The following is a 265,805-nucleotide window of genomic DNA, read 5'->3' as shown; positions in this document are numbered from 1 at the left end:
CATGTAGGGATGGGAAATCACTGGCCTATGGGCCAAACTTGCTCGCATTTTGTTCGCAAGGCCATTTTCAGCAATCCACACCCATCTATTCTACATCTGACATAATACATGATGTCAACTGAGGGGCAGAAAATGGTGCAGCTTCAAAGGAACAATCTAGAGCTTAAAATGAGCTCCTGTTTGTTGCTTTGCTGAAGCAAGGTGCACTCTCACTACCTTGAAACTCTGAAAACTGGAGGTTCAAAAATCAGTGTGGGGCTGTTTGAAAGCTCTTTTGTAAACAGCCCTGTGCTGCACTTTGAACCCCCCCCCACCCCCCCGCTGCACTTTGAAGTCTAGATGTTTGGGGCTTCAAAGTGCAACATCACCTGACATCAGGGGATCAACAGATGGGTGGTCCTTCCCAGTTGTTGAATTCAGCCCGGCAAAGCAGGAAGATAAGGATGTAGCCTGCTGGCCAGAATGGGGCAAATTGATGGCTTCTTTCCATGGGGGGCCTGTGTTGGTCCTCAAACCCTGTTGTGCATTCCCAGTTAGTCAGGAAGAAGCTGGAAAGCAGTGGCGTAGCGTGGGTTGTCAGCAGCCGGGGCAAGGCAAGTAATTTGCGCCCCCTAACCCTGGATTTGCGCCCCCTAACCCTATCCCTAACCCTAACCCCCAGATGTTGCGCCCGGTGCGGCCGGCCCCCCCTGCACCCCCCACGCTACGCCACTGCTGGAAAGTACGAAGTTTAAAATCTAATTATTGTTGGAATTAGCATTGCCAGGCCATGTTGCCTGTGGCTGTTGGGAATTTAAAATCTATCTGTTGGAATGTCCTCTTTTTTTTTTTTAATGAGGTGTAATTACAGCACAGAGTAGCATTTTGAAAAACATTGTGAAAAAACCTATTACGATGGGGAGATGAGATTGCCAATTAATTTTCTCCTAACAAGTCTATCAGGCTGATCAGCTCAGCTTCACAGCCAGAGGTAATAGGTTCAGGTCAACTTAGCCCTACAGTGGAGATCTATAGTGTTCTCTGTACGACTGATGGTCTGTAGGTTCCATTCAGGTAGCGTGTTGAAAGATTGTGGACCAGTTGACAATATCTGTAAATGGCCCTATATTTGATTTATCTTTTCTGGTGCTGTAGAGATCAATACCATTTTGACTGGGACCAATATTATCAGACAGGCTGTGGTTTTTATAACCCAGCACTGGCTTTGACAATGCTGCCAATACAGAAGCAAAAAAACAATAATGGAAGAAAGGTTATTAAAACCTATGCATCTGCTGGTTTTGAGGCTGCAGTCCTAAACATACTTGCTTTGGAATAGGATCAGCTTGTCTGAGTTGGAGGGTGGGGGAAAGCCCCAGCAATTGTCTCCCAGCAGCAGCATTGCTGGTGTTTATTGGGGAGGGAGGGGAACGAGTGATTGGCAAGTTCTGGGTTTCATGAATGCACTGGTGGAATCAATGTACCAGGCAGCCCCAGACTTATAGCTGCTCCCCCCCCTTCCCATCCAGCAGCGATTCTGCTGCCTGAAGGCTGCAGCTGAGGTTCTCCTCCACTGGTTGAGACATTCCTGCATAGGAATAGGACACGGTGAACACAAAAAGAAAAGACTTTGAGAAGCATATAGGAACGATATTTTGAACACAAGAGCTGGAGGGCTGGCAGTCCTGCTGTCTCTGTCCCCTGGCGTGCTCCTGCAAGACACAAGATATGCAGAACTCTTTAGCCCTTTACTATCCAGTGTGGACAGGAACAGGGGTCTGGTGTTTTCCATGAGATTTCAGTACTAGACCTGTGTATTGGATTGAGGACCTGTGGAGTCAAATGAGATGTAATGCTAAGCGTGCCATCGGGAAACCCATCCGGGCGTCTCATAAATAGCATGCATTCTGGGTGTATTTGTGTGTGTATGGGAGGCAGATTTTATTCAGCAGCACAATGCATAGGGAAAGAGCTCTAATTGTTTCTACCTTTCCCTCCCTTGGTTCCGTTCTTTCTCCCCAGGCCGAATAGCAGCATGTTGTGGGGGTGGATATCTTCAGAGGAAAAGGCTAAATTTCCCGTTTCTGTGTGCCACAATGCATTAATAGCTGCCTTTAATTAAAAATAACAACACCATGACAAGCTTCCTAATGATGTGCTTTGCAGCACGTCTAGCTTAGCCCAGGAGGTTGCCACAAAAACATCTTTTGCTCAGACCCTGAGATATTAGATTGAACCACATCTGGGTCCAGGTTTATATGGGCCCTCAAGCACCAGATTATTATCAGTGAGGCTTCATTTTCCCTATCCATTTAGTACAGGATGGGAAATGTGGCCTCAGATGTAGTTGGACTCTAGTGTCTATCAACCTGGTCACCAAGGCCATTGACCAGGGATGATGGGTATTGGAGTCCAACAACTTCTGGAGAACCACAGGCTCCCTATCCCTGATATAGTACCAGGGGGCCCAGTCTCTGTCAATGGTGGAGGCAACAGTGAAGAGGAAGAGCTCCTCTTTTGGTGGAGATTGGGCCTAAAGGAGAGGGTGAGTGGTGGTTGCTGCAGTTGCTGTTTCCATAATCCCTCAATGAGGACTTGGCCCAGAAGGAAAGAGTAAAATGGCTGATGACAACTGGGAGCCATGGTGTTCTGTCTTTCTGTAGGCCCCAACCATGCCAACTGCTAATGCCACCCTTGACCTGAACTGTCAAGAGTCCTGACAGGTTGTGTTATCAAATCCTAGGCTTGAGGAGGGACCAAGGATCATCCACGTTGTAGCTCTGCTCTGTATTGACTGGGCTCCTGAGAGCAGCCTGACTTAGTTGGCTACACATAGGAAAACAAGCAGCATAGGAATACTGAGCTAGATGGATCATTGGTCTACACTGACTGGGAGGGTTTCAGCCAGGGAGTCTTTCCCAGCCCTACCTAGAGGTGCCAGGGATGGAATCTGAGACCTTCTGCATGTACCTCTGAGCTAAAGCTCTTCCCCTTTCACCAGGACTGGCTTTAGGTTTGAGAAGGCACTGGGCAAAATGCTAGGGTCTTGTTGGGCTTACTTTCCTTGTAGTAGTGGCGGCAGGCAGCCAGCCTCAATGCTCTGGAAAGAAATGGGACCTCATTTTATTTTCACACAATTCCCCAGGCTAATGCTATACCAGGGACATTGTAGGATATTTAAATAGCTGCCAAGCGCTGCTCAGTGCATCAGACTTGGAGGGAAAGGTGTCAGCAGTAGGCTCTGCTAGGTTGCTGGGACCTTGGCAGCAGTCCAAGGATGCCAGGTTGTGACACTAGCCCTGGAGTCCACACTTCGGCCCTCTCTTCTTCACCCCTTTTTATGGATAGCATCTGCTTCTGTGTCTCTGGTGTCATCAGCAAGAAAGGAAAGATTGATTCCTGTGCAGTTTTGCTCCTGAACTTTTGCTCTCCAGGAATCAATAATTAATGTGGCCCCAAGATGGCAAGAGTGCACGTCCGCAATTACCTTCCCATAGGTAGGCTGTGAATGGTTCTTGGCAGATGGACTGATTGTACTTGTTACGTGTGAAAAGCCATGTGCTTCCCTAGTCAGTTCTCTAGCTAATCAAATGCTCCTGCACAAAGATCAGATGCTCACTGCCTTGCAAATGTTTGACCAACGGTAGCCCGCCTTGTGTTGAGAAATGGGGGGCGGGATGTGTGCGACCGCGAAGCATATAAGTCTCATTATGACAACGTGTCTAGTAATGGGGTCTTCCAGGGTGCCTTTCAGCACATAAATATTTCAGTGCTGCTTGCCAAAGCTAACTTTTAGAATACTATGCCCATGTAATTTTGTGTAATTATTACATTTACATCCAATGAGCTCAAGGTGACATTTATTGTTTACCCTTCCCTGCTTTATCCTCTCCTGTGAAGTAAGCTAGAATGAGGGACAATCACTGGCTCAGGGTCACCCTGTGAGTTTCATGGCTGAGTGGGAATATGAACCCTGGTCTCCCAGGTCCCAATTTGACACTCTAGCTATTACACCACATGCTAATGTACCCAAAAGTTGATTTCTGAACAATTTCTTAAATCTTTATTGATAAATACTTGTCTGGGTTTGTACTATTTGGTGGCATTATATTTGTGAAACTGGGTACCTAACTAGGCCCATTTGCAGTGCCGTTGTGTTACTCAGGTGGGGCAGAGGTCAGGGACACAGTTCCTTCGCAGTGCGGAAAATGACATCATACAAACATTCCCTTTTTTCTGAATCAAATGGCACCTTGTCTTTCCAACACAAACGTACCCTTGGAATGATCCTTCCTTCTGGCTGAGTTTGCTTCTTTTACTTGCTATATTGCAATTCTGTTGTGTGCATTGATAGCCAGCTATTGCCCCCCCTGAGACACGGTGTTTTGTGTGTCTGTCTGTCTCCAGAACCAGATGTACAAAGTAAGGGCAAAAAGTCAGCTGCCACTTCCCATCATCCTTGAGGATAAATTGGGCAGAAATTCATTCAGGTGATGCTTTAAAAATTGCATCAGTGCAGCACTCTTCCCTTTGTCCAGACTGGTCAGTATGCTCTCTAGGTATGATACTGTGATGATTAAAAGGGACACGGGTGGCACTGTGGTCTAAACCACGGAGCCTCTTGGGCTTGCCAATCAGAAGGTCACTGGTTCAAATCCCTACAACGGGGTGAGCTCCCGTTGCTCTGTCCCAGCTCCTGTCAACCTAGCAGTTTGAAAGCATACCAGTGCAAGTAGATAAATAGGTACCACTGGGGTGAGAAGGTAATCAGCATTTCTGTGCGCTCTGGTTTCTGTCACAGTGTTCTGTTGCGCCAGAAGTGGTTTAGTCTAAGGTTACCTGACATCCCCATTTTCCGGGGACAGTCCCCAGATTTACAGATCAGTCCCCATGCAAAATCCATTGAAGTTGAAAAGTGTCCCTGGATTCATTGAAAAAAATATGGTAACCTTAGTTTAGTCATACTGGCCACATGACCTGGAAATCTGTCTGTGGACAAGCGCTGGCTCCCTTGGCCTGAAAAGCAAGATGAGCACTGCAACCCCATTGCTGTCTCTGACTGGACTTAACCATCCGGGGGTCCTATACAGCGGTGCCTCGCAAGACGAAAAGAATCCGTTCCGCGAGTCTCTTCATCTAGCGGTTTTTTCGTCTTGCGAAGCAAGCCCATTGACGGCTTAGCGGATTAGCGCTATTAGCGGTTTAGCGTCTTTTAGTGGCTTATCGGCTTAGCGGATAAGCGGCTTAGCGGCTTAGAAAAAGGGGAAAAAGGGGGGGGGGACCGCAGGAACTCGCAAGACATTTTCGTCTTGCGAAGCAAGCCCATAGGAAATTCATTTTGCGAAGCACCTCCAAAACGGAAAACTCTTTCGTCTAGTGAGTTTTCCGTCTTGCGAGGCATTCGTCTTGCGGGGCACCACTGTACCTTTTTACCTTACTGTGATGATTGGGGTGGTGGTAGATTTTGCCTAAATCTGTTATGATTTAGTAACAGAAATAATGGTTTGATTCACAGAACCCCCCTTGGATTTCGTTATGGTAACCAGCCAAGAGGCAGAGCTAGCTGGATCGCCCATTAGCAGGGGACAAAGGCTAATTGCCAGAAATTGGAAAGGAGAATTAGTACCAACAAAAGAGGAATGGCAGAGTAAATTATTTGAATATCTCAAACTGGCAAAAATGGTGGAGACAATTAGGAGACAGCCAAACCAAAAGTTCAAAAAGAAGTGGGAAATTTAAAAAGAATATTTAAAACCTGGACATGCTTTGATTAATTTTTGCAAACCACAATATGGATTATAAGTATAGTATTCAGATAACAGAAGAAATGGCAAAATGATTAAAGAAGCAGTTTATTAAACAGATAAGACAGACCCGCTTTGAGGAAGACTGAAGTCTGTTGGGGAAGATAAGGAACCGGGAATTAAGAACATGGTGGCATAAGTTCTTTTGTAAGAACGTATGGATTTATGGATGTATGTATGGTTTTTGTTTTTGTTTTTGTTATTTTATCATCTTTGTTAATTTCTTGTGTGTGTTTGTTAAGTAAGAAAACTAATAAAAAGCATATTTTTAAAAAAGACTAGCGATGGCCCATCAAGAAAACCATCAGAGGGCCAGACTGTTGGGCAAGGGGATGTAGAGCCCCTTATTTGTTGGGTGGCAGTGGGCAAAGGTTGGGTCTAAAGTTTCAAACTTGAATGTTTGGTAGGAGGTCCTGGGAGTCAGCAGAGAGAAGGAGAGGAAGGAGCGGAACTCCATGTGAATTGGGAATGACAGGAAGGAATGAAGAAAGAGGATGGCTTTTTGCTATCTTTCAAATCCAATGCTGCCCTTATGGGGGAAGCCAAACCCTCACTGGATGTGAATGCGCTGCAATCCCTCCATCTAAGTGAAGGTTGTATATATGTGAAAATAAAACCATATATCATGAAGACACCGCAGTCTCTGTTGTGCTTTATTCCCCAAAGGAAACACATACCCTGGGTAAACATCTGGAATCTTGTGCTGCTGCTGGAGATTGGGGTGGGGTGTAACAATATTTTAGGTCCTGTAACATGTTTGTCATCCTGCTGGATAACATGTAAAATGAGTTGCCTTTCTGGAAAAGAAGGTACAGCAACTTGAGGCACACAACTTCAATCTACAGGACAAGGTATCGAGTTTCTTGATAGAGATGAGTGGACTGTGCTGGAACAGCAACATAGGTACCCCTACAGAGAAGGAAGAACGCCCATTGCAAGAAACGAACCCCTGGAGGAATGTGGCTCACAGAAATGGGACTGTCAGGAGCCATGCTGTGTTATTAGGCCGGCAAAATCGATTCCATGCCTTCATCTTGGATTCTGGGCTAGAGGAGCTAGGAAAGCAGTTGCCGACCTCAGAATACCCCGAGGTGACTGTGAAAGGTACAGTGCTCAGAACTGATTCCTGCCCCCACCGCCCCCACCTCAAAAGGAGGAAGAGACAGGAGGAGATGGACTTGGAGGAGCCATTTTCCATTCTTCACCTAATCCCTTCAAGATCCAAGACTACTGATCATGGATGATAACCAACTTGCTACCTTTCAAGGAAATGATCTCAGAAAAAGGGAATTGCAGTCTGGAGAAGGCAAGTTGAAAGGAAGGAGTAGGAAGAACTTGAACCATAAGGTTCCTGACTTTGTAACCTATCCCAATAATACCCAGATAGGCTCCAATAGACAAGAAGGAAAGTCTCAAGGACAGCAGTTGCAGACTACAGAAATCAATGATGTTGCTTTGGAAAGCACAGTGTATGGAACAATTCCTTCTACTCCCCAGAATAGACATGTGGTAGGTGACTCCCTATTGAGAGCGACAGAGACAGTAGTGTGCAAAGGAAACAGGATATCCCGGGAGGTGTGCTATATTCCAGGTGCAAAGATTCACAATGAGAGAGAGAGAAGTTGCCAAGTCTTATAAAGCCAACTGACCACAACCCCTTCCTTCTATTTCATGTGGGTCTTAACTGAACATCAGGAAAAACTTTCTGACAATAAGAGCAGTTTGGCAGTGGAATGGTCTCCCTCAGGAGATTTAGGACTCTCCTTCCTTGGAGGTTTCTAAGCAGAGGTTGAATGGCCATCCATCATGGAAGCTTTAGCTGAGATTCCTGCACTGCAGGGGGTTGGACTTGATGACCCTCAGAGTACTTTCCAACTCAAAAATTCTGATTCTAGGTCTTGGAGTCCCAATGCCACCCAGGAGAGGGTACCATATTCTCTTTATTTATCTGTGTGTTTTCTTCCACAAATGACTGGGTGAAATTCTGGGTTTTGCAGGAGACACCATTTCCAGGGATTTGTAAGATGCACAGATTCTGAGGAGCCAGAGCCATGCCTGTTCTGTTCTGTGTGACTAAGATTAAGACTGTGAAAAGAAAGTAGACCTCCGTAGCCCATTGAGGCAGCTTTTGTCCACTTCTAAAGCAGTACCAGTAATCAGCACTTTCTATGCTTAGGTAAAGCCAGCTTCTCAGTTCTACATTCCCAATACAAACACCGAAGGAATTAAAGATGCCTATGGACTGTTAATAGTCAGCCTGCTGTAATGTGCTCTGTGTGGGTGCAGAAAGCTGCTACAAGATTTCTAAGTGGTATAATACAATGGTATCCTAAAACACCGATTCTTCAGGATCCATGGGGCCAGAGGCGAAAGCAGGTAAAGCAGCTGATGCAAATCTCACCTTTCTGCAGTAGGCTAAGTCACACTCACACATCCCGTTGTGTCTTCCATCCAGGCAAGCAAGAAGCATGAATTCAAGTACACACTCCAGCCAGGCAAAATAAAGGCAGTGTGTGGGATGAGAAGTGTGTGCTGAGGAAGCAGCGTACATTTGTTGCTTGGTCCACATTTTCCTCAGGCACCACCCACCACTTGGATGTGGCCCCTGGAAGGTTACCCAGATAGGAATGTGGCCCTTAGTATGAAAGCAGTTCTCCACCCCTGGCTCAAAGTATCCTGGAGGGGGACATGGTGGGCTGGCACCCTTGAGCAGCAGCACCGCTGCTAGGAGCTGGACATGCACTGCGACATTTTGTTGCAGGTTGTTGTTAATTCAGTTTATATACCACTCTTTATCCAAAGATCTCAGGGGGTGTACAATCTTAAAAGCACATTGCAGAACATCAATGATAAAAAACATAGGGACCCCTGACCATTAGGTCCAGCTGTGGGTGACTCTGGGGTTGCGGCACTCATCTCAATTTACTGGCTGAGGGAGCTAGCATACAGCTTCCAGGTCATGTGGCCAGCATGACTAAGCCGCTTCTGGCGAACCAGAGCAGCGCACGGAAATGCCGTTTACCTTCCCGCCGGAGCGGTACCTACTTATCTACTTGTACTTTGATGTGCTTTCAAACTGCTAGGTGGGCAGGAGCTGGGACCGAGCAACGGGAGCTCACCCCGTCGCGGGGATTCGAATCGCCAACCTTCTGCATAGCTGTCAACTTACAGATTTGAAAATAAGGGACCAGCAGCCTTGAAAATAAGGGACCAGCAGCCAAAATAAGGGACCTGCAGCCTCACCTGTTCCAGGCACTCCAGTCTTCCTGTCCTCCTGCAGTGTGGTCAAACTCATGCTGGTAGCTTCGAGAACACTGTCCAACCAACTTTGTAACCAGAGGTTCAACTGAATAAAATCTGAATCACATTCACCACAAGGCCTATGGAGCCTCAACTTAAGATGGCTCCCCGGCCTGGCTTTGCACTGCAAAGTTTGCAGCAGCACATGCAACAAAATGACGTCCAGCATTCAAAACCCCCCTCAGCTTGCATTAACTAGCCACACACAAGGCATGCAAGCTCCACCCCCCAGTCGTTCTTAGACTTCTTATTGGGTGAGCAACACAGCCAAGCAACACAGTTGGAGCCTTCCTCCTCCCTGGCCGGCAGGGAGGGAGGGAGAGGAGCTGCTTCCTTTGAAATTTAAGGGACATCATTTAAGGGACATTTAAGGGACATCTATCAATAAGGGACAGCAGCGGGACATGGCGCTGGAATAAGGGACTGTCCCTTCAAATAAGGGACACTTGGCAGCTATGCTTCTGATCAGCAAGTCCTAGGCTCTGTGGTTTAACCCACAGCACCACCCGCATCCTTCTAAAAGCATACTGACATACAACCTAATAATAAGTTAGTCATCAAGATAACAGTCCTCTCCCTAACACTCTTACAGGCTATAGATTATTTAATAGCCAATGACCTGGGTAAAGAGGAATGTTTTTGCCTAGTGCCTAAAGACATGTAATGAAGGCTCCAGGTGAGCCTCTCTGCAGTGAGCGTTCCACAATTGGGGAGCCACAACAGAAAAGGCCCGTTCTCTTGTTGCCATCCTCCAAACCTCTCTGGTATGGAGGACATAGAGAAGAGCCTCACATGACAAGCACAGGGTCTGGGTTCATATGGGGAGAGGCGATCCATAAGGTGTTGATCCTTAAATTTCCACTTTTAACAATAATAACAAATATAAAACTACAATTTATTATGATTATCCTTTTGGGAATATGCATGCTTGTGGAATTCAGCTGTGAATTCTGATACAACTGACCTAATCCATACTTACTGAGTTAATACGCAGGTTGAAATGTCAGCTATGTTTAAAGCATGTGATTTCCCCCAGAGAATCATGGGAACTGTAGTTTGCCATTCCCAGCACCCTTAACGAACTGCAGTTCCCAGGATTCTCTGGGGAAAAATATGTGCTTTACATGTATGATGTGTATGCTGCCCTGCTTATCAACCACATTTCACGCTCCCAAGTTTCTTGGCTCAAAAATGAATAAATCAACAATACAATATTTAAAATGCAAATTTTTAGAATTAATGTGTTAAGATATGCATATTTTGTGAGAAAATACATTTTAAAATGCATTATTTAAATAAGTAAAATGTGTATAAATGCGTTTAAAATGCATAATTTAAAACTTTTTTTTTTTTTGGCAGATTAAAAAAAATCACAGATTTAGGCAAAAACAGGATGGAATGGCCTTAGGTGACACGGACTGATCCATTCCATACCTATTCAGGAATCTTCACAATAAAAAGGCAGGATGTGAACCCCCCCCCCAGTAAATCTCTAGTTTACCCCTGGCCTACCTCAAAGGGTTGTTGTGAAGCTAAAATGGGAGGGGAAACCTCTAAGAGGAAGGGTGGCATGTAAATGAAATGAGTAAAAACCCAGAGTGAAATATATGCTAGCAACCCAAGGGAAAAATGTGTCAAAGCATTAGAAAGGAACCTGGCTCATCAGAAATGTTATTTATAGAAGCCTCCAAAGCCACTGTAAGCCCTAATTGGTGCCAAGGCTGCTTCAAAGGATTTCTGTGAAATCCTCACAAATAGAGCAACACCATCCTCAGCCATTCAGCTGGGGAATGCAATATTAAAAGAATGGCAGTGGGCTGGGGGGGATAACTTGATAAAGGTTGCAAACACAGAGAAAGGAAAAGACAACAAAACATCCACTTCTCCAATTTAAAACCCAATCACAAATCCTGCTTGCAGCTGCACTGTGACAAATCGTGTACTCATAAATAAATTCTGGAGGCTTTTTTAAGGAACCGACACTGTAAAAAAAGGGGGGAAAGAGAAAAATAGTGGCAAGAATTAAGGCAAACTTAGCCTTCCTTCTCCATAAAATAAAAATAAAATCTCAGTGTCAGCACATCAACTATGCCACCACTTAAACACCACTTAAACAGGGATGCTCACCTGGTGCCATCATTATAAATTTTTATAATGCAGTCCTTTTTTTATCAGGCATTTAGCTTTTAAATATGGTATTTTTGCATAGGTGGGATGCTTTAATTTTTTTAAAAAAAATAGAATTGTCTTTTAGATTTTCCTTTTTTTGGATGCTGGTTTTAATGTATGCACGTGTTTGTTTATGCTTAAAATATTGTAAGTCACATTGGGTTGCTGTAGCAAAAAAAGCAACTTGTAAATTTAATCCATCATCATCATCATCGTCATCAAAGGGCTCTTTCACATAGGGGCTCCATATCGCAAACAGACCATTCAGATGTTGCAGACATGTTGTTGACAACTGTATCATTCTTGCTGTTCTTAAAAAAATATAATAATTACTGGATTCTCCCCTGGGAAGAGTAAATCTGGATTAAATAAAATGTGAGGGGCGGGGCAATATGGGCAGGCACTTTGATGGCCATGACACTGTGTAGAGTATTGGGCCACATCTGTACTGTACATTTAAAACACCATGATACTCCTTAAATAGTCATACTTCCTCCAAACAATCCTGAGAAATGTAGTTTGTTGAGGGTGGTCTTTGGAGACCCCTATTTCCCTTAGAGAGATACAGTTTCCAGCATGGTTTATCAACCAGTCCCCCTTCCCAGGGGGGCATTCTGGGAACTGTACCTCTCCTAATAATTCTCAGTGCTCTTAACAAGCTAAAATCCCCAGGATCCTTTGAGGGAAGCCATGACAGTTTAAAGTGGTTTGATACCGCATTAAATGAATAGTGTGGAAGTGGTCTTGAAAAATGTGAAACACTCACCCCATGACAAACACTGGTCCAGAAGCACCCAAGGAGTGCCCTGTGGCTCTCAGCTCAGTTTCATGAGGCCCTGGGCCTAATTTCATGTGGATGTCAAGAAGAGAAAAGGGCAGTGGTGGCTGGTGGCCATTGGGACTGGTGAGACACAAGGAAGGGAGACCAACAGTATGTAGAGCCAGAACTGCTTCAAGACAGAGCCAGCTAATTCTGGTTTGGCCCACATCCTCCTCCTGCCTGTTGACTTCCACTAGAGCAACACTGAGACTGAGAAGGTGGAAGCTGACAAGGCACTGCGTGAATAAGAAGGCAAGCAAGTTGTGGTTACCTGGTGGCACTAGGATGGTGGGGTAGAAAGGGAGGTAACTCCACCTGCCTCCAACCTGACCCAAGTTTTGTCTTCAACCTTATAGGGTAACCTCACAGCACAGTCAGACTCTTTCCCATCCCTTGCTCCTATAGAATGCCTTCTCCTTTCACATCTGCTCTCTCTACCTCAAGATACAGGGGCAGTAGAGATAGACACTTGACATTCTCCTTTGTCCTTTCTGGCCAGGTGACGGCAACATGCCTCTCACAGGGCCCTGGACTGGCATTTCAGAGACCTTTGCTGCACGTGTGACTTGAGGCTGCTGAGCAAAGGTTAAATGGAGCGTATAAGAGGAGCTGACACCAGGTGGACGAGAGCTGGCAGAGATGGGAAGTGAAGCAGGTGAAAAGGAGGTAAGCAGCCAGGTAGGGCAGCCTAGCCCAAAATGGCAGCTAAAGCATATTGAGCTTTTGGCTCAGCGACTAGAAATCTTGCAGGACTCCAGCTCCAATCAGACCCACCCACATTGGTCATTGATGGTGGAAGTTGTAGCCCAACAACTTCCGGAGGGCCACAGGTTCCCTATCCCTGTCTTTTCGTGCATTTTGTAAACCCCCCCCCCCATTTTTGTATGCATTTTTGTACATATCATTTGGCTACAGAACTGTTTTGCAAAATCCAGAAAAGTGTGAAATTTTGAAGGAGGGCTGTGTATTCAGTTTGCGTATTTTTTCAGAAAGTGCAAATTTACCATATTTTTTGCTCTATAAGATGCACCAGACCATAAGACGCACCTAGTTTTTGGAGGAGGAAAACAAGAAAAAAATATTCTGATTCTCAGAAGCCAGAACAGCAAGAGGGATCGCTGCGCAGTGAAAGCAGACTCTTGCTGTTCTGGCTTCTGGGATAGCTGCGCAGCCTGCATTCGCTCCATAAGACGCACACACATTTCCCCTTACTTTTTAGGAGGGGAAAAGTGAGTCTTATAGAGCAAAAAATATGGTATGTTGGCCTTTAAAGCTGAACTGATATGGCTTTCTCCCCCATCCCTATTGACAGGTGGGCTGTCTTGCCCACCTGTCAAAAGTTGACCCATGGGGTGGGGCTAGATAAGGATCTGACCCACAGGGCCCCAAAGGTTCCCTGCCCTTCGTGCTAAGCCATAGTTTGGTGATATGCGAACCAGGCTGCCTTGTCAGGTCTTCACTTCAGGCAGCTGTGAGAGGGGAGCCAGGTGTCAAAGGTAAAGACCTCAGAGCCATGCAGGATCTGAGTTCCCCAGGAAAGTCTCAGCCCAAGCAAGAAGCCTTTTGTAGTTCTTCCTATCTAGAGCAGCCCAGTGACCAGACTAGTCAGAGATTATCAGCCAAACCTAACAAATGTGCACTCTTGCTGGTTAGCATGAGAAGGAGCAAAGTCCACAGAGCTGTATTGCTGATAGGCAGATATTCAGATCATAGAAATACATTTGATAGAGAGGGCTCTGTGTGATGTCATTTCCCCTCCTTTCCTGGAGAGAAAGGAACATGTAGCACTTCTTCTCTCTCTGTCTCTCATTCTGTTTTCTTTTACAGGCAGATGCTTGAAGCTGGTATTTTGTCTGCTTAGTCCCCCCCCCCCCGCTTCCTTACCATGATCCAATGCATGATTATAAAGTAAGCAAATCTTATTTTTAAACTTACTTTACAAGTTGTTGCCTGACTCTTTGTTAAGTGGGGTAAGAAGGGGGAAGCCAGCTTACTTCATTAGCTGGATTTGCTCAAAAGGAGGCTTTGCAGCCTAATTCCCATGCTTTTAATTTTGCTGCCAACGATGGGATTTTAAAACTCTGTTCAACCCCCACACATGACTTCCTGGAGGGATAAATTGTAATTAATATATTCCCTCCTACCCATTAAAATCCATCCACAAAACTAGGTGGGCAGGGTTCAGTCCAGGGCCTAAGAATACTCCTCTGCCCAGAGATATACTGCAAACCATATGGGAACTCACCACATGTGACATGGGGCCGCTGAATGCAGAGCCAAGGTTTCCCAGTCCTTGTGCAGACTGTCAGAAAAATCTTTGGTTCCCCAGTTCTGCTTGTGTTGTGTTTTGTGCGGCCACCTTTAAAACACGGAACATGGTAGAAGGTGCAGCCATTCACAGCTTCGACAGTGTGACTACAGTTAGTGCCTGAAGTGGTGGCTGATGCCCACTAGGATTTGAAGGGAATAAGGCAGGGAGCCCAGTGGTAGGTGGAGCCAGACTCAATGGCAGGCAGGCAGAGCAAACCAATTCTTGTTTTCTCCCCACACTCCTCTCTGCTGAGTTCTGCGACTCTGAGACTAAGGAGGAGGAGAGGGCTGTTGAGTAGTGTTACCTGCTAGATTGGTTGTAAATAAGAAGGGAGGCAGGTGGGAGCTGGCTGAGGGCATACTGAACTTGGTGGAGCAATGTCCTGTTTGCCCAAATGGAACTGCTTTTGTGTGTCTAGTCACCTTGGTTTCGTGTGTAGTCTGAGGCTATATGCTATAAACTGGAAGAAAGCCTTCTCAATTCAATGGGATCCGCTTCTGAGTGATGGGAAAGGTCTATAGCTCAGTGTTAGAGTAACTAATTTGCATGTGGAAAGTTCAGTTTCTGGCGCCACCAGGTGGGTCTGGGTTAGACCCCTTTCTGAAACCCCAGAGAGCTGCTGTCACTCAGTGCAGACACTACTGTGGGAGACGGGGCCATTCAATACACTGTCAGCGTCCTAGCAAGTCTGCTTACGATTGCAGGCTTCGTGGTTAAATATCCAGAGAAAATTTCCTGTCCAGCATCGCTGACTCAAAGACAGCACGGATTGCGCTCTAGCAATGGAAGGCACATTGATTAATTCAGTCTATCAAAGGGATGAGTACATCATCTATGATTCATCATTTGGGCAAATTTCAGTTAACCGTTGGGATTTCATTTCTTACGAGAAATAGCTCACAGCAACAAAATATATGGACAAATTCTGTCCATAACAAGCTGCCTATTTATTAAGGGCAGAGCTCCCAAAACAGGAACTATACAAATTACAAATGCTTGTCAAACCTTGTCACATTTTTTCAGAATTTATCTCTGAGATGAATTCTTTATGCCTCCAGTTTATGGTTGAGACTGGGAGCTGTTTCCTCAAAGCTTCTCTTGCTTGCTTGTTACTGCTAAACGCTGCTCAGAGCTGGAGGCAAACTTACCCAGAAATGAAAGCCTTTCTGTTGTGTTTTTATACCCTGTTTATAATTATATAATTGTATTCATTTTGTTAACTCCTGATTTGTTTTTTTCTTCTTTCGGCTTTATTATTGAAAGCTCCTTGTGTTAAACTCACATTATTCTGTTGTTATTGTTTGTTTCTCACTTTGTGCATATTGTCCATTTTTGTTTTTTAACAAAATTTAAAAAAATTAATTGTGGGGAACTGAACTTAACATTGCAAAACTGAGGAGAAAGGGGCAGTTTCATCAGTCCCTTAGAACATGATGCTGATAGCCTCAGTACATATAGTGAGGGCTTGCTGGGCAATGTAATGCAGTCAACATAAGAGAAAGGGCTGGGATGGCTCTCAGGGTTGTAGGTGTTCAAGCCCCACATTGGGCAAAAGATTCCCTTCCAATGCTACAATTCCATGGTTTTTATTATTATTATTATTATTATTATTATTATTATTATTATTATTATTTATTAAATTTATATACTGCTCTTCATCACAAGATCTCAGGTGGTTCACAGATCTATAGACAGACTTCGTTGTTGTTTAGTCGTGTCCAACTCTTCGTGACCCCATGGATCAGAGCATACCAGGCACTCCTGTCTTCCACAGCCTCTCACAGTTTGGTCAAATTCATGTTCGTAGCTTCGAGAACACTGTCCAACCATCTCATCCTCTGTCGTCCCCTTCTCCTTGTGCCCTTAATCTTTCCCAACATCAGGATCTTTTCCAGGGAGTCTTCTCTTCTCGTGAGGTGGCCAAAGTATTGGAGCCTCAGCTTCAGGACCTGTCCTTCCAGTGAGCACTCAGGGCTGATTTCCTTCAGAATAGATAGGTTTGATCTTCTTGCAGTCCATGGGACTCTCAAGAGTTTCCTCCAGCACCATAATTCAAAAGCATCAATACTTTGGCGATCAGCCTTCTTTATGGTCCAGCTTTCACTTCCATACATCACTACTGGGAAAACCATAGCTTTTACTATACAGACCTTTGTTGGCAAGGTGATGTCTCTACTTTTTATGATGCTGTCTAGGTTTGTCATTGCTTTTCTCCCAAGAAGCAGGCGTCTTTTAATTTTGTGACTGCTGACACCATCTGCAGTGATCATGGAACCCAAGAAAGTAAAATCTCTCACTGCCGCCATTTCTTCCCCTTCTGTTTGCCAGGAGGTGATGGGACCAGTGACCATGATCTTAGTTTTTTTGATATTGACCATATTTTGCACTCTCCTCTTTCACCCTCATTAAAAGGTTTTTTAACTCCTCCTCACTTTCTGCCATCAAGGTTGTGTTATCTGCATATCTGAGGTTGTTGATATTTCTTCCGGCAATCCACCATAAATTTGCAGAGGAGAAAGGAAAACTTTTGGTTGGTGGCTGACGTGAGGTGGCTATGTTCTTTGGTTTCCTCCCCTCCCTCTCATGGCACAGGCAACAGTCAGCTGAATGTACAGCTATGCATGGGCGGGAGCGTGAAAAATGTTTTCTGAAAGCCCTGCAGGAGCTACCTTGAGGCTCCTGAGCTTGTCAAGCAAAGTAATTTCTGTTTTAAAAATGCACGGAGAACAGAGTTTATAGAGTGTCAGCCGGCAATGATAATATGTTCAGTGTGGAGCAAGCGGTCAGCCACGGGATGGCTTATTCTATCTGACGACTCTCAGCCATCCGTTCCCCTCTTTTTTTCTTTCTGCTTTGCTGTCAGCTTAACCTGCCAATCTCTGTTGCCTAATTAATGCTCTGCCCACACTCGTCTCCCGGCGCAGAGCTCAAAGGCCACCTCACAAAAAGTAGCATGGGAGTAAAAACCTCTGATCTTGACAGCTGAGGAAAGCAGTAAGTAACATAATGGCCCAGAATGAGATGAGCTGGGAAGTGTTTCATCTACATCCACATCTTATGTTTAAAGTACAGTGATGCTACTTTAATAGCTAAGCCTTCCCCCAAAGAATTTTGGGAAATGTAGTTTAAGGATTCTGAGAGGTATTAAAGTTAAAGGTAAAGGTACCCCTGCCCGTACGGGCCAGTCGTGTCCGACTCTAGAGTTGCGCGCTCATTTCGCTCTAGAGGCCGTGAGCCGGCGCCGTCCGAAGACACTTCCGGGTCATGTGGCCAGCGTGACGAAGCAGCATCTGGCAAGCCAGCACCAGCGCTGCACACGGAAACGCAGTTTACCTTCCCGCTATAAAGCGGTACCTATTTATCTACTTGCACTTAGGGGTGCTTTCAAACTGCTAGGTGGGCAGGAGCTGGGACCAAACGACGGGAGCTCACCCCGCCGCGGGGATTCGAACCGCCGACCTTGCGATCAGCAAGTCCTAGGCACTGAGGTTTTACCCACAGCGCCACCCGCGTCCCTATTAGGAGGCCCCTAACCACCACCACCCCAGTGCCACAATCTATCCCTCTTCCCAAGGAGCTCTGGACGCTGCAACTCTGTGAGAGCAAGAGAGGTTTCCTAACAACTCTCAGCACCCTTTAACAAGTGACAGTTCCCAGAATTTCTTGGGAAAAGCCTTGACTGTTCAAAGTGGTATAGTAGTGCTTTAAATATATAGTGTGGATGTAGCCTTTGTGGGCAAAGTGGCTGAGGTACAAAGAGATTTCAAATGCACAGAGGATGGGGTTTTGCCACAAGGTAGAACACTCTGTTCCAGGTGTGAGGAACAGGATTGAGTCAGCAGATCCAATTCTTCTCCACACACACCCCGGCCCACAATAGGCCAAGTATGACAGGTAACTGGGGACACATACCTGTCAACCACCTGGCATCACAGTGATGCCAAGGGCCCTCTTTTGCATAATTTTCCTTGGACCATAATATTGAACCCTGCTCTTTGTAAATCCCCTGAAGTGTTGTTATTTTATTTGCTTTGATTGCTGCAATTTGTTTTTATACTGTTGTTATATGAGTTTTAGGTTGCATTTTGTTCTAATGGAATTGTTTTTAAATTGCACATAGTGTACACTGCTTAGATTTCATATATATGGAGTGGTTCTGATATGCTTTTACAAAACAAAATAGCACTGTGCATGGAAGCCCCAATCACCAGCTGATTGCAGAGCATGCAATGTGTTAGACACAGGGTTGTCATTTATGATCTCAGGTGCAGGGCAGGTGGGCCAACCTGGCTTTGTCTAATCCTGATTTAAAGACATCTAAGTTGGTGGCAACATAGGTCACATGTGGAAGCAAATCCTGTAGGTTTAACTATTGCACTGTATGAAGAAGTACTTCCTTTTGTCTGCCTGAATCTCCCACCATGACTAGTGAAGTTTGAAACTGATGACAGTTCATCAATGACGCAAGAGTTTAGTTCCTATGGTTTTTGCTGTTATCTTTAAGGTTTGTCCATCATAATTTCGCAAGAGGCGCAATCATGTAGAAATCCCTGATGGATGCTGCTGATTCACGCAATGGGTTCATTGGATTGCATTTAACAGGTTTTCTCTGTGATAAGTGGCGAATCTATCGGCAGTTGTATGATTCTGTGAAGCTGTTATTGAGGATCTCCTATAACAGATGGTCCTCTTATCACTACCTTGCCTGCCTCCCTGTCAGTAATAGCAATTGTTTCATCCATGTATCAGGAGCACACAGAAACTGCAAGGTGGTTGAACTAGTTCGCTGGTCTGGCAACCTGGAAAAGGCAAAGGGACCTAAGTAAACATACATGAATGTTTCATCGTGGTAGCTTTGCCCCCCTTGCCTCAGATCCGCAGCTGTTCTTGCAGCTCTTCGCTGCTCAAGCTTGCAGTGAATTTGACAACATATTTTATTCATTAGTGTTTGGGTTTTATTTCACGGGTAGCGATGAAAGCGAATTACACGTTTTGCCAAAACTCTAAGCTCACTGATGAATGAAGATGAAATGTCTTTCTGCAACTCTATCATGTTTTGCCAGTGTTTCATCTAGTAGCTGTCTGTTGTTACACACAGTTTTGTTCTTTTCCGAAGTCCAAGTTCTTGCAAGGTGAGGGATATAGGATTCAGTGGCATCCTGGACACCTGTGTGCAGGGCTTAGGCTGGTGACTCCAAAAGAGCAGAAGTCAAATGTTGTTTCAGTACCAGTCTGAGCCTTCACTAGCTGCTGCAGATCTCACTAGCTGGTAGGTGTTGGAAGTGTGAAAGCAGGGGTAATTCAAATTGCAGTTTAAGGATTAATTATGGTTATGTTAAAACCAACTAACCAAGAGGAGACAGGTAGAGGTGTTGCTTAGAAACTGGGCAGAATAGAATGATCTTTGCTGAAGAAGCACATGCCCTGATTGACTATGTAGAAGGAAATGTCCTCCATAGGCTTGATTGAATGTCTTCCTGCTACGTACAAGGCCTGAAGTAAGAAAGACAAACCGGTGTGTTCCTTTCTCCTTGAATTATTCACTGTTTTTGTTCCCTTTTGCTCAGCAAAGTGTTAGCTGGATTTCTTGTCTCTCTGGACTCCCATCTGCTTTAATTAAGTGACTTTGCTAACCGTAAGGCCCTCTGGGGATCACCCTGAGGCCAATTCAGTCTCCTACTCTGCATCCCTGGTTTCACCCCTCTAACTCTGAGGTCATTGTGTACATTACAACTTTCATTGCTGTTTAAGGCTTGATTAAGGGTATTGGTTTCTGCAATTTGATAGGAAACATCTGGCTTGGTAGCATCCAGGCAGGTAAATAGCAAATGGGCTTGCACATCTTGTTTAATTAATCACTTGGTACACACCTTGAGTTGCTGCTTGGATGCTCAGTCAATGAAAAGCCTAAGGCCAAAAAGTCCTGTTAGTAAATCATGGCAGCGAGAGAAGTCAATGGAGATGGATGTGATATTTGATGAGAGTTTGGGTCAGCGGTGGTGGGAACCTGCTGGAAAGAAATATTCCATTTCAAGAGGACCCAGATTACGGTAACAATCTGCATGTGTGGGTTTGCTTGCTCCTTCTCTCTCTGGCATTCTGCTCTGTTTACCTCCTGACTCCTGTCTCACCCCACCTTCTCCCCTCTAGCCATGCTGTTTCCTTCCTTGCAGTCCTCTAGATTCCTCCCATAGCCCACCTACCCTCTTGGTCACTTCAGCTGCTCAGGCTTTGATCTGAGCCTTGAAAAGTACATAGAGCTGAAAGAGGAAGTGATAGGAAGAGGCACTCTTTCAACATCCTCCTTCAGCTCTATTACTTTTCAAAGGGGAACAGGGGAACCACGTTCACCACCCCATAGCGGGGCCGCGGCGGCGGGGCTCTGAGCCTTTGCTTATGCATGGGGATATCCATAAGGGTATCATTATGCCCACGGACACCACACGGGTGACTCAACGCTTACTTTCATTGCTGTCTCTGGCATTTTGGACTATTCCATCAGGTCTTCAGCCACTTCCACCAGCTTTGTGCCAAGTTATTTTCCAACAATGCATTCTGATGCAGAATAAACTCCAGTCCAGAGTAAAAATCCTGACTGCAGACACACCATACATATAAAACACCCAGCCCACTCCCCCAAAAGTCATGGAAACTGCAATTTACCGCTCACAGAGTGACAATTCCCAGGATTCTTTGGAGGGGGGGGCCATGTGCTTTAAATGTATGGTGTGTACACAGCCTTTGAGGCATTTGCTAAGTAGTACCATGCTTAGTAGTAATTGCCCTGAAAACCATCTACTTGTTAGCTTTGCTGCCAAATTAGGCCAGACTAGATAGTGATTTATGCTCAAGAGATGTCGGGAGAGGCAGTCTTGCATGAAAACCGTATCTTGTACTCTTCTCTCATGAGAGGAGTTGCTTTTTAGGGCTCCCAGACTTGTCAGCCTTAAAGCAGAACCTTGACGAGGAGCGAAGGAATCAAACCTCAGCCCTAGGTGCTCCTGCAGCAAATGTGGTTGTCTTTACCTTGATTGTTAAGAATCCATCATGAAATCCTGCATCACCTGCTGAGACTAGGGTAGACGTGGCAGTACATCAAGAAAGGTATCTTTGTGCAGCTGCGTGGTGCAAGAAGCAGATTAATGGGCAAGCTGCAGAAGATAATAGAGAAATATCCCCCCCCCCCCCAAACGCAAGCCTCCTCCTCCGTTACACAGAACAGTGCACAGCCTTTAATGGCAGGAAGGGGGGTTTTCTTTTGAAGCAGCTGGACTCTTGATAATTGTTCTCCAAGGCCATTATTGCTTTAATCCAAAGGGAAAATTTGGGGAGTTTCCTGAATTTGGCATGAGCTGGTTTTGCGACTGCTCCATTTTTCACTCCATCCTGTCCTTGGCCTTTGGGAACCTTTATTATGAACACGTTTCTGAGTGCTTGCTATGAGACACAGAAGGTCAGTGTTCCATCAGTGGTGCGGAGCAGTGGCGCATGAGCATGCAATATTAAACACGCTACTTGCCCAGCTCCAGAATACTGACACTGATTAGCAGGTAGCGTGGAGGGTTCAAAAGGAACGGGCATGTTCTCTCGCACGATGGTGTTTCCACTCATGTACAATCCGTCACCTCTGAACTCCTCTGCATATGTTGCCTCTTGGGTGAATGCTCAAAGCGAGGTGAAACACCAGCCTTGCTTGACAAGTTCTTGCATATCTCTAAGTGGGAGACATAAGAACTAAAGAAGAGCCCCTCTGGAACAGACCCCAAGTCCACATAGTGCAGCATCCCATTTTCCTCTTGGGCAAGCCAGATGCTTTTGGAAAGCCTACAAGCAGGGCATTGAAAGCAGAAGCCCTATCTTGTTGCTCCCCAGCACCTGGTTCTCAGCGGCATCGTGCCCCCAAGTCTGGAGGCTGAATATGCATTTAATAAACCTAACCCTGGGCTGTAATCCACTGGAAAGCTCCCCATGCAATACCCAGAATATAGATAGCCTAAAGGCAGATCGAGGGGAGCATGAGCGGCGTCTATATATAGCATGGGTAGGCAAACTAAGGCCCGGGGGCCGGATCCGGCCCTGTTGTTGTTGTTTAGTTGTTTAGTCGTGTCCGACTCTTCGTGATTCCATGGACCAGAGCACGCCAGGCACTCCTGTCTTCCACTGCCTCCCGCAGTTTGGTGAAACTCATGTTGGTAGCTTCGAGAACACTGTCCAACCATCTCGTCCTCTGTCGCCCCCTTCTCCTTGTGCCCTCCATCTTTCCCAACATCAGGGTCTTTTCCAAGGAGTCTTCTCTTCTCATGAGGTGGCCAGAGTATTGGAGCCTCAGCTTCAGGATCTGTCCTTCTAGTGAGCACTCCCAATCGCCTTCTAAATCCGGCCCGCAGACGGTCTGGGAATCAGTGTGTTTTTACATGAGTAGAATGTGTGCTTTTATTTAAAATGCATCTGGGTTATTTGTGGGGCATAGGAATTTGTTCACCCCCCCCATATAGTCTGCCCCCCCCCCAAGGTCTGAGGGACAGTGGACCGGCCCCCTGCTGAAAAAGTTTGCTGACCCCTGATCTATACTGTAGGAAGGAATGTATGAACCAAGAAGGCAGAAGTAGTTAAGACAAGATTAGATGCTTATACAGTACACAGGTGCCCATTCTCAACACCCTTGCATAGCTAAGCCTTCAATCACTACTGCCTGCTTTTTGGTTTGGTGGTCCTGAAGACGCCCCTCCCCCCAAAAAAATTCAATGTAATTCTAGAAACTTGGCTTTCAAAGAGAGTTGCATTTGTTTCTCAGTTGGTTTGTTTTCCAGAAGATGCCCTATTTCCTTCTGGCTTAAAAAGCCCCCAAAGTAGATTGCAGCAGTTAAAATATAATACTGGGGGGCGGGGGGCGGAGGGACATGGGACATTAAAATGATAGAGGCCAGTAATGCTGATCACAATAATAGGAGTAAAGCTCAAGTCAGATAAAAGCTAGCATTTTTGTTTAAGTCTTCAGCATTTGCCAAAAGGCAAACGGAGTGGAGAATTTTTTTCCAGGCTGATTGCCACATTCCCTTCTTGGCAACGTCACAGGGGCCACATGCAAGTGTCAGGCAGGGCTGGAGGCAAAAGCAGAGGGGCAACAAATGCAAACGTATTTATTTATTTTCCTATTTTTTAATTAGTTTTCCAAATTTATAACAAACAAATAGAAAAAGAGCATCAAAAAACAAGCAAACAAACAAAGAAACATTTATCTTAACTGTAATAATTCCAGATTTGTTAACCTTTCTAAGTGACTTCCTCGAATCCCTCTGGCTGAGTTTCCATATAAATCATTGTAGCATTTTTCCAAAACTATTTTCACATAAAATTTACTCAGTCAATTAACATCTTTCTTTCTTTTCATTTTAACTTTAAACATATTATTCTATAACATCACATATTTAAATCCTAGGCCTATCGGATATTCACAAGTATTTCTATTTAAATTATCTTAACGTATTTAGTTAAATATTCTTTAAATTTATTCCATTCCTCTTGGTGCTCCTCCTCCTTCTGGTCGCGGACTCTTACTTCTTGTAATGCAACTAATGCAAAATTTGCCTGTGTGGGTTAAACCACAGAGCCTAGGACTTGCCGATCAGAAGGTCGGCGGTTCGAATCCCCGCGACGGGGTGAGCTCCCATTGCTCCGTCCCTGCTCCTGCCAACCTAGCAGTTTGAAAGCATGTCAAAGTGCAAGTAGATAAACAGGTACTGCTCCAGTGGGAAGGTAAACGGCGTTTCTGTGCGCTGCTCTGATTCACCAGAATCATGCTGGCCACATGACCCGGAAGCTGTACGCCGGCTCCCTCGGCCAATAAAGCGAGATGAGTGCCGCAACCCCAGAGTCGGTCACGACTGGACCTAATGGTCAGGGGTCCCTTTACCTTTACCTTTTACAGTAGGCTATGTTTATATATACTCATGTACCCCCACTACAGCCTCCATCCAGGCAAGCAAGAGGCGTTATCAGAGCTCTAGGACACATTTTGGAGTGGCAAAGTCAGCCATGGAAGTTGCAAAGCGAAGCTGGTGAGGCGGGTAGCCTGGGAAGATTCCCAAGGGGTAGAAGTCGAGGCCTGGAGGGCTGCATTTGGCCTCTGAGTCTAAGGTTTCTGACCCCTGGAAAAGGCCAAGGGAGAAAGGGGCCAAGGGAACCTCTCCAGGGAAGGAGTTCAATGACCTTGGACTCCATAACTGCCCCATGTATGAAGAAAGAGATCTTTATAGAATTCAGGGGAAAGCTGTGGCTCAGTGGTAGAGCATCTGCTTTACATGCAGAATGTCCCAGGTTTGGTCTTTGGAGTTCCCAGGTAGGGATTGAAAAAGAGCCCCTGTCTGAAATTCTGTAGAACTGCTTGCTGCCAGTCAGTGTAAATAATACTGAACTAGATGGGCCAATGGCCTGTCTCAGCTTCCTGCTCACATCAGGTTGAGGAGTCCCTGTTGCTATGACAAGTGCAAACAGACTTGCTTAGAGAACTGGACAAAAATATCTAAAATGGCATGTTTTCTCTTGGCTCTAATGAACAGAAACATTATCCAAGATGGCAGAAGTGAAATGCTTCAGTAAACAGGAAGTGTCAGCAGAGCTCGGCAGAGTCGCCAGTAGACGAGGAGCTCAGAAAATGCACATTTCTAATGTACACCCCAACTTGCTCCCTCCCACATCCCATTCCTCTAGCTCCCAGGGGCTGTCATCTTAAATGTGTTGGGTTCTTGAAGTTTTCCATCATATGTCAAGTGAGGTGCTAAGCAGCCCAGGAGGTGTGAATAGAAAAAAATATATATTGTAGAGCAATGACATTATTTTATGGAGCAAGAGGGACCACGCTGGTCACTGAGATCATTTCAGCAGAGAGCTTTGGAATGGGAGAGAATAAATACAACTTGAAAGTGGGTAAGTAAGGACAAAAGTCATTTTTTAAGGAACCAAAATAACTCGCTGGAGAGAGACGGTGACCCCTAAGTGGATTTCAACTGGCAGTTTAGAGTCTTGGGCAATGCTGATCACGTCAAGGCCTAGAGATGAAAAGAAACCTCAAAGGATTCCAGACAGGGTGGGATTCCTAATGCTGACACATCAAGGTTATGCGGATATGCTGGTCTTCATCTCTGCTTTTCAGGGAAATAACATGCAGGCATTTTGCTTCACCAAACCCTAGTTTAAACACCAGCTATGAGGATGTAGCAAACCAGAGAACGCATCCTTACTGCAGCATTCTCTGTCCTGCTGATGGGAGTTGTAGTTCAAAACATCTGGAAGGCACCAGGCTTGGGGAAAGCCCTACAGGGTGATCCAAACTCCCTGTCGGCTGCATACACAGCATGCATTTAAAGCAACCTGCCAATAATCCCAGAAACTGTAGTTTATTAAGGGTACCGGGAATTGTAGCTCTGCGAGGAGTAAGCCACAGTTCCCATGATTATTTGGTGGGGAGCCATGTGCTTTTAACTGTATGGTGTGTATGCAGCTGCAATGTTAGCCTAGGTAGTGGAGAGCTGCAAGATTTTAGGGTTTTGGTGTCAAGCGTTTTGAGTATGGAAGGGAGAAAAGAAAGATTGTCAAAGGAAGAAGCAGAGAAGGATTGAGTGGGGGAGAGGAGTTTGAGGGATGAAAAGAGCAAATGTATGCAGAGCAGGGAGAGGTTTTCTTGGCTTCTCCAAAAGACCCCAAAGATATCTGGTATTGCTTATTCACTGGGTTCTCCATGGACCACAGCAAAGGCAAAGATCTGATGCTGGAGGATAGACATCAAGGCCAGAGCCGACAGGAAACCTCTGGCGGTGGGAGGCGTCTCAGCAGCCTTACATAATGAATGCTAGAGTCTGATTCCCGGGGGGGGGGGGGGGAGAGGAGGGAGGGAAAGAGGCGGAGAAGTGTTTCAGGAAGGTTACACAGAGCTTGGAGCTTGGAGCTTTGAACAGCCCTGGATCTTGCTCTGGTAGAAGACTGGAAGTGCAGTGAGGGTGCTGAGAGGACGAGAAAGTAAAAGAAGATAATTGCTGCTGGCTTGGAATCCAACCTGCTTTGGGGAAAGAGGAGGGAACGTTGCCCTAGGAAGCACCGTCTACGCTTTGTCTGTCTCTGGGGAAAAGCTGCTGCCCCATCAGGTGAGCTCATTTTAAGTCTTGCAGGTTTTGCTAACCTGATGCCCTCTGAATGTTTTGGACCACAACTCCAGCAGTGCTTGTTGTAATCCAAAACATCTAGAGCAACAGGTTGGCAAAGGCTGAAGTAATGCGTTGTCTCGGCTCTTGATGCCTAGGGTGAATAGATGCAGAAAAAGAAACTTTAGCAGAAATTTTAGAAACTGGAGCTGGTTATGTTGGCATCTGTGCACTTTTTAGGAGTGAAGTCAAACCGCTGTGTTGGCAGCACTGAAGTGACCAGGGTTGGATTAAGACTTTTAGAAGCCCTAAGCACTTTAAAGATGTTGGCGCCCCCATATATATCTTATTTAAAATATAAGCAACAATAAACTGTAAAATAAAATTTAATTTTTTGAAATGAAACGAAGGATATAGCAAGATGGAAAATAATGCTTATTTTTTATGCTTCCACTTTATTTATGTTTGGGAAAAAATTCTCCTGCATTTTCTAATTGCAAAGTCTTTGATCAGATGTTCAAAACTAATCTTACGTAACACATCTGCTTCTATACTTAGTAGAGACAGTGGCGGACTGGGTCTAAAAATGTTGGTTATCAGGAGCCAAAGGGGGCCCATGCACAACTATAAGGGTTTCATTTATTTTTTTTAAGAAATAAATGAAATTTTCAAAAAATACGTAAGTGGAAAAAGGAAGATTTTTGGGGTGAAATAAATGTGTATATATATGGATTTAGTAATTACAGTATACATATATATTGTACAAGTTACTGGCAGTATACAATAGATACTAAATGTAAGTATGGATTGTTAAATTTGATTTTTGTAAAATAAATAAATGGTGGATATTTTAAAATAGTTTTCTGGTACTGAACATTTTACACATTAACAGGTAAGTTCAAAAGTATGTTTCATACAGTCACCTATATTCAGAGTAATTGTTTGAATTCACTAGATGATTTCAAATCTGTCAATAATTGCTTCTGCATCCAATTCATCTAACAATTCATTTTCTCAATGGATAGCAACATGTATTATTCCAAGTTCTCTTCAGACAGTGAATTTCTGAGCCTTGTCTTTATGACTTTTAGCTTTGAAAATCTCCGCTCACATTGGACTTGAGTAACTGATAGTGCGCAGGTGACTTTATAAAGTTCATAAAGGTGATCGTATGTCTTGTCATGAAGTCTGTTGGATGCCAGAATTTTTAGCACACAGGATAAGCGATTGTTACAAATTTTACACATGGTGCAACTGGAATCCTTATTCTCACCATCATACAGCAAAGTTCAAAGCAAAATAAAACAATTCCATCATTACTTACTCTTTGCTGATTTGTGGAGTCGGTTTAATAATACCTTCCAGTCCTTCTTCTTCAAGGCCCTTCTTTACATTCACTTTAAACTTTGCTGGGTGTGAGCAGGATAAATCTTCATACAACTTTTTGTGTTGCACAAAGTGTGAATCCAGTGACTGCACAATGCGGCCCATTTTTAGGCTAAACACATTTACTTGAAAATCAGCTAGAGAATCTGAGAAATTTCTTTCATTATCTATAAGCTCATTCTTTTCTTCTTCCTCTGCCTCTTAACTGGCAATGCTGTTTCCAAAGAGTCAATTTCCAATGTTTGATTTTCATCCATGCTCAACTGTGAAATCTTTCATTACATTTATTTATAAACCCCAGTGCCTTGCTGTGAACGTTATCAAATGTTCTTGTCTGTTCCTTCAGCTGTGTTGTGTAGCTGCATCTAGTAAACTCCATGCAGTAAACATATAGTATCTAAACCCCTGTTCTGTCAATAACTTGATAATGGGGCTGTCGTTTTAAATATATAGAAATAAGCAAATGCTGTCAATATTGTTTCAAACTTTAGAAGACATTGAAGTAAAACATTTGCTTCTTGTTTTGTTTATGCATCAAACTCATCTGAACCTTGTATCATTGATAAGCATTTCAATAGATTTGACATGGTACTTCTGATATATTTTCAAGCTACTAAAATATCATTAACATTTTAAACATATTGTCTAATGTTTAAGGGGCCACAGTTGCCAAGCTGACACCCTGGCCGGTCCGCCACTGAGTAGAGATAAGGCACCCATCCTGCCTAGTTGCATAGTTGTTCTGTTGGGATTTTTAATATACCATACCTGAACTGAGAAAAGGAACGCTTAGCTAAGCAATTTGTGACCATTAATGTTAAAAAATCCAGCAATGGGAAATTTCTGTGGTGCCCTCCTTCCCTTGATGCCCTAAGAATGTGCTTATTTTGCTTAATGGTTAATCCAGCCCTGGAAGTGAGTTCCCTGGGATGCAAACCTAGGCGGTGTGTATGGAAGTCCTGGGCTGCCCAGACGACAAGATCCCCCTCTTGGTCTCTCTGATGTGGTCCAAAGAGAAGCAGAGCAATATGCTTGACACCAGCTTGGCTATAGGAGTTGCTGAAAGAGGAGGCATGTAGGCAGTGGCAGTGGCGTAGCGTGGGTTGTCAGCACCCGGGGCAAGGCAAGTAATTTGCGCCCCCCTAACCCGTGGATTTGCGCCCCCTAACCCGTGGATTTGCGCCCCCTAACCCTAACCCCCAGATGTTGTGCCCAGTGTGGCCGGCCCCCCCTGCACCCCCACGCTACGCCACTGGGCAGTGGCATTGCAATGGAGTGGTGGGGGAGAGGTTTGCCCCAGGTTCCATGTCTGCCGGGGTGACAAGAAATCACCCTGCGGGGGCTCGTGGTGCCGCAAGCAGCCATCACGCAGCCGCCTGTGGAGAAGCCTCCGTTTGCGGTTGCAGCCGTGAGTAAGGGATCCCGACGCTGGCAGCAAACCGCTAAGTATAGTACATGTGTGGTGTCGCACGTATGTGCTGTATGTAGCGACGCCACACATGTGCTGTATAGCAGTTTGCCGCCGGCGCTCCTCCAGCGCCGTACGGACAGTGCCGGGATCCCTCCATCGCTGCTACAGCAGCGAACAGAGCATCCTCTGTTTGTGGCTGCAGCTGTGAGCAGAGGATCCCAGCACTGTCCGTACGGTGCTGGAGGAGCGCCGGCGGCAAACTGCTATATAGCACATGTGCAGTGTCACTACATACAGCACATGCGTCGTATGTAACGACACCGCACATGCACCCTATGTAGCTACGCCCGCCTTGGGTGTCACGACGCCTTCCTGTGCCCCTGCATGTAGGGTTTACTTCTTAGCTTTTTCTTCTTTTCTCCTGAAGATATCCTGCAAGGCAGCGGAGGTTTAGGACCAGAGTTTTCCTTCTCCTAGATGGGCTATCTTCCCAGGTTGATGAGCCCTGTCTTCTCTTAGCTGGTTATACAGGTGCAAGAAAAGAAACAGCCTCTACACCCTCTTCTATGCAACAAAATTAAATTGAGTCGCACTCATACCATACATTTAAAGCAAAGATCCTGGGAACTGCTGAGAATTGTACTTCTGTGAGGAGTCTCCTAACAGTGCTCAACACCTGTAACAAATAACAGTTCCAAGTAACCTTTTGGGGAAGACACAACTGTTAGTGGTAAAAGAGTGCTTTTAAGGTATAGTGCAGGTGTGAACATTGAGTTTTTAATATCTGGTTGCTGGGGGCAGTGTGCCTAGGCAGAGTCTTTGCCTTTCATCTCTTAGGTTCCAAATTCAGGAAGCAAGCTGAACAAAATGCAACAATAAAACTGAGAGCTTGAGAAAGACAATTAAGAGGTGATACGATTTCGTACATTTGAAAGACAATGGAACAGATTTGTTTTCAGTTGCACCGATGGGTAGGGGATTGGACAATGGGTTCAACTTACGAGAAAAAGGATTTAGGCTACTACTGATATGTTTATGCCGCCCCATAATATTACGACTAAACATTTGGAAGAACTTCCTGATTGTAGATGTTCAACAGTGGAACAGTGCTTCGGAAAGTGGTGGGCTCTCCTTAAAGATTTTAAAGAAAAGGCTAGATGGTCACCTATTAGGGATGGTGCAGTAGTGAATTTCCTGCATTGGCAGGGGGTATGGATTAGGTTACCTTTGAGACCCTTTTTCACTTTAAGATGACTTTGGTACCCATCTACCATCCCTCAGAAGGGGCTCAGTAAGTAAAGAACACTGCTTGCATGTAGATAAATCCAGATTAAGTCCCTGGTATCATCATCACCATCTTCTTCTTCAAATTTTATTATTATTATTATTATTTATTAGCTAGTCACTTTTCTCACAGAATGACCCCAAATAACTTACATCGAAAGCAATTAAGAATAACCACGTGAAAACCTAAGAAGAACCATACAGATAAAATGCAGAATTCACAGTTCCCACCCCACTGCAAGAGGCCACAAAACCACCCTTCACATTAAGGGTCAAAAGCCTGGGTAAAGAGAAATGTCTTTGCAGGCACCTAAAAATAGATAAAGACAGTGCCAGGCAGTGCTAGTGTTCCTTGAGAAGAACACTTAGATCACCACTGAAAAGGCTCGTCCCTGTGTTGCCGCCCTCTGAACTTTCCATGGAGGAGGCACATAAAGAAGAGCCTCAGACGAGGATCCCAGGGTCTAGGTCAGGTAATGTCATCCTCTTCTTTGACGATCACTCATAGCCGAGTAAGATTGTCTTCCATGAACACGGTTTTAACAGTGAGTCTGTAAGTGACTGTGGGGGCCAATTCTAGATCCACACGGTCTTCCACAGTGGGGACATAGGTTTCCGGGCGGGAGTTAATCATGGTGAGGGTTTGCCTAATGTGCCTTCCTCTTTGCTCATTTCTCCTTTTCGCCATGAGTTTGTGCTTCTTCAAAGTCCATGACACCTTTGGTAAAGGCTGTTCTCCAGTTGGAGCGCTCGCAGGCCAGTGATTCCCAGTTATCAGTGCTTACTTATACTGCATTTTTAAAGATTTGCCTCGAGAGTGTCTTTAAACCTCTTTTGTATGTGGGGAGCTGTTATGAGCTCCCTGTTCCCCTCACAAAGCTACAATTCACTGTGGTTTAACAATCAATTCCTGTTCCTAGGGAACTTTGGGAATTGTAGCTCTGTGAGGCGAAAAGGTCCTCTTACTAGCTCTCAGGACTCTTAAACAACCATTCCCATTATTCTTTGGGGGAAGCCACAATTGTTTAAAGTGGTATAATAGTGATTCAAATGTATTGTGCAGATGGGGTCTAAGTTGAGCTAGGTTTGGATCCATTAGATCCATGGCTGTCCCAGTTCTACCCTGGCTCCACACAGCCATGCCCCAATTTTGCTCCTTCCACTGGCTACTTCTGGTGGAAGTGACTGCATACACTCCCACCGATGATAGTGACTGCATACACACAATGAATTTAAAGCATCTTCTGGGCATTGTAGCTTGGTAAGGGTTGTTGGGAGTTGTAAATCTGCGAGGGGTAAACTACAGTGCCCAAAATTCTTTGAGTGAAAGATGTGCCTTGAATGTGCTTTCAAGATAGAGTGTGTACACAATCACTGTTTCCTTCACTACATTTTCTGTAGCGGGGGGGGGGGGGGGGGGCGTTGACCAGTGTGCAGGGTTGCCTGTTAAATCCCCTAATCCCCTCTAGATGCACAGATCATGGGTTAGGATGCAGCATGAATCCCATTCAATTCAAATGTGTCACATTGTAAAATAATAAAAAAAACGCACACATAAATAATGAATAAAAGAGTATGTACGTATGAAATGGTGGCATCAGTTGTATTTGAGAGCCATTACGGCTGAAATAATCAAAACAGCCGTTTTCCTTCAAGTTTATATTTACCATTGTGATATGCAGAATGAGTTAATCTTGACTGGTCAGAGAAAAAAGATTTTCTTATCTTTTCGTCTTGATACTTAAAGAAACTATGGAGTCAGGCATGGGTGGTCTGGCTTTCCCCAGTATGTTTGTGCCTCTGTTGTTCCATGCAGAATGATGGAGCCTGTGGCAATGAATCTACTTGCTAAGGTGCCCTAATTCCTATACATCATGAAAGCAAATTACAATAACCAGCCACTATGGAATAGACCTACACAGGCAATAAATCTTCTGACCAAGGCAAGCCACTACACAATCCCTGGCATCTCATGGAAGTTCTGACGCGGATGCCCACTAGAGGCATGCAGGCTAATAAAAGGTTGTCATGATTATACAGGCAGTGGAACTGGAGCCCCATCCTCACAGTAACTCAGGCATGTCGGCACGATCCCATTCAGGATGCTGAGCACAGGCCACAAATCCCCTATGTAATTGTCTCGCAGATAGGGTAGCAGAATGTCCTTGGCCCAAGCCAGAGCCCGCCAATCAGAGTCAGCTGAAAGCGAGCTTGCCAGGCACCAGATTAGCAGAGCTGTGCGATGCAAGAGTGGGGAAGGCACCGGAGGAAGGAGAGATGAGCACAATTATTCTAATGCTATTATGTAAATCGCTTTGCAAAAAAAGATAGCTTATTCGCTCCCTTCGGGCTCTGCTTTGACATTTACACATCAGGAGAGACCCGGCTCCAGGTGTCCTCCTTTCTTTTGCTTTGGCAGATGATCTACCCCAACCACCAGCAAGGCAGCTAGGCTAATTGGGCCAGCTTTGTCCAGAGAGGTAGGGCATGCTGGGGCAGAGAAGTAAACCGAGGCTCTGCCCAGGAGAGGCCAGGATGATGATGACGTCAGGGTAGGGCTTTGGGGGCAGAAGTCCAGAGCCCCACTGAGCACGTTTTGAAGCAATTGGAGTAATGTACATTATTAGGCAGGGAGCTGACTTTCAGTGCCTTGAATGGCCTGCAAAGTTTTTGTTATATATCACCGTTGTATTTTTATCCCCAGATAATGCTTGAATAAGTTGGCTGACCATGGAAAGAATACACCTTGCCATTTGGGGTGGAAGTGGCACCATTTTGCTGCACTGTGTCTAAGCAGCCCTGATTACCATCTTTAAGTGGAGCCAAGGCATAAGGCATTCAATCCATAGTGTAAAATTACCCAATCTACACCTCTGGGACAGGGCCCTCGGTAGTTATTGTCTAAACCAGGGATTGCCACATACCCTCCAACATCTTGGGTCCCCAAACTGGGATGTGCATCTTCCTGCCCATGTTCCCGCATGAGTCATGCGACCAGGGCAAGATCAAGGAGGCCAAAAGGCACATTTGGGGGGGGGCATGCTTGCACAGTGCCCCAAAACATGTGTTTTTGGGTGCCATATGAGATCGCAGCACCAAAAAAGCACTTTTTCAGGGAGAGATCTTGGTGCAAAATCACACGAGATCACGGCATCCAAAATGGCTGCCGTGGTCTCATGTGAGAAAACGGAATGTCCTGTTTTTTGTTTTGTTTTTCTGGGACACTTGCGGGGTATATTGCCAGCCTTTTCAGACTTTCAGGCACATTTGGAATTTTGAGTGAGTGCCATGGGTGCCCCCCGCCGCCCTGGTCACACATAAACCAGTTTCTCCTGAGATCTGTGTACACGTCAGGTCCAGTGGAATGAGTCTGAGCCTCAAAAGGGTCTAAAGAGCTGAAAGTGGGGACTGGACACAGCTTTTTTGGTAGAACACATGATTTGCGTGCCAAAGGTCCAAGGCTTAAACCCTGGAATCTTCTAGTAGGTCTGGGAAAGACACTTGTCTAAGACCCTGAGGAGCCACTGTACACCATGTTGAGGCACCATCTGCACCATATATTTAAAGCAGTATCACAACACTTTAAGTAGTCATAGCTTCCCCACAAAGCACCATGGGAAGTGTGGTTCACTAAGGGTGCTGAGAGTTGTTAAGAGACCCCTATTCCCCTCACAGAATCTAGACTCAGCGGTGAACAGTGAGGTGGCCAAGTTTAACTGATGATACTATATTGTTCAGGGGCGTTAAAAACAAAAAGAGATTGCAAACAGCTCCAAAAGACATCTCCAAACTGAGTGAATAGGTGGTAAAATGGCAAATGCAGTTCAATATAAACAAGTGTAAAGAAATGCATTTGGGGGGCAATAAACAAATAAATCTTAACTTCAGATATACGCTCATGGGGTCTGAACTGGCAGTGAATGACTAGGAACAAGGCTTTGGGGTCACAGTAGATAGCTCAATGAAGATGTCAACCCAGTGCATGGGAGTTGTGAAAAAGCCAAATTGCATGCTAGGGATCATTCGCAAAAGGATTGAAAGTAAAATTGCCGCTATCATAATGCCGTTATACAAATCTGTGGTGTGCCCGTATTTGGAATACTGTGTATAGTTCTGATCTCATGTTGAAAAGGATATTGCAGGGCTGGGGAAGGTTAAGAAAAATGAGGAAGCAAAATGATCAAGGGGAGGGAGTGACTCCCTTATAGAGAAAGGGAGCAGCATTTGGAGAAAAGCAAACAAGAGGTGACATGGTAGAAGTTTATAAATTTACGCATGGCATGGAGGAAAGTGGGTCTAGAAAAGTCACACACACACCCCCCGTAACACTAGAACTCACAGACATTTTAATGAAGCTGAATGCTGGAAGATAAAAGGAAGTTCTCCTTCAATGCAGTGCCTAGTTAAACTATGGAACTCACTCCCACAGGAAGCAATGATGGCCACCAATCAAGATGGTTGTAAAAGAATATTAGAAGGAGAAAACTATCTATGGCTGCTAGCTGTGATGGCTAAGCTCTGCCTCCACTGCTAGGGGCAGCAATGCTTCTGAGCAATGGTTGCTTTAAATTACAGGAGAAGAGAGTGCTCTTGCTCTTGAATAATGCTTATAGGTTTTCCACAGGCATCTGGCTGGTCACGGTGAGAACAGGGTGCTGCTGGACTTGATGAGCCATTGGCTTGATTCAGCAGGCTCTTATGTACAGCTCCCAATATTCTTTGCAGGAAGTCACTCCTGTTTATAGTGGTATGATACTGCTTTAAATGTATGGTGCAGATGGGTCTCCAGGTTTTGTTGGCATCCTCAATGGGCACCACTACCTCAGTGAGTTTACCTCTTCCCTGCCATTGTTGCTATGCTTCACCACCTGTGCTCCATCATTGCTACCAGACAGAAGAAGTGTTCACACAGTTTTCAACACAGCTTTCAACACAGTATGTATTCCCAGCAGATGTGTAAATCAACAGTGTTCAGTGTTAATGTCTGAATAAGCCCCATTTCAGGAAGCAAGAAGACAGTGGCAGCTGCTGCTCCTCTTTCTCGCTGCTGCTGTAATTTGCTTGCTTATTGCCTGTAGGTCAAACAAGAGGCAGGTGAACCAAGCACCTCTGTAGAGAGAAGGAGCAGATCCAAGGGGACGTTATCAGTGGCCTCCTGCTGTGGTCTGGGCCCCATAGCAGATGCTCAGGCAAAACAACCCTTGACACTAGCCTTTTACATGAGTGGTTCGATGGTGCAGTAGCCAGAGCAGATTGCACCAAAATACTGGCACAAGTTCAGGAGAGAGAATTATACATGTGCAACATTCCATGTGTGCCACCTTCTGGGCTGGCACTTTTAAACGAGCCAAAATTAGCTATTCCCTAAGGTGCTCTTGGGCGATTTGGTGCCATCTGAAGGGATTTCTCCCTGATAAAAATGTAGAGCAGATGCTTTACCCTCCTGGAAAAATAAAAAGCAGAATTGCACAGAATCAGTTAGTTAGTAGTTGCAAGGAGCGAAGTGCTTTTAGAAATCAGAGCAGCTCTTTGTTCACTGAGGGGGAAGCTGTCACTTGCTGATTTTTATGATGTGTGAAAAGCACACAGGGGCAGGATCTTTGCACACAAAGGGTGTTCGGGACTGTCACTGTTTTTGGGCAGAACCCAATCAGATATTGGCAAACTAAGTTTCTCACAATTAAAGTTGTTTTGGAGTTACTGTACAACAAACCCCGCTTTTCTCAAATGCTGGAATTTTTGTGATAAGGCAAGCGACAAGAAGATGCACAGGAAAGTGTGAGAAAGTAATTGCTTGGCGCAATTTCATCCATCCTCCCTGTAAACAGATCAGGATGAAAGCTCAATAAAGATTGTCTTAAAGCAACTTGTTTTGCAGCTGGCTCCGGATAGCATTGAAATTTGGGCTTCTTGTAAAAACGAACCAACAAAGTCTGTCCACTGCTGTGCTGTATCTACATCTATACTACTACTAGTACTATTTTTAGATTTGTTACCTGATTTTCACCACAGAGTCACTGGGCGCGGTTCACAACAATGTAAATTACGGCATTAAAGACAGTTCAGAACAAACTGAAATCACAACTAAAGTGGGTTCTAAAATAGATGTAGCTCAACTGTCAAAAGTGCATCTTCCTCTTACAGTGAAAGCTGCATAATGAAGGTGCCAGCCACACCCCTGTGAGGAAGGAATTCTACAATTTACAGGCTGCCACAATTAAAATCCTCTTCTGGGTCACAACACACCAGCTTCTGATGTTGATGGAACTACTAAGAGGGCTCTCATAGAATGAAAGAATCACAGAATTGTAGCATTGGGAGGGACCCTGAGGGTCAATTAGTCCGGCCGCTGCAATGCAGGAATCTCAACCAAAGCATACATGGCAGGTGACCATCCAATCTCTGCTTAAGAACCTCCAAGGAAGAAGAGTCCACCACCTCCTGAGGATGACTGTTTCACTGTTGAATAGTGACAGAAAGTTACTCCTGATGTTTAGTTGGAATCACTTTCTTGTACCTTGAATCCATTGGTTCAGGTCCTAGCCTCTGGAGCAGGAGAAAACTAACTTTCTCCATCTTCCATGTCTTCCTTTAGATATTTAAAGAAAGCTATCATATCCCCTCTCAGTCTCATCTTTACAAGGCTAAACATATCCAACTCTCTCAACCATTCCTCATAAGGCTTGGTTTCCAGATCCTTTATCATGCTGGTCACCTTTGTCTGCACACATTCCAGCTTGTCAATATCCTCCTTAAGTTGTGGCACCCAGAACTGGACACAGGACTCCAGGTGTAGTCTGACCAAGGCAAAATGGAGTGGTACTATTACTTCCTTTGACCTGGACATTATATTATTGTTAATGCAGATTAAAAAGGTAAAGGGACCCCTGACCATTAGGTCCAGTTGTGACCGACTCTGGGGTTGTGGCGCTCATCTCGCTTTACTGTCCGAGGGAGCCGGCGTACAGCTTCCGGGTCATGTGGCCAGCATGACTAAGCCGCTTCTGGTGAACCAGAGCAGTGCACGCAAACGCCGTTTACCTTCCCGCCGGAGCGGTACCTATTTATCTACTTGCACTTTGATGTACTTTCAAACTGCTAGGTTGGCAGGAGCAGGGACCGAGCAACAGGAGCTCACCTCGTCGTGGGGATTCGAACCGCCGACCTTCTGATCAGCAAGTCCTAGGCTCTGTGGCTTAACCCACAGTGCCACCCACGTCCCCACAGTGCCACCTGCGTCCCAGCTTAGAAGGGCATTAACACAGCTTAGAAGGGCATTAACACAGCTTAGAAGGGCATTAACTTTTTTTGCTGCTACATGTTAAGCTTATGGTCCACTAACACCCAGGGATTCTTTTCACAAGTACTAATGGTAAGCCAGGTGCCCAGTCCTCCTAGTTTGGTGTCATTGTTCAATTCCTTCATCTAAGTCATTTATAAAGACATTGAACAACAATGGGCCATGGAAAGAATCCTGCAGCATCCCACTTGTCACTTTCCCCTGCCCCAGGATGATAAGGAACCATTAGTGAGCACTCTGTGCCCTTTTTACATCTCATCTCAGCTGTAAGCTCCTTATGCAGCCACACTGGTTTCTTTAGATGCCTCCTGCTTTTCTTTCTTGTTGGAATTGTCTACATTTGTGCCTTCAGTATCTCACCTTTAAGAAACTCCCATCCATCTTGAACTCAATTCTTTTTGAGTATTTCTGACCGTGGGACCTCTCCCAGTAGTTCCCAAAGCTTTTTGAAATCAGCAGAGTGAATATCCGACTACACTGAGCTTTCCCTTTCCTTTGTATAATGAAACCCAAGAGGACATGATTACTTCCTCCCAAGGTTCCCAGTACTTTCACTTCATTTATCAGTTCCTCCCTGTTAGTGAGGACCAGGTCTAAGGCAGATGGCCCTCTTATCGTTTCTTTCATCTTCTGGGAAAGGAAATTGTCAGTAAAGTAATTGAGGGATTTCTTGGCAGAGTTTGCATTCCAACAGATATTGGAGTAGTTGAAGTCTCCCATGACTACTATCTATCTCGTTTTTGAATGTTTGACAATTTGCTCTAGAAAGGCATCATTCAAGTCTTCAGTTTGGCTTGGAGGTCTTTAGCAGACAGCCACACTAAGGTCACTGTCGTTTCCCTCCCATACAATTTTTACCCATATACTATCTATCTGCTTTCCATGCTCCAGGTCATAGATGTCTTCACAATTGTACACATCCTTTACATATAATGCTCCTCCTCCTCTCTTCCTGTTTGATCTATTCCTTTTGCATAGGTTATGCCGCTCGGTTTCTACATCCCAGTCATGAGTCTCATCCCACCAAGTTTCAGTCATGCCTATTAGGTCATATTTGTCAATCTGTATTAGGATATCAAATTACTCTTGCTCGTTTCCTGTGCATTAGTATACTCTGTGCAATAATGGATATTTGTATAGACACAACTGGAACTATGAGTCTTTTCCCCACACACCGCTGCCTCTATCCCTTTCACTAGGGAGTTACCTGCCACCACCATACGTCTCTTCCTTCTCTGGGGAGGAATTGTTCTGTATGCTGTACCTTCCACAACCACCTTGGTGTGTTCTGGGATCTGCAGCTGCTTTCCTTGCTCCTCTGGTCCAGAATCGGTGATTAAGGTGAGGGCATGGAATAATTTTTGCAGCCCCAGAGACACAGATTTGCTCCTGAAAGTCCTATTTTTTGTGACACGTTCCTCCAGGGGTTCACCTCCTGAACTGGGTGATCTGCCTCCTCCCTAGAGGCTGATCTTAATAATTGAGAGGGTCTGTGGGGAAGGAGACAGGCTTTATGCAGATGATCTAGCCCTCTGTGCTCTGGGGGTGTTCTGCTCTAGACTTTTACTTCAAGGTGCAGATGCAACTGAGGATGCTTCCAGAGTTGGCGAAGGAACGTTTGGAACAAGTACAATAAAGTAACAGCAAATAATGGGTGTGATTTGAAAGTTTTGTCCAATTAGAATGCCAGGCTGAAAACTGACGAGGGCCCTTAAGAAGCAGAGTCCTTCTGGGTTGGTTGCAAGCTTTAGATAAATGCCCTGAGCCTTATGGATGCCAGAACAAGCTCAGAAAAGATGCGCTTACAGTCTTAAAAGCAGTATGTCATCTGATGCAGCAGGGAGAACGTAGGCAGGAGATTGTATGATTGAATGCTTCACAACCCTCTGCCTTAGCCTAGTAATCTCCGCAAATAAGGCAGGTACATTCAAACACACAACATCCCTGCCCTGCAAGTCATATCCTGACAGCTGCATTTGGAAGGAGCACAGTTGCAGGAGAGTGTTCCATTTGCTTTCCCCCCACCCTTGAATGTACATATTGGCTGAACAGTATAGCAGAAAATGCATGCTAATTGATAACCATATCATTTTAAACCAGGGAATAAGAAAACTAGTGTGATGTAGTGGTTAGAGTGCCAGATTAGGGCCTGGGAGACCAGGGTTCGAATCTCCACTCAGCCATGATGTCCCCTGGGTGACCTTGGGCTAGTCACTATCTCAGCCTAACCGACTGTATTTTTCACCCTATAGGACACACTTTTTCCCCTCCAAAAATGAAGGGGAAATGTATGTCCGTCCTATGGGGCGAATGCAGGCTTTCTCTGAAGCCTGGAGAGCGAGGGGGGTTGGTGCGCACCGACGCCTCTCGCTCTCCAGGCTTCAGGAAGCTATCCGCTAGCCGTGGGAGAGCTGTGCGAAGTCGCGCAGCTCTCCCACGGCTAGCGGAGAGCTTGCCTGCACCCAGAAGCTTGGGGCGCGCCGAGCTCAGCACGCCCCAGGCTTCCGGCTTCGCGCAGCTCTCCACTAGCTGTGCAGCGCGCCCCAGGCTTCGAGATGCAGGCTGCTATCCGCAAGCCTAGGGAGCCCAACGGGAACTCCCGCGGGCTCCCAAGGCTTGCGGAGAGCTTCCTGAAGCCTGCATTTGCCCCATAGGACGCACACACATTTCCCCTTCATTTTTGGAGGGGAAAAAGTGTGTCCTATAGGGTGAAAAATACGCTAAGTTTCACCGCCCCGTCCCTCCTTTCCTCCTCCTCTTCGTCCCCAACCCTACACTGAATGCAACACTAATGACTTATATCAAACGTAACTGATTTGCAGAAAAGACTTTACAGGCTGAAAAAGAGACAATGCACGTACTTTTGTAAACCAAGAAAATCTTTACTTTTTTCCAAAATAAATAAATAAATGCAATACACTACATGTTGCTGAATTACAGTTCCCTGAGCATTGGCCTTGTTACCTGCTGGAAGCTGCATTCCGACAATATCTGGAGGGCTACTTGGTGGATTAAGAGCCTCCAAGTCTGAAATCTCTAAAGTGATTTCAGACTTGGAGGCTCTTAATCCACCAAGTAGCCCTCCAGATATTGTCGGAATGCAGCACAGTTTGGGGATAGGGTGCAAATGTATGTTGAGCAGAGGATGGGGAACCTGCAGTCCTACAGATGTCATTGGTCTGCACTTCCCACCATCCCTGACCTTGGATAATTGGCTTTGCTGCTGTCTGGGAATAGGAATTCAACATCTAGAGAACCACAAGTTCTCCATCCGTATGCAAAAGGAATGTGACATCTTCCTCCACGCACACGTATTTCACCCCCACCCCCATAATAAAAGAGTAGCAGGCCTGAACTTTGCTAGACCTCACCCCTGACATTCACAACCCAGATGCTGATTCAAATCAAAAGGACAAACTAAACAGGGGCTGAAGAGATTCTCAGTCCAATTGGGAACATTCTCTTGAAGAGATCTTGTTCCTCCTTTATAATTCTTTTGGTGGTGGGGAGGAGGGAAGGCACCTGGGCCCAAAATGCCGGCAGCATAGATAAGTTGCCAGAGGATCCAAACTTCGCATTTTCCCATCCTCCCCTCTTCCAAATCCTGATCACTCAATTTCCTGCCTTATAAAGGCTTGAGTTTAATCCAAACGAGAAAGGAATGAAAAAACTGGGGCACTGGAAATCCATTCATTGAGCAGCAACACAACAAGGCAGAGAGCAACTGCAGTGATTCTGAACGGCGCTGCATAGTTTTGGCCTCAGGCATCCCAGCCCACCTGCTCCAGAATTGCCAACACATTCTACAAACGAAGCTGTGGTGGCGGCTGGAGTATGTGTGTGTGTGTGTGTGTGTGTGTGTGTGTGTGTGTGGTGAGTTGTGCAGCTGTCACTGTATGCCGAGTTAATAACTGCATGATGGCTGTTGTGTTATGCTTTTAAAAGGGAGAGTCATTGACACTAAGTCCTTGCAGCCACGACACTGAGGTTGCCTACACACCGTATGTTTAAAGCAATTGGCTCCCTCAAAGTGTCCTGGGCCTACAGTTTACTCCTCAGCAGAACTACAATTCCCATAACCCTCTTGACAAACTACAGTTCCCAGGATTTTGGGAGAGAAGCCATGTGCTTTAAACATAGGGTATGGATGTGACCTTTGGCTGCTTCCAGATCGTTGATATTCTGCAGGTGGGATTCAGTCACATGTGGGCAAATTCGAGTTCTGCAATTAAAGTGGATTTGGGCATCAGACTTGTTTCCCTTTACCATTATTATCACCATGCTGAACCCTGCAGCTTTTGGAGTCAGAAAAGTGATGGGAAGATGCATTGGAACATGTCAGGCATTGGTTGTTTGGCTCAGCCTGCTGTAACTTCCCTGCACACAAATCAAGGTGAATTTTCAATAAACAGGTCAGCTGGAAACAACCTCAATCCCCAAACTGACATGCTGGCTCCATGGAAAAAAACCACAACAACTTGAAATAACGTCCAAGGTGGTGGTCACTCATCCCCTCTGCCACACACCTAAGCCAAAGGCCTCCCAGTCTTTGCAGTGTTTCTAAAGAAATATTTGGACAGTGAGGGGGGAATGGAGAACAATACAGGTACCTTTGTTTGCAGCAGGACTGGTGTCAGCAATGTTGGTAGCTGTCAAAAGCTATGCCCCAGAGAAGGCACACTGCTTGTCTTAGGAGCCTCCTGGCCCCTGCTGGGCTGCCAGGAGTAGTCTGAAGTGAGTCAGGAACCAAGAACATACAACATGGGAAGGCTCAGTATTGACCACACTGACTGGCTGTGGTTTGCAGGTGTTTCAGGTAGGGCTCTCCCAGACCTAAGTAGAGATGCTAGGGATCGAACTTGGAATTTTGGGGGATGCATTTGTTGTTGTTGTTTAGTCGTTTAGTCGTGTCCGACTCTTCATGACCCCATGGACCAGAGCACACCAGGCACTCCTGTCTTGCACTGCCTCCCGCAGTTTGGTCAAACTCATGTTGGTAGCTTCGACAACACTGTCCAGCCATCTCGTCTTCTGTCATCCCCTTCTCCTTGTGCCCTCCATCTTTCCCAACATCAGGGTCTTTTCCAGGGAGTCTTCTCTTCTCATGAGGTGGCCAAAATATTGGAGTCTCAGCTTCAGGATCCGTCCTTCCAGTGAGCACTCAGGGCTGCCGGTGCTTTTACTACTGGGCTACAGCTCTTCTATTCCACAGAACAAGCCAGAGAATAAACAAGGAGGCAGGGCCAAATATACAAGAACATGCCAGAGCTCAGAAATACCATGCTATTCAAGCGAAGCTGATCTGGAACAGGAAGCCCTTTTATACTTTTTCCTGCTCAGGAAGATTGAATGGTCCACAGCTCACCACTGGGGGGCAGCTGCAAACAGATCCATGCAACTCTTGAACAGGATTTGGAAGGAGCAGGGACTTCTGTATGCCGTGTCATGTCCAACCCCCAGCAGCACATGGAATCTTGTCCGCCACTGTCCCTGGGTAGGTTCGAACCAGCAACCTTCTGATCAACAGCCAGAAGCACCAGCCCATTGCACCACAGTATCTTAGGGCAATGTTGATCCCCTGAACGAAGGAGGGAAGTTGGACTAGATGGCATACACTAGCCTCCTCCAGCTCTATGATTCTTTGTTGAAGAATATCATCAACTGGATTGCAATAGGGCAGTGGTTCTCTAAGGGTGTGGAGCACCACACTGGTGTGGCAAGAGAAGATGGCAGGTGTAGATTCAAGGACAATCAAAGAAATATTTAAACATTTCAGTGTAATACAGTGTGTGTGTGTGGAGTGTGGATAGATACATTTTCAAAATGAGAGCAAGAGCATCAAGAATGTGGGAATGATTTGTGATCTTATGTATCTGCATTGCTTTATATCTGCTGGATGTCCCTTGACCCTGTTATAAGATAGTTGTGTTCTATGTTACATAACAAGAACTGCTAGGAGCTGTTTCCTTTGCTTTTCTGATCAGTGAAAAATTTGGTGTGGTTCAAGCAAATTTTTATTCTGAATGTGTGGCCCAGATAAAAAAAAAAAAGTTTGAGAACCACTGCAATAGGGGGACAAATGGAAATCTGTCAGACAGAAAACCAGGCCTCCAAAATTCATATAAAACTCAGAAGCCAGGAGGTGGGAAGAAATTGTGTATTTGTGTGCATAGCATTTGGATTTTCTGCCTCGGGCATCAACATTTCCTTGGCATCTCTGCAAACGTGCGCTCACAGAATTTAAAAAGCTGCCTTCTACTGAGTCAGGCCAGTGGTCCATTTAGCTCTGCATTGCTTACACCAGGAGTGAGGCCCCCGTTGTGTTGTTGGACTCCAGCTCCCATCCACGCTGACTATTGCCCAAAGTGCTGGGGCTGATGGGAGTTGGAGTCCAACAACATCTGGAGGACCACAGGCTCACCACCCCCTGGGTTACACTGGTTGGCATCAGCTTTCCAGGATTTCAGACATGGAAATGGAGAGAATTGAACCTGGGACATGCTCCACCACTGAGCTACGATCCCTTCCCACTCAAACTGCAAGTTTTAATACAATGATTTCCATATACTGAAAAGCACTCATTGATTTTTTACAGGTCTATACAAATATTTCAAAAATAAAAACTCTAAAGAAGTTAAGACATGCACAGAGAGAGAGATTGTAACTGAGTGCATTAATAAGTGGAACGGATGGTTCTAGGCTGGCAGACCTTTCTGCAGTTGCCTACATGCTTCTAAAAATGTATTTACTTGGGCTTCTCCATGGACTGAATTAATGGGGGCTTGGAGAGGAGAGGAATGCCTGTGATGCAGGACTATCTTACGTCAAGAAATACTCCATATTCATTTTGCATTTTAAAAGTGTTCGTTAAAAATTGATTTTCTCCTTAGCCCATCCACAATTTACAATTTGCATTTCAAGCCATTTAAAATATTTAAATATATTATGAAATGGAGTTCAATTATTTATAAGATCATTAAAATGTGCATTAGAAATTATGTCAGGCCAGGCAAATGATCACGGCCCCTTCCAACGTCAAAAGCTTCTCCTCAAATTTAACTTGCACGTTTACCTCTTCCACCTGGTTCCCAAATAGATGTGCATAAATGATTTCTAAGGACTCAGTGACTGAGGGCTTACCCACACTTAACTTTCCTCTGTGCTTTCCAGGCACAGTCTGCAATTCAAAGCTCCATATCTGGGTGCCCCCCTTTTTTACTCTGGAGCTTTCTCCATGAAAACCTCTTTCAAGCTGAATCAGAGCAAGTATAAACCCTTAGAAAACCTGATTTGTCGTTCATAGTGCTTCAGCCTTAAAGAGAGGGTTTTGAGGAGTTGTGAGGTGATGGAGTTCAATATGCAGTCGGTCATTCACACATGCAAGATGCGGGAACTCATTAAGTACCAAACACACACGTGTGAACCGACCAGTTTGCTGAGCTGGCAACTACCTCTTGTGCTTCTGCAATTCTTGGGCCGTTATCTTGGTTGCTTATCTATGTTGCTGGTGGAGAGCATTAACAAAATGGCTCTAGCATCACTGATGCTACTTTGGAAATACAGTAGTCCTTTTCTGAAGTTATTGCTCATAAGTCCAGTGTGGTCTGAGAGCATGTGATGCATCTACCTTACCCATGGCCCTTAGAAACAAAATAATGCAGGCACAGTGAGCACAGCAACTCTTCCCAGCAGGTCTTGCTCCAAAGAGGCAGTTGCGAGGAATGAAGGTCTCCGCCTTTCCACAGCTCTCTAAGTCTCCTCCTCCTCTGTGTCCTTTCCAAGCAACCTGATACTTCTCTGCCTTGCCTGTCTTTGCTCTGCCCTTTTCATACCCCTGCGGGTTCTGGGAAACCAGGGGAAGGGGAGCTGGTCTCAGCAGCAGGGGGAGACGCCCTGGCTTCTTCAGCATCTTGCCTCATTGCTGCCTTGTCTTCAGCCTCCTTTTCTGCCTCTGATTGTAGACTGCTGTCTGCCCCAGCCTCTCCCTGCTCACCACACCCTGTTACCTCTTCAGCTTCTGACACCTCCTCCTCCCAGTCGGCTCCTTCTGACCACTCATCATGTTCCCACCACCAATCCCCTAGCTCTTGGCCGTCTTCCCTTGGGGGTTCCCCAGCTGGTGCCTCTCGCTTCTCCGTATCCAGCCGGTTCCACAACATAAACACATTTTTGTAGGATTTTTTTGGGGGGCAAGCGATTATGCCTTAATAGAATGTATTTGTGCACATTATTTTCATGAATATATGCATTTATGAAAAACAAAACAAAAACATGTTTCACCTTAATGTATGTCTTTTAGTAAACACTGTTTGCTTGGACCACTGCATTCCAAAATGCGGGGGAGCATGAGCTTTGAAGGATAGATGTGCTTCTGGTTCACATACTCTTTTGGAAACTGCAAACTTCACCTTTAAATTCATCTTTAAGTGTGAACTGAACAGAATTTATCTGCCTTCCCTAACTCTGAGTAGAACTTAGCTAGATACAACCCTAAGTAAATAAACATGTGCATGGAGGTGCAATTCAGGCCCAACATGACGTATGCCTCCAAAATAAACCCAGAAAAGTTGATTGTCTGCAGAACCTCTGACTAACCCTTAGGTGTACACCCAGCATCAAAATTTGGGCTACTAGCCTTTTAGCAGGCTAGCAAAAGAGGGGGGGGGATAGCAGAGAGAGAGACAGAGTGATCTGTCTCCTCTTCCATCGGGGAATTCCTGGTCGCCCATGGCATAACACAAGGCTGGTCTGCACCTACTGCTGAATATGCTGAGGCTTCCATGTCACCTGAGACTCATTCCCAGCATCTCCAGGTAAGGATAGGAAAGACTCCTGCCTGAAACCCTGGACAGCTGCTGCCAGTCAGTGTTGACAATACTGAGCTAGATGGACCAATGGTCTGACTCAGTAGAAGGCAGTTTCTTATATTCCTAATATTTGGCATTCTAGCCTTTTTCTTCCATCTCCTCTTGCTTAGTTTTGGATTTGGATTCCGTTAAATAAAGATACATTTCAAATACTGGTTGTAGCAATGACCCAAATTTATCCAATAGCCTTACTGCAATGCATTAAACTGCACAGAACATATTTCCTCACTTCCAGAAGTTAAAATATAATCTCATCTATTTCTGATAGGCTTATTGCAAAGAAATTGAATTGGAACTCGTAAGTTTTCACCTACGCTGCAGTGATGAATAATAACAGACTTCATGGATCTCATTTTAAAGTCTCGCCTTGACATATATAGCAAAATGCTGATGGCTTCCTTTAGAATTTCCACTTGCCTTTGTGAATAAAGAAAGCTGTCCTTTAATCAGAGGGCTTTCCAAATTATTAGTCTGCCTTCCTTTTCTATTGCCATGTACTGGGTGGGAACAGCATGTAGTTTCACTTGGGGATATGCCTCAGCTATGTTAATCACATGATCCTTTTGAAAACTGTTGCTAGAGGCAGAGCCTTCATGGTGGTGGTGCTGTTTCTAAGGTAGCCTCATAACAGCGGGGACAGGGGGTGGGGCTTCCAGCCCTCAAATTAATTTAATGTGACCCTGTGAATACTGTCTTGTGAGTTGCAAGGAGGGGGAAATAGAGAGAAAGGGGGTGGGTGGCAGAAAGAGAAAGAAAAGGCAGAGTGAGAAAAGGGGTTGGCCCCTCCCATGTTTGACTCTGACTCTGCCCACCTTTGACCCTTAGTCTGCCCACCAGCAGTAGGCAGCCACTAACAGAATACAGTCGTACCTTGGATCCCAAATGACTTGGTACTCGGACGTTTTGGCTCCCGAATGCCGCAAACCTGGAAGTGAGTGTTCCAGTTTGCGAACGTTCTTTGGAACCCAAATGTCCGACGGGGCTTCCGTGGTTTCTGATTGGCTGCAGGAGCTTCCTACAGCCTATCAGAAGCCGCTCTTTGGTTTATGAATGTTTTGGAAGTCGGAACGGACTTCCGGAATGGATTCCGTTTGACTTCCAAGGTACGACTGTGATGTGGGCCTTGGCTGAGAAAGATTCTCTTTATTTCAAGTATTTCTGTTAAGGAGCCAAGATGGGCTGCAGCTCCCATTCAATAACAACCCCAGGTAATGTGCGAAGCATTATTTATTAATCATCTTGGATCCCATGGAGACACAAAATGTCTGCGTTGGGATAGAGGGCAGGGAATTGTTTTGATCCTACTACTGAAAAGCAGGAGCTCATCCAAATCTGTGGAACTTAAAAAAAATCAGCAAATCTATTATGTTTGTTATTAAATATATACTTACTTGAGCATATGGATGTTCTGGGAAGGAGTAAGGCAGAGAAGAGTAAAGCAGCCTTTTAGTCTTTTCACTTTAACAGAATCATCTCAGCACCTGCCCATCCTTGTTGCTTGTTGCCCCCAGGGCTTAACAAAATTAAATCCTGTGTGTTTTGCTGATAAAGTTACAAGCAGAGACAACTGACACTTCCCCCTCTTCATGTTCAGTAGGTTACCAACATTTGTTAGGGGAAGGTAAGTCAACAACGCTATGCTGTCCAGCAGAACAAACATTTCAAAATGTAAATATAGGGTAGCAGAAGAAACAAATCAAGTACATTTTAGGATTAGCCAACCTGTGGCCCTTAAGGTGTCACTGGACACCAACTCTCACCAGCTCAATCAAGCATGGCAAAGGCCATGGGTGATGGCACTTACCATTTTCTGACATAACGTGCTCTACTCATGCAGCAGAATCAAGGGGTAAAGCTTTTCTTGAATTGTATCACCTCTGCTTGCTTCCATGTTGGTGGGAATTTCCTGCATATATATTTTTTTATAAAAATGAATAAACAAGGGTAACAGAATAGGCTTAAGTTCTCACTCTGTTGCACTAATTGTCTATATGTCCCCCGGTCTTCATCAGGTGGCTTGGGGTTCACAAATGGATCACAGCAGTGCTGCCACCACCATTTTGTTTTCTAAAGAAAGGCACCTTTTCTTACTTGAAATCTGAGTACTGTTTCACCTCCTCCTCCTGGCCTGGAGGAGATTTAAGTAGACTTCATAGAAGTTTTCAGGCTGGTGTTAAAGTTGAGGTTGACTCTTCATAGCAGAGGTGCTGGGAACCTCCAGACTGGAAGCCAAATGTGGCCATCCATGTCTCTCTTTCTGGCCCTTGAGACTCTTCCCAGGCAGCTCCCCCATCACTGTACTCGCCTTCCTTAAGTGTTTTTGCCTGGCTGGAATGTGCCTTGTTTAGGCAATAATGATGCCACTTGCTTCCTTGGTCCCACTGATCATTGACATGTGGCACCCAGAAGGGAATTTGTCCCTTAGTCTGCGAAACATCCCACAGCCCTGCATTGTCGGGAACTCTTAAACTAGGCATGTGGAATCTGTGGTCCTCTGGATGTTGCTGGACTCCAGTTCTCCAGCTCTAATACCTGCAAAAACAAATCTCAGTTGCACATACACAAAATAGTTCATTTTCTAGGTAATGATAAGAGATTTCCACATGCACACAAGCACACAGTTATAAAAGCCCTGTCTTCTGTGGAAAGCCTAATTTTCCATGCTTGTGGATGTTTTGGCATTTTGCTAGTTTCTGTTGTCACTTCTATGCTTTCAATCAGGTAGTTGAAAGGGGGGGGGAGTAGCAAGAAAAGAATGCAAAGGAGGAAAATGCTCCACGCACCATTTCATGTGGCCTCCTCAAGCTATCTTGAAGCTTGTTACAAATCAAGAGTGTTCAGAATATTGCTTATTGTTCCGAAGGAGAAACAGCATGGCTTCCACAAGAGTCACGCCTGCCTCACTAACCTTTTAGAGTTCTTTGAGAGTGTCAACAAGCATACAGGTAGAGGTGATCAAGTTGACATTATGCACTTAACACTTTCAAAAAGCTTTAAGTTGTTCACCAAAATAAGTCCAGCAGTCATGGAATAAGAGGAGGGTCCTCTTATGGATCAGTGACTGGTTAAAAAACGTGAAGCACGTAGGAATAAATGGACAGTCCTCCTCATAGAGAGATGTAGATAGTGGATTCCCCCCTGGATGGGTAGTTCTTGTTCATAAATGACATGGCATTTGGGGTGGGCAGTGTGGTGGTCAAGCTTGCTGATGACATCAAATTGCTCAGGGTAGTAAGAACAAAAAAGAAATTGGAGGGATTCCAAAAGGTTCTCTCTAAACCGAATGAACAAGCATTAAAATTAGGTGAATGTGATTCAATGTAACTAAGTATACACATTTCGGCAAAAATCCTAATATATATATATATTCACTTATGGATCCAAACTGGCAGTGATTGAGCAGGAAAAAGACTGGGGGATCATAGTGGATAACTCTTAGAAGGTGCTGATCCAGTATGCAACAGCTGTGAAAACGGTGAATTCACATAGTTCAATTATGGAATCCACTAACACAAGACTCAGTGTGGCCGCCAACACGAATGACTTCAAACTACGCTTAAAATTCATGGAGGATACGGCTATCTCTTGTTATGAACTTTATTATTTGTGCTAAAGGCAGAATGCTTCTGAATACCATTTGCTGGGAGAGAGCAGTTGCACTCAAGTTTTGCTTGTGGTCTTCTCATAGTCATCTGGTTAGCTATTGTGAGAATGGGATAGAAGACTTAGATGAGCCATTGGTCTGATGCAGCAGGGCTCTACTTAAGTCCTTAAGTAGTATTTTAGAATTAAGGGTTGTTGCTTTTAATTACTGTGTAATACGCTGTGGGTTAAAGCCTCAGCGCCTAGGACTTGCCGATCGAAAGGTCGGCGGTTCGAATCCCTGCGGCGGGGTGCGCTCCCGCTGCTTGGTCCCAGCGCCTGCCAACCTAGCAGTTCGAAAGCACCTCCGGGTGCAAGTAGATAAATAGGGACTGCTTACCAGCGGGAAGGTAAACGGTGTTTCCGTATGCGGCTCTGGCTTGCCAGAGCAGCGATGTCACTCTGGCCACGTGACCCGGAAGTGTCTCCGGACAGCGCTGGCCCCTGGCCTCTTAAGTGAGATGGGCGCACAACCCCAGAGTCTGTCAAGACTGGCCCGTACGGGCAGGGGTACCTTTACCTTTAATACAAATCTGCTTTCAACCACCCATAAATTTGCCACGTTGTGGCTTGGATGTGGTCTGCCTTAACTCAGCCTTAACTTAGGGCAGCCAGTGATGTACAGTCATTATTTGGGAATGTGAGCAGAGGCAGAACGGTCCGCTGCCTGCTAATTTTCCTTTCTAGATAATGGGATATTAAACTGGCCAATGGGCAGGCGCTAGCTATAGAAATTCATCGGGTTGGAAGCGGCCTTGGAGGTAATCTGCCCCAGCCCTTTCCTTAATGCCTGATGTGCAGGATTCAACCCTTGGGGTAAGGACAGGGATCACCAGGGAACAGATTTTCTCTCCTTCCTAGGACTTCTACTTGATCAGCCAGTCAGTCAAAGAACAGAGCTCTGAAAGGCTCTCGGTGCCAACTACTCACAATGGCTATGTGAGTGTGCTGGAGAGTGCTGTTGCGCTCAGATCCTGCTTGCTGGCTACCCAGAGGCATCTGACTGGCCGCTATAACAGGATACTGCACCAGATGGGCCATTGGCCTGATCCAGCAGGCCTGCAATGGCTGTTTACTGTTATGGAGGTGCCCTGTCTCGATTGGCTTTCCTTTTGTGTCTCTTGCATCTACTTATATTTAAATATTGGGCAATATTTAACGTGCACAAATTACTTACTGTGCAACCCTGTGCCTGTTTACTCAGAAGCCTGGCATGCAAACTGTACTCCCTTCTTGCCGAGTGCTTTACAATATATTTGCCCAAGCAGGCATTTCCTGATCAGTAAAGCACCTCCGGGTGCAAGTAGATAAATAGGGACCGCTTACCAGCGGGAAGGTAAACGGCGTTTCCGTGTGCGGCTCTGGCTCGCCAGAGCAGCGATGTCACGCTGGCCATGTGACCCGGAAGTGTCTCCGGACAGCGCTGGCCCCCGGCCTCTTGAGTGAGATGGGCGCACAACCCCAGAGTCTGTCAAGACTGGCCCGTACGGGCAGGGGTACCTTTACCTTTACCTTTAATGCAGAGAAGCCATGGAACATTTTCATCTGCCCGAGCTGCAACAAAACATCTCTCTCCTGTATCGGTCTCTGCAGCTACAGCAGGCACTGAAACTTTCCAACGGTTTGACCTTGACTCCCCCCCCCCCAGGTGCACTCATCCATTGCCTCTCAAGACAGATGGATGCCAACAATGCAGCCTGCACACACCGCTGTCAGGTGAAATGGCATATGCATCACTATTTTATGGTATTATACTGATACACTGTCTTTGTTCTTTAGCTTAATGATTTGCTGTATACCAGCTTGGTTGTTTTTTTTTAAATAAGGACTGCTGCCCCTACTCGCCAGCGTTGCATACCCCTCTGTCCTTTCCCCTAGGTAAAGTTAAAGGGATCCCTGACCATTAGGTCCACTCGTGGCCGACTCTGGGGTTGCGGTGCTCATCTCGCTTTATTGGCCAAGGGAGCTGGTGTACAGCTTCCGGGTCATGTGGCCAGCATGACTAAGCCGCTTCTGGCAAACCAGAGCAGTGCACGGAAACGCTGGAGCGGTACCTATTTATCTACTTGCGCTTTGACGTGCTTTCGAACTGCTAGGTTGGCAGGAGCAGGGACCGGGCAACAGGAGCTCACCCCATCGCGGGGATTCGAATCGCTGACCTTCTGATCCTCTGACCAAATCCTCCCACTTTAAGCCTCACCTACCCCCTTGTCTATCCCACCACAGCCACCCCAAGCCCCTCCCCTTCCTGCATGCATGTTTAATAGAGTGGTAGATGCAGAGGGATTCTACATAGTGGCTTACTAAATTGCTGTGGGAAGAGCCTCACCCGCCATTGAACTTTGTTGCAGGCCTGTTTAATGGGTTGGGGGTGGGTGGGGAGGCACTTCACAACACCTCCTTATCTCGTTAAGCAGTTAGCCTGGGCCTGCCTGCTGTTTCTCACGCTGACACATAGCGTGAAGGCACTACAGTGGTACCACTGGTTGCGAACGGGATCCATTCTGGAACCTCCTTCGCAACCTGAGCAGAACGCAACCCGCGTCTGCGTGTGTCGCAATTTGCCGCTTCTGCGCATGCACATGATGTCATTTTGAGCGTCTGCGCATGCGCTAGCGGTGAAACCTGGAAGTAACCCTTTCTGGTACTTCCGGGTCGCCACGGGACACAACCTGAAAACGCTCAACCTGAAGCAAATGCAACACAACACAAGGTATGACTGTATATATTTTTAAGCATGTAGGTAGAGCAGCATATAAATATTTTTAAATAAATTAAAAAAGTCTCCAATGGGACTTAAGCAAGAGTGTTTAGGATTGGAAGCCAACAGAACGATCCTATAAATGTCTGCTCAGAAATCCATTGAGTAGAGAATTGCAGCCTTAGTTTAAGAACTGTACAAAATTTACGGCCACAGCTGTTGATACTGGTCACTCTGGTCATCTCATATTCACTTGAGCCCATACGCAGAAGTTGCAGATTATTGTGCCTTTTCCATTTCATGGTCTTTTGGCCCAATTGAAGGCAATACTTTGTTGGGCCTGGTTAGCCGATGATGAGAATCGGTGTGCTGCAGTTGTTAGTACTGGACTGGTACCTGGGAGATGAGTGTTCAAATCCCCACTTGGCCAGGAAGCACACTGGGTGACTTTGGGGCAGTTGTAGGCTGCATAAACGCCATACAGTCGTACCTTGGAAGTCGAACGGAATCCATTCCAGAAGTCTGTTCTGACTTCCAAAACGTTCGGAAACCAGAGTGCGGCTTCTGATTGGCTGCAGGAAGCTCCTGCAGCCAATCAGAAGCTGCAGAAGTCCAACACGTTCGGGTTCCAAAGAATGTTCGCAAACCATAACACTCACTTCTGGGTTTGCGGCATTCGGGAGCCAAAACATCCAAGTACCAAGGTGTTCGGGATCCAAGGTACGGCTGTATATTTAAACTAGTTAAACTTTCATAGAGCCACAATTCCCAGTAGACAGTTCCCAGGATTCTTAGGGGGAAGTCATGTGCTTTAAATGTATGGTGAGTTCAGAGCCAGAGTCTCTCAACCAAACCTACCTCACAGGGCTGTTGTGAGAATAGAATGTAGAGGAGAACTATGTAGGCCACCTTGTGTTGTTTGGAAGAAAGGTGGCACATCAATGTAATAACCTGCTTCCTGCTTCTGTTGGACAGGACTCCAGTCTAGGAAAGGCTTATGCCACAATTCATCTGACATAAGGTGGTGAATCTTTCTTGTCTCTAAAAGGTGCCACGAGACCGGCTTTATGTGTAATTATGAAAGGGGGCCGCCTCCTCCGCCAGGTCATGCTACCGACTGATTATGCGACGCGAGTTTGATTTAGGATTTGACGTCGCCGCTTCTGCCGCGACGAAGGGCTCCCGGTCCGCTGATTCTCTTCCTCCTCCTCCTCCTGCGGTCTCCCGAAGGCCCTCTAGCGACGGCTGCCGTCCTCAGAGCCAGCACGTGGAGGGCGGCCCCTCAGCCGGCTCCCCTGCTGCCATTGTCCGTCGGCCGGTGCGCGCTTGGAAGTGGACGGTCTGCGTCTCGCCTTCGCTCGGGGTGGACGCTCCGGCCAAGAGGAGGGAACAGCGGGCAGGAGGAGGAGTGCGCGGCTGTGGCTCCGGCTTCCTTCCTGCCCTCCCTTTCTCCTCCCATCGGCCGGGCCAGCCTCGCCTCCCTCCCTCTCTCCCTATCTTCCCGCACACGCTCCCCGACCGGCAGCTCCGCGCTCTCTGCGCCGGCTCCTCCTCCTCCTCCTCTCCGCGCTTCCAGCAAGATGACAGCCGGGCGGCAGCAGCGGCGGTGGCGCGGAGATTCCTCGCACCGGCTGGTAAGTAGAAAGGACGCCGCCGCCGAAGGAACGAGCCCTGGACGGGCGGGCGGTGGTCGCCGCCCCGACGAGAGGGCTCGCGCAGCGCGGCGCAAAGGAGGTGGCATTTGCGCTCTGGCGATCCCCCCAAGAGAAGAGCGGAGGGCGTGCGGGGTAGTGGGGTGGTGGTGGTGGAGGGCGGGGAGGCTGGCGTCGCGGACTGGCGGGCCCACTCCAGAGATGGGAGAGAGGTGTTGAACCTCTTGTGCAGGCAAGAAGGGGTTAACTGAGGGGGGCATAACCAAGAGCGGAGGAAGTAGGTTTCCTCCAGGCGGGCGGGGAAAGAATCGGCTCCCACGGGTTGTGAGTACTTGGATTTGGCTTGGGAGAAGCAGAGGGAAGGAAGGGGTTAACAACCGGTCTGCAGGAATGGCTAGTAGGGCGGCGCGCGGGGCGGGGGGGGGAGGGTGTCAGTTTTAGGTTGCACTGTTTGAAAGGTAGAGAAGTGCGTATTTTGGAGCGTGGATGTGCTGATTTGTGATGTGTAAGGATGTGAGCGTGAAGTGGCCTTGCATATACCTGCGCCCCCGCCTTTTGGCAGAGGGGCAACCCTCTCCCGGCCCCCTCCCGCCCCCACTTCAGAATTTTCCTCAGTATTTTGCAGAGTTGAGTTTTCTGCCAAAGAGCTGAGATGGCGGTAAGGTGGCCCCTTCCTTTGCCACCCCGCCAATCCCTTTTGGCACTGCAGACTTCGGAACACTTGTGCCTACGCACTTCTGACATGGTGGCAGGTGTGTGTCCTCAGCCATGGCCCTGCTGACCCTGAGCTCCCCTCTCCTGGCTGTGGTTCCACATCTGAATGCTTCTGGCTCTCTTCCAGGTGCACATCTGACTCTTGGGAGCGCAGCAATATTGTGGGTGGTTTGCCAGGGGGGATTAATGGAGCTGCCAGCAGAGCCGAACGGGAGGGCAGGTGCACCGCCAGGTAACACCAGTTGAAACAAGTTTTCTCTCCCAGGTGCTAGCCTGAGACACTGAAGTTGGAAGGGGTGGTGGAGAAAGATAATTGCACGCCATCCACTGGTTGGTTTGCTTCATCTCTTACCACCCTTGGCTAGCGGGCCGCCCCTGTAGAGGAAAGACAGCATCCTTGGGTTCTTTCTCTGCTTTTTCCATCCTGAGTAGAATATGTGGTTGCAGCATCCTTCCTCTGCCCTCCCCACTTCAGATCTAATCCTGCCCTCTTTCATTTGCAAGTTCCCAGTTGCGTCACTGAAGCAAGGTCCACGGTGTCTAAGATTCTTGTTCTCCTGGTTTGGGTAGGAAACTGAACTGCAGCTTAACTAAATTCTGCAGTTTTGGGCAATGTGAAATTTTCAGGTTGGGCTGAAGTTTAGACCGCCAGTTCTTTTTCTGCTTTGGCACTGCATTTTCTGTCTGGACAGAGGAAAGCACGGTGGATGTGTGAGGCTGTCGTGGAGGACTTTGGAAGAATCAATTTCTGAAGTCTGTGGCTTGATGTCAATTGAGAAGATTTAAGCTGTCGCCTTCTAGGGATTTTGCTTGCACAAACGGTGCCAATGACTTCAGCACATATCATGTTTTCTGTGGGCTAAAGACAGAAACTTGATATGGTGCAGAATATTCAGGGTTTAACCTAAGAGCTGGAAATCTCCGAAGCTATCAGGTTTACTTAGGCTTGAAACAAAATATTTACCTGTGATGTGTTTCACTCCACATTTTATATTAGGATTTAGTGACAGACATCTCTGATATTGTTTGCAGCTCAGATGCTGTGGGCTGTTGGATTATTTACATTCAGCAAGCTTGGAGAGAGGTTTGCATGTTAGAGCTTCTGTCTGCCACTCAGTGGCCTTACCTGACCCCAGCAGGTAAGGAGAGGGAGTTACAGTGTGCTAACCCCCCCTCCCAATCCCTCTTGCCTTTGTATAATTTGCCATTGTCTTCCCTGAACACATCTTTACATCAACAACTTTGGAATTTGCAGTCTTCAGTGGATGGTGACTTAACTTGGACTTCACAGTCCAAAATAGCAGCTGCGGCTTCTAAGGAGCTGGATATAGTACAGATTTCTGCGAGCCTCAAACTGCTTTGCATTCCTCAAGAGTGCAGTGTCCAGAGAGTTGCTGGTGCTGAGCATTTGAACTTTGATCCAGAGCCTAACAAGAATCCTTTCATCATCATCTTAACTCCCCACCCACTGCAACATTGCTGACCCCAAAGCATTTTTTGAGTTGAATCTTCACAAACTGCAGCATTCACTAGGAGTCTTGTTGAAGTTCAAGGGTGATTTCGCAATTATTTTGACTGATTGGAACCAGAATGCAAGCTGTGCTGTTGTGATGTACAAGTGATATAGGCTAGTGTGTGTCCAGTGCTTTGCTCTGTGGCTGCCTTTACAGGAAGCCTTTATGATGGCAGGTGGAGTCTTAAAGTGGCCCTGGGGAAGATGATGAACAACTTTAAAGTGGCGTGTCTGTATGATTAGCCTCTGCCAACCTGGGTCTTCCAGATGTTTTCGACTGTAGCTCTCCGCCAGCCCTTACTGTGGTGAATTGTAGACCGATATATCTGGAGGACACCTGGCTGACAAGGGCTGTGTTAGATTTACTGTTAGATTTTTCATGTTGCCTTTTCTTATCATTTCTGAAACCTGAACAGAACAGAGCTGGAGAAAGGTTGCCATTCTGTCGGCTGTGTAAATTCCTAGGCATTCAAGGGGAGATTAGGAAGAAATCATTGTGCGGAAATTAGCAAAGACCAGTGTACTTCCAGAAAATTATCTCTGTAACTCCGGCAGCAAGTGGAGTCACTCTTTTTCGTAGTGTATCCTGAGATGCTTCCTCTACTTTTCATGAAAGAGTCATGTCTGTGGCAACAGCAAGTCTCTCAGTGAGGGTTTGTGGGATAAGTTGTTTAGCAAACCTGCTTTTTTTAAAATAAAAAAGTTGCTATTGATAAGTATTCTTAGGGACATAGGAAGCTGTTTTATACCAAGTTAGGTCATTCCAGCTATTGTATTGTCTGAATTGACTGGCAGCAGCTGTATAGGTTTTCAGAATAGAGCTGTTTCCAGTCCTACTTGGACACACCAGAAATGGAATCAGGGACCTCATACCTGCGAAGCAGGTCCTCTGCCACTGAGCTATGGCCCTTCATTTGCAACATCTCTCTTGGAACAATTCCCTTTGCCAAGTATGATGGAAACCTCCTTGCTTGGCTGACAGGGATGGGCGAGGTGACAACTGGATGGGTCTTGTGTGCTACTATTGCACGCCTGTGTCTTGGGACAGAGCTGCGTGCTTTTGGAGCTCCTGTGATTGACCCTTGGCTATTTAAAGACCCGGGACTGTCATGTCAACAGCAGATGGTGTAACACGCCTGTTCTGCCTTGGCAGTTGTGTGCTCCCAGCTCGAGGCAGTTGATTTGCTCAATCAGGCAGGGTTGTAAAGAAACGCTTCTGGTCCCTAGTGGGGCTTTTGGTCAATTTTGATGGGGGAAGACTTGAATTATCCCAGGAAATAAAGTGGAACCTCATGCAGTACTTACAAGCCTGAGGCAAGATTTGCAGACAATTCCCTCCAGGCTGTGGTTTCCAGGTCCTGGATTTTCCAGGAGAGACTAATGCTCTTGATTGTGAGTGCTTCTGGTTACACTTGAAAAAAATAATAATGGTGTTTTCTGCTGATGCATGTAGAATCTCACCATTTGCTGAAGATCAAGTCCCAAATGAAGCTGTGGAGTGAATTCTGGCTTAGAGGGGTGGGAGTTCCCCAGAGCACCACTTTTTTTTTTGGTGAAGAATATTTAGATTTTCAGGCAAAGCCAAGCTTTTCTTCATTTTGGCTTCCCATAACGGCTCCACTCATGGTGCTAATGGCCTTGCATTTGTTGATAGGGGAATGGGGAACCTGTGGTTCTACAGCTGTTGTTGAACACCAGACCCTGCCAGCATGGCTAGTGGTCTGGGATGGTGGGATTTGTAATCCCAAATTTGGGCCTCCAGCTGCTTTTGGAGTACCATTCCCATCATCCCTGGAGACTGGTCCTGCTAGCTAGGGATGATGGGAGTTGTAGTCCAAAAACAGATGGAGACCCAAGTTTGGGAAACTCTGATCTAGATAACTACAGTTCCCCCATCCCTGCTGAAGAGGAATCTGTATGGGAACCCAGAGCCATAAAGGCAGCCTCTGGGGCTGGCTGGCTGTTTAAAACCTTCTAGCTTCTCTCGTTGATGCCTTCTTGGGTGTTAGATTCTGGGGATAGTCTTCTTATGGGGGCAGCAGAAGCAAAGAAGCCCACTAGGTTTGAGGTAGAATCAGATATGTTTCAGAATGATTTCAATGCAGATACCACCTTTTTCTTTTCCTTCCCTCTCAGACTTTGGTTGGGGTCACCAAGGCTGGCAGAAGCTGTTGTGATGTAGTGGGGAGGAGGACTGAACTTGGACTGGAGGCACCTGGGATGAAATCCTCGCTCAGGATTGGCGTGTCTACCTGTCAGTCGCCTAATGATGTCAGGTGCAAGGCACTGCTAAAATGGAGACATTTCCACCCCCTTCAGTTTAGCAGGGGTTTCCGTGTAAAACTTCCTGAATAAGTGGATTCTGATGCAAATTTCTTCCTGAGGTTAAACTTCCATTTAAAGTTTTAACTGGAGATGCTCAGGGTTGTACCTGGGACCTTCTGCATGCAAATCTTGTGCTCTACCACTGAGCTGTGGTAGCTTCTCAAAAGTCTTCTTGGAATTGCCTAGTTTAGTGTTGTATTCTGGCAGAAAAATGGCTCAGGCCATGTTCCCCAGCTGAGAAGATATTGTCTCCTGTGCTGATTTTGAAGCCAGTAGACATTTGAGCCAGATGGTCTTTCAAGCCCCTTGCAATTCCCTGAATGATAGAGAAGCTTGGGTGTGGACCACAGCCTTGCCCTCCCCAATTCCTTGATTTGTAAGCCTGGTTGCAGCATGAGTTAGTGTTTTGTTTTCTTATTTTTTTTTTCTCCTAGAGAGCACTCATACACTTCTGGCTTAATGAGGGCTCTGGCTTATTCTGTTTGAACGAACAGCTCCATTAAGTTGTGCTGATTAATGAGCAGAAAACCCAGTAGGGAAGGCAGAGGTCTGAGCTTCCCGTATGTGTTTATGGCTGTGTCTTGTATGCACAGCACGAAAACATAGCTTGGGAACTTGAAGCCTGCAGATGGGTGGGTGGGAATAGATGCATGTCAATGTGGGGAAAGGAAATCTGGCACTGCAATCATCCATAGATGTCAGGGATAGGGTACACACACCCAGATCTTTTGAAGGCCCATGTGATGGTTTCTGCCACAATCCTTTCATGGCAGTAAGAAAAGATGTGGGAAAAGGCTGCCCCATGCTGAATTTCTGCACCTTCATTTCCTGGTGAGTGCACTGTGTACACATACTGCTGTGTGCTGGGAGAGGTGTTTGATGTGCAACTACTAATCCTTTCTTAGTGTTACTTGTAAGGGTGCACTGTGAGTTGTGCTTTGTGCACACAGTGAAGGCACGCAACTAGCTTGCTGCACGCCGGAGTCAGCATAGGCTAGCATTTTCTTTCTGGCTTCCAGGCTCATGGGTGTTTTTGAGAATAGGCTTTGTGGACTGTTGCACCCACACAGAAAGGCCAGCGTGGGTGCTACGCACAGCATTTCTCAGGCCTCGGCAGTTGAACGTTGGCTTCTGTTTTTAAATGTGAGTGTTGCAGAGAAAGATTGAATCTTCTCTGCTTTGCTTTATGACGCCAGTTGCATCCCTGTGCCTGTCACAGATCTTCACCGGAGCTGTGTGCAGAGACAATAAAACAGTAAGAAAGATGACCCCTGAGCTCCATGTAAAGGTAAAGGGACCCCTGACCATTAGGTCCAGTTGCAAACGACTCTGGGGTTGTGTGCTCATCTCACTCTGTAGGCCGAGGGAGCCGGCATTTGTCCGCAGACAGCTTCTGGGTCATGTGGCCAGCATGACTAAGCAGTTTCTGGCGAACCAGAGCAGTGCACGGAAACGCCGTTTACCTTCCCGCTGGAGCGGTACCTATTTATCTGCTTGCACTTTTTGGTGTGCTTTCGAACTGCTAGGTGGGCAGGAGCTGGGACCGAGCAACGGGAGCTCACTCCATCGCGGGGATTCGAACCGCCGACCTTCTGTTCGGCAAGCCCTAGACTATAGCGCCACCCATATCCAGTGCTCCATGTAAACTATACAAATTGAGCAAATACACGTCATTTTGTACTTTGCTCAATCCTGGTCATGCAAGAGCTCTGTGTGGCATTAGTGTTCCCTCCCAGCTAACGGAGAACTTAGGATCAAACTATACATTGTATGGAGCACCTGCTTACAACTGTCTATACCAAGCCTAAAAAGCTGTTGCCACACCCCACCACGAACCAGATTGGATTGTGGCACGGGGGAAGGACTAAATAACTCTTTTCTTTCCATACTGTTGAAAATTGCTTCCGATGTTGCTCTTCCCTGAACATTATGCACAGCTTGACCCTTGGTGAGCAATAAGCTCTGCAAACCATTTTTTATATCAAGTTCTGGCAATTTGGTTCCGATTCTGTTCACATGGAGCCTGTCCCTTTTGTACAGACTTGCCTTTTGTCCCATAATGGCTGCTTACCCTGCTCGTGAGTGGGCAGCAGTTGTGACCTATCACAGGCTTCCCCTCCATCCTTGGGGGGGTGAAATTCCTCTTGGTGTGGCCAGCCATTGGACAGCTGGATAGCCCACCCACATCAATATTTGAACTGGCCAATTGGGCAGGCTGGGAGATGGAGCATAGATGGAGGAGCAGAGTCAAGGAGTGTTCACTCTGGTCCACCGACTGGGAATGAAAGCTGGCTGCACCTGCATCACTTAGCACAGGTGGCCAAAGATCATAATTGTCCCTTAATGTTTCCTAGTACTGTATCTAGCAGATCTAAACCTGTTCTCCTGGCATCACTGTCTTGTCTGCGATTTGAGGCTTCTGAGCTCTGCCTGTCCTACTGGCCTTGCATGCAGAACAGGTAGTATTTCTTGACAATGCTAACATGGAGGCCCTAGATCTTAATATCCTATACGGCAACTTAATTATTTTACATCCAAGAGCACGCCATTCATTTTTTACTGATGCTGAAGCTTAGATGGCTTCAAAATCTCCTGAATCCCTCTCTTACTTACTTTTATGTGCCTTTATTCTAAGGTTTTTTTTTTGGTTTTAGGTTGCATTTTGGTCTTAATGATAGCGATCTTTTTTTTAATACGGTACACAGCTTAAGCGTATTAAGCAGTTTAGAAATGCCTTATACATAGTTTATACATAGCTTAGTTTAATTAAAAGTATTTATTAACATTTATGTATTTAATGACAGCAGCACGAATACTGTAATTCCCAAAGATGGAAAGGAGGAGAAGTCCCAGCAAAGGAAGAATAGCTTTGGAAAATGTTGGAATACACGGAACTGGCAAGATTAACAGCAAAGATTAGAGACCCCTAATGATAAAAACTTCCTTGGGGACTAAGGAACTTTTATTAAGCATTTCAAGTGTTGCTAAAGCGAGATGAAAACGTGAGCAGGACTTGAAATATGAGCGTTAATTTTTTAAAGATAAATAGGTTTAAATAGATGTATTGAATAGTGCAGGTGAAATATGCAGCATTCAAGGGTAAATATGGAAAGCGTGGAAGGGAAGGACAGGAAGTCAATTGATAAAATAACTTACGGTTTATGTTAAAATTTGTAGTTTTTTTGTTTTTGTGAAAAATCAATAAATAAGATTTTTTTAAAAAAAATTAATTAAAATAAAATAAAACAAATGAAAGAGAATCATAGATAAATGCACCAAGGATAAGTTTACTGGTGACCACAAGGCAAGATGGTTATTTGCCACCAGAATGGCCAGTTGCTGGGGGACAGCAGAGGGAGAGGACTGTTGTCCTCATGTTCTTCTTGAGGGCTTCCCATCCAAATATATTTTATTGCCTGCTGTGGTAAACAGGATATTGGAACAGAAGGTGGTTTGGTTTGGTTTGGTTTGATTTGGCAGGGCTCTTACGATGCTGACTCCTCCCCTTGCGCTGTCTGGATGATGCAAAGATAGACTGCAAGACTTTGCGACGTGAGGGCTGCTGTCTTCTATGGGGCAGTGGACCGCCCTGCTCAGCATCCTCCCAGTGTGGCTAGGACAAAGGGTCCCCAAACTAAGGCCCGCGGGCCAGATAAGGCCCGAGGGACTGGTTTATCCGGCCTGCTGCGACCCCCACCGTCCACTGCCGCTGCCCACTTCCGGGTCGGAGGAGCACTGGAAATAGCTTGTGCACATGCGCAAGTGTTATTTCCAGTGCACATCCGGGCCGGAGGAGGCCCATGCACATGCACACAAACTATTTCCAGTGCTCCTCCGACCCAGAAGTGCGCCGAAAATAGTGTGTGCGCACGTGTATTGGCATGCGCTTCCCCGCCCTCCAGCCTGCTGCACGATCGGTGCTGGAGCCACCGGCCTGAGGTGCGGTAAGTTTGCTGACCCCTGGGCTAAGAGAATATAAAGACTAAACCCACAGACTATTCTGAGTCGGCCATTTGAGTCTGTGGCCACTGGTGGTGGAGAGCTGTTTCTTAGCTTATCCTTGGAGCTTTGTAGGGTCTCTTTGGTCAGAACATAGGTAACTGCCTTATGCATAGCCAGGTCAGTGGTCCATCAAGCTCACTACTGTCTACTGAAGTGCAAAACCCTTTCCAGCTTCTGTGCAACCTTCTGGGGGGCCACCTGCCAGTGGTGAAATCAGAGCCAGAGGCAAAAGTGGCACAACGAAAGACGTGAACTTTCAGGATAGCTGAAATAATGACTCAACCCTTGTATGCCCAATTTATCCCTGCACTCTGCAGGTGAGAGGACCTCCAACAGGTAACCATTCCTCATCGGGCTTTAATTGTTGTGGCACCTGCCTGAGGAAGTCCCTCTGCTTGAAGATTAGAAAGGTACCATCTCTCCTGCCTTTCCTTCACCCTGCTGAAGGCCTTCCTCTTTCTCAACAAGCCTTTTAAGTGGAGATCTTTCCCAGTCTTCATCTGCATTGGAATTGTTTTAAAGATGTTTTAAAGTTGTTTCATCACTTGTTTTTTTGCTAGCTTGGGCTGCTTTGGGATGGATTTAATAAGTAAGTAAGTAAGTAAGTAAGTAAGTAAAAGTCAGCCAGTCAGTAAGTAAGTAAGTATGTAAGTAAGTAAATTAATTAATATTTTCAAGCTTTGTAACATCAGCTAGTTTCTGCATTCATTTGTGCACCATCCTCTATCATCTGAGCAACCAAACAGCACCATCAGCATTGAAGGGCCAGATAGAAGAACTTGAGGGTCTGCATTATGTGAGGTTACCTTTTCTTTCTCTGCATGCTGACTGGCAGTTGGCTTTCCAGGTTTCTGACTGAGGATATACGTAGCCCAACCTGGAAATGCTGGGAACTGAACCTAGGACCTTCTGCAGATAGTCTGCCTCTGAGCCGTGGCTCTTCCCAGTTAGCAGGTAGTCAAAGGGGCCTGGCAGGCGCTCTGCAACAAAAGCTTGCATCTGTTACTTAGAGCCAAACTGAGGTTTTCCAGGCAGCAACCCTAGGGGTGGCAATCTGTAGATGGTAAACAGCCAGAGAGATATGGGTGCCCTACCTCTCCTGTCCCCATGCATTTCTCTGGAGGACATTGAAAAGCTACCTGGGGCACCGAAGATAGATTCAGCTTGGCTTGTTATGAAGAACCCCCAAATAGTCAGTCCAAAGGTGGGAAAATCCCAACTATTTAGTTGCTTCAGTATCACAAATCAGAATTGTATGGTTTTTTAAAGGATTCACCCTATTTTTTACGTGGTAGATAATAGAACCATAGAATATGCAGCTGTCCCACAAGGGGATTGAACCTGCAACCTTGGTGTTATCAGCACCACCCTCTAACTAACTGATCTGTGTCATCTCATTTAACTGATTTTAGTATTGTGTCATTACATTCTTGTAACCTGCCCTGGGTTCTTAAGGTTGAAATGCAAGTAGGAAATCTTAACAAATAAATAGCCAATAAAGTTGGTGTTTTTTTTGTTTTGTTTATTTCCCACCTGCCTAAGGCCAAGCTCTCTTGATATTGTAAAGGATTATTTCTATTGAAAGATTCAGGCCCCAGATTCTGCGTATTGCTGCTCGGTTATTTATTTATTAAAAATATTATTTTATGCCGCCTTATATGCATGACCGAAATACAAAGGCCAATCACAAAATAAAGCAACGAAATGGTTAACACACCAAGTAGAAAGCTTTGGAATACAGTATAGAGAAAGCTGCACAAAAAAAGCATTTTCCAGAGGTGTTTTTAGAAGTAACTACTGTTGTAAGCCACTGCAACCTACTTTATTGACTGTAAGAGAATGATTCGGTGAAGCCTAAATTAAGTGTGTGTCGTGGTGATGGTGGCGTGACGACCCTGCAGGCACTAGCTAAGGCCTCTATGGGCTCATATGTGCCTGCAGGCACTGCATTGGTGATCAAGATTATGGGGAAAACTGATCACAGATGTTGTGAAGCAGTAGAGGGATGCTCAAGGCAGTAGCATTAATGAGACATAGATTCATGGAATTGTAGAGTTGGAAGGGACCCTGAGGGCCATCTTGTCCAACCCCCCTGCCATGCAGGAATCTCAACTAAAGCATCCGTGACACAAGGCCATCCTTGATGGCTTGGCTTGATTTACAGAGCTCTCCCTGCAGACCTCAGGAAGGGTCCTTGCTCAGTGGCAGAACATCTGCTTTGCACGCAGAAAGTCCAGGTTCAATCCCTGGCACCTCCAGCTAAGGCTGGGGGAGACCTCTGCCCTGACACCCTGGAGAACTGCTGCTACTCAGTCCAGACAATACTGTGCTAGATGGGCCAGTGGTCTGACTTGGTACAAGGCAGATTCCTGCGTTCCAGACCTGCCACTCTGGACGGATATGACATCTCTTTAGTAGGCATGTCTTTCCCCCTGGAGGTTCTTTTCTGTCCCTTCAGGCATCCTCAGCGATGCAGTCTTCATTGGAGATTGACTGCACCTTATCTCCTTTCACTGCTGCAAAGGATTAAGCATACCTGCCTGGCTCTCATAAGCATGTGAGCTGTTATAACGAACTGAAATTTATTTTTAATAGCAAAGTTAATCGCAGAGTCCACTCATTGATTCTCTATTTTGCAGCTGTATTAGCTAGGCTGTGCTGCTGCTAATGGTCTAGAAAATCGCCTTTTAATAAAGTCAGGCAGAGGGTGTGTGTTTGACGGGGTGCGGGGAGAGAGAGAGAGAGAGAGATCTAACTGTAAAAGTACAAGCCAGGATGGCTAAAATTGGAAAGCTTCGGAATGAGCAGCATAAAAGGAGGCTGGCAACAGCCATGCAGTGAAGCAAACAGGAGCCGTTCAAAGGCTGTTTTCTCACATGCAGGCTTATCACTGAATGACAGCAGCTTCCAGAGAGCTTTCTCTGATACCTTTTGCACTTGCAGCTTTTTGTTTGCACTTTTGGTGCAGAGAACAAGTTTGTACTATGTTGAGTAATTTGAGAGGATAGTGCTTTGTTTGCATCCTGATATTTGAGGAAGGAAGACAAATTAACTGAGGGCTTTATTTCGCTGTCTTTCCAGATTGAGGAAAGATTGCATGTGCTGATGGTGGAACTTCTATGTTAAATTAAAATGCAGTGAGGTTCAAAACTTTGACTCTCAGGGTTGGGTGAATTGCTGTTTGCTGTCCTCAAGGTATGTGGTGATTTTCTGTGCAGGCCTTCATTCCCTCTTTGTCCTGTACTGTAACTACATTTCCCTGCTTCTGTTTAACGTGCTTTCGAAAGCTTTGCGTAAATCTGGATCTCACACAAATAATCACGTAACGGTTTCACCATGTGCACAAAGCAGAACTCAGCCCTCATCCATTCAAACTGCACTGCACAGCCATTTATAAGCAGCAAGAATTGTTTTTTTGCTTGCCCAGTGTGAGCGGAACAATGGTTATATTTTCGCAGTAAGAAGCTTGGGCTGATGAAAGCCAGCGTGGTGCTAAAAGCAAGAAAAGCCATTCTGGATTAAGCCAGTAAGGAGATACCACAAATACATATATTTGTGATAGGTTTTCGCTGTTTGTACAGTAATATTTCCCTGCATAAACACTTCCCTGTATTTCACTGGGGATGTAAAACCCAACCATTTTATATAATCGCATTAGAACCAATTTAGTGCGGCTGGGATTGCTTCTTGCACTTCACAGGTGAAATTCTGCTGAGGCTGGCAGGGAATGGTTACATTCCCTAGCTTTCAAACCTTACATCTGCTCCCACGGTGTGGACTGTAGCTGCAGGATTGTGGTTAGCTAGGCTGGAAGACTTCAGATGGTAGCTGCATTTCCACCTATTGGTACAACACACTTACTGGCTTATCTGGCATGGACAGTGTGCTCGTGCAGGCTGCCAATCTTTCCGACTTTGTTCCTGCCTTCATGCAAAGCGGATCAATAAACTAAGAAGTATTTGCTCCAATTACGCCTTAACCAGAGTTGTGGTTTAAAAGGTCCGTATAGTTAAAGCTATGGTTTTCCCAGTAGTGATGTATGGAAGTGAGAGCTGGACCATAAAGAAGGCTGATCGCCGAAGAATTGATGCTTTTGAATTATGGTGCTGGAGGAGACTCTTGAGAGTCCCATGGACTGCAAGAAGATCAAACCTCTCCATTCTGAAGGAAATCAGCCCTGAGTGCTCACTGGAAGGACAGATCCTGAAGCTGAGGCTCCAGTACTTTGGCCACCTCATGAGAAGAGAAGGCTCCCTGGAGAAGACCCTGATGTTGGGAAAGATGGAGGGCACAAGGAGAAGGGGGCGACAGAGGACGAGATGGTTGGATAGTGTTTTCGAGGTTACCAGCATGAGTCTGACCAAGCTGCGGGGGGCAGTGGAGGACAGGAGTGCCTGGCGTTCTCTGGTCCATGGGGTCACGAAGAGTCGGACACGATTAAACGACTAAACAACAACAACAACAACAAGAAGAAAACATGGTTGCTAGTCAACCAGAGGACATGGTTTATAGTTGGTTATTTATTTACTTACTTACCTACTCACTTACTTACTGCAGATAATGTTTCAGAGTAGACTCATGGAAAGGAAGGGACCTAAATTAGCCATGTCTATTAATTTCCATGGGTCTACTTTGAGCAGAACTAGCGCTGGATGCAAACCACATAATAACAACTTGTAACAGGATAAAACAACAGTATTGACTAAAAATACTCATCCTGCAGTATTATAAAATACAAGGTTTATATAGCTCTTAATGAAACCTTCTAAGCGGCTGGCATACAACAACATGAAACACTGATTAACAATATTGATAAAATAAAAAACAAATTGACATACGAAGTACCCAGGTATGGATAAAACCAGCAGTTTTGAAAGAAATATATCTAATAAACCTGGGAAGGCTTGCCTAAAGAAAAGGATTTTTAGCAGGTGCTGAAAAAGGTACAACCAAAGCATCTGCCTAATATCAATTGGCAGGGAGTTCCAGAGCATAGAGGCTGCCACACTAAGGGATTGATTCATTGCAAGTGTGGAACAAGCATTTCACTCTTCCATAGTTCCTCAGATCAAAATGGATGATAGGGCATATATCCTTGTGCAAATTAATTGAAACAAAGCATGTTTTGTATCTTACTCATAATCCTGTACTCAAAACAAACACGAAAAGTCAGTTGATCATTATGGTGTTGGCAGCCTGCAGCCAATAGAAGGAATGATGCACTCGCTGCAATATATTGCTGTTCTACGAAAGAGAGTTATTCCAGAGCTGGAAAAGAGGTATCCTCGCGGTCCTGGGATATTGCAGCAGGACCTAGCCCCCTGTCACACATCGAAAGTGGGGAAGAAGTTCATGACAGAGCAGCAAACACAGGTACTTGATTGGCCAGGGAATTCCCTGGACGTAAATCCCATTGAGAATTTGTGGGCTATATGCAGCCTCTGTGCTGTAGACTGTACGACTATGGAGAAACTCATTCAGGCGCCGATTCAAGTGTGGTACAGGAATCCGAAAATCAACAGTAACTGTTCGAAACTAGTAGACTCCATGCCAAATCATGTTCAAATGCTGCTTAAAAATAGCAGAGGTCATATCCATTAGTAATGTACGTATATGTGAGTTTTGTACAATAAACTACATTGTTTGTTTCAAGTAATTTGCACAAGGGTGTGAATGGAATAAGGCAGTCCTTCAAGTAAGCTGTTGATGGCTTTTATTGGCTTCCTGATTATGACTTTGGAGAGCAGCAAACCGTGATCCTGGTTCAGATATAATTAATTAATATACCGTTTAATGCCAAAACAGCTTCTGAATGGCTTACAAAACATAAAAAACAATTGCACAATGTTGTTCAAATAAGGAATAATTAAATAATATAGCAGTTCCAGAGAACAATAAAACAACCCCATTAAACCATTTACAGTGTAAATATCCATGCTTTTAAAATGCAATGAAACATTAAAACAGCACAGCAATTAAAACAGGAAACTTGGGTCAAGAGATCAAGGGAACGCCGATGTAAACAGGTGCATCTTCAGAAACTGGTGGCATGCCAATATAGTTGGGGCATTTCATATTTCAATGGGCAGTTCATTCTGCAATACTGTTGTCACAGTACTGTCACAAGTGCTTCTTGATTTGTTTATCCTGCTTGCAGAAGAGGAGCAAAGTAAGAGTGATCAAGAAGCATGCATGGGCATGCTGTTTCTCCAGATAAATCATGGTAAGGTAGGCACTCTGGCTTGTCGTGTGAATGCAGCAGCTTGTCACCACACTGAACTGCAATGACTAGAACAACAGAGGGAGTATTGCAGATGAAATCTGAACATTGTTGAGAACTGATGCTATTGTTTTCTGGATCTTTTAAATAATGCATCAGATGCATAACTCTGAAAACTGGTTTTCAGTTCTGCCAATAATATTTTGGTGACCAAGAGCAGCTAATTAGACTGCATTCACAGGCAACTGGAAAGGCTAATAATGGTCCTGAATATTTCTGCAATAGGTTATTCATGGGGCATACTTTACTGTCTGCACTGCCCACGTTCCTCTTGCATACAGAAATAGATCTCCAGCTCTTTCACTATAAGTGATATGAGAGTTCTTCTCTCCTTGTTGTAGAGCTGTGGTGGGTTGACTTTAATCTCACAGTCTACTTTAAAAATAAATCCATGTGGTCTTCCAGTCTGCATTTTTCATCAGGAGTGCATGTGCAGGATCAGTTAAGGGGTGACAATTCTGTTTTAAGAGATTCTTGCTTAAGAGCATAAGAATTGCCTGGTTGGGTCATGACCATGGTGAGGTTTGCTCAGCCTATATTCTCAAGGGTTGCCAGTTCACCATAATGAGAAATGCTTCCTTTAGGGCAAACCGGAAGTAATTCTACTCCTTATGGCAGAGCTTTCCAAACTTTTCATGTTGTTGACACACTTTTTAGACATGCATCATTTCACGACACAGCAATTCAGTTTTACTAGCAAACCAGAGGTTAAACTAACCCCTTTCCATTCCTGGGAGGAGCACAAGGAGTGTTCGCGTGACACCATTACACACTGCAGCCGACACAGAAGCATGTCGCGACACACAGTTTGGAAAGCTCTGCTTTATGGCACTGGGCATAATAAAAGTTATTGCTGGATATGATTGTGTTTATGACTCCCAAAGCTGTACTGCTTGAATGCTAGAAGTATATGATCCTTGGGGGGTTTGCCCTGCCGGACTTAAGACTCTACTATGAATCGGCAGCTTTCTGCTGGTTAAAAGATTGGCTACTTCTTGAAAATGCAGACATTTTAGACTTGGAAGGATTTGATAATAACTTCGGTTGGCATGCATATATTTGGTATGACAAGGTTAAAGTGTATAAGGGTTTTAAAAATCATATTGTTAGGAAAGCACTATATAACGTTTGGATTCGGTATAGAGATTTATTGGAAAATAAAACTCCCAGGTGGCTTTCACCTATGGAGGCCAAGGAGGTAAAGAAACTTAATATGAGAACTAATTGGCCGAAATATTCCGAAATTTTAGAACAAGAAGGTGGTGAACTTAAATTACAAAGTTATGAGAAAATAAAGTCCAAGGTACGAGATTGGCTCCATTATTTTCAAATAATGGAGGCTTACAAACAAGACAGGAAAATTGGTTTCCAGGTGGAGAAATCGAAACTAGAAACAGAACTGCTAGAACCCAATACTAAGAATCTATCAAGAATGTATAACTTGCTGTTGAAGTGGAATACAATAGATGAGACAGTGAAATCAGCTATGGTTAAATGGGCACAGGACATAGGTCATGACATTATGTTTGCTGACTGGGAGCAGTTATGGACCACAGGTATTAAATTTACGGCATGTAATGCCCTACGAGAAAACATTATGAAAATGATTTACAGGTGGTACATGACCCCAGTCAAGCTTGCGAAGATTTACCATTTGCCCAATAACAAATGTTGGAAATGTAAAGAGACTGAAGGTACCTTTTTCCACCTTTGGTGGACCTGCCCAAAGATTAAGGCCTTCTGGGAAATGATTTATAATGAGATTAAGAAAGTGCTTAAGTGCACCTTTAACAAGAAACCAGAGGCATTTCTCTTGGGTATGGTCGGCCAGCTGGTGCCGAAGAAGGATAAGAATTTCTTTTTGTACGCTACTACGGCAGCAAGGATTCTTCTAGCAAAGTATTGGAAGACACAAGAGTTACCCACGCTGGAGGAATGGCAGGCGAAAGTGATCGACTTTATGGGACTGGCAGAAATGACCGGCAGAATCCGCGACCAAGAGAAAGAGACTGTGGAAGAAGACTGGAAGAAGTTTAAGACGTATCTCAAGAATTATTGTAAAATTGAGGAGTGCTAAAATGCTGAGGGAAAGGAAGACGTAGAATTGCAGCGGTAAACTGTGTTTGATTTTAGGGTGGAATTGAAAAGGAGAATGAATTTATATTTAATTGGCTAAGAAGGGTTGCTGAACAATTGTTTAAAATTAAGGATGCAAAAAGGGGAAGGTATGGGGAAGTCCGGGAAAAGAGGTTTATGGAAATAAGGTAAAGAAAATATGACTTTTTGTGTTTGTTTTTTATGTTGTTTTTGTGTATGTTAAAAATTTGGAAATTAATAAAAATTATATTTAAAAAAAAAGAAGTATATGATCCTTGATGAAGATTTGGTGGTAGTCATGTGCTTATTTCAATCAAGACTGTTGCATCCTGCTGGAGAATCCTCAGTACTGTTCTCTGGAGATATTTGGGTGGGGTTTCGGGTTTGTTTTTTTTGTGTATAATATTAAACTAGCACATTACAAAACCTGCGGTTCTCCAGATGTTGCTGGAGAACAGGCAAATCCACGTCATACATTTAAAGCAGTTTAAATGGGAACAGTAGTTTCATCCTCACTGAGCTACAGTCCCCACCAATAAACTGTAGTTCCCAGGATTCTTTGGGAGGAAGTCATTAATGCGTTGAATCAACTTTAAATGTCTAATGTGGATGTCCCATACATCTCACATCATCCCTGACAGTTGGCCATGCTGTCTGGGAAAGGGCCCTAGGTTCTTCATCCTTTTTATAAAAGAGCCACAGATGTTCAGGGGTGAGGGATCTTTTTCCTTTTTTTTTTTAGCCCAAACAGCTTATCCCCTCATGGATGACCTTTTGGGATCTTTGTGACAAAAATAGGTGGCGCCAGATGCAAAACTGGGTAGAGTAAGAGGTGCGACTTATCTTCATACATTAGGCTGTATTCCAATTACAGTGCCCCCCAAATCAGAGGTTTCTATGTGCACTCAACCCACCACCTCTCTTGTTTCATCCAGACAAGCAAGAGGCATTGTCCACTATTGTAGTCAGTGCTGTTGTAGAAGGTGCACCATTGAGGGGGATAGGAAGCTTGGACTGAGGCTGGTCATGACCTGGGAACAGTCCTGAAGGTCTGATGGAGAGCCCTACAGGGCTGCTTTCAGTGGCTTGAGGTTCTCCCGCCCATGAGATTCAGTAACAAAATGAGTTTGTCTGTCAGCACAGCTGTCAACGTTTCCCTTTTTTAAAGGGAAATTCCCTTATTCTGTATAGGATTCCTCACAAGAAAAGAGAAAAGTTGACAGCTGTGTCTGTCAGTCATTACAGTTCAGAATTTCATGGTTGTGTATATCCATCTATGCTTCTTTTTTATGCTTATTATAATGTTTGTCTTAATATGCAGTCTTAAATGCAGGTAGAGACCACAATTTGCCCTTTTCTCTGAGAAATACCAAAACCTTTCTTACATCTCCTTAAGTTCAGGGGTCTGCTCTAAGCATGACATAAGTCTGGCTCTTTCCTATGGACTTAAATTGAACTGTGTTTTCCACTCGTGACTTCCAATGCAGAGTACAGAGGACTTTGGGTTACTATAGAGGCACCAGGTATACAGCAATGCCAGACTGCACCCTTAGAGAACCATGGCCAATGGCAGCTTTCAATCTAACACCAGAAATTCAGACTGAAACCCACTACGACAACCAAAGCTGATTAAAAAAAAATCTATACAAATAAGAGACAGGTCTTACAGATTGTGGCCAACTAAGAGAGGACACAAGTACCCAAAACTCATTAAATTAAGGGGCGAAAGCCTTGGTAAAAGGCAAGTTTTTATTATGTGTGGATGTGCTCTGAGTAAAAATTAGTTGGATAGAACTCAGGAATTCAGGGAATTCAAACAAATAAAAGTAGGGTCTGATCTTGTGGAGCAGGGAAGGCCTGGACAAAAAGACAAACCTTTACAAAACATCTGAAGCAAGTGAAGGCTGTTGCTTTTGCATATGACGAGAGGAAGGAGGTTGTATAGTACAGGGGCAATAGCAGAAAATGCCCATTTTTGGTTCACCACTCTATGATGTTTTTTTGGAGTGTGGTGTTGTGAGGGGAATTTCCACAAATGATTTAAGTGATCTCGGCAGGGTAAGGCCTCTGCAGGGGGCATGTGGTTTCATGTAACCTGGCTCCAAGTTGCATTAAGAACTTTGTATGCCAGCTGCCACACTATGAACATGTGCCCCGGAAGCTGATCAGTGGCAGCCAGCACAGTTCATGGCTGAGAAGATGAGCTGGAGGAATATTGGGTGAACACTGACTGCTCTGTACATCGCTTGTGTTGGGCTTCCCAGAATGGGCTTGGAGTGACAGCAGGTGGCCCGTGTCACTGTTGTAAGATGGAGATTAACACACTCTCTCGTCTGCATTAGAGCATTTTGTTTATGCTCAGGCATCTGACAAGTACTTAAAGCTCCCACTTTAGAGCCTCTCAAATTCTTTCAAGGCAACACTCCCTGGAGCAGTGTTTGCTCACATTGTCTCGCTCCTAAACTTTATATGTAAACCTTGAAAGCTCATTTAGGCGAAGGCTGTGAAGTATCCCTCCCTTTTATTGGTTTGCCTGAGAGCTGGCTTATTTTGGTTCCTTTCTATGAGAATCTGACACACAGGCAAAATGCAAGCCTGGGTTTGCTTCCTCTGGAGCGGGGATGTTTGTGCCAGAACTTTTAAGGAAAAACCCTCAGTGGCTAGAAAGTGTGTGACACACTGCTCAGAAACTTTCCCTCTGCCTGTTGCTTCTGACATGCTGGGGCCTGCCCTGTACAAAAAAGGATAAGGGAACAAGCTGTGAGGAATTCCATTTGCCAAGCCAAGTTGGCTGCGGTGTTTCAGGGAGGGAGGGTCTGGCAGGCAGGTTTGGTTCTGCTCCTCGCAAGGCCTGCTTATTTTTCTTCAGGAAAACGTCTTCTGACTTCGTTTGGAAAGATTTTCAGTTTTAAACATTGCAATAATCTTACAGACATTTTAACGTTTCAAAACTTGACTTCCTTCCCCCTCTTTCTGCGGTTTTTAAAATTTATTTTTAATATTTTCTGCATATCCAAATTAATTTGTTCATTAATTCATCTACTTTAAATATACAATCGTACCTTGGGTTACAGACGCTTCAGTTTGCGTTTTTTCGGATTATGGACCCGCTGAAACCCGGAAGTACTGGAATGAGTTACTTCCGGGTTTCGGCGGCCGTGTATGTGCAGAAGCGCTGAATCGCAATCCGCACATGCGCAGACGCGCTGCTGCGGGTTGTGAACACTGCGGGTTGCAAACGTGTATCCCACACGGATCATGTTCGCAACCCGAGCGCCCGCTGTATACTCTTATGAAACTGCAGGTAATTACAATCATCCTGCCAATGTTCTTATCTGTTTACAGCTTGTTTGTACATATTCAATAAATCATTTCCATACTTTTATAAAACATTTGTTATCTTGATTTCTTATTTTTCTGGTAGGTTTCACCATTTCTGCATATTCCATGTCCATTCTTCTTTTGCTGGGACTCCTTCTTGATAAATAAATGTTATTGTTATTATTTTCTTTTTCCAGTTTTTCTTCCTTCTGATTATTGTGTAGTCTTAGAAGCTAAGGGGATTGTCATGAAGCGTGCCTGTACTTCAGGATTTACTGCTATGCTTACGGCACTGACCGATGAGTGACTTCCCTGGCTGAAAACAGGTGACCCTGCTTGGGGATAACATCTTTTTTGGGGGTCAGATTGAGGCCTTTGCATGTTGCCTGATTAGAAGTTCAGATGCTCAAACTTCTATCAACTTCATTACCCGCCTCTGTTGCCGTGCTGGGTACTATTCCCATGTCCTTGGTTGGGACAGCATAAGTTCAGGGGCAGAGTGAAGTGGCAGTACAGGATCTAGGATTTGCAGTACAGGATCTAGGATTTGTATGGGGGGGGGGAGAGAGGGTCTAGGGGAAGCAGTTATCAGTGGTGTCTCCCTCCCTGAGTGTGTCCACACATCCTCCTTGTGACTCTTGTGACTGTACATCTGCTTGCCTTTCCCTCTAGCCAAATCTGCACCACCTCGTAGAGGAACAAGTCAAGGTGTGTGGTAGGGATGTTAGAAGGCATCGCTTCCTTTTCTGTCCTGTATTCATTGCATGCAGCGTCGCTTCCGTTCTGCTACAGTTCATCTTCGGCCAAAAACCCTATTATTTGTTTCATTGTTCACGGTAGTGAAATTACATAGCTTACGTAATTTCTGCGATCTATTACATCAATTAGGCAGGCTACATTGCCGCCATGTTATTCCACCCCATTAATTTCAGTGCAGAAGGAACACTATGCAAATTGGGGAGTGACATAATCTATTATTATTATTTTACCCTGAAAGCAAAAACCATGAAGACTATGGTAATTATATTTGCTGGATTGATTTCTGTACCAGACGTGGAACAAAGAAGCGAACATTGGCAGTTTCCACACCTGTTTCTGTTTTCATTGTAATTCTGTAAATCCTTAGTGTGTGGAGATTGTTGCTCCTTTTTCTAGCACCTCTCACTGCTTGCTCTAAGAGGGCAGGTAAATAGACCAGTGCTGCGCTAAAACCTGTCATCCAATTTCTCAAAAGCTTTCCTCCGCTGTGAAGGAGACATTTTTCTGCCTCATTCTCTCTGGGAAATTTTCAATTTTTCTTTAGCCTTCTGGTCAGTGCAAGGTTTTGAATGCGCTGTATTGTTGCAAGGTGACAGAGAGTGCTGTGTGTGCATGCACACTCTTGCTTTCTTTCCAGTGAATATTTCTCTGGCACTTTGCAGCTTCCTCGGCTGCCCAGATCAGGTTCTGATCTGAAAAAAGCCCCATGGGAGGAGTTCCTGTCCATCCCTGGACTTTAATTGGAGTGTGAGAATGAAAGAAAGGAGACTTGCTAACACCCCTTGGCTACCTCAAAAGTATGGCAATCACAATAATAACCACATACCCCACACATGAGAAATTCACCAAATTTCTCTCTGTGTGTGTGCTTCAATTCATTGAAGGAAGATGGTTGGGGGAAATGCAGGAGAATTTTTTTGGCACAGCACTAAAACAGATAGCAACTGCAAGGAGCACCAGAGGCGGGGCAGGGGGCTCCAGGATTTGGCATAGAGTCCCCTACTGGGTCATAGGTCTTGTCTGGCATCAAATGATGCTGACAAGGGGCTTTGAAAACCCATTGGTTGCTTGGCTGGGTTCCACACATATCATACAGGCTTGCCTTAATTATTTTTCAATAATTATTTCTCATAATTACCGTATTTTTCGCCCTATAAGACGCACTTTTTCCCCTCCAAAAATGAAGGGGAAATGTGTATGCATCCTATGGGGCGAATACTGGCTTCAGGAAGCTATCTGCAAGCCTTGGGAGAGCTGCGCGGCTTGTGGAGAGCTGCCTGCACCCCGAAGCCTAGGGCATGCTAAGCTCAGCACGCCCCAGGCTTCAGGCTTCGCGCAGCTCTCCGCTAGCCATGGGAGAGCTGCACGAAGTCGCGCAGCTCTCCCACAGCTTGCGGATAGCAGCCTGCTTTGGGGGCTGGGGCTGGGGAAACTCAGGCTTCCCCCGCCCCAGCCCTGCACCTGGGGGGGGGAAAAATAATTTTTCCCCTTTATTCCCCCCCCCAAAAAAAACTAGGTGCGTCCTATGGGCCGGTGCGTCCTATGGGGCGAAAAATACGGTATTCATAATGAAAAGTACTGATGAAATTTTCCAAAGATACAGTGAAATTGAAAGCTTTTTAAAATTCTTTTAAATTCTTTCTCTCTCTCTCTCTCTCTCTCTCTCTCACACACACACACACACATATACATATACACACTCTTGTGTATATTATTCCTCTCCCTCTCAGTTCTCATGCACACACCTTCACACATTTCTTTCATGCAAAATGAATTGAGAAGGCTCTTCAAAACAAGAACCCACTGACTATTTTTCCAGAAAAACAAATGATCTTGCTAAGAAATTCAGATTTTGAACTGTGTAGGCAGCTGAGCAGAAAACAGGAATTATAGGCTTGGAGAGGAAGAAGGGTCAATTTTTTTTCCAGGCTGTGTTCTCTCCACAATTGATGGTAAAATCATTAATGGTGAGGTTACAGATCGTATGGCAACGCCAGTTGCCAAAAGACATCACTTCCCCATGGATCAATGAAGTTATACACTGCTCTCTTGTAAGCATTATTGTAGAGATATACGATGTCCTTCTTAAGAAAGAGTAGCCATGGCCCCAACTGCATATTTTCTCCCTGTGTTTTTTTTTGGGGGGGGGTGTTTGTAGTTTATATATATATATATATATATATATATATATATATATATATATATATATTATTTATTTATAAAATTTCTATACCTCCCTTTATCTGAGGATCACAGGACAGATTACAATATAAAAACACAAACATGCATACTATAGTAACAAATGAAAAGAATGCCCCCATAGTTTAAAAGGCCATGGATTACTTAATTAGCCAAAGGCCTGGGAGAAAAGGAGTGTTTTTGCTTAATATATAAAGAGATGTAATGAAGGAACCAGGTGAGTCTCCCTGGGGAGAGCACACCCCAAATGGGGAGCCATTGCCGAAAAGGCTCATTCTCATGTCATGCCAACCACCCAGACCTTTGATGGAGGGGGCAGTTGAAGAAGGTCCTCAGAATATGGGCACAGCATCTAGGTTGTTTCATATGGGGAAGTATCCTTGAGGTATTGTGGTTCTGAACCTTTTAAGCCTTTCTATGTCAAAGCCAGCACTTTGAATTGGACCCAGAAACTAATTGGCAGCTAGTACAGTCGGGCCAGAATTGGTGTAATATGCTCAAACCATCTTGCCCCAGTGAGCAACCTGGCCACTGAATTATGCACCAGCTGAAGTTTCCGAACTGCCTTCAGATGCAGCTCCACGTATAAGTCATTGCAGTAATCTAACCTACAGGTTACCAGAGCATAGACCACAGACGTTAGGCTATACCTGTCCAGATAGGGACACAGCTGGGCAACCAGCCCAAGCTTGATAGAAGGCCACCTGATCCTCAGGCTGCGTACCTGCTCCTTCAGAGGGAGTGTAACTCCATCAATACCAAAGCCCAAAGTACTGTTTCTTCTGTGAGGTTTCTTCATTTTCCTTTATTGGGTTTGCAAAAGGTAGATTATTTTGTCTTATTTTTATCTCCTCCTCCCTCTGCGAAGTTTATTTTTATATTTGTGTGGGCAGACTCAGAAGTGGTTACTTGCCTAAGCCTATCCAATAAAAAGTTGAGCTTGTATTTGAACCCATGTCTTCCTGGTTCAAGTGGAATGCTCTGTATCTCTATGCTTAGCATAGACTTTTAAAGCCTTTCCTACATATTTCCCCCTGAGACTCAGGATGGATGATAGTCAGTGTAAAATATCAAATCATAACATACAGAAATAAGGTAGAGAATCTCCTGTACTTTCCATCATAATGTGTGCTCTAGTCTTGTTGTTTCTTGCAGAGAATAACCAGACTCTGACTTCAATGACATCCAAAGCCAGATATTATCCACCAGGAAATGGGACTATGGGGAGAGCTATCACTGGGTAGATATAACTGAATTCTGTTATTTGACCAAGCTGCTGCTGTTCTTCATCCAAACTTAAATATGCAGGAAGCTGTCTTATAACAGATCAGTCTTTGTCCACCTAGGCTAATATTATTATTGACTAGCAGCAGCTTTTTGGAGTCTTGAGCAGAGGTCTTTCACATCATCTGTTAGGTCAGTGGTGCACCAATAAAATGGCTAGCACATTGGCTAAAGCTAAGCAGGGTCTGGTATGGTTTCAAGTTGGATGGGGGACCACATGTTGAGATTGCTGCATTGCAAGTTCAATTAGATAACCCTCAGGATAACAGCTCTATGATTCACTCTGAAACTTATACACCACCCTGATGTTTTGTGAGAGGGCAGTGTTTAGATACTTTTTTGATGTTGATGCAATTATGCGTGGTGGGGGTAAGAGAAAAGTTTTTCTTCTTCTCTCGTAATATTAGAACTTGTGAACATTCAATGAAATTGAATGCTGGATGATTCATGAGAAAGAAAACAAGGTACTTCTCCACACATTGTGCATAGTTAAACTCTGGAATTTGCTCCCACAAGATGTGATGTTCACCGCTTACTTGGATGGCTTTAAAAGAGAATTTGACAAATTCATAGAGGCTGTCAGTGGCCAGTAATCCCGTTGGCTATGTTCTACCTCCACTGCTGAAAGTAGTAGTAGTAGTAGTAGTAGTAGTAGTAGTAATAATAATAATAATAATAATAATAATAATAATAATAATAATTTATACCCCACCCTGCCCAGCCAAGGCCGGGCTCAGAGTGGCTTACAAGCAATAATAAAACAAGTTGAATGATTGCAACTTAAAAACAAAATTAAAATGCAACATTAAAATATTGAAACATCAAAATACAGTGGTGCCCCGCAAGACGAATGCCTCGCAAGATGAAAAACCCGCTAGACGAAAGGGTTTTCCGTTTTTCGAGGCGCTTCGCAAGATGAATTTCCCTATGGGCTTGCTTCGCAAGATGAAAACGTCTTGCGAGTCTTGCGAGTTTTTTCCCTTTTCCCCCCTTTTTCTAAGCCGCTAATAGCGCTAATCCGCTAATCTGCTAATAGGGATGCTTCGCAAGACGAAAAAACCGCTAGACGAAGAGACTCGCGGAACGGATTATTTTCGTCTTGCAAGGCACCACTGTATTAAAATGTAGCCTCATCGCAGGAGGAGAAGGAAAAGAAAAAAGAAAGAGAGGGAGGGAATCAAATTGACTCCAAGCCAAAGGCCAGGCGGAACAACTCTGTCTTACAGGCCCTGCGGAAAGAAATCAGATCCTGCAGGGCCCTGGCTCTGGATGAAGCCAATCTAACTTCCTTAGGGCCTGGGACCACTAGGGTGTTGCTATTTATGGACCTTGAGGCTCTCCGTGGGGCATACCGGGTGAGGCGGTCCTGTAGGTATGAGGGTCCTAGGCCGTGAAGGGCTTTAAAGGTCAAAACCAGCACCTTAAATCTGACCCTGTACTCTACCGGGAGCCAGTGCAGTTTGAAAAGCCATAGATGAAAAAAGTAGTATGCTTCTGACTGCCAGTTGCTGGAAACTGCACGAGGGGAGAGTGCTGTTGAGTACAGAACCACCTTGAGGGCTCCCCATAGGCATCTGATTGGCTACAGTGAAAATAGGATGCTGAACTACATGGGCCGCTCACTGGTTTGATCCAGCAGGCTCCTGGGTTCTTGGGAACCCTTTTAACTGGAGGTGCTAGCATTTGAACCCAGGATCTGCTGCATGCAAGGCATATGTTTTACCACTGAGCGGTAGCCACAAACTTGCATGGGGGCATATTTGCCCAGTTTTAGCTACTTACCTCTTATTTTTCCAGCATCGGCTGAAGGCAGCTTCGTTTCTTTGGTGGTGAATTGGAGTATCAAAATTCTCAGTTTCCATGCTGTGTGATGGGCAAGTTGACATGTACATACCTCTCAACGCTGTGACCTACACCAATAGACCAGGCCTGGGAAGCCTGTGGCCCTCCAGATATTGTTGGACTCCAACTCGCATCAGCCCCAGTCATCATGGCTACTACTTGTCAGGGATGATGGGAGTTGTAGTCCAGCAACATTGGGAGGGCCACAGGTTCCCCGGCCATGCAACGGACAGTGGGCTTGTCCACACAGGAGCAAAATGTGGATTTGTACCAGCCTATCTCCCTATTAAATTAGGAGCATTCACATGATGTCCTCTCCATCCCAGTGTTACCCAGGTCCTTTCCTCATTTAAGTGTGGGATTTTTTGGTCATTGGAAAGTGTGAAATGTCCAGGATCAAAAACCCTGCATTTAAAGTGGAAAGGTGTGGGACGATACTGGGATAGGGAGGATGCCATGTGGATACTCCTAATTTAATAGGGAGATAGGTTGGTACAAATCCAAGTTTTACTCCAGTGTGGACAAGCCTGTAAGAATCAGACCAGGGGTTAATCTAGTCATGCGTTTTGTTTCCAACAATGGCCAGCAATATTCCTCCAGGAAGAGCTCCTTTAGTCTTGCTTAGTTCCTAGATTCTGGTATTTAGAGGTATACTACAGCTGACCCTGGATGTTCTGCTTTAGCTATCATAGTTTCATTGATAGAACCATCTTCCATTACCATGTCTTTTAAATAGGCAGCTAAGGTATTTTCCAACACTATATCCTGCAGCAGTGAATTCCATAACATTTAACTATTGCTTCCTCTAATAGCACACTTGGGTGATGAATGCCAACAAGATCTGAGCCAAAATGGGGCCACTGTGAAACAGAAGTGGGCTGTCAGCTTTCTTGAGAGAACTCTCGAAATGGGCAGAAGTACACAATTTTTTTAAAAAATAAATTAATGTGTCCACCCTCCTCTCTGCAAACAGCCCAATGGGGAACTGAGCATCCAGAGCGATGACAAGTTGTGTATCATCTGGAAACTCAGGAACAAGGAGTGGAATGCCCAGATAGAGACTCCTTAACAGTATCTTGGAGGGAGGCATAGCAGGCCGGCTGCAGCCATGAACAGGAACACTCCTGTTAGGAGGCTAGGATGCACTGCAACATTTTGTTGCAGCTCCCATTTTGGATTCTCACATCTCCTCTCTCTCCTCCAACCTAGGGATATAAGAAGCAGTGTTAGAAACTGGGATGGAAAAGGTAGGAGCCAAGTGGCTTCTGGGACCTGGCTTCTGGGTGCTGAAACACCAGGGGGGGCGGGGGTCAGCAACATGTTTTATTTATTATTTTGATAAGCATGAATTAATTTGCAAGTTACATAAGTGACACATTGTTAATATCACATTTTAGCAGAAATTATTAATACATCTTTAATTTGGTGTTGACAATAAAAATATTGGTACCATACTTCAGTTTTCAAAACACTCCACTCTCTATTCTTAAACTCCTTAACATATTGTCTATCCTTAACATATACGGTACTTCAAGTCTTCAAAGCACCATACATTTCAGTAATCCTTCTTTGTCAGCCAGGCACAAAAAATAGCACCCAGACTTTTAGAGGTGCTCACAAATGGAGAATCTTTAGGTGCAAAATATGCCTGGCGTCCTGCTAATTTCGAACCCTGATAAGAAGGTATCATTTCCTGTAATGCCCTGTATTTATTTATGTTTCCATTTCGCTGCAGTTTGTCCTCCCATCAAAAACTGCATTATTTGTCTTGCTGTCTGCAAGCTATGTGATTCATTAGATATATTAATTATTCCACTGCATTCATTTCAGTGCACACAATGCACACAGTGCACAGACACACAATGCAAAGGGGTGGGGGATGCAATCAGTTACAAATCATTGCAGACAACAAAAGCAAATATTGATCATGTTCGCTGGATTGATTTCCATTCTGGTTATGGGATGAATTGGAGAACATCTGCAACTTCTGCTATGCTTTCCATTTTCGTCAGAATTCTCCAACATTCTCTACCTACCACCAAGGGACAAATTATTCTATATCCTCTTCACCACCCCAAAGCTCTGCTGTTCTGGTTTCCCTCGATCACATCAAGCAGTGTAGGGAGGGAATTTGGAGATGGCTTGTCTCTGGGTTGAGCCAAGATTGTTTGTTGTTGTTTAGTTGTTTAGTCATGTCCGACTCTTCGTGACCCCATGGACCAGAGCACGCCAGGCACTCCTGTCTTCCACTGCCTCCCGCAGTTTGGTCAAACTCATGTTGGTAGCATCGAGAACACTATCCAGCCATCTCGTCCTCTGTCGTCCCCTTCTCCTTGTGCCCTCCATCTTTCCCAACATCGGGGTCTTTTCCAGGGAGTCTTCTCTTCTCATGAGGTGGCCAAAGTCTTGGAGCCTCAGCTTCAGGATCTGTCCTTCCAGTGAGCACTCAGGGCTGATTTCTGAGGATAGTGCAACGGAAAAGGCAGGAGATGGGGGGCGGGGCGGGAATGGGACTCTGCTGCCCCCTCTCTCACCATCTGCCCTCTGGAGCTCTTTGGCAAGCGGCAGGTGTTTTTCCCCCTTCTTCTTTCCCATGCCATCATCATGACTCTGCCTCCAAATGATAATATTTTTTATGATACTGCTCCTAATCCGTTTCTAGTTGCAGTGTCCTTACGCACAGCTGGATGATTTACAGGCCTGTTTATAAGCCTCTCTCCCTTTTGGCAGAAAGGAGTTTCGAGAGCTGCGATTTGTTTCTGCCGCTTTCCCATCCAGGAGACAAACGGCTGATGTAAAAGACAACGAGGAAAACAATAATAAAAGGTTGTGGTTCTTGGCCAGCTGGAAGCAACAAGATCCTCACAGCTGGGACCAAGGGGTGCGTACACCCTATAGGAGCACTCGCTTGCACTCTCCATGATTCTGCAATTGCGTTGCTTCAGTGCAGGCATTTGGCAGTAGGCCTAGGACTTGGGGATAGATCATGTGTTACCTTACATGCATGACTGCTACCACATCATATCCCACCCCCTGACATTTCCCTGATATCTCACGTGATGTGACATCATGAGTCTCTGTGTTTCCCACCTCCACTCTGCTTCACTGCCTGCCAGTTTTCTCTGTGTGTGTGAGTGAAGTGAGCAGAATGACATCATGTTACGCATCGTTTTTCAATTGTTTCGAGGGAGATGCAGGAAAAGATGTAGGTCAACAGCAGGCATGAGTTCTATGTGTAGTTTAGTCCCGTCTCGTCCCCGACCGAGTCTAGTCCTTAAGTTTGCAAAAATAGCAATGCCTAGTGAGTTACAGATGTCAGAGGGTGGGTTGAATCCTGTGTTCAGAGGGGGTTATTCAACTAATACATATTCTATGTTTAATGATTAATTGGTCATTTAATTTAATTTAATATGGTATTTTGCCTTTCTGTATGAAGAAATGTTTGCTTAGGCAAGCATTGGGCACACCTGTTTGGATTGCTTTTAGTCCCCCTGCTCATAGAATTGTCGAGTTGGAAGGGATCCCAAGGGCTGTCTAGTCCAACCCCATTGCAATGCAGGAATCACAGCATCCATGACAGATGGCCATCCAACCTCTGCTCAGAAACCTCCAAGGAAGGAGAGTTCACCCCTTCCAAGGGAGACTGGTCCACTGTTGAACAGCTCTTGTTAAAAAGTTTTTCCTGATGTTTAGTCAAAATATCCTTTCTTACCATTTGAATCCTTTGTTTTGGGTCCTGTAGAGCAGCAAAAGCAAGCTTGTTCCATCTTCCATGTGACATCCCTTCAGATCTTTGAAGTGGAATATCATATAATCCAGGGGTTGGCAAGGTTTACCTCGCCTGGGCTGGTTCACTCCAGCGGAGATCCCTCCGTGGGCTGGACCGTGCGTGTGCCCGTGATTTCTGGCATCTGCGCAAACGCAATTTCCAGCATCTGTGCAGACGCAATTTCCAGCACCGCGGAAACGAGTCCCCGCGCTGCACTGCACTGGTTTAGCACAGCGGGTGGGGACTCGCCAAGTGGGCGGCTCGGTTCGTGGGCAGTTCGTGGGTCAGTTAAACGACCCCCGTGGGCCACTTGTGGCCCATGGGCCTTAGGTTGCCGACCCCTGATATAATCTCTCAGTCTTCTCTTCTCCAGGCTGTACATCCCCAACTCTCTCAGCTGTTTCTCATACCTGGTTTGGTTTCCAGACACTTTATCATCTTGGTCGCTCTACTCTGCACAGGTTCCCACCTGCCAATATCCTTCTTTAAACTGTTGTGCCCAGAACTGGACACAGTACTTCGGATGGGGGCCATTATTTCCCTTTATTGAGTACTTCTGTTGATGCAGCCTAGAATTCCATTAGCAATTGGGTGTGTTCTGTGATCTTTCTCTACTGCTGTTTCGTTATTTTAGCATACTCTGATTGTTAGTGTTTGTTTGTTTTGTCTTTAAAATATTGCACAATGGCTTGAGCGCTTCTGCTGAAGTCGAAAGCTGGGGTGTTTGGCAAACAAATAAGATTATTTCTTCAGACCACTTTATGGGGATAATGGATACAGCTCATGTGTGCGGAAAGCTGCTTAGTTAAAATAACTCCGATTGCACTTGTACAATTCAGCCTTCCTTGGTACAGGATCTGTGCGCAATTTTGAGATTGTGTGGTTCCTTCTAAGTTCATAATTTACATTATCTGGCTTGTATTCCTTGTTAATGGACTAGCGTGTTAGACTTAAGGGAAGGAGACCTGAGTTCAAGCGCCCACTCAGCTGCCCACTCAGACCTTTAGACCTTTAGCCCTCTCTTTCAGTTTAGCCTACCTTACGGGGTCGTTGTAAAGAGATACCCCCGGTCTAATACTCTGGAGAGTCACCGCCACTCAGTATAGACTATACAGTGGTGCCCCGCAAGACGAATGCCTCGCAAGACGAAAAACCCGCTAGATGAAAGGGTTTTCCGTTTTTCGAGGCGCTTCGCAAGACGAATTCCCTATGGGCTTGCTTCGCAAGACGAAAACGTCTTGCGAGTCTTGCGGTTTTTTCGCTCCCCCCCCCTTTTTCTAAGCCGCTAAGCTGCTAATAGCCGCTAAGCCGCTAATAGCGCTAATCCGCTAATCCGCTAAATAGGGTTGCTTCGCAAGACGAAAAAACCACTAGACGAAGAGACTCGCGGAACAGATTCTTTTCGTTTTGCGAGGCACCACTGTACAGTGGTGTCCCGCAAGATGAATGTCTCGCAAGACGAAAAACTCGCTAGACGAAAGGGTTTTCCGTTTTTCGAGGTGCTTCGCAAGACACATTTCCCTGTGGGCTTGCTTCGCAAGACGAAAACGTCTTGCGGGTTTGCTTCCTTTTTCGTAAAACCGTTAATACCCGGGGAATCCGCGCTCCGCAAGATGAAAAAATCGCAAGACGAAGCAACTCGCGGAACGAATTAATTTCGTCTTGCGAGGCACCACTGTACTAGGCTAATTGAACCAATATGTAGTCTGATTTGGTACGTATTTAGTGATTGATTGGTTGATTGCATTTGAATCCCACCTTTCCTTCAAGGAGCTTAAAGTGGTGTACATGGTTTTCCTCTTCCTCATTTCATCCTGAGAGATAAATTAGGCTGTGGGAAGATAGTGTCTGGCCCAAAGTGACCCAGGGAGCTTCATGGCCAAGTGGGAATTTGAACCCTGGTCTCTGAGGTCATAGACTGACACTCTAACCACTACACTACCCCTGGCAGCTTCCTGTGTTTCTTTAAAAACAAACTGCTGCAATTTAAATTTGTATTGCTTCCCCCACCCTTCTTTTTGGAATAGCAGGTAAAATGGTGAGCTGGAGCTATCCTTTATTTATTTATTTAAGTCTGTATACCCTGCTTCTTCTTTTTTTAAAGAAAACTCCCTCGCAAAGCAGCTTACTACTAGCTCCAGTAAAAAACTGACCCTACTTAAACAGTAAAATATAAAATACGGTCCCAGATCAATAAACCAGCATGAAGTTTGGAATTGCTTTATATATATATATATATATATATATATATATATATATATATATATATGTGTGTGTGTGTGTGTGTATATAAATAAATGGAATCATTTTGTTTTTAATTGTTTTTATTCCTGGTGTTTTGTCACTGCGAAATTGCTTCAAGATATTTTATGGGAGGTGATTCAGAAATGCAATTGAATAAATGATAAATAAGTGGCTTGAAGAAATGAAACTCTTCATGTTATAACAGGAATCATAAAGGCGTTATGAAGACGTAAAAACCAACGAGAATTAAGAGCTGCAGAAATAAACATTATCTGAGTTCTTGTTCTAATGAGCCTAAACAGCCCAGTTGATGCACAAGATCATGGGTAGGAAAACTAAGGCCCGGGGGCCGGATTGGGCCCAATTGCCTTCTAAATCTGGCCTGCGGATAGTCCGGGAATCAGCGTGTTTTTACATGAGTAGAATGTGTCCTTTTATTTAAAATGCATCTCTGGGTTATTTGTGTGGCATAGTTAGCCCATGTCCTTAGGCCTCCCAAGAATGCAGTAACGGTCAGCACCTAGTTTTCGGGAGGGGGCCCCTTCTTAAATGTGGCCAAGTTCCACAACTTGTTTCCAGGGCCCATACCTACAGCATAAAGTTAGAACCCATTGGGTTCAATGGTAGGTGGGATTGCCAAAGTCATCTTTCCCAGAATCCTGCCCTCTTTCCACTCCTTTTAATTTTTTGCCACATGTGTAAAGTTGAATGCTTAATGTGCGTAAATTGTGGGTTTACTCATATTTTGCTGTTGGCATCTATCTGTTTAGAGAGGCAATGTTACCTGCTTCTGGGGGTGAAGTCAACCCAGTAACAATAATTTTCACAATAAAGTAATCTGTGGACAGGTTTTTTACCCACAGACATCAGTTCCTTCACTACTGTTTATCCCCATGTTCCTTGGCAGAATTCAGAGTCTCCTGAATTGGTTTAAACCACATCTGTAGCAGCTTTGGTTGCAGCAAGTATGCCTGAAATATGATAGCTGTATGTTCTAAAGCAAGCAGTAGTGGATTTGTGGCCCTCCAGATGTTGTTGGCTTCCAACTCTTATTGGTCTCATCTGCCATGACAGGAATGATGGGAGTTGTAGTCCTGCCGCATCTAGAAAGCCACGGATTCCCCACCACTGTTTGAAAGGCCCAGAGATCAGACAGCAAGCTAACCCAATGTATAGAGCACTGCTGGATCAGGCCAGTGGTCCTTCAAATTCAGCACCCTGTTCTCACAAGGAGTCAGCCAGATGCCTATAGGAAGCTTGTACAGGGAATCCAACACAGGGATTTCCCATGAAGGTTGGGTTTGGCTCAGGGGCTGTCAGTTGCTGACCTCCAGTTTAGACTTGAGTAAAAGCTGCTGGTTTCTATTCAATGAATCCTTCTGGGGAACCTCAGTAAAGTCTGTTGGGCAGGGAGTCCTCTCCCTGTGGCCACTTGGCTTGCCCCTTAATGTCAACACCTAGAAATTTTTAGTGGGGCAGCTGTGCTCTCTGTTCCAGCAAAACCAGAAAATGCTCTTGTGGCATCTTAATGAGCCACTGTGGACAAGAGCCTGCTTTGTCAAATGCATGGTAGAATCCATAGGATTTCTGCAGTTAACAAGTTTTGATTGCCTGGTTTTGGCAGTTGCAAGCATCAGAAGGTGGAAGGAGCCCATAATCTCCTTTCCCCATTCCCCATAAAACTTTCATGCACAGGTAACTGCTGTCAAGTACCATTCTGTTCTCTGTCTGTCTGAGAGCCGCGGATTGTGGATGTTGCTCCGTTTTGACTTTTACAGCCTTTTCTTGAAATCCTAACAAATGTACTGTGAATCTTACCACCTGACGCCGTGCAAAAAAAAAAGGTGCTTTTTTGTGTGCGAGTGTGTGTTCTATGCACCCACTGAACGCAGATGAGCATTGCTCTCTGGGCTTTCTAAGTGGCATGTCTTGTATCTGGAGTGGTGTGACCTACTTTGAAAAAAAAAAGTCTTTGCTTCCCGGCAAGGGCTAATCCAATCAGACTAAGCAAACAGAACATTAAACATCACTGCTAAACATTAGCCGAAACATTTTATTGTTAGGAGCCCTGCCTCGCAAGCACATTTGCCAAGTCAAAGAAGTGTTTGTTTGCATGCCATCAGGGGAAAGGTTTGATGTTGTCAGAACAAACAGCATAATCAACTTCCTTTTGGAACAAATTATAATTGGCTGCATCCGATCCTACTCAGAGTAGACCCAGTTAAAATTAGTACACATTGCTTTACTAAGGCCCACAAATTTCAGTGTGCATCTATTCTGAGTAGAATGCATATAGTAGAATTCTGAGTAGAGTAGAATGCGTACAACCATACTGTACTTGATCTTTACAGCATATATCCCAGTATATAATGCAGTATAATGTTTTCCTAAACAAATAATATGTTATCCTTTTGGAGCAAGAGGGGATGAAATGGTGGATAAAAAGGTGGCCTGGCTGGCATTGTGAGCAAAAAACGAGACTGAAGAGCTTTTCAGTAATTGTATGACCCCTTGTTTGATGAGAGAGGCTGTGTGTGACTGTGTGTGTTGGCAAATTGGGAATGTAAAAAACCTGCCTGGGAACACTGAATGATCTGAGGACACCAGATGCAGCAGCATTGCTGAGGCTATGTGAGCCTGGATCTCATTATTTAAATGACTTTATAATGGGGATGGATTGGGTGTATTTCTAGGTCTGTGTCAGTTTCACATATGTTGAAACAAAAGTCTGTTCCATCTCATTTTCTGCATTGTTTTTAATAACACACACACACACACACACAGCATTTGAAGTGTGTGCATTCCCCCCAGTGTACTTCCTAAAATACTCCCCTTAAAAAGTATGCATTTTTTAGTGCCAACAACCGGTTTGCAAAATTCATAGAGATGAACACAGTCCATGGGATAACTGTGTTAATCTGGGAAGTGTGAATTAGGCTGGTTGGTTTAAAAATGATCTGAATGAACTTCTCAGTAGCTTTGCATTTAAAGGGGAGTAGAATAATCCGTGGAGGTGAGGTTTGTCACTGGCTGGGATACTTAAACAGAGTCTGGCCGTACCAAGGAAGAATACCGGTGAATATCAGATGCTGAGGACAAACAACAGGGGAGGAGGGGGCTGGTTTACTTCATGTGCTGCTTGTGGGTTTCTTAGAGCAGAGCTTCCAAAACTGTGGTCTGCAGGCCACCACTGGTGCACAAGTATCTTTCAGGTGGTTTGCAATGTGCCAGTGAAGAACAGTGGGAACAGCAGCTGTTAACGCCAGGTGCAATGCATTAACTATTCATACTGATTTTTAAATGCATTTTCTAGTGCGTCTTTTATCTCTTAAATTGTATTGTATTATTTATTATGGCATTTTATATTGTAGCCAATGGGATTCAAATACAATCAAATATAATACTCCCAAAAAACAATAAAGCAATAAAAATACAATTAAAAATCATATAGCACAACTGCTACAAGAGGGAGAAAAGTCATGATTTGGCCTGCATTTGAAATATGGCACTGCATGTTACAGGCTCAGAGTCCAGACAACAAGCCAAACCATTATTCCTCATGATTATGTACTAATTTTAGTTTCATTTTTTTAATGGTGAGCTGTCTAGGGGATTTTCCGGTTCTGGAATAAAGGCCATGCAGAATGAGTATAGCGGGTTGCATGTCTTGGGCGTAGCAACTCAGGGAGGGGAACTGTGTATATCTCCTTATTCTTATTAGAGGATTTTTTTTGGAGGGAGGGTTAAAATAAAAATTATGGTACCAAAACCTGGATTTATTTATTTAATCAATCAATCAATCATAAATAAATAAATGAATAAATGAATAAATAAATACAGTGTGCAGTCTAAAAGCAGAGCAATATATCATTAAAAAGTACAAAAGAATCTTGAAATGCTGTAAAGCAGCAATTTAAAAATTCATTAAAGGGTAAAAAAAATGTAGCCATGGAACTCTTTGTTTTTGGTATATGTATCTAGATACTTTTCCTTCATGGGATTTTGAACGAACCTAGAGTTTCACAATATTTTTAATGCCCCCCCTTTGTTGTCTCCCCGCCCCCCAGGAAGGGATAATTTTATTTTATTTTTAAGTTAACTTAATAAAATGTATAGGCTGCTTTCAAAGTGGAATACAGTGGTACCTCTGGATACGAGTTCCGGATAGCCGTTCCGGAGCCCCGTTCGCATCTAGAAGCAAACGTAACTAGCGACGGCACATCTGAGCACGTGCACATTGCTTTTCACCGCTTCTCCGCATACGCGTGACGTCATTTTGAGTGTCTGCGCATGTGCAAGCGGCGAAACCTGGAAGTAACACACTCCGTTACTTACAGGTTGCCGTGGAGCGCAACTCGAACACGCTTAATCCAAAGTGCATTCAACCTGAGATATGACTGTACAGTTATAATTAATGTGTGATTTAAAAAAAGAGCAAAATGATCAAGAACGAAAAGGAGAGAACAATCAACAGTCAAGCCAAGTAAAAAGTTGGCCTTTTGTCAACAGGGTACCAAAATCAACGCAGACGGAAGGGCAGTTTAAATAATGCAGTGTTTGCTAACTTTTGAAAGCATAGGCCGGTGGGGGGGGGGGAGATGAGGAACCTGCGACCCTCCAGATGTTTCTGGACTCCAGCTCCTATCAACCTTAGGATGCCTCCTGCAGGTTTTCTGCAGTTAAAGCACTAGACTTTTCCTGTGGTCAGGAAAGTGATGGTGATGGCACCAGAAAGTGTGGGACAAATGTAGCACATTGTGTGGCTATTCCCTCCCCCCCACAGGTGGAATAAATGAAGACAACGGACACAGAGTTTTAGGTTAATGGGCGAAAATGGCCACAACTTTATTGATTACAGGAAAGAAGGGTATTGGCTTTAGGCATTGGCCCTAACCGACTATCCGGTCTGACCGGGAAGGGTTAAACACCAACAGGGGGAGCCACCCGAGATGCATATCCCTAGGCGCTCCCCGAGGGGTTACCGCTCGGGGGCGCGCTTTAGGCCCTAGCCTCCGTAGGTTTCGGACGAGGCGTCGCCCCTCGGAGTCCTTTAACGAACTACCCTTCAAGCATTGGGGGAGGTGATGGCGTTCCTCCCCCCCAACCTCATCTGCATGATAATACCCCGGCCAATGCCTACCGCCAAACCGAGGGAGTTGTGACGATTTGCTACGAGGTAGGCGAAAAAACCAAGTGGCTCACAAAACCAGCCAATTAGCCAAATGGAAAAACTCCTACCAGGCCCCTTGCGGCGACCAGCCGAAGCCCATAGCAAGGTCAGTGGCAAAACCTAAAGGGCGGGTGGGTGGGAAACTGCGTCGTCTCCAGGGAAGAAAGGGGGGCGAGCCAGGGGCTGCCCTGACCTTAAGTGGCCCTACGAAGGCCCGCCCCTGCCGCCAGCCAATTGGCTGGCGCCACAGGGTATGCTAATTGGGTGAATCCCTGTCTCCCTCGAGGCTGACGCCAGCCTCGCGAGAGTGAGTGTGGGCGGGGTCGTGATCCCACAACCCCCCCTCCTCCTGAAGATCGGAAGGGGCATTGCACAAACAATTCAGAACGGATGTTCACTATTGTATAACCTCCCTGCTAACAAATCAGAACGAATGCTCAATAAAGCCCAGCCATAGTCTAACCTTTGTAAACTTCATGCAAGCAAATCATGATGAATAAACAGATCTTCTAGCGGAGCCCTTAGATGACCTAGCCCATTGCCAGGGATGGTGGTAGTTACAGCAGCATTTCCAGGGCTGTGAGTTTCCCAGTGCTGGGCTAGACAGGCAGGTCTTTTTCTGCTGTGACTTATGATTGGAAAAAAAATAAAGATTGACTGACTGACTTACTGTCAGGTCTCTTTGGGGGGGGGGGGGACTTCCTGAGTCTTTGAACCACAACTGCAAAGGATTTGCCTCTTGCACCCACCAACAGAGAATGGGAGCAGAGTCTCCCTGGCATAGCTGCCAACGTTTCCCTTTTTTTAAGGGAAATTCCCTTATTCCGAATAGGATTCCTCGCAAGAAAAGGGAAAAGTTGACAGCTATTCTCCTTGGCATATCTCGGGAGAGCAGGATCCTGCCTTCGTAATATTGATGATTAGCATTTATATAGCACTTTACATTCATCAAAGCACTTTGTAGCCATTATCTCAGGAGCCCTTGCAACAACCTTGTAAAATAAGTCAGTAATTCGTATCCCTCTATTTCAGATGTGTGTGGGGGGTGGATGACGGGGCCGAGGTGCTGAGGCTCGGCGAAGGTGGCTTGCATAAGGCCATTTAGCGAGCTCAAGGCAGAGGTAATTTGGTGCAGCAAAGGGGCAAAGGGGAAGTATTTCTTTTGCAGCTGGTACACACAGGTATGCATGATGATGTGTTGGGGGGGGATGCAAATGAGGAAAAAGGGAAAGGGAGCACACTTTTTAAAACAAAAAAAAATATGTCTCTGATCAGCTGCTGATGCAGACTTCTGAAGAGTATGAGAGATGATGACAGGTCCCTTGGGGACAGCTGAGACAAAGTGGAAAATCCGGAGTCAGCACACAGCCTTTGTAGCAGATGTGGTGTTGCCTGGCGATGTGCCCTGACATGCAGTCTCTGTTCTGTAATGGCAGCTATTGATAAACATTCATTATTTTGTGTGTATGTGTATCAGTAAAGGTATCGCTGAGCTGGTTCATTCGTTAGGGACAGACTACATCTGAGAAAAACAAAAACACCCTGCCCTACTTTCCCATCAGAGAGGTCAGATTGCTGAGGTCATGGAAAAGGCCCCCGGCAGCAAAAGGTTGGAAGCAAAATAGCCAGTGCATGGGGAGTTGGGTTTGCAAGCTCTGTGAGTCAGAAATCAGGTAAGTTGGCTGTAGAAGGCCTCAGAATTGGGACGAGGTAGCTGGATAGGTAGCTTGCAGGCATCAGGATTCTGACATCTCTGATGAAAAGGGTCTCTGGTCTCAGATCTAGGAATGAGTTACTGCCTGAGCTTTTGAAAAACAGGTAAGTCACTGTCGGTAATATAGTGGTACCTCTGGTTAAGAACTTAATTCGTTCTGGAGGTCTGTTCTTAACCTGAAATTGTTCTTAACCTGAGGTACCACTTTAGCTAATAATGGGCCCTCCCGCTGCCGCCACCCCACCGCAGCGCGATTTCTGTTCTCATCCTGAAGCAAAGTTCTTAACCCGAGGTACTATTTTTGGGTTAGCGGAGTCTGTAACCTGAAGCATATGTAACCTGAAGCGCCTGTAACCTGAGGTACCACTGTACTCTGCTAAATGGATCAGTGGTCTGACTCAGTGTACAGCAATGACTTGCCTGGTGCCAGGTGGCTGCAGGCTATCAACATGGGCTGTACCTCAGTGGCAGAATGTGTCTTGCATGCAGGAGGTCCTGGGTCCCAATTATCTCCAGATTGGGTTGGGAATGTCCCCTGTTTGAAACCCTGGAGAGTCAGGGTGGATAATACTGAGCTAGATGAGCCAATGGTCTGACTCAGGATAGAACAGCTTCCTATATTCTTAGGGCTGCTTAGTCTCATCTAGAATCTGTGCACCCAGTAGGGGAGCCTTCCCAAAGTAATCCCACTTGAGTTAGACATACGGGGGGGGGGGGGGTGTTGGTGCTTTTGTGACAATGTACATGGAATTCTGCTAATTGTCTCCCTCTCTGCTCCCCGAAATGTTCAGCTGCTGCTTTAAGAGGCTTTTTCCGGCATGACTCTGTGCCGGGGCTATTGCCGGGGTTGATCTCTGGTGCGCAATGCGTCCTGCTGCCTTGTAAGCCTTGTTAATATTTTATCATTTTGATACACGGGGAATTAATTACTGTCAACAGAGCAGATTTTAATCTAATCAGCTATTCCATACACCGCATCGGGTTGCAGACATCAAAGCCAGCATCAAAGTGTTGGGAATGAAAGTGCTCTGTGAGCTTTCCAAGCAAGAAGCAGCTTAATGCACAAGGGTACCCTGCGCGGATACTATCCTTGGGCGTGCCCTCCTTCTTCTGTATGTTCTTCCCCAGGTGGTGGATCTTTTGAGGCGTTACCAGTGCTAAAACATACAATGGTGCCTGCAAGGGTTGGCAGTTTCCCAGGAAAAGAAATTGGCACAAGACATTAAATCAGTAAACAAGTACCAGTTTCAACCTGACTTCATTTTTTTTTTTTTGAACTTGATTTTTAGCAGATTGAAAAACTTTTTTTGCATGCATGCAGCCATGCAAGAAGGAAACAAGCATGGCTGGGTCAAAGCCCTGGTGTTGGTTGGTTCAAAAAGTTGGGTGCAAGAAGATAGGCAAGGCAGTAAATCCCCGCTGTTTCCGCTGCCCAGCCCTGAGACCTTCTGATAACACCAGCCATTGACCATGCACATTGGTCAATTTGGGGTTCTTGCCATAGGGACAGATGCCTTAGTTACAACTGGATTACTACAACATGGTTTATGCCTATATAAAGATACTGTGTTGTAGGTTTATCGAGGGTGCAATGAGATTAAGGGCCACTATCTGAACGATAATTTTGATCATTTGATTGTCCTTTTTACCCATTGTAGTCTTTTTAATTGTATAAATTGCTTGTTTAATGTTGCTTTGGCCGTTGGCTAATGTGAATAAAGTTTATCTATCTATCTATCTATCTATCTATCTATCTATCTATCTATCTATCATCTATCTATCATCTATCTATCTAACATGGTTTATGTGGGGCTGACTTTGAGGGGAAAATGTAGGGAGCATATTGTTGCACCCCACTCCAGTCTCCAAGATTCCAGGCAGGTTTACCCAAGGTTTGGAATGAGGGACATCCGAGACTGAGGTGTCTTTCTGATATAAGGTCTATTTACACATATATACAGCCTGAGCCTACAGTGGAGAGGCTCACAGCATTAATACCCCTAGAAGGTCTTGCTTCCCCCATAGCGACAGCCTTGGATTCCAGCAGAAATCAAGCATGGCTCTGTGAGGATAACACTAACAGGCTCTGCCTCACAGGATTCTGCCTGCAGCCAGCTTCTAGCTCTTTCACACATTTCAAATCTGACCCTTATCCTTCTCACTAATAGCCAGGTGCCCCATACTTAGAGGGCTATCAGCTCAACAAGGAGCTAACCTGGCTAATCCAACCATTGAATCCTTGCTGGATCCAGGAATTAGAAGGGACTCAGGCATACAGCCTAACCCCTCAACCCCCACGACCCACAACATTAGGATTCTTGGGTTACAATAGCTAATACTGGCTGCCAGTCTGTTTGGGCACGATTCTGAGTGCTGACTCACCATACTAGTGCCTTCCCTCATAGTTGTGTGCAGCTGCACGTGTCTTTCCAAAATGTACAGATAATAACAGCCACAATCCACACCTGCAAACACTCACATGGCCGTGTGGAGTTGAATGTACTGATTTTGGGCAGAAATGAGTTGCTTAATTTCGGTGTATTTGTGGGCCAGTGCTTTTCCCCCTCTAAAAGGTGTGCATAAGAGTATCAAGGGACTTGCACAGAAAATGAATATAGATCACTGGTTTAGCGTTTTCCTGTGTTTTTATTATGTTGGAATCCGCTCAGAGACACTGGGAGCTGGATGGTGGACAGCCCTCTAGGCTGTTCTGGGCTTCTCTTTCCTTGTCCTCCCCTCAGAGTGTGATGGTCTTTAGGTAGCCCTGTGGAGGCAGGTGGATCAGGTGGCACTTTGATTTCCTTCAGACCTTTTGCTGCATTTTGTGACCATGGTCACTTATGAGTGCTGTGTTGCCATTGTTTGGCTTTTAGCACAGAAAATTGATTGAATTGGAACAACTGAAGGACTATTTGTATCCATACAAATTTACCCAGACCTTAAAATTGACCTTCCAAGGCCTGCTTCTGGGCCTGCCATCAGTACAGTGGTACCTCAGGTTAAGTACTTAATTCGTTCCGGAGGTCTGTACTTAACCTGAAACTGTTCTTAACCTGAAGCACTATTTCTGGGTTAGCGGAGTCTGTAACCTGAAGCATATGTAACCTGAGGTATCACTGTATCAGTTAGATTGGTGGGTGCTAGAGAGCAGGACTGCCTTTATGGTGGCCCCATATTTGTGGACCTCCCTATGTTTGTCCCTATCTGCATTGGCTTTTAAATGCACTTTGAAAAACTATTTATTTATAGCTGCTTTTAGATGAGAGATTTTGATGACTTTTATTATTTAACTACAGTATGTATTTTACACTGTTTAAACTGGTTTGAGATGAGTGTGCTGTGCTGTGAAATTTTTTTTAGACTACTGTTTCAGCACTCTTGTTTTGTTGGAATGAAATGCTTTAGTTTCTATATTTTATTTAAGTATGTAATCTGCCTTTGGAGGGCTTAGCTCTGAAAAGGCGGCATATTAATATTTGAAACAAAGAAAGAATCTAGTTGCGCTTGAGTCCACGCACAGTTTGCTTGTTTGTTTAAAAAAAACTCTGTAAACACCAAACTCTGCATTGTCAGCTAAACCAGAATCTTGTGAGGCTACTTTAGCAGAGGAGATGTAGCAAGTCTTGCAGATGCCACTAGCCAATCCTTGGGAAGGGCACAAGCCCTTTCGGTTGCCTTACGCCGTATGGTTTCTTGTGGTGGTGAAGCAGACAGGAAAAGCAAAGGAGTGGACCATGATGATATCTGCCAGAATGCCATGCTAATTGGCAGACTCTCCTTGCGTTGGCAGATAAAAGAGGTGATAAAGAGGCTTTCAAGTTTTATTGTTCTTTGTGGAAGATTAGCATAGAGGAAGTGAGGAAATGAAGAAAATCAAGTAGGATAGAGTTGAGAAACCTTGGGCAGGGGACACATGCAGACCCTCCAAGTGTCCCTATTTTCCAGGGACAGTCTCAGATTTACAGAAGCCGTCCCGGTTTCTGATTTGATCCCAGAATGTCCTGTTTTTCTTTAGGAGGTACCTATTTTCACTGGAAAAATGTTGGAGCAGATGGATTTATGTGACCCCCTGAACCAAGTTCAGAACATTTAGAAGGCATCTGAAGGCAGCCCTGTATAGGGAAGTTTTTAATAAAGTTTTATTATGTTTTTATATATGTATGTTGGAAGCCACCCGGAGTGGCTGGTGCAAATTCAGTAAGATGGGTGGGATATAAACAATAAAATCGTTGTTGTTGTTGTTGTTGTTGTTGTTGTTGTTGGATAGGATATCCCTATTTTCATCGGAGAAACGTTGGAAGGTATGCAGATTTGGCCCTCTATATCTCTTTATTCTGGTCCTTGGAACTAACCCTAAGCCACACAGCCTCTTCACATTTTATATGCTTCCCCCCTCCCCTGCTCCCCATGGTACAGTGTATTGCATTTATGTTTATTAATGCAAATTGCTTAGAGACATTTTAGGTAACAAGTCACTAATACATTAAATAACTAGCTAACTAACTAAAACAGAGGTGTTTGTGTTTGTGTGTGTGGAAACTAGTGTACGAAGGTGAAATTTTATTTTATTGGTTCACCCACTTTTGTCTCTGGCCCCCACCTACCTACCGCTGGTATATGGTCCTTGGAAGGTTGTCAGGGCGGGAATGTGGCCCTTGGGCTGAAAAGAGTTTCCTGCCCATAAAGCAGAGAGAGGCTGAATAGCCCCTTTCTTTTGATAAGTTTCTTACATTATGCTAACTGCTGCGGTGGCAATATGCTTTACATTTCTGTAATATGCTTTACATTTCTGATTATAAAAGCTAAAGGTTGCATTTCATCTGGCTGAAGCCTTTTGTTGAAGCTGGACCTTTGCAGTAATTGCCACTGAGTTTAGTGGAGCTTACAGTGCATAGGATTGCAGCCATAGTAGTCTTAATAAAGTGGTTTGTACGCTATGCATGTACTGCTGCTCTTGGTGTGTGTGTGTGTGTGTGTGTGTGTGTGCGCACACACACACACACACACATATATACACATTATATAATAACTGGACCAATCTGTGAATTTTGCTTCTCATTTTTTCTCATTCTGAAATTCAGTTCACCCCATTTCCACATCAGTTTTTTAAAAAGAAATACCTCACAAAAATTTGTATGCATTTTCCACATGCATTCCTGCTAATATACACATTTTCGCATGTAATTTTACCTTATATACTATATACATTTTTGCAAGTAATTTTCCCTAATAGGCATTCCTGGTAAAGGCCCTTTACGGTGGTCACTCCTTGTGTATGGAACTACCAATCTATTGTAGTTTTAGGCAGTTAAATAATATGTGTCCTTTTCAGTGGTAAGTTGGAGGAAGAAAGATCTGATTCCTACGGCGCTTTTTATTTGTAATTGTTTTGTGACTTGTTCTGTGTGTTTAAAGGATTGTGCAATATTTTGTGGATCTATTTTTTATGTATTTGCCTAGTAAACCACCCTGTGGCTTGTGCAGAGGGGTGTGTGTGTGTGTGTCTGTGTCCAGAGTAAGTTTGCACAAAGTACTGTTTGATGTTTATCTTCTATAATATAATGCATTTTGTATGTTTTCACTAACATATAAAGGTAAAGGGACCCCTGACCATTAGGTCCAGTCATGGCCGACTCTGGGGTTGCGGCGCTCATCTTGCTTTATTGGCCGAGTGAGCCGGCGTACAGCTTCCAGGTCATGTGGCCAGCATGACTAAGCCACTTCTAGTGAACCAGAGCGGCGCACGGAAACGCCGTTTACCTTCCCGCCAGAGCGGTACCTATTTATCTACTTGCACTTTGACGTGCTTTTGAACTGCTAGGTGGGCAGGAGCAGGGACCGAGCAACGGGAGCTCACCCCATCGCAGGGATGCGAACCGCAGACCTTCTGATCGGCAAGTCCTAGGCTCTGGTTTAACCCACAGCGCCACCCACATCCCTTTTATATGTACACATAAAAGGCATTTTGTATGTTATTTTTATTATTTATTATATTTGTTGGATGCTCCCCCCCCCCGAATGACCCAGAGTGACTTACATTAAAACTAATTGAGAACAATCAATAGAAATCTAAAAACACAGCTAGACATATAAAAGGCAAAACTTGCAGATCCCAGCTCAATGCCAAAAGTGCCAAAAAACCTGGGCAAAGAGAAGAGTCTTTCTCTGGTGCCTAAAAACAGATGAAGATGGTGTCAGGAATCCCTGTGAAAAGTAGTCTCCCTCACATCCTTGAAATAAATTATGAAGGAAGCAACTCCTGTGGCTTCAGGGTTTGATGCTGTTCCATAGTCCCAGAGAAGAACCTGTAGGGAAGGTGGCAGGAATCTTTCCTGTTCCTTTTTTTTTTTCCTTTTCTTTTAGAAGTATCTTCCTAGCATAGGTGGAAGAAAGGCAGGCATATGGAGTACTTCTGTCTGTAGTTTACCTTGCTTAGCAACAGGGAATGGAGCAAAAAGGTCTGGTGGGATGAATTATTTGCGGCACTTACTTACTTTGGCAGCCAGTTTATGTATTTGTGGTTTTCTGAGAAGATGGAGGAGGTGAGAATTTAATTAGCACTGGGCTCTTAAAAACAAAGGCCTCCTGTCCCAGTCTAATTGGGCTTTCTCATCAATAAAGGGTGCAAAGCTGGAGCCAAGTGCAGTCACAACCAGCCTCAAAAAGGTACAGCGTTCATGTTCTTTTGTTTTGGTGGCAGGTGTATGTGACTGCACATGTATGTGCATCTTTGCAAGGAAGTGCATCAACCAGGCCTCTTTCACTAATGTATATATTTATATGCACCCTTTCTCTTTATACACTTTTTAATTTTATTTTTTTGGGGTTGCAGAACTGCGTTGTAATAGAGAAGTGTGGCTTTTGAATGTTAGCTGTCTTGGTTCATTTATTGTTTTGGAAAATGCCAACCATTAAAATGAGAGTCGGATTTCTCCCCAACCATTAATCCGAATCCACTTTCTGTCCAACCTGTAGTAAACAGTGATTTATTGGTTTAAGATCGTGACGTTTGAAACATGCCTCATTCTTTTTATTTTTAATACACAAAATTCATTACGTATTTATTACAGATTATTTACATCTGTGGCCTATACCATCCGAAGCATTCAGGCCTCTACGGTCTGTGCCTCACTGGGATCTTTTGCACGAATGTCTTGTTGAAATGGGTGTTGGGTTGTTGCAGGATTCGCTTTGGTGAGACTCTTAACTTCTATTATCTTAAAAACAAACATGCAAAGCAGTTATTTGCAATCATTAAAGGTGCAAAGATGGGTTTAAAAACTGTGGTTAAATGTGCTTGTGGTGCAATTGGTTTCACTTCGGTTTGTGTTTGAAGGACTAGTCTCCTTTAATATTTGCATACTGGAGGGAGAGATCCATCTTGGCTGTGAACCAGAGGTAGATCAAAGAGGCAGGGCCCTTTCCCCTGTGCAGTTTGCTGTGAGAGAAACACCGAATGCTTGTTCTTCCAGGTAAGGGAAGTGAAATGTAACAGGTCTTCCAAGCAGAGCTTGTTTTTGTGGGCTCATTATCAGCTGAAAAAGATTTAAGTCTGTTCCTTGACCGTATCACTTGAGAGTGCAAGTTTGGGACTCACATGATAAAGTGCTTCTCCATACAAAGATAAAAATTTAAAATCTCTGTGCATAAGGAAGTAGTGTGTTGAGGAGAAGGCCAAGGCTAGAATATTTTTTGGTCTCATTTTTACGTGTGGGGATTTTGCTATTGTTTTGTTTGGCCTGGGGAAGCAATCAGTATATGAACTCCGACCTTCCATCTATGAAGTGGTGCAGTCCATAAACCACTTCACTGCCTGTGTCTTAGATGTAAGTCTCACATTGGCCTTGGCCAATCTAGTGCCTTCCAGATGTTTCAGCCCCAGCCAGTTGGCTGTGGTTGATGGGAGATGTAGTCCAAAACATCTAGAGGGGGGCACGTTGTCCAAGGCTGCGTTACAGCTTATGCCCCCTTCCTCCCACCAATAGAAGAAGATTTAAGAAAGCCTTTCCTTTCTTTTTTGAAGAGGCTTGAATAGGAAATTTGGAAATTAAGGGGAAATGGCTGTAGCTTGATGATGGAACACAGCTGTGCATGCATGAAGCCTCCGGTTCATAGCTGTCAACTTTCAGATTTGAAAATAAGGGATCAGCAGCCTCGAAAATGGGACCACTTCATAGATTAAAATGCACCACTTCATAGATTGAAGGTCGGACGGGGGTGACGGATTGAGGGACGCGGGTGGTGCTGTGGGTTAAACCACAGAGCCTAGGACTTGCCGATCAGAAGGCCGGCAGTTCGAATCCCCGCGACAGGGTGAGCTCCCGTTGCTCAGTCCCTGCTCCTGCCAACCTAGCAGTTTGAAAGCAAGTAGTGCAAGTAGATATATAGGAGTCTAGGGCTTGCCAATCAGAAGGTTGGCGGTTCGAATCTCCGTGAGGAGGTGAGCTCCTGTTGCTCGGTCCCTGCTCCTGCTAACCTAGCAGTTCGAAAGCATGTCAAGTGCAAGTAGATAAATAGGTACTGCTCCAGCAGGAAGGTAAACGGTGTTTCCGTGCACTGCTCTGGTTCACCAAAAGCGGCTTAGTCATGCTGGCCACATGATCCAGAAGCTGTATGCCGGCTCTCTCGGCCAATAAAGCGAGATGAGCGCTGCAACCCCAGAGTCGGCCACGACTGGACCTAATGGTCAGGGGTCCCTTTACCTTTACCTTTAGCCTCGAAAATAAGGGATCAGCAGTCTCACCTGTCCCGGGGACAGTCTACGGGATATCTAACAATCCGGGGAAGCAGTGGGAAATGGTGCTGGAATAAGGGAATTTCCCGCCAAAAAAGGGAAGGTTGACAGCTATGCTCAGGTTCAATCCCTGGCATATCCAAGTAAGACTGGGAAAGACCTCATTTCTGAAACCCTGGGAAGCTGCTGCCAGCCTTATGCTCTTCTACCCACTGTCTTGTAATTAGAGCCACAAAAAGCAATTAGCCTGAAAAAAATTCTACTAGCCTGTTGAGACTGGCAGAGGAGGGACAGAGAGATCCGTCCCACTTGCAACAAACAGCCTGCTGTGTTTGTCATGGTTCCCTCTGAGCACCCTGATTCAGAGAGGAGTGGGAGGTACTTGAAGACAACAACTTGGAATGGAAAGGAGGGGGAGGGGTTGAGACGGTGCAGCAGAGACCTCTTAACGAATTTCTCCCTTTGTCCCTGGAAATGCATGGAAATAAATCTTTAATAAGAATTATTATTATTATTTAAAAAAAGGTGGGAGATGGGGATAAGAGGGGGAATAAGGATTGTGAGGGTTCAGTGGTAGAACACACACTTTGCAGTTCCACCACTGCAGTTCCAGTTTAAAACCCTGGCACCTTCAGGCTAGGCTGTGAGAGAGACCCCGGACTAAAATGCTGGAGACCCATTGTCAGTCAGTGTAGGCCATACCGAACTAGGTCACTGAGCTTCAGTAGGTGGGTTGTGGACACCCTATTGTAGTGTTTCTCTTTTTTTTTTTAAAAAAAAAATTTTATTCATTTTCCAAACAATTTTATATAGTCAACACATTATTTAACACTCATTCTTCAGTTTTCGACTTCCCTCAGTTTCTCTGTCAATCTTTCGTAAAATTTCTATTTGTTAACGCATTTCTAAACATAATATTGCCTTTTAGAACTCCTTTTCCTCTTACTCTCTTTTTTGCAATATTTCTTACTAACTCACAGAGTCTTTTCAAAACCCACAAGCGTTGTCTGTACATCACATATGTTTTTCAGATATTCTGTAAATCTCCCCCAGTCCTCAATAAACTTTTGGTCTTTCTGATATGGGATCTTCCCAGTCAATTTATCCAATTCTGCATATTCAGTCAATTTCCTTCTCCATTCTTCCACTGTTGGAATTTCTTCCTGCTTCCATCTTTGGGCCAGAAGTATCCTTGCAGCAGTCACTGCGTATTGAAACAGTTTACAGTCTCTCTTATTAATTTCGTTTCCTACCATTCCTAATAGGAAGGAAGGCCTCTGGTTTTTTCACAAACATATATTTTAACATCTTTTTCAATTCATTGTATATCATTTCCCAGAAGCCTTTCACCCTTTTACACTCCCACCACATATGATAGAAAGTACCTTTTTTTAATTACATTTCCAACACTTATTGCATGTTTTGTACATTTTAGCCAGTTTAACTGGCGTTATATACCATCTGTAAACCATTTTCATTACATTTTCTTTCAATGCAGTACATGCCGTAAATTTTAACCTTTCATTCCATAATTTCATCCAGTCGTCATATTGTATATTATAACCAAAATCTCTTGCCCAATGTATCATTACTGATTTTACCTCTTCAACATTTTATACATTTTGGACAGATTTTTATACTCATTATTCAATACCTCCGCTTGAAATTTTGATTCTTTGCCTTCATACCCACACATTTTACAATCTTTTTTAAACATTTCATTAATCTGATAGTAATGTAACCAGTCATAAACAGATTCTTTCACCTCTTGATAAGTTTTCATTTTCCATTTCCCCCCTCTCCTATTACCAATTCTCCATATGTTATCCACCTCCCCTCATATTGTTTTTTTTCACGCTCATCACTTCTAATGGCAAAATCCAATGGGGGAGTCTAGGTTCCAACAAATTTTTGTACCTTTCCCACACCTCTATCAATGATCTTCGAAAGATGTGGTTTTCGAAACCTTTGTGAATTTTTTTCTTTTCATACCATAGATATGCATGCCAACCAAATCTGTTATCAAATCCTTCTAAATCTAACAGCTCTCCATTCTCTAATTTAATCCATTCCTTTATCCAACAGAGGCATGATGCTTCGTAATTTAATTTCAAGTCTGGCAGGGCAAAGCCACCTCTTTCTTTCACATCTGTTAATAACTTAAACTGAATCCTTGGCTTCTTGCCCTGCCAGATATATCTTGAAATTATTTTTTGCCATTCTTTAAAAATTGATGCCCCCTTGATTATCGGCAATGATTGGAAAAGGAATAACATCTTTGGCAGCACACTCATTTTTATCGTAGATATTCTCCCCCAATAGGACAGTTTCTCAGTAGTGTTTCTCAGACTTTGGCCCCCAGCTGTTGTTGGACTACAACTCCCATCATCCCTAGCTAGCAGGACCAGTGGTCGGGGATGATGGGAGTTGTAGTCCAACAACGGCTGGGGACTCAGGTTTGAGAAACACTGTGGTCATAGTTGAATTCTAACGTGGGTTGTTGCAGCAGTACATTTCCACCATATAAATATATGGTCAAACAAACAAACAAGAAAGTTGTCCCTCAGTGCATGTTTGGGTTAAAGGGCATGGCTGAAGACTGCTCAGCTAGGTGGATTCATGGTAAGTAGAAGGCAGCTTCTTATATTCCTGTATGGCCTTCCATGCATATGTGACATGAGGAATGTCTACTTCCCAATAGTTACTTATTTTCTTGGTGGAGAAGAGTATCTGCACACAGCTGCAAAGTGGGACATGAGCATAGTGAGTCATTGACCCTCACCAGAGCAAGTGAATGAATCCCGGAAGCTTCCTGCACTCTTGGTTGTGCAATAGACCTGAAGGATGGGAAGTGGCTTCCGCAAAAACCAAAGCAGAGATGACAGGGTTATGAAACTAGTTGGAAGAGCAGGCTTCATCCCTGAGCCAGCTGGTTGCAGGTGTGGGTCTGTCGAATTGGCATGCCTCTGCATGGGAGTGCCCCGACACTGTACTGTTGGAGGGTTGCCAAAGCTTAATGTTGCTGTTGGTGTATGTACGTTTTGTATATGTGTGTTTGTGCAGCGCTTTTTATGATAGTACTCTCAGTTATGGAGTACTGTGACCTTTTTTTACTGCCTGTGGCAGACATTTTGTCTGGCACCCAAGGCACATTTATCAAGATCTGAATACCTGGTATGTGTGTGTGTATATGTGTGTGTATATGTGTTGTTGTTGTTGTACCCCTGCCTATCTGGCTGGGTTTCCCCAGCCACTCTGGGTGGCTTCCAGCACATTAAAAATGGTAAAACATTAGACATTAAAAATTTCCCAATACAGATGTCTTCGAAAAGCTCACTCAACCACTTTGATCTGCAGAAGTGTCACTTGTACAGGTACCACATAATGCTCATTCCCAGTGCTATTTTTCTAGAAAAAGAGGTGCTGGAATTCACCATGAACACCTCCCTTGTTCAGGAGTTGCACCCACCTGGGAGGTGCCGGAGTTCTGGTGAGTTCCAGCTAGGAAAAAAGGCTTGCTCACTCCACATTTGTAAGACATTGATATTTTAGTGTGGTAGCTTATTGACATCAGGCAGGTGCCTTCCCCTTCATTATTTTTTAAGCCTGTTAAAACACATTTCTGCTTAGACAACGCTACCCAGATGGGTGGAATGTCAACATGCAATGTAAACTTATAATTGACTTAATTATTTTTGAATGCTTTGATTTTTTGTAAACTGCTTTGAGGTTCTATTACAATTAAGTGGTATATAAGTATTGGGAAATAAATTCTCTCTCTCTCTCTCTCTCTCTCTCGCTCTATAAATAATTTATTTATTTCCCAATACTTTCACAGACACAGACAAACACACACACACACACACACACAAACACACAGAGTATAATGCATTTATGTTTTTAAATACATTGTAAACCACTTAGACACCTTTGGGCAACAAGTGACTACCAAGCATATTAGCTGTCAACTTTCCCCTTTTTTTAAGGGAAATTCCCTTATTCCGAATAGGATTCCTCGCAAGCAAAGGGAAAAGTTGACAGCTATGCTACCAAGTCAAATAAATAGTGTTCTGGGTTTGCAGGGGACAAGGATCCCTTAAAATTCCTGGGTGCAAGTTTCTGCCCATATTTTCTGAAATTAGTAAATATGGGGTTTGAAGTCAAGCCAGCTTCCTCAGGAGCTAGGCTTCTCTGGCTTGACTTTCTTAGAAGGGAGATAGCGGAGTCATTATCCTGCCAAAAGGTGAGGCATTCAGCATCGGAGAAGAAAGGGGGAGGCTGCCAGAATTAGTACAGGGGCAAGATGTCATCACAGTAAAAAAAGAAAAAGAAAAGTGATTTTTGCAGGAGGCTTTTTAAATGAGGTTGCAAGGGATGCTGGAAGCGGAAGGGGAAGAGTTGTTTTCTGCAAAGGCTGTTGGGAAGAAGCAGCCGGAAGTGGGCAGAACTCCATGCATGCTGGCTGGGAGAGGCTCTTCTGAGAGGCTGGGGGCCGTGGCTGGCTGCTGTTTTGGACCCAAGCTTGTTGAAGCCACAAGAGGAGCAACAAGAGACACTCTTGGGGTGTCATGTTCTATGCCCCCTCTGTGGAAGGCTTTAGGTGTCAATGTGTGTGAGCAAACCACGTTTCTAAGACACAGCAAATTCCACTGTGCCTTTATTTTGCAGTGGAAACACAACCCTCGGTGAGTGCCTGGAATCCCTGGAATCTTGCTTCCATTTGACAGAGATTAGGGGTGGCGTGTAGCAGTAGCAACAACAAAACACAGTTTGCCAATTTGCACAGAATGTGTGGAATAACCTCTTTCCAGTTTCCCTCTTTATTTCCCCCCTCCCCTGTTCCATACTTCAAGAAAAATCTGAGTAATTCCTGGGTGTTGCATTTGCAGAAATGGGAAATCATTCATTTTTTGCTCCTACTTTCCATATGGCTGGGGCTCTGTTTGAAAGCAAAAGTACCCCTGGTTGTCTGCTACCTCCTCCCATATCCTAAGTCTTTCAGCAAAACAGGTTAAGGTGTCTTGATAAACGGAAGCAGACTTTCTCTCTCTTCTTCCCTCTAATGCCTTTTAAACATCTGATGAAGTGTTCCGGAACTCAAAAGCTTGCACTCAACAGTTTCATAACATTATGATTGAGCTAATATGAATTGGAAATTTGTGTTTTTTTCTTGTAGGCCATCAATGGCCTTCTCTAACTTACATAAATGTGTCAGTTCGCAATCTTCAGATCCTTTAATTTGTGGAATATCCACATGGAAGTATTTAGCCACACGGACTGATGTACAGTGAAGGTTAGGGACCACAGCTCAAAGGGAAATGAATTGCAACCCAGTAGCTGAGCACATACATTTGTGTGCAGAAGGTTCAGTCCCTGGAATCTCTTTCCCAGCATACCCTCTTGGGTTTTAATCTCAGCAGAGAGGGCCCTCTTAAGAGCTGCACCACTCAGAAATTTGGGGGTGGCCAACATGCACTTTGTTACCCTGTACGTCTACACTTGAAATAGATCTTTTATAGGGCATATTCTAATTGTGATTTTAAGTTGTCTTAATTCTTTTTTTGTTGTTGCTCTAACCTGTGAAGAGACCCCTCTTCACCTCACAAAGGTATCAACTGTTAAACCATCATGATAAATGTATCTCTGTGGGTGGAATAGGGGTTCCCTAATATTCTCAGCACCCTTAACAAGCTACAGTTTCCAGGATCCTTTGTGGGGGAGGAAACCATGACTGCTTAAAATATATGATCCTGCTTTAAATGTATAGTACAGATGTGAGTGCTCTCTCTCTCTCAGGGGTCATTGTGAGGCTAAAAATGCCGTTCTGAGCTCCTTGGAGGAAGGGCGATAAATGAAAGTCTATAAATAATTCACTGTCCCCTCTTGCCCTTCTTTCTTTCCCAGGTGGCTAACCTGCCTCCTTCGTTTTTAGTGCTGAAGCCAGATTGCTTTAACTAAAGATGGAAACACTGGAGTCGGAACTGACTTGCCCAATTTGTTTGGAATTGTTTGAAGACCCCCTCCTTCTGCCGTGCGCTCATAGCCTCTGTTCCAGCTGTGCCCACCGCATCCTGGTCTCCAACTGCTCCGCCGGAGAGCCTCTTGAGCCCATCACCGCCTTCCAGTGCCCCACCTGCCGCTATGTCATCTCCCTCAACCATCGGGGCCTGGAGGGCCTCAAGCGCAATGTGACCTTGCAGAACATCATCGACCGCTTCCAGAAGGCCTCCCTGAGCGGGCCAAATTCCCCCAGCAAGAACTGTCGTGAGCGGCCATACCGCCACAGCCCAACCATGTCGGCGGGCGACAGGATAGCCTGCCAGTTCTGTGAGCAGGACCCTCCGCGCGACGCTGTCAAGACCTGCATCACCTGCGAGGTGTCCTACTGCGACCGCTGCCTGCGGGCCACGCACCCCAACAAGAAGCCGTTCACCAGCCACCGCTTGGTGGAGCCTGTGCCGGACGCCCACTTCCGTGGGCTGACTTGCCTTGAGCATGAGAACGAGAAGGTGAACATGTACTGTGTGGCTGATGACCAGCTCATCTGTGCCTTATGCAAACTGGTGGGGCGGCACCGGGATCACCAGGTGGCATCCCTGAGTGACCGGTTTGAGAAGCTCAAGGTAAGAAGGGGCAGGGTGGGGTTTGGGGCACTGATTGAGGCAGCTGCAGCAGCTGTATGTGTGTGTGGTTTGTGTCTGTTTTGCTCCTTCCTGTATGTTCATAAGTAAGCATTCATTGTAAAAACCACACTCCCCAAAGTGACATATGGAGAACGTGCTCTGAGCTGCTGTTTCACCGCAGTTGCATCCCTCACCCACTGTGTCATCTCTTAACTCACTTTTCAGTATCTTTTGCATCAAAACACTAGGAGACTGTTGTAAATTGACTCAGGCTTTTATTCAACTAGCCCAGTTGTATCCATTGACTGGCAGTGGCTGGCTGTCCAGGGTCTTGAGAAAAGATCGTTTCCATCATCTGCTACTGGATGCTTCTGAAATGGGGATTCCCATAGTTCTGCCACAAAGCTATGGTCTCTTCCTATGAGCCGCGCTCCCTCCACAACAGAAGAAGCACTCAAATTGGTTTTGTGGTGGAGCAATGAATACAACACAACCCCCCATTTTCCTTACCACACCAATCTGGTTATGTGAATTGGCTTTGGTACTAACCAGGTAACTGGAAGCAAGGTTTTCCTGTGTGAAACGAAGCAGACTGTTTCAATAGGTGTTGGCTTCCATAATTAGGTTGCAGTGGCAGACGCTGCCTGAAGCTGCAGGGCCTGGATGGAGGCAGGCAGGCAGGCAAGCAAGTGGGATGGATGCATGGTTTGTCAGGGGCTTGTTTAACTGAGATGAATCTGTACTATTTGTGGGTGTGGGAATCTTGGTTAGCACTGCATGTTGGCTGTGTGAAAGGCCTTATTAAAGGTTTGTGATGGTATTCCCCTTTATGAGTTATACAGAACCATAAGACTAAGGGTTCTGAGGTTAGTCATCCCCCTCATGCTGATCTTCACACCCAGCCTTAAGCCCCTTTTTCTTTGTGAGATCAAACCGCAAAACACAAGAGTAAGCCTCCAGGCACTTAAAAGTCAGCAAGTAGTAGTGACTACAAGAGTGGGAAGCAGCAAAAATATTTGGACTTTAGAAAGGGTAGAAGTGGGGCCTGCAGTGGTGGAGCACAGCTGTTCAGAGTTCCACCGGACCAGCTATGCCTTTCTCTAGGATTTTGCATTTCACACCCCTCTTCCCCCCAGTTTTCTGGTGTTTTTTCTGCCCTCCAGCAGACTTGAATTGGACTGAGGTTTTTTAAAGTGTGTGTGTGTTTTTGTACATCTGGAAACCTTAGTGTTCTCCACAGCCTGTAGCTACCCCCTTTTGTGTGTGGATAGATAAGGACCAGCACTTAGGGATTTGAGTTCACTATGGGTATATAGCCCGTGTGAGTGTGAGGTATCTTTGGCCCTACAAGTGTTGCTGCACTATAACTCCCATCATTCCTGGCCATTGGCCATGCTTGCTAGGGTTGATGGGAGTTGTAGTCCAGTAACCTGAAGGGTCACAGGTTCCTCACACTTCGTAAATATGATGGTCTTCATGGGGAATGGTGGGTCAAGGTGCACCCAGTGTGAGAATGAGCCAGGGTAGGGATGGAGCTGTAAAGGGATATAAGCAAATGCCCAGGGTTCCTTTGTTGTTGGTTTTTTTGTTTGAGGAATTCTCCACCCTGTCAAAACACTGGAATTTTAGTATTTTCAGTGTTGTTTATCCTGGTCCAGGATGAAGTGAGAGGAAGTGTCCCACTATGGAATACATAAGCTATGGAAGAAGTTTTGATAGGGTGTTTTGGTAGTCACAGCCAAAGATAGATGATAGAAATAATAATAATAATAATAATAATAATAATAATAGAAGATATATTTATACCCTGACCACCTGGCTGGGTTTCCCCAGCCACTCTGGGCAGCTCCCAACAGAAAATTAAAATCATGACAAAACATCAAACATTAAAAACTTCCCTAAACAGGATTGACTTCAGATGTCTTCTAAAAGTTGTGTAGTTTTTTATCTCCTTGACATCTGATGAGAGGGTGGTAGTGCCAAGAAGGCCCTTTGCCTGGTTCCCTGTAACCTCACTTCTCGCAGTGAGGGAACCGCCAGAAGGCCCTCAGCGCTGGACCTCAGTGTCCGGGCTGAACAATGGGGGAGGAGACACTCCTTCAGATATACTGGGCATTCTGTTGGTGTCTTTAAATCATGACATTAAAAGAAAGTTCAGAAAGAAGGGGTTCCCATGGGCATCTGGTGGGCCACTGTGAGAAGAGGATGATGGACTAGAAGAGCCATTGGACTGATCCAGTGGGACTCCTCTTGTGCTCATATCTCTCATTATCAGATACTGAGGGGGAATAACTGGAGATGGCAGTTGCCATCTTGGCTTTGATTGCAAGCTTTCCTTGGTCCAGTGTATCTGTATCCTGGTTTGAATTGCCCACAAATTCCTTGCTGGCCAGGACTTTGATGTTACCACCAGAAGTTGTTGGGCTGAGACTCCCGTTAGCCCCAGCCAGCAGGTTGGATGGCCAGGGATGTTGGGAGTTGTAGTCCTACAGCACCTGTAGGATCAGGGATCCCTTCCCTGCCTTATATCTTCAAGGTGAACATTCCTAGAAAGGCAGAGTGGTTTTTTAGTTTTGGGGGTGGGGGGTAAATATTTTTTATTTCATTCTATAATGTATATAAAACAGAGAGAACAGTTATTTTTAAAAAAGCAGATAAAAGTAAAGGATGGAAAACAAAACTATAAGGTAGGCACATATAATAAGTGCAGTAGTTGCATGTGGGTTAAAGTAACAAATTCCAAGTAATAAAGAAGTGAGAATAAATGTTGTCTTCTCATAAAGAATATTAGAGTTATCTGATAATCCAGTATAGTGAGGCAGTATTAACTGAGAAACTTCTGGTGCTTGTTGCGAGAACCTTATTTCTTCCTGAAGTGTATATATCCTTCTGTTATGGGGTGAGTGTGGGTGAGAAAGGATTCTGTTCTCCCTTCACTCAAGCCAACATTGTCAGTGCATATTTATGAACTACCCTGAGCTTCTTGAGACAGAGGGATCAGACATCTCTGTGCTTCCTGGGCCTCTATTGGAATCTTTTCATGCTTGACTTTTTACGCAGTTATGGAGGCTCTGCTGAATCTGACAGGAATCAGAATAATGTCTGGTTCTTGACCCATACGAAACGAGACATCTCTCTTTCTCTCTTATGCATTGCACAGGGGCCTGGATCTGCAAAATAATGCTAGGTTCCGAAAAATCTGGAAGAGCTCCCCAGCCATATCAGAGAAGGTGGTTTGATGGCCAGGTCTCTTGAGAAACCCAGGCTGTCCTATGACCTGAATTTTGTAAAAAATAGGAAAGAACACATTGTGGAGACAGAGAGTCTACTCTGTAGGAGTCTTTGGAGCCATACTGTCCTGGAAGAAGCATTTGGTTCAGACCAACTTTATATTAATATGCTGGAGTTGCACCATGAGACGACCTAGTATTATTTCAGCTCCTTGGGAATGTTTGCAAGTCAGATTTAAGCTACACAGCATAATAAGCATTTTAAGCCATCCGTGTCGAGGAAAGTTTATGTCTGATGCTTTCAAATTGTGAAGAGGTGGAGCTTTTCCAAACAGTTTCATGTTTTCAGGAAGCAGCTGGTTCACTGCTGACTGCATTACAGGACCCTTGTAGATTCCTTTGGTTCAGTAATGTTTTGGTTTGCACCTGCTCATGGAGGGATCTACAATTCCCAGAGTTTAAGACACACCTCAGTTTAAAACAGGAGTATTAAAACAACAGCATTATAAACAATAATTGGGGATGAGGCAGCCTCAAATGTACTTTTAAACAAAACGATGTGAATAGTCTTTCTGAAGGCTGGAAGGGAATGAACTAAACAAAGCTTTCTGGAGGAGGAGTTTAGGATCTTATGCAGTACCACGGAGAAGGCCTTGTTCCATGTTCTCATCAACTTCACTTTGGATGGTAGCAAGTCAGAGCCCAGAGTCTCCCAGAATAGCTTAACAGGCAGGAAGAATCAAGCAATCTTTGTGCAGGCAGGAAGTAGACCGTGTGATGTAAGATGAGGCAGCCTGCCTCACATGGTGGAGGTTACAAGAGGAGATGAATTTGACTCACATGGGATGGTTCACTGGGAAGGTCTCCTTTGCAAGTTCTCCACAGAGATAGAGAACTGAACCGGAGAGACAGTAATTTGGTTAAGGCAAGGACTGGTTTGGCGCACAATTGCACTGTGCAAGCATTTAGTTTTTAAAAAATATAGAAAAGCTAAAACTAAAGTGAAACAAGTTTCTGGTTCTTAAGAAACTCATTGAGACTTGCAATCGTCTGAGCAGATGATGTTGAATTCTCACTATGCCTAGCTAAAACTACCGTAAGCACAGTGCCCTGCATTGTGCTCTCTCTCTCTCTCCATCTCTCTCTCTCTCCTTGCTAACCAGAGCTAAATAATTTGTGCAAAATATGTGAACACAATTAAATTTCAGGGCTGCAGTGTTTTGACTGATCAGTCAGTAAATTGGCTTAAAAGCCTTTGCTCAGCTTACAATGTGGTGACAATCTATATGCACTCATAATAACTATTTAGTACAGGTACTTCCAAAGAATAGCAGGTGGCAAGTACAATCTTTACAGAGGCATCCCTCCTTTTTTCTCATACAGGAGAGAATGCTTCTTCTAAGATGATGCCTCCTGCGATGCAAAGGTGCATGATCCAAAAGGATGGGCTTTGATCCAAAGCTACTGTTTGGACTTGCATGCAAGCGTAATCAATGAATCGATTCCTGGCACTCACACAGTTTAATCAGCTAAGATTTCTTCAGTTTGGTTGCGGCCCCATTAGATTTGCATAATTTAGGCAGGTCGCAGAGTTCAGCTTTTCCAGGGGCAGATTTTTCATGAAATGCTGAGTGCATTTAATCAATGAGTACATTTAGTACTGCCCAAGATGATGGGAGGGAACCAATTGCTGGGCAAGGGCTTGATCCCATGTCCCTCAGATGCAAGTCCAGATCTCTGTCTGTGATAGTTATCATTAAAAGTAATTAAAATCCTGCTGGATTGGTTTAACACTCACCCAGATAGCTCTCTGAGGGCAAAAAACTTTGCAAGTACTTAACTTTTGGGGGGAGTACAGTGGTACCTCGGGTTAAGAACTTAATTCGTTCTGGAGTTCCGTTCTTAACCTGAAATTGTTCTTAACCTGAAGCACCACTTTAGCTCATGGGGCCTCCTGCTGCTGCCACGCGATTTCTGTTCTCATCCTGAAGCAAAGTTCTTAACCCAAGGTACTATTTCTGGGTTAGCGGAGTCTGTAACCTGAAGCATCTGTAACCTGAAGCGTCTGTAACCTGAGGTACCACTGTACTGTATTTGTGTGCTTTGATTTCTTCTTTTCCTTTCTCTTCCTGTTACCTTTCCCCCTTTTAGTTTCCCCTGTCTGAAATATGTGAATGGCACCGAGCAATTTTGGGTTTATAAGAAGCTCTTTCGAGATGTGCCAATCCATTAGGTAATATGGTATCCCCACTCCCACCTTCCACTATTCAGCATGCAGTTGTGACTTGTCCCAAACTGCTATGTTATCTTGCCAGATTCAAAGCAAGTTTTTGTGACTGGGAAGCTTTCTGGATACTCATGGGTATGTGAAGAATTACCCAGTGGAAACCTTACCATGGGACACCAATTTGTGCAGTGTTCAGTGGGAATGTGCAAATGCACTTTGCACCTGCTCAGGGATGTTTTGCCTTTCTGTCTTTATATCTGTTGGAAGCCATCCAGAATGGCTAGGGAAACCCAGTCAGATGGGTGGGGTACAAGTAATAAATAATAATAATAATAATAATAATAATAATAATAATAATAATAATCTTTCCCTTGGAGGGAAAGGAATGCTACCCATGCTTGGAGGGGGATTCTTGGTTAGGGCTGCCAGACCTTCTTGTAAATGAGAGGGCAGTCCTACAGCTGAGACAGTTTTTTATCATTAAGTGAAACAAATTGGTATCTCGCTCCAGAGATAAGAATTCTTCCTGAGTTTTATGATGCTGAAATACAGGTGGGAAAACAAGTTTCTTATTTGTCTTAGAAAAATAACTTCATTGCACAGGAAAATATTGTTAGTAATAGACAACAACATTTGCCTAGGCAAGAAAATTTTTGAGTTACTGGATTTTCAAGCTCCAGAGAATCTACAGTCGGGCAATGCATGTTATTAGGAGGATTAATCAAGATGTCACAAACTTGTGGCATGCTTCTGAGTTTCTCAGAACTTTTCATCAGACAGTGTGTTCCATTCAGCCAGCAGTCTCCCATCTTAGAACTGAGGCTGCATCTGCACTATACGTTTAAAACAATGTCGTGCCACTTTGAACAGCCATGGCTCCCCCTACAAAATCTTGGGAACTATAGTTTATTTTGAGATTTGCAGGAGACACCTTTCCCCTCTTACAGAGCTACTGTTCCCAGAGTGCTTTAACAACTGATGCTTCTTTGCAGGGAACTATGGGAATTGTAACTCTCTGAGGGAAATAGGGGCTTGTTGCCTAATAAACATTTTTTGTAGTTTTTAATTTATTGGTATGTTTCCTTCTTTCTCTCTGCCCCGCCCCCCATGCTTTGTGCAACATCTCACCTAATGAAGAGTCCGGGGGAACATGGAAGCATGCCACAACTTTGTGATATTTTGGGTGGTCCTCCTAATGAATGTATTGTCCAGTTTTGGATTCTGGGTCTTTTTCTTTTGGCGCAACATGACTATATTTTGTTTATCCTTCTGCCCAAATGAAGTCGGGAAAGGCGGACATTAGAGCAGCCATGCTGGCTTGGGGCTGTTGAAAGTTGGAGTCCAAGAGCAGCAGGAAGGGAACAGCTTCCTCCCCTCTGATCTAAACAAACATAGGGCACATCCACACTTCTGGAAAACTGCTAGGACCTGTGGACAAGCACATGGTTTCATCTCTTAAGATTGCAATACAAAATGAAGCAGCCAGATTACTGGCTTGGGTTCACTTTTAGTCTTGCATAACTCCAGTTTTAAAATAAGTGCACTGATTGTCAGCTTGTTTCCAGGCCTAATTCAAGGCACTCACATTAGTGTTTTAAAGCACTAGAACGAGTCAGGCCCCAAATACCTGAAAGACCACTTCTTTCCCTCTTGGATGCTGACATTGGCAGAGGAGAACTTCTTGATAGTTCCTCTAACCTCAGAGGCTTGGGGTGGTGGCAGACCAGGAGAGGGCATTCTCTGTGGCAGCCTCTAAGTTGTGGAACTCCCTTAGCACAGAGGTGTGTCTTCATTATACAGGTTTCGGTGAATGCTGAAGGCACACCTCTTTACCCTGGCTTCTGACATACTGTATTCTTAGGAAACACTTTATTTCTGTGATTGTAAGTTGTTTTAAACTGTTTTTAAACTGGGAGTAAGCCTCATTGAATTCAGTGGGATTTAGTTCTGAGCAGACATGGTTTGGATTTTGCTGCAAGTTATCGGACATAGGAGTATATTGCTGTAACCCATCCTGCTGCCTTCTGCTGAACAGTGGGCAATAAATCTAACAGCCACCTCCTGACTTCCACTCATTACCCATTTCAAACTAAAGTTTCCAGTCACTACCAGTTTCAAATAATTTTTGTTCACCTTAAACTAGCAAAACACTCTGAAATATTCATGCTGGGTTTTACATCGACAGGCATGTCATTTCAATCATAAAAAGGACTTTATGCTGTGGATTTTCATCTCAAATACCAGGGATGTGAAAGAGAGAGAGAGAGAGAGAGAGAAGAGAGAGAGAGAAGAGAGAGAGAGATATGCATAAAGCAAAGAACAAAACTCTCACTGGCTTTAGAGGGATTTGCTTTGTAAACTGGTTATACAAGTCTGGGTTGAGCTTCTTCTGCAAATTTACTTTGGTAGTATAAAATGCTGGGAGGAGGTTTGTTTCGACAGAAGAGTTATGTGATGAATTGGGAGGATAAAACTGCAGGAGAGAATGGTCTGGATTAGAAGCCGCAATATGAGACAAGAAAAAATGAGAGACATTGGATTCCATTTATCACTTAGATGAGTCAAAAATATAACATGAGCAAGAATTCATATAAAACTTAGTTGTTGCTGTCATGAAATATTATAAAAATAGCCATGCAGCTTGATGCCCTTCAGATGCTGCTGAATTCCCCTCACAGTTATCATTTCCAGAATGGTCAATCCCTCTTCCCACAGAATTCTGGGAATTGTAGCTGTTTGAGGGGAGTTCCCTTCCTAGTAGCTCTCAGCACCCTTAACAAACTACAGACCTCCAAGATTCTTTGAAGGAAGCCATGACTGTGGTATGATAACTGCTATAAATGTATACTGCTGATGAGGCCTTAAAACTGGTATTTTTACTTGTCACTTTCCAGCTAAACAAGCTCTCAAAGTGACTTACAGTATATATATATATATTAAACCCTATCCAAAAAACCTCGCATATTATAACAAGAATGGGGAACCCCTACTGATCTTGATGGACCCAACTCCCATCTGCCTCAGCTAGTGTGACTAATGGCGAGGGATGTTGGGAGTTGCAATCAAACAATCAGAGCATCTGATGGTCACACATGTGTTATTACAGGGTGGGGGGCACCCATGCATTATAACTTATGTTAATTAACACAATAATACCTTTACTTACTCTTCAGCAACCTCAGGCTGATACTGGAAACTGGAATTCTATGAAGGGTTTTTGGTCAAGGATTCTCAGTTATTTCTCCCAAACTGAAATTCCCAAGATTCTTTGGGAACCCAACATAAGTTGTCATAGTATAGCTTTATGACGTGTGACGTTCTTGAGCAAGTATAGTTGTCAGGACTGAGGATATTGAAAGTGAGGGTGACCTTGTAGTACTTTACTACATTGGTCTTCAGTGGTGGGTCGGGACCCACGACTAGGTTACTTCCTGATCCAAGGGCAAGTCACAGCAGCAGCACTGCCACCATGCAAATATATGGTGAGAAATTAAGAAATGGGTCCCCAAATGCATGTTTCAGTTAAAGGTGCATCCTGGGTATGAAAAGGTCAAAGATGGTTACTGCTTTACAGGACAGCTGTCTCCAACATGCAGCTGTTTTGTTTCACACACAAAAGGGCATACCCACACCATATATTGAAAGCACCTGACTTCCCCCAAAGAATTCTGGGAAGTGTAGTTTGTTAAGAGTTGTTGAGAGTTGTTAGGAGACCCCTATTCTTACAGAGCTACAGTTCTGAAAGTGGTTTAGGAATCAGTCTCTTCCCTTCAGACTCTGATAAATGTAGCTCTGTGAGGGAAATTGGGGTCTCCTTTCCTAACCATTCTTAGCAACCTTAACAAACTTCACTTCCCAGAATTCTTTGGGGGAAGCTATGCCTGTTAAAGTGGCATAAAAGTGCTGTAAATGTATGGTGTGCTTGTGACCAAAATGAGGAAGTAGATGGGTTGGTCCATAAGAAAAATTCCAACATCCACATTAGGCCAATCAAAATGATACTAAATAATGTGCAAACTGATGAAGATGCTTTTGAGAACTTAAAAGTTTGCACAAAGTTTTGCAATGCTCTCATCAGGCTATTAAAAGTATTGCCCAAATATGGATTTGGGAATCTTGTCTGTTTTTAACACTTACATCCCACCTTTTTGTGAAAAGCACACTCAAACCACTTGTGGAATAAAAATATAAACCAGGAAATAAAATAAAACTGCCACACTAAAAAGAAAAAGGAAAAATGCACATATGCAGCAACAGCAGGATCATAACAAAAAATTCCCAACAAAATATTGCTATTGGCTTTAAACAAAAAAGAATGCCTGCCTAGATAAAACAAGCTTTAATAGCCAGCTAAACAGTGGGCATATTAATATCCTTTTCCAAGGGTCTGTGTAGCTCAGGGGTACTGACAGTACAGTCATGGCTTATTCTTGGAGACTGTGTCTAGAGGGGGCAACACACACACACACACACACACACACACAAACTGCTTTGTCCTGCAGAGGGGATTTTTGTAACTTTGTGACTCTTCCCAGCAGAGTCTCCTTTTTTAATCTAATTAGCAGCATTTGCATTGACATGGGTTTTCTGCCTCTTTGTCCTTTGAGGAGGGAGCAGGCAAAACTGCCTGGGTAAACATCAGCTTAACAATGCAACTTGAATTTTTCCTTTGCTTCCTTTGAACATCTCAGCCTAAGGATGAATTCTATATGACTCAGCGGAGGTGTCTGTCAGCTCCTGCCCTCCGAAGGGATCGGTATGGCAACGTGATGTCTTAATTCATATTGATAACCAGCTCTATTTCTGAGGCTTCGGATTTGGTAGTATTTTTTAAAAAGGTCACGATGAATCAAGTAGAATTATTGAAAATAAAAATATGCCCATGCAGTTCTGAGTAAAAGTCTGTCTTGCATCACTTGTGAAAGCTGGCTGGATTTTGAGCCAGATTCTGTGCATTCTCTGATTTCACAGTGGCGGTGCAGAAATTGGTACTGAGTGTAGAATTCATTGGGCTGTATCCATTGTTAGTTCTTTTCGGACCAGACCCACTGAACTTAAAGGATATGACTAATTTGGCATGATAGATGTGTATGGAATTATGCATGGTGCTGAGAAAGCGAAGAGAGAAAAGTTTTCCTCTCAACAGGAGAACCCATGGACATCTACTGAAACTGAATGTTGAAAGATTCAGGACAGACCAAAGAAAATACTTCTTAAAAATATGAAATTTGCTGCCACAAGAGGCAGTGATGGCCACTGATTTGGATGGCTTTTAAGAAAGAACGAGGCAAATTTATGGAGGTAAGACTATCAATGATGGCAGTGGCGTAGTGTGGGTTGCCAGTGCGAGAGAGAGGAAGGGGGAATAGGAAGAGAGAGTGCAAAAGAGTCTTAATCCATGCCTGGAAAAAGAAGTAAATGATCTGATACATTTGGGAAGGAGGTGCCAAACCATCATGCTAACTTCCTCCCGACTCTCAGGGTGTGTTTGTGGAGAGAGAGAAATGACGGCCAGTGCTCACAGCTGGTTGGTGGTGTTTTGGGAGATGATGGTGTCATCGGAGAAGTAGGGGGTCATAGGGGGCTGTGGGGTCCCTGTCACAGAGCGCAGAACATGGCCAAGGCATGCGGCATCAGGCCACATGGTGGGGAAGAGAGGAGAGTGGCTGCCTTGGAGCCAAGGCAGGTAGGCAAGCAACTGGTGCCCATCTGAGCGAGTTGCTTGTGCTCTGGCACTGGTGTGTCTCTGGAGTGCCCGCCTTCCTGCCCACAGGCCCGGCAGGTTACACAGTGCACAAGGCCAAGCTGGCTTCACCTTGCCTCTTGGCCAGCCCAGGGGTGGGGTGCATAAGTGCGTCCCTTCGCTGGCCACAAGGGAGAGGGAGGCATCGCCACTATCCCAACCCTGAAGCCCAGCTTAGGCATAGCTTGCCTCCCCACAGCTCTGGAAGGTGAGAGGAGTTCAGCCATGCGGCTTTGATGTGGGAGCCTATCGTGCGGGCACCCATTGTGCTCCTCAGAATTTCTAACCTGGGGCAATCGCCCCTCTTGCCCCCGCATGTTGTGCCACTGCTTCTCAATTCCAATTCCTAGAAAGTGCAGGTTGGGAGAAGGATATTTGGCTCACATCTTGCTTGTGGGCTTTCCAAAGCATCTGATCGGTCATGCTGAGAACAGAATGCTTTGCTAGATGAGCCGCTGTCCTGATTCGGAAAGACTCTTCTTACGTTCATTTCAGTGGGTGTACTCTGAATAGGACTGGGTAAGCTGCAACCCATTTTCCTGAGTACCTCCATCATCATTTGGGCTGCCCTTTTCTCAGTGTTTTCAAGCAATTCACCATTGAGACAAGACAGCCAGGGGAACCATACACAACATTCCAAGTCGAGTTGCACCATAGATTTGATTAATGGCTTGGTGATATTGGCGGTTTTGTTTTAAAGCCCTCTACTAAAGATGGCTTATAGAACTCAGAGGTAAGATTTCAGTTTTGAACGCTTACAGGAGGAGGGTAGCATGAGAAAGGGTTGCTTCCAAAGGCATCAGCGGGGTGCCACCTGTTGTATTCAGAGCTGGCATGACTTTCCACAGAAGGAAGCGGCAGCGAGAGTTTCAAGTTCCCCAGCTGTTTTTTTTTTTTTTTTGCCAGCCTAGATTTCCCCAACCCCGCCCCTGCTGTGATTCCCCTGCATTTCTTTTATCTAGGTCAAGCTATTACTTTTACTCATAATCTACATTAATTTTTAATTTGATCTTTAGTCCTAATTCTTTAGCAACTCTGAACAGGAACCGGCTTTTCTTCCTTTCTACTGTGACAGGGGTTGCTTTCAATGCTCAGCTATTTGCTGAGCATGCAAAAAGAAAAAGAAAAGGAAAAAAGGAGCCAGGCAAGGAAAGAAGAGACACACATTGTTCTCTCCCCCCCCCTAAAAAAACTAGCATGGACCAAATGAGAAGATGTGACTGGGCCACTGTGGTACAGTGCCAGCAATGTTAGACCTGGGAGATCAGTGTTTATATCCCCACTCAGTACAGCGGTACCTCGGGTTAAGAACTTAATTCGTTCTGGAGGTCCGTTCTTAACCTGAAACTTTTTTTAACCCGAGGTACCACTTTAGCTAATGGGTCCTCCTGCTGCTGTTGCATCACCGCCCAATTTCTGTTCTCAACCTGAAGCAAAGTTCTTAACCCGAGGTACTATTTCTGGGTTAGCTGAGTCTGTAACCTGAAGCGTCTGTAACCTGAAGCATCTGTAACCTGAAGCATCTGTAACCTGAAGCATCTGTAACCCACGGTACCACTGTATTGAAACTCACTGAGTGCCTTGGGCCAGTCTCTTTCTCTCAGAGTAGGGAGGGGGAGAACCACCTTGGAGGGGGGTGGGAAAGGTGAAATATAAGTGTAATAATACACAAAACATAGGATAAGGGAAGTTGCCTGGCAAGTGAGACCGCTGTTCCATCTACAGTGGTACCTCGGGTTACATATGCTTCAGGTTACATACGCTTCAGGTTACAGACTCCGCTAACCCAGAAATATTACCTCAGGTTAAGAACTTTGCTTCAGGCTGAGAACAGAAATCGTGCTCTGACGGCGCAGCGGCAGCAGGAGGCCCCATTAGCTAAAGTGGTGCTTCAGGTTAAGAACAGTTTCAGGTTAAGAAAGGACCTCTGGAACGAATTAAGTACTTAACCCGAGGTACCACTGTAGTTCCCTATTTTCTCCTTGACTATCAACAGCTCAGTTATTTCTCCCTTTCCGCTTTTCCTGACTCTCTTAATACTGGAAGAGAGCTGGGCAGAGGGGGAAATGTCTGGAGCGAACTAAAGGCCAAACAATGACTAACGGCAGTTTCTCAGTAGTCTTCCAACGAAACTTGAATAGGACCATTATTCTGCCTCATGTCTTCTATGGCTTGTCTCAGGCTCTTCTCACTTAGAATGTTCTGCCTGAAGCAGCTTCCTCACATTGCCTTGTGGTTGGTCTGACTCAGGATGATTCAGGTGTGTGCCCATCCAGTGGAAAGCCGGAAATTCAGTAGCCTGTGCAGTCAGTCCCATGGTGGCAATCAGGGAAAGTGCCTTCTGGGCTTCCGTTAATGGAGTAAATGGCAAGGAAACATTATTGGGCATGGCTTGTGCTACAAGATCCAGTGAGGACCAAGCGTCGAATGTCGCATCCTGTTTCAACTGTGGTGGTGACAAATACTGAAATGCAGGTGCCAGCTACAGGTACCTGGTTGTGTTCATTGCTGGTTGGCCACTGTGAGAACAGGATGCTGGACTGCATGGGCCACTGGTCTGATCCAGACACTTCTTACATTCTTATTGCTTGGCTGCCTAACAAGTAGCAATGGGCAGTGGGTTGTATGGCACATCTGCATGGAAGTATATTGCAATTAATGGGATGTTAGGAGATATGAAAGCTGCTCCTTTCGGAGTTAAATCTGTGATGGCTCATTCATGCATGCAGATCGCCACTTGAGGAACATGTATGTATGAGCTGGTCCTGTCCTGGTGGAGACATAAAGATGGCTTGGTGCAAACCGCAGTTAGTGAATTAGAATACATGCCCTCTTTGCCAACCCCTTTCTCTTTTGAGGCTCTAACCACGATTCAGTGTTATGTCTGCACTGATGATAACCCGTGAAAAATTCTGACTAGATTTTGCAAAGCTGCTTCAGTCCTTGAATTCAAATTCTGGATAAAAGGGGAACCTGATTAATGTTGCTGTGCTTAACATGAGTGTAAACGTTTAGGGAACCATGTTTGTAGTTCTAAAGAAAGGAGAGGGGAATTCACGCTAGAGTTGATGGAGAGAGTGTTCATTCCCGAGGTGGACTCCCAACCTACAAACCTTGGTTTGCAGGGAGCCAACTTTATATTGCACAGGAACCCATGAGAATTGCAGATATAGGGAACTGTGAAACCACCAACTCTATGCACCATGAAAAGAGGAGCGGGAGAGCGAAAGAGAGTGATTGCATGCACAGCAATTATAGTACAATTCTGCAGCAGGAGACTTCAGTGTGTCTTTAAGCCTGAGCCTCTCTCCAGGCACTGCAATGATTTTGTGATTCTTTCATAGCCAGTGGGTTAATGTGGCAAAACGCCACCTCCCAAAGTACATTCGAAAGCTGGCCTTTGAAGCTCTGACATTAAGCAACAAAAGCTGGAAAAGTTGTTGGGGAGGACACCCATCGGCTTTAATTTATTTAACATCGTGAGTCATATTCAAATTAGAATTTCGCTGGCCTAGATAGCTTGAAGGGGGCTTGGGATAGAAATAAATTCAGGACACGGCTTAATATGTCCCTAGCTTGTGAAAAATAAAGCTGTCACTGGCTGTTGCTTGATTTTTAATTTCAGCCAATAGTTTGCAGGGCCTTAAGGCTTAGGAGCAGGTGCCAGGTGTCACCCTTGCCAGGGTCCCTTGTTTCCTTCGGACGAAGAGGCAGAGTGGCATTTCCACAATAGCAGTGGCCTTCAAAATGCCAGGAAGGTCATCGTTACGTGACCCATGTGAAGATGCTGCTTTGTCCAAAGGGTGTGCGCAGAGCCAGGCTCGATGTCTGGGCCAAAAACCCAGCAGTTGCATATCATGAGATACAAGAAGGCAGCAATACCTGCTCTGACCTGTGCTTGTCATGATCACCGCTATTTCTATTCCACTGCAGTTTGGTTTCTGCCAAATACTGTGTCTTGCTGTCTGCCATTTAGTGTGAGTTAGGTAAATTATGTAACTGTTTACATAACTTATATTCCATGTAAAAGAAATGTCAAAACACGTAAACAAAAACAACCACCCTGTCATTATTTAAGTATCGTTTGGGGACTTTAAAACATCAGCAACAATGTGAACAAAGACCTATCATACTCGCTAGACTGATTTCTGTTCCAGTTTACAGAAGAACATATGAACAGCAGCAATTTCTGCTTCCATTTCCATTTCCACTCGAATTCTCTGACAAACGTATGCATAGCAGCTTTGAATGACTTAAATTCCCACTTTAAGCATTTGTTGAGTGTAGGCTGATAATCTACTTTCCTCTTTATTCTTACCCATTTTTTTTGTAAGTATGCCAGTATGCCAGTGTCAAGGTAGTTAAGCTGCATGTACTTAGCGTGCTATGGAAGAAGCCATGCTATAGTTTTATTTTCAGGGGTGATGTGTGTTACCCTCCTTTCTTGCAAAGGCAACTGAGGTTGTTGCCTCTTGCTTTGCTACAGGCTAGTGGTCTCTGTGTTTTTGTTTTTGCTTGCTTGCCCGGCTTGAACTTCTCACAAAGTTTTCAAAGTCAAAACATTGCCCCTGTAGTAGAAAAGAGCTGCGCCAAGCTGAATAGTGAGGTCAAACGCTTTGAGGGAGAACAGCCAGCCATCCTGCTGGAGGGCACAAGCCTTGAGTAGCAGGAATAACTTGTTAGCTTGGAAGGGTGAATGGCAGATACCTTTTTGTCTCCAGGCCTTTTGTTCCTACTGGAGGCCTCAGGTGATTTCTGCTGCTAGATGAGGACAAACCGGACCGATTGGACTGTAAGCTTTGGCACAGTTTGGGTGCACACAGATGGGGCAAAAACAATAATTATGGTACATATTTTCCCAGGGGCTGAGTCTTTGTTTCTTTTGCATCTGGAATGCCATTGACAGGTATTCAAACTGAAAAATTGAATAGTGACTGTCAATTCTCTCCCCCTACCCTTGCTTCAGGCAGGCTGCTCATTTTTTTTTATTTTTAAAGTGCAATACATACGTTCATTCATATGAAAATATCCCTTGCCTTATTTAAAGCACGTACCCATACATGCTTCTTTCAAAGTTGAGAAACTAGGGGAAGAAGCTTTGTGATGTCACAGGGAATCAGCCAATCAGTGCTGTGTACTTCCCACCAAGTTTCTCATTAATTTAACCCTTAAAAGAAAAAGAAAAAGGTATACAAAATCTAGGGAGTGGGTTTCTGCATTAGGATCTATGCTCAAATAATGTATATGCCTTCAAGAACAAACCATGAGACATGCCTTCAATAACAAACCATGAGTGGATTCAGTGGTCAAGAAGGCAGTTTCTACACATGCTGTAGAGAGAATTGAAGGACAGGTGGGGCTTGTCAACCTGGAGAGGTAGCCCATCTAGGAGAAGGAAAACTCTGATCCTAAACCTCCGCTGCCTTGCAGGACATCTTCAGAGAAGAAAAGGCTAAGGCATAAACTCTATACAAATCTGGAGTAGAGTTCCTAAGACGGTTGGATGGCGCTTTGTACGGCTTCTTCAGGCAACTCCTGCAGCTAAGCTGGTGCCAAACATACTGCTCTGCTTTTGTTTGGACCACATCAGCAAGGCTGAGAGAGGGGTCTTGTTGCCTGGGCAGCCATGGACTTCAATACACACTCCCCAGGCTTGCACCTTGGGAAGATCACTTTGGTGCTGCAGTTACATATAGGTAGCCGTGTTGATCTGCCATAGTCAAAACAAAATAAGAAAATTCCTTCCAGTAGCACCTTAAAGACCAACTAAGTTAGTTCTTGGTATGAACTTTTGTGTGCATGCACACTTCTTCAGATACACACGAAAGCTCATACCAAGAACTAACTTAGTTGGTCTTTAAGGTGCTACTGGAAGGAATTTTTTATTTTGTTTTGGTGCTGCAAACGCAGCTGTTTGACTTCCCTCTTGGAGGCGCACTCCATGGTCTCTCGAGACCACAGCTGTCAACTTTTCCTTTTTCTTGCGAGGAATCCTATTCGGAATAAGGGAATTTCCCTTAAAAAATGGGAAATGTTGATAGCTATGCTTGAGGCAGATGGATGCCAGCAACAACTAAAAACCCAATACTCTACAGAAAAAGCTATCTCTATGTAACAATCATCAGAAACTGTTCTCATAAAGGAGAAGTAAAAATTTTTCAAAAGCTATAACAAAGATTAATCAAAACTGTACAAAAAAGTCTATTGAAGCACAGGAAAACTCAACCCAGTATAAAATTCTTACAAGCAGCAAGAATGAAATGAAAAAAGTCTTCCAGATAAGAGATAAAAGTTACAATACAAAAAAAAGCCAAAACCCAGCTTGTGTGAAAAAGGGATGAAGCTTTAAGATACAGGCAAGTGAAGAAACTGATGCTCCCTGATTTGCAGGGATTTTTTCAGCTGGAACTCACCAACTCAATTCCAGCACCACTCAGTGAGCGCCATTGCCATTATAAGAGAATAAGGGAGGCGTTCATAGTGAGTTCCGGGACCTCTTTTTCTAGAAAAATAACACTGCATTTGTGTTATGTTTATCCCTCTCTTCACTCACAACCAAAATTTGATCGTCCATTGGTAAACGACATCCCAAGTGACAGAAACCAGTAAAACCCATTTTTCATTGTTTTAGGGAATTGAAATGTTCTTGAACCTTATCAGGAAACATCTCAGCCCATGATGTTCACTTAGAACTGCTACCCGCTAGGCATATCTTTTTCACATTGTCAAGCATTGCCTTAGCTTGACAAGGGCACATTCTCAAATTCCATAGTCCATCTAGAGAGATATTTCTGCTCTTAAGAATCCATACCTGCTTAGCCATAAGCCAGAGTTTCTTGACTGAAGTTTGTTTCCATTCTGCACCATTTCCCTTTGGGGCTATTATCACCTTTGCCACACACCTAAATTTTCCTCGGACATGACCTGAGCAACATCAGGCCAGGATTTCTGAAAAAAGGTCCCTAACCAGCACCGGAATAAGCACAGGCCCAGAGCTTAGTCCAGTGTGACCAGTAAAGGTCCCCATTTATCTTACTTGTGACACTTGGTGGCTCAGACCTCAAGGCTGGGAAGGGATCATGCTGAATGAGCCCTACAACATATTAGTCACCAAACTTTCAGGTATAAATCCCAGAAAGAACAATAGGTTTAAATTAATCTCCTAACCACACTTATGCTTACAACTCACAAACCATCTAGTTGGCCAAAGGGCTCGACCACACTTTGCTTGTCCTGCACCTAGAAAGCACTTTTTATTTTGCTTGTCCCATGCTTTCAAGGCACAGGTCTGAGTGGTTTTTCATTTGCCCTGCTGCTTTCCCCCTGGGAAAACCTGCTCCTTACTGCTGAATTGGAGTAAATGTCAATAGGGTTTCCTGTGGATTGATGTTTGCTCCAATTCAGCAGTAAGGATCAGGTTTTCCTTGGGGGAAAGCAGCGGTACCAGCTAAAGCGTGAATGGGCCCTAAATGTAGAAGTGCAAGACCTGAAGCCAGAGTCCCAGCAAGTGTACATGGCTGCTCCAGAGTTGACCTTCCTGAGCCTGGTGCCTTCCAGATGTTTTGGAAAACAGCTCTTGTCATGCTTGCTGGGGCTGATGGAAGTTGGGAGTCGAAAACATTTAGAAGGTTGGGGAGGGCTTGCTTAAGCCTAGCCATCATAACAGAAGCACTTTGGGCACACAAATTCCATGTTCACTTTGGGAATAGTGGAACTTTTTAAGAACAGCCTTTGTAAATACAGTTATTAGTATTGAGAGAAGGTAGCCAATGCCATCTGTTTGGCTTCTCTTCTCTTCCCTGTCCAATTTCCCTTTGCTTGTAGAGACAGAACTTGCTCTGAGTTTGCTTCCTTCGTCTTCTCAGTCATCCTTCATAACCAGGAGAACTTCTTCACAAAGAATAAACATAAACTTTGCTCAAGGGGGGGGGACTGTCTGAGGTTTTCTTTTATTTTTTTCAGAATAATGTATGAATGGCTGTTTATAAATGCCTTATCTGCTACAGAGAGTTTTCAGATAACAAATATGGCAGTGTCCTTTTAATCTGTATGTCTAACCTGAAGACTTGCTAAGCCTCAGGAGTTCAAAATAACAAAATAGATGAAAACTCCAGAAATCAGCTTTTGGTATGTTATAGAAACGCGGGATCTCATTTATAGCCTACTTGTTGGTTCCTGAAGCTGTCTGCAACTCATTTAGACTTCCTGCGGTACAACAGATTTATTGCAATGACAATGAAGTGATGTACACAGATATTAAATTGAACTATTGACAAAAGCTTTATTACTTACTGTATACTCCCATTATTTTTATTTTATTTTTTGCCTGTGTAGAAGTGTTTTGTTTTAAGCAAGCCTGAAGTCATGTAAATTTTGCGGAAGATTTTGCCCTCAAATTTAACAATGCATATCTATGCTAGTTGGCAAAAGAAGACGTTAGGGACTCTAGATCTCTACATTTCTAGAGAAGGCTAGGCTAGGTCATGCCCCCTCACCTTTGAGAAGGGAGAAAGTAAGGGCTGATTCTTGTCTGCCCCCCTCCTTTCTCTTCCTCTCTTCCTCTTCTCTTTGAACCATGTGTCTGACCAGATGTCTGACCAGATGTCTGAGACTTTTGGTTGGACCAATAGCGACACCAGCAACCCCTTACGTCCTGAGTAAAGGTGCAAATGTCTACACAATCATACCTCGTGTTTCGTTAGGATCATGTTGCGTCTTTTCGGCTTGTGAACACAGCAAACCCGGAAGTGTATACTTCCAAGTTCCGCTACGCATGCGTGCACAGAAACGTTCTTTGCGCAGAAGCGGTCTGCACACTTCGCACATGCGCAGAAGCGCTCTCTCGCACCGCGAATGCGCAGAAGCAGCACACTAGTTACAGACTTTTTGGGGTGTGAATGGCACCCCAGAACGGATCGAGTCCATAGCTAGATGTGCCACTGTATTTAACTTTAGCTGCTTATGGCAAAGAAGACACTGTGGCAAAGAATGTAGTAACTTCTGAATAGGGATTGAATATCAGTAGAAAGTGATGTCATTAATTGCTAGCAGGTTATATACCAAGCTGTGTTGTGAGAAGTTTTGAGGGGTTTTGTTTGTTTATTAGGCACCTAGTAATTGAATAATAGAACTGTAGAATTGGAAGGACCCTCAACCCCGCTGCAATACAGAAAGTCTTTATGACTTCGTCAGATATGAGCAGTGCCAGAAAGTTTGAAGGAGTGGAGATAGACCAAGCACACCAAGACATATGCAAAAGATACCCTGACAAGGAAACACTCTTCCTAACTTCTCATCCAGTGTTTCTCATATTTGGGTTGCCAGCTGTTTTGGGACTACAACTCCCATAATCCCTAGCTAGCAGGGCCAGTGGTCAAGGATGATGGGAGTTGTAGTCCAACAACAGCTGGGGATTCAAGTTTGAGAAACACTGCTTTCCCTGCTGACTTTCTGCTGAAAATCTCTCCTAGGCTGCAGTTCACCCTTTCTCAGACTCTAAATGTACTGTATATTTAGTTTACTGTTAGAAATGTGCATTGGGAATCCTATGTCAGCCAAGCAGTTTGTCACTGTTTCCCACTAAAAATTGCCACTTTCTTAAGCTCCTTTTCATTTCAAAAAACTTTGGGGATTCTAGATGTGTTTGTGTGTGATGTTTAACTTCACCCTTTATAATGGATTTAGCATTTCTTGTGCCTGTAATGCGTATCTCAGGCTGCATTTACTGAAACTCAGACTTCATTCTAAAGCGATTGCCTTCTGCTTTCCGTCCTGAGTTAGCATTCTTTGCTTGACCACACAAACAGCGTATTGCACGTGCACGACAACTTGTGTCCATGATGCTTTCAGGGCGGTCACACATGATTCCTCTTTCAGGGCTGTTTGTGCTTGCAGAAGTTTGGAGGTGGGCGCCCTGCGTCATTTCCAATCAGTGCATATCCTGTAACTTTTCATAACATTGGGGAAGCATCACAGAACAACTAATAAAGCAGGATAAATCCACCAGTAATACATTATTATTGTGTCAATAGCATGTTGCAGTATACACTTGCAATAAAACACCAATCTGGATGGGCCTGAGTGTCAGGGGGGGGCAGGGGGCTGCTGTGTGCGGTTTTGAAAGACCCAAAAACCTATTTCAAAAACCTAGATATCAGCATCGTTTTCTGTAGTAGCCAACTTGAAATATTTAGCATCCACACCTGTACAGTGCTGAAAATATATATCAAATTTCAAATTGCCTAACTCGGTTTTTGGGGATTCTGAGCAACCAGGAAGCTGGGTATATTTTCAGCCCTTGCTTTCTGGCAAGGTACCAACAATGCCTTCCGCTGGGAAATGTTTGAGCAGCCGCTGGTAAATTTTTATAGGCTTTGACTGCAGCCAACTTGCTTTTTGTTATGCTGTTAATTTTCTATGGTGATAATAATGCTATTTCCTGTTATATTTTTCCAATCCCTTGTGGTGTTTGTGTAGTATAGTGTACCAACTTCTCCCTGATTGGGTATTATTCCGGGTCTGTTCCTATCCCACGCTTGCTCTGATGCTGGCAGCAACTAAGGCCCTGCATCTCTGGGAGGGGATTGTTTTGGGGTGGAATTTCAAGTCCTGATTTCCAGGTCAAGTTGGGGGCAAAGCCTGTGTGTGTGTGTGTGTGTGTGTGTGTGTGTGTGTGTGTTGGCTGTGAGAGAAGACTGAGTTGATGCTTTCTTTTTTTGAACAGATGATGAGAGCAAGACCTCTTAGGAATGTGGGAGTCAGCGGTAAGGGTCAGGAGACAGGCAAAACAGCCAGGTTTTGGTTGGGTTAAATTTCCTGTTCTGGAAAATTTAGGGGAGGAAGTGAAGAGCAAGGGAGTTTTGATGCTAGAAGCTCCGTTTCCTAAGCAATTAGACTTCTGGCACAGTTTTTGCATCTTCTGACTACTGTGTCTTACTTACTGATTGATTGATTTTGGAAGTGCCTTGTGTGAAAATTGCCCCTGACTCCTTCTATCTTTAAATCCAGGTGGTGAACATTTGACCCTCCAGATGCTTCTGAACCACCTCTGCCATCATCCCCAGCCAACATAGCCAGTAGTCAAGGCAGCTGGGAGTTGCAGTCCAGTAATATGCTTGAGAGCCAAATGTTCCCCCACCCCAGCTTTAAATTCTTGGCAGACTTGAGGGAGGTTAGGACCCCTTGATTCTTTTTGGGAAGAGTGGGAGCAGGAACCCAGGAGTAAAAAGAATGTCCTGCTCTGAAGGGTTTATGGCAAAAACGAGGATGTGGAGGAATATGCCATCACTTGTGCTGTCTAGCATAATGGCCCAATGTGACTTTGTTGCTGCTGTGCCATACCCTTCAGTACTTAATACTCTTGCATTGTTCATATCTTTCTAAGCCAGGTGAGCGGGAAGCACAGTTTGCCTCCATTTTACATGGTAATTTCACTTAGCTTGGCCTAGCTAAGTTCAGCCCAGATGTTGCTGAACTACAACATCCACCATCTCTCTGGCTGTTGGCTATGCTGGGAGGGGCAGATGGGAGTTGTAGTTCAGAAATATATGGGGGACCATCGGTTAGCCTCCTCAGGTTTAGAATGTGGGCTTTTCTTCTGAATTGTAAGATACAGAACTGCAGGTGGTTGCTTGGGAATAAATGTCCCGGAAAGCAGTGGAGGTAGGCTGAAAACAACTCATTTGCTGCTCCAATGCCACCCGTAGATTTTGCTATTATGGTGCGAGGGATGCGTGTGTGCACATGCATGTGCGTGCACGCATGCACATGCGCGAAGGGGTAAATGATACTGGAGTTTCTAGCATATCGGGGAAGAAAAGCCAGCTGCGTGCCTATTGGCTGGTGCCTGCGGTGTCACATCCTGCTCTTCCCCCAAGTTCTGAAATAATTTTGCGCTTGTTTCTAATATTCGCTGTTTGTTGTAATGCAGATTTTTTACATATATGTATGTACATTTGCATACGCTTCTTTCAGATGTTATTTAGAAAAATCAACAAGACGGACCAGTTTGTCTGAAGTTTGAAGAGAAGGGGGCAAGAGTCAAGACTAGAGAGCTGATCCTGCATTTTATGTTTGTCAGATTGGTAACAAACGCCTGCTGAGCCCTAGAATAAAAAATAGGGAAGCTGGGTTCACATTAAGGATGGATCAGTCTGTTTTCTGTTCCATGTCAGTTGTGTGTGCACTCAGTCATAAGTCTGTTGTTTTTGCTGATTATTTTCTTATTTAAAAAAAGCTTGGTAAATTTGTATTTAATACAGTGGTGCCCCACAAGACGAATGCCTCGCAAGACGAAAAACCCGCTAGACGAAAGGGTTTTCCGTTTTTCGAGGCGCTTTGCAAGACGAATTTCTCTATGGGCTTGCTTCGCAAGACGAAAACGTCTTGCGAGTCTTGCGATTTTTTTCGCTCCCCCCCCCCTTTTTCTAAGCTGCTAAGCCGCTAATAGCGCTAATCCGCTAAACCGCTAATAGGGTTGCTTTGCAAGACGAAAAAACCGCAAGACGAAGAGACTCGCGGAACGGATTCTTTTCGTCTTGCGAGGCAACACTGTATAGATATGCTTTCCCTTAAAGTATTCTTAAAGTTTGCTTTCAACCTTTCCCTAAAATACTGCTGTCTTTGTAAGAGGCTGTTGTCTGTGTGCCTCACCGGAGGGATGTCTGGAGGCTGGCTACCCAAGAACAGGCTTCATCTCCCTGCCATGTGTAAAATGTTCTTCCTAAGAAAGTTTTGCTGTCACTATCATTGTCAATTTGTAGGTGCCAGGCTAAGTTTTGTTGTCTTTTAAACCCAGGCTTTTGGTAGGTTGGGACGCAGGTGGCGCTGTGGGTTAAACCACAGAGCCTAGGACTTGGCAATCAGAAGGTCGGCGGTTCGAATCCCCGCGAGGGGGTGAGTTCCCGTTGCTCGGTCCCTGCTCCTGTCAACCTAGCAGTTCGAAAGCATGTCAAAGTGCAAGTAGATAAATAGGTACCGCTCCGGCGGGAAGGTAAATGGCGTTTCTGTGTGCTGCTCTGGTTTGCCAGAAGCACCTTAGTCATGCTGGCCACATGACCTGGAAGCTGTCTTCAGACAAACGCCGGCTCTCTTGGCCAATAAAGCGAGATAAGCGCCGCAACCCCAGAGTCGGTCACGACTAGACCTAATGGTCAGGGGTCCCTTTACCTTTACCTTTACCTTTAGTAGCTTAAGTTACCTTCTGCTCTGGTGACCAATTTTTGGAGAGGTTGGGAGGACTTGTCCTCATTTTCTTGTTGTATATAGAAGTTTTGTGTTGTACATTGCTTTCTTTTTGGATTTAATGTTTGCTTTATATCTTACTATGAAGTAGCTTTGAGACCATTTTTGTTATAAATGCTAACAATAACAATACACACTTAAAAAATACTTTTCAAAGCATTTCCCTCTAAAAAAATCAGCATTTTTGTTAAAAAAAAAAAGAAAGGAAAACCACAAAACAGGCATTTTTGTGCACATAAACCACCCCTCTCCAAAATTAGGAAAAGTGCATAATCTATGTGTTCGAATCCACACATAAGTCGGGCTGGCAAATTAAATTGGTTTGCTTTAAAATGCAGACCAAACAAATTTCTTCTCCTCCATCCCCAGTTCATATCTGCAAGGGTAAAAGAATCTGCAGAGACTGAAGAATGCAATGCAGGAAATTCGTTCTTGCTCTGCAGCAGGGCGGGGAATCCTAATCAGACCATGAGGGCACCAGGTGTTCTGGGCTGCCTTACCACCTTCATCTTTTGATAAAGCATTTAATATTCCTGCCATAAATAGATGAGATTTAATATTCAAGATGCTTCTTTGCTGGCAATGATGAATATTCAGCATGCAAATTAGCATGCTGCAGTTCATTCTGCAATGGGTCGCAACTGGAGGCATTCCAAAAACCACCACATTCTTGAGAATCATCACCGAGGTACAGAGTTGCCCAGGACTGCTGTGCACTTGGAGTGTGGAGGATCAGGAAGGGGGAAATCTCATCAATATGCAACCCCCCCACTTGTTAGTACAGCCTGGTTTTCATGTTCAGGGCTTTGAATTGCTAGCAAGGGCTCTTATTGTGCCATTCCAGATTTGCAGGTGACATTGGGGGACTTGTCTGACAGTGACATGCATCTTTAAAAAGTGTAATTTGAATGTCATTTTGACAGATAAATTGACATGCTTTTAGAAGAATTTCTTGCACAGCACATGAGGAGGTAAAACCTCTGCTTCCCACTCCCCCCCTCTCCCAATTTGGGTTTAGATATTGTAAATCCACAATTGATAAAGCTTCTGGAGAAAGGATTGCATGAATTTGCACCTAGCACATTTTAATTCCCGCCCCCCAAAAACTGTAGCATATAGCTCAGGCCCCCTCACTTAAAATCATCACACACACCTAGTTCGGTTTGTTGCAATGATCTCAGGGAATGTGATGAAGAATCCTTGGAGAATACATTGGGAAAGGAGTTAAGACTAAATGTTCTTTTTGGCCCACTCCAGCAGTGAATTTGTGAAGGGTTCCCCCAAACAGGTATAGGGCATGCACGCACATGTGCCAGAACCTGTGGTGGCTGGTGTCAAAATTGGGCTATGGTTTGTGGGAGAGCAGGTTGAGCTGATGCAGTGGTGAATCAAAGTAAGGGGTAGAGCCAGCTAAGTGGGAACTAAGCCTTCAGGTGTGGCGTGACGTGGTGTGGCGTTTCCCCCACTGCGCTGAATAGGTACTGAATTTACTTAGCAAGGCTAGAAACTCTGTCATCAATGACTGCTCTCATAAATGCTCATTTTTCAACTAACGTTTTTAGACTCATGGCTACTAGTCATGATGGCCATGTTCCGCTTCCATTGTCAAAGGCAGTATGACCCTGAATACCTATTGTTGGGAATCACAAATGGGGAGAGTGCTGTTACACTCAGATCCTGCTTTTCGGCTTCCCACAGGCATCTCTTCTCAAAACTGGATGCTAGACTTGATGGGCCATGGGCCTGATCCAGGAAGGCTCTTCTTAGGTTCTTATCATGCAAACATTTGAACAGAATTGTCGCAGCCTGTACCTCTTTCATTTCCAGACCTTTGGGGCTCACAATGTACATTCCCTCCACTTTCTATTTTTTGTGTGTGTGAAAGAGGGAGGGGGAGAGAGAGAAGAAAGAAAGAAAGAAAGAAAGAAAGAAAGAAAGAAAGAAAGTGTGTGTGTGTGTGTGTGTGTGTGTGTGTGTGGAGACAGTCAACTGAAAACACCAGAGCTTCCACTTCTAATGACGTGGGCTGTAGCCCATAAAAACAGATACCGCAATAAATCTATTAAGCCTTTAAGGTGACACAATATTATTTTTATGAGTGTTAACTACATCCTGTGCTGCATTCCTTTTTTTTTTCCCCTTGGTGATGTTTGGCCTTGTTTGTTCTGCTCCATTGATCTTGAGATATTGATCTGTATTACTTAGTAGACTTGCTTGTTTTGCTCTGTTTCGTATCTGTGATTGCCCAGAAGCTAAGAGCTGCATGAGGTTACTAGGAGATTTGATCTTGGAATGCATGAAAAAGGGAGAAGAAACAGATTCAAATGCTGTTGATGGGCTCCTTCTACCAGGGCTGGGTATCCTTTAGTCTGATATCCACAGTAAGAGGGGAAGGGGCCATAGCTCATTGCTCCAGCACCTGCTTTGTATGCGGAGCAGTGCTGTGCATCTACAGCTTTTTTTTGGTAGGGCTGAAACCTTGGAGAGCTACTTCTAATCAGTGTAAACGACACCGATCTCTCCCATAACTTTAGAACTTGGGGACATCCAATTAAGCTGAAGGTTGGAAGATTCAGGGCAGATGAAAGAAATTACTTCTTCACACAGTGAGCAGTCAAGCTGTGGGATTCGCTCACACAAGAAGTAGTGATGGCCACCAGCTGGGAAAGCTTCAAAAGAGGATTAGACAAATTCATGGAGAATGAAGCTTTCGTTATACCTCCACCGTCAGAGGCACCATTCCTCTGAATGTCAGTTACTGGGAATCAGCAGTGTGGAAAGTGCTGTTGTGCTCAAGTTTGCTTTTGGGTTTCCCCATGGCATCTGATTGGCCACCATGAGAACATGATGCTAGATGAGATGGGCCATTGGCCTGATCAAAAAGGCTCTTCTTATGGATGTTGATGATGATGATGATGATGATAATAATAATAATAATAATAATAATAATAATAATAATAATAATAATTTATTTATACCCTGCCCATCTGGCTGGGTTTCCCCAGCCACTCTGGGTGGCTTCCAACAGAACACTAAAATACAATAACCTATTAAACAATAAAAGCTTCCCTAAAGAGGGCTGCCTTCAGATGTCTTCTAAAAGTTTGGTAGATCTTCTTCTCTTTGACATCTGGTAGGAGGGCGTTCCACAGGGCGGGTGCCACTACCGAGAAGGCCCTCTGCCTGGTTCCCTGTAACTTGGCTTCTTGCAGCAAGGGAACTGCCAGAAGGCCCTCGGCGCTGGACCTCAGTGTCCAGGCAGAATGATGGGGTGGAGATGCTCCTTCAGGTATACTGGACCAAGGCCGTTTAGGGCTTTAAAGGTCAGCACCAACACTTTGAATTGTGCTCGGAAACGTACTGGGAGGCAGTGTAGGTCTTTCAAGACCGGTATCTGGGACAATCTGATTTACTGTAAGACAGATTCCTAAGTTCCTGTGATAATGCTTAATATTCAGCTTTGGTATGAAGCTTTGCATGCTCAAAGCACTTTGCATATATTTTCTAGTTGTAATTATTACAGAAGGTACGGGCAACCTGTGGTCCTCCAGATGGTGTTAGATGCCAACTCCCATCAGCCCCAACCAGCATGAACAATAGATGATGGTAGTTGTGGTCCAACAAGAGCTGGTAAGCTTCAGATTCCCCACCCTGCCCTATAGTAACACTATAAGGCAGGTTAGTGTTATTATTTCCTTTACTACAGATGGTGGCAGAGGGTTGGGAAAGCCTAACACCATGCAGTGAGTTTATGGCAGAGGCGAGATTTGTATCATGGAGTTCCTGATTCACAGCTGAATCTCTAAGCCACTATGCTATGAGTGTCAAAAGGTTGCTAAGAGAAGTTGCAAGTGCAAGGACTGAGAAAAAGTCTTGAGAAAAGGATAAGAGGCAACTTGATTATGGTGCATAGGTATCTCTACAAGAAACAGGAAACCAAACAGTAATAGGGTCATTAATCTGTGAGAGAAACCAGCAGCTGGAACAATTGAAGGCTAGACAAAAATCTCATTCTTGTACTGTTTGGCAGGGAAAAGAGACCCAAGTTGCATGTTGAAGGATGCGTTTCTTTCCCCCTCCAGTATTGTTGCATAAGTGGCTACCCGACATTGTTAGAATTTGCAAGTCTAAGGAGTGACGGATACAAGTAGGCCATTAGTTTGGAGATGTGCACTGCACATAATCTCTGATTTCCGTCACTTTCCGCTGCACTGCACTGCCACGTAGAATAGTTTTGGTGAAAGGTAAATTTCCACAAAGCAAGCATTTCACAAATAGTTTCCTACATGGAGATGCCCTCAGCTAATGTTAAATTTGCAATGACATTTGTATGTGTCTAATTTTTTTCTTGCTGATACCTCTGGTTTACAAAATAATGGTTCATATTCACAGGTCTCTGCCCACATTTTCAGACTTTCACACCAGGTGCATCTAAGATGGTTATTGGAGTCTCTGCAGTTAGGATGCTTGCTCGATCCAGCCTGGCAGACTGGAATTCCATGTCATTGAGCAGGCTTTCAAAGGATTCCTCCACCCTTCCTTTGCCAGACTGATTTGTTTCCATGCTTGCCTCAGAGGAAATAAAGTTGCTTCCTCTGCAGCTAGCATGGAAATGCAGCAACCTGGATGCAGTGCTCCATATCTCCTTTGCTAGTCCACCGATTTTTAATAGCTTGCTAAGAGGCTAGTAGCCTGCAATTCATAGCTGGCTGCTCCTCTGCAGGCAGTATGGAAGCAAAGGTTATTAGCTTCTTAGTAGGCTAGTAACTTTAGTTGGCTTTCTTACAAAGCTGGCTCCGTTGATCACTCTTACAACACAACCTGTAAATACTATTCTGTACAGTACAGATAACCTGGCATGGCATACAACTGCTTCAAGCCCGGTTTATGGATGTTGGTTTCAAACATTCTTATTTCCCCTCTGACCCATATCATTGCTGGCAGGTAGGGCGGAATTTGTCACTTGTACACAGCAATTGAGAAAGGAGGCTTGGAAGAATGTTTGCAGAACAGTAGTTAAACTGTCAGGTGGTTTTTGGCTGAAGCCATATATATTTATGTTCTGGCACACTGCATTCTTTTCAGCTCATGGCTGATGTGGGGTTGGGCAGTGCTGGTGATGGGACAAGGATAAGAATAACAGGTATGCATTTGGAAAGTGTGTGTGTGTGTGTATGTGTGCGCGTGCGCGCACATGCATGCATGCATGTATGCGTTGGGTGGTGGTCAAGGATCCTTCCATAATGGCAGAAGAACCAGATATGTTGGGGGGGGGGTTGCCTCCAGAGAGGATGACTGGGATAATTGGTTGTTCCATGCTGTGAATCTCCTTTTAAGTGGCGCAATTAGCAAATGCCCTTGGGAGATGGTCTGTGCTCATGTGGAGAGTGGCATGACTTCAGAAGCCTTTCTGCAACTTGGTCAGGCTCTGTGGACATTAATTTATTGGTCTCTTGCTTACCTTCGTGGAATCTACAGGAGGGGAAGATAATTACTTGGGGGCAGGAGAGGGTAAAATCCAGACAAGGTCAGCTTAGCAAGAAAATGAGTGTATGTATGTTTGTTTAAAGTAACCATATCAGGGAGAAAATTCTAACCTAGCTCCTATCTGACTTGCATATATACCAGTTTTATATGGGGTGGGGGGCTCACACTTTATCAGGGAGACTGCTGGGCAAGAGAGATGGTCTTTAAAGCAGCAGAATCCCTAATCTTTCTAGAAACACTCTCAACCAGGCACGTCCAACACCCAACAGGTTGCGATCCACCATCCAATATCAAAAACTGGCAGTGATCTACCACACTCTCTCTTTGTCATTCTTCAACTTAAACATATTATATTTCAATGGGGAAACCCAGCCAGATGGGTGGAGTATAAATAATAAATTATGATTATGATAAAAATAATAACAAATTATTACCCCCACACCAGTCCCCTCTCAAAACCACTGGTGCACACTGGAAGCCAACATGCCCCAAAGCGTCCAATTCCCCCTTTACTGGATGGAAGAACTCCATGTGGGGAGGGGGGGTAGCGGCTTAATTTCAAATAAATGCAGCTAGGCTGGAGCTGGAAAGGTGTGGAAAGTTAAACATTCATGCAGAACTAGGAGGGAGAGCGGCTTACTTTCACCTCCCTGCCGGGGCTGCAGCTTGCAGGGGTTGGAGGCAGGCACCTTATGCCTTTCTGGCCAGCCAGCTGACCGGGCGTTGGGCAAAGCCGGCGGCCGAGTGGAGTGCTTGAGGCGGCCGCAATCAACCAAAATCATCGCATGATCCCTGAGTCTATTGTGGTCGATGCGTTGGACATACATTCTCTATACCATGTCCGTCCAACCGTTTGATCGCGATCTACCAGTTGATCGCGGGGCGTCCCTGGTCGATCGTGGTTGATCGCGTGATCCTGATGGATCGCTCCCCCCAAAGAAGCTCAACAACTTTGATGAAGCCTCCCCAAAAGAAGCTCAACAACTGATCAACCCTGCCCCAAAAAAGCTCAACACTGCCAGTTTTTTATAGTGGGAGTAGATCGCAGTCTCTTGGGAGTTGGACATGCCTGCTCTAGACCAAGTGTTTTTCAGCCTTTGGTCCCTGGACGTTGTTGGACTACTCCCACTGGCTAACCTTCTCCAGACAATGAGAGTTGTAGTCCAACACCTGGGGCCCTAAGGTTGAAAAACACTGCTCTAGACCCTTCTTCTTCTTCGTTGGCAATCACTCATAGCCAAGTAAGATTGTCTTCCATGCACTAGACCAGTAGTTCCCAACCTTTTTTTGGCCATGCCCCACCTAAGCATCTCTAAAATCCTGACCCCCCCCCCCGTGACATATAATTCTTATTATTCAAAAAGTGAACTCCTGTTCACCTGGAGTAAGCCTAAAAGGCCATTAAGTTGGTCTAAACAAGCTTCCAAGTTGTCCCCCTTAAAATTCAAATTGTCCCCCTGTGTGGAGCGTGTGCAGCACGTTGGGAACCACAGCTCTAGACCTAGAACCATACTCAGCTGGACAGGGAGTCTTGTGAGAGAGCGACCATTCCTGTATCTGTTGAAAGCAATAGTCCCTTCAGATTCCCCACCCGCCCATGCTGTTGTAGAGGACTGCCTTTCAAGACCAGCTCTCTCTGCATGGGTCACAAAGCAGGATGATGTTTGCTTTTTAGCTTTGCACGTTAACTGGGCATCCTGAACTCGGTCTGCTTAATTATGGCTATGACCAAGGTGCTGGCACTACTTTAAACCTTGTAGCCTTGATTAATCTGACTTTCCATACTTCTCTTGAGTTGTTAAAGGCTCACCTTTCTCTTCTTGCCACTGCTTCTTCTTCTTCACTTCCTGCAAGTTTAAAAAGAAAAAGAATCCTTTTATAGTGGAGAATTGTGTTACTGCTGCTACGGGGATATTTATTTATTTATTTTATTCAACAAAATTTATATACTGCTTGATTGGAACAAAACCTCGATAAGTGGTTTACAGGAAATATTAAAGTCATCACTAATTGCTTTAAAAACAATTACAATCAGCATTAAATTGAAAGAGATCAAAACATGTCAATATGTACATGTCTGGATACGTTTGGCTAGGAAAAAAATGCTTTAATCAGGCACTGAAAATAACACAATGATGGCAGTTGCATGGTATCAGTAGGCAAATTGTAGGTACTACCAGACTGGAATGAGTTGTGTGTTGCACCTGCAACAGAGCATGTTCCACAGATCAAAGCAGTCGAGGGGGCACCTATGGGGTTAAGGCGATCTTGCAAGTTCTCTTCTCCTAAGCTGTTAAGGGCTCTATATTCTAATAGTGACACCTTGAACTTGGCCCTGTAGCAAATGGGCAACCTGCAGAGATCTTTGAGCTATTACATGCTGACAGGGTCTCACTCCTGCCAGCAAACACACTGCAGCATTCTGCACCAGATCAAACTCAAGGGAAACTGCATGAAGAGTACACTGCAGTAATCCAGTATTGAAGTCACCAGTGGCTGAACTACAATGGTCAAGCTCCCCCAGTCCAAGATAGGTCACAGCTGGTAAAAGGTGCTTTTAGCCATTGGAGATACCTGGACCTCCAGTGACAAAGCTGGATCTAGAAGCATCCTCTGGACTGCATACCTCCTCCTTCATGGGGAGTGAAACCCTGTCCAGAGTGAGCAGCTGACCACTTTCTCAGACATGGGAATCACTCACCCACAGCGTCTCCCATCTTTCCAGGATTCAAGCTAATTTATTTTCCTCATCCGTCCCACCACGGTCTTCAGGCACTGGTCCAGGGCCCATGTGGCCTCTCCTGATTCAGATGTTATGAAGAAGTAGAGTTGAGTGTCAGCAGCATATTGATGGCAACCACCCCCAAAGCTCCTGGTGGCTGTTCCCAGTGACTTCATATAGATATTAAATAGCATTGGGGATCAAATGGGGCCCAGCAGCATCCCATAATGTAACCACCAAGGGACTGAAAAGCATTCTCCCAGTGCTTTCATCTGAACTTCGTTCCATGGGTAGGACTAGAACCTCTGTAACAACAGTGGCCCTAGTTCCCATGCCATAGAGACGGTCCAGGAGGATGCAGTGGTCAAAGGTATTGAAACTCTCGGAGAGATCAAGAAGCAAAAGCAAGGTCTCACTTCCCTTGTCCAGCTCTCTGTAAAGGCAGTCATGGGCAGGCCTGAACAGAAGTTGGAAAGGATCTCAGTAATCCATGTCATGCCGGGATGCTTGCAGCTGCTCTGCCACCACTCTGTCCACCACCTCCCCCCCCCCAAAAAAGAGGGTGTTTGTGATAAGGTAAAGGTAAAGGGACCCCTGACCATTAGGTCCAGTCGTGGCCGACTCTGGGGTTGCGGCGCTTATCTCGCTTTATTGGCCGAGGGAGCCAGCGTACAGCTTCCGGGTCATGTGGCCAGCATGACTAAGCCGCTTCTGGCGAACCAGAGCAGTGCACGGAAACGCCGTTTACCTTCCCGCAGGAGCGGTACCTATTTATCTACTTGCACTTTGACGTGCTTTCAAACTGCTAGGTTGGCAGGAGCAGGGACCGAGCAATGGGAGCTCACCCCATCGCAGGGATTTGAACCGCCGACCTTCTGATCGGCAAGTCCTAGGCTCTGTGGTTTAACCCACAGCGCCACCTGCATCCTGTGTTTGTGATTGGTTGGTAGTTATTCTAATCCAAGGGGTTCAGAGCCAGATTGACACCTCCCTGTCAAGTTTGTGTTGGTTTTTCCATTTACAACGTTCCACCTGTCTTTTCTTTGAATGGCTTACAATAAATAATGCAATTTAAATGTTGCTGTAAATGAAACTCTGCATGATCTCCTGCTGATACTTGATGTATCTTCATTGTTTGTCCTTTTCTCTGTGTTCCTTCCTTTAGGGATGCATCTGTCAGCTCTTTTACTGCTGGTTGAGTGTTGTATGCAGCTATGAATATGTTTACCAGTAGCAGGGGTGAAGAACCTCAGGCCTAGAGGCCAAATGCGGCCCTCCATGCCTCTCTTTGTGGCCTTTGGGACTCTCCCCCACACCACAGCCCCTCCCACAGGCCACACCCTCCAGGAGTTCTTTGCATGGCTGGAACTTGTCCTTGACCTGTGATGATCACTTCTCCTTGCCTGGAAGGAGGGTGGTTGGTTGGTTGGTTGGATGGATGGATGGTTCATGTGTGTAGAAACCTCTGGCTTTTGCATGTCTGTTAAACCACAGAGCCTAGGACTTGCCGATCAGAAGGTCGGCAGTTCGAATCCCCGCGACAGGGTGAGCTCCCGTTGCTCGGTCCCTGTTCCTGCCAACCTAGCAGTTTGAAAGCATGTCAAAGTGCAAGCAGATAAATAGGTACCGCTCCGGCGGGAAGGTAAACGGCGTTTCCGTGCGCTGCTCTGGTTTGCCAGAAGCGGCTTAGTCATGCTTGCCACATGACCCAGAAGCTGTACACCGGCTTCCTCGGCCAATAAAGCGAGATGAGCGCCGTAACCCCAGTCGGCCTCAAATGGACCTAATGTTCAGGGGTCCCTTTACCTTTACCTTTAAGGTAATCTGTGGTATACAGGTGGGGAACCTTTTTTTTTCTTTCTCCAAGAGCCAAATCTGACCCCATCCCATGGGACAATCTTGTTAGTTGGGCGAGACAACCCACCAGTCCATCTTATCTCATCATGTGATTGACAGGTGGCTTTTGTCTTTCCCACCTGCCAAAATCCCTTTGGTAAGCCTCCTTGGCAGAAAGGCAATACATAAATGCAGTAAATAAATAAACATTGGTCCTACAATTAACAGCTAGAACTGTTCTTTTTTTAAAAAAAACTGTCCCCCCCACTCACCCACTTAGAAATAATATTTCAGAAAAGCTGTGCTGCTTTACAAAAACTGTTAGAATGCAAACTAAATTCATTATTGGTTTAACCTTGGTCTGGTGCCTTTATTTTCACCTAATTGCTTCACCACACTCCCCAGGCTTGGCTGGGTCAGTAAGAAAGTTAGCAGAGGATAAAAGAGCTGTTTTAGTGAAGGCATCCAGGGAAGCTAAAGAGGGTTTACTTGGTGGCGGCAGCAGCAAAAACCACAGGAGAGCTATGCTTCCTTCTCCCTCTTATAGCGCATGCTGTAGCCCGTGAGCATAACAGTGGGGAATCTTAAAAGTTTGGCTAGCTGAAATTTGGGTCTGTCCGCTTCATGCAATTGGATGCAGCTATTTTTGTTTGGGCCACTGCAAAGGAACATGAAATACACTTTTGATTCCCGTATTGTACATTGTATTGATGATGTTTGTCACTGAGCATTGCCTGCTTTTGTGGTTTCTCTCTGGGGTTCCTTTGTGTGCATTTCTTTTGCTTACTGGCCGATTGGTTATTTTATTGTTTTGGGTGTTCTGCTTTTATGCTTCGTCTGAGGCAAGCAAACAGAACTCAGTATGAACTTTTGTATTTGTTCTTCCTGGGCTCTGCAATCTCTCAGCTGTGGAGAACCAACTAAGGAAGGTTTTAATTAAATTTTAGGAAAGTTTCTATAAAGTTATATGTCTGCTGTATTTTCTCTACCTTAGTAGGGCAAAATCTCACTCTAGTTTATCCCAGCTTTAGTAACTTGGGAAGCTTTGGCAGGTAATTATGATAACCCTGTTTAAATTTCAGAAGGAGAAAAAATAGGATTGGTAATTTTTAATGTACACATTTCAGTGCTTTCAGTGCTGTGTTTACTCATTGGTGCCATTTGTTTTACTGAATTTTATATATTACGCTTGACTGGGGAAAAGCAAATTAGGACTATGAGACTCAAAAGTTTGGACCGCTGGGAGATATTTGAGGTCTCTCAGACCAAGTGGTAGAAGCGTAAAAGAAACATTGACAGTGTAGCCCTGTCTAGGGAGCTATTTGAATTCTGCATGGCTAATGGCTCAGATTGGATTTCGAGAACTTCCATTGCAAGGCCAATCTTTTTACCCCATGATTCATTTCCTAATGAGTATGCTCTCTTGGCTTTAGTGAGCTCTTGCAATCTAGGTTTTGCACGGGAAGAAAATCTAGATCTTGAAGTTTGACAGCCATGGCATCTGAAGAATGCTTTGAACTGAAGGCAAAAAGACAGGGCTAGTGGCCAGAATTGGCATTGCTGGGCACCTGCTGAGACCCGAACCCCAGCAGGGCCCGCACTGCTGACACCCACAACCCCCCCAAGCAGTGATGTGGACTCTCCCCTCCTGCAGTTTCCAGCAACTGACATTCAGAAGCATACTGCCTCCAGCGGTTGAGAGAGAACATAACCACTGATATCCCTATCCTCCATGAATTTGTCTTAATCCTAAACCAGGCATGGCCAAACTTGGCCCTCCAGCTGTTTTGGGACTACAATTCCCATCATCCCTGACCACTGGTCCTGTTAGCTAGGGATGATGGGAGTTGTAGTTCTAAAGCAGCTGGAGGGCCTACCCTGAGGGCAATTTGGATACACTCCATAGTGGTTGGAGTGTTGGTCTAGAACCAGGAAGGCTTGGGTTCAAATCCCTTGTCAGTCAAAATGCTCACAGCGTGATCTTAGACCAGTCACACAAACTTGGCAAACTGCCCTGTGATCTATGGATGGATGGATGGATGGCTCTAAAGAATTGTTGTGAGGATAAAAGGGGTGGGGTAGGAAAGAACTGCATACACAGTCTTGACTTCCTTGGAATAAGGTTAGGTTATTAAATAAACAAATCCTGTTTGGTGATTTCCTCTCTCAGGTCTGCCTCTTTCACTCCCTTCTCAGATGGCTCCTCTACTTCCCTTAGCTTTGTCAGTTCACTTTGCAAGTTTCACCTTTTTAATTTGCAGTTCCTGACCCTGTATTCAGAGAGAGTGTGCCTTAGTTTTCTGTAGCCAGTCTGAGCGCTGATGTTTTCCAATGTGTAGCTTCACTCCAGCTTTTTTGTTTGGCATCCCACAATAGGCAAAAAGTGCATCCTTTGGGTTGGGTTGTTTGTTTTGTTGATCTGAGGGATGTTTAGCCCAAGGAGAATGTTATTCTGTTTAAGAGTTACTTCCTTCTCTGGAGTTACGTTTCCATCCTCTAGTGCTCTTTTGTGGAGGGAATAATACTATCGTCTGATTATGCAGGATCAAAATTATCCTGTCACTCACATTGATTTCCATCTTTGCCTCTCCTAATGTTATGACTTGCCTTTTTTGAATAGTTCGTATTCTACATTACAAGAGTCCTCCTGATTGATGCAAATATTACCAGAGATGGACAGATGCCCAGTTTTTTGTATTTCCTGCCTGAGGTCTTCTGTTTGCCTCTCACACTCTCTCTGGGGCTGAGCAGCTCCTCCTTCACCCCTGTTGAACAGATGACTTGCAATCTAATTTTTTTTTTAAGCTCTAGTTAAAGCTCTCCTGGTTATTGTGTTGAGGAACATTCAGTGTTACCAGCTTAATATCTGTCTAGGTCTTCTTCTTCGTCTTCGTCTTCGTCTTCGTCTTCGTCTTCTTCTTCCTGGTTTGGCCAGCACTGCTCTGTATCCTGAGAAAGCCCATTTAAACATTGTGGACATCACTTGCTTCATGAACTAATAATTAGGCAAGCATTGCTGCAGGAATCTGATGGAATCTGATAGAGGGTCTGCTGGGGGTGTATTTATATTGCATGCCTCTTACCTTCGATCTCCTAGTGTATTTGTAAATAAACCGAATATTACAAGCAATTTTCAAGATTGCAATTTTTCTTTCACTTGCAAGGAACTCCTCATTCAGTACTCTTTAGAACTCCCTGCCGAGTTAATATTTGCCCCTTTGCTGTATTGTTTTCCTTACCTGCTGGGAGAAATAATCTTTAGGCAAAATACAGATAATTTTCATATGTGTATCTTTTTTAAAACCTGTTGCTTTTATCTATATTTTGATGAATCTTATACATGCTTGTTTTCAGAGTTGAATTTTATCTGTATTTTCTTCTGTATATTTAATATTTTTAAGGTAAGCTGTTCAGAATATTTTGTTTTATTAAATGGTGTATAAATCTGATTAAATAAATATTACAGCAGTTTCATAAGTTGGCAGTGATCTCCTCTTCAAGAGAAAGCCAAACCTGTCCCTAGAATTTCTCACTGGTGAGGGTTGGAGTAGTGGATGCTTAAAAAAATTACCTACCTGGTGGGGGTACTGGGAATAAAATATCCAGGTTTCCTCTTGCAGGAGTCCTGCCTTGGAACATTTGGCATTATTTTTCTCACTTTTCCTTTTACCCCTTCCTCATGCCATCTTGAAATTCACCACCTTCAAGATTTCTCATCTCTCCTTTTTTTTGAAAAGTCTTATGCTATTTAAAGTTGTGTTATCCTTCAGCTGCATTCATTTTAGAAACCAATCAGTTGTTCTATGGATTCTGAGCCAGCTGGGAAATGTAGGGTAAAAGTTCCCCAAAGACATGTGGAGCTTTGATCGGTGTTTGTGTGTTTGCATGCTGAGCAGTGGGGAAACGAGGGAGCCTGAGCGTGCGGGTTGCTTTGGCTCCCAACATCTAGCGGAGAGCACCTGCCAAAGGAAATCACAGCACAGTGAAATTTAATCAAATATTTTTATTTTTCTCGCCTGCCTTTGATCTCTGCTCCGAAAGTAGGTAAATGAGAAGAATACATACATTTTTGTTAAGGCTTTACTCTGCCAACCAGTTGTTTTGCTGCTATATAATCAATCTCGTTGTAGGCATGTTACCTTTCAGCAAAAGTAGAAAATCTACCAAGTCTACCTTCTCATTCCCTGCCAAGTGGCCACCGTGAACTACCTATCATTGCCATCTGCTCTGTTGCAGTTTTCATCAAAGCAGCTCTACTCTTGTGTAAAAAGGGGTCATGCAAAACAACAACAAAAAAGTGAGCTACAGCAATAGGTCTGGAAAAGCCCTAAGGACCTGGTTGCTGGAATACTGAGAAATGTTATGCTAGTTCCTAGGGATGAGTACATGCCCTTGTTTTGGAAAACATTTGGTTTTGCCAAACCTGCTCATAGAACCCTTTAACAAGCAAACTTATTTTTGTAAAGTGGTGTTGGATTTGGCATGGGTATGGACTCTCTGAAACATAGGTAGGATTTTCATATCTCTTGCTTAATTGGAAAAGGTAACTCCTGGATATACTCAGCAACATCAGATTCAGTTTCCCGTGCCTAAAGAGTTCCCCCAGCCATGTTTTCCTCTTGTGTTGGCAGTGTGGGAGCTTCTGCAACATGGCACCTTTTCTCCTGAGAAGAACTAGGCTATGTTGGGGAAACCCGTTTGTGGCTTCTGCCCTTGGTAGCCTTGGCTAGAGGGGCGATATTGCCATGGGGGCGGTGGACCATGCGACAGGAGGCTTCTCATATTATCTGAAACAGCTGTGTAAAGTAAAGGTAAAGGGACCCCTGACCATTAGGTCCAGTCGCGGGTGACTGGGGTTGCGGCGCTCATCTTGCTTTATTGGCCGAGAGAGCCAGCGTACAGCTTCCGGGTCATGTGGCCAGCATGACTAAGCCACTTCTGGCGAACCAAAGCAGCACACGGAAACGCCATTTACCTTCCCACCGGAGCGGTACCTATTTATCTACTTGCACTTTGACGTGCTTTTGAACTGCTAGGTGGGCAGGAGCAGGAACCATGCAATGGGAGCTCACCCCGTCGTGGGGATTCAAACCGCCGGCCTTCTGATCAGCAAGTCCTAGGCTCTGTGGTTTAACCCACAGCACCACCCGTGTCCCATTCGAAACAGCTGTGTAGCAGCCTGCAAATATCCAAAGAGAACAGGTCCTAAAGTAGTACAGTTCTTGAGCCTTTTAACCTTTGTGATGAGTTCTTAGTGTAGGTTAAGACTTACTCAGTATTGTGAAGGCTAAGGATGCTTGTGCCAAGGAATTTTAAAATAGGTTTCTAGCCCTCCAGTGGAATAGTTACTCTTATGGAATTCTTCTCGGGTAATGATATATATCTCAAGGCAATGCACACAGTATAACAAAAGCAGCTAATAACAGTTCAAAACTGCACACAAAAAAACAGCAAACCAGTTGGGGAAAATAATATAAAAAGAAGACACCCATGTTAGAGACCTATTCATTTCAGATGTTTTTGGACTCCGATTCCCATCAGCCCCAGCTAGAAAGGCCAGTAGTCAGGGATGATGAGAATCGTAGTCCAATAATATCTGGATGGTTGCATAGGCTGTTTGTTTAAAAACATTGATAGCTATGGTAGCATAATTTGTCTTCCTCTGCCCCATCTTTTCACTCTGTGCTAACGAATGACACAGTGTGTGTCCTTAAGGTTATACCCAAACAAACCTGCTTTGCCTGTTGACTTTCAACCTGCCTCTTGCTGTGTAGTCATTCTTCACTGCCTGGTTGGCGTTTGGAAAAGCAGCTTGCTGTTGTGGTTTAAAACATGTCCGTGTGGGCAACTTCAAAAAATGATTCCTTAAAGCCTTTAGTCTCAGAATTATTGGGACAGAAAATCGATACGTCAAGTGCTCTGCTCTGCTCCTTTGTTTGGTGTGTTTCCCCCTCCCTTTCCCTCAGCCAGGTAAATAGAAAGATCAGCCCAAATTCCACTGACTTTAGTTCCAAAGTAGAAGTTGCAGAGAGGAGGGATTCATGACAGCCGTTAAGGCTTTAAGGCTGGTTTTCAGCACCCTGAGATGATGGAGGATGGCAATCCTCCATCATTTCAGTGCCATTTGAATCAAGGTGATAAGCTTGGCAGTCTGGCAACCTCATGTGCAGAGCAGTGGTGTTTTCTCATTCACCTCTTTGAACCAGAGGTGACAGGCCCTTCTTGGGACTGCTAGGTTCAGAAGTGGGCAGCCCCACAGTAGGTGGAGCCAGAGCCAATGACGGGCAGAGCCAGTTGATTGTAGTTTTGCCCCCATCCTTCTCTCTCCTGAGTTCCACAACAGCAAGACTGAAGTTGATAAGCCAGTGGCGCCCCTGAGCTGGTGGTATGTAAGAAGGCAGGCAGGTAGGGGTTGGCCGAGGGGAGGTGAAGGTTGGTGAGGCAGTGCCCCTATCTGACCAAATGAACCAGCCTCCAGTTCTTTGAACTCTGCCAACCTGGTGTGGGTCCAGATCAGATTAAATGATCAGCACTACTCTGACTTCTTGTAAGTCAATGCTGGCAGTGTGCATTTCACAGTGATATAACACTTTGTTTTGTCAGGAGTGAAAAGTGCTCCTGTTCAGGGTCCCAGCAAGCCAGGAGCATGCTTGGTCTTCAGTGGGTGTTTAGGTTTTCCCTCCCCCCACACTTTTAAAAAGTTTTGTTCTTGTACTTCTGCAAACCTTTGGTCTCCTATGAGACTACTGTTTTCTTTGTGGTGCAAGGTGTGCGTGTGGGTGAGCAAAGTGTTCCCATCATGCACAGAAGAATCGGTGGGCACTTTAGCTTGTGTTTCTTTTCTGTTTGCTACAGCGAGGCTGACTTGAGTGATTACTTAGGAGCAGAGAGCGTGTTTGTTGCATTCATCTCTGTTGCATCTCCCACATGCCTAGTAACAGCTGCCTGTGATGGGAACTGACAGCCCAGGGGCAACCGCTGCCCTCAAATGCACACATGCATCTCCCGGCACAGGCTATAGTCTGGAGGGCTAGTCTCACTAGCAATGTGTTGCTCCTCTGATATTAGCACAGGAGGACGTTCAGCTGAGCTGGCAGGGCGGGTGAAAGCACTTTGATGAAGAGAATTCCTCTGAGTGTGAAGCTCGGGGGCACAGAGGCCTGTTGCCTCTGGGATGGTGATACCAGTTTGCCAACACCTGTTGCACCTGCTATCTGGTGTGTTCTGGATGCTGGAATTAAGCAGGCCAGGTTGCAATCCCCTGCTTGCATTGCTCAGCTGAAATTATTGCTAGCATACACACTTGAGCTTTCTTTGTCCATCACGGTGATCGTCTACTGCAGGTGTGCAGAACCTTTGTCCCACCAGATGCTGCTGAGTTACAACTCTCATCAGTTCCAGAAAGCACGGTCAGGAGCATTTGGAGGGCCAAAGGTTTACCACACCTGTTCTAGCATTATGGCTCAGAGCAAAGGTAAATGATGCACATGGTTACTGGGCATGTGCAAAGTTCCACCTGCACAGAGCTTTTCAGTAACAACACCTGTTCTTCTTCCATTCAGGCAAGCCTTATCACAGCACTGTCACAGTTCAAGGACGCTGAACACTATCACAGTTCAAGGACACAAAAGGCCTCAAGGAGGGCACAGAGCTGGGCAATGAGGGGTGTGGCCTGGGGGATTGGATAGGGAAATCCAGAGGGTTGCATCCCATCTGTGGGTTGGAAACTCCCCAATCTTGGTCCAGTTCCTTGCACATAGTGAGCTAGCATATCAGGAGGGAGGCTACATTGCTCGACCTTCTTTCTCCTCAGCATCTTAGTTTTGCAAGTGCAGGATATATTTTCCCCCCTGTTTTGCTTGTTGTGAAATGAGACTGTTTTATCTCCACCGGCGGAGGCAGTGTGCCTTTGAATGTCAGTTTCTGGGAGTTGCAAGTGGGAAGAGTGCTGTTGTGCTGAGGTCCGTCTTTTGAGTTTCCTATAAGCCTCTGCATGGCCACTGGTAGGCCACTGGCATGATCCAGCAAGGTTCTTCTGTGGGAAGCAGTCAAGCATGCCATCTCTTCCCACTTGTGATTTGAAATAGTACAGTTTGGCAAGAGAGTAAATTTTCTTCATCACGTATTTCAGCTCTTAATAGGGTGCAGAAACTTGGTGGGCTGTCTATGGTTTGTTCATTGGCACTAGAAATGTGCATAAAATCAACGATTTCTCTGCTTGGGTCCTTCCTGGGAATAGCCAGGAGATTGTCCTCACAGAAGGATTGGCTGATTGGAGGTGAATTTCTGGGTTTGGCTGTAGCCACCTTTTTGTTTTCATTTTGGCAAGACTACAAGGATCTCTTCTTTCTCTTGGCATGGTGGTAGGAATGGAGCAGCCCCAGAAATTCAAGAGTGCAACGAAATGGGAACTGACTCCGGTGATGCCTATTTCTGTAAGCATGCTGGAAACAGCCCTTTGGATTTGACTTCGGGGAGCTGGCTCTTCTCTGCTCTGATTTTCTTTCTTTCCCCTTCAACACTTTCTCCTGTCTTTCCATATCTTTCTGAGAAGCGTGGCTTTCCAAAGCATAGACTTGGTGAAGGCCCAGCGAACATAAAACTGGAAATAGCAAACAGCTTCTCCAAGCACCTCTTTCCTCACCATCAAAATACAAGGAGTGGTTCCTTCAGGGGTTCACATTATATCATGCACTGGTTAGCATCCTGCTTCTGTTTCTGCCATTCGAAGGCCAGAGCAGAAGCGTTAGATTTCTGCACTGGGAAATACTAGATTCTCCAAGCAGAATGGCTTGGTTTTACAATCAAAATAAACATGCTCACCAAGCAAATTAAAGTGCCTTAATTGATTTTTGTTTTTTTAACTGGAGTATGACCAGAGTGTCTGTGGTTTGATGAACTTTAAACAGATGATGTGTGTGTGTAAAACAGGAGTTCTCCCAGTGCTCTCACTTAGCAATTTTCCAGCTGTTGTTCATGTGCTTCAGGCCGCATTAGTATGTAAGCACTCAGTTCCCTTTGCTGTATTCCCAGCAACTGGAGCTGTTGAGGCCTTGTCTGAGGAATTCTGCTAACTCCTTGTCTCTCAAGGGTGAGCTACACATGCTAACTGTATCCTACATGACACATCTCCAGTCTGACTGTAATTAGAGCATATGAAGCTGCCTTGTGCTTATCAGAGGCCGTTCCATCAGGCTGCAGAACGGATGGAGAAGAAAGAAGCAGGCTTGTTCCATTGGCTGTGCCGAGAAGCCAGCTGCTTTTGGCTCTCCATCTGTCACCGAGTAGCAGCTATTCCATCAGGTTGCAGAGCGGAGGAAGGAAAAAGAACCAGGACTATTCCATCAACTTTGCTGAAAGACTAGCTGCTTTCTACTCTCTCCCTCATCTGTCACTCAAGAGCATAATCTGCCTTCCTTGAACAGTTTCCACCCCAGCTGGTTATTATAAGAATTGCATGCCCAAGCTTGATTTTTTTCCTTTTCCTCTCACGTTGTGTTTTTTAGATAATGAGGCTGAGTGCTGGGACAGTATCATTTTGGGTGGAAGTGTAAGGCAGGCATAGGCAACCTCGGCGCTCCAGATGTTTTGGGACTACAATTCCCACCATCCCTGACCACTGGTCCTGTTAGCTAGGGATGATGGGAGTTGTAGTCCCAAAACATCTGGAGGGCCGAGTTTGCCTATGCCTGGTGTAAGGCCTTCTGGGAGCCTTTGAGTTTAAAAAGCGGGGTTACAACACTTAAAAATTTAAAGTTTAACTAAATACATAAATTGTCCTGATCTGGATCATTCATCTGTCTAGACTAGAGTCATAGAATTGTAGAGTTGGAAGGGACCCAAGGGGTCATCTACTCCAGCCCCCTGCAATGCAGTCTTGTTTTATCTAGTCTGATTGTGAGTTGTCCCTTTAAGTTCTTCCCAGCCTTGTTATCTGAGATCTTTTTAAATGAAGATTGGATCCAGAACCATATGAAGATACCTGCTGGGTTCCCTTTGCATGGCAAACAATTGGCTTAGTACCCATCCCATGTAGCCTGCTTCAAATGAAAGCCCCAGGCCTAATTGACCTTTTCTTTGCTGCTTGACCCGATTGCATGGAGAGTTTTGGGGTGCTTGTGGGCACATCTGCCACTAACGTGGAAAATTGCCTGTGATTGGGACGCCCCACATGCTAGTTGTTAACCAGCTGGGTATGGAGAGTCACCAGATAGAAACAGCTTTGTTCATAGACGAGGTCTCCTATGTCAGTGCTGCTTTGCTAAGGTGGAGAAACGAACTTTTCCCCATCTTAGGAGCAAGGCTTTTTTTCAGCCGGAACTCAGTTCCAGCACCTCCCAGGTAGACACCATTGCCATTATAAGAGAACAAGGGAGGTCTTCATGCTGAGTTCCGGCACCTCTTTTTCTAGAGAAATAGCATTAGATAGGCTGAGATAATCCAGCTGCTGTTCACTCATCCACACTCCTCTCAAGACAAACAAGGAGGGAAGGTCATAGTGGTTTTTAGTACATGTGTCACATGCAAAAGGTCTCAGGTTTAAACCCTGGTATTTCCAGGCTGGGAAAGACCTCTGTCTGAAATACCCAAGACTGTGGATTATTGAAGACAGTAGTACTGAGCTAGGTGCACTGGGCAGCTTCCGACTTTCACTCACGGCTAATGTGGGTCAATCTTTTCATTTTAAGCAGCTGGAACCGCCTGTTCCCATTACAGCACATCAGAAACAGCCAAGCTGTGCTGCCTTCGCTTTGCCATTTCCATCGTCTTTACAGCTATATTTGCATTTTATTTTCAAGAAGTCCTTTGCTGCGGTTTCATACATCAGGCTTGGTGCTTCTCTGCTGATAGGAGAGCCCTCTGCAGTCAAGCGCATCATTGGAATAAATTGACTCATAAATTATCGACGCAACCAGCATTCTCTTTCTTTCTTTCTTTCTTTCTTTCTTTCTTTCTTTCTTTCTTTCTTTCTTCCCTCCCTACCTTCTGTCTGCCAGACAAGCATTGCAGAGCCAGGTGGCCAAAGTTGATTGAAGACACCAAATGGACACCTGGAAGGGTTAGTAAATTGGCATGGATATTTTTCCTGCATGTAGAGAGAGCCAGGAGCCAAGAATCCTCCAATCAAGGGTTGGATGTGGACAGGGGATACCTGGGTTCAAATCCTCATTCAGCCATGAGATTTACTGGATGACCTCTGTGATCTGGTTCACACATCATGCTAAGCCAAACCACAGCTTAGCACAAATGCGTATGCTCTGGGAGAGGAAATCAGAGCAGCTTTTTCTGTTCCCTGGTCATTCTGTTGCTCTGCTGTGCTAAAGCATTTTATGGCTTAGCATATTGGCCAATTCCAGGCTTATGGTTTAGTCCTTTCCTGCCTAACCATGACCTTTAAGAAAAGTTTGCCCTATGGTTAAGAGCTCATAATTTGTCCTGGAATAATAAGCCATGAGCCCAGGTTTCGACAGTTCCCTAAGCCAAACCATGGCTTAGCTCAAAGCAGCACAACAGCAGAATGACTGGGAAAGAGAAAAAAGGCAGTGATTTCCTCTCCTGGAGCCTACATGCTGCTGTGTTCACACTATGATATATGAACCAGGCCACTGTTTCTCAGCAGAACCTACATCACTGTGCGGATAGTATGTGGGGTCCATAAGGTCTTTAGAGGAAGGGGCTAAGACTATAATAAATAGGATCAGGCATTAACATTAATATGATTTAAAGCAGGGGTGAGATACCTGTAACCATCCAGATGTTGTTGAATTCCTATTCTCATCAGTCCCGGCCAGCATTGACAACAGTCAGAGATGATGGAAGCTGGGGGTCCAACATCTGGAGGACCATAGGTTCCCTATCCCTGCTTTAGAGTGTGATGAAAATTATGACCATATTTATCTGTATGTAGGTCCCATCTCTTGCTCATACTAAATTTAGTATACAGAATTTCTCAGGAACTGAGAATTGTTGTTGCATATTGATGATTTGGTTCTGATTTCATTCAACACATGACTGGTTTGTTGAAGGACATCAGAACGTATCAACATACAACAATATTATATTCAGAATCTAGATTTGACTAAAGGAAAGAACTGTATATGGTGGTGTTAACGTTCTGAAACCAAATGATTAACACACCAGCTAATTGGCCATGGTTGCCCAGAAACTGAGAATAAAGCTTGTTGAAATGCATGGGACAGGTTGTTAAAACATGCATCTGTATTAGGTTTTCCTGTGGATGCATGCAAAGCAGTCATTTGTCTGTCTGTCTGTCTGTTTCTGGTAGTGTAGGCACCTTTCAGTTAATAGTTAACTGATTTGACAGGCAGCTTGGCTTGAGGTGTAATCAAGCAAAAAAGATGGGCAGTGTGTCTGTTCATGAGCACACTGAGGCACATTGCCTCCACTCAGAGCATGGCAGACTTCTCAGCAGACTTGTGTCTCCTGCATTAAGCATTCTGAGCACTGGAAGCGATCTGTGGAATGCAGGGGAATTAATTGATTGGCCCAAAATTCTTCTCACTGTATCCAAATTCAAGGATGTTAGTGGAAACGGTTCACTTGCTTGCTGGCAGCTCAGGGAGGAAAACGAGTTTTGTAAACGCAACTTCTCCCCTCCTCCTCAAACACACTTTTCAACTTTGATCAAGAACATCAGGAAAAAGGCTGGAGAATGACTTTTGAGCCTAGCAGTGGCCAAAGTGAATCCCCTCCAGCATTTTTTCTTTCTTTTAGTGTAGCAGAGGAAAAAAACACCTTTCAGGAGTTTTTATCTGGAGCATACGTGGCAATACTAGGCATTGTTGTTTCACTGGAAATCAGTGTCAGTTGCAGAATTGGAAAGCAAGGAATTCCGGAAGAATGCTGGATCCAGCTTGCAAATTGTTACATGGTTAAAATAAAAAATTATTTTTTGGATTTATATACCTTCATCAAAAGATCTCAGGGAAGTTCACAAGATAAAAGCACAAATAAATAGTTAAAACAGAAACAACAAAACAATATAACCCCCCCCAAAAAAAATGCACATTTAAAAGGCTTTGGAATATTAATCAGCCCCAAATCACTCATGGTGCTTATTTTGGGATATATTTATTTTTTGGCAGTGGTCAGGTTCTTTTGTTCTTCTCTTTGTTTACCTGTTCTACATGGCACAAATTGCAGATGCAAGTGAGGTAGTAACTCCACGGACTTCTTTGCAGAGTTATAAACAGAAATAATATAATATCACACACACACACACACACACACCAACCAACCATAGTGAGTGTGCCTGTCTGATTATCTAAACAGGACAAACTTACGTGTGTGAACAGATCATTAAAAAATTCCAAAAGGAACCAAAGGGTTAACGCTGAATTTATGCTGGATCTGTGCTTGTGAGTCACAGGCACAGAATATAAACAGACCTGTGCATAAGGGAGATAGGAGCTCTTCAACAGACATTTTTGAACCTCTAAGGGACCGCGCAACACCTCTCCTTCCTTTCTTGCTCCAGTCTTTTCTGTTTCTTTGTTCTTCTCTGCTGTTCTTGTTACTGCTTTTTGTGTATTAGCAAGTGAAAATAAAAACACGTCCCCCCACCCCCCCAAAAAAGGGATCTGGCAGGGTTGGATTCTTGGATTGGAGGTTTGGCAGTCCTTGTTGTGGGTAGTCTGGAGAATGTTGTTTTTGGGATGGCAACAAAGGATTTGCCTGTGCATTTCACAGCTAAGCAGGGAGGCGCAGTGCTCAGGGAAGAGAGCTATTTTAACTCTGCCTTCCCCATCCTGGTGCCTTCCAGATGTTTGGGACTACAGTGGCCATAAGATCCAGCCAGTATGGCCAGTGGTCAAAGGTGATAGGAGCTGTAGTCCAATAACATCTGGAGGGCACCAGGTTAGAGAACACTGTTTCAACCTCAGCACACTCCGTTTCCCTCACTCTCTAGCTGTTGGGCCTGGTTTTAGAGGGTGAAGGTGGATCATTTGCAGAGGATTCACTGCCCTGACAGTGCTGTCATTTCCACGTCATACAGAGTATTAAAGAAAGTAAATTTGCTGAAGTAAATTTTCACTTTCCATACCCTCTCCCAGGTTACAGGTGGGGAATCACTGTAGATGCTATGCCTGAGGGCTCCCCAAGTTTTGGAGCCAGCACAGAGCTCCCCCAAAATGAGGAAGGGCAGTAATTCAGTGATTGAGCTTGTGCTTTGCATGCAGGTAGTTCCTTTGCTCAATCCCTGACATCTCCAGGGGGTACTGGGAACCCTGGAGAGCTGCTGCCAGTCAGTGTAGACTGTACTGAACTAGAAGGACCAATTGTCTGGCTCAGAAGAAAGCAGGGTTCTACGTTCTTATGTAAAACCAGCTCAGCAAACAGTTGTGCATTGCAAACTCACTAGCTTAGAAAGCATATACTCTTCTTTTCACTGCAAAGAGGCATTAGCTTATTAACGCAGGCCATATTGGAAGATCAAATTGGATTGTGCAAAAGAAGGGCTTCTTGCTTCTCTACTAGAAAGTGACAGATAGGTAGCCGTGTTGGTCTGCCATAGTCAAAACAAAATAAAAAAATTCCTTCCAGTAGCACCTTAAAGACCAACTAAGTTAGTTCTTGGTATGAACTTTCGTGTGCATGCACACTTCTTCAGATACACTGAAACAGAAGTCACCAGACCCTTCTATATAGTGAGAAGGTGGGGAGGGGTATTACTCAGAAGGGTGGTGGGATTGGGTGATTGGCAGATAGCTGTGATGAGCCTGTTGACGACTCTTAACGACTGCAATAGGTCTTACAGGAAAAAGCAAGGGGTGAGAAGGTGAAAAATGGCTTTGTCATGTATAATGAGATAAGAATCCAATGTCTTTGTTCAGACCAGGTCTCTCCATGGTTTTAAGTTTGGTAATAAGTTGCAATTCAGCAGCTTCTCTTTCCAGTCTATTTCTGAAATTCCTTTGTAATAGAACAGCTACTTTGAGATCTTGTATAGAATGTCCTGGGAGATTGAAGTGTTCTCCTATTGGTTTCTCTGTCTTGTGGTTCCTGATGTCAGATTTATGTCCGTTTATTCTTTGGCGTAAGGTTTGGCCTGTTTGTCCAATATAGAGAGCTGAAGGACACTGTTGGCATTTGATGGCATATACAATGTTAGACGATGAGCAATTAAATAGTCCCGAGATGGTGTGTGTGATGTTGTTGGGGCCAGTAATGGTGTTGTCCGGGTGTATGTGGCAGCAAAGTTGGCATCTGGGTTTATTGCAGGCTCTGGTGCCAGTGTCCGTGTTAAGTCTGGTTGTAGTATTGTGGGTTAGGAGTTGTTTAAGATTGGGTGGCTGTCTGTAGGCAATGAAAGGTCTTCCTCCCAGAGCTTGAGAAAGAGAACTGTCATTGTCCAGGAGAGGTTGTAGATCTCTGATGATGCATTGTACTGTTTTATCTTGGGAGCTGTATGTGATGACTAGAGGTGTTCTGTTATTTTCTTTTTTGGGTCTGTCTTGCAGCAAGTTCTCTCTGGGTATCAGTCTGGCTCTGTTGATCTGTTGTCTAACTTCATCTGCTGGGTATTTTAGTTCTAAAAAGGTTTGCTGTAGATCTCTTAGGTGAGAGTCTCTGTCTGTAGAATTGGAACAGATGCGGCTGTAACGTAGTGCCTGGCTATATACAATGGACTGTTTGGTATGTTTGGGATGGTAGCTAGAGGCATGTAGATATGTTTGTCGGTCAGTTGGTTTACGGTATAAGGTGGTGTCTATGCGCCCATCCTGTATTTTTATAGTAGTGTCCAAAAAATGTATTTCTTGCATAGATTGATTCATTGTTAGGTTGATTGTGGGGTGAAAATCATTGAATTTCTGGTGGAAGGTGTCCAGGGTCTGTTGACCATGTGTCCAGATGATAAAAATATCGTCAATGTATCGCAGGTACAAGAGAGGTTTGAGTGGGTAGGAGTTTAGGAAACGTTGTTCTAAATCTGCCATGAAGATGTTGGCATACTGTGGGGCCATGCGGGTGCCCATTGCTGTGCCGCTGATCTGAAGGAACAGGTCATCACCGAATTTGAAGTTATTGTGGGTAAGGACAAATTGGCAGAGTTTGGTAGCAAAGTCCGCTGTGGTTTTATCTGAAATGGTGTTCCTTATAGCTTGTAAACCATCGTTGTGTGGGATGTTGGTATACAGAGATTCCACATCCATAGTAGCTAGTATAGTATTGTTGGGAAGATTATTTAAAGATTGTATTTTCCTCAGAAAATCTGTGGTGTCACGTACATAGCTGGGAGCACTGATGGCATATGGTTTCAGAACAGAGTCCATATAACTGGAGACACCCCCTGTAATAGTGCCAATACCTGAAATGATGGGGTGTCATTTCAGGTATTGGCACTACTCACTACTAGAAAGTGAGTTATGGGAACTGTACTTTGTGAAGGGTGCTGAGAGTTATTGGAGACCCCTGTTTCCATCACAGAGCTACAATTCCCAGAGTGGCTTAACAATCAACACCTCTTCCTAGAGAACTCTGAGAGTTGTAGCTCTGTGAGGAAATGGCAGTCTTCTAACTTCTCAGCACCCTTAAACTACAGCTCCCAGGATTCTTCAGAGCAACCTATTACTGTTTAAAGTGGTGTGATACTTCTTTAAGTTTGTAGTACAGATGGGGCCTCATTCATTTCTGCTCCTCTTCATCATCTCAAAAGTTAGGCTCAGAATCTCCAATGATGGACTATTCTTTTAGATTTGAATTCTGTTCTCCAAGCTATGGGATTTGAGGTGCTTGTGTGTGTGTGTGTGTGTGTGTGTGTGTGTTGTATTAAGTTTTCAGCGGATTTTGGAAGGGAAAGATGTCTCTTTTTAAGGAGGGATGGAGTCAATGAAAAGTCACAACCCTCTCTCTTTCTTAAGTTGCTTGTTCCTTTAAGCAGATCCCGAGCAGCTTCCGCCTTCATGGATTCCTGGTTTTATTTTAATAAACAGCACTAAAGGGCAGGTCTGCAGGGTATACATATCTGGGAGGCCTTATACAACCATCATGAACATTTCAGCTGAGGAAGCTGCAGGAACTATTTTCCCACCTCCTTTAGGAGAAGACACAACCATAAAACCAATTTGCATTTGTGGTGCAGATGTATCCCTAATGCAAGAGATATATTCCATAGTGTTCTTACAAAAAAAAAAGAAAAAAAAAGATTTCAAGTATTTCTCAAAGAAAAAAAAATGAAAGCTGACTTCTTGAACAAGGGACTTGCTTTGTAAAGCCTCACTAGGTTTTTATTCTTATTATTTCAACAAAAGACAGAGAATCGCAGGCCTGCTTGCCAATGTGCACATTAGCGTGCTGCCTGAGAAAACAAAAAAAAATCCCTGCTAGCAAAGATTAACTCCGAACAAATGAAGATTATATTTTGTGTAGAGTAATTCTGTTGATCAATTTCCCTACTGAGAGGAAATCCACAGCAGCTTCTGCATTGAGAAACTGCACTGGTTAGTCAAGAGGAGACGTACCTTGAAATGACGGTCTCTCCATGTCTCAGGAGATGGACTGGCTACTTGCTGTCAGATTTCACTTTGCTGGTAGGGATGGGCGAATATGTCAGTGCTGGTTTTCTCACTGTTTCTCATCTTTCCAGTCTTCAGTTCTCCACATTTCCACATTAGTTAGCAATTTATTTAAAATCCCCATGGAAATTCATCAGATTTTTGTGCGCACATTTCTTCAACTGCATGCAATTTCATCTTAATACACACATTTTTGTAAACCAGTTTTCCTTAATGTAATGCAAATATGCATGCTATTTTCACTAATATATGTATTAATATGCACACTTAACCCCAGTATATGTATTTTTGTATATGTAATTGGTTGAAGAACTGCACTATAAAATTTGGAGAAGTATGAATTTCAAAGGATGTCTTTGGTTTGGTTTGCATACTGTTTAAGAAAGTGCAAATTGGATTAAGTTACCTTTAAATGCCAACTGAATCAAATTCCTCATCCTTTCGTATCTGCCAGTATATACAATTAACCACAGTTTAGTGTGTCAGGCCAGATCCATAACCCATAGATTTAACTTTGCTTCTTTAGAATAAACCATAGTTAAGATTAATCATATTTTGTCAGTTTTGGATGACATGACAGGTTGCAATTAATCTGAGATGGAACAGAAAGCTTCTGAACTTCTCTTTGCAGCTGCACTAGAAAAAGGCAGCAGCATGAATGCCCGAGGTTCACTTCTCCTTGTTTTTATCATGCTAACTAAACTATGGCTTAGAATGATGCCTGAATGCACCCAACATGGTCATGTCTCCCTGGTTGACAGCTCATCTTCTTAGACCATTGTGCTACATTGCCTATTCTTGATTTCTTTCTGAAGGAAGACAATCCAACCTGTTCTTTTTCTGTAGTGAGCATCAAACATGGTGTTGGCTTGCTTGTGGACTTAGAATACTTGGGTTCATATTGTTGCTCAGCTATGAAACATACTCATTGGTCTTGGGACCGTCACTCTCTCAGCCTCACAGGCTGTCATTAGGATTAAATTGTAACGGGGGGTGGGGGGCAGCATCATCATGTACCCTGCCTTGAGCAACTTGGAGGAAGCGCGGGATAAAAACACAACTATGCTGAAAAGAGAAACCTGGGTCCACGTAACGTTGCATATATACAGTTTTGCTCTTGTTTTCTTATTAGCATCTTACTGTGCCAGCCCACATAATATCGTTTTAACTTCTGGGATATTTAGGAAACGCCTCTCCCAATAAGAGCTGGTATCCCTTGCAGTGGATGAGGCCCATGGACTCCAGGGCTTGGCATCTTGGAAATCACTCTGGCACTCCTCTGGGCTATGCCTGGGTGGTGGTGGGATGCTGCAGCGGGAGCTGAACTTCCCTCCTCCGCTTGGCTCCTTCATTGTATGCATCAGTGGGCCATTAAAGCAACATGGGTAATGGAAAGTGATGCTGCATGAATTAGAAGGCATCCTGCCTAATTGCTTTCCAGGAGACTTTGTCAAGATAAATGGTTGCAGGCCTGAGAGCTGTTGCCTAATAAACCATATTTGCTGCAGACGTGCCCCTCACCCCCCTAGCAGGCTAGAAACTCATTTTCAGAGTTCCTCCCCTCATTATTTGGACATCATAAGGCCATTCCCGCCTCAGGAGAGAAGGCCGTCCGGCTGTGCGGAGAGACTGAGGTCAACATCAAGGTATACCTGCCTTCTTCTTTGTGGCATCAGCTAGGAGGTTATTGTGCCATCACTCATGGGGGTTGGTGGGGAGGAGCTGCAGGGTGTTACAGAACTTTCTAGTGGTGGTGTACCTGGGGAGTAAATTAGGAGCAGGCAATGGCCTGCTTTCATGGGGACGGTAAGGAGGCAGGAAGGGGATTGCAGAACGAGAGAGGGGAACATGGGTGGCCTCATCCTCCATTATAGCTGTCAACCGTCCTTTATTTGGCGGGAAACTCCCTTATCCCAGCGCCATTTCCTGCTTCTGCCCCAGATTGATGATGTCCCTTAAATTTCCCGGGATTCAAAGGAAGCAGCTCCTCTCCCTCCCTCCCTCCCTGCCGGCCAGGGAGGAGGGAGGCTCCAACTGTGTTGCTTGGCTGCGTTGCTCACCCAATAAGGAGTCTAAGAACGACTGGGGGTGGAGCTTGCATGCCTTGTGCCGATCAAATTGGCCGCCTTGCCTGGGGACTCGCCTTTGCTCAGCGCTTCCCAGCGGAGAGGTGACGGTGGTTTTCCTTGCTGCATCCCCTTTGCCGGGTTGCTGCGCTGTGGGAACCACTGCTTGAGGCTTCGTCTGGCTGCTGGTTGACTGAAATCCCTTATTTTGGCTGCTGATCCCTTATTTTGAGGCTGCTGGTCCCTTATTGTCAAGTCTGTAAGCTGACAGCTATGTCCTCTGTGGATTTAGCACAATACCCCTGGGGGAATGTAGCTGTCAATAGAAGAAGGTATGTTCACCTCTGGACTAGATAGTTTTTGTTGCAGGGCATAATGCCTTAAAGGAGGAAGAAGGTGGCAGCAGCCTGGGTACAGCCCTAGGTGACCAAGGGTCCCTGTTTTCAGGAAGTGCCAGTGCCATCTCTACACTTTGAATGAGTTCCTACTGGGGTGTTTGCCAAGTGTGCTTCTGTAGCATATCCGCAAAGCAGGGTGGGAAGAGGCAAGGCTCTGCACGAACGGCATGCAGCCTCGGGGCTCCTCTCCCTGCTCTTGACGCTCCTGTGCTGACAAGTCTCTTATGCAGCAGCAAAAGAACACTGTGAGCGTGCGCACGAGTGAGCAGGCACACTTGGTTTCATCCTAGGCTGGCGGCAAACCTGTCCACCTGCAGCCATCACTCCTGCAGTGCATGGGGATGGGAAGTGGCACTGGAGCTGGGCAGCCGTATTGCCTGGAATGGTCTGGATTTCAAGGGTGGCTGCCCAGAAAATGACAAAACTGTGTTAAATTACACCAGCCAAGTTTGGCCTGAGCCTCCTGACTTTGCTAACTTTGCTAACTTTGCAGAGGGACAGTACATCCTTAGAGTCTTTGTTTCTGTCCAGTGCCTCCTGATGCTCAAAGAGGGAAAGGAACAGTGGTCTCTTTCACATGTAATACAAAGCTAAACTGTGACTTAGTGAGAACAAGCAAACGTGTGGGTATTCAGAATGAAAATCATGACCACTTCCCTCTTCCCCTAATCCTTCTGCTGCTGGACTGCACAGAGTTAAGCCATGGCTTACCTTAGCATTGCATGCAAACATGGGCTCCTGGTTTATGCCCAGACACGATGAGGGATAAAGCAAGAAAAACCTGGTTACAGTTCATTGTCTGTTGAGAGTGAGACAAACCACAAACTTGGCTTCATACATAACCCATGAAAAGCACAGAAAAGCTTCCTTGCCTCTGGTATAAAGAATTCATTTTTTTCCCAATTTGGCTGTCTGTCAGGATAGAGATTTCAATAGAAGACAATGCAAGAACAGCAAGGCCAGATCTGATTGGTGCAGTCAGCACAACTGAATGTTCTGCTGTTGCATTTAAGATGCCCAGATGCTCAGGGTTGAAGCATGCTGGGCTTTACCATTTGAAGATCTGCCAATAGCCTCCGTACCACCCTACTACTGTAAGCAAGGGCCTTAAAAAGGTAAAGGGACCCCTGACCATTAGGTCCAGTCGTGGCCAACTCTGGGGTTGCGGCCCTCATCTCGCTTTATTGGCCAAGGGAGCCAGCGTACAGCTTCCGGGTCATGTGACCAGCATGACTAAGCCGCTTCTGGTGAACCAGAGCAGCGCACGGAAACGCCGTTTACCTTCCCACTAGAGCGATACCTATTTATCTACTTGCACTTTGACGTGCTTTCGAACTGCTAGGTGGGCAGGAGCAGGGACCGAGCAACTGGAGCTCACTCTGTCGCGGGGATTCGAACTGCCGACCTTCTGATCGGCAAGTCCTAGGCTCTGTGGTCTAACCCACAGCGCCACCCGTGTCCCAAGCAAGGGCTTTAGTTTGCCACAAATCTGAACACAGCATCCTGTAATCCAGAAGGCCAGTTCATGCAACTTCATCCTGAGAAGCAAAAATAATGCAAAAATAAGAGGATTTATTGAATTGGATTTGATCTAGTTGACATGTTGGAATTGCTCTATTACAGAGGAAACTTTGTTTGGCATCAGCACGTATATGGCCTTTATTACAGATTTTTAGTTGGTGGACTCTCCTTCCTTGGAGATTTTTAAGCAGAGGTTGGATGCTTATCTGCCATGTATGAACTAGTTGAGATTCCTGCATTGCCAAGGCTTGGACTTGATGACCCTCAGGGTTCCTTCCAACTCTACAATTCTATGAGTAGATGGTGGCATAAGAGTTCTAATTGCTTCCTATGGCCTCTTCACACATTACATTGTTTAAATATTCACCAGAAATGTGTAACGTGTGAGTGCAGCAAGCAAATATATAATGGAAAAATGTAAGGGAGCACCCCTCCTGATGCCCTTTTTATTGTACATCCGTCATGATTTGTTGTCATGGTGGTATTAGAGTGAGGATACGAAACCTCTTCCAATGCTGTTTGCACCTGAAAAAAGTTTGGGGGCAGGTATGCTGCTTTGTTTCCAGTCGGGGACATGTTGTGTCACTTCCTGCTGAAATCATTTAACATCACAAATGTCCATGTTTATTATTATTTTTTGGTCCAGCATCTGTTGGGGGAGGCATCGTACAACAGCTCACAAAGTAGAATAAGATGCATGGGGTGTCCACCATTAATGCACTGCCCATTGCTAATCTGAATCTGCTGCTAACACATGATTACTTCATCAGTGACATGTTGCATAGTGTAGTGGCGGCGGCGGCGGCGGGGGACGGGGGACGGGACAAAAAGCAAATCCAGTCTCTAGCGGGTCCTGCGAGTCACTGTCAAGAGCCCACTCCATGGCAAGCCTAGATTCCCTGTTGTGCAATATCTGAAACAACTTCATTGGAGCTACTTTGCAGGGGATACTTGTCTGCACACAAATTAGGCTAATGTGGTGTTTTGCATCTGGGATGAACCAACAGTTCCCAGCGCGTAGTAGGGTAGCCTTGCAGAGGCAAGAGCATATTTGAGGCTGTGTTCCCAGGGGGGGCCTTCAATAGTTTAGGCATAATTGTTCCTCTTTGTCATAGTCTTATTTCTTGCAGGGCACTAATTAACAAACAGGAATCCATCCTCTTCTTAACTCATTCTTGGGGTACTCCTGAGCCACTGTGTGTAGCAGGGAGGTTTTACTAAAAGGCACTCTTGTTTTTGGATCGGAGATCAGGCAGCAATAAACAATCTGGAAAGATCCAAATGAGGGTAGCAGAGTTGTCTCTGCAGCTGAAAGCCCCCATCTCCTTTTTTTTTTTTTTTTTTTTTGCCAGGTCTAGCTGTGCACACCTCTGTTTAGTACAAATAAAGAAACATTCTGGACTGAAACAAGTTGAAGACTGATTTACATTTTCCACCTAGCAAATGCAGTTTTGTTTGCTTATTGTTCGTATTTCTATTTCTACGAATTAAAGGGAGTGAGGGGGAGGACAACAGAAATTAAGTAGGGTACCGGAGCCTTGTTCCCTGATGACTTTTAGAAAGAAGCCTTACTTCTGAGATGCCTGGGTTCATTTGACACCACCTTTGCCATCTTGCTCTTCTTACTTTTGGAATCCAGGATTCTCAGAGTGCTGAGTTTTGCCTTTTCATTACATAATGGTAGAGTATATAACCGTCCAAGCTGCAACCCTGTTTGGAAACAACTGACCTTGTGTCTGCTTTCCATGGACTAGTGGAACCTAGTCTGAACTACTGCAATGTGCTCTGCAATATGGGGCTGCCTTCAAAGATAGTTTGGAAATGTAACCTAGAACAAAATGCAGCTGCCTGGCTGCTGGTTGGGGCTGGGCATTTGGAGCATAGTGCATTTACATTGTACTAGTAATTCTGGTTGCCAGTGCCTGTATGGGCTTGATTAAACTCCTGAATGGTTTGGAACCAGGGTACTTTAGAACTGCCTGCACTTATATCAGCCTGCCTGGGCCCTCAGAGGCTCTGCCTAGGTTCCTGGGTGGTTGTCTGGTGGCCACATGGAATAGAGCCTTCTTGGTAGTGGCCCTACAGTTGTGGCATTCAGTCCCTTGTGTGATCAGGCAAGCCCCAACCCTCAATACTTTTTAAATGGGCCTTGGAGACCATTTCCATGTCGCAGTCTTCACAGCTAACTGTAAAGGGAGCTTTAGAAATTTTGTACGCTTAAGTCAAAGATCACCAACTCTTCCGAGCCCATGGACACATCTGGAAACCAGAGAAATTGTCATGGGCATCACACATGTGCCCTGCTGCAACCAAGCACACACCACAGTTTGTTTTGTCGGCTACAAAGGAAAGTCAGTTTCAGCTTGGGGGGGGGGGCATTTTTAAAATTCTGAATTTAAATTACATTTAATTAGGTTTCTTTTGCTTTGGTTCTTTTTCTTTCTTTTTAGTGTCCAAGGTACATCTCTTGAAAAAGTGGGATATAAATTAGTTAAACAAAAAAAAGGTGGCTCTGCTATTAGCTGCTATCATGAATATTTCTGGCACCAGGTTAATGCTTGCTTGCTTGCTTGCCCAGGCACTAAGGCAGCAGCGAAGAACATAAACTGTGGAGCAGGTAAAAACAGGGTTGGGCTGTCTGATCTGTGGCATTTGCAAAACCCTAGTGATCAGCTGGTTGTTGGAGCTTGTCCCTGTGTGGCTTAATTTCAAACCACATTGATGAAAGCATCTCCCCTGATGTCAATGTGATGCCAGGGGATTGGCAGGCAGGTGGCTCTGCCCGCCTCTCATTCTTGGCCCACCATGTGTTTGGCAGCGGCAGCAGCAGAGAGAGCATCTGGCTTGTCAATTGGAACTTATTTCCCACCCCTACAATTGGGGGTTAGTTTTGTCTGCCTGCTTTTTAGCTCTAGCTCTTTGTTTTCATTTCATTATTCCGTCCATCGCCCTCCTGGAATCTGTCTGGATGAAGGGTCATTCAGAATTCTTTAAAATAAATAAACTGTAGCTGGTTTCCAGCTGAGGGATACAGTCACTCCTCTGCAAGGGCGGAGTTTGGTGCTTCTTTTTCTCCTCCTCCCTCCTGATCCCCTTTTCCTTTTGTGCTGTCTGTTTTAGATTGTAAGCTTGGTGCTTGCAGTTTTTATTGATCTATAAACTTGTCTGTGTTCCTTTTGGCAAGGCAAAAATGCTTTAAATAAGTATATGGGAAAGAGTCCATCTCAACCCACCATTCCCCCCCCCCCCCATATAAAGGCTGCTTATAGGAGTGAGGAGGAGGAGATAGCTTTGTATTCACTTCCTCTGTGCATTTGCTGATGGGCCCCCAGCCTGTGTTATTTTGTGTAGGGTGGCCACATTTACATTGGGTGAATTTCTGGGAAGTAGGCGTCTGATTCTATATACAGTATACATCGCAGGACGAATGTAGCCTGGAAGTGGGTGCCAAAATGCCCCTGCTGGATTTATCCAGCAATGCCAGGGAGCTAGCATTCTGTCTCCGCTCCACTGCACATCAGGCAAAATTCCTATTGCACATTAGCTAGCTCCAGATCACATCAGGTAATTATCTACCTCATTACAGTTTCTGAGATTAGCAGAGTCTTGCAGGGCGGTGGGGTGGGGAGCCCCAGATAGGCGCAAGCTCTGTGGTATTTCCTCCGACTAGAATAAGTGATGATGTTGAGCTGCAGCAGCATGTGGGAGCCTTTATTGCCTGCACTTGAAACTTGGTGGGAGCCTGCACTTGGCACAGTCAGTGCCTCTCTGGTAATCTCTGGTGCTCAAAGGAAAGCGTATGTCTCTATTCTTATGTAGCATGGAATGTCTCCACATAGAAGGGGAGGACTGCAGGTTAGAAGACTTTCCCCCTCCCTGCCCCCCTTCCCTGCCCCTGGAAAACTGAGCCTGATGTTGCTATTTATATCTGCTTAATTAGCACTGCTAATAATCTGATCAAGGCGCCACAGTTGTAATTACACGTCTGCTTAGCATGTGCGCTCTCTCTCTCTCTGCTGTTTTAAAAACCAGCGTAATTTCGTTTGACATTATCCTTGCCACTATGCTTATTTGCTGCGTGCCAGGAAAGGACATGTTTGCCCTCCTAGATAGCTAGGCATTTAAGGGACGCAGGAAGCTTGTCTTATACCAAGTGAATCAGGTCATCTCTGGCCTGTCAATATTTTGCAGCATGGATTCAAGCACATACCAGGAAACGTAGGTTTCTGCAATTAAAGTGGATTAAAGCTCTCTGTTGTCCCTGTACACAAATTCACATATTTTATTTTTTTTAAAGAGGGGCTTTTCAGTGACGGGGAAGTTCACTGAACAGTGTGGGGTACAGTAGATGAAGGATTATAGTATAAATATTTGCTGCTTGTAGCCATAAACCATTGCAGGTACGATGAAATACAGAAACGCACACTCACTTGCCCAAACTAAAGATGCTTTGGATATAATTTGGGGCCTTCTACATACATGTGCACTCAGATTGAGCTGTGATTGCTGCCCATTTGAGCAAAGCCTCTCTCCTGATACAGATGCAAGAGGCCACCTATCGGGCAGGGGGACCTGCTCTGTGGACACTCCGAGCTTCTCTTAAAACCCACCACTGCTCTTTCTGCCAGTGTTGGGAAACATTGCTCAACTTCAGGCAAGTCACCTCAGCACACCTGTTTCACTTGCACCCTGGGGGGCGGGGTGGCAGGTTATATCACCTGTGGAATGTGCAGTCCCAATTGCAGCTGCTGTGTTTTCTTAAGATGCTGACATCTGCTGATGGGGGTATGGTTTGAGTATCTGCACCCCTGAAGGCACATTCTTCCATTGTCTCCTGAGACAGAGGGATGCCAACCACAGTAACAGCAGAGAAACGAGCAGAGACAGCAGTGATGGTCAGGAAGGAATTGAGGTTTGTAGGGTCGTTATAGGCACTTAAAAGCCTGGATGGATTCAACCTACCCTCCTCCATGAATTTATCTAACCCCTGCCTTTAAAGTCCACCATCACCAATTCTTGTGACTGTGAGTTCCATAAGTTGATGATGCATTATGAAAAGGAGGGCTTTCCTTTTGTGTGTCCTGAATCTCCTACAAATCAGATTCTTTGGATGACCTAGTTAGAGGGAAGAGAAAAAATCCACACTCTGGAAAGTGGTGGTGGGAGGTGGACTGCCTCATGTTCACGATCAGGTGGAGCAGGAGCAGAAACTGAGCCGGGGGAAACTGGTTCAAAGGTGCTGGAGATTAGTAATAACCTCAAAAGGGAGCTGTTAACCTAGCAAAGATTCGGAGGAAACAGAGATTTATATAGCCACTGCTAATTCTGCCTCTGCCTAGTCTTCTGCTGGGTCATTGTGTGGGTCTTCCTCCTCCTTCAGAGTATAGACCTGCCATCCCAAGTAGACCCGTGGCAACAGAGCTGTCTGGTTACTTCAGTAAGTCTGAGTTTCAGTAAGTTTTGGAGTGGATGGGTTGTAGCTCTGTGGAAGAGCATCTGCTTTGCATATAGAGGGTCCCAAGTTCAATCCCCGGGATCTCCAGGTAGGTCATAGAATGTCCTGCGTGAAACCATGGACAGCCACTACCAGTACCAAGGTAGATGGACCAGTGCTCTGAATCAGTATAAGGCAGCTTCCTGTGTTTCTTTGCTGCTGAAATCCAGGGGCAGGGGAATAGATGAGCATCAGGGATCAAGGCACGGCTTGGAATGCGGTCCAAGTGTTTCTTGGGGTACTCAGACAAAGCATTCCTGAGATGGGTCTCTTTGGGTTGGCTTTGCACTGCTGTGGGTTCTCTGCAGGGCCTACAGGGTCTGAGCTAGACGCAATCCTAACATTGCCCGTCAAAAGCACAAGAATAGCATCTGTGTCCACAAACAGCATCTGGGTCCACAAAAGCCTAGCATCGTTCTGCTGAAATGGAACCAGACTGAAGAGGGGCAAACTTCCTTGTTAAAACTGATCCTCTTGCTACCAAGAAGAAAAAGCTGTGTGAGCAGAATCCTGCCCATCGGGCTTAGGGCTTTTACTTGTGGATGGAGTTTGTCAGAGCCACCTGGTTGGTTGGACCCTCCCCTCCTGCTTTTTTCACCCATCCATTCTTGCTGTGGGAGCGCTGACAATATAAAATGCAAAGGTTGCATATTTATAGAACAAAAGGAAGCGGGACTCAGTTGCATTCCAGAATGAGCAATGGTGCAATTTTCACCAGAGTTTAAAACAATTAACAAACAAAAGAGTGGGGATTGTGGGAGCTGCTTATGCTTGGGAGAGATCTCCAGGTGTTCCCACATCACCACACAATTGGCTTCTAAGGCTGTGCACAGATGTGGGTTTTTCTGCCTTCTCTGCCCTTGCCTCTCAATTGATGCATGTATGGATTCTGTTTTTTTTTTTTAAAAAAATATTTATTACTTTTAAACCTTACAATAAAGAAGAAAAAGAAAGGAAAAAAAGAAGCAGCAAAAGAAAGAAAGAAAACAATACGAAACAATATATAAACAGTACACAACGCAACATTAACACATTAGACTAAACAAAACAAAGCAAAAACAATTTAAAAACATACATCAGACCATTTCAATGCCTTATCTTTCATTCTCTTGTTTCATCAACCTCCTCTCACCTCCCTTTTTGTATTCCACTTCTATTAATTGTTTCAGCAATTCCTTTCCATCTTTCTATATTTTCTGTCATATAATTATCTTAACTTATTTTAACCTTATTTTCCATTAATACTATAATACTTATTTATGCTTAACTCCTTATAACATTTCTACTAAAGCCTTATAATTTCATTCCAACATTTTTCTGACACTCATTAATTTTACAGTATTTCTATAAATAAACTTTAAACTTTTTCCAATTTTCTTCCACCGTCTCTTCTCCCTGGTCTCGGATTCTGCTAGTCATTTCCGTCAATTCCATATAGTTCATCAACCTGGTGATTGTCTGTCCGAGGCTCTTAACTCTTTTCCAAGTCCCTTCTGCAGGTCTTCTTCATATTTATACATGCACTTTACTTTGTCTTCTGCTGATCTTGTTCTTAATTTCCTTCCTTTGATGCTGAAGAGTAGATCTTGGGGAAGCTCCGACCTAGCAATGTTTTTATTCCTTCTCGACAGGTCAGCCAAATCTCCGTAATTAAAACTAAAATCCAAAAGATATTTCAGGACGTGTTTTAAAATCCCTCCAAATCTGAAAGTCCCCACAACTCCAATCTCCTCCTGACCCAGGTCCCAAAGGTCAGTAAATCCCTGCATGAGGTGATCTATCCAACTTTCCTTCTCCAGTTCAAGCAGGGCTCCAATCCTCAAAATCTGACCTTCTCTGAATTCAGTCATAGAAGGCAACAACTTATAGTCATCAAATTGCTACACTGACCAGCTCACCAGACTCACCAGGATTTCAAGCAGGAATGGGTTTTTGCTTTTACTCTTTCCCCTGTGCCAATATCCCATTGCAAGCCCCCACAGTAATCTGCTATTAGCCAAATACAGACCATGCAACTGCTAATGCCATGGCAGATAGCAGCTTGTGTGTGCGTAGGGCAGTTTGTTTCTGGGGAATTGGCAAAGAGGGAGGTCCACCCTTTATGCAATCCAGCCTGTTTTAAATAAGAGAGAAATAAATATATTAGGAGCCTCCATAGCTTGACCATTCTCTTGGCTTATGCAAAGTCATTTTTCAGACGTTGCAGGGAATCCTGCTGGTTCTGAATTGCATAGGCACTATAACCTGTTTCCAGCTATGAAGCAGTCATTTTTATTAGAAGAGGTGAGGTTGCGGCTGGCTTCTGTTCTTCCCTCCAGTCTGCAGTTAATGAGTAACATTAAGGAAAAGTCAGTCAGGAACTATCATGGTGCCATCAGTTGCTAATTAGTGTATGAAAGACTAATTCAAGGTATGCCATGCTGAATCCAAGAAAGGTGAATTTTGGGGCACGGTAGTAAGAGGAGCCTTGGTTCCCCTGGCAAGGAAGCTTCCTTCAAAGCATCTGCAACCAGATCACAGGGTGACTTTTTTTGTGCTGTTCATTGACGCTCAACCCAATCTACTTAAAATGCATGAGTTTTACATTTCCCCCCATGCTAAATTTGTGTATTTAATTCAGAGCAGCTTCCTATTGTTTATGAGAAGATTGTACTTTCTGAGTCATCTTCCAGGATTTTCTTTTCTTTCTTTCTTTCTTTTTTTCCTTTTTTGGTTTTTGAAAAAGCACAGTGGGCACATCACATGTTGACAAGCAAATGTATAACATCAGAGCCCTTCATGAAATGCCTCTTCAGGTGGGAGGGGGCCTTTGATTACTGCACTCATGGCTTTAGGAAAGGAGCACCATTTATTCAGCCAGCATATTAGCTAGCCAATATTGTTCACATCTGTCTGTCACAAGAAACAATGGAGTGTGCCTCTGGGGGTGAAGTCAAACCACTGCATTAGCAAGCCTGGGCAGTGTCCATGGAAGTCCTTAGCTGCAAAGGTTTAGGATCAGAGTTTTCCTTCTCCTAGATGGGCTACCTTCCCAGGTTGATGAGCCCCATCTGCCCCTCACTTCCCTCTACAGCATTTGCAGAAAGCACCTTCTTGATCGTTCTACCCACTGTTGGTCTTGTCCACTCAATCCGCCACAGCCTGTCTTTGCATGCATGAGAAGTAAGTCCCCTTCACCTACCCCACACCTGTGTGTCAGCTCCTAATGCCCCAAAGGATGTGAGTTGGATGGGGCAGAGATATTATGTGCAAGGGGTGAAGAACTCCTCCTTGACTCCTTGCTGTAGGGGAGCAAAACTGGTTATTGGCAAAAAACAACAATAACAACAACAGCAAACCAACCAACCAACCAACCAACCAACCCAGAAGTACTTTTTGATTAAAGAAGAAGTTCCAACTCTGTTATTGGCTCAGTCTCTGTTCTGGAGGAGAGGCTGTTTGGTTGAGTTTATTAATGGTGCAAGTCACAAGGCCATCATATTAAAATACCATAAAAAGAAAGAAATGCCAATTTATAAGCTGTAATGCATGAATTTTAAAAATCCAGTAAAACTAGAGAAGGCAGGGACAGTGCCAAAAAAACAAAAAGCCTAAGTAGTGACAATCATGCTATAAAGCCATATTTTAAAGCCAAACTGTAACACTAAAAATTGTCAGTCGACTGTCTAGCTCCTAATAGCCCAAGCATGATTGATCTGCAGAACGTACCACCTTCCTTTACCACAAATGTCTCGCAAATTTCAAGAGTAGCAGCAGGAGCAAAATGAAATAAAATTTAAAATAACATAAAATTGATCCCCTGGACATTACTGCAGCTGCCATCTGGCCCATGACCACTCAAAAACTTTATACTTCTTGGGGCAGAATAATGTGTCAAAGAGACCTGATTGTAGTCTTTGCTTTGTAAGGCGAATGATGAGTGATGGATGGAGATTTGCAGGGGGCGAATGAGTGGGTCCGTCCACCCACCAATGCTCTCCTGCAAATCCCCATTTATTAGCCTTGCTAACTTGCTGATTCTCCCCTGCAAGTAATGTCCCTGCCCACAAGGTTGGCTTTGAGTCTGGAAATAAGGCCAAATGGGAGAAAGGGAGCCACGTTTCCAGGGGAGATTTGAGTCTGGGATTGGTGAATCACTTCTCTTTATCTTGGCCACAGAAGGTTTGGGAAGGTAATGCTGTTGTACCTTAACAGTTAAGCCCTCTTGCAAGCCTTGCACAACCTTGTTCTTTTAGCTTGTTTTTGCTGCGGCAAATGTGGTCTTAGATTGTGCTTGTTGAGCTACCTTGTCAGATTTGTGTTTTGCAGAATCTGCCATGAATTCTTCTATAGCTGTGAAATAGATTTGCATGTACGTAACACAGACTCCCAAGTGTACTAATCAATGGGACTGTTTTTTCCAAGTGAATCTTCCTGCTCAGAGTAGCTGCCGAATTGGTCTTCTGTTTCCTTAGCAAAATTTCCAGGCTTCCCCTGGAGGAGGTGAACATCTTGAACTTGCCGAGTTTCTGGCTGTAGAGGCTATTAATTTTCAAAGCATCCTTTCACTTCTAGATAGCATCCCTGGGTGTTTCCAGAGGTGGACAATTTATCAGCTTAGCAGGCACAGTTGAGCATTGCTGTTGCGCTTTAATCTGCAAGTGGAATAGCAACTCTTGCTTCTAGACTTTTGGAATCCAAATAACATTGCAGAGGTTGGACTAGATGACCCACGTGGGATCCCTTCCAACTCTACAATTCTGTGATTCTATGATTCTGTGATTCAACTGGTCAGCTACATCTGGGGAGATTTTGCAGCTGTCCCATTGTGTTAAAACAAAAAAAAGGTTGGATTTTCTGAGCTTGGGGGCATAGGGGAGGAAGGAAGCTGAATGGGGGGGGGGATAAGAGGCGGAGTGTTTTTTTCACAGCTTCGTGTAATTGGCTTGTAAAAACTGAGTGAACTAAATATGGGTATGTCACAATAAATAGGCACGGCGGATGCAGCCTTGGTTTCTTTGTCACGTGCATGCAAATTCTCATAGTCTTGACATAAACCCTTTAAATATTTCATTGACTTCACCTGCCAAGATGATTTTCACTTTCATTACCAAAACTTTTTCATCGTTGCCTGGTTCCTTCCAGCTGTCTTATTCGTATCTTTGATTCCATGCTCTCCAATTCATTGTGTGCATTTTAAACTACGCAAATGTGGTTTTGATCTCTTTTACGAAGTTTCAGTTTCACTTCTTCTCCTGGTTTTGGAGTCTCCGAGCCTTCTTGAGGCCTATCAACATTCAAAACAACACCCCACTGCAATGACTTTCAAGGCACCCACTACTAATTTTCCAAGATTTTTTTTTTTAACAGAATAATTTCTCTACAGTCCCAACAGAGCAGCTGCTTGTTTTTGAAAATATACCCTAGAACTCTTGTGGAGTTACTTTATGACTTGCTAGTCTTTTTGCTCCAAGGCTAGCAGGACCTGCTTAATGTGTCGGGGAGAAAAGTATATAGCTCCAAAGCCCTGGGAAAGTCTGGGACTTGCAAATGTCCTATTCATGAACAGGGCAAGGCAGGAATAGCATGCTCAACTTTGCCCCATGTTGCTATGCCCATCACTCTACATAAGTTGGACTGCAAAGTCTGAAACATGGAGCCTCCTCTATCTGTGGAGGCACCCCACCTGATTTAGAACCCTGCAAAATTGAGATCGTATATAATGTGGGCATCCTCCACCAATAGAGAGGCTCTCTGCTTCAGGGTGTCAGCCAGTGTATTTGTTCTGTTAGCACAAGGAGTTATGCTTTCACAACCCATACTCCCCCTTCCCATCCCTCTCCACATATGCACCCTATGCCCTCCCCAGATCTACTCCAGAGGGTTCGAGGGAACCCCCAGAACATATTTTAGGGGGTATGTGGGGTGAACGTCTGCTGGAGAACAGGATAAAGGGCCACTGGTTTGATCTGGCAGAGTTGTTCTTATGCGCTTATATTCAAATGGGATAGAACAGGGTCCCTAGAGGTGTGTTTGGAGTAGCCAAGCCAGGGGATTTATTTTCTAAGTAAATCATGTAGCTGGCATCTCTTTTGGTCCTCTGACAAAACTTGAGCACTTTGTCAAGTTCTCCAGAACTTCAGGAGATTTTGTGGCGGCAGCTGAATGTTCTGCTTATCGTTGCTCCACAGCCTGTTTCCCCCCCCCTCCCCTTATTGCTGAATTGTGTCTTGTTTTTCTCTCCTTATAATGATTAAAAATAAAATAAAATCCCATGCATGCCCCCTCCCCAGCAAAAAGACACTCCAAAACATAAAGGAAGAAATACCAACTGTTTGAGGAAGAAGGTTGGAGGTCCTTGCTATCCGAACTGCCACACTTTGGGTAATGAGATTCTGCTAAGCACCCCTTGGGCATCCCTATTCTTGAAGTGTCACCCAATAAACAAAAGTATGAGCAGACTTTAAGAGGAACATAATTGGTCCCCTTGTGTTGCTGCCAGCCAACTCTCCCTCAAGCTGATTAATGAAGTGTTTCTTGCCCAGGACACTCTGTTAACTGCCGAGGGTGTGTGGTTGGAAAGAACGCAAGGCTATATGTTCTTCGGCCCCTAGCCCAGGCCTTCAGGCAAAAGTCCAGGGTAAACTCACAGCAGAAATGTTGCCTAAAGTGGGATTTAGCTTTCATTTTGTTGTTCAGCGTCCTGTACCTTTGTTTCTGGGTAGGCACTGCAGCTGCCTGGAATCAGGCTGTTGTTGATAGCTTCATTGCTGTCTTTCGGCCAAGTTGTTGTAAGCAGATCTTGCAGTAGCCAAAAGGAGGAAACATCAAATTTGTGTATTACTATTATTGTAATAAGCAGCCAGGTTGCTGGTCTGCACATATTGCACCTGTGCTCTGGAAAATGTGCTGACTGCAGATCAGCTACTGGGCCGTATTCAAGGGCTTGTTGTTAACATACAAAACCCTGAACAACTTAGGACCAGGATACCCAAAAGACTGCTTGCACTTGTAGAGACCTATAAAATCACTTAGGACATTGGGGAAAATTGTGCTCATAGCACTGCATCCTACAGAACATCATAGGACAGTGACCTGGAATTGTACTGTGGAATATCATCAGATCACTATCCAGAGCTGGCCATGAGACAAACCTTAACAAAAGATGGAGCTTCCAAAGAAATTTTAAGGACAGGATGCCATTTGTGGCTGTCTCTAGATCTGACCTCTAAGGTGTAAATCTGGAGTTCTGCTTTGGAAGGGAGAATAAATTTATCAGCAAAGAGCTTGACAGTGTTGTGGACCTGGCTGAACAACAACAAAAAAGGATGTGCTCTGAGTCTGAAGTGGCTTATCGCTTTAATGTGCGTGAGTACTGCCTTCATCTTCCAGAGTGAGGTCTTTGCAATCCTTGACAGTATCCTCTTGGAACTGCCGAAATCGCAGCAGGAGAAGCAGCCAGAGTCATGGTGTTTCCTGGAATGAATGTGCATTTTCAGCTATTCTCATAGTAAAGTCTTTGTCTCAACAAATTAGTAGATGAAAGTGAGACGCAACTTGCTGACATGTTGCATGACAACTTGCATGGGAACTAGGGCATGGGGGCATCATAAAGCAATCTGCTCTGTTTCAAAATCAGAGTCCCCTGTTGGGAAGCTGCCATCTACAGTACTAGATCAGACTATTTGTCCTTCTAGGCCAGTTGTGTCTGCTCTGACTGTCAGCAGCTCGCCAGGGTCTTGGACAGAAGTCTTTCCATTGCTTGCTACTTGGTCCCTTACATGGAGATGCTGGAGATTGATCCTAGGACCTAAGGCATGCAAAGCATATGTTCTGCTATTGACCTATGTTTCTCACCTTCTCAAGTGTTCATGACTGTGTATTCATTCCTGCACAAATGATTGATTCAAATATGAGGCTCTTTTGTGCTTAAGCCTTGGAGAACTGCCAGATTCTGGAGAGGTGATCAATCAACCATATTTCATGATGTGCAAAGATGGTCTAATTTCTTTAACAGCAGATGTGCCAGCTCAGTAGCCCATTGATGAGATTGCTCATTGATGAAAGCATCAGCTCTGGCTCACAAGTTTTAGCTCCAGAGTAGTTGTTGTTGCTGCTGCTCTTACAGCAGCAGCAGCAGCATCTGAACATAAAAGGCTTACAGCTTCTTTTCCCTTGCTTGTGCTTCCAGCCACAAGGATCCTTCCTGAACCTTCTGCTGTACAAAAGAAACCTGGAAGGGCCATTGATAACCCTGAATTCATTCTACAATAATGGGAAGTACAGAAAGCAAGGCATCCTTATTTACATTGAACGCATGCAACCATATGGCCATTGCACAGCAAATGCTTTGCATATATGAGGTTCAAGGCCAGAATTAGATGTGGCATTTGAAATTCAAGATAAAATCTCCCATTTCTTTAAAATAGCTGTGGGTAGGCGGTAGGGAACAAGATTCGGACTGTAGTGTTGTGGGAGGCTTTTTCCAAGCACAAATCAAAGGTGTTTCAAGATCTCGTAGCATCTTGACACTTCAGAATGAAATTTCAGCTTGTGAAAATTTTCATTATGAAATATGAAAGAAGTCCCAATGCAGTCCAAGTACAGCTTAGCCAAGTACAGGATAATAAGCCCACCTTATTATCCCTTATTAACCCAGTGGATTGTTTCTGTCTGTTGGAGAGTTTCCTCTGCAAGTTCCAAAAATCTCCTGCAGTAACGCAGAGCAGGGCCCCTGTTCTGTGGAATAGTATTGCTGTTGATATATGACAGGCGCCCACTCTCTGCACTTTCTGGAAACAGTTGAAGACAGTTTCTTTCGACAGGCTTTCCCAGCTGGATAAATAGGTATTCACCATGAGTGCTTGATAGAGGGCAATAGAAGTGCATTAGCCATGGATTTATGTTGGACCATCCACACATCATTTGACTTTCTTAGTTGTTCTGTGATACTTCTCCAATGTTACCCCATCATTGCCTTCTGGAGGGTCACTCCTGCACTATAGCAGGGCAGAAGATAAACTGGAACATTTGTGGTATAAAAAGGGAACAGACACGAACTGATTGGAAACAGGCGCATGACCACCCCTAAACCTTTGCAGGTGCAAATAAATTTTGAAATCACTGTCGTGTATAACTGCCCCGATACCATAATGAGCGCAAACCATTGTGAATGCACAATAAAAGCGATGTCTGGAGGGACCCTTAATCTCTGCCTGCATTTGGAGCTTTCCTCCAGTTTTGTGGTGTGTTGTTTTAATTCTGTATCCTGTAAGAGCCAGTCACGCAGAAAGGCAGCAAACTGTTGCTCAGTGTCGGGCTTTAACTGGAAAGGAAGCAAGATTATTGATGCCATGGTTTATATCAGCATTTGGCTTTCTTCCGAGTAGCTGGGGAATCTGACTAGGGGAAAAAAAAATAAGCCTGCCTCAAATTGACCCCTCCGTCTGTGAGACTCAGGTGGATCGATATGTCATTTTCTCTGCTGCTAAATTGGGTGGGTGGGTGGAGGGTGTGGGAGACTGCAAGGCACAACATTAAAATGAAACACGGGGCCAGAGTGGGCGGCAGGGGGAGGAAAAGAGAAGGAAACGGTGCTCAGGAGAACTACTCAGTTTCGCTGCCACGTGAGGAGGAGATAAATCGGGTTTTGCACTTTGGGAACTGCTCCATCTGGCTTTCCCAACCCATCTGCTTTCATTGACATGGTTTGGGAGCTGTGCAGTTAATTAGCCGAATGCCCCGATAGAATGCCTAAGAAGTTGCCACTTTGGGGGGTTGGGGTTGGAAAGGAGGGTTAACACTGCTCTGCGCTTCCCAGAGCAGCAGCAACAGCAGCAGCAGCAGCAAATAAGGACAGTTGTTGACTTTATACCTGGCATTTACATAGCTTGTTTCCAAATGCTACACATACGCTATCTCAATAATCCTTCCAACAATCTTGTAAAGTAGGCTGGGGGGTGCAGGAGATGAGGATCTATTTTATGAGTTACTCGTTTCCAAGTGCTTTTCACCATAGATGGTCACAGAGCAGGTCATCCAGAAATCTAGAAAATAATCCATGAATCTGAAAAATATGGTGTTGAAAGCAAACAAAACCCAGCGGTAAAAACATAAATTCAATAAATAAGCACAGCTTATTAGAATGCATGTCAGGGTATTGCTGTTGCACTCAGACACTGGAGAACAGGAGGTTGGGCTAGGAGGGAGTCCTGGCCTGATCAAGCCACTGGCTCTTACGTTCTTATCAAGGGTGGGGAATATGTGGACCTCAAGATGTTGGACTGCAGTGCCCGCCAGCCTCAGACAGCCTGGTCAGTGATCGGGGATGCTGCGAATTGTAGTACAGCAATGTCTGAACGGTCATGAGTTTCCTATTCCTGCTTTAGAGTCTGTTATCTCCCCACTTCCCCACCCGGACCCAATATCAAGAAGGGCATGCATTTTCTGACTTAAGCAGGATGAAGAATAGAACTGCTGGGTAGCTCTCTGGCAGAAACTGTATGGAAAGCACTAATGGGACAAAAATCCAATATGTGCTAATTAGTCAAAAGCTCAATGAGGCACCCTGTACAACATTGCCATTCTGTAGAACGCTTTGGCTTCTCACTCTTTGTCTCTCCTGTTTGCCCTGTTAAAATCAATTTCAATTCAAAGGCACTTCATTGACATGACAAGATACACAAGTGCCTCCAAAAATTATGGGGAAGTCTAATTCCCAAGATACCGCAACACCTGTGGCTACCTGCTGAGGTGCGAATTTGGTTTGAAGCAGCTACTGCTCTTCTTTAACCTGCGCTCCTAGATGCCCTCTTGAGTAGTATTTGAGATCACAGCAAAAATAGCTGAGAAATGTTGTCCATTCCAGAGCTGATTAAAAAAATAAATAAATCACAGAATAATTCCTGCTTCATTCTGCATTCCAGTGCAGCTACATTGTACATATGGGTAAGCAGCCCTAGATGGGTAGCACCTTGACTGGCAAATGCCCCAGTGACATGAAGCACATACTGACAGCATCCCTTGCAATGCTTGTAAGAACATAGGAAGTTGCCTTATACTGAGTCAGACCATTGGTTCATCCAGCTCAGTTTTCTGCACTGCACTGACCAGCAGCTCTACAGGGTTTCAGGCAGGGAATCTCTTGCACCCATACCTGGAGATGCTGGGTACTGAACCTGGGACCTTTTGCATGAAAAAAGCACCTTGGTGCTGTTCCACTAAGCCACAGCCTTTGTCCTTCTACTTCACATGTGTAAACATAACTGCATTGGAGTGCGGATGGAGTTGCCTTTTCATTAAGAATTGTTTCCCATGTCTAGTTGCTGCAGCAGACTTTGCCCGTGTTTGGTAGAGATTTTGCTTTCTCATTTTTCCAGTTCAGTTTGTGTTGTTGTTCAGCACTATTTCAGCATTTCTCCTAATATGCACACTTTTTTTTTTTTTGCAAAGTTTCCCTAATGCATTTTTAATCTTATTTTCAGTAACATGCATTTGTATTGTATTGGGTTTGTAGGGGAGCAAGAATACCTGAAAATTCCTGGGTGCCAAGTTCTCCCCATAATTTCTGAAATTAATAAAGGTGGGGTTTGATCAACCAATTTAGCAAGGCCTAAAAAAATAAAGGCAGCTTCCGCAGGAGTTTGGCTTAGGGAGGTGTCATCAAAGAGCAAAGACAGGTGATGACAGATTCATTACCCTGACAAAAGTTGAGACTTTCAGCATCAGACAATAGGGGTGTGTGGAGTTCCTCCCCCAGCTGCAATGTTAGTTAGCAAAATGCAATAGTAGAGTTGGGAGGGGTCAGTTGCCAGGGTGACAGCGGGTGTGATGTCACCACAGGAAAAAATGTGCCCTTTTAAACAGAGGTTTTTGAGCAAGGGTTTTTGGGAAGAAGGGGGGAGGAGCCAGAACTCCATTCAATTCTGTCTGGGAGAGGCTGAGTAGCATAGGTGGCTTCCATTCTGAAACCAAACCTGCTGAAGCTATGAGAGGAACAACAAGAGACGCTCTTTGGGTGTAAAGTTCTCCACTTCGTCAGACGTAAGTATGTATGAATAAACCATATTTTATAAAGACACAGCTGTATCTGCCATGCCTCTTTCGAAAGAAACACAAACCCTGGTTAAGTGTCAAGACTACTGGAATCTTGCTACCACTATGTAGAGAGTGGGGTGGTTTATAACAATCTGCACACTTTCCCCTAGGATATGCATCTTTGTACACATTACTTGGCTGGAGAAGGTGCAAAATTCGGAGAAGGTGGCAGCAATTTGGTTCACATATTGTTTCAGGAAGTGCAAATTCAATGAGTTCGCCTTTAAATGCAAAGTGAATTATTTCTCCCCATCCCTAATGTCAGGGAAATGGAGATAAACTGTTGGCTTTAGTAGGAGGGCGGGGGTATACCTCTCTGGTTTGGGTGCTGAAATATGTAGTCACATTTTGAGTTGGCTGTCCTGGATCTGATTCCTTCTTGGTGTGTGTGTGTGTGTGTGTGTGTGCACTCTCTTTGCTTCCAGCATGTGCATTCAAGTGAGAAACAAACTAGGGAGAAGCTCTAAGTGGAGCAACTACTGGGGGAAAGAGCTTGTTACTGCCAAGCACTAAAGAAAAGCAATGAAAGGAGCTCAGCACGCACCAAGCCCATAAGCCAGGCTTACATGTACTCTGTGATTGTACCACCCAAGTACAGAAAATGATAGGGGGTACCTAATTCAAAGTCCTGAGAAACTCACTTCTCATACTAATTTCTAGTCCCTAGGATTGAAGTGGTGTGAGCTGCTTCTGGCCACATGGTCTGGGAGCACATGTTAAAACTACCTTTGTGAAATTTATCAGGCCTTGGTCTGATCACTGCCTGGATGAGAAACCACATAGGAACCCCCATGGATATTGTCTTGAAGTTCATGATGAGAGGTTGGAATATGGAGGCACTGTAAATGTCAGACGCCAAATGGAGCCTGAGCAGGATTTTCAATGGACAGGAGGCAGAGAGCTATTTAATATCCTGCAATAAATTGACCACTCACCATACCTCGGAATAAGCAGAGTAGTGCAGTGAGAGAGAACAAATCTATCCTTGGTTTACTGTGTCTTAATTCTACCCATGGCAGAACTTGACCTGTATTTCGTTTGCACACAGCTTGGGTTTCCTAGGTGTAACTCCCCACCCCCCAGTGCCCCCAATTTATATGTTTAAAGCACAGGGTGTAATGTGCACAGACTTGCATCACAGGACACAAGGCATTTGGTCTCCCTCTTTTGTGCATTTAGCCTCTCCCAAAAGGGCTTTAGGAGAATGTACAAAAGCGCTCTTCCCTTTCTTTAAATTACGAGCCAGTGATATATTGGAGGCCCCTTCTTTCTGCTTCTGAAAAATGATTGGCCTTACTTACTGGAGCATCCTCTGGCCATGTCATTGCATTTATTAAAGCCATATTTTTCCTCCCAGACATTCTGCTGGAAAGGCTTGGCCGACAGTCCCCTTGGAGTCCTTCTCAGCTGTAGTCCTGGCACTTCTCTTTAACCTCCATTGCTTTAGTTACTGGCAGTTTATTAATGTTAGTCCCTCCTGCCGGTCTCCCAACTCGCAAGTGTTATATGTTGGCTACAATTCTTTGCTTCCAAACAGTCTGCTGTGATGTGCTAAATGTGTGCTTAACACCCAGCAGATGAGGTGCTCCTTTATTTATAAGTGACAAAGCTTGATGCAGGTTCTCATGGCGTCCCTAAGTGTCTGTAGACTGTCGGGAATCACTTTTGGTGGGATAAACCTATTAGGATTGCTGTGCCCTCAGAGCCCCTTCCTGCCCGTCAGCTGTTCAGCGGTCAGCAGCTGAGAAGGAGAAGGCCTTTGATGCTGTGCAAAGTGTTCAAATGTAGCTCCTTCCTCTGCAATAGTGAAATGCCTCAGCAGAGACCTAGGTTCCTTGCAAATATGCAAAAATTGCCCATGCATTTTGTAATTTGATGCATGCAATTTTCGGGATACAATTGCATTTTGGAGTTTGCCTTCTTTTTGCCTCTTGCACAATTGATGCAGAAAAAAGGACAAACCACAAACTCCATAAAAAGCATATGAAGAAAATGGAAGGTGAAACTTGAGTGGAGATTATAATAATTAAACATGGACTTCTATGTGCATCGGATATAGTATATTTGTGTGATTGCATGTGATTGTATGTGGGTGTGGTTCTGACCCTGCCGGCTACTGGAATGGGACTTCCTGTAGATTAATGCAGCCTGATAATGGTTCCCCACCCCGTGAGCATTTGAGGACAAAATACTTACAGAGGTGGTTCAGACATGAATGCCAAACCATGGTTATGTGAATAATTCTTTAAGGAACCCTAGGCTCACATGCTCTTGTAAGCCACAGTTCCCTGTCTCCCTTCCTGGTTTCTAAGAAAGCCGGAAAATATACAGTGGTACCTCAGTTTAAGAACAGCCCTGTTTACGAACTATTCAGTTTACGAACTCCGCAAAACTGGAAATAGTGTCCCAGTTTGCGAACTTTACCTCGGTCTAAGAATGGAATCCGAATGGTAGAAGGGCACTGGCAGTGGGAGGCCTCATTAGGGAAAGCGCACCTTGGTTTAAGAACGGCTTCGGTTAAAACTGGCCAACTGATTCGTTGCTTTCCCAGCGTGCCAAAGTTGGAATCTGCTATTTGTTTTGGGTTTATGTCTGAACCAGCCCATGGTGTTAGATGGCAGGAAGTGAAGTAAAGCAGATAGCTGTTAGGGACAGGGCCTTCTCAGTGATGGCATCCCAGCTTTAGAATTGCCATCCCATAGGGTTTAACTTGGTGTCATTGCTATGTTTTTGGCACCAGGCCAAGATAATTTTATTCACCCAAATTTTTCATGTAACCTATGTTTTTATAGCCTTGGCTTCTCTGTCTATTCTTGCGTTCCCATTTTATTTCTTCCTTATGAAAAAGAACCACTTTATGGTGTTTTGAAACTGTATTTTATTACTTTAATTTTCTTTGTGCCACCTAGAGAAAATACAGTATTGGATTGCTGTATTGTGAGTGAACATATAAATATGGTATAATAAAATAAAATAAAAATAATTCTGACAGGAACCTGGATGTTCTAGCCAAACGTGCTTCAGACATAGGCGGGAAATGCAAGAGGAAGGTCACCAGCTGATGTTAAGGGGGATCGGCATGTTCATAAGTGAAGAGGTGTCTTCTAAGGCAGTGTTTCCCAACCTTGGGCCTCCAGATGTTTTTGGCCTACAACTCCCATCATCCCTAGCTAGCAAGACCAGTGGTCAGGGATGATGGGAATTGTAGTTCAAAAACAGCTGGAGGCCCAAGGTTGGGAAACACTGTTCTAAGGTATCCTGGCCCCAAACTGTTCAGGGCTATGAAGGAAACAGCAAGTTGGAGCTTGGGAATAAATTGGTTGCCAGTCCAGTGGAGCTCTTTTAAATAATATTTAGGTGCCTCTTTATTTTTAATAACCTGAGTACAGTCTCAAGGATTTGAATATATTTTCTTATCTCTTTGCCTTCCTCAGCATGCAGAGAAGTCTTTAGCGCTATCGCTCTTGAAAGCTCCAAACCCCCAAGGCAGACTCCCGCACCCTGCCGCCCAAAATAATGAGATTTCAGAAACAGATATCAGTCTTCTTTTTACTTGCCTCTAGGTGTTACTGGAACAGTGCTTTTGAGTTTTTATATGCAATCAGGAGAACCTAGAGCCCTTTTTGAGAACTAAATGTTGATTCTTATTACAGTATTACAGTGTCTTTTCTTTTCTTTTTTTGAGGAAACACCTTGAAAGATGGCTGGGAGAATTAGAACGGCTTCGAGAATTCACATTGCAGCAAGCCTCTGGGGTGAAATGGGTCAAGTAGCATTGTCAGTTTTTAGAGTTCTGTTTATGAGGCGACTGTAGCCCTACACAGGCGTTACAATCCTAGTGCGAGTAATCACAGTAGGGGTGAGAGCGCTAGTTCTGCTCCTCCCCCCAATTGTCTCAAGTGCCTTCCATGAATTGGCGACAGTCTGCAGTGGGGAGTCTTCTGCCCCCGTTACACCCTCGAAAATGTCAAAAAATGTCCCGCACTTGTATGGCTGCACATTCTTTGAATGTGCACGAAATAGGAGTTGCCTGTACAACAAAAGCAATTCGAAATGGGGGGGTTGGGGTTAAAACTGTGAATAATGCACAATACAGTAGTACTTCGGGATGCGAACAGGATCCATTCCGGAGCCCCGTTCACATCCTGAATGGAATGTAAGACGCGACGGTGCGTCTGCATGTGCGCGGGTTATGTTTTGCCGCTTTCGCGCATGCGCGTGATGTCATTTTGAGCGTCTGCGCATGCGCAAGCGGCGAAACCCGGAAGTAATGTGCTCCGTTACTTCTGGGTTCCCGCAAAGCGTAACCTGAAAGCGCTCAACCTGAAGCACATTCAACCTGAGGTATGACTGTACATAAAACGTTTGCCCAATGACATAAATAAGGACAAGTCTTACCCACTCCTCTAAAAGGTGAACACCACCAAGGAGGTAAAGAAAGCTATGGGGAACAAAAAGAGCTTAGCCTGATGCCTGAGGACTGACAAGGATGGTGCCATGTTCATCTCCTTCAGGAGAACAATTATGCATACAGGGGAGGGGGCACCACTGGAAAGGCCCCTTCTTATGTTGCCACGCTTCAAACTTCCCTCATGTATGGCACATGGAGGAAGAGCCTCTGATCAAGACTGTAGAGGTCAGGCTGGTTCATATCATATGGGAAGACACAGTCCTCGAGGTATTACAATCCTGAGTTGTATAGGATTTCAAAGGTCAAAATTAGCACTTTGAATTGAACCAGATGCTAATCAGTACCGAGTGCTATCAGAACATAATTGGTGGAATATGTTCAGACCTTCTGGTCCCAGTCAACAATCTGGCCGTAGAATTCTGCGCAAGCAATTCCACTGCACTAGCAATTTCAATTAAGCAATCTCACACTGAAATTATCTCAAATGCAGATGAGCTCTGTTCTCTTTTACATCTGGTCACCCTAGATTTGTGATAGATGGTGACAGAATTCACCCTCCCCCTCCTTGTGCTCGGGCAAGGAGAATTGTACTATATGTGGAGCAGTGAGACAAACTCCCAAAGAGAGATTTGTTGTTGTTTCTGATTTTGATGAGCCTCAAACAACTTGGAGGAATCTGTTTTTCATTAAAACGGCTGTTAGCTTGCAGTGAATTGCTGTTCAGCATAAAACAGGCTGCTTTGCACTAAGCCATTCATGAAGAAAAGCAGGTCCCTTGCAAATTTTTGTGTGCTTGTCTGGGTATGTTGCTTCTTGGAGAATGCTCCCCACGAATTTTGTTTCATTAGCTGCATTAGAACATTAAAGAATATCTGTCCCTGTTTCAAAGCTGAAACTTCTGAGCTGCCAAGCTGGCGATGAGAGAGATAATTAGCAAGTGAAATGTTCAGTGTTTTTAGTCAAATTATGCACTTAATAACATTGAGTTGTAAGAAAACATGATTGCAAAGGACTGTAACCAGCTGGCTTTTAAAAAGGGGGGGGAAAGATCAATATTGGTTTGTTTAGAACAGCAGATTCAACTCAGTGAAAACAGCAAACATACTATGTACCCCTTTGCTTGCGTGGGGCATGTTTAAATAAATACACTTGGTTAAACATTGTCAAAGAGTTGGCAAAGTCTTTAAATAATTCATATTAGAACAGGAACAAGGATCAGAGAGAATCCTGATAATTACACAAATGATGTATTGTCTTCTTGACCAACCTGTCCTGATTTGATGCCCTCCAGATGTTCAACTGCAGCTCCCATTATCTCTGACCATTCACTATACTAGCTTGACCTGATGAGTCCAAAACTTACTGGCAGGTGGGAGAAACAGGATGGGGAAAGCTATTGTAGAAGGTTTCAGAGCCCAGTGTATTCCTCTCTTCTCCTGCCCCACCTCTGAAGTTTGACACAACAGTTTGCCTAGGGACATGGAGACCTCGCTTCTTTCTCCAGGGTGGTGACAGGTCATGACTCATGCCTCCTGAATCTGGTGTAGACTTGACATTGATATTTTTGGGCTGGCAGGATTTTGCTTGGAGTACCACAGTGTTCCCAACCCTATTAGCAGCCTTGGAAGTGGATTGATGTCCCCCTCCCCACCCTAGTGCACTACTTTCAGTTGTTAGGTGTGCACATAGGCCGACACTGTATACCAGGGTATTTTGTGACTGGTGGTGTGGACGGTAGGGAGACCAGAAGTAGATGGAACCAGAGCTAATGGGAGGCACTTCCACATTGCTCACTGCATCATCATCATCATCATCATCATCATCATCATCATTTATTATTTAGATGCTGCCCATCTGACTGGGTTGCGCCAGCCACTCTGAGAGGCTTCCAACAAATTAAAACATCAAGCACAGTAAAGCCTCAAACATTAAAAACTTCCCTATACAGTGGTATCTCAGGTTACATACGCTTCAGGTTACATTCGCTTCAGGTTACAGACTCCGCTAACCCAGAAATAATACCTCGGGTTAAGAACTTTGCTTCAGGATGAGAACAGAAATCGGGCTCCGGCAGCAGCAGGAGGCCCCATTAGCTAAAGTGGTGCTTCAGGTTAAGAACAGTTTCAGGTTAGGAACAGACCTCCGGAACGAATTAGGTACTTAACCCGAGGTACCACTGTACAGGGCTGCCTTCAATGTCTTCTTAAAAGTCATATAGTTATTTATTTCATTGACATATGATGGGAGGACATTATCATATCACATTCTTTTCTGCAAACAGTCCTGGGGTGAGCGGTGGGGATAGAATGGTTTGTTGCACAAGAGCACCAAATCCACTTTAATTGTGCAACCTGAACTGGCTGGTATACGATTGAATACAGCAGGCATAGGCAAACTCAGCCCTCCAGATGTTTTGGGACTACAACTCCCATCATCCCTAGCTAACAGGATCAGTGGTCGGGAATGATGGGAGTTGTAGTCCCAAAACATCTGGAGGGCTGAGTTTGCCTATGCCTGGAATAGAACCTGCAAAACAGCAACTTTCTGGAGCAGTCCTGGATCTGTCTATCTCAGTCCTGTAAGCTCAGACTGACAGTGGCTCTCCAGTAGATGCAGATCTTTTTCATTACCTTATTCTTTCATAATCAGAGGTTATAAAACCCCAGGATTAAACCTGGAACCTTCTTTATGCATGTGATCCATCGCCAAGACCCCTAATTATAGATGCAGGAGAGCAGGCCTATAGCTCTCCTACTTAATATAGCGGGAGATGCCAGGAATTGAAGCTACAGTCCACCTTGCTTTATGGAGTTTCCTTGCTAAGAGGCTGGGAGGCATAACTGAAGAGCCTCCATTCTATACAAACTTGAGTATATTAAAATAAAAAACCTCCACAGGGAAATCCTCCTTTGCTTCTGGACAATGCAATATTAATGAGAGATCGTTTTCATGACACATGGCACAACAGGTTGCGAGTGGTTTCTTATAAAATGTATTTCTCTCTCTCTCTCTCTCTCTGAGTGGAATGTGTATTTTTTAAAAATGGAAATGTAATGTCACTTTAATTATTGATAGCTAAAAATACACGTCCACTGTGTGTCCGCAGATAGTTTAAATTGTTTCAAATGGGCTGTTCCCATGCTAGTCTGGGCTGCATTTTTGCTTCATTAATACTGCATAAAGGAGCACTCCATGGGAAAGATGGCAGCCGACCAGTGGTTCGCACAAAAGGCACTAGAGAGAAGCGAGCCTGGAATCTGCCTTCCATCTCCTGAAGGTGGATCGCCCTGGACCTTTTATTGACAACAGATTGCTTTGTGCTTTTCCCCCAGAGTTTATTATCATGCTTACCATTTGGTTTCTCTTAGTTTCTCGCTTTTCCCCGTCCTAAGTTCAGTTCCCCCCATTTCCACACCAGTTTGCAGACTGATTTTTAAATACCCCTCATGAAAATTTATCTTTATGTTAATATGAAATTCTCCTAATGCACACATTTTTGTATGCAGTTTTCCCTAATACACATGTTTTTGCCAAGCAGCCCCACCACCCAATATAATGCATTTTTGTATAGCATGTTTGCTAATACATGCCTCTTTGTGTACACCAGACCATGGTATGTGTATGTTTATGCATACCGCTTGGCTGTAGAACTGCATGAGAAAACCACAAAGTGCATATTTCATATGATGGCTGTGTTTTCTTTTGTGTATTGTTTCAGGAAGTGCAAATTAGGTTGGTTTGCCTTTGAACGTGAACTGAATATATATATCCCCCCCCCCCCACACACACTCCTTACCTGAGACTGACTCTTTATTCTGATTAGTCACTCAGGACAGAAGGCTGGAATAAAACAGTGCAAGACTTACTTAGTGTTTTCTGCTTAGGCCACTTTGAGCCAGGAGGGGTATGAGTCACAAACATCTCATACCCCCAGGCTCCCTTTTTGTGGAGAAATGCAATTGTCATGGTTTGTAGGTGTGTGTATGTGTGTGTCAGAGAAAGGGGGGGGGGAGAGAGACAGAAAGTTGGAGTGTATGCCTTATGAAAGGATATGTGATAGGCATCTTCAAGTACAGTGGTACATCTGAAAAGAACCCGTGTCTGCACATGCGTGGGGCACGATTCACTGCTTCTGTGCATGTGTGTGATGTCATTTTGCGCGTCTGCGCATGCGCGAGCAGCGAAACCCGGAAGTAACCCTTTCCGGTACTTTCGGGTCTCCACGGGACACAACCTGAAAACGTGCAACCTGAAGCAAATGTGACATGAGGTATGACTGTACATAAAAGGCTGTCACATGGAGGATGAAGCAAGCTTGCTTACTCTTTTTTTTTGGGGGGGGGGTAGGACCCAAACCAATGACTTCAGAATACAATAAAGGAGATTCCAACTAAACCTCTGGAGGAACTTTCTGATGGTAAGAGCTGTTTGACAAGTGGAATGGACTCCCTCAGAAGATGGTGACCTCTCCTTCACTGGAGGAGAATCATATGATTCTATGATCCCCAGTGTGTCTGTGTGTAGTTATTAATTCTTTATTTGGTGCCATCAGTCAGCATGGTGCTTACAGCGTTCAAGAGGGCATGCTCCCTGTCACGAAGAGCTTACAGTCTCAAATTCAGTACAGGGGACATAACAGAGGAATGGAGGTGGAGGCAAGGGCAAACAACGAAGCTTGTTTCAGTTGCATGTGCTTAGACCAGGGGTGGGCAACCTAAGGCCCATGGGCCACAAGCGGCTCATGGGGGTTGTTTAACCGGTCCATGGACGCCCGACACCTGCTCAGTGACCCCGCTGCCCACTCAGTCAGCTTCTGTGCGCCGCGCTAAACCGGTGCGGAACAGAGTGGGGACTGCCTTCCGCGATGCTGGCCAGCTTCCCATTGGCTGCAGGAAGCTCCTGCAGCCAATGGGAAGCTGTGCACGCCTTTTCCGCAGCGGAACGAGTGCCGAAAATAGCGTTTGCGCATGTGTGTACACACACACTCCGGCCTGCCACAGTATATGCAGGACCGTGTACTGTCCCAAGCCACAAAAACTTTGCCAACCTCTGGCTTAGACTTAGTTACAGTCTGAGTTATAGTAAGGCATGAGATCTAAGAGGGCTGCGCCACAGGCTTTGGAGGAGGGATCTCAAGAGTGTTCTGTGGGGTAGCTCAAAGTATGTAGAGGAGCAAGGAAGAAAATGCCATTTGACAGAGCAAGAGACCTTCGATGAATGGAAGGTGGTGAGGTTTCAAGAGTGAAGATATAAAAGCAGGGAGGGATATATAAAAGAAGAGAAATAAGTACGATGAAAGCCATGTAAGGCCTTGAGTTGTTATGGAGACGAGGTTTGTGAGAAAGGCCAAGTAACGTGTAATCTGTTCCAATTAATTTTTTTCGGACTTTATGCTCGAACTATAAAATCTTAAATTTGGACTGGTAATGTGTAGGAAGCCAGTGCAATCCCCAGATTGTTGGTGGCAAGGGGGAAAATAGGTAAAAGGAGAGTTCCTGGATGCCTAGATCCAAGTTTGGGGCAAGTACGTTTTGGTGAGAGAGCACCAGCAGAAATTTAAAATAACAAAATATGCAGCAAAGTGAAGCATGGAAATATAGGCTGTTAGACTTATAAAATGGCCCATTCTAAGTTCCTTCCAAAGTCCCCCTCTTCCCTTAGCACAGAAAAAGAAACCCCACACACATTTAGTAAGTTAAAAATGATTTACTTACAAACTCTCCTATGTGCATTTCTGTACAGCATTCAGAAAAAGTTTCATATGCAATAAATCTTGGCTTAGTTACAAAGTGGTGAAAGTTCCTAAATTATTGGTATAGGAACTCAATAGTGGCTTGTTAGAGCCATGTGGTCTGAGCTTGAAGCAACCAGCTCAGATCTGTTTACACAGAGCGCTTCTCAGGTAGAACTGAGGGCAGTGCTTTTTTCAGGGGGTACTCAAGGGTATCCAGTACCAGCACCTCTTGTTGTTGTTGTTGTTGTTGTTGTTGTTGTTGTTGTTACAAAGTATGACACTTACTGTAACAACTTCATGGTGAGTACCAGCACCTATTTTTCTAGGGGGAAAAGCATTGACTGAGGGTGAACAAAGGCCTTGATTACCTTCCTCCCAAGGTGAGGGGGAGTGACCTAGTCAAGCCGTGAAAGGTATTAATCCCTTTGTGCATTAATCAGATTTAAGACTGATGGTTATGTGAGACTGGTTATCCCACAGACATTATATACAAAAGGTGTGCTGTTGCATTCTGCAGTAGTCGCAGCTTTCAGACAAAACATAGTGCAGTAATCCAGTCACATGGCTACCAATGTATGGGCCAATGTAGCTAAGCAAAGCTAGATAAAAAAACAGGGCTGTACCAAATCCCAAGTCGTACTCAGAGTAGATCCACTGAAATTAATGGACATAATTAACTTAGGTCCATTCATTTCGATGGATTAACTCTAAGCAAAGCTTATTCAGGCTCACATTATCAAAAAATGATTGCTTTTGTTTTTAAAACAACTTTATTTGGACTTCGTAAAACACAGGTGCAACATAAGAAAATCTTGATTTCTATTTGCACCTGCTTGAATCTTAGCTTTCCTGTAATTAATGAAAAGTCACTAGTTTACAAAGAAGAAAAATATTATAAGTTTAGACGGGTGGGCAGGCTTGTTACTTGAATAGCTCCAAAATAAGAAATACTTCGTGTCAATGCAAGAAAATGATGCATTACTTGTTTCAGAACTTTAACAGCACTTCATTAGAAAATGCAATCCTAGTAACATATTAAATTAAAGTTGCTTTTTGCAGATATGATTCATCTCAGAAATAAAGAAGCTTCATAAATAAGGAAGTCATTCCTTGAAATAAGGAACCAGGTTGGAAAGCCCAGATGTGGGGATCTGAGTAATTACACCCACCCACTCACCAGCTAATTAGATTGAAGGATAGCAAGGCCATATATTAGAACTGGGTTGGTGACAAGTTCCTACAAAACAGGTGGTATGAGGCAAAATGGGGGGGGGGCTCTGCTTTTCACACCGAAATAGTCTCCCCCTGCTATTTTTTCTCTTTTTTGGGGGGGGGGGGAGAAAAATGTCTGGAGGGAAGCAGGGTTCAGCACCTCCTCCTGTCCATTCCTTCTTGCTTTAAATGGTTCCCTTGTATTCTCCATGTTGGTGTGACTCACATTCTACTGCACAGTTATATGTAGTTTGTTTTGGAGGGAGCCCACACCAGTGTACATTCAGTAAACTGGTTTCAGAAAGATGGTGCAGGTAGCAGTGTTCACCTGTGTCAAATGCAAGCTTTAGAACATGGGTAGGCAAACTAAGGCCCGGGGGCCAGATCCGGCCCAATCGCCTTCTATTTTTTTATATATATATCCATTTTTATTCATATTGCACATATACACAGAAAAAACATAAACAAAAACATAAACAAAAAAAGAAAATCCACCACATACCTTATACAAATTATATCCACTTCACAAATCATAAATAAAATACATAACTGAGTTAGTCTCCTTGGACTTCCCTCCACTCCTTTGGTAAGTATCGAATAAATTATATAGTCGCGTACTTTTTAACTCTTTTACATAGGCCTTTCCCGCTGTTAGAGTCATTTCAACCCCGCCAGTGTCACCTGAGATTTAGATTCCATATACATTTAGAAGGCGATTGGGCCGGTTAATGTATATGTATCCGGCCCAGTCGCCTTCTAAATCTGGCCTGTGGGTGGTTTAGGAATCAGCATGTTTTAACATGTGTAGAATGTGTGCTTTTATTTAAAATGCATCTTTGGTTTATCTGTGGGGCATAGGAATTCATTCATATATTTTTTTCAAAATATAGTCTGCCCCAGGTCTGAGGGACAGTGGACCAGCCCTCTGCTGAAAAAGTTTGCTGACCCCTGCTTTAGAACAAGCAAGCAAACAGACCACCTCCACCAAATGTTAACAGTATACGAAGTGGTGCCAAAAACCCAAACTGGAACATTTGTGGCAAGAAAAGTTGCAAGATTTCAGCAGGAAGTAGCACTAAATGCACTGATAGGAATTAAATCCATTTGACCGCCCCAATTTTTTTGCAGACGCAAACAGTATCAAACGCGGGTTCACGTCTAACTACATCAATATCATCATGAGCACAAATCATCATGAATGCACAACAAATGGAGGGGCCCTGTGAATATTTTATTTATGGGTGTCACCCTAGAAGTAGTCTGATATTCATGTTTTCCATGGAAACATGAGTAAAGAATGGTCTGGCTAGGCAGGAAGACATCGGCAACAAGCCATATTGCTTGTTTGTACTTGAGTAAATGCAGGGCTCTGTTTCCCTTGAATGACCACCACTTACATACGTCTGTTTTACCCCCTCAGTTGCTGGTCTGAATCTGTCCCAGAGTTGCTCCTTACTGGAGACACAGCTCTATATTGAAAGTGGAAGGACATCAAGGAAGACAAAGCACCCAGAATGCACAGCTCTCGTTTTCTCTACATGCCTGGCTTACTTGGACAGTGAGCTGCAGAAGGGAGTCAAATGTCATCTTCCTTTTGCTTCTTCCAGTGTTTAAATAACACTGAAATGTTTTTTTGTTATTCAAGTACAGTTTGTGTCAGGGAGAGTTGGTTCCAGCCTTCCCTATCTTTTCGGACAGCAGTCATCTTTTTGGTCCATGTTTTGGCTATTGGAGCCGTCCTCAACTGGACATGCTTTACGTAAGAACCTAAGAACCCTGCTTGATGAGGCCAAAGACCCATCTAAGTACAGCATCCTTGTTACCTTAGTGGCCAAATAGATGCCTTTGGGATGCCCACAGACAAGACCTGAGTGCAGTTGTGATTCCCAACAGCTGGCATTCAGGAGCACACTTTGCCACACTTCAGCACCCCATAGAAACTATGCTTGGGGGTTCTTTGTACAGGCCAAATGCACACTCCCTTTCGCTGCGATGTCTGTCTCCCAGTTAAGAATGTCAGATGAGTCCTTCTAGATCTAGTCCAGCTTCCTGTTCTCATGGTGTCCAAACACCTACGGGAAACTCAGAAGCAGAACTTGAATGCAATAGCACTCTTCCTACTTATGACACCCAGCACCACCTGAAGGGATAAAAGCTTTTTCTTTTTCTTTTTAACGAAGGAGCTTTGTGGAATGTGGTATTAGAGCAGCAATCAAATGCACAAACCTTTTCAGGGGAACTTTCGGTCTGGCTATCCTTATCCAACCTTCCCTGTTTCTGTGTGTGTGTGTGTGTGTGTGCCTTCATCCCCATCTGTTGATGCTGTTAGGTTGATATAAAGGAAGTGCTGGATGGAACAGAAGATGAAGGACAGGGAGAATATGTAACACGCTGATTCTCTAGACACCCCACCCCTTGATGATTCCATTTTGGAGCTTTTATGTAGGCTGCTTTGGTCTTCCTCACCAGTCAGAGCCGAAATCACCCTGCTTTAGCCAGTCAGTCATTCTGCTCTTTCTTTTCTACCCTTTCAAAATAATCTGTGATAGATTATTTAGGTTCTTGGGTGGTTCTGCATGTCTCATCTTCACACCTTGCTTTGTTTTATAGTTTGTCGGCATTTTGTTTCTACCCAGACCCAAATGCTTTGTTAGATTGACAATGCTTTCAGTAGTAACATCTGTTGAGCTAAAAGCAAAATTAATTTGGGATGTATGTGTCATCACCCCAACAACTGACCTGGCTGTCTGGGGCTGATGGGTTGGTGTTGCAGTTTAGCACTATCTACCTGGAGGGCTCCAAGATGGCTATCCCCTTTGTAATGAATATGAACAAGACGGCAGATCCATGTGATGCTGTCAGGCATCAGGGAATTGGATCCCTCCATGATAGGCTGCCAGAAATAGGTAGACAAGGAAAGTTCTTACCAAGGTATTTTATTCAATATTCACACAGAGAGGCTTAGAAATGCAGCCTTTTGGAGTAATGATGATGCTCCGAGTAATCACCACCACCCCTTCTCTCCTCAATCGTCAACAGCACCACTCACCTTATGGTGGCCACATAGGGACATTTGTCTCCAAGCCCTTTGCTCTCCTACTTTTATTGCTCCCCGGGTTCTGGGAGAAGGGGCGTCTGGAATGCTTTCTAGTGGTAACATGTCAGCCAGCTGCTCCAGCTCTGCCTCTCCCTCCTCCTCTCCCATCTTTGCCCCTCATCTACCTCTGAGCTATGACCTCCTGCAAACCACTGTTGTAAATCTATACTGTCTTCCTCTTCTCTGGAAGGTTCAGGCTGCGGAGGCTGTCTCCACCATTTCTCCTCTGCCCAGTCCCTGACAGATGCTGGATTTCTTGCAGTCATGGCAATTGAAGCTGGCTTTTTAATATTTTATCAATGTTAACTCAATATGTGAATGAATAAAAGTTGTAGTATATTGAGGACCATCAGGTAATACCTTCCTTTCTTCCTTCCTTTCTTTCTTTCTTTCTTTCTTTCTTTCTTTCTTTCTTTCTTTCTTTCTGTTCTTCTCTACTTTTCTTCTGCCCTTCCGTCTTTCTTCTTCTTTTCCACACATTAAATTAACTCTTGTTGTGTTTATGGAGATAGATGAGTGTGCCTAAAGGTATCCAAGGTTCAAAGTATCTTAACAGGGAGGAGCTTCTTTATGGAAGAAGATCAGAGCTGTAAAAGATGGATAGAAAAACCTTGCAGGTTTTCTTCTGATTGATGTGTTTGCGTTACAATTAATAATCTCAAAAATAAAAAAGGAGGAAGCTAGCTGGTTCATTGTAGTGTGAAGTTTCCTAGGTAATACTCTGCTTTATCAGATTTGTGATGTTGATTTGCGAAGGTTGATGGGTTATGGCTTTGTGGAAGAAAAGAAAACAATTTAACAAGGCGGAAACCAAAGGCTGTGTTGCCTTGGCACAGAATTTATTTTCTTTTTAGCACACTGTGTATACATCCCTGACTGGAGATAACAGGAATGCAAAGACCACATTCTGGTAGCTGGGGGGCAAACAGGAATAAAATGCATAATCTGAATATTTACTGGTGCAACAAAGCATGAATGCTAAGCAATTTCTGCAGCGACAAATGGGAGGCAATTATATTTTACAGCACTAGAACCACACATAACCCCTTATTTAAACATAGGAATCACAGCCAGGTTTGCTAACAAACTCAAAGGTTCTTGTGTCTTAACCGACTTCCAACATTTTTGATGGTAACACAGGAGAAGGGAGGTGCCTAAAAACCCTGAAATCTGTTTCTTTCCCCCATCCTCAAGTTTGATATGTTTCCTTTCTTTTACATGTAAATGGAACATTTTCTGTGGAAAGAGTTAAAGAACTGGGGAGGGCGGTGATGATTCCCCACCCCTACCCCATGTCACTGTTTTTACTTAGCACAAGTAAATCAAATTCCTGATCCCCTCCCGCTCCAGAGTGATGGTGAGAGGCTGAGGCCTACATGCCCCCACCCATTTACATGTGGAATTTCCGCACCTAAAGAAGGCTTAGCCTGGGCTTTGTACTTACTATGCACCCCCCTCCCAAGAATCCTGGGAACTGTAGTTTGTTAAAGATCCTGGAAATTGCAGCTCTATTAGGGCTAAACTACAGTTCCCAGAGGACGCGGGTAGTGCTGTGGTCTAAACCACAGAGACTAGGGCTTGCCAATTGGAAGGTCGGCAGTTTGAATCCCCATGACGGGGTGAGTTCCCGTTCCTCGGTTCCTGCTCCTACCAACCTAGCAGTTTGAAAGCACGAAGTGCAAGTAGATAAATAGGTACCGCTCCAGCAGGAAGGTAAACGGTGTTTCCGTGCACTGCTCTGGTTCGCCAGAAGCGGCTTAGTCATGCTGGCCACATGACCCGGAAGCGGGATGCCGGCTCCCTTGGCCTATAGAGCGAGATGAGCACGCAACCCCAGAGTCGTCCGTGACTGGACCTAATGGTCAGGGGTACCTTTACCTTTACAGTTCCCAGGATTTGGGGGGGGGGTATGCTATAACTGCACTTTCACAGAATGGTGTGTTTGCAGCCTTGGACTGAGATCAAAAACTAGATTCCCCTTTTATCTCCCTTGGGTCCCTCTGATTCCTGTGGCTTCCTGACTCACAGGCATCAAAGCAGGGCTGACTCTAAATTTTGAGGGAGCTCTCAGTTAAACTGCCCTCTGTTAATCTCCTTTAACTCTGTGTACATTGTGGCTCAGAAGTGGCAGGCAGCGGAAGGACCCTAATGGAGCAGACATGACATAGCATCAAGGGGATTGTGAGAAAACTTAACTGGCAACTCCCAGACTCTCTTGAGGAGAAGCCTTGTCTGGGGCATTGTGGGAAATGAAAATGGCCACTCCTAAACTCAGCTGCCTGGTGTGTGTTGTGGGGGAGGAAGGCTGAAATGGGGACCCAAGGCAGGTATCAGTGTTGGGCCTTGTCAGGTTGTGGGGTACTCCTTCCTGTTTCTTGGCCCCATGTGGAGGACCTATGGCCCTCCTGATGTTGCTGAATTACAACTGGTCATTGTCTATGCTTGGAATTGTAGGAAAGCAACTTTTGGAGGGCCAAATGTTCCCTATTTCTGCTCTTAGTTCTTTTGTGAAGTCTTTTTTTTAAAAAAAAAAAAAAAGTTCAGACCACCTTTCTCCTTTGCCTGTCCTTCCCTCTTTCCCTCAATCTTACCAATTAAGCATATCTCAGATCCATTTATTATTACGTTGTATTTTTACACCATGTAATTTCATCACATCTTTTGATCCAGGGAGAATCTGAAGTCTGTAGGTCAGAAGGGGACTAATCAGGGTTGAAAAGAACTTCTGCTGAGACTAACCATCAGAATAGACAGTGGGGGGCTACGTAGTTCAGTCATCTTGACTACTTCTTTTTTGTAAGGAGTTCTTAAATTCTTCTCAAAGCTTTGTCTACTCTGTTTCCTTTCCTCGCTTCTGACATCCCTGTCCTCTTCCTGGACCATTTATACATGGCTTCCTAGCACTCAGCCCACAGTTCATATGACATTGTGTAGGTTTTTGTTTCCCTCCTTTGCCAACTGACCCCTCACTTCCTTCCAGAACTGAAATTGTTTAATGCTCTAAAACCTTTACCCTCAGAAGTTAGCACATCCAAAGAATATTCCATTACAGCAGCTCAGTCAATAGCAGGAGAAAGTGGAGCTTTAAGAAGACATGCATACTTTTGTTGTATATAACTGCCCATATTTCGATGCCCTGTATTTGAGTCTCCAGGGCCCATTGTTTCATTGATCTTGTTGCTTGTGGCTTATTGATGTTTATTCTTTGTTCTGTCCCCCCCACCTTTTGTCTCCCCTCTCCTTTCTGTGCCTGCAGCAAACACTGGAGATGAACCTCACCAACCTCGTTAAACGCAATAGTGAACTAGAAAATCAGATGGCCAAACTGATACAGATCTGCCAGCAGGTGGAGGTATGTGTTGGTTGCAAATTCGCGATGGTGAGGGTATGTTGGTGTGTCTTGTACGTGTGTTGGGGATCAGGTGGAAGAGCAGTTGCTTGGGGGGAGGGGATAAAACTACACTGTAGACCACTCACCAGACTTTCTGCAGTGTGATGCAAGAGTATGCAGCGGCACCCTTCCAAGCTGGTTCCACCATCATGGACAACTGTTGAACATATTCCACGTAACCCAGGGTGTAAGGCCAGCACCTTTGCTGAAGCTTAGCAGGTCTGTTCAATGCCTGGATGGATCTGTGCCTCACTTCAGGTTCCATTATGGAAGAGTAAGTAAATATATAAAATAAAACAAAACAACCCACATGCTGCAAGTCCAGCTGCTGTGAATCAGCATGGGGGGGGGGGGTCCTCATCCAGGGATGATCCATGGGCTGTCCTCTCCCTGCAGGGAGAGCAGCAGCAAATGTAGAACAGGAAGAGAAGGCGAAAGTTTGCCTGCTCTATAGTTGTAGAGCTGCTGCTCCGCTCCTACCATTGCTGGTGGTCCCTATGTAAATATATTACGTTTATATCTCCTCCTTTGCTCCACGGAGCTCAGGGTAGAAGTTACCGTATTTTTCGCCCTATAGGATGCACTTTTTCCCCTCCAAAAATGAAGGGGAAATGTGTGTGCGTCCTATGGGGCGAATGCAGGCTTTCGCTGAAGCTTGGAGAGCGAGAGGGGTCGGTGCTCACCAACCCCTCTCGCTCTCCAGGCTTCAGGAAGCTATCAGCAAGCCTGGGGAGCCCGTGGGAGTTCCCGCAGGGCTCCCTAGGCTGCGGATAGCAGCCTGCTGCCCGGAGCGCGGGGCGCGCTGAAGCCACGGCTGGGGGGCGGAATAAATTTTTTTTCCTTTATTTCCCCCCAAAAAAACTAGGTGCGTCCTATGGGCCGGTGCGTCCTATAGGGCGAAAAATACTGTACGTTTCTCACAACAACCCTGCAGAGTACACTAGGGACCTTGGCATGCAAAGCACAAAGTTGTGCTACCAACAGACGCAAGAAGCAGAACCTTCCCTTTTACACAGTGTGTAGGCTCAGATGGGAGTGGAAGTTTGGTTAGAAAGCAAGGCAAGAGGGAAGCAGCAGCATGCGAAGCAGGAAGGGAGGAAAGAGGAAATTCTTACTCTTTATTAAATTTCTATCCCACCCTTCCTCCCAAAGGAGCCCAAGGCAGCAGACAGTAGAGCAGCAAAACAATGCAATTTAAAATAAAATAAGGACATGAAAAGAACATCTTAAAAATTTTATTATCATAGTAAACTTGGAACTTGCACCGTTTTCACTTACATGATCTCAGGTTTACGGGGGTGAGGTGGGGGAACAAATACATAAATGGAGAGTGGGTATCATTGGCCTTGGGAAGGAGGTGTGAGGGCTCTGGGAGGCAGCCTCTGAAAGCCTTTATGTCTCAGAAGATGCCAATCAGGCACCTTTTGTTTGGTTTTCTAAGGGTGTCTTGTCTCCCCTACCACATGCCTTTTCTAGCTGCTCCCAGCCCTCTCATTACACCCTGTAAAAACCAGATGCCCACAGATTAATACTTCCCTGTAGCTATTAAGCGGCAAGAGTCATGACTTCATCAACAATGAACCCTCATCCAGTACATCTGAAGGCAAGAGAGCACTTTAATGCTGTACTATTTCCAAAGGCAGAACAATTAATAGTGAATTAGTTCGCTGCTTTGTTTACCAAGGCAGTACACTGGGAGAAGCCATAGCAATTAGTTTCTTCTTAATGGGCTATTGATTTTCAGTTACTAAATTAAGAAGCGGTTCCTTGAACAAGCTGCTTCTTCTTCTTCTTTTTAATAATGGAAGTAGAGATACTGATCTATTGCAGTGGAATCCAGTTCGATAACTGGTTATTTAGTTTACTTGAATTAGTTTCCTCTGGAGAAGCCACCTTTCCCACCTCTGCATGCACACCCACCTGTTATCTTCCTAACAAGGCCAGCCCAACCATTAAGCAGGGTGAGGCGGCTGCCTCAAGTGGCAGATACTTGGGTGTGGGATAGGCGGGAAGGAGAGGTGCTAGAGGAAAAAGGCAAGTAAGAGGTGACATAATAGATGTTCGTAAAAGCATACATAGCATCAAGAAAGTGGATAGAGAAAATATATACAGTGGACGCTCAGGTTGCCAATGTGATCCGTGCAGGAAGCACATTCGCACCCCACAGCGTCCACAACCCACAGCGCTGCGTCTGCACATGCACGGGTCACGATTTAGCGCTTCTGCACAGGCGCTGAAACCCAGAAGTAACCCGTTCCGGTACTTCCGGGTTTGGTGCGGTGCGCAACCCAAAATCACACAACCCGAAGCATCTGTAACCGGAGGTATATCAAATGAAGCTGCGCTGTGATCTTGCTTGTTCAGTGACCTTTGGTTGTGAAGCAGTTTATAAACCTGCAAATAAATAAAGTAAGTAAGTAAGTAGCCTGTGGTCCAGTGGTCAGCCATTGTTCAGTTTCCAGTAGGCTACCCAATGCCTGTTGGTTGCTGGGGCTGTGGTAAAAAATGCTCTTTGTCTCATCCTCCTTAGAAGGATGAGGAATCTGTTGCCCTCCAGATGTTACTGGACTCCAGCTCCCATCATCTCTGACCATTGGGCCATGCTGCTGGGATCTGATGGGAGTTGAGTCTGGACGGCCCCACAGGTTCTATGCCAAGGGCGTGTGTACACATGATCACTTTAACAGAGACCAATGATACCTTAACTGTCAAGAGATCCAGAGTCTTCATTTTCACTTTGTAAATTTTAAAGAACAGTTGGCGGATAGTGGGCTGATTGACGTGATTCCACGTTTCTCTCTGCCCAAATCCTTCCTCAGAACACAACTTTCCTGAAAAGTCTTTGACGTGACCATTTAATCCTTCTTCCCAACAGGAACAAAAACCACAATACATTCTAACCTAGTTTGATCCCATTCCTCCTTCTCCTTTGTTGTTGTTGTTTATTGTCAACATTTAAATTTTAAGGTCCTGCTGTTCCACTTCTAACCTACCCAATAACTAGGGTAGTAAGCATCCCTCTGGATGTTGTTGGACTACAACTCCCATTATCCCATGTCATTGGCCATGCTGGCAGGGGTTGATGGGATTTGGAGTCCAGTAGCAAAAAACATTGTTTTCCCTTGCCCTGTAAAGCTCAGTGTGCAATGATAGCACTCTTAAAATAACACCTAGGGATTGACACACAATTAAAGAAATCTTATTTTTTTTCCAATAGATTTTTATTGAGATTTTAAAGGTTACAAAAAGAAAAAATAAGGAACATATTTAAACAGAAAAAAACATAGGGGGGAAAAAACCGGGGGGGGGGGGAATGCAGATAATTAAAAAAGAAAAAGAAAATCAATCCTTTACATAACTTTCTTTCCTTTGCTTATTTCCTTGATCTCCTCACACCTCCCTTTTTTGTATTCTAATTCAATTAGATATTTCAGCAAATCCTTTCCATCTTTATTTCTATCCTAATGATTTATCTTAATATACTATAATTTAACGTTCTGTTCTTTCACCAATTAACAATCCATTTTTACTTAATCCTTTATATCATTTCTGCTAAAACCACATTACTTCATTCCAACATCCTTCTAGCATTCCTTAATTTTACAATGTTTCTGTAGATAAACTTTAAATTTCTTCCAATCTTCTTCCACCAACTCTTCTCCTTGGTCTCGGATTCTGCCAGTCATTTCCGCCAATTCCATATAGTCCATCACCTTCATCTGCCATTCTTTCCGGGTGGGTAAATCTTGTGTCTTCCAATACTTTGCAATAAGTATTCTTGCTGCTGTTGTAGCATACATAAATAAATTTCTGTCCTTCTTTGACACCAATTGGCCGACCATGCCCAGGAGAAAGGCCTCTGGTTTCTTCTGAAAGGTATATTTAAATACCTTTTTCATTTCGTTATAAATCATCTCCTAGAAGGTCTTAATCTTTGGGCATGTTCACCAAAGGTGAAAGAATGTACCTTCAATCTCTTTACACTTCCAACATTTATTATCGGGCAAATGACAATTAAAGAAATCTTAAATCAGTTTGGTTGTAGGTATTTTGATGATTTACATGCAGCAGGGCAAAACTAATAGCTCTGAAGATAGCATACTTTTTAAACAATGCACATATTTGTTTCAGCCAAGATCCTATTAGCAGAGGCATTGGCATGTTCTCTTTAGCACAGGACAGAACGCTCCTTAAAATGATACTTGTTCTACATGCAGCTTTATAAGTTGTATTATATATATATATATATATATATATATATATATATATAATCAGGATGCCTTTTTAGTTGGTCAAAAAGCTGTTAATCTAATGGATTAATCAACATAAATTGCAGTTTTCAGCTCATTTAACTGGGAGTAAGCCTCATTAAACACAGTTGGGCTTCTTTCTGGGTAAACACGTAAATAATGTAATTATTGCTGTCTTTACTCTTTCTGCATTTACTTCTGACTTGGCTGTTTACAATTCCCCACTTATAGTATGTACTATATCTGCAACTCAGGATAGCACTTCATTCATCTGATGAAATGGGCTGTAGTTCACAAAACCTTATGCCTCAATAAATGTGTTACGTGTTTGGCTATGTACACGTTCCTGCCTTAAAATGCAGTTAGGGAATTACTTTTCTGAATTTGGATTGAAGCTGGCTTGGGAGAACACGCATCCAAATGCATCTGTATATTTCCTAAGAAACACCCAGGTAATTGCAGGGTGGATATGGATTGCGACTCATGTTGGGTGAACACTGCTTCCCAAATCAGTGCTGGGAGTGCAGTGGGTGCAAAATAAATGGGAGTTCCACAAGACTCTTGGATGTCAGTGCTATCTCTGCTACCACTGCAGTTTTTACTGTCTCTGCCCACCACTCCCTTGAGGAATGCCTTGTGCTTGTAAAGCAAGGCCAGTCCCCTCCTAGTAAAAATCTCCCAGTTTCTGCCACTCTGTCCTCCGGGAAAGGATTTAATATTTGCAGCAATTTCGTTTTCAGACAAAGCTCGTCGTGGAAGAGGTATAAGTCTCATTTCCCCATCACCAACTCTCTCCAACTTCTCACCATAAAGTGGTCAAAATGTGTGTCCCGAGATCCTTCGGCAGGCTGTAAAGCTAAATACAGTAAATGAAATAATCGTTAAGTGCCAGCCCAAAGCAGGAGGGAAGGACACGCAGTTTCAAATCTCACAAACGAATTTATTGGCCCCAAGAGGCTACTGACAGGAGGGCAGTTATGTGCCACTGAAGTGGTGTGGTTTATAGAAACATAAGGAAATGCCTTATACTGAGCCAGCCTACTGGTCTTTGGCAACGTTTCCCTGCTTATTTCAGTTTAATAAACCTTCTGTGCTGTTTTAACTCCTGTGCACTGCCCACACTTAAATTCAGCTGCTCAGCTGCATTCCCCGACATGTATCTTTACACCTGCCCTTTGTGCTTTCTGTTTGTTTAATTATTATTTTTTTGAACATTTGAAGCATTTTGGGCTTTTTACTTTAGATAAAAGGCAATCAACAGGCAACATCATAGTGTTGCGTAAAATTATGCATTGCATGGGGAAAGGGGAGAGATAAAAGCTTTCCCCTCTCACACAATACTAGAATTTGTGGATATCCAATGAACCTGAATGTTGGAAGATTCGGGACAGATAAAAGGAAAGTACTTCACGCTTTCGCATAGATAAAACTATAGAACTTTCTCGCATAGAAGGCAGTGATGACCACCAATTTGAGTGGCTGTAAAAGACTATGAGATAAATTCATGGAGGATAAGAATATCCTCCATGACAGCTGCTGCACCTGAAAGGTGTGCCCAGGGGTAAGCAAAATTGTGCCTTCCAAATGTTGTAGACTACAACTCCCTTCAGTCCCGGCTAGCTAAGGCCAATGGTCAGCCCTAAACATTTTGGACCTCAATTATTTGTTAAGCTGTCTGCACCTGTACCATCCTGTGCTCATCTCCTAGATATGTGGAATTGGTGGCCATGAGAAACAGGACATTTGATGTCATGGCCCCACAGTGTTGGAATTCCTTCCCTGTAGATTTGCAGTGAGTTGCTAGACTCCAGACATTTGGAGTTGGCTTCCATTGAACACTTTCTTTTTTTTTTCCTGGCTGGATTGCAGGTAGAATTGGTTATCGTATGTTTTACTGGCCAATGGGTTTTAAAATTTGGAATTGAATGGGTTTTATTATTTAGTAATTTTTGTAATTCTTATGGGTTTTTTGCATATTGGATGGGCATCACTCAGAAAAAGAGATGAGTAGAAGCAAGGAGAGAGGAAGACTTCAGAATCCCAGATAAAGGATCTGTAAGGTATAAGGATTAAGTCATAGACTTAGGAATCCAGGAGCTGGAAACCAGGAGCCAAGAGTTGTGCTGGGGTGTCAAGAGTTGAGGGACCAATTCAGAAGTCAGAGCCAAGCCAGAGTCAAAGAGCACATCAAAACACCATCACATCTAGGAAGACCATTGTTTCTCAAGCAAAGTCCTATCCCAGACGGGAAGTCTTATTATAGCCCTTCCTGTCCAGAAAGGTTCAATAGCCAACCTGGGTGGAGGGCACAGATCCAGAGGCTGAGAATACTTTAGTGCCTTAGCCTAGAAGATGCTTCAGTCTGCAGTTCTGGACATACTGGACAGGGTAGTTGTTCATAGAGGTACAGCGGTTTCTTTAAAACAGCCTCCTCTAACTAGGTGTCAGTAGTGGCTGGTACCCAGAGGCAGGGCGGCAGCTGGTGTACCCAGAACCAAGGCAAGGCAACTAAATATTCAAGTTTCATCCCCATCCTCCTACACACTGCTAAGTCAACATTGGGACTACGGTGAAGGAAGCTAAGAGGCAATGCCACCTCTTGGTCTAGTTGCAAGTAAGAAACATGTGAGGACCAGCCAAGGGCGGACTGAGATTGGTGGGATGGTGCTCCATTTGTACCAATGGACCAATCCCCACTTCCACTGCCCTCCAAATGTTTTTGACTACAACTCCCGTCAGCCCCAGACAACACTTTAATATAGCCCCAAACACCTGGAGGAGAGCAAGTTGGTGGAAGGCTGTTTTAACATAAGATATTGCTGTTGCACCCCATCCTCAATCTCTGCTGAGAGTCCAGGTGCTTACCCAAGACTGTGGTTTGTTAGAAAGTCAAGGCACAGTGGTGCAGCCTCTCCCACCCAGCACACATTGTGTTCTCGCTGCATTCATCCTCTTCCCAAAAGCCCTTGCGAAACACAGCCCAGGCTCCATGCAGCCACTCTTCTTTTTCCTTCAGCCTATGTCATGCAAGCTGGAATCCTAAACCCTTCTCTGCCCACTGTAACCCTGGCAACTCACAAATTCTAGGGTCCTCCCTTGATGTGCTGAAGACTGGGCATCAACATCTTTGCATTTCTTAATGGTTTATGCCCAGGTGTTGCTCCAGCAGGAAAGGCCAGCTTAGTCTGCATTTCTACATTGCTAAAGCCAACACCTGTCATCTCACCTTAATTCTCAAAGCACTGATTAAGCCCCAGCGCCCAGGAGCCTAGAAGAGGTCAGGGTGCCCACAAACCCTTAACATTATGTTGCACCAGGCTAAGGAACATTGGCTCACCTCTGGCCTGGCAGCTGATCAAGATTTCAACCCTGGCTACTGCCACCCAGATTTCAACATTCTTGCCACTAAAACATGCTGGTTCCTTCCATCTGCGGCTCCTGGTGTGTGTGTGTGTGTGTGTGTGTGTGTGTGTGTGTGTGTGTATGATCATACTGCATCCTACTCAGCTGCTTTCCAAGCCACCTGTGAGATTCATCTTCCTCCTGCTGAGGCATCATCTTCCAGTGGCTCTGAGTCCTGGGCCATGAACTGCCACTGAAAGCGGCTGCCGCACTTTGTGTTTCTGCTTACCCAGCAACTTGATCAAAAGCGAAGCAGATGAAAGGGATCCAAGCAGCCTTTTCCTCTCGTTAGTCTTGCTGAGAGGGCAGCCTAGCCAAAAGGGAAACAGTTCCCCCTCTTAACTGCTTCTGGCTTTTAGCTGTGCTTCTGAAGCTGTTTTCATTCTGGCAACAGTGCTAGCCCTTTGCTTTCCCGTGTCACTTGTGGCAGACAAAGAGAAGGGAAGGCTAGCAAGGTAGGATTGATTTGAGCATCAGAGTTCAACAGTGGAATCAGCTTTCCAGTGACAGGGTTTGCCCTCCAGACCACAAAACACTGTAGCATCTATAGCAGGGGTGGGGAAACTTTTTTCTGGGCAGCCCCCTAGGGGGCTGCATGCCAGTAGTAAGTGGGGCAGGGGCAGAAGTGGACAGAGCAAATAACATACTTTTTCTCTTTGTTCAATAAGGTAGTTTTAACCCATTTTCACAGACTGCTCTCTATCCTCAATCCAAGCAAGCAAGACCATTACCAGAGCTCAAAGACACATTCCAGCCAGGCAGAAACACTCAAAAGGGGTACAAAACAGGACTGCTGAGGGGTGTGGCCTGTGGAGAATCCCAGGGGCCAGGCAGAGAGGCCTAAGGGCCACATTTGATTCCAGGAACTGAGACTCTCCATCACTGGTCTAAAGGACTACTTACTCCAGGGATGTGCAACCTGAAGCCCTCTGCCGAATTTCCTAGGATGCTTGGCTTAATTGCAGAAGCAGAGAGTATAGGACGCTGCCATATATCAAGTCAGATCATTGATCCATCTAGCTTAGCACTGCATACACAGACTGGCAGTGACTCTCCAGGGTTCTCTCCCAGTTCTACCTGGAAATGCCAGATATTGAACCTGGGACCTTGCAAAAGAGATGCTCTGCCACTGTGTCACTGTCCTTCCGCACGGGGGGGATGGAGAGGCCCTTCCTGAGAAGATACAGGGCCCATACTGCTCATCAAGCATCACTTGAATATCTGACTCTCCCTCTGCAAGTACTAGGCAGCCAAATCTCTCTTTAGTCCTTAACATTTCATACTTCTGGGCACTTACATTGAAAGAGAGCACATGCATGCATGTTCCCCCGCTTCTTCCCATGCACCAGATGCTGCATGTTGCCTCAAGACCTATAAGGAGCACACCAAATGGGATTTGCTATTTTCTTTCAGTTGGGAAGTTTCAGAATCCCTTCCAACCCCGGGCTGCATTTTTCCATTTCATTTAGAAGCTTTAAGCTCTGCCAATCACGCCTTCCAGCCTGTGCAGCCAAGGAAATGCACATTTTCCGTCTTAGTGAGCTTGTATCTTGCCAGTTGTTGGATGCAAAGGCCTGAAAGCCAGCAGAAAATGAGGCACCAGGAAATATCTTCAAAAGCTGGGGAGAAACCCTACTACGTATCTCTGCTTCTTTGGTGGTGTAGTGGTTAAAACTAGGACCTGAGAGACTTGGGTTCTAATTGCTGCTCAGCCATGAAGCTAACTAGATGGCCTTGGGCCAGTCAGAATCTGTCAACCTAGCCTACCTCACAGGGTTGTTATCAGGGTAAAAAGAAGAGAACCATATGTGCCACCTTTAGCCACTTGGAGGAAAGGTGCAATAACAGTTTAAAATGATTTAATTGTCTTATTTTCCCTACTGCTTTTTACCCAACAACCACACCTGACTTTGGATTTAGGCACCCTTTGCAGAGAAGGTGAAGCCTTAATGCCCAATCTGCTCCTTCTCTGTTCCATTGCACAAAGCTATGCTATTATTTTTCTCCTGCCCCTTTTCTTCCTGCTTCCCCTCACCTGGTTTCCCTTCTTTGCTGCACCTTCTCTGTTCCAGATTAGTATTGCCTTGGCATTTAATTTTTTGTCCACTGGTCAATTAAGCACAGCATATAATGAAAGGTCAGTGTGGGATTACTTCCTGATGCAAACAGAAGCTTCAAATGAGCAATTTTCATCAATACCACACTTAAGATTACTCCACTTCTCTGCCTGCTCCAGTCCTGATAATTATCAGTGTGTGAATACACACAGTGGGGGCATGTTAAATTCAAAGATGCTTTTATTGTCATGGCATCAGGAAGTATTTTTTATTTGCACTGTACGTTAAATCCCATTTGCCATTTTAAGGTTCATTCACTCCATTTGGACAGATCCTGTTGGAGCTCTTTGCAATCCCACTTTATATTTACCAGCTTGAATAACTGGGTGTCATCAGCAAACTTAGCCATGTTAATGCACACCTGCCGGGGGATGGGGTGGGGGTGGACTGTAGCTTAGTGATAGAGCATCTGCCTTATAAGCAGAAGGCTATGGGTTCAATTCTCAGCATCTCAAGGCAGAGCTAGGAATGATCATTGCCTGAAACTGTCAGTGTAGACACTACTGAGCTAATGGTCTGTCTTGGTTTAAGGCACCTTCCTGTTTTCCTGCAGCTAATTTGGCTCCAGATGTGATGTCAGGAGCCATCCATGTTTTACCCATGTAAAACTATGGCTTTCTAGCTGCCACTGAAGCTAGAGCACCAGCAGAGAACATGCAAAGCTTCACATATTCACATTTGAATAATCATTGTTGAGAAATTGGAAAAATAACCAGGAACATTATGTCTGGGAAACAGGGTCAATTCAGTGTAGTGGATGGAGTTTTGGACTTACCCCTGGGAGACCTGAGCAAACCATGAAGCTCACTGGGTGATCTCATATCAGATGTTGTGTCTTGGATTAACCTACCCACAGGGCTGTTGGGAGGACAAAATGTAGGATAGACACCAGGGATACCTCGTAAAAGGGATTGCTCCTAAAAATGTAATGAATGAATGAAATTTTCAGCAGTCATGTAAGTGGGGTAGAAGAGGTTCAGACATGTTGCAGTGCACTTGTGTAAGAGTCAGAAACATAGCCCACAGTGTTCATTAAGAAAACCCTCTCTTCTCTCACATTTTGCAGAAATGACTACAAAACAACAACAACAAAAATAACCTCTTTTGTGTAACTGCCTTCTCATTTCCCCTCAGCACTCAACTTTTGACAAGAAGACCAATGAAAAGCTGGCTAAGAGGCAAACTAAACATTACATAGCAATGTGTCTAACAAAGCACAAATTGATTTTCAATGAAAAGCAGCCATGGGGGAGTGCAGTTTTGAGCAGATTGGCAGTGGGGGACAAGGGGATGTTCCCAATGGCTCAAAATCTATTGCCCTGTGGGGGAAGATAGAAAGAACAGCCTAGAGATTGGCCCCCTATCTCACTTATGCTGTTCATATGGAAGGCCCCCGTAGAGGTCCATTTTACTGTGCATTCATCATATGTGGTCATGATGCTATTTGGGTCACACTATTGGTGACTGTAAAAGTTCTGGGGTAGTCACACTGCTTCATTTTCATTTAGTGCATATCCTGTGACTTAACCATACCAGAAAAGTTCTGGGTGGTGGTGTTGCCTCACTTTTTTGCACTATCGCCCCTCCAGACACCAATAATATGGTAGCGTTGGGGAAGCCTTGAAGAACAAACTACCTGAAAAATCACATCTCCTTATACAAATCTTCCAGGGTGCTAAGGTCCTTGGGCAAGCACCTTCTCTTAATCCCACCAACATCAGCATCACTGTTGGTGGTGACACAAGAGAGAGCCTTCTCTGTGGCTGCTCCCATATTGTGGAATTCCTTCCCAAGAGAGTTTAGATGGCTCCCTCTTTGTTATCCCTTTGCCAGCAGGCTAAGACCTTCCTATTCAGACAGGCTTTTGAAAATGAAAGGTGCAGGCGGTGCTGATCACTGGGTTGCTGTCAGGGCAAACTGTATTTTAATTTCTGGTTCTAAATGTGTTCTGGTGTATTTTAATTATTGTTTTTATCTAGTTTATTTTTATTACTTTGCAGTTTATAATGTCATTTTTAAATGCTGTAAGCCGCCATGAATCCCAGTTCGGGAGAAAGAAGGGATATAGATACATTAAATAAATAAGCAAGCAAGCAAGCAAGCAAACTAAAACAGAAATAATCCACCTTGAATGCACTATTATTGTGTCAAGAATTTGTTGCAGGATGCACCTACATTAAAACAAGGGGCTCTTTGGTGGCCTCTGACTTCCCCAGTTCCTGCCACAGGGCTACTCCAGAAGCACCTTTCCTCAAGGGGCAGAGAGAGCCCGGCTCTTTTCATTGTACCTCATCTTGCTGCTTTATTATACAGTTTTGATTGATGCTTTAAACATTCTTATAAAAAAAATTTATTAAAAAAAAGTACACTAAAAATTGATGTTAGGGTTGCCTGAAAAGCAGCTTATGAATACCTTAAATTTCACTTGTTTATTTGCCTAGCTAAATTTATATACCATTTTAGTGTTGTAAGACATCCTCAAAGTTGTAAGACATCCTCAAATGTTAAATAGAACATTTAAATTATCGATAAGAAACAGTTAAAATCAGGCATTCAAAAGATGATTAGAATCAACAGTAATTCAAAGAAATGAAACACACGCAACTTCTACATAGCTGGATAGACTTACCTAAGTAAATAAAATAAATAAATATAAATAAATAAAAATGGATTTCAGCAGGTGCAGCAAAAGTGCGTGCAGGGAGACAAAATTTCAGGAACTTAGAAAGTGCAGTTACTGCCACACTAAAAAACTGACTTCATGTAAGCCAGATGAATGTTTTGTGGCACCTGTAACAGTGCCGAATAAACAAATAAAATCACTCTCACACATACTTCTGGAATATACCACAGGGGTACCATTGCACAGCTTTGAGTGTGGAAAACAGCTAGTAGAGAAAGAGTGAAGAGTTCTCTCTCCCCCACCACTCCTCTGCTCAAAATAACCACCTCCTGAGCCTTATCTAGGGTGGCCATGAGTCCTGCTTTATTGAGGACAGTCCTCTGTTTGAAGAGCAGTCTGCTCCAAATCTGGTTTAAAAATAAAGAGTCTTGAAGTTCTCGATCAACAGCACCTGGACAGCAAACTGAGCAAGCAAAACAGGTCACCTGGTCAAAATCTTCGCCAATATGGTGAGATATGTTGTATTTCTATTTAAATTATAATTCTTCTAAATTTGCATCAATACATTTAAAATAAATACATGCAAATATCATCCAAATGTACACACTCTTTTGTCCTATTGATATATTCCCCTTTTGTGGTGATGCGTCAGTGGCAAGCCAAGGCTTATGTAGGCTGTTTGTTTCCCTAGCTGTCTGTTTGTCCATCCATTCCAAAAAGTGGGAGGAAGAGACTTTATCCCATGTAGCACTAAGTAACTCATTCCATTGGCACAAGGATTTCTCCCCCTTTTTATTAATAGTTTTAAACTGAATTTTCCAAAAAGGAAACAGAAACAATTGCAGTCAAAAAATACAAACTGAATAAATCAAGACAATGTGTACTATGCATGCGAGTTAGGGGGAGAATGGAGGGAATGGCTGGTGGCCCACCCCACCCCAGTACTCAGACATTCAAGCAAATAGCTTTGTATAAGAAGTCCATATATCTTCCTATTTTCTTGTGTTTACAGAAGGTCACCTCCTCATATGCTGCCAGCTGAGTCCTGTCCTCTGTGCACTGCACAATCACAGCAGTAGGCTCTTTCTTGTTATCTTTAATGGTTAGATGTTAGACCATGAGTGCTCTTAGAAGCCAGTCCCTTGGAAGACAAGTTCCAAAGGACTGGTATGTAACTCAGTAGTGTAGTAACATCTGTAAGGACTTATGCCCAGTTACCTTCCCTCCACTCTTTCCAGGCACAATCTGCACTTTAAAGCTCCGTGTCTGAGTACCCTTTTTTTCCCCCTCCAGAGCTTTTACCATGGAAACTCGCTCTTTAAATCTCAGTCAGTGCAAATGGCAATCTGCAGAAAACCCAAATTGACATTTGTTTCGATTGAGCGCTAAAGAACAGGTTTTCACAGGGAAAGTTCCAGGGCAAAAAAGGAACAATGCTCAGACACAGAACTTTTAAGCATGGACATGTGCCTGAAAGTAGCAGGGCAAATTGTAAGTGTGGATAAGCTCTAAATATGAAGGAGGTATCCAGATCCATATTTATGCTGCTGATGACCTCTAACCAAAAGACTGTGACTCTAGCAGAAGACCAAATCAACAATGATTCACACTTGTGCAGTGGAACTTCCTATCCCTGTACAGGCACACAACCAGTCTGTTCTGGTTCCCCAATACCAATCCTATGGAGCAGATTTGGAGAGTGGGTGAAAGTTCTGCTCAGCAAGCATAAATCCTTGCGCTAATAGAATGAGTGCATTGGATAACACCTGAAGTCAAGGCTTTCTTCCTTGAAGCATTTGCTCCATGAAGATGAGAAACAAAATCCTGTTCCATTCTTCCCATTTGGCTTGTTTTTCGGCTAGGTGAACACAGCCATGCATGAGGCCAAACTGATGGAGGAGTGTGACGAGCTAATGGAGATCATCCGTCAGCGCAAGCAAGTGATTGCCGTCAAGATCAAAGAGACAAAGGTAGGACCATGCTGCCTAATTTACTGTTGCCCCTCTGCACTCTGGTATGACCTGTTACGTCACCCTTAATTCTGTGAACCATTTGCTTGTGTAATTAATTTCTTTATTTTTCAGTGGCTGTATATCTTTCGAAATTTCCCACTGAGATGGGAATAAAAGGCTGTGTATTCATTATCCAGAATTGACCTCCACAGTCATTTACGAACACATGGTTAAGACTTTTTTTCAGGGAAGACAATCTTACTTGGCTATGAGTGATCGCCAAAGAAGAAGATACACCATACATGGATTCCCCCAAAGAATCCTGGGGGCTGTAGTTTACCAATAACAGAGTTATTTTAAAAAAAAATACAGTTCCCAGGATTCTTTAAATATATGGTGTGTACACAGCATTTCAGACTCATATTTAGGGAAGCAGATCTTTTCTATCAAACTTGCCTTTGATGGCCAGAGATAAGGGTGGGTTGAGGTAGCAAATAGTGAGCATTCTGAGACCCACATCAACCCATTGTGATGGAGTGGGCTGCAAGTCAAAGAAAGAAAGAAGGTGCATATTTATTAATTAAGTGCACAGGACCCCTTTCTTCATAGAAGAGTAGCTGCTTACAGTCCATGAAACATCTTATTCTTCCTTTAATCCTTGTGCAATATTGGGTGGACATTACACCTCATATGTTGCAGAGTCTAAAATTGTGAATTTATGACAAGGATGAGGAGAGGAACATAAAAGCCCTGCCACAGGTTGTTCCCCCCACCATGGACAGTGCTTTTAGAGGCCTTGAGCAGAGGGGTGTGTGTGTGTGTGTGTGTGTGTGTGTGTGTGTGTGTCCCCTAATTATATAGACAGTACCCAAAAATTGCAGATTGTGTATTGGAAAAGAACTCTGTTTTTTTCTCTCATCACTTTCTCTCATATCTATATCTATATCATCTATATCTATATCTACACACACACACACACACACACACTCTCTCTCCTTATGAATGCAAAGATTTGATTGAAATTACATGTGAATTTCCAGTAGAATCTCAGGAGCCAGAGAGTTGGCTAAATAAGATTGACAATGGTCATGAGCTAGGCTTCAGCTCCCATTATTATCTCCCTGCCATGACTAGCAAAGCCAAAATGAATTAAATAAAGTCTTAAAAGAATTAAGAAAAAAATGCATAATTTATCCAAGTTGCAGAATTCAGCTGGGGTGGGGTGGGGGACAGAGTTGGCACAGGATTTTTATGTTGCCTTTTAGCTGGGAATGCATACATCAACATGGCCTTGGGTAAAGATAAAGGGACCCCTGACCGTTAAGTCCAGTCGCAAACGACTCTGGGGTTGTGGCCCTCATCTCGCATTACTGGCTGAGGGAGCCGTCATTTGTCCGCAGACAGCTTCTGGTTCATGTGGCCGGCATGACTAAACCGCTTCTGGCAAAACCAGAGCAGTGCATGAAAACGCCATTTACCTTCCTGCCGGAGCGGTACCTATTTACCTACTTGCACTTTGACGTGCTTTCAAACTGCTAGGTTGGCAGGAGCAGGGACCGAGCAACGGGAGCTCACCCCATTGTGGGGATTCGAACTGTCAACCTTCTGATCGGCAATCCCAAGAGGCTCAGTGAGATTGCTGGTTGATCCTGAGTAGTGTTTCATAGCAAAATAGCTCTGATATGTGAAGATGGTGCAAAGGAAAAAAAAAAAAACCAGAGTGAGAGATTGGTTGGGGGTTAATGTGCTTTGGCTTTGATTTGAGTAGCAACTTGCTGAGTTAAGAAGCTGCCTTTTAGTGAGGAATCTGCACCTCGATTCTTAGAAGACTGAACTTTGCAATGTCCAACACTTAATCCTATGATGCTCCAGAAATGACAAGGCAAAAACTCTTGCTTCTGCCCCTGTTACCTTTCTTGCAGGGCCTTCCCTGCCCAGCAACCCAACTCTGAGGAGGAGGGAGAGCTGGGCACTGTGCCACTCACCTCCTCACCATGCCAGGTGTTTGCAGCCTCTGCTTTTTGGAAGCCCTCCTTTCCCCCTTCTTTCCTTCTGATCGTTTTCTTGATGAGTCTGGGCATAAACGAACCATCCATCAGCCCATTAAATCCCAGCAGGAGAGTCATTTCCTTGTGCAAACAACCATTTGAAGTTCTGGTCTGCCTGCTGCTAGCTGGAATGAGCGTCTCTCTCACTCCCTCTCGCTCCTGCTTGGCATCGGCTTTGACATTTCCAGTAATGATGAATGAAGGTGAGCAGGGGAAGATTGGCAGGAGCAGAGCGTGGCAGCAAGGAGATGGGAAAGGCATTAATTGCTCTGCACCTCTGCACTTAGCTAGCTTTGGTTTTTTCCTCCCCATTCTGTCATCTCAGAAAGAGGAGCTGCACACCCCCCCAAAAAAATCATTGGAACCCTATTGTAGTAGAGACAACATTCAGTAGTGGTTCCAGTGGTGATTGCTAATGCAAAGGCACCTTCAAGCTGGGATGGCTGCAGGATATAAAATAGGTCATATCCTAGGAAAGGAAAGCCCAAGCTCTTAAGTACAGCCCTGCTCCCTGTAAATTCAGTCTTCTCCTTATACCACACTAGACTATTTTGTCCATCCAGCCCAGGGTTGCCTACAGTGACTGACAGTAGCTGTCCAGCAGAGGTCCTCCCAATCACCTTCCTTCCAGTCCTTTTTTCAAACTGGAGGTGCCAGGCATTGATACGGCAACTTCCTTCCTACAAAGGAATTGCTCTTCCAGGAAGAAAACCATCACTGCATGTGCTGTTGCTGAGCTGGAATGCATTGCAGTGGTGGAGGACGTACGGTCCTGTGGCCAGCAAGCATTTTCTTGGGAGCCTGCCATTGTGCTGCTTCCTCCGTAACCCTCCAGGGGTGTTGCAGTACGCAGTTACGAATTCACAGCGCATTTGACACCAGCGTTCATTCCATCTCAGAGCTCGAACAAGACAGCTCTGACTTAACAGCCAGTGACTCTGCATGTATGAAATTCTTGCTAGTTGAGTTTGGCAGGGCTATTACTGGGCAGCACTGTTACCCCAGGCCAAAGTAATGGCAGAAATATCAGTCATAAATCAAACTTGTCATCTGGTGTGAACACAGCTCGATCCCAGAGCACATCCGCTATCAGCACAACCTGTGCCTGCTTCCATGCATCCTTCACTCTGAAAGAGAAGGATTCAGGCAGCGTGTGAGGCTTGCTTATTTATTTAATCACATCTTAGAATTCCCCGGTAGTATGGTCCCTGTTTTGAACTGGAAGTTGAAACTGTGGGATGAACCCATGCAGTAAAAACAAAGGTTTGGTCCCATCCATCATCATCATCATAGGCAAATCTATTTATTTAAAGAATTTATATTCCAGTTTTAATTACAACAGCCCTTAAGATATCCTGGTCTAAGTTGTTCAGGACTTAGTACACTGGTACAAGAACCTTGAATGGAGCCCAGTAGCAGGTCTTTTAACACTGGTGCCATGTCTTGGTGGTGGTTTATTCCTGGTTTCGATATAGTTCAACCTCTGTTCTTTTGATGTGTGTGAGAAGAGAGAGTCAAACCAGATGAGACCTTTACAAAAGCTGAACTGTAATTTGGAAGTTTCTCTAGGTCGAACCCGAGTCTGTTGGCTTCAGGGCTATTTTGCCTAGAAAAAGTTCACAGATTTGAGGTTTCCCCACTTAAATTCTACATCTGTGTAAGATTCTTAGTTTATGTGTTGCCTGCACTCTTTGGGTGTTTGTGATTTTAGTGTTTAATCAATTGTTTAATGTATTCCCCCTTATATTATTTATTCCTCTCCCCGTACTAAATGCTTCTTGACATTTTAGTTGTTGGTTTTCTAGCTCCCTGCCCCCCGCCCATTGGATTTATTGAGCCTCCAACCATGACTTGTGCGCTAACAGCTACCTCTGCATAAACAATAGGCCCCAGCATAGCCAGTAGTCAGAATGGTGGGAATTGTATTCCTGCAGCATCTGCACAGCCACAAGTTCCCCATCTCTGTTTTTAGAGCTAATCCAAAAACAGCACTCGTTGGTTCTTTTATCAGAGCCAGACACTTAAGCAAGTTTTGAGTTCAGCAGCACTCTTTTTCAGGCTAGACAATAAACTATCACAATGTGATGGTGGCATATTTGTGAATTCTAAAGTCTGTTCACTGTTTTGTGACATACTTATTCAGCCTAAAAAATGTATTGTGCTACTGTTGCATTGGGGATTTCATTCTCTATAATTCAGGGCTGGGAAACCTTTTCTGTTCTGAGGGCTGTTTCCCCCCATGACCATTATCTGGAGCCAGCAGTAAAAGCAGGGCAATAGATGCGCTTCTTGCCTCTATACAGCAGACTACATTCCAGCCATGCAAAAGTCATGGGTTTTGTATGCACACCCATACATACCTCTCAGACTCTCATACTTCCATCCAGGTAAGCATGAGGCATGATCAGTGTTCAAGGACACATTCCAGCCAGGCAAAAACACTCTTGGAGCATCTAGAGTGAGGCTGTGTAAGGAGTGTGACCAGCAGAGAGCCCCAGGGGCTGAGTAGAGAGGCCTGGAGCACCACATATGACCCTTGGGTCAGAGGTTCCCCACCTGCTGTAATAGGTGGACAGCATTTCTTGTTACAGGGTGGGCCCCTTGAGGACTGGTGAGGAAGGATCGGATATAGCATGCTTTCTTGCCCTTTACTCTTCTGAAGTTGGAAATGTTGGTGGTTCATTCTTGCTTTAGCAAACGTTGGGTAAAGGTAAAAGGTAAAGGTACCCCTGCCCGTACGGGCCAGTCTTGACAGACTCTGGGGTTGTGCGCCCATCTCACTTAAGAGGCCAGGGGCCAGCGCTGTCCGGAGACACTTCCGGGTCACGTGGCCAGCGTGACATCGCTGCTCTGGCAAGCCAGAGCCGCACACGGAAACGCCGTTTACCTTCCCGCTGGTAAGCGGTCCCTATTTATCTACTTGCACCCGGAGGTGCTTTCGAACTGCTAGGTTGGCAGGCGCTGGGACCAAGCGACAGGAGCGCACCCCGCCGCAGGGATTCGAACCGCCGACCTTTCGATCGGCAAGTCCTAGGCGCTGAGGCTTTAACCCACAGCGCCACCTGCGTCCTGAAAACGTTGGGTACCTGAATGTAAATTCCTGAACAGGAGATTGCAAAAAAAGGAGGAGAGAAGGCTGGATCAGTGCAGCGGAAGTGCATCCTTGGAATGGATTGCTGGTGATGAGGTTGGCATCAGGGTAGGGGTTAATTATACCCTTTCTTGATGGAAGTGACAGGCATCCAGAGAGACGGTGGGGCGGGGAGGATGGGAGGGAGAAATACTGCAGCATTTCTGCCCATCACCGGTGGGGGCTCTGCCATCTTCCCTTCACTTGTCAGAGAAGGGCTTCAAACTGACAGGCTGCCCCAGGGCAGCTACTCCAGCTCTGATTTAGAAGCTGACAAGGAAGAGCGCTGAGAGCTGCTGTCATTTGGGCTTGGTTGGGCTCTGCACGGCACACAGAAGTACCCAAATAATTCAGGGGAGGGAATCAGAACAAGCCATCTGTGTGGGTCAAGCAGCACATCCCTTTTCAGCATTCAGACTTTCCAGCCGCTACTGCAGTCTGAAAAATAGACAGCATTAGGATGGATTTATTGAGAGAAGGGGACAAGAGAAATAATTGAATGGGGAGGGGGCATGCGTGTGTAAGAAAGGGAGGGTGTAGGGCAGTTCTCATCCTGCCCACCATTGATATGAGGACACTGGAAAAGTTTGCATAAGGAAATGCAGACCATGGGCTGAAATAGCTTCTCCACCTGTTTTAGATCCTGCTTTTTCCTTCAAGGAGCTGAAAGTGGCATACGCGATAGTAGTGACTGGCCCAAGGCCACCCAGGAATCTTCATGACCAAGGGGTGATTTTGAAGCTGTGTCTCCACTGTTCCAAGCCCAGCCCTCTGACCAATGTGCTACACTGGCTCTGCTGTATGAATGGGACAAGAGTTCTTTTGCAGCAGGAAGAGAATTATCATGTTTGTCTCCCAGGGACATGACTGGGCAGCTCATGTCCAACCTTTGTCCACTTTCTAGTGTCAGTACTTTTTTAAAAAAATCATGCGGTGTATGTGCACCTGTAGCTATTTTCCAGCAGGTGTGTGTCCAGAACTTTTCTCTTTTTAAACCATATTTCCTTGAAATGGACTTCATGTGCAGCTGCCTCTGGGCACATGTACATAATTAATTGAGCACAATGAATAATTAACACAGAAGACACAGCCTAAAAGGGAGAGACAAAACGATAGAGATCCAGCTACGTTGCTTGAGCTTAAGGCAGCCAAGGAAGGATGAAACTTGAAGGTCAGTCAGTCTGAACAGGCTGGCAGAAGGCTAGACTAGGATGTGGTACCATTCACACAATTAGCAATCACTTGAACTGCTTTATTTTTAATGTAAATAGCAAGTGTGAGGTGGGGGTTCTTAGGTGCATGAATAGTTCCATGTTTTCTTTGGCCTTAAGCTTGGCATGAAATGGGCAAAGGAAACCAGTTTTATACAGCAACCATTTCAATGTATTTCTTCTTGTTGGTTTCCAGTGGTGGAGTAGCTGTGTCCTATACAATTTTGGTCCTATTGACTTGCATTGCCATTGAAGATGCTGGAGAGATGAACACTGAGTGAGCAGCAGGGGGCTGAGGTGGCCTATTCTGATTCCAAGCATATAGATGTGGATATCCTCAGAGCCTCTAAGAGCTGTTCTTTCCAGCAGGGCCTCCAAGGCCTAAATTCCTCACAGAGAAAGACCTTGCCTGGGGATACCACAATACTTCCCCTCTTCCCATGGTAGTTCTTTTCATCTGCTTGTTCATTCTGCAACCTCCCTTGTGAGGTCACTTCATTTCTCTCTCCCCACCCCATGGTTTTTACTTTTGATGAGCTTGCCAGTATTTCAGTGATATAAGCCACTGCCTTTGAATGTCACCTGCCTGCTTCCCTGTGCACTAATGAGGCTTCAGTTGTTTCTTCAGCAAAACCTGTTGTTTTTTCCCCGTCTGCCCATTTCTCCAAGGTGATGAAGCTGAGGAAGCTGGCCCAGCAGGTAGCCAATTGCCGGCAGTGCCTGGAGCGGTCGACTGTCCTCATCAACCAGGCTGACCACATCCTGAAGGAGAATGACCACGCACGGTTCCTGCAGACAGCAAAGAACGTGGCAGAGAGGTATGGCCTTTTACTTCTTAAAATGATTGGGACAGCATGCAGACCTATCTGGTCCACAAAATAATGCCCACATGCTCTACCAGTGAGCTTTGTCCCTCTTGTTGAACATAGAAATAGTCTTTACCTCAAGTCAGACCACTAATTTATCTAGTTCAGTACACAGGGCCTAGGGCAGGGATAACCAGTGTATTGGTCTGCAAATGTTACTGGAATGCAGTTCCCATCAGCCCCAGCTGGCGAGGCTAGTATTGAACACCACCCTGGGATCTTTGGGCAGTATATAAATCTAATAAATAAAATAAAAATCAAATACAGCCACAACTTCCATCAGTCTCAGCTGGCTTGGCCTATGACACTGGTCTTCCCCTGGTGGGTTGGGACCCACTAGTGCAGCCTTTCTCAACCTGTGTGTCCCCAGATGTTGTTGAAATACAATTCCCATCACCCCTAGCTAGCAAAGCCAGAGCTCAGGGATGATGGGAGTTGTAGTCCAACAACATCTGGGGACCCACAGGTTGAGAACCGCTGCACTAGTGGGTTGCGGCCTGATCCAAGGTGGGTCGCAACAAGAGCACTAGCACCCTACAGATATATGGCAAAGGATTAAGAAATGGGTCCCCAAGTGGACATTTGTGTTAAAAGTGGGTCTGAAAAGGTTGAAGATACTTAGCCTGTGATCAGGCACCATGTTGGCTGCTCTTAGTCTAGAGTTTCAAGACGGGGTTTTTCTCAGCACTACCTGAGTTGACCAAGGATCAAACTAGGGACCTTCTACATGAAAAATATGCACTCAAACACTGAGCCTACAGCCCCTTTTCTGTGGATGGAACCACCACAGATGGAGGGAGTGGAAGTGGCAGGATCTGGCAGGTATTTGCAAATCGATTCAGGATTTAATGGTTGATTTAATGAGAATCCCATACTCCTGCTGTCTCCTCACCTTGACCCAGTGCCTCAGACAGAATGTCACAGGAATTAAAGCAATGCTCAAGATCCGTTAAAACTGAAAGCAGCTGTTTGGGTGACGGCGGCCTCAATGTTTGTGTTTCATCTGCCTGCCCCAGGGCCTAAAGCTTTTCTTAGGGTTCAAAGCACAATGGTCTTGGGATGACAGCTGCAGCTGCAGGTGTTCTTTTGAGGGATTCAGAACCAGCATCAGCACATGCCATCCTTGGGCAGCTGCCAGGACTCACCGCTGGTTGCCTGCCCTGCCCCCCAATGGCCCAGAACTCAGTAGCATCAGGCAGCTACATCTAACCACCCTTTACGTGTCCCACAAGACCCACCCAGGCCCAATGACAGCAGAGGAGACCCACCAGAGACTACCTCCCCCAGGGGCCCTGGCGGATTTCATCTGTTTGCTAGAGAAATAAAGGACTGAATCTGAAGAAGGATAGGGAGGAAGCTGCATAGAGGGCAGGCACTAGTGTTAGTGATCCTTACTATAGCAACAAGAGTTTCCTCCAGTGGCAGTAGAGGGCTCCTCTGGGCAGGTATCCACCTTTGCATGGATGTCTGTACATGACCTTGAATCTTTTCAAGCACTTCGGTTTACTTTCAGTTCTTCTCCTTTCCCCCCAGACTCTATCACACAAGGGAAGGAGGAGTTTTGGGTTTTGTTGCTTTCAATTATTTACAGATTTAATGTGAACTTTCTTTAAGTACACGAGAGCGCCTCCAGCTCGGCCAGATTAACAGCTTGGAGTGGGAGCTGCTTTTGCAGCAGTGTCAAAACGCCAAAGAGATCAGAGAGAATGCAGAAGTGGGCCATCCCCCCATCAGGCCAGGGAAAGAGACCGCAAGCGCTAGTGCGAATATGCTAGGCTGATTGCTGCCAAAGAGGATCAGACTCTTCACTGTCATCCCATGAGCAAGCCACAGTAGTCGCTGGGTAGTATCTAAAAACAAAAAGGGTATAGGGGCTCAACACCTTCTGGGAGGCTGTTAGGGAACAGGGAAACCCTGCCTTATACCCCTGGAACATAGGAGTGATTTTTAGTTATCCTGTGTTGTGAGAAGGTAAATGCTCTGAGAGTTCCTTTTCCTTCTAACTTCATATGTTCACATATTTTGGGATGGCTACTCTTGCTGTCCACTGGATTGCAGTTCTTCTTTGAAGCATGGGTTAGTTTGAGACATGGTTCACTCTTGAATCAGTCCCAGGCCCTGGATGTAAAATATGGCTTCATCTGCACTATACATTTAAAGCAGTATCAAACACTTTAAACAGTCATGGCTTCTTCCCCCACAAAAGAATAAAAATAAATCTGGGAAGTCTGCTATGGATGCTGAGAGTTGACAGGAGTCCCCTGTTCCTCTCCCAGAGCTACAGTTCTCAGATAGTTAAACAATCAATCTCTCTTCCCAGGGAACTCTGGGAATTGTAGTTCTGGGATGGGGAATAGGGGCTTCCTAGCAGTTTTCAGCACCCTTAACCAACAACAGTTCCCAGGATACTTTGAAGGGAAGCCATGGCTGTTTAAAGCAGCACATGCAGCTTTAAATGTTCAGCACAGATGGAGCCTATGTGTGAAGCCCAGAGCACTGGCCCATCAAATCCAGCAATATCTATTCCAGCCTTCCCTAGCCTGGTACCCTCCAGAGGCTGTTGGACTCCAATTCCCATCAGCTCCAACCAGCATGACCAGTGCTCAGAAATGATGGGCATTGTAGTAAAAAATAATAATCAGAGGGTACCAAGTTGGAAAAAGTTATTCTACTCTAACTGGTGGTAGGTTCCTCTGCCTCCAGGCAGATGCTTTGCCAGCACTCGAGATCCTTTTTAACTGGCAATGCCAGGGGGTTGAGCCTAGGACTTTCTGAACGCAAGGAAGGTGCCCCTCCCCCTGTAGTCAATGCTAGGGCTCAAATATAGGGATTCAAAACATCCTATAGTGAGGGTTAAGGTATTGGGAGCTTGGTGGGGAAGGGAACATGACAAGTATTTGACATTGCTATAACTTTTGAGAGTCATCTAGTCTAAATGCCTAAATAAACTGGGTCATAACCTGCTCTAAGATGAGTTCCACCATGGTCACTCTCTTCTTTTATATTCTTTTATAAAGTTTTTAAGTGAAGGAGAGGAGGGGAGACATAAAGATGGGGGAACAGTGGGAAAGATTGTGGTAGAGAGAGAGAGAGAAGGAGAAGCACAAAGGAGGTAGGGTAAAAATATTAAAAGTGAAGTATTATAGGTTGAAGTTAAATGTGGTACCAGGATCTGAAAAGGTGATGGTTACTGATCTGGAGGATTTGAGCCTCCAAGGGCTTCTGATTTCTACCACCTCTCCAAGCGAATGGGATGCATATGGCTCTTGTGGAGATCAAGGAAGGATTTGGGAATTGGGGAGGGGAGCTCATTACACAATCTTCCAGCTACCAGACTCTTGCACGGGCAATTGAGGTCCTGCATTTGAAGCCTGGGCGTCTCTCCTCCCCTCCTCTTCCTGCTGGTGGTTATATCACTGCCAGCCTGTTTTCAGCTCTTTAATCAAAAATCAAAGTGCCGTCTGGGAGTTACAAACACCACCTAATGTATATTGATGCTCTCTTCTGTCTTTCAGGGTCGCCATGGCAACAGCATCCTCTCAAGTTTTGATACCCGATATCAATTTAAATGATGCCTTTGAAAACTTTGCTTTAGATTTTTCCAGAGAGAAGAAACTGCTGGAGGGGCTGGATTATCTAACAGGTTTGTGCCGATTCTGCAATCCCAGCTCACCCTCCGCACATCCCCAAACTTCCCCCCCCCCGCTCCCAATTTGACCTGCTTTCTTTGTAAACCTGTCAGTGGAAATTTGGGGGCTGGGGAGCAGGATATGGCTTCCTTATCATTTGTTTCTTATGCTTTTTGGGTAATACCAATGTTACAGCTCAGTTGGCATTTCACGGGGGCTCTGATTCCACCAGTGCAGAACACAATGTTATCTGACTCGTCTTCTGCTTGTTTTGAAATCCTGTGGAAGGGGGCAAGATTCCCTTCCACCAGGCTCAAGCACAAATGGAGAGAGAAAGAGAGTCCCAGGGGCTGGCTAACAATGTCTTTTGACTCGTCCTTAAGAGGAGACTCTGTTCTGCTTCATGGCAGCCATAGTAGCAATAGGTTTCTGGTAAGCAGAGGAGGCTTGCTTACCTGCGGAGCTGGTAACATCAGCAGCTTCATAGCCACACACCTTTGCTGTATTTGTTAGCCAAGAAATGGAGTAGGTGGGTGATGTTTACTCCAAACAGCAGGTGCCACTTAAGTTCATTATCCAGGCCTGCAGGACCTGGTCCACGTATGCAAATGTTCTGCATCCATTTGAGGTGATGGGTGGGCATATGATGTTTTTGAATGCTTCCCTACATATAATACTTCCTGCAAGTAGAATATAAGCAAAGTCCTCTTCTTGCTGTGCTGGGTTTCTGGATAGGAGCATTTCAAAATGGGGCTTTCCTCACTTTCATCTTGAGATGGTAGAGTTAGGGCCAACTCAAGGGGGACAAGAGGGTCATTTGTCCTAGGTTTCAACCTCAAAGGAGTCCTCAAACTTAGACACTTCTTAATGTGGGGGGATTTAATAAGTTTTGCAACCTGTTTTTATGCATATCAAGCTAAAACATAATGTGTTCTGTCAGCTTAGAACTGTAAATATGAGCAAATGCTTTAAGCAAACATTTTAATTTGGTAAAAAACATACATGTTTTTTTTAAACTGATGTAGAATTTGTCGTATTAAAGAGCTAAAAACGTCTCTAAATTTTGATCTGAAAAGTCACTTCCAATGGCACAAGATTGTGATGAGCATGTCTTCTCAATCAGCTGATTATGTAAGCAAGCTATTTACTATTTTTTGGTGCCTTATTTTGTTTTCAAGTGCTGCCATTTTTAAAAAAGCTTTTATTATGATCAGGGGCCTCAAAAACTGTATGTGGCCCCGGGTCTCTCTGGGCCTCTGAGGGGGCCTGTGCTCAGTCTACCATATCACCTCATTCTGTTGGACATTGACCAAGGCCATAGCTCACTGACAGAGCACCTGTTTGCATGCAGAATGTCGCATATTCAGTCAAAGACATCTCCTAGGGCTCATTGCTTGAGACACTGAAGAGCCACTGCTAGTCAGTGCAGCCTCTCTATGGCTCCCTTAGAAGCATGCATCTTTTAGGAGAAATTCTACAGAAGTCCTTAGGCCTCTCAGTCTGTAAATCCAATTGTTTATTGTAGCAGGGCATGTAAAAATTGGCATAGTGCAGAGGAATGTGACTTGATCCCAGGGTTTCAATTAAAAAAATCTGGGTTTTTTAAAATTCCTTTTATTAAAACACACACATTCACACACAAGTTTTGACAGGACAGCTTGGCTTTAATTAGTTTATTAACCTGATTATGTCCAAATGTCTTGAGTCATATTTCATTGTTTCAGCCTTAATATGTGATTTCTCTGTCTTTCGTGGACAGGAGGCCCTCCCAGCCATCTGTCGCATTATGCAAGGGGCCACGGATTGATTCTGGTGAAATTTCCCAGTGGACTGAAGCTGCAGACAGAGAAAATTAAGCAGTGTGTTAATATCTGGAGTTAAATGGATAGTAGTAGATCCACCAAAGAGGGGTTGGGAAAGGAAGCAAGTGGCTAAGAGAGCTGGCATTATCCAGGGAAAGCCAGAAAATAAAGCCTGCCTGGTGACAATGTGGTAGACAAAAAGTACTATGTGGCACCTGTCACAATGCCAGCTCTACAGATCAAAGGGGTCAAGGTGGCATATATGGGGTAAGGCAAGTGATCTGGTCCCAGGCTATTAAGGACTTTATATATACCATATTTTTCGCTCTATAAGATGCACCCAATCATAAGATGCACCTATTTTTTAGAGGAGGAAAACAAGAAAAGCCAGAAAGAGCCGTAGACACGCTCACTCGGCGCAGCTCTTTAAAGATAGAGTGGCTCTTGCTGGCTTTTCCGGGAGGTGGGAGAAGGGACTGACGGGCTGCCCTCCGTCCCTTCTCCCACCTCCCTGAAAAGCCAGAGCAAGCTGCACAGCTATCGCTGAAGCTAGCAGAGCAAGAGCTGCGCAGCGCCTCTTGTTCTGCTGACTTCCCAGCAAATCGGGATGAGGGATGGAAGGGGCTCCGTAAGAGCTCCTTTCCATTCCTCCTCCCGTTTCGCTGAAGAGGCACTGCGCTGCTATTGCTGAAACCAGCAGAGCAAGAGCAAGAGGGAGGAGGAATGGAAGGGAGCCCTTATGGAGCGCCTTCCATCCCTCATCCCGCTTTGCTGGCAAGCCAGCACAACAAGAGGTGCTGCACAGCTCTTGCTCTTGCTCTGCTGGCTTCAGCGATAGCTGCGCAGCCTGTATTCGCTCCATAAGATGCACACACATTTCCCCTTACTTTTTAGCAGGAAAAAAGTGCATCTTATAGTGCAAAAAATATGGTATATATAAAGGTAAAGGACCCCTGGATGGTTAAGTCCAGTCAAAGGTGACTATGGTGTTGCGGCGCTCATCTTGCTTTCAGGCTGAGAGAGCCGGCATTTGTCCACAGACAGTTTTCCAGGTCATGTGGCCAGCATGACTAAACTGCTTCTGGTGCAAGAGAACACTGTGACGGAAACCAGAGTGCACGGAAACGCCGTTCACCTTCCAGCCACAGTGGTACCTATTTATCTACTTGCACTGGCATGCTTTCAAACTGCTAGGTTGGCAGGAGCTGGGACAGAGCAATGGGAGCTCACCCCCTCGTGCGGATTCGAACCGCCGACCTTCTGATCGGCAAGTTCAAGAGGCTCAGTGGTTTAGACCACAGCGCCACCCACTTCCCTAAGGACTTTATATACCAAGTGTAACACACTGAACTTGGCTCAGTAGCAAATAGGCAACTAGTGCAGGTCTCTGAGCACAGATGTTAAAGGGTCTTGCTCTTCAACAACTGTGCTGCAGCGTTCTTTACTAACTGCAGCTCCTGGGTCAAGTGCAAGGGAAGCCCCACATGAAATGCATTGCAGTAATCCATATGGGAAGCCCCAAATTCTTCACCCCCTTTATTAAGAAATTCAGACAATGCTGAGGCAAGGACACAATCTTTTGGGAACAGAGGAATTACATTATACCTGGCCTACCTTATGCAGTATTTGCTCCTCTGGCTGACAGTAACTTTCCAAGTTTTCAGGTGAGGGTCTTTCATATCACCTGCTATCTGATTTTGGGTTTATTTTTTTAACTGAAGATGCCAGAGCTTGAATATGGGACCTTCCACATGTTAAACTGAGCTACAAGCCGGTCTGCTCAATGGTACTCTGGCACAGCTCTTGTTCATTTCACTAAGACTTTCACAGGAGAACTTCCCAGGGCATTGTGCTCTGTTTTTAACTATTAGGACATACAGGATGCCATTAGGATTTTTCTTCTCTGGTGTCTGAATGCCCTGTGTTATCCCCACATATCACAGGTAACAGTGGCATAAGATAAGGTCTTTGGGGAAATGATATGTTTGGAAATCTGCCAGTTAAACAACTTTAAGCAAATTAGATGTCTAGCTTTAGAAGCTGAAGAGCCTGTCAATTAACTGATTAAAGGAGCATGTAATTACATAGAGCAGCATTGCTTAAATGAGTCTTTTTTATCATTGTGAATGAAAGTGACATCCTGTGAGAACTTAAAATTCCCAGCTACCTGCAGCCTTCTGAAGAATTGTTGAGAGGGCAGCCCCATTCTTCCCCCACCATCATGATGGTTTACTCCTCTGTTTTCCTCCCCACCTCTATATACTTCCTGTGGACACCCCTTATATTTTATTTTAGTCCTTCATGTATTTTGTTAAATGTTTGTCCATCATTTTATTTTTTTAAAAAAGGAAAAGTTATGTTAAAAGAGTTGCAGAGCGGGGGTGGTGGGGTGGTTTGCTATGGAATGGTTGCAAGCCAATCAGTGCTATACCAAACTAGCTTCTGTTGCAGTCTGACAGAACAAGTCTTCCGTGAACTCAATCTGCAAGAGTAAACTGCTCACCTGAATTTTGACTCATTGATTACAATGGGCTGTTCAAATAACATACTTAATCTAAGTGGATCACTTCTAACATTTTTTCGCCATTTCTAGTGCTTTTTATATTTTCTGGTGGCTAACATGACTTCTTTAAGGCATCTCTGAAGCTGCTAACTTTCTGCCTCTTATGTCAACTGTTGCCCCCACAGCACCCAACCCACCATCGGTTCGTGAAGAGCTTTGCACTGCCTCTCATGACACCATCACTGTCCACTGGATCTCAGATGATGAGTTCAGCGTCAGCTCGTATGAGCTCCAGTACACCATCTTCACTGGCCAGGCAAACTTCATCAGTAAGTAGCTGTCGGCTAGCATCTATTTCCTGGACATGAAGTTCAACTCATTGTAGATGGGCCTGCAGTATTTTCCTGTATTTTATACTTTAACCTTTTCACACCTTTTGCAAATCCACTGGATCCAGAGCAACCAAGGCTATAGTTCAGAAAACTGAGATAGGTCAGGACTGCTGTTGCTGAAGCAAACAGCTGTTGAAATGACAGAGGTCCAGTAAGAGATTCAGTAAGTGACTGGGGATTCCTAAGGAGAGAAAGGGTATATGGAATATGTGTGACTCTTTTCTTTAAGGGCCCCTCCAGACTGATTTTTCTGTAGGTATATTCTGCAACGTACCATTGACTAATAGTAAATTAGTGGTGGATTTATACTGGAATGTCCACATTTTTTTCTTAAGTGACTACTCAGTGTTGCCACATTATTATAATCTAGAAGGAGGCTCTTGAACTCTAATACAACAGAAATAACCCCGCCCCCCTCAAAACCCCTCAACATTTGTGGAATGAAGTGTGTCAGGATTTCAGCAGGAGGCTATGTGGCATGCACCAGTTGGAAATAATACTGTATGTGCAGCCCAAAAACGTTTGCAGGCACGAACAGTATCAAACGTGGCTTCATGTATAACTGACCCAATGCAACCATGAAAACAAATAATCATGAATGCACAATAAAAAGGACGTCCCAAGGGATCTTAAGTAGGAAAGTCTTTCTCTCCCCCACCCCTAAGTAGTTCAAGTCCTGCTGCTCAGCCACACTTAGCTTTGCTCTGTACATCCTGGGCAAAGGTCCAGGCTTTCCAGGGCTGTGTTTGAGTAGTTAGAGCAAAAAAGCTGTGTTTTGCCACTGAATCGGAGCAACAGCAAGCCACTCAAAACCTGATTTCCATTTGCTCTCATTCAGTTGTAAAACACAGGTTTTCCCAGAGAAAGTTCTGGGATAAAAAAAACCAACAACAAACCATACCTCACTTAGATATGGACCTGGGAAACCCAGACCTGCGCCTAGAAATGCAGCAAAAAGTAAGTGTGGGTGAACCTTTGGTGGTGGCGATGATGATGATGATGATGATGATGATGATGATGGGGAAACACACTGAAAGGTTTGGAGTATATAAACTTGGAGGAAGCCCTGGGTCAGGCTATAAGGGTGAGTGTTAGCAAGACTACCAAGTAAACCTTTAGCCTCAATGTCCCGATGACAGGATCTGCTTCAAGGTTATCTGCTCAACATGGTTGCCTATGGGAATCTTTACTTACCATGGTTAAAACTGGCTTTGAGCCATGTCTCTCCTGCTTTATACAAGATATCAATTCTGAGCAAAGCCCGCAGAGCAACTGCATGACTAGAATAAATATCTGAAGCAAACCTAAAAACACATGAGGTATTCTTTATTAAGCTGTCTATATTTTTTTTCCTAACTACGTTCTGTGCTGTGTAAACCAGAGGAAATTCACCCAACAATATCAGCATGTTGAAAGTGGATTGAGGGGGGCGCATGCAAAGTTTGACACATGGAAAAGGGTTTGGCGGAGGCTTGCTGTTTGACCTGGGCCTTCTGTACCATCACTGAGCTTCTGAAAAGTGGTGTTGTGGTAAACACAGTTCAGTTGGCGCTTGGAGAAGCTGGCATCATTCAGTGGCTTCTGCACTCAACTCAAGACTCTCAGCACAGCAATTTGATTGTGAATCGGCCCCTTAGCAAGGCCAGAATATTGCATGACTGTGATTACAGAGTGGAAAGAAGATGGTGTTGTTCGTGAGAATTTAAACTTAATATTGTAAAGGCAAATCTCTGAGTAGCTTGCTTTATTTCTGGTCTGTAATAGTTTGTCTCCAAGATAGCCCATCAAGAAAGTAATGGAGTTAAACTGCTGGGCAGAGAAGTGTAGCAGCCGCAGGTTAACAGGATGTGATGGAGTTAGGGCAGGAACGCTGATTTCCCAAGACAGTTGTTGCTTATCGGTAATGAAACATGTCCACAGAACAGCCAGCTTCAAACTCTATTATTGCATATCCCTTTTATCCCTCCCCTTCCTTGCCTATCTCTCACCAGTTAAAAATCTTTTTCGTTAAGCAAACAAGCAAACTTTTCATTTGCTAGTTAAAAGTCACTTTAGATAACGTGAAAAGACGCCATATGTATTTTCCTTTCTTTGTTATACAAGAAAATCTTTAATAAAAACTATTTTTTTAAAAAAAGTCAGTTCAGATGTTCAGGAGGAAATTAATATAGTGTCGTCCTCAAAATAATATATTGCTTTAGAATATAGGTAGAGTAAACCACATGGTTGAAGCCTCACCCCAATCTGCTATGTTCCTGTATTCAGGGAGAGGTTCAACATGGAGAAGTGTTTGAACATGTGAATTCCTATCTGCATTCTGAAATGGCACATTCTTGAAATGTCTGTACCGTTTTTTCCTGAATGCTTGTGTGTAATCCATGGCTGGCTGGCTGAAACATTGACTAGGTATCCATTGTGCATACACCAAAGAATCCCACGATTCCTGGCACCACTTCCCTTTGGGGGTGGGGGTGGGAATATGCTTTAATTGTATGGTGTGCATGTGGCCATTGTGGTGCAGACATAACATTGTAGAGCAGTACACCAATTTAGTGCGAGGAAATAATGGTTACAATATTTGGGAACAGATCGTACTTGGAACTTGTGGGAATGAACAGACCCTCTTCTATGCTTTCCTTGTCCTTTCTCTCTTTCCACCAGTGGGAAGATTGCATACCTTCTGTTCCGTTGATTGGCCACTCCCAAGGCAACCTTAGCAGAGAGGGTGTGTTAGTGAGGGGAAGTGTGAGGTTGGAAGAAGCTTCAATAAGGTTCCAGGGAGCACAAATCCAGGCAGCCAGGGGGGAAAAGATGAAGAAGAGGAAAGAGTCTGAAGTTCTGCTCTTCACTCTGCTTCTTGAAGGGTTGACGACCCAATTTAATTGTTGCGTGTACACAGTGGTGGGTGGTCCAGTGAATCACTCCATGTAATGAAACCTAGTCTCTGGAGACCAGCCGTTCAGGGAGTTGTACCAGAAAGCATGCATTACAGCCCATTTAGAGGTGCGCTTACAGTCAGCTAATAATAATAGGATCGATTTACTTTTTCTCCCCAAATCACATCACAATTCTTATAGAAAACGTCTCTCTTGTCTAACGTCTCTCTTGTCTCTCTTGTCTAATTACTCCTGCGGAAACTTTGTTTGGCAGGGAAGGGATTAACAAGAGGTTGCAAGTGACAGCTGCCAATGCCTCATCGCTTAACATACTGTGTAGCCTGTGAGCAAGGAATTAGCACCTTATGGTTCCATGTCTTGATCTCTGTATCTGGGGAGGCAGAAAGGCAGGTATGCAAAAAGTATGGCCAGTAGTTCCATTTACAGGACTGTTTTATTGGCTGACTTTGCTCTACTTCTGTAGCCCCAAATTTTGACCACAGTCACCTACCTTGTCAGGCCAGGAAACCCATTTTCCATCCTGTTCTGAAGCTCGGGTCATATCCACACCAATGAAAGCACTCTCATACCTTTAACCATCATGGTGAATCCTGGGAATTGTAGTTGTTTTTTTTAAGGGTTCTGGCCACTGTAGCTTTTCTCAGCCTGGCACAGAGAATGATCTGTAACTGACCCTTGGACATGGTGTCGGGGTTTATGGGAGTTGTAGTCCAAAACATCTGGAGGACACCAGGTTGAGGAAGACTGACCTAGAGTAGGGATGGGGAACTTGTGCCTCTCTGGAAGAAACAGAGCACTCCGTCTTTCTCTGCCACTCACTTACCTGTGTGAAATTTCCTGTTGGGTCTCTTGAGCCCACAGCCTTGTAGAGCAGGAATGGAGAACCTGTGAACCTCCAGATGTTATTGGATTGCAACTCCCTTAGTGTGCCAATCCTATGGCCAGGGATGGTGGGAAATGTAGTCAACAGCATCTGGAAGCCCCCAGGTTTCAAATTCCTAGCCTAGAGCAAAATAAAAAATGGTGGTACTGTTGTGGAACCCAGCTTCACCCTCCGAGAAATCTCATGTCATATTGCAACAGAACCCCAAGAGGACCTCAGCAGGGCTTGGTGAGAATTTTCAGAAAATATACGCACAAGCCAAGTCAAGTTCTTTGTTTCCACTTAAAGCTGTGACTTGCCCTGCCAGGACTGTAGGAAAGGCAATGAATCTCTCCCCACCCCCTTTGTGAGCCACTAAGCTTACTCCAGGCACACTGGTGTGTACAATTATCAGTTTGTTAATTAGCTAGTCTAATTGACTAAAAAAAGCAGATCCCTTAACAGAATTCGACATCTGCCCCTTTATATTGTTTTACTACTTGATCTTTGCAAGAGAGCCAGCCGCAAAGCTAGTTCAAACCCAATATATAACAAGGGACTTCGGTGTCCTACCAGTTGGGTTAATCAATTTTTAAAAAACCTTTGGAATGGCTGAAAAGGTGTTCCCGTTTAATCAAGTAGCAGGGACTTTAGAAAAATGTTTTAAGCAAGTGCTTATAAAAACTGGAAATAGCTAGTGCCATCTTTAGAGGCAACCTCTCAGCTGTTGCCAGACGAGCAACTGCCTCCTGTAAAGCAATGCATGGCGTACATGCACACCACCTGAAAACAAAGAAAATACTTCAGAAATATTGTTTCTATTAGCGTGCAAATTTGTGCAATTTAATTGATAACTAATTTAATTGATATAACTGTTAACATTCCGATAATTGGGTTGCAGCTCCATTAACTTTTAATACCCATAGCATACATATAGATCACATTTCAAGCATATCCCTCCTCAAAAAAACAAACAAAACAAAACCATCTTAGGAACTGTAGTTTAAAGCCTTGCAGAGCTACAGTTCCCAACATCCTTAACAAACTACAGTTCCTAGGTGTGGGCGCACATTAGCAAACATCAAGTCTCTCTAGAAATACTTTCTTCTTTTACACAGAGCAATGCTGTGCTAGACAAAAGCAGCACTTTTCCATGCAGGCCTTTCTGCCACACAAGCACTGCCTCCCAGATAGGACAAAGCAGTTCTGGATCACGACTACAGAGGGGCGTTTGCCAGTCTGCTTTGGAGCCCAGCATTGTGTTATCTGAATACACAGCTTTGGACTACCTACTTTTGGGTTAAGGCTTGTCTCCTTGCCAAGGCTGAACTCTTCCAGCTTGTACACCCTCTCATTATTAACCCAGGTTATATTTGCAGCAACCTTTCAAACCCCCTGCATGAGTGTTTATGCCACCCTAATTTAAGGAATGGGACGTGGGTGGCGCTCTGTAAACCACAGAGCCTAGGGCTTGCCGATCGGAATGTTGGCAGTTTGAATCCCCGTGCCGGGGTGAGCTCCCATTGTTCGGTCCCAGCTCCTGCCCACCTAGCAGTTTGAAAGCACGTCAAAGTGCAAGTAGATAAATAGGTCCGGCGGGAAGGTAAACAGCGTTTCCGTGCGCTGCTCTGGTTCGCCAGAAACAGCTTAGTCATGCTAACCACATGACCCGGAAGCTGTACGCCGGCTCCCTTGGCCAATAAAGCGAGATGAGCGCCGCAACCCCAGAGTCGATCACGACTGGACCTAATGGTCAGGGGTCTCTTTACCTTTACCTTTAACTTAAGGAATAAAGTGCTTCACTTATGTACAGTTCCTGCAGCCATGCCTCTGGGAATTAGATACAGGCTCTGGGAATTAGATAAAAACAATTTTGCACCCAGGCTGAAAAGCAAACGTGTCTATCCCATATCCCTTTGCTTTGAGAAAGTATGAGCAGCATCACTTCTACATAGGACGCTGCACTCATCCCTTTGTGCCCAGGAGGACAGAGGGAGATACAGTACAACCCTATGCATCATGTCTGCTAAGCCCCATCCTAGATAAATAGGAATAGAATTGAAGAATCACACTCTTTTCAAGATACCTACATCATTAGTATTTCTACCTTTGACAGGGAAATCAGTATTAAGCTACTACTGGATCTTTTGCTGCCTAACACTAAGATACTACTGATGCAGATGTTGCTTTTTACAAACAAACAAACAAACAAACAAACAAACAAACAAACAAACAAACAAACAAACAAACAAACAAACAAACAGGCTTTTAAAAATCGTATTGAAATTTCCATTTTGCAGTTAAAAATCTTGTACGTTTTTTGCATGTCCCCTTTTGTGTGTGTGTGTGTGTGTGTGTGTGTCTAAGAACTCACCCAGATCTTGGATTCCTTTAGGTGCATACATTGCTTGATGGCTGTATCACCCTCTGGGTCTCACTGGGTTACATGATCCAGAGTTACAATAGGAAGGAAGAAATTAGTATTGCTGGGTCTGCTGACCCAGGCAGTTAATAATACAGCTGTTATCTCCTATTGCTGCACTTCTTCCAGGGCCCTTCAGGTTGTAGGCACAGCCAGATAATCCACTTCCTGCATTTAGCCTGCACATCTTATCTTCTTCTTGGCTTTGTTATCTCCCTGCCGACTTTCATAGATGCTTCACTGTCCTGCTAGATCAGGCCAGCATCCTGTTTCCAAAAGTAGCCAGCCAGATGTTTCTGGCAGCCTCCCAAGCAGGGCATGGAAACAGCAGCCCTCCCTGGAATGTTTTTTTGATCCGTCTCCAGAACTCTTGCATGTTTTCTTCTCAAGCAAGAGTTACGAAAAACAGGTTGCCAATGATGTGACCTCCAGCCCGTTTGGCCACCAAGCGGCCCTCTTGGCTGGGCCAGCTTGGCCTTAATGAGCTTAGTTCCCATGGCATAATGAAATGAGCCACTCTCTGCTGCTTCTTTTGCTCTCCCTCCTGCAGGCTCCTCTGAACCTGCCAGACAAGAGATTAAATCAACTGAAAAGATGCGCACTCCCAGCCTGCCTTGCACTTGCCTCCTCCATTGCTTTCTGTCTCTGTTACCAGATGTTAGCCCACTCTCCGGATTAGACAGATTTATTGGGGGGGGGGGGTAAGATTCCAGCAACAGGCAGTGGCCATGATAGCTAACTGTAGGGATGCTGGTGATAATGTAATTTGGTCCATGTTTTTAAGTGAACCAGCCTTAATCTACACTTCCCATACTGACAATGCAGGCACTCTTCACATTTTGCAATGCAGGTATCAGGTTTTTTAAACAACAAAAACGAAGTGTTCCAAAATGCATATCTTGCAGGCTAAATGTATCATTGAGGGAGAAATGTGTGCAAAATGCACGTTTTGGGGCAAAATGTGTGCCATTTAAATGCTCATTTTTGTGCAGGCTTAAAAGCAGGATGGGGATGGGTGGGAAACAGGTTAGAAATAACTTAACGGTTGAACACCTGCAAAAACTGACATGGTCCGGAAATTGGTTGATCTGTCCCTCTCTAGCTAATTGGAACTTCTGTATCCTGAGAGAGGATGCTTTGGAATTCCAGTTGCTGGGGAATGAGTGCTGAGGAGCATCTGGTGCTTGCTTGCTTGCTTGCTTCCTTCCAAGAGCCACCTTGTCGCCCCTTGTGGGAGGCAGGATGCTAGTCTCAATGGGCCTTTTGCAGACCTTTTCTGATATCCTCTGTGCTCCCTCCTGCAGGCCTCTACAATTCTATGGACAGCTGGATGATCGTCCCCAACATCAAGCAGAATCACTACACAGTGCATGGGCTGCAGAGTGGCACGAGATATATCTTCCTCGTCAAGGCAATAAACCAGGCTGGCAGCCGGAACAGCGAACCCGCCAGGCTCAAGACAAACAGTACGTGTCTCCAGGCATGCCTTTCTTCCAAGCAGCAAATGAGGAGGGGAAGTCATGGTGTGAATGGGTTGCATTCAAAGCTCCTTTACAGATGTATGCTTTGCTCAGGGCTGTAGTCTTAGCCCAGGAACCCCCCTGCAGTGTGTGTCACCTTTGGGGAACCCTGTCTATCTCGGCAATTTCTACAAAGTGGCCAGTTATTCAGAACTCATTCCTAGAGATGCCCTGGTCCCTGGATATTTGGCCGCTACTGAGGCTCCATGAACAATGGATCTCTGTGTAGGGATGCTGGGCTCACTTAGTGTCTTGATTTAGGCTGCATTGGGCTCCTTCTGTTGGCAGGATTTTTGTGGCCCCCATCTGCTGGCTTGCTAGTTCTTTTATGGTAGACGAAAGCAAGGTGGGGACAAGGGCGAAGATACCCCTGCTGGCTGCAAAAGGGGATGGGAAGGCAGTGTTGGGATGAAATGGCCAGGGGAACAGAGACACATGGTGACAACCAAGGGCCTGAAATACACTGGGCATGAGTAAATGGATGGTGAAAATAGTGCTGCTTCTCCATAAATTTCCAGTTGGAACATTCTAGGTTCCAGACTCTGAACCATTCAGTGGCAGTGCTGGCTTAGGCTAATAGGAGTTGTAGTCGAAAACATCCAAGTTGGGGAAGGCTGAGTTCAAGGGTCTCTGCACATAGCTAGATGGATGCAGTAATTGTGCCATTATTATGACATTGACTTCCTCAAATTAAGGAAGTTCATGGGAGGGACGTTTCCCATGGGGTGTAGGAAGCTGCCTTACACTGAATTAGACCATTGACCCATCTAGTTCAGTATTGACATTCCCAGTCCTACCTGGAGATGTCAGGAATTGAACCTGGAACCTTCTGCATGCAAAGCTCAACCACAAAGTTCTGGCCCTTCCTCTTCTCCTTCCTTTCCAGAAATGCCCCCATTCCCCATCTCACTTTACTCAATAGGAACCCCAGTTCCTCCACAGAGGCATTTGGGGTGTCACAGCTGGCTGCATTGGGGAAGAGGGGACAGGAAGCTTTTCTTCTATGAATTTCTATAAGAGGATTCAAGTCACTAGACTTTTGACAGTAGTGTGAAGGAAGGTGATGCATGTAGGGAGAACAGAGGCAGCGATGGAAGGTGTAAGGTTGTACCAGAAATTCTGGTGCGCCATGCTCTGTCTTATAATTTGGCACAGCCTTGCACGGCCAGCAGAAGCTGAATTTTCTGTGGGGAACACCCCCCCCCCCAATTTTCCAGAAGCTCTGCCTCTCTCTGTTTTGCTTGATGTTTCAATCCTGTCCTACCTGCTGTACTTGACTGGGTGTTTTAAAATGATTTATTGCTTCCTACCACTCCCATCACTCCCTGAGAAGGCACATTGCGTGGATATAAATACCAAACAAAACTTGCCCCGCATGTTGGAGACAAATGGCTCAGCTTTGATGAAAAACCAAACCATAGACCTCACTCTCTTTTTATGATTTTAATCACTTGGATTTTTGTGTGGGCTCCAAAGAGGATTGAATTGTTAGCTTGACAGATAAGCCGAGTGCTAACAGACCACCTCCGTTGGAGGGGAGTAAACATGCGTCAATAAATTGCTGAGAATTAAGGATATGGGTAAGGTGGGGTGGCTAGGCCAACCGCCTTTTCTGCCAGTCAGCTGAGAGATTAGGATGCAGCTAAGTGCTCTGCACAGAGAAACTCCATTTGTTAGATTAACTGAGCACCCAATCAAAGGCTTGGTTCAGATTCTTTGCTGTGGATCTGTCAGCTTTTGACTTCCTACGCTTGTCAAATAAGGAGCAAGAGATTTCAAGAACGTGCTGCTGAAATTCCAAGCCTAGCGATTATATTGCTGATTTGAAATAAAGAGTCTTGTTGCAGAAACAGCGCTGCTCCTCACCCCCACCCCACCCCGCTGTCACGCCAGGAAGATTGCTTGGCCATTGAAACTGTACTGGCATCTTCCAGCCCCCGAGGGGATGAGTAGAAGGGCATTTGAATGGAGAGATGCACAATCACTATTGTGGCTCTCCGATGTTACCCGGCCTCTTAATTAAAGTTGTTCCAAGGGGTCCTGCAGGACACATCTGCAAGAAAGAGTTCCACAAACCAGAAGGGTACTTTGCCAGATGCCAGGATCTTGTGATAGGTAGCTTGGCCATTTTCCTTTGGGATGATGTTCCTAGGTGGGCTGCAGATGCTTGCATTTGATTTTCTGTCGGGGTAACTGGATAGAAAGCAAAGAGTAGTTGTTCCACTGAGACCATTCTGAACTCAAGGAGCAAGATTTGCTCAACTGAGCCATTCATACCCTGCCCAAAGCTTGCCTTCGCCTTATTTTCAAGCACTCCCAGTGCTTGCTTTTCCCAGAAGGCAGGATTTGAATTATGCATGGGCAATTGGCAGGGCACTTTGAACTGTTCTCTGCATGCCACCTTGTGACTATTGCTGAACCACCACATCTTTCTTGCCATTGGTAATTGGGAGAGTAGGATACCTAGTTATCATCATATTTAGAAGATATGTTTCCCCCTCCTTGAAATAAATCATTGTCATCCAATCCTGCCACATACCTCCTGTTTTTGTACTTGTGGCTTGCATTCATTTATGTGTTTAGTATTTTTCATCTTTTCCTAAAATATTGTCTTCCCTGCACTCCAGGGAAGAATGTGAGCACAAGCACTCTTGCAATATCAAAAGTCTGTAAAAGCCATTGATAACAAGAAGAAAAAAAACACATAAAATAAACATTCAACAGCTTTAATGCTCAAAAGCCCCCCACCCTCCGTAGATGAGTCTGGCAGCTCCCCACCCTCACAGAAAACCAACAGAAATATGCTCAGGTGAGCTTTGTCTGCACATCTGCTTCTGTTGAGCAATAGAAGTATTCTGTTTCTGCCCCTCCAGAAAATGCACATGTACACTCTCCTGTCATATAATTGTTCAAGAATTTGCAGAACTCGGCTACGACTGAAGTCAGTAACTCCACAAAGCTCAAGAACACCCTCGAGGGGGAGCCGGCATGCTGCAGTGCCAGCTGGGCTTAGAGACCTGCCTGTTATCATCAGCGGCATATTAACCAGGATAGGTTCTGAGAAACTCTTGAGGTGTGCAGCTGCAGATGGCCAAAACCAGCAGATGGGCGGCAGCCCCGCCTTCCCCCTCGGAACAGCCTGTCTGGTGGTGCTTTCCTCAGGTTGCACAGTCTTTCCCAAAGTGATTGCAGTGGAGATGGTGGCTGCAATGAATCTTGTGAAGTGGGTGGAGAAATAGATCTGCCCAACAGCCCCACCCCCATGAACCAACATCAGGTGTGGAGCAGATAGAATTCTGATGGAAACAAGAGTTGGTATTTATGGTTGCTGCCTTCTGCCCCCAAACAATACAATATATATATTATTATTATTATTGCATTGTGTTTCCTTTGCTTTAAAATGAGTGTGGTGGAATAACGTAATGGCAGTGTAACTTAACAGAATTTCTATAATAAGTTGCGTAGGTTAGGTAACTTTGCCACAGCAGGCAACAAGATGAATAAAGTGGATTTTTATGGAGGACGAACTGCAGAGGCATGGAAACTGTGCCACATGCCATGAATACAGGACAGACCTGAAAATGATGTCGTCTTACATCCTTAGGGGGCCGGTGGGCATAGTTTAGACTCATGCGCTGGAGATTCCCCACTGCTGTCATGAGAATTTCTTTTACTGGAGCTGACCAAAGTTCCAACCCGTGTTGCATTCTGTCTCTTAATGGAAGGCTTTAAAAAGAGGGCTAGAGAAATTCATGAAGAATATGGTCACCTGTCTACTAGCCATGATGCTTAAGTTCTACCTGCACTGTGGTAGTCAGTACATCTCTGAATGCTGGTTGCTGGTAATCACAAGTGATTACAAGGCTCATACCACAAAGCCTGGATCTGAGTGCTCAAGAGGTTCAGCTCCCAGTGGCTGGAGAGGAAGCAGGTACTTGGAAGTAGAAAGGGTGCTAGGCATGCAGCAAAGGAACAACCTAGAAGCAGAGAGGCTGAGGAAGAGGGGTTAAGCCACACTGAGAATTTTAACTCCATGAAGGGACTCTTCATTGTCTCTTTGCAGACTACAGTTCCCAGGATTCTTTGGAGGAAGCCACGGCAGTTTGAAGTGGCATTATTCTGCTTTAAATGTGTAGTGCAGACGGGGCCACTGTCTTAAGCAATGGAGTATTTCCCCCTCCCAGTGTTCTGCACAGGTTTGAAAAGTGTGTACTTTGATGGCTGAGGGCTGAGTCTTGCCACGGTCGCCTGGCAAAATCTACAAAAAAAGCCCCTCATTTTCTGCCTTTGATTGGTTTCTGCAGCCTGAGCCTGCGTGTGAGGAAAAGTCCCTTGAAGGCGAGACCTTCCATTGGTGCTGGAAAAATTACTGTGAAGCCGCGAAGGCGTGCTTTCCTGTAGGATGTAATAACAGAGCGTCTGTTGTGGGGAGTGACTGTGGATGTGGGCGAAAACGACTAAATGATGCATTGATGGTCTCTGCCGCTCTGTAAGACTATTACACCAGCACTTAAGGGGGCTGTGCTCTCCCTGCAATGTGCCTGAATAACTCCCATTAATGTTAATAGAGAATAAAGCCCTTAAGGAACTCACTTAGATCCGACTTTCCCCTGCTTTGCTGGGTCTCCATCTCCATTTCTGTCCCTTGCACAAATATCTCCCTGGCTGTCTGTTAGCAACCCCAGAGCAGAAAGATCTGTCTTTAAAAATGTGAGGAGGCTGTAGCTCAGTGGCAGAGCATCTGCTTTGCAATGCAGAAGGTCCCAGGTTCAGTCCCCAGCATCTCCAGGTGAGGAGAGACTTCTGCCAGGAAGAAATAAAAGAAGCAATAGAAATACAATTGAAAATCAACATTAATGTTTAATACAATGGACGTGTGCCATCTCCCTTCTTCAGCTACAAATCAACAGACACATGTGGACCACCTGGATGTAGCTTAGACCACATGCAAGATTTGATAGATATATTAGCCCTGTTGGATCTCTGGAATGGAGAAATGACCAGGATGGTGGACATGATCGCTTCTGATCATCCCCTCTCATGAAGTGGATCCAAACCAGCCTCCTGGTTCTCTGGGGAGCTAGTGACAATGAATTGCATGAGATGGCAACTAGAGTGATGTTGGTGGAAAACTCAGAATGAGTCCAACTGAATGCAGGCTGGAGTATCTTTGAAGACCTATTCTGTAGCAGTGTGAACTGTGAATAAACCTTTTTCTCTATGCCTTCATTGCATCAGTGAGGAGCTGTCCAGCACAGCTGTTTTCAGTGCTCAGGGATCTTTTACACTCTGGCCCACATAAGGAGAATTTAGACCACTCAAAGGCCTGCTGTGAACAATTTGCTCAGCACTTCTCTGACAAAATCAGAGCGGTAGTCTTGTAATCTGGGGAACCGGGTTCGCGTCTCTGCTCCTCCACATGCAGCTGCTGGGCGACCTTGGGCTAGTCACACTTCTTTGAAGTCTCTCAGCCCCACTCACCTCACAGAGTGTTTGTTGTGGGGGAGGAAGGGAAAGGAGAATGTTAGCCACTTTGAGACTCCTGAAGGGAGACTTCCTGTTTAGGTCGCGGTCGGTGAAGAAGCGCAGAGAGCCCCTGCAAGGGTTTTCTGGGCAACACGGAGGCTTGGGGGAGCCGCATAGGCACTGCGCCCCCCAAAAATCCCAGGGGGGAGACCCCTGGGGGATAGGGTTCCCGGCAGCGTGGGAGCGGTTTGGCTGTCTACAGGGGTTTTCTCTCTTTTTGTGGGGAAGACTCGGGACGGAGCCGCGAGCGCAAAAAGGGAATACACCGACTCCGTGTTGCGATGCCTCTAGCTTCTGCCGAAAAAAGAGCGACGAACCTCCACAAGATAAAACGGACCCCCCTACGTGTCGTGAGTTAAAATATTTATAAAAATTGGAGTTTAAGCGAGGGGAGCCGTGGATGTTTAAAGATTTTGGCAAGGAATCCATCCGGTTGAGAGTAGAAAATGGCGCGGGCTACAAAATCTCAGACGTAAAAAAAGGAAGTAGCCGCTTCGGTTTCTTTCTCTGCAGCCTAACTGAGTGAGTTCAGAAGGACGGGGTATTTTCCACTCCGGTCAACAAGTTATCAATTAATAACTATAAAGTAACGAATTATTAGTTACAAATCAGTGAGGAAGGTGCCTGGTTGAATTATCCGCTGCCATGTGCCCTGCTCCCACCGTGGAAAGACATAGATACTGTTGCAAACTATAGTTGAATTACAATTACAATTGAGTTCTGCGGTTGGGACTGCATTAAAAGCGGCGCTGAAGGGAGAAGTAGAGAAAGCGGTGCAGCAAAGAGAAAGCGGCGGTGAGAGAAAGCGGCGGCGAGAGAGAAAAAGAAAAACGAAAAGACAAAGAGACAGAGGTGGATTTCCAACACGAACATTATTGGGAGTATTCTGTTGAAAACTCTTTGGAACGCCTTATGGAGTTGAACATGGATATATTGAATAAAGCACTGTGAGCTAAGTACAGTGGGGGGGGCCGATACCACAATGTTACTTTAAGGAGTGCTTTACCCCTCCCACTATCCCACATACTATCCCTCCCCCTCCCTCTCCCTCCCTCCCTCTCTCTCCCTCCCCCGACACCACTAACCTGCACGTCATCAGCCTTCTTCTTTGAGGTCTAGTAACTGAATTAATAGACTTTATTACAAATGTGAATTGGAACTGGGTTTGAGCGTTGGAAACCACTTCAGGACACAGGAGGAGCTGTGTTTGAGTTAATATAGAGTGGAATCTTAATATACAACAAACTTTGTTACCTACCTTTATTGACTGTGTTGGACATTTTCACAACAATTCTGAACTTTTTGCCTAAACCATACCCATCTCATTAACGTTGGATTAGGCCGTCAAGAGGCTGAAGTGTTTGAAGATTGTGGAGATATTGGAGATTTTGAAGATACTGAGATTAATTGTGGACAGCTTAAAATAATCTGTGTGAAATAACTTTGGTAACATTTTTTATTCTTTCTAGAGACATCCTCCATGTGCCTGATCTGATCCAATACAGTTAAGCATTTGGCATAGATGTGAACCCCTCTTTTAAGGGGTCGTATCTCACTATATTAGAATATACTCAACGGTGGGTTAAACCCCATTTACGGGTGTGTTTACCCCCTCAACGTCCCTGGGGGAACACCTAATTTTGACATACCCCTTTACCCCTCTCTGGCTTCGTGCCACATTCATTTACCCTCTGAGTTAAGAAAGGATTAATAGATAAAGTTGAAAATGCAATAATCTATCCTTAAAATCCGCCCTGGTAGATTTAGTTTAGATAAGGGAACAGGATATCCTATAGTTTTACAACCCCCTATATACTCTTGGAGGGGACAGAGGTTAAAATCCACACAAGAAAGAGAAAAGATTGTGAGCCCCCCAAGGGAGAGAACTTGTATAAAAGAAAACACATGAAAACTGGGACACAATGTGGGGAAAAGATGGGAAAAAAGCGGGGGGGACCCCAAGTGAAAGAAAGTTATCCCGACAAGAAGAGATCAAAGATCTAGATATTCTATGGCTGAAAATTAAGGAGGAGTTTAAACAAAATGAAACTCATATGGAAAAAAAATTGGGAGAAATACAGGAATTAATAGATAGGAAGATAGAAGGAGCAGTAGGAGAACTCTCCGCTAAAATTCAAGATTTATCTGTTAAATCAAAAATATGTGAGGAAACTAACAAAAAAATTCAAAAAGAGATGAGAGAACAGAAAAAAGAAACAGAAAGGATAAAGGAAGAAGTGAGGGAAATGAACAAAACACAGGAACAAATATGGGATAACTTAGCGATGACAGAAGTGCGACAGAAACAACTTCATCTTAAATTTAGAGGAATAGGGGAGGAAACCAAAGAGAACATAAAAGAAAAGATGACTAAGGAGTTAGCTAAATGGCTAGAACTGGAAGAGGAAGATGTGGCGAGCACAATGGAGACTGCTTTTAGAATAAAAACAAGAACCCAGCAACACAGGTCAAAAAAACCCCTTGGGGACTGTCTGGTAATTCTAAACTCAATCGAGATGAAGAACCTAATATTAAAAACTAGCTATCACAAAAAATTGATAATTGATGATAGACCAATTATTGTACTTAAAGAAATACCAGTTAGGCTTCTGCGTAAAAGGGAAGGATACAGACAGATAGCCGGGGTTTTGAGGAGAAATAATATACAATACAGATGGGAATTCCCGGAGGGGATTGCCTTTTTCTTCAAAGACAAAAGATTTAAATTGACAGATATCCAGGAGGTGGAAAATTTTTTGAGAAGGTATGAGAAAGAGCTTGGCAAGGTAGAGGACAAGATAAGAGATAGAGAGGGAATAAGAGAGGAAAAAAGAAGGAGGAGGGAGAGGAGGGAGAGACAGGAAGGAATCGAAGCGGAAGAAGAAGAAATAGAAAAGGAGGAGGGAGTGGTGGGAAGTGAGGAGGAGGAAGAGGAAAACTACTCTGGGAACGGAAGCCCCAAAACATAAATTTGAAAACTTTGACGGATTAAATAGACCTTTGTGTTAATAATGCCACTGAATGTTATGACTTGGAATGTAAACGGTTTGAATGAAAAATCAAAAAGGAATAAAATAGAGAAAGTTGTGAGGAATAAAAACTATGATGTGATTTGCTGGCAAGAGACACACGTAGCCAAAAAACACAAACATATATTGATAAACAAAAGGTTAGGAGTAGAATTCATTAATTCAGACGTAAATAAAAAGAGAGGGCTGGTGATCTACGTGAAAGAAAAATGGGACCCAATATTAATTTGTAAAGATACCGAGGGAAGAATTTTGGGGGTCCAAATTAACTACCAAGGGGAAAAACTACCAAGGGGAACTACCCCTTCTTTTCTCGTGTTTTTTGTTGGTGTATGTGTGTATGCTGCCTTGTTTTATAATTTTTGTTGAAAATCAATAAAAAAAATTAAATGAGACTCCTGAAGGGAGTGAAAGGCGGGATATCAAATCCAAACTCTTCTTCTTCTTCTTCTGGCTTGGACACTATAGTTGATACAGGTCTGGTGGATGTAACTTTGGCCTCTGCTTGTCCAGTGTTAATGATACATTCCAATTTGTACAGCCTGAGGATGTGGACAGGATCCTTAGAAATGTGAGAACAAATGGAAACTTAATCCAAACAGGATGGGTGCTCTTGGTCAGCTGGAAGGCAGAGCAGGGAAAAGGGATTCAGCCTAGGTTGGATGGGGTAGCCCTCCCCTTGAAGACACAGACTTGCAATTTGGGCTTGCTCCAGGACTCAGCCCTGAGCACGGATGCCTAGGTTTCTGTGGTGGCTGGGAATGCACTTGTACAGTTAAAGCTGGTGTGCCAGCTGCACTCATTTCTTGAGATGCCTGATTTGGCCACACTGACACATAGAATTGTAGAGTTGGAAGGGACCACGAGGGTCATCTAGTGCAACCTGCTGCAATGCAAGAATCTTTTGCCCAACGTGAGACTCGAACCCATGACCCTGAGATTAAGAGTGTCATGCTCTACTGACTTGAGGTATCCCAGCATGCCTTAGTTACATCCTTTTGGTCTACTGTAACATGTGGAGCCGCCTTTTAAAAGTGCTCAGAAACTTCAGCTGGCTCAAAGAGCTGCAGCCAGATTGTTGACCGGGGCTGGTTATAGGGAGCCTTCTATAGTCCTAAAGTGGGCACTTGCAGTCCCTTCCTTAAAGCCAAGCCAATAGGGACAATAGTTCTGATTGGAAATGAAACAAACAAACAAACCTGGGAGTTTTGGAACTCCTTGTCTTAGGAGGCTCATACGCTTTCTCATCCAGCCTCCAGAAATACTGCATTACCCATATTTATTTATGCTACTGTCTTATCCCCAGAGCATGTTTATGATTATTCAACCTTTAGTAAGCTATCTTTTCTTAAATTGGTTTTGTTTTTTGTATGTATGTATGTATGTATGTATGTATGTATGTATGCATGTATGTATGTTTAGAATATTTGTACCCCACTCTTCAGCCAAAAAGGCTCCCTGAGTAGCTTACAATCAATTAAAATAAAACTTATCATTACAATTATTACTATGGTTGTAAGCAGCTCTGGGTTCCTCTTTTGGGCTCTGAAAGTGGGAAATAAGCAAAGCAAGCAAGCTGCTGGGAGGGGTGGGGGCCTCTGTACCTTTTTAAAGTTTCTCTTTGCCCTGCGTCACCTTCGTTCTCTTTCTGGTCCTCGTAGGCCAGCCCTTCAAACTGGACCCCAAAATGGCACACAAGAAGCTGAAGATCTCCAACGATGGGCTCCAAATGGAGAAGGACGAGAGCTCCCTGAAAAAAAGCCACACTCCCGAGAGGTTCAGCGGGACAGGATGCTATGGTGCCGCAGGCAACATTTTCATTGACAGCGGCTGCCATTACTGGGAGGTGACAGTCGGCTCCTCCACCTGGTAAGTGGCTCTGCTGTTGGTGCTGAGCCTAGACTAGAATAAGCATGGGCACGGTGCCCGGGAGGAAGAAGGAGTGGGCCTGTCTCCCTTTCGTTTACTCGGAGAGCTGAGTCCCCAGGCTTATAGTCGAGGCATAGATTGCTGGTTTATTGTGCCCATCAGCAAGGAACCTGCTACTTCCCAACGGCCCTGCCAGCCAAGTCCCCTTTGCAACACCTGCATAGGGGCAGCAGAAGCTGTTGGGAACTGCTCTTGCTTTGAAAACGCATACCTCTAAGAATGCCATTTTCATCAAGTCTCTTTTGCTGAAGGGCTTCATTTAAAAGTACACGTCGGCAGGGAGAGCAGCGCAGGCTGTGTGTGTACTCTTCCAGGTACGTGAGCCTCGGTGCTGCTCACTCTGCGCTGCAGGGAGGGAGGGCACATATAATTGAGCCAGGGAACGGCTGCTGTGATTCAAAGTGAGCCTCGGGGCATGTGTCACACGGAAATGCATTGATCAAAGGCACAGTGGGGGGTGGGCAGGGGGTGGACTTGCATCTTCCAATGGTTACCACTGAAACATAGTCTCTCTCTCTCTCTCTCTCTCTCTCTCTCTCTCTCACACACACACACACACACACACCAGTTTTCCAATTGAATTGCCCTCCTCTGAGCCAGCAGGCATTCTTCTTTTGTCCCCACCCGAAACAAAAAGCGCTGGGTTCTACCTGGTTGGTCCATGGCCAGAGAACCACTTCAAATTTTGCGCAAGCCCATTGTTTACACTTTGCTGACTTAAGGGCTGGCTTCTCATTGCATGTATTGTCACTGAGCCTTAGCTAGGTGCTTCAGTGGTAAGTTTGATCAATGGGTTTTGATTTGTAACCTGCCTACAAAGGCTTAGAGTGGGAAAGGACTGCAGCTCAGTGGCAGAGCGTCTTCTTTGCATGGAGAAGTTCCCAGGTTCACTTACCGGCATCTCCAGGTAGGGCCGGGTGAGACAACAACAGTACAGTTGGATGAAAGCAAGCAGCTTATTTGAGTTGCACGATTGAGATGGTTCTCCATTTTCAAAAAGAGAGTGGAGATTTAAAATCTGGTCTTCCCTGGTTGAAGTCCAGCACCTGGGTTGCATGCACAGCATATATTTAAAGCACGTGACTTCTCCCAAAGAATCTTTGGAATTGTAGTTTGTTAAGGGTGCTGAGAATTATAGCTACATGAGGGGTAAACAGCAATCTCCAGAATTCTTCAAGGGAAATCATATGCTTTAACTGTAAGGTGTGTACACAGCCTTAGACTCTATGCCAGACTGATTGAATTGATTTAGACAGCAGTACCCTACTCACTTACCTGGAAGTAAACCAGGTAACTTGAATGGGCTTACTTCTGGGTAGACATGGTTAATTTTAAGATTGCACCACCAGCCCATGGTGGTTCTTATCTCTTGTTTCAGCTAGTCTCTTGAATGCCACTGTTTGTTTGTTTGTTTGTTTTTCTGCCTCTCCAGGTATGCAATTGGCATCGCCTACAAATCAGCCCCCAAGAATGAGTGGATTGGCAAGAACTCCTCCTCCTGGGTCTTCTCCCGCTGCAACAACAACTTTGTGGTGCGGCACAACAACAAGGAGATGCTGGTGGACGTTCACCCGCAGATGAAGCGCCTGGGCATCCTCCTGGACTATGACAACAATGTGCTGTCCTTCTACGACCCAGCCAACTCTCTCCACCTGCACACCTTCGAGATATCTTTCATCCTGCCGGTCTGCCCCACCTTCACGATTTGGAACAAATCTTTAATGGTCATATCAGGTCTGCCCGCCCCAGACTTCATAGACTACCCCGGGCAGCAAGAATGCAACTGCCGACCGCAAGAGTCCCCATACGTATCAGGGATGAAAACCTGCCATTGAGTCAGAAAGGCCCTTCCCTTCCAGCCCAAGCCTCAGGAACTTCTGTGCAACTAGGCTGGAAGGTGGGCTTCTGCTTCCTATCGTGGTGAGCAGCATCTTGCCACCCTGGGCTAGCTTATATCCTAAGGAAAACCCACCTCTTTGGCACACCCTCTTGGAGGAGGGTGGGTGGTGTTTTGTGAACTGGATTTTGTTTTTGTTTTTATTTTTATTTGGTAGCACTACTGAATTTTCTCCGATGGGAGTTGGCATGCCTTGTTCATTTCTGGTGGGGAAAAGGGTGTCATGGCAGGGCTTTGGGTGGGTCGGTCCCTTCTTGGTTGCCAGGAAGTTGAAAAGCAAGACCCCCTTTTTTTTTTTTTTTTTTTTTCTTTTGTGTGGAAAGAGTGTTCTTGGAACACCTAGTAGTTCCCAGCCCGCCATTTTGAGAGGGTGCCAAACAGAATTGGAACCCAAGCTGTTACCTAGAAAAGACAAGATTGTCACACATATTTAGCGTCACAGGTATCTTAGAGATGGGTCATCTTGCCCACCTGCAGGTGTTGCCTCCATGCGTTTGGACTGTGTGTGGAGGAGGAAACGGGACCACAGCTGATATACCCACTCACAATACTATATACCTGAGTCTGGGAACTCAGCACATGGTCTGCAAAGGGCCATAGGCCTTCTACGCCATTGGAGCTCTGATCACGTGAGGACCTACACAAGTACTGCTGTGTTGGCTCCTCAGGCATTGCACTGAGCATGCATATGGCAAGCACCTCCCTGGGGTGCACCATTTCAGGGCCGGAACCAACAAGCAAAGTCCTACATACAATCCTCCACACATCACCCAGTCATCTGAAAGAGCTCTGTACTGAGGATAAGAATCCTGTGGCTCTGCAGAAGTTGGTGGATGACAGCTCACAACATCCCTGCCCATGCTGGCTGGGACTGATGGGAGCTGGGATTCAACGACCTCTGCGAAGCCACAGTTTCCTCATCACTGTGATAAAAGACATGGAGGCATCATCTGCAGAGGATTATTGTATAAATGGAATGTGTACATGCTGGAAAGCCTTGGCGAGTCGCAGTAAGTCCATGCATTTTCACCCCGAGTAGACTCTGGCGATCCCATGTGGCATTTTACTGGCAGATTTATTTTGTTCCCTGAGCAGAAGTGCCTTTCCTGTAAGGGTTTTGTGAACGTATGAAACAGTCCATAGTATCACAAGGAACATGCTACGTTCAGAAAAGGGGTGGCGCAGTCCACGAAGCCTGAAAGACCATGACTACTGTGCCATACCTGGCTTCTGAGATGCAGTGGTGTCTGCCTTTGCTCCCTGGACAACAGGGACTATTTCAAGCATCTGTCTGAGTTTGGCAGGAGCTTCATCACAGGGGAAGGGGGTGGTTGTTTTAAAAAACCTGCGCACATTTAAAACATAAGAAGGAAAGTTTAGCGCACACTCTAGTCCAGTGGTTTACTTGTTAAGATGGGATCCCAACTGGTAGAGGCTACTTCTTTGTCCAGTGGCACCTGCTTCTTTCAAGACCATATCCTGTGTGTAGCAAATGTCGTCATTGGCTTTCAGTCTGCAAAGAGTAAACTAGAGCCTTTAGAGCACAGCCAGGAGCTCCTTATTGTTTCCAGAGACGTTGTACCAGATGACACAGCAACCCAAAGAAGGGGCTTTGGGTGGGAATTCTAGGCAAAAGCACTGGATGGAGCAGAGTGAAAGGTATTCCCCCTTTGCCCAGCGTAAGCGGAGGGAAGATGGCACTGTTTATGCTTTCTTTTCGGGAGTGGTTGGTGTTGGTTCTGTGGCCTGTAGCAGTAGAAGAAAGCAAACAAATCCTAGGAGTGGAATGTACAGGCTCAACTCCTGTCAGTTTCAGACCCTGTGCCCTGCAAGTGAGTGGCATTCCTCTCTGCGAAATTGGTAACTGTAAGATGGTAGCAACGGTGCTTAGATGGCCTTAAAGTGGGCTTAAGTACATTTAGTTTTTGTTGCCTCAGGGCTACTGGCAGGATCCTGAGGCACGCTCTTGTGTTTGCTGCTGAATTTATCTGCCAGATTCACAAGGCATGACTGCCTTCCAAGTTTTTCTTTCAATTGTATTATTGATATGGACCTCAGCTTTAAAGACAGAGGTGTTTGTTTTGTTTTGTTTTGTTTTGTTTTGTTTTGTTTTGTTTTGTTTTGTTTTGTTTTGTTTTGTTTTGCTTACTCCAGAAAGGAGACCTAGAGCATTGGTTTTCAGCTGGTGGGTTGAGATTCCCTTTTGGATCTGATCTAAGATGGGTCACAACAGCAGCACCAGTACCATGCAAATAAATGACAGTGTATATAGATATATATAGATTATTATTTTTTAAATCCCCAAATGCATGTTTGGGTTAAGATGGGTCCTGGGTCTGGAAAAGGTGAAGACTACTTACCTAGGGAATAAGTGAACCTAGAAAACACACACACACACACACACACACGACCGCCAAAAGAAGAAGAAAAGAATCCACATCCCCATAATGATTTTGCATTTAGAAATCCAGGATCACCTTCCTTAATGCTAATATATAGTTCTTCTTTTATCACCTTCAATTCCATGGTGCATGGTTTTGCACAGAATCCAATAATCTGGCTTGAATTTCTGAGTATCTCAGCTTTCTTTGAGAAAGGGGGATAAAAGGGTAACTAGCCACCAAATAGTAGTCACAGAAACATTTGAAAGCATGGGAGTGAAAAAAATCTACAGAGATTGCCACAATTTGAGAGGTAGAATACTCATTCTTGGCTTTTCTTCCTCTGCCGTGTGTCCTTCAATTGTGCTTCTGGACCACAACAGATCCTCATGTCTCCTTGCATTACCCACTTTCTGGGAACATTCCCCTCCCCTGCCACACACACACACACACACACACACCAAAAAGAAAATAACACCTTCTGGAAATTCCCAGTGCTAGGATTGAGCTACTAAAGCTGGGACATTATGCAAGATAAGGAAGCGCTCTGTTCAAACGTAATAATGCATTTGCATCAAGAAACAGCACAATCTAAAGTCAGAGTAAATTATGCAGAGTTTGTGGGGAGGGAGTTGGATATCTTATCTGAACAGCAGCATCTGTGCTGGGGGGTGTTCCACTCCTCTCCTTTTCATCCATCCCCTGAAAATTTTCTCTTCTTGAAGGGAAGAATTTGCTCTCTTTCCCTGCCCCTCCCCTTCTACTGTGTGTTAACACAATGTGGCGTTCCAGGTGTGTGTCGGGCATGGTGGGAGAAGTGAGTGTTCTGTTTGCCAGCAGACCAAGTTGGAGGATTCAGGAGTGACCTCCAGCTCATCCATCCTTAGCTCCCAGGGGGAATGGATTAGTGACCTCCCTAAGATAGGATTGCCATACACCCGGAATTTCACAGACATACCTGGAATACTGCATTTGGAAGCTCAACAGCTTTGTCAAGAAAGAAAGAAAGAAAGAAAAAGCTCAACAGCAGATTTTCACTTTTTGAAATATGGCAATCCTAACTAAGGCAGTACCACTTTGGAAGGTGAGTCCATGGACTAAATGCTCCTCCATACAAATTCCCTGGATGTGCACAAAATATGTGCCAGAACTTGTCTCTCTAACATGCTTGTTTTGGTTTTTTTTCTTTTGGTTTTGTTTTCTTTTTGTTGTTTTCTGTTTTGTTTTGTGGATTGCCTACCTGAGGCCAACAGTATGCAGCTCAGACAGCAAGCAGCCTGTCACTGCAGTGGGGAGAAGGAATTATCTGCCCAGTAAGAGCAGATTAACACTAAAGGCCTTTACAGGAAAAGATATGCTTTAACATTTATTTAACTTTTTTTTTTTTTTTGAAAAATATGATTAATCAGACCGGCAGGTTTCCCGGGTTGGGGAGGGGAGGGTTTGGGGGAAGGGAGAGTCATCCTAAAGAAAGCCCCAGTCTGTATTTTGCTTGGTTTTCACAACCTCAATGAATGGTTCTTTGCGCAGAGGGGTGGTGGTGGATGCAGGACTCCAAACATTGGACTCCATCAACCTCAGAGCCAATGGTCTGGGATGATGGAATGGTGTCAAGCAGCACTTGGAGAGCCACAGCCCCCTACCTAAACACTAGAGCTGCTTTAATGAAGGCTTGGGCTTACAAGAAAGTAGGCAATGTAGATGACTGCTGCTGTAGATAATGCATGCTCTAAAGTCAAGAGGTGACCGGTGATGGGGGTCCTGACATGACCTTTTGCAACCTGTCTGGACTGTTTTGCACAGCCTGTCTTCCCTCTGCCATCCAAGAGGCTCGATTCCCTACATCACAGGCACTTTTATTTGGGACCCCATTTTTGTCATTCTGTCCTTTTGCCTTTTTTGTCCATTGCAGCATCTCACAGCCCATGCAGCTGCTCTTGGGGTTTTGGCTGTGAAGGCCTTAGAGCGTCTCCAAAGGGTCCAACCCAGGGCTTGACTGATTCCAGCTCTCGGGGCAAGCGGGGAATGTTTTTCTGAAGCTGGCTGCTGTGGTTGCAGTGAGGGATGCTTTTTCATCGACTCTGAATTGCCTGTGCTAATGGCAGCAGGGTGATAATAGCTTCTCCTGGGAGCAGGAGATCAGAACGAGCTGGAGCGCTTCCCTAGCACAGTGTTTTCTACATCTCTTAAAGAGTTTTTGAGGCTGGCTACTTTAATGAAAGCAGGAGAGCACACTGCAGCTGCAAGCAAATGACACCTCCATGTCATGTGTTGGGAAATTGTGTTTCTGTGTGCAAGCATCTTTGGGAAATAAACATCTGCTCAGACCACTGGTGAGAAGGAACAGGCTGGGCGTCTGAGAGCATCACAAGCCAGTCACACAGGCATTTGCACCCTGACTTCCTCTTTCCTTCTCCAGCCAAATGCAGTGAGAACAAATAAAAATCATCACCTGGTGCTTCAAGTCTTCTATCTCTCTCTCTCTTGGAGTGCCTGGTCACAACATTCCAGCTCAAAATGCCTGCATGTGTGGCTGGCTGAGGTTGCGGTGACAGGGCGGGCTTGTTTACTGATCGCCGCAGCGGCACTGATGAGGACTACCAGAGAGGGCACATGGCCTCCATTAGGGGCTGAGCACAAGGACCATTTAGCATGGCCCTTGATCAGTTTTTCACTGATTAAAGTGGCACTGGATAGAGCCAGTCCTCTGGCAGGTAGCAGAAGGGAAGAGGCAACGGGTGGTGATGGCTGAGTGGTGATGCTTATGACTTTAGTCCAGCTAGTAGGAAATGTCTATTTCCTTTGCCTTGTCTGCTAGGATCCAAGCTGCAGCTGTGTTTTGTACCAGCAAATATATGAGGGAAAGGGAAAGGTACCTGCGACTTACTCCATCACTATTTCTCCAACGGCTTTTGGCTCTATAGCTTCAGGCCAAATCTGCACCATGCATTTAAAGCATGTGGTTTCCCCTAAATAATCCTGGAAGCTCTTGATTACCCCTCCTCACAGAGCTATAGTTATCAGCACCCTATAGTTCCCAGAATTATTTTGGGGAAACCATGTTAAATGTGCTTTAAATGTGGATGCAACCTCAGTCCCTAACAGCCAGCCTGCATGTTAATTGCTCCACACCTAACATGTAGGTGTGGAAACACCCAGTGGTGATTATGAGAGAGTCTGTGTCCATGACAGAAATCCCTGGGACCAGAGGGCTGTGTACTATTGGCATGGGGGGGGGGGGAACTATTGCATGGCGTTTCCATGTAGCAGAACCACTGGAAAGTGACTCATGCTATTGATCAAGCAGTGCATAGCCCACTCTTTAGGGAGCTGTCTGATTGGTGGAAACAGCCCAGCGTTAAACATGAAACAACACCACCACCCCACCCCACCCCGGCCAATAGCAAGGCCCTCAGTGCTTCCTGCAGTCATAACAGGGTGCACTTCTGCATTCAACCCCTGCTTACTTTGGTGGGGTCAAAGAAGTGGAGTAATTTGGAGCCCCCTTAAAGAGCTTTTCTCCCTGGAGACACCTGTTGGCTCTTCCCTGACCCCTGACCCTGTGCTGCACTTGGCTACTTGTATCATGTTAGCTGCATTGTAATCTGATTTTGGGGATGTGGTGAAATTTTGGTTACCGTGAAACCTGTCGGACTTTCTTTTCATATGTAACATAATCGGGGGTTTTGCAGCTTTTTTTGTTAATGTGTATATATAAAATATAAATATATATATATATATACATAAAATATATAATATATATGTATACGTTCCAGGTGTGTCTTTGTGTGCAGAAGAACATTGGGCATTTGGGCTAAATTGTGTGGTTATATTTCGGGTGCAGACATTTCATCCCCTGATGGCAAAAGGCATGCCCAAGATTAACCAGTGTTAAATGGGACTGTGTGGACACAAGCACGCACACACACACACACACACACACACACACACACATATTCGCCAATTGGTTCTCAACACTTCCTGTGTTCTTCTGCCCACTCCATGTTGGCGGGATCAAAGAGGTAAATAGACAGCTCTGGGTTTAAAGCAGCTTCCTAAATATCCATAGCATCCTACTTGTTCCAGACTCCCCATCACCAGATCAGATCAGAGCAGGCAACTAGGAGTGTCCTCAGAGCACCAAATCTTTTTCCTTCAAAGAGGTCTTAGTGAGCCCTTACCTCTTAGTATAGGAGTATTGGGACTTTTCTCATCATTGAGCTTTCCCTGGAGTACTCTGCAAATTTCCTTCTCCCTTCCCTCCTCCCCTTGGTATTTCAACTATTACACTGCTGCCGTGGCTGCTGCCCCCTCTCCAGCTTCTAAGGAGGAAGAGAGGGCCCCAATCCAGCTACATCAAGCCTCTGTCAACCCCTAGCCACAGGCAACATCTGATAGTATCCAAACAGGAGGGATGATTCAGAGGCCTCTCTCGTGTTGAAATCAACAACAACTATGTTTGTTTTTTTCATGCTGGCTCAATGTGACCTGTGGCAGCACAGCCTATTTTGAGCATGTCAGAAGGGGCTCCATGTTTGGATTGATGCAGAAGAGCTGCTAAATACTTAAAGGCCACAATGCCCATGAGACAAATGTGCATGTACTATTTTATATTATAGATGTTTCTGGGAAAATAATATGGTGAATGCCAGGGGCACTGCACTTTGCAGTATGTCCCCAACTGCTCCATATGGCAGAGTAAAATACACACACATACAATTAAGTTTAAAAAAGGAGAAGGGGCAAGAGATTTAGGGCCTGCTGGATAAAGCTCCCTAAGCCGCCCTGTTTTGATGTACGCACATGTAGAATTCCTCTGCAGGAGAGGGCATCCACCTGCTTCCCCACTTGTGCTGAGAAGCTCTACATTGGTGCACACACTGAACTGCTCCTGACATGCTTTGGACTGTAGAAGCACAGCAACCAAGGGCGAGAGGATGCTGGCAGTAGCAGCTGGTGTGCAAGGGCAGCAGCGCTTACGTGACCTCCCATCACTGGAGTCACTAGTCCTTTCTGTCAGAGGTGAGGTGGTAGGGATTTTGGCACAGTACTCCCTTTCACATGTTTGCACCATGCACTTCCCACCCCATCAATTCTCCCTCCTAGAGCTTCGCAGTGATGGGACCTTTAAGTATGTGCCACTGCCCCTCCACACCAAGCGCTACTGGGTGCAGGGCTAGCCCAAGCACACATCCTGCTCACATACAGGGGTGTGTGGTTATCTGAATTCCCCTAGCATTGATACCTGAAGCTGTGTTCTCTGCCCACCTTAAGAAAGGCTTGCAGAATTAGCCCAAAGACCTATCTAGTCCAGCATCCCATCTCATGCAGTGGCCAACCAGGTGCCCCAGGGAAGCCCATAGGTAAAGTGTGAGGGTTGCTCAAAGTGATTATTTTGGGGGAAACCATGTTAAATGTGCTTTAAATGTGGATGCAACCTCAGTCCCTAACAGCCAGCCTGCATGTTAATTGCTCCACACCTAACATGTAGGTGTAGAAACACCCAGTGGTGATTATGAGAGAGTCTGTGTCCATGACAGAAATCCCTGGGACCAGAGGGCTGTGTACTATTGGCATGGGGGGGGGGAAACTATTGCATGGCGTTTCCATGTAGCAGAACCACTGGAAAGTGACTCATGCTATTGATCAAGCAGTGCATAGCCCACTCTTTAGGGAGCTGTCTGATTGGTGGAAACAGCCCAGCGTTAAACATGAAACAGCACCACCACCCCACCCCACCCCGGCTTTTTGGGTACTTTGGAACTTACAGGATGGGTGGGAGGGACAGGGAAAGGATATGTCTCTCCCAAGAAATGTTTCTTTTAATGTGCTCTCCATAGCTGGATTGTAATTTCAGAGAAGCTCCTCATATAAGAACAGAATGGGGGCAGAGGAGTCGTTTTGGTCTTCTTTTTCGCAAAGCCTAGTGTACATTTTCACACATCAAGAGATGCATGCTCAAAAATCCTCACCATCAGACTCAGAGTCCTGTTCATGCTCACATAGGAGAGCCACAGAGGAGAAGAGGGATTGGATCTTCCTGGCAGAAACAGCCTACATGCAGGCTTACCTGGAGACAGGAACAGGTGTAGGTTTGTTCCTATGGGAAGACCTTTGTCTTTCCCTCTCTTCCCTCTTGTACTGACACATATACAGCCTCAAGATCAAAAGATGTCACACACACACCATTTCATGTTCCAGGGGGGTTATTTGCTATGCTTGCTTTATTTCCATGCACTGGTTATTTGCATCCATGTTTTTGTTTAGTGCTTTTTTAAAAGGGCTTCACACACAAGAGGGAGAGACAGAGAATGTGCATGGGTTTTGGTTACACTTTCACAACCTCTCGCAGAAGGAGGGGTATTTGGAACCATGACTGACAGAAGAGCCAGCCTATCAACAGGGTGCACAGCCCTAGTCGGAGGACAAGAGTAGAAAGTTTCAGGACTGATGCAAGGGTTGGTCAGCTGTGCAAATCCATCTCGCTTGTAGCACAAAAACAGGTTCCACTTAAGCTTGATCCAGAGGAAAAGATGATACGTTTCATAGACATATTGAGTGTGCCTCCATCTCAGACTCGCCACTGAAATGTACATTACTCCATGTATCCTTCCTTGATTTCCTGCTGGAATGAAGGTGACTAATGGGTGTCCAAAGATGGGTGGTGTCACTAAAAGCTTTTGGGCATTTCTGGCTCTGCAAATGTCAAATCATACCTGGCATCGCCACCCTCTGTAATAACAGCCAGTGCACAAGAAAGTGGATGCATGATTTCACTTGTCTCTAATCCAAGAGAGGAATGGTGGGGAAATTTGTTTCACTTTGCATTTAAAGGCAAGCCTACCTGTTCCACACTTTCTTAAACAATACAAGTATTGAAACACAGCCATCCTTCAAAACTTGTACCTCTCTGGATTTTGCTATGTTTTTCTCCAGCCTTGCAATGTGCACTTGCAAAATGCATTTACTAGGGTAAAATTTGCATTAAAATACCCATATTGGTGAAAGTAACATACAAAAGTGCATTATTTTAGGGAAAATGGCACTGGGGGAAAAATGAGTATATCAGACAAAATTATGTACAAATGTGTATATTAGGAGAAATCCACATTAAAATACTGATGATTTTTCATGGCCTTTTTTATGTCTTTTATGTGAAAAGTGGAGAACTGAATTTAAGATTGGAAAAATGAAAAACCAAAATTGACTTATTCGCCCATCCTAATCCAAGGATGAACCCTTCTCTCTCGTATCTGAAGAAGTGTGCATGCACACAAAAGCTTATACCTAGAACAAACTTAGTTGGTCTCTAAGGTGCCACTGGACTATTTTTTAATTTTTTATTCCTCCTCTCCGTTCACCTAGTTCAGGGACAGGAAAACTCTGGCGCTCCAGATGCTGTTTGAAGTACAATTTCCAGCATCCCTGACCATTGGCCATGCTGGCTGAGAATGATCGGAGTTGAAATCCCACAGCACTGGTTAGCCACAGGTCCCCCATCCCTGACCCGGCTGAACATTCCACCTTGCTTAATGTACTGTCCCATGTATACACCAGCATAACCACAAAGAACAGCATCTGAGCTCTTGAGCTTGAGGTGCCCCAGAAAGTCATATGAGAGCCAGAGCAGGTACAGCAACACACACACACCTAGACCAGCCAGAGTTAGTTCTTGAGCCCACAATTGTCTGTAATCCCATCAGAGTGCCACCACCATTCCTTGGCCACAGAGGAGGAAGGACATGCCAGAGAAAGACATAGGCCAGAGAAAGATATATGATAAGGAGTAACTCTCCACTTTCACTATAAAAGATCCTGTCAGGCTGTTCTGAGCAACAAGGAGACCTTTGCTTAATAAAGATTCTTGACCTGATTAACAGGATCCTGTCCTCCTCACAGGTATGCAGGTGTTTGGGGATGCAGATGGCGCTGTTCCTGGGTCACATCCCTGCTCAGTCAAATATTCTTGGATGGCATTCCCAAACCATCCAGGCACTTTTTGGGCTGTGGCTGCCATGCAAGCAATCAGTGAAAGGAACTTTGTCTTCCCTGGATGGTACATTGGCTGGCTGGCTGGCTGGCTGGCTGGCTGGCTGGCTGGCTAGCAGGGAGGGAGGGAGGGAGGGAGAAGTGGTGCTCCTGCTGTTTTGGGGAATGAGATGCTCTGATGCCACCTAAGCCTGGTTGAACATAAGTTTGTAAAATATTTATAAAGTTGGGAACATATGGTGCAAACCCACACAAAATATAAAACATTTTCTTCTTTATTCTTTGCTCAGGGCTTTCTCCCATGAAACATTAATCTCTGAGATGAGGCGAAGGATCAAATAGCTGCTGCTATTATTGGGATGAATCCACGGCATTTTCAAAGGCTGTTTGTAGGGCTGAGCTCAGAACAGCAGCAAATGAGGCTCCTGTGCTATGAAGAACCCAACTGCACATTTTGAATAGGGGTGGCAAGATGTTAGGGGTTACTTCAACCCCTTTCTCTCTGGTTGGGGATGGGCAAAGAAGGATTAATATAGAAAAAGCCAGGTAACTTTGAGCCATGTCCAAACTTTCTTTCTAAAAGTAAGAGGTGAAAATAGGAATATAGGAAGCTGCCTTATGAGACAGACCATTGGACCAATGATCTCAGGAATAGATGTCTATACAGTCTGGCAATGGTTTTGCAGGGTTTCAGCTGGGAAAGCCCTATCAGGAAATGCTGGGAACTAAACCTGGTAAGTTCTGCATGCGAGACATTCTCTACCACTGAGCTGCAGCCCTTCCCAAAGGTGGCAGAGGGATCTCTTCCCTTTGCCCATCTCTGCTTAAGCTTGGGGACTGGAGGTTCTTCAGCAAAAGCAAAAAGAACTCTAAATAAGCTTTGGGGCACCCATTATTTCATGGGTTCCTGGCAAGAGGCCTGGCACTGACTACAAGGAAACCAATTTTCACTCCTAAGATTAGAAAACTCAGGTGTATAAGGGAAAGTTGCTACCTCATGCCACTGCAGAGACCTCTCTCAGTGTCCTTGTTTGTATGTGCCACATAAGAATGTTCACACATTATATTTACTGAGTGCACAATTTGTGTACCTGCATATGAAAATAGTTATTCATATGTAGCATTCAACAAGTGTGCACAACAGTTGAACTATATACGTAAGTGCAAACTCTTTCACACAAATACCTGTAGATGTGTTAAGACAGGTGGTACCTGTGTTAAGTGTAATGTGTGAACAAGCCTATCATGTCAAGCTAATAAAAATATGCTCTACTACTGAGCTACTGCTCCTCTTTTATTCCACACTTGAGCTCAAGGCAACATGCATGAAGTTTCTATGACTGGGTTTTCAGCATCTCCAGGCCCTGGGAAGTCAATGTAGACAATACAGAGATAGAGGGGCAAATGTTCTGACTCAAGGCAGCTTCATATGACCTTCCATAATATCCCAGGCCCTTAAAGCCAGCTTCCCAGTTACTATGCATTCTCGGGCTTGGTCTGTACTCAGAGTAGCCTAACAGTTTGGCATGAATGATTCAACTCCTGCAATCTGTCTCTGCTCTAAGGAGGGAGTGCTTGTTCTCATTCTTCTGACATTCTGAAGCAATGCATTTTTTGCAACTGGCTGCTGTTGCCTTGCACAATAGGCCAAGCAAATCAGTCCTCCAACAAAGCTATTGAGGGACATCAGAAAGCAGTCGCCTCTTGTGTGCAAGTGGCAGCTTCTGTGTTTTGGACCCAGGCCAAATGCTGGACGATGGGCATAGCAAACAGCATGCTGCTTACTTAAGTGCCAGAGAACATGCTTTCCTTCTGAAAGGAAGGCCCAAGGCTCATTTCCTGGCATCTCTTATGTAATGGATTTCAGGGACCACAACCAAGAACTGCATGGAACAATGACATCCCATCATTGTCTGTTTGGTCCTTAAGCTAGCTCCACCAGGAACTGCTCATACATTTGCAAGCATATCTTCAGAAACTTAAAGAACTAAAATTAATAAATATCCTCAAGAGGTAACATGCAGCCCTACACCTCTGGCTCCTGCCTTAAACTGTAAGAATGGACATCTCTAGTACAGGGGTCGACATGGTTTACCTTGCTTGGGCCTGTTCACTCTAGCGGAGATCCCTCCGTGGACCGGATCGTGAGCACATGCGCACCTGCAATTTCTGGCGTCTGCGTCTGTGCAGATGCGATTTTCGGCATCTGTGCAGGCGCAATTTTCAGTGCCGTGAAAGCAAGTCCCTGCGCCGTGCTGCGCTGGTTTAGTGGGGACTCGCCGAGCGGTCAGCTCGGTTCAGGTGCAGCTTGGGGGCCAGTTAAACGACCCCCATGGCCCGCTTGTGGCCCATGGGCCTTAGGTTGCCGACCCCTGCTCTAGTAACTCTTCTTATCTAGTGTGTACTCCTTAGTTTGTTCCACTGTTCAGTGGCGGGCCCAACAGAAATGTTGGAGTCTTCTGGTGACTCCATTTCACCTTCACATTTATACTGTAGGAACTTATACTGTAGGAACTGTAGGAACTTGTGCTTTTGACACAGGGTGAGCAGAGTTTCCTTGCTTCCATCTGCACACAGCACGGGCGCTTCCAAACTGTCACTATTTTGAGGTGGGATTCCATCACTTGTCAGCAAGCTCACATTGTGCAATTAATGTTGCTTATGACAGCCTGGCACAACATACCCACTTCCCCAAAAAATATTTTTGTGGTAAAGAAAATGATAGGGAAATTCATTGGGGATGACTGCATAACACTTGCTTTGACACAACATCATCTAACCTCCCCAGAGACAAATAAGGATAAATAGCCAACATCATATAATCTCCCTGCAAACATAAAAAAAGCTCAATAAATAAGTCATCTGGAAGCACCCCATGCCTGTTAACATAAGAATGTAAGAAGAGCACTGCTGGATCAGGCCAAAGGCCTATCTAGTCCAGCATCCTCTTCTCACAGTAGCTGACCAAATGCCCCAAGGGGAAATCACAGCACTCTCCTCTTCTTCTTTTTAAAATTTGTTTAATCGTTTTTTTGATTCAAACATCACCCTCAAAAGACACATACAACAAAAACCATAATAACACTAATAACACAATTTGACAATTCAGATTTGAATACACTGATATACCTATGACTACACCTTTTTTAACAATATTTTCCCGCCTCTCTCTCCTCCCCCAACTTCCCACCACTATCCGCCTTACCACTATTCAGATTTCTTCATATTTATCCATTTATATTTTGCGTCAACATGCAATTCGTTCGTATGTAGCTAATCTGTCCATATTATCAATCCATGTGCTCAATGGAATCTTTTTGCGGCTCTTCCAATTCATCAAAACAAGCTTTTTTGCTTCTAATATTGAACAGTACATCCATTTTTTTTGACCCCTTGAAATCTCCCCTTTTTATTACTCTTGCTATAAATATACTCACCTTGCACCAAAATGATCTTATCATCAGGCAGTTAATCAACATATGTACTAAGTTCACATTTTTACTCCCACATCTCCAGCAGTTGTTTGCACTTGTTATTTTCTTCTGGTATAGTTTTGCTGGAGTCCAGTGGAGTCCAGCACTCTCCCCTTCTGTGATTTCCAGAAACTGGTATTCAGTAGCATTACTGTGTCCAACAATGGAGGCAGAACATAGCCATCATTGCTAGTACAGTCATACCTCGGGTTGCAGTAGCTTCGGGATAAGTATTTTTGGGTTGCGCGCTGCAGCGACCCGGAAGTAATGGAGGACTCTCCTGCGTGGGTGTCTGAGGGCCCTGCTCCTTCCTGCCACTCACCATCTGGCCCGGGGCGGGGCCTGAAGCCCCATAAGGACTGCTGCGCTCTGCTGCCCAGGAGGACTCTCCTGCGTGGGTGTCTGAGGGCCCTGCTCCTTCCTGCCACTCACCATCTGGCCTGGGGCGGGGCCTGAAGCCTCACAGGGACTGCTGCGCTCTGCTGCCCAGGAGGACTCTCCTGCGTGGGTGTCTGAGGGCCCTGCTCCTTCCTGCCACTCACCATCTGGCCCGGGGCGGGGCCTGAAGCCCCATAAGGACTGCTGCGCTCTGCTGCCCAGGAGGACTCTCCTGCGTGGGTGTCTGAGGGCCCTGCTCCTTCCTGCCACTCACCATCTGGCCTGGGGCGGGGCCTGAAGCCTCACAGGGACTGCTGCGCTCTGCTGCCCAGGAGGACTCTCCTGCGTGGGTGTCTGAGGGCCCTGCTCCTTCCTGCCACTCACCATCTGGCCTGGGGCGGGGCCTGAAGCCTCACAGGGACTGCTGCGCTCTGCTGCCCAGGAGGACTCTCCTGCGTGGGTGTCTGAGGGCCCTGCTCCTTCCTGCCACTCACCATCTGGCCTGGGGCGGGGCCTGAAGCCTCACAGGGACTGCTGCGCTCTGCTGCCCAGGAGGACTCTCCTGCGTGGGTGTCTGAGGGCCCTGCTCCTTCCTGCCACTCACCATCTGGCCCGGGGCGGGGCCTGAAGCCCCATAAGGACTGCTGCGCTCTGCTGCCCAGGAGGACTCTCCTGCGTGGGTGTCTGAGGGCCCTGCTCCTTCCTGCCACTCACCATCTGGCCTGGGGCGGGGCCTGAAGCCTCACAGGGACTGCTGCGCTCTGCTGCCCAGGAGGACTCTCCTGCGTGGGTGTCTGAGGG

The 265,805-nt window shown here is 44.8% G+C and overlaps 1 protein-coding gene and 1 long non-coding RNA gene across 2 annotated transcripts; both read left to right on the top strand.

The window, feature by feature from the left end:
- Positions 1 to 12,572: 12,572 nt before the first annotated feature.
- LOC307208047 lies at positions 12,573 to 15,660 on the top strand. The gene is made up of 3 exons (XR_013834946.1): positions 12,573 to 12,738; positions 13,900 to 13,980; positions 15,088 to 15,660. It is a non-coding gene; the product is annotated as an uncharacterized lncRNA (long non-coding RNA).
- Positions 15,661 to 54,340: 38,680 nt separating this feature from the next.
- Positions 54,341 to 254,551, top strand: MID2 (midline 2). The gene is made up of 10 exons (XM_079962328.1): positions 54,341 to 54,745; positions 108,635 to 109,353; positions 200,642 to 200,737; positions 215,031 to 215,138; positions 222,179 to 222,327; positions 225,891 to 226,018; positions 230,495 to 230,638; positions 238,187 to 238,348; positions 248,619 to 248,826; positions 250,319 to 254,551. The coding sequence occupies exons 2-10, from the start codon at positions 108,691 to 108,693 to the stop codon at positions 250,719 to 250,721; spliced, it is 2,061 nt and encodes a 686-aa protein (XP_079818454.1). The 5' UTR covers positions 54,341 to 54,745; positions 108,635 to 108,690; the 3' UTR covers positions 250,722 to 254,551.
- The last annotated feature ends 11,254 nt before the right edge of the window (positions 254,552 to 265,805 follow it).

Source organism: Podarcis cretensis (assembly GCF_951804945.1).
Source record: "Podarcis cretensis genome assembly, chromosome: Z".
In the NCBI taxonomy this organism is placed as follows: domain Eukaryota; kingdom Metazoa; phylum Chordata; class Lepidosauria; order Squamata; family Lacertidae; genus Podarcis; species Podarcis cretensis.
Note: the sequence above shows the minus strand (reverse complement) of the source record. Positions and strands in the feature narration are given on the sequence as shown.

Excerpts from the sequence above, each read along its gene's own strand:
- MID2 (XM_079962328.1), top strand. The coding sequence starts at position 108,691 with ATGGAAACACTGGAGTCGGAACTGACTTGCCCAATTTGTTTGGAATTG. Across the intron at positions 200,738-215,030 it reads AGATCTGCCAGCAGGTGGAG|GTGAACACAGCCATGCATGA; the intron begins GTATGTGTTGGT and ends TTTTTCGGCTAG. Across the intron at positions 238,349-248,618 it reads CGCCAGGCTCAAGACAAACA|GCCAGCCCTTCAAACTGGAC; the intron begins GTACGTGTCTCC and ends TGGTCCTCGTAG.